This window comes from Pituophis catenifer, unplaced genomic scaffold, assembly GCF_029215685.1.
Source record: "Pituophis catenifer annectens isolate HBS135680 unplaced genomic scaffold, rPitCat1.0.hap2 SCAF_2, whole genome shotgun sequence".
In the NCBI taxonomy this organism is placed as follows: domain Eukaryota; kingdom Metazoa; phylum Chordata; class Lepidosauria; order Squamata; family Colubridae; genus Pituophis; species Pituophis catenifer.
In genome coordinates, this window is record NW_027256882.1 from 224,743,694 (window position 1) to 224,977,696 (window position 234,003).

The 234,003-nt window shown below is 38.6% G+C and overlaps 5 protein-coding genes across 10 annotated transcripts; 1 reads left to right on the top strand and 4 right to left on the bottom strand.

Moving 5' to 3' along the window:
• Window positions 1-268: 268 nt before the first annotated feature.
• Window positions 269-52,587, bottom strand: RIC1 (RIC1 homolog, RAB6A GEF complex partner 1). Its single transcript, XM_070938607.1, has 26 exons — window positions 52,223-52,587; window positions 41,453-41,560; window positions 38,598-38,674; window positions 28,788-28,895; window positions 25,489-25,631; window positions 24,701-24,834; window positions 21,237-21,328; window positions 19,606-19,694; window positions 18,258-18,402; window positions 17,474-17,522; window positions 16,716-16,862; window positions 16,226-16,429; window positions 15,717-15,755; window positions 15,421-15,531; window positions 13,322-13,411; window positions 12,005-12,165; window positions 11,339-11,477; window positions 10,595-10,711; window positions 9,217-9,945; window positions 8,621-8,779; window positions 7,295-7,431; window positions 6,791-7,077; window positions 6,060-6,257; window positions 3,328-3,505; window positions 3,003-3,191; window positions 269-2,303 (listed from the first exon to the last, which is right to left on the bottom strand). Exons 1-26 carry the CDS (start codon window positions 52,361-52,363, stop codon window positions 2,015-2,017), a joined length of 4,260 nt encoding a protein of 1,419 aa, XP_070794708.1. The 5' UTR covers window positions 52,364-52,587; the 3' UTR covers window positions 269-2,014.
• Window positions 52,588-62,542: 9,955 nt separating this feature from the next.
• CD274 (CD274 molecule) lies at window positions 62,543-70,827 on the bottom strand. The gene is made up of 5 exons (XM_070935559.1): window positions 70,762-70,827; window positions 67,495-67,851; window positions 66,146-66,427; window positions 63,812-63,947; window positions 62,543-62,944 (listed from the first exon to the last, which is right to left on the bottom strand). The coding sequence occupies exons 1-4, from the start codon at window positions 70,814-70,816 to the stop codon at window positions 63,847-63,849; spliced, it is 795 nt and encodes a 264-aa protein (XP_070791660.1). The 5' UTR covers window positions 70,817-70,827; the 3' UTR covers window positions 62,543-62,944; window positions 63,812-63,846.
• A 27,051-nt stretch (window positions 70,828-97,878) lies between these two features.
• On the top strand, window positions 97,879-105,922 carry PLGRKT (plasminogen receptor with a C-terminal lysine). Of its 2 annotated transcripts, none has more exons than XM_070935560.1 (5): window positions 97,879-98,058; window positions 98,594-98,680; window positions 103,148-103,278; window positions 105,281-105,390; window positions 105,483-105,922. In XM_070935560.1, exons 1-5 carry the CDS (start codon window positions 97,990-97,992, stop codon window positions 105,602-105,604), a joined length of 519 nt encoding a protein of 172 aa, XP_070791661.1. In that variant the 5' UTR covers window positions 97,879-97,989; the 3' UTR covers window positions 105,605-105,922. The 2 variants fall into 2 exon arrangements, with proteins under 2 accessions (XP_070791661.1, XP_070791662.1); XM_070935561.1 differs by lacking the exon at window positions 97,879-98,058 and adding an exon at window positions 98,092-98,245.
• A 5,035-nt stretch (window positions 105,923-110,957) lies between these two features.
• On the bottom strand, window positions 110,958-197,072 carry JAK2 (Janus kinase 2). 4 transcript variants are annotated; one of them, XM_070938610.1, is made up of 25 exons: window positions 196,786-197,072; window positions 167,102-167,352; window positions 158,138-158,261; window positions 149,985-150,102; window positions 149,594-149,739; window positions 148,353-148,674; window positions 147,244-147,363; window positions 142,520-142,677; window positions 140,572-140,683; window positions 138,693-138,879; window positions 137,233-137,360; window positions 136,297-136,431; window positions 134,778-134,865; window positions 130,250-130,377; window positions 128,881-129,019; window positions 127,890-128,041; window positions 126,162-126,312; window positions 125,848-125,984; window positions 124,438-124,627; window positions 122,020-122,144; window positions 119,950-120,122; window positions 119,596-119,713; window positions 118,040-118,153; window positions 114,891-115,019; window positions 110,958-113,454 (listed from the first exon to the last, which is right to left on the bottom strand). In XM_070938610.1, exons 2-24 carry the CDS (start codon window positions 167,319-167,321, stop codon window positions 114,912-114,914), a joined length of 3,393 nt encoding a protein of 1,130 aa, XP_070794711.1. In that variant the 5' UTR covers window positions 167,322-167,352; window positions 196,786-197,072; the 3' UTR covers window positions 110,958-113,454; window positions 114,891-114,911. The 4 variants fall into 4 exon arrangements, with proteins under 4 accessions (XP_070794711.1, XP_070794709.1, XP_070794710.1 ...); XM_070938608.1 differs by having other exon boundaries at window positions 110,958-115,019; XM_070938609.1 differs by lacking the exon at window positions 196,786-197,072 and adding an exon at window positions 168,585-168,640 and having other exon boundaries at window positions 110,958-115,019.
• A 10,864-nt stretch (window positions 197,073-207,936) lies between these two features.
• RCL1 (RNA terminal phosphate cyclase like 1) lies at window positions 207,937-232,186 on the bottom strand. Of its 2 annotated transcripts, XM_070935562.1 has the most exons (9): window positions 232,023-232,186; window positions 223,442-223,513; window positions 220,124-220,299; window positions 218,024-218,098; window positions 217,690-217,814; window positions 212,587-212,712; window positions 211,641-211,797; window positions 210,105-210,208; window positions 207,937-208,233 (listed from the first exon to the last, which is right to left on the bottom strand). In XM_070935562.1, the coding sequence occupies exons 1-9, from the start codon at window positions 232,156-232,158 to the stop codon at window positions 208,083-208,085; spliced, it is 1,122 nt and encodes a 373-aa protein (XP_070791663.1). In that variant the 5' UTR covers window positions 232,159-232,186; the 3' UTR covers window positions 207,937-208,082. The 2 variants fall into 2 exon arrangements, with proteins under 2 accessions (XP_070791663.1, XP_070791664.1); XM_070935563.1 differs by lacking the exons at window positions 223,442-223,513; window positions 232,023-232,186 and having other exon boundaries at window positions 220,153-220,239.
• Between the last annotated feature and the right edge of the window lie 1,817 nt (window positions 232,187-234,003).

A 234,003-nucleotide genomic window follows, 5' to 3' on the forward strand; every position in this document is an offset into this window, starting at 1 on the left:
GGACGATGCCCCCATTGTAGAGGTGTGAAAAGGGCTTATTGAGAGTAACAGAATTAAGAGCACTGGAGATAAGGCATGTGATGAATGCTATTAGGAAAAAAAAAGCTGCTTAGGCTGGAACCACAGCAGTGTAGTGCTTAATGCTGTGGTAGTAATAATATTAATATGTCCAAGACTACAGTATAGAATAGTAGTACCTCTTTTTTCTGTTGTAAGAAAAGTGACAATTTTTGCACCCGTGATGGTAGACAAAATACAATGTCAGAAATATGGAAAAATTAGGTCATTTCCACCCCTTTATATTTTATTTAAAAGTTATTGCACATGTACCACTACTTATAGTCTTACCAACGGTAAAGGTTACACAACAGCAATAAAAACTGTCTAATTACATTTATCAATAAAAAGACATGACCATGCCTTTCTAAGCAAATATATAAAGTCATAACCAATATTTTTTTGCTGACCCTCTTGACCAGGTTTCCCAACATTAGCAAATTCCAGTTATATGGACTTCAACTCTCAGAATTCCATGGCCAATATAACCATTGCTGAGAATTCTGGGAGTTGAAGACTGAGACTCACCTTCAATTTGCTAAGGATAGGAAGCAATATTTTTCACTGTTCGTAATATACTCATTCAGAATTTGCAGAGAATTTCATGAACAATGACTGTGGCTGATGCCGATTCTCATACTACCTAAAAGATAAATGATTTTGGTCCATGTATGTATTAATTACACCCATATTATAAAAATAAGTGTTAGGTTTCTGTAGAAAAAGTAGTAGTGTTGCATTTTTCCCAATTGCACAGTACAAGCCATACAATATTTAAATTTTAATACTGTTACAGGTATTTAATATTACACACCAGTATTTATAATACCAATCTGGAGTCAGCAGATTGAAAAAATAAGTACCTCAAGCAAACATGAGATTCTGCTGCAGCCAGTTTTTCATAATATTGTTGTATGAAAGTTAAAATAAACATTTTTTAGTTACAAGTATATGCATTATAAAATATTAGCAAGATGGTGGCTTAAATATATACACTGTACATTGCCATTACAAAGTCTTAATAGCAGTAATATATAAATTGGTTTTATTTACACAAAAATAATCTTGAGGAAAGCATCTTTACAATTGAAATAAATAAGGATTCAGTAATTCATTTAAAATCTTTTTGCTCAGAATGGATCTGAACAGACTAAATGACAAAACGAAGCTGCAAATAATGCCAGATGAAAGTCAGTTGCATTCTGATAGAAGTGAAATTTTACTTTTAGTTTTCCTGGAGTTAAAAGTACAAACATGCAAGATAGATAAAGCTACCCTACACTGTGGAGCGAAGACCAAAAGCATAATCAGTAAACTTGAAAATATACAAGAGTATTCACAAAAGATACAAGGTATTTTACAATTTTTAATATATAATATTTGTTGATGTCAAATTTGTGATACCTGCATAATTTATAAAACAGAATTTAGCTTAATCAGGCCATCATTTCCTTTAGGCAATTAAACTACACGGAATGCATCAAAATTTCATCCCAGCAAGCTTCATTGTCAACTCGTTCAAGTTTTGGTTCAAAAATTGGGTTGGGGATGGTGCGGATGGATAAATCTTAGAATTGTCTCCAAGATTTTTTTTTCTTTCATTTCAAAAAAAATGCAATAAAGATCATATACACTGATACAGAGTAGGTGTTCTGCATGATTAAGTAAAAATAGAGAAAACTTTACAAGAGCTTCAAATAAATCTTGGAATACAGGTGAATATTGCTGCTTTTCATACAATCAGATAAACAAAAGAACTGAGGAAATTACTGGGAAAGCATTCACAAATTCAAGGAAATTCTCTACTCATGTAAAAAAAAAAGTATTCATTAAAAACAGAAAAAAATCAAAACTAAATGTATGTTTTGAAAACAAAAATGATTACTGTACTTTCTTCCAAAAGCTTCAATGCCATCATTATGAAGCTTTACTAAAACAATTATCATATTTGATGCTGTCAGGAGACAGTACAATCATAACTGCCTTCCTGAAGGGGATGGTCTTCCTTTTCCAATCCAATCATGTCCTCATCAGGTCGAATTGAAGTATTAGGACCAGTGTCACTTTGAGGACTAACACTGTGGTTAGTTGAAATCCGGTTCTCCTCTGCCCTTGGACTGGTTTGTTCAGCCACTCTTGATAGATTTGTAGGCTGAAAGGATTCCTGTTGCACCTGTTCCTCCGATACCTCACTCAGTTTCTGCAGTTGTGGCTTGATAATGGTTAAAAATGGCTTATAGCCAGGACTAAACAATATAAGATAAGAAAATAAACAATTAGCTCAAACATTAAGACTGCAAATTCGGTAACTATCCTTCTCTGGTTATTAACTTGGTGTAGTAAGCCAACCCAACAGGTGGATGCCCTTTGCACAATGAAAATATATATGATGCTCAAATTTTCGCTAAAATTCAGCTTGGTTTCAGCTTGGTTTAGTGAATCACATGGATATACTTAAATTTTTTTATGTCGACCAGCAAGCGGTTTTTCAATGCTTTTATCTGGTGGAGATGGTTCTTGTTTTTCTTCCCATCTAATCTACAATCCTGGACTTCCTAGCTTTTTCAAATTAGGCCAAAGTTTGGTACTGCAATGTGCTGCTTTACTATGAGAAATATGCTATTTCAAGATACTGTGCATATCATTGGATACATACTTCTCTGTTCATATTACACATCTTCAAATGTTGAAGTAAGAACTCTTGTCAAGTGTATTGATAGGAACAGTCAGTCAGTTAAAAAATAATTCCACAAATTCTACCAGGTATTATATGCAATATTTCAACATATAGAATACTGTCCTCAAAAAGGTTAAGCATTAAAATTATGTTTTCCTATCTGTTAAATTTTGAATAAGTTAAACAAAATTATTTCTTTGTTTACTGCTGTTTCTTAGAAAAGCAGCTTAAATCATATGTATAGTGAAAGGAGGTTTATGCAACTCACCAGTCTGTAGAAGCCCATCTTTCTACTGCCTGCAGTCCTGTCTTAATGTTCTGCAACATTTCCCCATCAACCTCTGAAGACTGTGCCAGACTAAACACTTGATTGATGATGGAAGATTCTCGAAGGATGAGGCCTATGATCATGCACCAGTCCAGGCATCCTGCTTCCATGAAAATATGAAGCAAATACCTACAAAAAGACCCAAAGCCACTTTCTAAGGCACAGAAACATTCCCTTTTCCCCACAGGATATTATTCTTGGTCCCCATCTGCTAAGAACAACTCAAAGGAATCCCAATGACAATACAAACTCCCATCACATTTACCGCAGCTGAACTTGTGATTTGTGCGGGCCTTTGCTGGCTAGCTCCAAAGAGATATGTTCCAATTCAGATTGTGTCAGACTTAAGGTGGAATAATTTTCATCCACCATAGTCCAGTCACCATCCACAATAGAGCTTGTTTCTGTCAGATCCGTGGCAGAGCCAATGCTCCCCTCATCACCTGTCAAATACAGCAAAACAAATATAGATGTTTCAATGTCTCTGTGATTTATTTAAAATGTGCAAAAAAACCTGCATCTCATCAGTAGAGTACTTGGCTGTTTCATATTTTTTTATGGATAAATATATAAGGATGCTTGTGGAATATGAAAAGTATGAAACCTGCATGTATTTTTGTATGTAGATGATGTCATATTATCAAGCACTACATCTGCAGTGAACACTAGTCTATGTGATGCATGAAAGTGTATCTAAAAAAAATAATGTATCAAAACAAGTTAATTGTGTTTCTCTGGGAAAACTGAATGAGTAATAACAAATTATACATAAGTAGCCAAAATAGCAGCAAATAAGTGACTTTACTAAAGAAGGGGAAAGAGAGCCTTGGTAGTACAGTGGTCTAAAGCACCCTGTTATTAAGACCAGCTGCCTGCAATTACTGCAGGTTCGAATCTCGCCAGGCTCAAGGTTGACTCAGCCTTCCATCCTTTCTAAGGTAGATAAATTGAGGACCCAGTTGTGGGGGTAATAAGCTGACTTTGTATAAATATACAAAAGGATGAAGGCTATTGCTTAGCACATTGTAAGCCGCCCTGAGTCTCCGGAGAAGGGCGGCATATAAATCAAATTAAAAAAAAAAAATGGGGAAACAAAATTTAAAATTTAAAATACTAGAAGAAAGGCTGAGGATGGCATGTTTTCTGCTGCAAGGAATGGTTGTTTAATGAAAAAAAGTTAAAACAGTTGTGTACTAAAGCATGAATCTCCCCAACGGCCCACCGGCAGCCAGCAGAGCTGGCAGCAGAGTCGGACAGTGAGGAGGTTGGGGAGAAACATGGGCCAGTCCTGGAGGCTGGGGAAAGCTTGGACAAGGGCTCTGCGTTGAAGGCAGAGAGGGAGCTAGACAGCAGTGAGGCAGAGGAACAGCTGGAGTTCCCAGTGTGAGCATGCGCAGAGCTGCTAGAAGACAAGAACAACTAAGAAAGCAGGGTCAACTTGGGAGTAAAGCCACACCTTGGAGATGATTGGCCCCTCCCATAGGAAACAAGAGGAGTGAATGGGGAGGGGGCTTTTGCAGGAAACAATTTGTTTGTTCAGTTGTTTCAAGAGTGGGAAGTTCTGTTCGTGACTCTAAGAGACTCTGTGCCAAGTTTTGCCTTACACTACACTTGGAAATAAGTTACGTAGCAGCTTGCCAAGTGAGATAGTGTGATAAATATTCCTTTGAAAAACTGTTTGGACAAGACTTGCTGACTGTGAATGAAAGTAATTCACAGTCTTGCAAATAAAAGAGGTTTTGCCAGGACCAAGACTCTGCTTCCTGCTTTTTAAGGAAGCCTAGGTCAGAACAATGAGAATTACTATAGGTATGACTATATTATGGGATATTTATGAAGTGTATGCTGTACATTTGTTTTTGATTTTTTTTTGAACTATAATAAAAAAATTTAAAAAAAGAAGAAGTGTATGCTGTAAAACAAGAGGTAGGATAAGAATCTCTTGGTCAGAGGACCAAGATTCAGGCACTTGGCAATCGGCTTGCAATTACAATGGCTGTGTGTCCCTCAGTCAGATCATCACCATGTGTGACCTTCACTGCTGGCTTCCAACAAAAGTCAAGGGAGAAGCCAGCAGGTGGTCACAAATGGCAATCATATGATGTCACAATGACTACACAGGATTTGCTTAATAATTGCAACTACAACTGCCACATTAAGTCAGTACAGTCACACACATGTATTTTATGACCACTTTGTGTATATTTTGTGTTTGCTTAGTGGTGGTGTTGTCGATTCCAAGTACCTCTTTTAAGGAAGGACTATGTGCAGAGAGAATGAACGTGAATCTAATAGCAAAGCAAATATACAAAGAGTAAACTTGTTGAGAGTAAGAGGACTTTCAGGAGGTTGTGCTTAATGATATCCTTAAGAACAGCAAGTTAAGTAGTTTAGTGATAGTTTGTAAGGACAGACACTGAATGATGTTGATTTGAACAAGAGAGTTTGTTCTAGTGGTTAGGGCAACAGGCTAGTGAGTTCTAGTCCCTCTTTAGGTCTGAAAACCAGCTGGGTGACTTTGGACCAGTCACTCACTCTTAGCTCAACCAATCTCAGAGGGTTGTTGTGGGGAAAATAGGAGGAGGATTAGATATGTTCACCACCTTGAATTATTTATAAAAATAATAAAGGTGGAATATAAATAAACTTTTTTTTCCAATTTAATATTTATTATTCTTTTTCTGCACTTTGTGAACACTGCTTATTCCAGAAGAGACTGGCATGGTCACTATACATACAGGTATGCTATCTTCTGATGAAGTTCTAGATTGCTGCTGCCAACAGAATTCCTATTTTGAATTCATTCTAAATATGAATTTATACATATATTATTGGTTTGTTTTTCCTCTGCTATTTAATCCTTTACCTTCTGCATTATTCCCAAGAAAGATGAAGAAGCAAATGGCAGTTGTTATATATGAAAAGTATATTTTTATTTTCAGATAAAATACCCAGAACCACCTAAAAGAAAGCCAAATATCAGAATAAAGAACTCACCCACTTTACTTAACAAAGGTGAGAGGAATGCTTCCTGCATTTGAGGGCCATGGGAAGATGCTGTATCCATCTCTCTTTGTGAGGAGCTGATGGCACCAAACCAGCTATGATTCCTGGGTACACCTGGGATGCCAGAGTCTATTTCCATGTTTAAAAAGCTGTCAGCAGACTGTGATTTTAAGAGTTGTTCGCCTATTACTGGAAATGAGAGCATGTGAATGAGGTGTTGTTCCAGCCTTAAACATGTTATTTAAGATTTCAAGCTTAATTCATTTCAAGGACTTGTAACCAACTCCTACTGCTTCAGGATGCCTACCATTACCTTCAGTATAGATTAATAATGCCACATATAGTGGAACCTGCACACAATGAAACCAAATTGATTTATTTTCTTTCCTATGAACACTTTAACTGTAACATTCATCTGGTAGAGAGTATCAATTCCAACAATTTCTTGCTATATGTTTTTATTCTTTGTTTAAATACAGTTTAATTTCAAAGACTGAATTAAACATGTTTAATTGTAACGCGCTAAAGTGCAACATCACTTGAATTCAAAATGTCTGCTAAATTTGCCTCTATGGTAGCACCAACAATGGATTTGGTACAAATATGAAAATAATCATCTGATCTGAAAACACAAAATGAAAGGTAACAGCACTGTAAGACTCCATTTACTCTAAAGCTACATTTAAATTCTGGTAAATTAAACGAGAGGGAGGATAAGATACCTGTTCTACATTTTCCGTTCTTCAAAGGTGAATTTATAGAGCACACTGGAATAATGGGAAATGGCCAAAGAAAATCATTGTGTAATGTCTTCAAGGCAGACACAAAATCCTCCACACGGGCAGCTCTGTTGCGCTCTTTGCACAACCAGCCTATCAACTCAAAGCCCAGCTGTGCAGCAAAACAACCAAGGTCCTTAAGCCTGATTTCTTCCAGAAGACGGCGAGCATGTCTCCACAGCATCATGTCAATGTACATGTTCTCAGCACAATCACTTTCCTTATTCAATCTACAAAGGTGGGAAAATAAGAAGGTTAACACCAAAGACAAACTTCCATTTTATTTATGGATTTGGCCTAATTTTCTAGGAATCAAGTTGGAGTACTGTGAAATTTCATCATCAAACAGAATCAGTATTGTAGTAATAATCTCTGTAATTTAATATATGTAGGGTTGATGCAATGAAATATATAGCAAGAGACATATATTCTCTTCTGCTTGATTACCTTTTGCCAGATGGGCCAGATGGCATGCTCAGAGTTTTTTGCAAGTTAAATTTGCCAGCTGGCAGTGTCTCTCCAGATTGAGACAAACTAATACTGCGATGTCTGAAGAACTCAAAGCCACCACTTGAAGTAGGTTCCTACATGGAAGGAAGAAAGGGATAAGAATAGATAGGTTGGAGACTTCATTAGAGTTGGACAGTGTCTAAACTGATTAAATTAAATTTAAAGCAAAGAGCAGACTGGCTGAAAACCAGAAATGCTGAGAGTAGGTTTTATGGTGAAAGAAATATTTCTAATGAATTTCACAATAACGAGTTATTCAAGTAATCCTCCATCAAACAGATGCTCCCTGAAAAAATATCCATTTATTTATTTATTTATTTATTAATCAAATTTCTATACCGCCCTACTCCCGAAGGACTCAGGGCGGTGAACAGCCAAGATAAAATACAGACAATACAAATATTAAAATATTAAATATTTTAATATTTACTATTAAATATTAATATTTATTTTTAAACATTTACTTATAATGACTTCAAATTTTTTTAGATAATAGGTATTTTTTCTTTTGTTTTATTTTTTTGCTTTCTTGCTATATTATGACATTAAAGTGACTACTGCTTCAGACAGGCTTAATGCTACATTTGGTTATTTTTCAAAAAAGGTCTAAAACTTTTAGGATCAAAAACCCTTAGCTTAAGAGAAGAATGCCTCTGTTCAGACATCTTGCCATCTGCTACCAAAACAGCATAGGCCTGGCTTGGACATCTTGCAGATTGCAGACATCAAAGTATGACTAAAAGCAAATAGTGGTTCTGCTAAGACTGAGAATGTTATGCTATAGTTCTGAAAATATGACTCTTTTCTCCTATTCCCTTGATCAAAATATCCAACTACCCAACTTCAAGGAATTTGAAAGCAACACGTTTGAAATGGCAAAAGCAGTAGTACGATACGGACTGATGAGTCGTTTTGATTTATAATACTTTTACCATACTTCTGTTTCCAGAATAACACATAAACAAGTCTTATGACATTATACACAAGCAAAGCTAGGCAGACCCTTTGCTTAAGATGCCAAATACGGGTTGCAAGTTCTAGTTACCCTTAACCATCAGATAATCATGTTCACATACAGTCATTCATTAATAAAAAGGACTATGGTTTAGTGTATGATTAAAATCCATTTATTGAGGAAAATATCTGATATGATAACTGGACAGTTAGCAAATTCCACAAATGACTTGAACATTTCCTCCCCCAAATTACATCTGGTTTAGTGTCCAAGACATTTATGATAGAGCAATTGTGTGCCTTTCAAACCTGAGTTGTTGGTGTAGCAGGAGGGGTCTCCGATTCACCAGAGCCAATGGCTTTCAGAAATCTGATCATGTGCCGACAAAGATCCCACTTTCCTTTCTCCAAAGCTGTATTGAATAGCAGAGTTGCATGCTGCCTACTAACTGCTGGAACTTCCATATTCTGGAACCAATATAAAACACTTTTTACACAGAAGACACTGATTCTTTTTATTTAGCACATCAATAAGCAAACAGAAAAGGCTGCAGATAAAAGCGTGCATCAAACTTCACACCTTTTGATTTAATTCTCTGAGTCCAATAATCATGGCCCATGATTTTACTGTCCATGACTATGATAGGACTGCTAACTGGAAATGACCTAGAGGCATCTATTATATCAATCAGCTCCTCTATACTTACACATATGACTGTATAGTAGACAATTTCATTCCCAAAGATAATTAGCATCTCTCTCTTATTTTTTTATTTCCATCCTTATTTAATAAAGATATACTTGTAAGAGACAAAACTCTATCAAAATAAGATGCTTGTATTCTTTGGGTTGTGTGCTTAGCACACCATATCACTTTTCCGAATAAAATGAGTGAATATAATTACCTGCAGAATAATAAGGTAAGATGCGGCTGTGTCCAAATCCTGGGCCATTAAACACTCTTCAAACAAGTCTTTTGGATTTCCAACAGCAGCAAAGAGATAATTCCACAGGGCATATTCTGTTTTTCTAGCACAATGAACAACAGTCTGTAGGAAGAGGGGGAACTCTGTAATAAATTTAGCCACAGTGGGAAGGAGAGGATCGGGAATGGGATCCCGCGAGGTAGCTTCTTCTTCCAGCACTTCATGGAGCATCAGTTCTAGTACATGAGGAAAATATGGTAATGCGGCACAAGAGTGAGCCAAAAGCAAGGCTTGTTCACCTAGGTTCCTCACCAAAAGCTGGCGTAAAATGTGATGGAGGTAGATCTGAGATGTTCTCTCAACAATACAGAAGGGGAAGAGGACCTCTAAATGTTCAACAGCACTGCTGTGAGTATATAAACAGTCATAAAGCACAGTGTCATTGACAGCACCAAGAACCAAGGCATCTTCAAACAAAACAGCCAAGGGGTAGATGTTAATGTGGAAAGGCAGCATGATCCGTCTTGAAAGAAAGGAATGTGGTTTGCGATGGTCCCTGGGAAACAAAGGAAGCCAGACCTTCATACCTGATCCCCCGCAGCTGAGCCACAGAGCCTCCAATAAGTGCCGTTTCTGTCTGTTAGAACGGCACGTTGTCCAAACATTTTCTACAGACTGGGCAAGTACAACAGGAGCACAGAATGGCAGCTGAGAACATAGGAATAATACTAATTAGGCTATTTTCTTTTCTCCCTTTATACAAGTTGTTCATCAAGTTTAAATGGCAATACACCAACATTAATTCTGCTGACATCTCATTCTTCCTTAATATAAGCACGATCATGTTAGTTTACTAAATTAATGTAACTCTCCCTAATCTCTATAATTTTCTTCATATTATCCTGTTACTACAAAGTATTTTTCTCATTTTTTAAATAATCAACAATACAGCTTATCTATTTTTCTTCACTCTGTATTAACATAAATGGGTTACCGAAGTACAGAAATGAAGGAAAGGTTCCTTTAAAAATAATCTAAAGTTACAGTACTGCGTATATTTGCTACTGATATTAAATCTCTTATTTTTGCCTCCCGTCTCTGCTATGTTTATTAAGATATTGCTACAGTTCACATTGTTAGTTGTGGTTGAAAACAGCCTTCTACATTAGTCACTATCATACAGTGTTGGGTAAGCAAGTGCTATTTGAAAAGCAATGTTACAAGAATTCAGAAAAGTTACAGTCATTTATTAATAAAGAACGCTTGCTTTAATTGTAAGATCAACAAAGTATTACACATTCAGATTAATTCACAATGTGCATTCCTTTCATTGAAATTTTTCCATAAGTTAACTCACAAGTTTCCTTTGGTTGGGACTACTTTCTTTTTCTCGTATCTGAGGACCTGATCGATCTCTCTGTACCATGATTAACTGTCCTGCTAAATTTAACATAATGCTCTCTGCTTCACAGGCCTTAAAGAAAAACAAACATTTATTATTCCTTTTCAATTTTGCTGAATTTGTTTTTCTGAAAATTCAAACACATCATTATCAGCACTGTGTTTATAAAAGCATGCTATTCAATATCATTCAATCCACACTGGTCATAAACAAAAAGTTGACCCAACTGCCTTCTTCGAAAAGTAAAGCTGACTGTCATTCAGCAGAGTGATAACATTATATCCCCTATCCCTCACAGTAATTTATTTTTGATGCTGAACATCTTAGAGCCATACTGAATCCTCACAAATGTTTTTCAAGTAAACTATCATTCAAAACAACAGCAATTTCTTAGTAACATCAGCTTTAAAAAACAAAAAGCCTAAGGAAGCTGCAAAAACAGCAGCTTATCCAAATCATTCCTTCATAAAGATATTATGCACATTAGGATAATCAATGTTAGTTCAAACACATGCATTTTTCTCGTCTTTAACCTAAAACACCATGATTTATCAATTTATCAACCACGTCCTTTCATATATCTTGCCCCAACAATTGGGGAGATTTAATGAGGGACGGTGTTGTCTTATATATACTGTTTTCAAGTGGAAAATCTGCTTTCTCTAGCTTTAAAATAATTTTAAAAAACCCTGTAGATACCTGCTGTGGCATTTTCAAGCTGATACCTGTCTCTGTTCTTACTGATGTTAAAGTAACAGACACAACAAGAAACGGATGAGGAATATAACGTGACATAGAAACCTCTTGCAGAACCTGAATACTTGTAGTGGGATTAGGGCTGAAAGACAAAGAAAAGTCCAGTGGTCAGTCTCCTATTAGCCCCAAATAAACATCTGTGAGGTATTCTAACATCTTTGTCTATCAGTATGATAATAATTTTCAGATAATACAACAATCCTGACGAGACAAAGATATTGCAAATATTCCAAGTAACCAAATAAAGCAAACAGTATTGAAAAGTAAGTCAGATTACAATTGGCTATACTGTATATTGAATTATTAGCTATATATTCCTTTGGCAATTTTCTAATGCTATTGATTAAGGAAAATATTTTTCATTTTCAAGGTTAGCTTTGTCGAGTTCCCTAACACAAAGTACCTGCTGAGCTAAACATGACTTAATGCCTGTAATACTGAACTCTGTGTTAGTATTTACACACATCAGAATGAACAAGAGCAAAAAGGACACCACTCAAATCTGATTCAAGAGATTTTCACCAAAGGCTTCCTTTCTCCCTCACCCATACTTTAAAACAAAAGTAAAGTAAAATGAATTATGCAATAACATATTTGAAGTATACTCACCCATCAGATTTTCTTTTAATACTATAAAGGCAAATAGAACAGTCTGCTCTGAACAAAATTATGATGTCCCGAAAGACGCTGAGCAATAAAGTTTCTGCCTGCACTTTGGTGATATGAGCAAATGCATTGTCCAGATTGGCTGTTCGTAAATATACTCTTAGCTGAAAGAATAATGAATACTTTTGATCACAAACTTATAAGGAGAATTTAAACTAATTTTCAAGCCTCGTCCTTTCATGAGAACTGGCTGATCCACACCCTAACTACCGGTAGATGATTTTTCATGGAATGGATTTTTCATCTCTGTTGTGATACTAAATACACTTCATTCACTATCCTTTTCCTATGTATGTTTAAATAATATTGTGATTGGTATTAGAACTGTGTATTAAAACACTGAAATAAAATAATGATTGATCCTTAATACAAATAGATGCAAAGAGTGAAATATGAGAGGTAAGTTAAAAATGAGCAGGATTCAAAGCACCAAAGTGGGCGAGAGATGTTGGATAAAAAGAAAACGTCTTTTGATATGAGTGATATGATTAAAAGTTAGAATAGAGACAGAAATAAGAGAAAGGGGGAATATTAGTATACACATTTTTACATAATAAAATGAAAGCAATAACAAGAGGGAAGTTTAGAAATTGAATGGCGGTATTATGTATGTTTAAATAATATGGTAATTAGCATTAGAACAATATATTGAAACATGGAATAATTTAATAATGAAAGACTAACTTAATATGTGTACTATTATTAGAAATACATAAACTGGATGAATGTAACAACTATGATTAATATTACTAGTTTTATCTGAATTAAAATGTATAACACTCAGGTGTCACACTGTTCACGCATCGGTGTATATAAAATAAAATAAAAAACTTGAAACAAACAAGAAAACAAACAAACAAAAAATTGGTTGATTTCTCTTATTCCAAGTATATCCCAATATAGCCTGCCATAAAATGTCCTTGGAGTTTTAGAAAGAGTCTACTTTCTCCTTTTGGTTTTGTTTGAAAAATATCACTGGGCATTCCTTATCTCAATAAGGTAATATCAGCTGCAATTAAAAAACCTGATTTACATAAATCAGAATTTTGAGGAATATTAATTTTAATCCTGATACTTTCTGAGAACAGAAAGAAAAATGAAAATAACAAATGGTTATTGTTGTTATTTGTAATTGTTATTGCTATGCAGGCAATAAAGTTTCTAATGTAACTAATATAACAGGCAGATTTCTATTTAATGTTGCCATAAAAGTGCACCAACAGGAGAATTTCAGTCTTTTATATTCAAAGTCTGCCTTACCTCTTCCTGGCGGTCACTTAAGTTGTAACATGCAATGACAATGAAGTCATTCCACCATGCTAAGCCTCCAGTAACAGTCATACTTTGTTCCTAAAATTAAGTGAAAAGCTAGAATTATTCAACTTTTTAAAAATCCACTTACCCCAACAGCTTATCCATCAAGGCTAATATAATCAAGGCTAATACAATTATATAATAAAAAGATGTTAATAATTTTGGTAATAACATTTATGGATAAACATTAGAATATTAATTTTATTAACTCTTCCTTGGGCCCAAGTATTCTAGAAGTCAGTCCTAAATGTTATATTTATACAATTTATAAGAACTGTAGGTAAGAGCTTTGACATCACTATATAATCATTAGGGATTGATCTTGAGAAGATAGCAGAAAGAAACATGCTATCCCACTAGAAAAAAAATTGAGCCAGAAATGTCATTTTGAACTTGAAAGAGCTGTGTCAAGCTTGAGAGGACTGATCTGATCCTACAGGAAATGCTGTTCTGAACTTGCTGGATTTTTTTTTTTTTTGGTAAAGTCTGAATGGCACTGAAAAAGGCCCATTTGCTATTGAAAACAGCTGTTTAGAACTCAAAACAAGCTGTTTTCATATTTTAAATATTCTGCATACCTCCCTTGCTATTGAAAGCAATGCTATTGTTAAATCTCCAGAAAGAATTTCCTTGAAGTGTTTCTGGCTGAATGATGGAGTTAATTTTACCTAAGTGACACGTGCACAAATTGGATCTATCACTTCTCCCACTACTACCACCAATATTCCTTCAAGTTGAGGTTTTAAGTTTTAAAAATCTGAGCATGAAAGTAGAAGCAGAAGAAATTTTATAGAATATAGAATAACAGAGTTGGAAGCGACTTTGGAGGTCTTCTAGTCCAACCCCCTGCTTAGGCAGGAAACCTTACACCACTTCAGACAAATGGTTATCTAATCTCTTCTTAAAAACTTCCAGTGTTGGAGCATTCACAACTTCTGGAGGCAAGTTGTTCTACTGATTAATTGTTCTAATTGTCAGAAAATTTCTCCTTAGTTCTAAGTTGCTTCTCCCCTTGATTAGCTTCCATTCATTGCATTGATTCTTGTTCTACCCTCAGGTGCTTTGGAGAATAGTTTGACTCCCTCTTCTTTTGGCAACCCCTGAGATATTGGAACATTACTATCATGTCACCCCTAGTCCTTCTTTTCATAAGACTAGACATATCCAGTTCCAGCAACCGTTCTTTATATGTTTTATCCTCAAGTCCCCTAATCATCTTTGTTGCTTCTCTCTGCACTCTTTCTAGAATTTCAACATCTTTTTTACTTTGTGGTGACCAAAATTGGATGCAGTATTCGAAGTGTGGCCTTACCAAGGCATTATAAAGTGGTATTAACACTTCACGTGATCTTGATTCTATCCCTCTGTTTATGCAGTCTAGAATGGTGTTGGCTTTTTTTTTCCTTCCTGACTCCCTCAGTTTATTTTATTTATTACATTATTTAGAACCCATATTTCAAAATAACAAATCTCCCAACCAGCTAATATACAATGTAAAAAACAGAAAACTTCCAGGATCCTTCCTACAGAGTTACTTGTTGTAGCTGCCTTTGGCAGAAGAAAGAATCCAGTTAAGCTGTTTTGGGGATAAAGATATCCATGGCCTGCCTTCTCCCCCACCTTTATTATAATCCACCTCCTCCATTCACAAAATTAATAAACAACAGAAACTATATGGCTTTCCTCTTCTCCAAAATAAATTCTGCCAGAATAGCTATTAGCCAACAGTTCTATTTCTTAGCGAAGTTATAAGAAATCCTTTAATTACTGGAATAATATAATTTTATAAGATGCTTTCCTCCTTTCTCCTAAAATACAAAATGTCATATCCATCGCTGAGCACTGACACAAGAAAGTATTTCTATGAGCCTTAATGTAAATGTCTATTATTTAATACATACGTATATTACATACATTACATTACATACATTACACACAACAGATTAGCAAACAGTCTATAAATCTCAATGACATTCTATAAATTGGTAACATTTTTAGACATAATGTTTCTTTGTCCATTAATTCATTTATAATCAGCCACTCACCTGGGTAATGTTGCCAAACAGTTTCCATTTTTTGGAAAGCAGAGAGCAATGTGCAAAGCCAAATTTGCCAACTACAGCTACATTCTGCCCCATCTTATCAATGGCTGAAAACTGTTTATGAAGAAAACAAATGCAACATGTCAGATCCTTATTAACAGAAGAATTATACTATTTGCCCTATTTCATTAATAATGATTTCTAATATAAGCTGCCCCATCCAATTCATTTCTATAAAAAGAAATTTCTCTCTCAATACAATCAAAATTGTAAAGTATTCGTGTTTTAAAGCAACTTACCCTTATGGGCCAGTTGATCTCTAAATATATATTGTGAATCTTTAAAAGAAGGGAAAAAAAGCATTATGAAAATTTATTATAATTACCACATTTCATCAAAGTCAATAAATAAAATATTACATGATTACATCTGCAAATATTTATTCTCATTTTCAGTAGATCATCTCTGGGTAATATAGTAGATATTCAGCATTCTTTATTTGCATGTATATTTTATATATTTATTGACATACGTGTATTTATTGGCTTCTATGTGTAGTCTATCAGGAACATAAATAAAAAAATTCAGTTAGGAAGTTTTAACAGTAAAGATATTTTGATCCTACTAGACAATAGAGATTATAGAACTAAGAATAGGTTTCTTATATGAGAGAGTCAAAGCATTTTAAGATGTAGTCTTGGGAAGTCACTAGTTTTTAATCTGGTCTTCTTTCACAGCAGAAGCTGACAGGCATTAAAAAAATAAGTTGTGAAAAGGGAAGCAGTCAAGTGCCAAGAGAGGAAGTTACCTGTACAACATGCCAATGCCTGTGCCCTAATAAAGTGCTTAAACCCTGAGAATCTAAGCTCTCATATGAAAATTGGCCTCTTTCTCTGACAGTCTTATGTTCAGCATGTGCTGAGGAACTTCTAGGAGTCTGAGCTTGCACTACATCTCCACAGTTCAAGTATAAGCGATCTTCTCCCTGAAGGAGGACCTGCTCCTGGCTGCTCTGTGAATAAACAAAGAAACAAATACTTCAGACAGTGAACAGTAGTAACATAAATAAAGTTTCTAAGAAAATAAGAAAAAAACAAATAAAATTGGGAAAAGATTATTTAAGAATGGTGGCACGTTCAAGTTTCAAATAAAGTTTACACAACAGCATTGTTATATACTGTTTATTTACATTTTCTTTAAAAAATATTTTTTAAATATAATTCAAATTAGGCAATGCTTTAACCAAAAATATAATAGAAGTAACCTAGCACTACAAATCATCAAACTTGAATACTTACTATGCAAGGATTAACTGCGAGTGCACTTTTGATGAACTGAAATTGCAAAATACCAAAATGTTGCCCTTTGTTTTTGCTCTCAGTCACTGAATTCCCAGAGTTATTTGCATCGATTACCCATAGATGATAACCTTCAGATCCCCAACTCTAAGAAGAAAAATAAAAAATAAGAGTATATCATTTAAACCAACTAAGAGATTGGAATAGAGAAATACTGTCTAGAATTTTTCTACTCAAAGAATGCCTAATATAAAGTTGACACCAATAAGTTTGATGAAAAGCACAGTTCTCCTCCTTTAAATCCCTTTCCCACCATTTACAGATATTTTCACAATTTTATATACCTTTTACAGCCATGTGTGCTAAGAAAAACCACAGACAAAATCTCTATCCAAAGGTCAGCCTTGTTCTGTGAAATAGTAGTATTTGCTAGAACTGTTATCCAAGACATATTCCAGTTCCTAAGAACTGAATGGTCTTGTTATTCTGACAGAAGGAACATACTGCGGTTTTCTAAGATCTGTCCCTGGCAGGGAATATAATTTGCTTATGAACCTCAATATTTTTCTTTGTGTAAATTAAGTAAATTAAATCTAACCTGAAAATATCTGGATTGTAATATTAATGCAGAAAGAGGCTTAAGTAGAGTGGATAAGTCTAAGTTAATTTATTGGTAAAGTATTAGAATAAAATTTAATTGTGTGTACGTACATGAGAAAGAAAAAGAAACTAATAAAGTAATAATAAATGATGCTCACCATAGAGCTGATCTTCAGAGGGTCCTTTTTAGTACCATCAGTTCGATGACTAAAATGAATAGCATAAACAAAATATTGCATTTAAATATTGGATATTAAAGAGACTTTGTGTTTCAATTCACTACATACATACTAATGGGGGGCATTTTTAATTCCCTATTTCCAAGTCTCACCTTTTCATCCTTGATATATTAAACCTAAATAGCCAAGAAAAATAGGTATGAGATATTTGGGCAAATATTTCTATTTGCCCAACCCTATTCTAGGGATCTTTAATATCATTTGTACTTTTCTACTAATTTAAAAGTATCACATCAGATCAGTTTAATCAACTTCGTCAAGTCTAATAAACAGAGGAAAAAAGGAAGCTCTTCTGTAGCTATTAAAAATAGTTCTGAATTTAGAAGGTACAGTATACATAGCACATAAAAACATAGATCCATATTTTATACAGCAGAGACTGAAGGGAGAACTGATTTTGTAGCTGCAGATAAAAAAGCTGCAGGGAAAATAAGTAGGTGAAAAGTCAGCCGTCCCTTTCCAGATGCCTTCGCTTCTCCTTCTTATGTCAGCACTAGAGTAAATGCAGGTTGAAGTGCTGACATTGTGCATAAAAAAAATGAGCGTTTTGCTTTTCAGCATTTTCCTTTTTACTAATTCAGTTGATAATATATACAGTATGAGATATTAAATAATTAAGCAAAGAAAAATAGTTTTAAAAGCTTTGCGTAGCAAATACAAAGTTTACATATTAATTTCCTAATATGAAGCAAAAGTTACTTACATAAAGTCACCTCCTAGAGTACAAATAAGCTGGGCCCCAAATACACTCCATAAAGACAGGCCTCCACACTCCCAGGTCACCATAACAACACAATTATCTGGAGACCATCTGATAAGTTTAACAGCTCCTGTTTTGTTCCAAATATCTATTGAAATACAAAAATTGTCAGCAGATTTTAAAAACCTATTTTTAACATTTTTAACTATTTTAAAGATGGGTAGTAGTTGAATAGTGTTTAATATATTTAACTCCCACTTTTCTTCTGGAAATTCAAAATGCTACACAAGGGATTCAATTCACTTCTACAATTGCTATTCTTTAGGATGAAAAATTTAGCTGCAAGGTGAAGGTGTAGTATATTGGCTCTATGGGATAGGTAATATACTCCAAAATACTAATCCTAACAGGATGCAATTTAATTTTATTAAACAATGCAGAGTTTTATCCTCCTCATGATACACATACAAATGCACGAAAACAGAGTAAGAAGTCATCAGGATGAACAGAAAATGCATATCTACATTCTACCCTCCCTCTTTCCTCTGTATAAATTATTCTTGCTTAAGGATATGAAAAACTTTACCAGAGCTCTTAGCTCAGTTGTCATAGATCTTTGGAGCCCTGCCACAATTCTTTCCAAGCTAGTAAAAAATATTGGAATAGCGTAGTGAACCTTATAACTGTTTCCAGGCAATTTCTCTATTTCTCTAACAAGCCTGTAGTCAGAGCACAATACCCGGAAATGCAAAGCAAGATTTATAGCTTTCTAAACTATGTGTTAGATGTATAAATGTTGGTGCAAAGGGAACCTTTTTTACTGGTAACTAACCACTCGGTTTCTCTTTGTGTGACTAAGCAAACAATGCATTCATGTTGGGTAACTAGTAGAACGTCCTGGGTTGCAAAACCATTACGACCACTAGATTTTAAAAAATATATATTATGGCAAACATAGCTCTTTCCCAATCTCTAGAATTTTTTTAGATTTCTTTTCAGCTCACATCTGCTAGCTCTGTTACTGTTAACTGTTGACTCCTCCTTAAAAGAAAGAAATAACTGTCTTTACGGAGCTGGTACAGCTATGAGCACAACCTGGCCAGCCTGTACCGTATGATGGGTAATAATAATGATACTTTATAATTTTTGTCAGACATATATTCTCTGCTATAGAATTGTACGGGATATGCATAATTGAATGTGCATAGACCCAGATGATTGGATAGGTAGGTCAGCCTTTTGTATGGCCACTGTATGCTAAACTGTTTACTTGTTATAAATTAATCAGGGAGGGATATCACCCAAAAGATGGTAAACAATCCAACCTGAATGTTAATATAATTGGGCTTACCAGGATATTGCTTGGGTGTTAGTTCCAGTTTGTGAGATAGCTGCATGGCCCCTGTGGAGTGATCTATTGTATACACTTGCACAGAACCACTAGAAAAGCAAAAAAGACAAACAATTCTGTGACAAGAATTTTAAAATTAAGATGAAAATGGGAATGTAAACAATAAGTCCACTTCATATAATTAATTCAAATACAGGTAGTTCTCGATGTACGACCACAATTGAGCCCAAAATTTCTGTTGTTACATGAGACATTGGCTAAATGAATTTTGTCTCATTTTATGAACTTTCTTGCCTCACTTGTTAAGTGAATCACTGCAGTTGATAAGATAGTAACCCTGTTGTTAAGTGAATCCGGCTTCCCCATTGACTTTGCTTGTCAGAAGATTGCAAAAGGTGATCACATGACTTTGGGACACAGCAAGTCATATAGACCAGTTGCCAAGCATCTGAATTTTGATCACATGATCACGGGAATGCTGGGAAGGTCATAACTGTAAAAAAGGATCATAAGTCACTTTTTTCAGTGCCGTTGTAACTTTGAATGGTCATTAAATGAACTCTTGTAAGGTAAGGACTTCCTATACCTCATTAGTGTCAGAGGGAAGCAGATGTTACAATCATATTAGGACTGTCAAGGGACAAAAGGTGATGGGTATGAATGTAGCATCTGCAGGCCTTCTTAAACCAATTCTAGATTTAAGATGACTTTTTGAAATAACTGCTGGTGGGTGCTACATAAACATCCTGCATCCAACTGAATCTGTTGGGATCTACTAGATCAGGGGTGTCAAACTCAAGGCCTCAAGGTATTCCACCTTGAATACTCTGTCCAAGTCTTAAAGAAGAATTCAGAAAACTTGAAGAAGTTTAAGAAAGGGCAACAAGGATACTTAATGCCTTGATAGTACAAGGGTTTAGTGCACCCTGTTATTAACACAGCTGCCTGCAATTTCTGCTGGTTCGAATCTCTCCAAGGCTCAAGGTTGACTCAGCCTTCCATCCTTTCTAAGGTAGGTGAAATGAGGACCCAGTTTGTGGGGGCAATAAGCTGACTTTGTATAAAATATACAAAAGAATGAAGGCTATTGCTTAAAGCATTGTAAGCCGCCCTGAGTCTCCGGAGAAGGGCGGCATATAAATCAAATTAAAAAAGCAACAATAAGTTCACTTTAAGCCTATTTTTTTAATATAACAATAGCAAAAATACACTTACTGGTTTGAGACTTTTTTCTAAAACCATACTTATACAGTACAGGCCTTAATATCCAATATTGCTCAATGAACATAAAAGATTTGGCAACTGGTGAACATTGACCATTATAGCAACAACTATTGATGTACAAACTGTAAACACAATGATATAACCTTTCCGCCAAGAATTTAAAAACAGATTTTAAAAACATGTACTTCCACCAAATCCTATTAAATAATTACCTAAGTAATTAAATTACATAATAACTTCATTTAAAAGACATGATATGATAAACTTTGGATTTGTATTTAAAAGCTAAGATAATGTCCTAAAGAATGGTATAATTAGGAATTCAGTAACTTTAGCACAGTAACAATTTTACCCTCAGATAATTTAAAAAAAAATATTCCAGTTCTGAGTTAAGATATTCAACTTACTTTGCACAGCCAAATGCCATTAATCTGTACTTGTTGTTTACAGCCACACAAGTCCCATCGAAAACTTCCTGTGCCCAAACACCATGGAGTTGCTGCAAGAGTATTTTATCCAAATTATCTGTTTAGCTTTCAGCACATTGTGTTACATCTTAAAATGAGGCATGACCTATATGCCCTTTTTAAACTGATAACAAGTTTTAAATTGAGTACAGTATCATTTATTTTATTTATTTATTATATTTCTATACCACCTTTCTCCCGTAGGACTCAAGGCGGTGTACAGTCAAGAAAAATATAGACACACAAACATCATAAAATTGCTAATTAAAATTATTACTTAGTTTGGTCAATTAAATAAAACCCAGAATCAGATAACATTTAAAAAATCATTCACATGTTCGTATGTTTAGCCCCGCCTGTTGGAATATCAGGGTCTTGAGGGCACGGCGGAAAGCACGGAGATCAGGGATATTCCGTATCTCCGGGGGCAGTTCATTCCAAAGGGTTGGAGCCCCCACAGAGAAGGCCCTCCCCCTGGGAGTCGCCAGTCGACATAATTTGACTGACGGTACCCTGAGTAGTCCCTCCCTGTGAGAACGAACTGGTCGGTGGGAGGCTATTGGTGGCAAAAGACGGTCTCGTAGGTACCCAGGTCCTAAGCCATGGAGCGCTTTAAAGGTGATAACTAACACCTTGAATCGCACCCGGAAGACCACAAGGAGCCAGTGCAGCTCGCGTAGGAGAGGTGTTACATGGGCGTAATGAGCTGCGCCCATAATCACCCGCGCGGCTACGTTCTGGACCAGTTGGAGCCTCCGGGTGCTTTTCAAGGGGAACCCCATGTAGAGAGCATTACAGTAGTCCATATGGGAGGTAACTAGGGCATGAGTGACCGTGCGCAAGGCGTCCCGATCCAGAAAGGGACGCAACTGACGGATCAGGCGAACCTGATAAAAGGCACCCCTGGCCACGGCCGTCAAATGATCTTCTAAAGATAACCGTGAATCCAGGAGGACACTCAAGTTGCGGGCCCTCTCTGTGGGGAGCAAGATCTCATCCCCTATTGTCAGTGATGGTACTAGCTGACTATACCGGGACGCCGGAAGCCACAGCCACTCGGTCTTGGAGGGGTTGAGTCTGAGCTTGTTTCTCCCCATCCAGATACGCACGGCCTCCAGGCAACGGGACATCACAGCAAGGGCATCATTGGGGTGGTCTGGGGTGGAGATGTATAGCTGTGTGTCATCAGCATACTGATGAACACTCACCCCAAAACCACGGATGATCTCGCCTAGCGGTTTTACATAAATGTTGAACAGAAGGGGTGAGAGGACTGACCCTTGCGGCACCCCACAAATAAGGTGCCTCGAAGTCGACCTCTGCCCCCCTGCCAACACAAACTGCGAACGGTCAGAGAGGAAGGAGGAGAACCACCGAAGCACGGTGCCCCCTATTCCTAACCCCTCCAGCCGGTGCAGTAAGATACCATGGTCGATGGTATCAAAAGCCGCTGAGAGATCTAATAGGACCAGAATAGAGGAGCAACCTCTGTCCCGAGCCCTCCAGAGATCATCCACCAATGTGACCAATGCCGTTTCCGTGCTGTATTGTGACCTGAAGCCCGACTGGAATGGATCCAAATAGACAACTCCAGGTATCGGGGTAGTTGTCGTGCCACCACACTCTCAACAACCTTCGCAACAAAGCGAAGATTGGAGACTGGACGATAATTTGATAATATAGCCGGGTCCAGGGAAGGCTTCTTGAGGAGGGGCTTCACAACCACCTCTTTCAAGGCAGCGGGAAAGACACCCTCACTCAGAGAAGCATTTATAATCCCCTGGAGCCAGCCTCGTGTAACCTCCTGGGAGGCCAGTACCAACCAGGAGGGACACGGGTCCAATAAACATGTGGCAGTGTTAAGCTTGCCCAGAATCCTGTCCACGTCCTCAGGAGCCACAGAGTCAAACTCTTCCCAGATAACGCTCTCAAGACCTGCCCCCGTCTCCTCCCCTGGATCTACCCAATCGGAGTCCAGGCCTTCCCGAATCTGAGCGACTTTATCATGCAGGAATTGTACAAAATCCTCAGCTCGACCCTTTAAAGGATCTTCCCGTACCCCCACCTGAAGTAGGGAGCGGGTCACCCTAAACAGCGCAGCTGGGCGGTTCTCTGCAGATGCAATAAGAGCGGAGAAGTAGCTAGACTTCGCCGCTCTTATCGCCACTAGGTAGGTCTTAATATAAGATCTCACCTGTGTTCGGTCAGATTCAGATCGGCTTGTCCTCCAATTGCTCTCCAGGCGTCTTTTCCGACGCTTCATCTCTCTCGGAAAACCAAGGAGCTAGACGAGATCGGCATCGGGTCAGAGGCCGCAAAGGCACAACGCGGTCCAAGGCCCCAGTAGCCGCCCTGTCCCAGGCGACCACCAGGTCCTCAGTCGAGTTGTGAGCCAGAGTCTCAGGAAATGGCCCAAGCTCCATCAGGAACCTTTCGGGGTCCATCAGGCGCCTGGGACGGAACCATTTGGTTGGTTCCGTCTCCCTGCGGTGGGTGGAAGTGACTTGAAAGTCCATGTGAAGGAGAGAATGATCAGACCATGACAAGGGCTTGATGTCTATATCCCCTATTCTTAGATCATTCAGCCACTGATCAGAGACAAAAATCAAGTCCAGAGTGTGATTCCCTAAGTGGGTGGGGCCTTGAACTACCTGGGTCAGGTCCATGGCCGTCATGGAAGCCATGAACTCCCGAGCCATCTCCGACATCTCACCAGCGGATGGCAGGTTAAAATCCCCCATAACAATAAGTCTGGGGGTTTCCACCGCCACCCCAGCTATAATGTCGAGCAGCTCAGGCAGGACCGCTGTTACGTGGCAGGGAGCCAGGTACGCAATCAGTAGGCCCATCTGAATCCCCCGACCCCACTTCACAAGGAGGGACTCACATCTGGCTATCTGAGGAACAGTGGCCTCCCTCGGGCAAAGACTTTCTCTAATGATTGCTGCCACTCCCCCACCCCTTCCCTGAGTCCTTGGCTGCATTTTGAAATATTTGTTTTATATAGTGCTAAATATTAAAGAAAGAATGCATAAATGATGCACAAGGGAACAACGTATTTTAAGTAAATAAATTAACAAGAAACAAAATGGTATAGCTGAAATTTATTAGCAGAATATAATAATGCCAGTATGAGATTATGAAACAAGCTGATATTCTAGAAATATTATTTGTCTACTTCACTCTTTCTTTATAGGGGTAATCTTACATTAATATTTTACTGCAAAAAATGAATCTCATTTTATTTAGAATATTTCTGTAAATTAACCCTATTTTCTAGTAAACGAGGCTATATATATTTTCACAATTTCACAGACATAACTCAAATATTACTACATAAGACCAAATAATTTGCTATATCTTGGAAAAGCTAATCAAACTACTGAACTGCTAAGAAATCTTACCTCTGCTGTGAATCCACTTGACATTGGTGTAATAAAACCAACTCTGCCATCATTAAACACTACAGCAAATCCATCAAGAGTAGCACAGTATTCCATATTTCTTATGTGTACATTTTCAAAACCCAAAAAAGAACCTGGTAAAGAACAGAGTTATTAAAAGCTGCCATTATTAAATTGTAAGTTCTCTTCATCAGTTCTATTTCTATGTAATATAAGAAACTAGCTGAATACCCGTGCTCCACTACGAAACTATGTGATCAGGCTTGATAAATCGACCTTACAGCTTGAAAATTAATGAGTAGTTATGACTGGCCTCTCCTCTCCCCTTCTCTCCCTCAACCTTGCCCCACAGAAGCCTATCCAATCCCCCTTTTCTCCCTCAGCCTTACCCCACAGAGCCTCCCCTATCCTATTCCCTTCTCTCCCTCAGCCTTGCCCCATACAAACCTCCCCTATCCTATCCCCTGCTTGCTGCTGTGAAAGTAAAACTGAAACTGAAACTCCTGTCCTCTGCTTGTGTTTTGCATTTGGAACAGATTTCTTGTCAGGTGGAGAGGGGGAGTAGAACTTCCTAGCATCAGAGCGTGTTAAAATAATATAGGAAATACTAATGTTCTGATGGTCATTTTGAAAAATCCTTTCTTAGTGAGCACCTAGAAGCCAAGAGGAACATATGTGGCAAATTTCAAGTTTGTAGGCTTTACGGTTCTGGAGATTTTGTGATGATGCGTGAGTGGTTTTTTGTTTATATATATCTATATATCTATAGATAGATAGATAAGAAATACCTCTAGATGAATGTAGATCCACTGAAAATGGTACTGTATTGAGATTTATGGCTTTCCTTCCATTTGTCAAACCATCCCAGTGAATAAGATGTAGAAGACCATCAGCCGTAGCAATGATCAGATCTTCTAGCATGGACTGTAAACTACAAGCAAGGCACATTGTTTTATCAGACATCTGATACAAAAGAAATGTCATTCTTACCAATATATCAATTCTCTTTAAATTTTTCAACATTTTTGCAGACATAAGCCAACATTACCACCACCTCCAAGATCTGCTCTAAATAATTCTCCAACTTTTTGGAGCTGGATGTAGAGGCAGAAGGACAAGAACTTTTGAAAGTAGCCCTGCATTCTGCTAAGAGAAGCAGAATAAATCAGACACAGATCTTTGGGTGCTACTTTAGAGCTTCCCAACTATCTGAAATTAATCAAAAGGTATATACAGTTCATCTTCTATTAAGCTTTCAGAGCCAAGAGAGATGTGATGTTACATTATTTCATGCTTGCACGTATACAAGGTTTTACATGATTTCCATCCCCTTCACTTTAAGGGAAAAGGAAAATGTTCTATTTTTATACAATGTATATATTGTGTTTTCAGTTACACTGGTCACCACTAGGAGGCGTTACAAGACCAGATTTGCCCTCTTTGGGACTTGCCACACAAAGGAAGGCAGTGGGAATTCAAAGGGGTTCAAAACCTGTATTGGCAATTGAAATCATGGATATTTGTACTTTTACATAAATATAGTACAGACTATATACAAGTGGTCCGTTGACTGCTTGTTCAGAGACTGATCAAAGATATGATGCCATTGAAAAAGGAGGCTTATAACCAGTCCTCAAAGTTGCGGCCATCACAGCATCCCCAAAGTCACATGATTGCAATTTAGGCACTTGACAACCAGTGCACATTTACAATGGTTGAGGCATCCTATGGTCACGTGATCGCTATTTGCAACCTCCTCAGCCAGCTTGCAACAAGCAAAATCAACAGGGAAGTCACAAGAACTTGCAAGTTGCAGTCACATGACATTGCACTTAACAACTTGTGGTGATTCACTTAAGAACCACCGGTAGAACTAATGTAAGTCAGTGCAATCACGTAGCATTTCAATTAACAACCACTTTGCTTAGTGACAGATTTTGTGTTTCATAAGTGAGGATTAGTTGTACAGTGCAAAGACTTTAGGAGTATCCATGTCCTGACACTCAGTGTTGCTGCAGGAAAAGATATACAGAATCTGTCCAAATAGTATCACACACACACACACACACACTCATGAAATAACATTTGGAAGTTCAAAAGTCCTCTCTTGCAGGATCTATATTTCTTATAAATTCAGAATTTTCTTTAGATACTTTGAATATTGTTGGGACATTTTTCAATCCACAAAATATATTGATCTTATTTCAGGAATGCCACGCTGAAAAGATTTAGTAAAAAATTAATTCAAAATTACATATTTTCTAAACTAAAACCATGTCTTAAATGTTGAAATAGAAATTTGCTGAAGTGTTAAAATGTTTGAAATGAAATGGGGCTATGATGCTTGAAAGGTAGCAAAACTCAGTCCTGTTTTTGTTATATAATCTAAATTTCACAAAAAAAAACAGAAGGGGTGATATTTCAAACTACAGCCAGCAGTAGACTACAAAAGTATTGTTGTTGGCACCAGTGGTATCCTGACTGTTAATGATCAATTCCATGCTTATTTGTAGATAAACTAGAGCTCTTGGCAATTGATAGAGATCTGTGAACACCCTTCTTTTATTTAGCTAACAACTAGTCGATAGCATCCACGGGTTTGGGGGCAGGGGGCAGTTAGACTCATAACAACTGCCATTTTAACTATTTTAATACTCAAAATAGTTACAGTATGACTATGAACACCAGTGCTATCACCCATACAATTATTCCCCTCAATATATCAAGAATGATTAGAGATATTTGGAAGACGACCATATTTTTCAGAGTATAAGATACACTTTCCTCCCCCCCAAAAGAGGCTGAAAATTTGGCTGCGTCTTATACTCTGAATGTAGCTTTTTCGAAGCTTTTTTTCAGCCCTAATGAGACGCTAGCAAGTGAAGCGATCTCTATGCTTTGCCTGCTTTTCTCATTGCTGCTCTCTCTCAGCTGTGCTTTAGAAGCTGTTTTTGATCCCCAAGCAGGGGATCAAAACCAGCAAACTAATGTGCTGAAGCTGACCAGACTAAGGACACTAGCCAGATGAATACCTGGTAGGCAGATTTTTTCCTATTTTCCTCCCCAAAAACTAAGCTGCGTCTTACTCCAAAAAATACGGTAATTGATATATTCTGAGTTTCCAAAATAAAAAAAAAAATACTAAGGAAAAAATATTGCATTACTACATACAGAATAAACAGAAGCATTTATTCCAATTTTTATTTTATTATTTATTAAAAATGTTTCTATACTACTTCTCATTACAAATACACTGAACTGAACTACCATGTTCTACTATCAATAACACTAATGATGAACAATCATCGTTTTATCAGAATTAAAGAAATTCAAAATGTCCCAATTAAATAGAAAATTAGAAACAAGAAAAAATGGCCATTTAATTTTGCTGAAAATAATTTCATAAATTCAGAGTGCTTTGAAAAACCAAAAAGGACAAATGGTCTGAAAATAGCTATTCTGAGAATATTTGAAACATACTGCACAACATATTCATTTTCAATACGTAGTGCAGAAAATTCATATTCATAACAAAACTGGTAAAATATAACTCTATCTACTATTCAAGGAAGCTATTTTGCAATCTTGTATTGTTTGCAGAGAGTGAACTTCTGTACGTTATTTTCAATGAAAAAAAATCAACCTGTATCATTCACATTTTAAAATAAAATTTCATGTTATTCAACAGTAAATTAATTGCATTTGAATTAGGCATGTAACCACAAAAATGATTATTATAAACAATATGTCTAGAAATAAGATAGCACATGTTTTAGTATTATTTTGTATTCACTGTGAGTCACTTTCTGAATGAGACGGCAGTCAAACTGATAAATAACAATATGTAAGTTTTTTTTTCCAGAAATTGTTTGGTGGGGATAGTTGTAGCATTTCTGATTAAAAAAATTAGATAGCAGATGATGATAAGGTTTACTAAAGATTCTGAGGAACTGCCAAGAAAATTGATACTCTAAAGCTGGTATTATTCACTTCTACTCTTAATTATACTATATGCTGCATTATTAATCACCTTATTTCCTGCTGTTCTGGTAAAGAATTTAAATATATGAATTATTAGTCACTGTACCTGGTAATAGCTGCTTGTAAATCTAGCACTTGTTTCTTCTCTAGATTTAATGATGGAGCGCATTGTTCTTCCTTATAATATGGTGTTCCTTTCAGATGGGGGCTTCCTCTTTTAAAAAAAGAACCAACAGTGCTTAATTCATTTCCCTCCCAAGTTCTATATATTAACATACTAATTTAGTCTGTGGTTAAATAAATCCTTAAAATAAGTTCTTAAAATAAATCTTGATCTGAGGAGAAGATACATAGTAAAGCAAAACATTCCAAACACCCACCCACATTTATATTACAAGCTGTGGTCCTGAAAACAATTCTTATAAAAAAAAGGCCTGAGGAGACCAATACTCAGTCTAATTCACATTTTTCCTCCAGCAACCAAAGCAAGCTATAAGGAGATGCTCTTCAACCCCAAATTACTGGATGGCATTGAGATTCCTCTACTCATGGAGATATTACTTTATTTTTTTCTTTTTTCTTTGTAAAGTCTTTTATGGTTTTGATTATGAAAATTGTGATACAAATAATTGAAATAAACAAATCTGTGTTTTCTGCACAGATAAGCTTTTCTTGATGAAAATTTCTTTCAAGCTCTTTCAGATTGCAACATACAGCTGTTGTTGATTAGATAGTATCTTTCTGAGCATAAAGTAAGTCTTCAGTCTTTATGATTTTAAAACACTGATTAGATTGTGATCTAGTTACAGGAACTGTGGGAGCTATTTTGCATAAAACTCAGGCTTGCAAAGATAATCTTTCTGGAAAGCTATGAATATTTGATTGTCTTAGTATCACATATTTGATTATATCAAACGTCAAAATAATTTTTAAGTATTTTGCAGTGAAATACTGTTTTTCAAAAATTAACAAATGTTCAGGATCTGATCCACAAGGTATTGGGAGAGATCATTTCAGGGATAAGAGTTAGTCCAGCTGGAATAGGCTCTAAATTACCTTAAAGGCAATACTTTATCATACCATGCAAATTGTTCTTGTAAGTAATTTATGAAAAATACTGCTTCAATAGAAAAACCATTACCATTAACTATGAACCATAATAATTTCTCATCGTGTACTGATTATTTTCAGATAATCAAATAAGAACTGACCACTTTGAAATATAATGTATTAATGTGGGAGTCCAAGTCCTTCTAAATTCAACATATGAAACTTAAATGTATACTTCAAACAGAAAAATGCAGTCAAATCAATAAGATAATACTATCATAGAACAAATACTGAATAACAATCAGGTTTCAGTAGAATTTAAAGAGCCTTTTTAAAGTGAGAGAGAATTCCTGCAGTCAGAAAGCATCCTGTTCTCTTTCTACTCTGCTCTCCTCTAAATTTCACTCCCATGATCAAACACTTGCAGAAACATCTAGGCAGGGCCGGATTTTCCTATAGGCTAACTAGGCTTCAGCCTAGGGCCTCAAGATCAAGAGGGGCCTACACAGTGGTGGGATTCTGGGGGTTCTAGGGGGTTCGGCCGAACCCTTTGTTAAATTGCTGGCTCGCCCGCCCCTCGACTCCCACCCGCGCGGCGCCAGCCTACGGTAGCCAGGGGTAGGCAATTGTGGCTCTTTTACAACCTGTGGACAGCTTGGCTGTCTCAGGAATTCTGGGAGTTGAAGGCCACAGGTTATAAAAGAGCCACAATTGCCCACCCCTTCCCTACCCTGAGTTCCGCTGCCTGGGATCCACGTGGGCTGCCACGTGGTTCCCCACCGGCTCCGGACGCAAGAGAGCAGGATGGAGAAAGCAGCTTCCACGCCTTCACTCACCCTCACTCTCTGCTCTGTTGGATTGCCGGCCGTTCGCTTACCCCGCCCACTCCCAATCTATTGCTGCCTCCGATGGCTAGAGGAAAAAAAACCTTCAAATTCTTGCCCCGGGGATTCAAAGGGCCGCCCTAGAGCTAGTGGTGCAGCCGAACCCTTTGTTAAATTGCTGGCTTGCCCCGCCCCTCCGCACCACTATTTATTGCCAATAAATAGTGGTGGGCGAGGGGCGGGGGAGCCAGCAATTTAACAAAGGGTTCGATGTTTTTTTGTAATTTTATTGGCCCATGGAGCTTCAGCATAGGCTAATTGGCCTCCTGGCTCTCAGCTGATTTGTCTCGGCTGTTTTGCTCAAGGCTCTTCTGCTTCCTTGCAAAGAGTGCTGATTTTTTTCCCCTACCTATGCTGAGAAACGAAACTGAAACTGCTTTGCTGTTGCTGCAAGGTTGGAAAATTAGGCAGGCAGAATTCTTTTCTTTTTCCTCACCAAAAAAGGTAGGTGCAAACAATGGGAAATTTAGGGAAAAAGAGGAGAGTTCAGCATTTTAAAACACAAAAGAAAAAAAGCTCTATTTAACTAGGGAATTGTAATAATTGAGATAGTATTAATTGTATATTTCTGAAAGCAGAAATGGTTAAGTTGTGGTTTGGAGGAATATATGGGGGAAATTATTTGGTTTATTATTATTGGTAAATATAATTAATTGATTTGTAAGAAATTGGATTGCATGGAAATAATTGGAATATTCATGTTCATATTGATTAATATACAAAAAGGTAGTTATATAACTAATTGATTTATATTAAAATGTTGAATTTATATTAAACAACTAATATTACATAATTAACCAATGTGAGGATGGATATAAAAATAGATGACAATGGGAAGGGGTATAATATAGAATAGAAGGGAAAAATTGAATTTGATTAAGATTAGAGATGAGGATGAAGGGTAATATTGGTTTTTTACAAAAATAGATGAGGAATAAATATGGCAAAAAGGAAATATAGAAATTGTAAATTTAATTGAAATGACTAAACACTGTTTAAATTTGTGAACCGGCCAAATACTCTGTTCAAAGAAAATACATTGTATGTTTGTATGTGTGTTTCTAATTGTTATTTATTCATATTTGTTCTCTTTTATTCTTTAAAGTTTAACAATTCATTCTTTATCTTAATATCTTTATATTTGTTTGGGATTGGCTTTCTTCCCTTTCATCTTTTTTATTGTACAGCAATCTTTCTCCTCAAACCTACCACCTCTCTCTTTTCTTTTCTTTCCTTACTTTCTCTTCCTCCCCCTCTTCTTCTCCTCCCTACTTCCTCTTCCTTTCTCCTTCTCCTCCTCTCTTCCTCCCTTTCTCTCCTACTCTAATTTCCCTTCCCTTCCTTCATCCCTCTCTATTGCTGTATCCTTTTATGCATATGGACTACTCAGAGGGCTGAAAAAGTTATTTCTGACTGGTCCTTGCACTTTTGACCAGTCCTCGAACTTACGACTGTCCTCACATTTTACGTTTTTGCCCTATCTTGTCACCATGGTGAAGAGAAGCAGTTGTGAAATGAGTGACATGGTTGTTAAGAAAGCTGCACGGGCATAAATGTGAGGATGGTCATAAGTGTGAGGACCAGTCAAAAGTGCTAGGCCCAGTCAGAAATGACTTTTTTCAGCCCTCTGAAAAAAGTCTATGCACATAGCCACGCCCACCCACATGATGAGCTACCCACGCCTACACAGTCACGTGACCAGCTAGCCATGCCAACCCAGTCACATGATTGCCAAGCCACACACCCCCAACTAAGCCACGCCCACAGAACCTGTTGTTAAAAAAATTGAATCCCACCACTGGTGAAAGGGCCTCATAAGTGGAATAGCCTAGAGCCTCTTTTCATCTAAATCCGGCCCTGCATCTAGGCTAAGAGCAATCTGCTACTCCAGCTAACACAGAGAGATTGTAATTAACATTTCATTAATCACATTTTATAATAATGATATAATAGCAAAGACACTACACACTGTTCTTCAGAAGAAGACTGACTACATTGTTACATTAAATAGGGATGAGTACTGATTTCTGAAAGACACTCAGTCCAAAATATATAGCATCCCTTCAGTTTATTGCATTGGATTGTAAAAGTATATAACTCATTACAACAGGCTAGGAAGACACTGGACATATTACAAAGTTATTTAAGAATCTAGAAAGAAAAAAAAAGTCAACAATAAATGAAATGAATTACATTACAATACAATACATTACAATACAAAAAAGTATTTAGTCAGCCACCAATTGTGCAAGTTCTCCCACTTAAAAAGATGAGAGAGGCCTGTAATTGTCATCATAGGTAGACCTCAACTATGAGAGACAAAATGAGAAAACAAATCCAGACAATCACATTGTCTGATTTGGAAAGAATTTATTTGCAAATTATGGTGGAAAATAAGTATTTGGTCAATATCAAAAGTTCATCTCAATACTTTGTTATATATCCTTTGTTGGCAATGACAGAGGTCAAACGTTTTCTGTAAGTCTTCACAAGGTTGACACACACTGTTGCTGGTATGTTGGCCCATTCCTCCATGCAGATCTCCTCTGGAGCAGTGATGTTTTGGGGCTGTCACTGGGCAACACGGACTTTCAACTCCCTCCAAAGGTTTTCTATAGGGTTGAGATCTGGAGACTGGCTAGACCTCTCCAGGACCTTGAAATGCTTCTTACGAAGCCACTCCTTCGTTGTCCGGGCGGTGTGTTTGGGATCATTGTCATGCTGACAGACCCAGCCACGTTTCACCTTCAATGCCCTTGCTGATGGAAGGAGGTTTGCACTCACGATACATGGCCCCATTCATTCTTTCCTGTACACGGATCAGTTGTCCTGGTCCCTTTGCAAGAAACAGCCCCAAAGTATGATGTTGCCACCCCCACGCTTCACAGTAGGTATGGTGTTCTTTGGATGCAACTCAGCATTCTCTCTCCTCCAAACACGACGAGTTGTGTTTCTACCAAACAGTTCTACTTTGGTTTCATCTGACCATATGACATTCTCCCAATCCTCTTCTAGATCATCCAAATGCTCTCTAGCAAACTTCAGACGGGCCCAAACATGTACTGGCTTAAGCAGGGGAACACGTCTGGCACTGCAGGATCTGAGTCCCTGGTGGCATAGTGTGTTACTGATGGTAGCCTTTGTTACGTTGGTCCCAGCTCTCTGCAGGTCATTCACTAGGTCCCCCCGTGTGGTTCTGGGATTTTTGCTCACCGTTCTTGTGATCATTTTGACCCCATAGGGTGAGATCTTGCGTGGAGCCCCAGATCGAGGGAGATTATCAGTCTTGTCTGTCTTCCATTTTCTAATTATTGCTCCCACAGTTGATTTCTTCACACCAAGCTGCTTGCCTATTGCAGATTCAGTCTTCCCAGCCTGGTGCAGGTCTACAATTTTGTTTCTGGTGTCCTTTGACAGCTCTTTGGTCTTCACCATAGTGGAGTTTGGAGTGTGACTGTTTGAGGTTGTGGACAGGTGTCTTTTATACTGATAACAAGTTCAAACAGGTGCCATTAATACAGGTAATGAGTGGAGGACAGAGGAGCCTCTTAAAGAAGAAGTTACAAGTCTGTGAGAGCCAGAAATCTTGCTTGTTTGTAGGTGATCAAATACTTATTTTCCACCATAATTTGCAAATAAATTCTTTCCAAATCAGACAATGTGATTGTCTGGATTTGTTTTCTCATTTTGTCTCTCATAGTTGAGGTCTACCTATGATGTCAATTACAGGCCTCTCTCATCTTTTTAAGTGGAAGAACTTGCACAATTGGTGGCTGACTAAATACTTTTTTGCCCCACTGTCAGTAGCCTCAACTGAAAAGCAGTCAAAACCAATAGATAAAATAGTTAGGAATACAGCCAGCTGCTTAATTTTATGAGAGAATAATGCAATAAACACATTTTTAAAAACCCAAAAGAACAAAACTATTTGATAAATCAGAATACTAGCATCTTAAATGCATTTCAGTTTCACTCAAATACAAAGACAATGCAAAATGACAACTATGTATAAAATATAAAAAAACAATAAAACTGAAATATGTTGAAGCCCCCAATAAGAAATAATTCTTGGTAACCTCATTTTAAAACAGTCAACAAGCTTAATTAAGATGTCCTGTGTAACAGCAAAAAAAGAAAACAAAATACATGTCAGTAAGTTATGAGATGATGTACTGTGTAGATCAAGCAATCCTTGTCCATTCTAATTCTAGGTAAACAAGAGGTACCTTGTACATTTGGTATTTTCTTTCTTACTTACCTTGATTTTAGTGTGATAGTGAAAGATAGAATTTATGTGCTAAATATGTATTCTTAGACATGAAAGAAATAAGGCAATAAATATGTACTTGTAAACTATCTTGTACAGGTAGTCCTAGATTTATGACCACAGTTGAGCCCAACATTTCTGTTGTTAAGTGAGACAGTTAAGTGAGTTTTGTCTCATTTTACAACCTTTCTTGAATTCACCCACTGTTTTGATTCTTACCATATATACATCCACCAAATTGGTTGCTGAACAATTTTGGTAGATATTCATGTGTGTGTATACAAATGCACAAGTGTGGGAAAAAGCAAATCAGTTTGTGAATTCTCTTCCAGTCTTAAAATATCTTTAGCCCTGTAATCCCAAATAATTCAAAAAAGGAGTCTGGTCTCCTAGACCTCCCCTGGCTGCCTCCCCTGCTGGAAGGCACTCACAGGTCATCTGAAACATATGATCAGGAGTTATTTTGAAGGAAATCCTGTTTGTTTTATTCTTTTTTTAATGGCCTATTTTAAGGAACCTGAAGCTGCTGTTGTAATGAAGTTAGGCAAGTGGCAAGAAAGTTTGCACTCTTTTTCCCTTGGGGGGGGGGTCTTAAGTAAATAGATTCCCTTGGGTTGACCAAGTACAGTAAGGAAAAAGGCAAAATGGACTGCTAAATTGGCCACGCCCACCCAGTCACATGACCATCTAGCCATGCCCACCCAGCCGGTCTAGCTCCCCCCACAACAGTCTGAGGGACCATGAATCGGCCCCCTGTTCAAAAAGTTTGAGGACCCCTGCTTTAACAGAAATGGTTCCACTTATTCTTTTTTTCTTTGTTGATAGCCACTGAAAAAGTTGAAAGATATAAGATGATCACACCCCTTTAAAATACTCAGACACACAAAATTGCCTTGTGAACTTATTTTAGTACTTCAATAGCTTTGACCTTTAAACTCTGAATGTAAGTTGGTGACAGAAGCAGGAAAGAATGTTTCATCTATGTTGCAACATCAACAAGAGCTGTATTTCTGCAGTCTCTTATCATAGATGTCTAAAAATTAGGAGAAATGAAAAGGAAGATCTAAAGAACACATGAATGACAGAAGGCAAAAACAACAAATGATTCTATATAAAATGCTTTATATGCATTCATTGTATAGAAATTGTAATTCTATTACAAGGAGATATAATGAAGGATTTTCAGCAAAAACGTTTTATAATACTCTTAGAAATTTATTTATAAAGCCTGAGCATTTCTGAACTACATATGTATCCCTACTTCTATCATAAACATATTTCATGTATAGCCTTTCCAAACAATTAAGTTATTGTCCAAGATGATTGTCATTTTTCCATAATAGATTTACAAGTTTTTTTTTTCAATATTGACAGAGTATTAATACTAGAAGCAGCAGTGATGATAAGAGTTTCTGAAGGTGAGTATGGTATTAATCAAAAGCATAAAGTATTTAATTTTTGGCTGAAAACTAAAAAATTTTCAAAATCGCAGGACACAATTTGATATTAGGAGAAGGAATATTTGGAGTTGTTACATTCTCACATTATTTATGGTAGTTCACTTCCCTAAAAATTAGCTAATCTCTTAACATAGTGAAAGAAGGAAATTAATAGAATTCTGTTTATTAATATGAAGTAAACACAAAATGGTCAAAACACAATGGCAGATTGTTATTAAATGAAATTGATTTTTTTAATGCAGATTGATTTCTAAAACTTTATTATCCCTGTTCTTCATACCCAAATTAAGGAACCAAGTGGTAAATATTAAAATGTTCAACTAAGATTTCATTATAAGGATGCTGAAGAGCTCACTGCTTCACAAACAATTCTGGAAAACTCTTAAATCTTCCATTTCAGCCATAGACCATCCCTGGGACATCATTATCCTGGAAAAAGTATACTCTGATGTGGAAGAATTACAGAATGTTCCAAAGTTCTCCTGAAAGTACTATTCCAAACTGGGGAGTTTTATATATCCCCAAATTAATTAATTTGCCTTAGATGCAACTAATTCAAGATAGTGGCTTAATGAAATGGAAATGTCATCAAACACCAGGATCTTATTATCATATGTGGTGGACTTGTCCCGAAGCAAAAAATTTTTGGTACAAGATTAAAATCTGGCTGGAAGAAATGATACAACAACGTATTGAATTTAAACCAAAGTTGTTCCTACTGGGTATCTTTGCAGAAAATATTAGGAAGGAAAATGTATATTTGATTATACATGTAATAACAGCTGCAAGAATTGTGTATGCTCAAAATAGGAAATCAGAGAAAATACCTTTGGAAGAAGAAGTAATAAAAAAAATTTAGACTGCAGAAATGAATAGATTAACTTTGATGATTAAAGATAAGGAAGAATTAGAATATTTTAAAACATGGAATTATTTTTATAGTTGGTTGGAAAAGAGATATAAATGATTGATACTATAATTGTGTATAAATGATGACTATAATATTGATTTAGAATGAAATGTTAGAATGGTTTGGATGAATATGAAGATAGAAGAAATTTATGGAAGATGGAAAAGAAGCCTAGAAGATAACACCGAGGCATCACAGGGAAGGGAGGATTGATGTATTAAATCGTTTGTCTGTCTTAAAAAAAAAAAAATTGTTAAAAAAAATAGTGGCTTAGTATCATTCTTATGCCATCATAGCAATTCATCATAGCTATTAAAGCAATGCTTTATTACAATGTAACACTTCATATGAAGTGTTAAAATGACAATTATTGGAGTAACTAGATATTGGCTAATTTACCTAACACTTCTGAATGTACTGAACAACAAACCACTGCCAATACACTGAACCAACAAACCACTTCTAACAAACCACTGCCAACTTCTGAATATGCTTGAAACCTGTTCACCCTTTCTCTAGACAACTGATCCAGATATGTATTTTTTCTTATTTATACTTATTCAATAGAATTTTCAAGTGCCTGCTGTTAAAACATAATTTTAAAATTTCATATTATGGAGTAAAAAGAATTGGCAAATATACTGTATACATTACTAATATATCCATATTTTTATGTCATACAAAAAGCAAATTTCTGTGTCTTTCTGTATATTTTCCTGTATAAATAGTTTTCTGGATCAAAAATAATATTTTCAGCAAAATGTTAAAGTACCAAAACAAATCAGGGAGGGATGGGAAGGAAAATAAAGGAAAATTCCTATTGTGCAACTAGATATTTGTTTCTGTGGTATTGTCAGGGGTGGGCTCCTGGGGGTTTGGGCGATCCTCTAGCCAAGGATCACCAGGGTTCAGCAAAACCCCAAATGCCACCCTTGGCTGGCCACGCCCACCACGCCCCAGGAATCTCCACGCGGCCCATTCATCATTCCAGGTAAGTGCAGGGGCCGCGCAGAAAGTCTGGGAGGGCAAAACACGGGCCTACCAGGAGACTCCAGAAGTCCAAAAATGGGCCTGTTTCTGGCCTCCAGAAGGCCTTCGGATTCTGGGGGAAGTTGTTTTTGCCCTCCCGGAGGCTCAAGGAAAACCTCCGTAGCCTGGGGAGGGTGAAAAACATGACCCCCTCCCGCTGTGGTGCAGGTGGCCAACTAGGCCACGCCCACCATAGCCATGCCCACCCAGCAACAGGGAAGTGAACCTGTTGCTAAAGGATCTGAAGCCCAGCCCTGGGTATTGTACATGTAACCCTGTACAGTGGAACAAATAAAAGATTTACAGCAAAACTTACTTGGGATAGACTGGCTCATACAGGTATTTGTCTCTTGCAGAAATAAGATTGAAAAATAATATGTATCCATTTGCAGTCTGAAAGTTAAGATAGACAAAATTAAAAAATGCATAGATTTAAAAGTTTTTCAAAAAATCAGAGCTGTCAGTAATTTAAACTCCATATATTTAAAACATATGGAATGTTATACTCAGGGGGAAAAATGAAAATAGGTAGTCCTCAACTACAACCATTTTTTCTATGGCCATTTGAAATTATGACAGCACTGAATGAAGAGACGTATCATCCATGCCCAAAATTATAGCCACTGCAATGCCCCCATGTAATCCTATGGTTATGTGTTCATAATTAAGGCCCTTGGTGGTTCACCCAAACTTATAACTGCAGGGGCCCTTCATTTCCCCCACCTGCCTATCTCCTCCTTATCCCTGCAAATGTTCCCTGAGCTAATGATACTTTCCCATTGGGTGAAATTACCTCCAGACTCCCCCATTGGCTGGCATTCTTATTTGCATCTTCCTATTGGGCGAGGCTAGAGAACCATGTGTACTAAAAACATTTAGTGGAAAAGCTGAGGGACCAAGCCCAGAATGGTTTGATTGGGATGGATACTCGCTTAATGATCCACAATTCTCAGTTAATGACTATAATACGAAGCAACAGGATTGCTGTCATAAGTCTGTGATTATGTAATGTGTTGCTATATAACCATACCAACTGATGACAGTAGTTCCAGTGTCAATTGTGATCATAACTCAAGGTCTACTTGTAAGTCAAATCAAATCAAACTTTATTATGTTCATTGACCAGCATAAATCAAGCACATTTTTAATACTGTTGAACGTGTGTGTGTGTGTGTGTGTGTGTGTGTGTGTGTGTGTGTGTGTACACACATGACTAATTTAGTTTGCTGCCCATATACTTAACCCTAAACTCCTATGGACTTTATTAATTTTCCCCAATATTCAAACAATCTTAATTCTGACTTAATGGGGAATAATCATTTGTTTTCTTAATGAAAAGATTTTCACCTCTATTGTGAGAAGAAGTTTTATATTTTAGTTTTATATTTTAGCCAAATTAATGGCAAAAAAAAAGTTTAAGAAAACCTTAAGATAGAAAGAAGGGGGGGGGGACACAATATCACAGTTTGAACACCTGATTTTTGAATTTTAATTTTTTAGTTTCAGTATGTTGTTTTATTTATTTATTTAATCCCAACCTCCCCATTTGATGGGTAACTGCCCACAATACTAATAAGCATTTTCCCCAAAATTTAAACTAAAATGGACTCTAAATCAAAAATAGACATTAAAAGAATGTTTACTAGATTCCTTAAATTAAATAATTTAATATATTTCTCAAAGATAGAGGGAGAAAAAAAATATAAAGGTTTCAGGTTTCTTTCCAAGCATGGTTTCCTGTTTTTCAATTAAGAATATGATAGAGAAGGAAAGCATATTTCCACAGCTGCTCCTAGTAATACTTTCTTCAATATTTGAAGCAAAACTACTATAAATCCAAAAATAGACAGATTTATTTATATATCTAAGTATGTATTACAATTTCCAGATTATGTTCTAATTAAATTCAGTGTTTGAAAGAAACAAAAGGAACAAGATAGCACTGTCTACTTAATTTTGCATTCTTTACCATTATCTGTCTTTAAATAATTTATTCATTTGCTATGTCATGCTACAAGAAAGTGTAAGACAACACTATGTAGTAGAAGTATCAACCTGACATCAGCATAGATGCACATTCTTGAGTTCCATTTGCCATACAAGTTGATACTGTTACAAGGTTCAGTTCTGTTTATACTGACATGAAAAAGGCTGACTTTGACATATTTAACCTACATTTTTCTGTAACAATTATTATTCCAACTTGTTATTATTTTATATTCAGTTATATAATTTTAAGAAGCTACCACTAACTTTCATTGGAATTTGTATAAGTAAACAGATATAGATTTAGATATAAATTTTTCCAAAAAATAGCAATTGTCATTATGGAAAGCTACAGCAACCCAGAAGAATGATATCAGTTTTTTTAAGCAATCCAAATCTAATCTTGCCATTCTTAAAAAAAATTAAATGTTTTCACAACTTTGACACAAATATATACAAATAAAAACTGCCTTAAAATAGTGCTTTGGAATGTAATGAGTAAAAAAACAGCTAATGGCCAACTCTGATTCTGAATAAAATTAGCCAATCAAGCAAGTAAACAATGGAGGATAACTATGGCCTCACAATCTCCCTGTGCATCATTCAGAGAACCTTAAGATTGCACTGACAAATTACAGGAATATATTAAAGAATTAAAATAAAGAGTTTCAAATCTTAACAGAAAATGAAGTAAGCATGTTTCACCTCTAAGAGGCTGTCCTATTATTGCTGTATTTGTGTTTAATATATTACAAAAATTAATACAATTTAAAGATGTGAATACATGTTTGAATGAGATACTAAAAATTCAGAATGTATGTCTTTATGAAGAATGATGGTTTTATGAAGCATAATGCAACCCCAAATTCAGATGTAAATTGTTTCTGGAAGCATAGGACACTGAATTTTTTATCCAACATACTTGGAGGAAAGACAAAAAAGAGAGCCCAAAGGACTTGTGATAGCCTTGTGTAACAGCCCTAACTGATGACAGCTTAAAGAGATGGCACCTAACTTTCAGATCATGGTTGCTCTAAACAAAAAATATATATGAAAAATATAGATACCAACTCAATCTACATTTTAAATTTACTTTTTAATTTTCTATCCGTTTCAATAAAACGTTATGTGAAATGTCTCTCTATTAGAATCATCAAATCTCTCTATACAAGCTTCTTTACTTACCGAAACAGCTATTGTGGTACTGTCAGGCTTCCATTCAGCTTGGTCATAATGTCCAAATTGCGACACAGCTTTTAGTGTTTCTTTGTAGCTTACAATTAGCACACTGGGCTGGGATAGGAAGAGAGATAGTACACAGTTACATTCTTTTATATTTCAATGTTATCTTTTTAAAAAAGTTAAATCTACTAGCTATTACTTTCATAAATTGATTTAAACACTTTAAGTGATAGCATACCTACCAGTGGTGGGTTGCCCCCAGTAGGAAGAAGCGGTAGTAAAACCGGTCGGAGGCTCCGCCCACTGACCCGGACATCATAAATGATCTGCGCATGCGCAGAAGAGTACGCACACGAGCGAAGCGAACCAGTAGTAAAGGTAAGTAGAACCCACCCCTGAAACCTATCTAATTCTTTTTAAAGAAGACTCTAGTAGAACTGTAAAAATCATTTGTATTTTCTAAAATGTTGTTTTATACCTAAATTCAACGCATAATAACAAAAGCATATATTAACATGTTTAAGAAGCTCCCTCTTAGCAAACTAATTAAGAATTGTGGCTAGGAAAATCTAAGACTTCCTTATTTCAAAACCACAATATAATCTTACTTACTTGACAAGTAATAAATTAAGCACGATGCCTTAAAATGTTCTGCTTTAAAAATATGGCTCATGCACTATTACTAGTTTCAAACGTTTATTCAAGATGTAGAGCTATCATTCAAAATGGTTCAATTTAGATAGTTAATTATTCCAAAGTGAGCAATGTATTAATAAAAACTAATGTTGCATCACAATTCTCAGGCTTGGAAAGATCAGAACATTCTCTTTTGCTCAGAAATGTTTATTTTAACAAATGACTGAGCATTTGTTCAGGAATTTGTTTTATAATAGTGTTTGATTTCTATCATTTACAGTGCAAAGTTTCAGATCTATACTGGATACTAGAAACATTGGGAAGTAAGCTGATGCTTCACCAAGATGCTAATTTATAAATTCCCTATAGTATCAATAACATACTTCTAGAATCAATTTGATGGGTCCCAGGAGTATATTAAAAGATTGTAAAATAAATATAGTATGTATGCCAAAACTATGGGTTTTTTTCATTTATGAATATCTAAATAAAAATAGAGTACCATTTAAGAACTTGCTTTTATTACAAAACAATGTCTTGAATAATTTACTTTTCAAATAATTGTACTCTTTTTTGTCATCTGGATAGATTTATGGTTTTTCAATGCTATTTTTCTAAACAAGGCTAGCAGAGTATTATATGTGGCGTATTTCCATCACAGATCCACAATCAATAGATAGAAAAGCTATGATCATAAATTCTATTACTTATTAATTCTATTGTAATGCTTGGTTTCTAGTATATTCAAATGAATAATCTGATTAATATCTGCATGTTTAATCTTTTAAATGGATATCTGAAAAACTACTTTTGGCCCCACCTTCTGGAACAGCATTCCCTCAGAGATAAGGGTGACCTTATCTTTTCCTTTTCTTGTACAAGTCTGGAGAGTTTGAAAACCTGGCTTTGGTTGCAGATCTGGGGGCGATGTTTATTATTTGTTTAAGGTCCCTATTATGTAGATTTTGTTTATTACATCATTTTAGTTGGAGCCGTCCATCTGATTCAATGTTTTTAGCCATGTTTATGTTTTGTTTTATATTTTTATACAGTGTCCAGAGTCCATTGGATTTGGGACATGAATAAAATAAATAATAATAAATATACATTCTTATTGTAACCCATGAAATTTAACAGTGTGAAAAAATTTAGTCTTTAAACTCTATCAAGCCCAAAGCAGCCCCAAAGTACTATAATATACCAGCACATCATAATGCATTAATCTCCTTATCTTTATGCTTCAAATACATTTCAATAATGATAGGAATTCAGCTGAAAAGTCATATCTTAAAATGAAGTTATGGAATATTAAGATACTGGTATTCTGGCATGTGCTGTTGCAATAATATTACTTCAAACTGTTTCAATCTGGTGCCCCTCCACTTGTTTTGAATTACAATTTCCATTTCCTCTACTTCCATTGCCATTTAAGGCCTGCAGTCAAGAACAATGGTTGCTATAATCCAAAACACCTGGAAGGCACCAATTGGGAAAGGCTGATATAGAGTTTAAAGCACAACCTTGCCTATAACATTTAGCAGTAACTAATGGCAACTTGTTCCAGAAGATAAGCTGCTGAGGAAAGCAGCATAATGGGAACAGAGAGCTGCAGCACTTAAGAAGAGCAGTGTTTACTGCCTGTACTACTGTAATGACTTCCTCCTAATCAGAAATACTTGTACTTCATTTCACTATAGTAAAATTCTAACTTGAATTCTAACATTAAAATTCTCTTATCTTTCAAAACTATTTTACATATAATTTCTTTTATCTCATCCTGCATTTAGCTCAGAAATATTATAAATTATATAAAAGGAGACCTACTCCACTCTCTTTCTCAGATTATTTATCAGTATTACTATGGAAATATATTTTGCCATATGAAATTAACAAAAAGAATTACCGTAAATAATCTTATAAGGACCCTATGAAAAGAACCACTTACTAAAATACATATGGTACTTATGCTGGGGATATACCTGCTTTTATAAATAGTTTTAAACAGTTTATTCATATTTACAGAAACTTTCTATACTGAAAGTAATATTAGTACATTTAAGAGGTTCTATTTAAGGATTCTGTTAAACATTAAGTTCATATTTTTGGTTATTTGAAGGACTGCCTTTCAGGAAGAACACCCACCCATCCCACTACATTAGGTAGGGTAGACATATTCCCAGAAACCTTCCCATATGGCAGGAAACTTGGAAGTGTGCCTTTTCTATGGCTGCTCCTACCTTGTGGAACACCCTTCTTGGCAATTCAACAGGCCCCCACCATTCTAACCTTTCAGAAGGCCATTAACACCTGGCTTTTTACTGAGATGCATGGGAGGAGGGCGGCTGAGGGACAATTAAGGTACAGGTTTAATTGTTTTTATGATTGCTTTATTTATTGGTTTTATGATTGTTATAAGCTGCTCAAATTGGCTTAAGATGGATACTCATATAAATCTTTTAAATAATAAGTACTTTTAAATATCTTAGACTCAATGAAAAGAAGTCCTACTTTTTTCCCCACAAGGAAAACTGACAATTGTATGGAAGCAAGCACAGTAGCTAGTCTAGGCATATAAGCTTACTTCAAATAAATAACATGCTAAAACAATAAAATTATCTTGTTTTGTTTCAGACAGGCACTAGCAAGACCCATAATCATTCATTAATTTTAAAATGTTTCCCTTTCAGAAGATAGGATAATAATCAAGACTTAAATTTATTATAAATATGTCTTATGTTCACATACTTCTAAAGAAGATTTCACTGCATATCAAAAGAGGAAGAAAGTATTTTTATGGATGTAGTATTTATTTACATAGAAGTCTATAAATATTTACCTCATAGAAAATTCCACTGAAAATAATCTTATTTTATATACTGGTAAAATAACTTAGAATTCAAGAAAATGGAAGAGAATAGCAAGGAGAAAGCACAAAAGAAGTTGACCATGTCAAGACTAGGGCTGACAAGCTATTTCAAAAATGCTTCCACAGAAGATAGAACATTTTGGAACTATTCTTCTACAAATAATAAACAAATTCCTATCTCAAATCAACATTGCTACCTTCATCTCGTCAGAAGAATTATTTCAGTTCTTTCAGACATTCTTGGTTTATTCGTTTGCTTTACATCCTGATATCAAAGAAGACTTTTTTTCCCCAAAGTCATTTGTAGAAATTTAAGTTTTCCTTATGCATTATCATTTCAAGTGCATTTCACTTTTTCTCATTATTTTCACAAGAGCTTAAACATTTGAAATAAAATGTCACAAAGCACTGATGCATATTATTACCAATTATAAATACTAACTGGTGTTTAAAAGATGACTAAATTTTCAGTCTTCTGACCTTGCTGAAAGATATGCCAAAAGTACTTCCACACTTTAAAACAAATTCTTTAATTGACAACTCAAAATATGAAAATATTTAAGTGTATTTATGTATCAGAAAAAATGACATAAGGACTGCAATTAACAACTTGGTTTCAATGTATTTAGAAGCAATCCTATTTTACCTATTTGTAGTTCATTTACTGGATTCTAAAGGCTATCCTGCTGATTCTAAATGTTGCGTATCATCTCAACTCAGTGGGTTAAAGGACTTTCAAGCATTTGTAAAAGTAATGATGACCCAGTGCAAGCCTTGTCTCCATTTGCTACACAAAACTATCACAATTTGCTTTCAAATGAATTTTTCAGAAATATTCCTTATTTTTTGTTCCATGCATTGTATAGTACAGCTCATTAAATATGCATTGTCAATGATAGGAAATTACAGAGTGATAGCAGAGCACTGTAATAAGCATAAGAACAAACTGCCTATATAATCATATGTTATATGTCAACCAATTCTTATGCATCAATTTAAAAAATTCAAGCTCACACTGGATTTTTGAAAATCACAAAGATAAAGAGCTTATAAAGCATTTGAATATAGGAGGTATTTCCTCTGATGCTACCACCCTACCTTGTTTTTCTTGATTTATGTGTATATGTGCAACATATATTTAGCAAATGGCCTTCAGGAAAAAAAAAAGCTAGAGGTAGCAGAGAATACACAGGAATGGCTCTAACCAATACAAGAGAATATTTGGTCTTCTAAATGTTGCTGAAATATGTGTGTGTGTTTTTTTTTTTTTAATTTGATTTATATGCCGCCCTTCTCCGGAGACTCAGGGCGGCTTACAATGCTTTAAGCAATAGCCTTCATTCTTTTGTATATTTTATACAAAGTCAGCTTATTGCCCCCACAAACTGGGTCCTCATTTCACCTACCTTAGAAAGGATGGAAGGCTGAGTCAACCTTGAGCCTTGGAGAGATTCGAACCAGCAGAAATTGCAGGCAGCTGTGTTAATAACAGGGTGCACTAAACCCTTGTACTATCAAGGCTCATGCCCACTTTGTTTCTTATGGTGGGCATTTTTGCTAGACAATATGAGGCAAATTGCCTGGGTTTCTTATGTGTGTCCCAAATGTTTTTTCTTGCAATGGTTTGTTTCCTGGTTAAACTGGAAATCCTCACGGAGATGTTCAGAAGACAGCTCACAGAAAAGTACTGACATGAACAATTATCAGAAGCTAATGGGTACTATTCTAAATATTTAGGAAAAATGTAATAGAACAGTTTTGTTTAATGGAAAGTCAGCTCAGCACTACTGGGGGGCCTTAACATGTTAAGAGTTCATTATAAACCGTGGATCAATCTTGCAATACCCCCTGGATGGTATAGATTTCATGAACATTGATAGTGTATCTGAAACATTGAAAAAATGGAAAATGTGCTATAAAGGGACTTGTGAAACTACTAGACTGCACAGAAGTACAGAAAGTCCTTTTTCCACTTAGCATAATTTCAACGAAAATGGAAGAAAAGCTTAAGTTATTAATAATCCATAATTGGGAAAGAAAAATGTAGGGAATGGTTTTTGTCGGTAAGAAAATAATTATGTAAGATGAACAGGAGCTTTCAGGATCCTGTTTTAATATCTATAACTTTCAAATCCAACTGTCTTCAGTAGGATGACATACAGATTGTAAGAATTCATATTTTTTCCCTAACTCTGGCCCTGCTGAACTAGAGTTTTAAATTGTTAAAACTCTACAATGTTTAACTCTACAAAGTTAAAGGTACAATGAAAGCAGCTACAACCTGCCACCTGAAACGACCTCCCCTTAGTCTCTAAATGCGATAACAGCTGTCCTATTTAGCCACAGCTTTGGAATTAGTAGCCTTAACCACCAGCATCCCAGAAACATGGGAATGCTCTGAGGAAGAGATCTTCTCACTATAGAAATCCTGAGGGAAACAACTGTAAAACCCTTCGTAAAGTGGAGGAACTTTGAAAGTCATGCAGATAGGTTCACAAATCCCAATGTAATCCCTGTACCGACTAGCTCTAAACTGTAACTACGTAAGAATCATGAATGAAGGGACGCTTGCCTTATCCCATACATGACTTAGTGTCTTAGCAGCAGCAATTTCATAAAATATAGACAGGTGTAGGACCTACAAGCTCACTAAACTCTTTGTTCCATTATGGGAGTTACTTCTGAAATAACTTGGAATGGAGCAGGCTGAAACAGACATAAGCTTCTGAAGGAAAGATGGAATAGAGAATAAGCCTAACAAACAAACTTTTTCCTCTAACAGCTATAATTAACTGAAGATGCTACTAATTATTAACAAGCTTTTCATATCTTCTGCATATTTGTAGTTATGACTCATACAATTTAGAACCATTCTGCTAAGTTATCTTTAGCCTCAGTACCTTGACTTCAAAAAAAATGGTCACAGCAATATTTAGTGATTTGTTAATAGTTCTCTGATGCTGGCCACTTTATTTAGTACAACTATGGCCCAGTTCCAAATCCATCTATTGGCCCAAAAGGGTTGAAAACTGAAACCTGGAAGTCATATTAAGTATCTTAATTTAACTCCTGCACTGACCCTATTCCTTTCCCTCTACTGCCTTAGATTTTAATAGAGTCATAATCTTATTGTCTTTTTCCAAAAAATGCAAAGGTTACCCAATTCTTCATCCATCCAAAATTGTGTATATATTCATGATGTCAGAAAAAAGTGCTTTACATATTAGAAATGTAAAATTGGACTGCAATTTACAAGTGAAAACATGTTTGCAAATGGTTGCTACAAACTGGAATTATATTGTTGATAGTATACATTGATTCAGTAGAGAATATTGTTAGCAATAGAAATGGAAAAGATTCCTCTTTTCAATTGTTTAAATCCCACAACTCAAGGCAGTGTCCATATGTAATGGGCCCGCATCTTCTTTTCTCCACAACAGTCCTGTGAGGTGGGTTGAGCTAAAAGATAGCGACTGGATCAATGTCACCCAGTCATCTCCCATGCCTAAGGGAGGATTAAAATGCATTTTCCTGGTTTCTAGCCCAACTTCTTAGATGCTCCATTGAATTGGTTCTTTTTTTTTTTTTTACTGCAACCCTTCTACCCCACAAACTGTTCAAAAGGTCCCTCCATTACACAGAACAGAACTGGCTGTAGAGGGAATAAATCATTATTAAATATTGCTTCCATTTCTTACTTTAATGGCAGAAACCTGGATCAAACTCATTTCAGTGATATTTTATCTCATGGATATAACAAAGCATATACATAAAGTAGCTCACATTGTTAATAAAATCCCAATTGCAATTAAAAAGGTAAATGTCTAATCTGATAGCAGAGATTGAAAAAAATTAGCCTCCCAGCAATGCTTCTTATTAATATTGAAAATTATTTACAATTTTGATGCCACTTACATAACACACATTACAAATAATTACTGATACTATTGATGATTATAGACACATGTATAAAACTAGGCATTTTCTAAAAAATATTTATCTATACAAGATGGTAATCTACTCATAGAATCAGAGCTGGAAAGAGCCTTAGTTGTCATCTAATCCAACACCATCTCAAAACAGACTATTACAGCAACTCTGACAATAACCATCCAACTTCTGTTTGAAGATTCTATCAAAGGAGAATTCACAACTTCATGTGAAGTCATTAGGACAGGATGAACAGCAAAATAAAGGTCAGTAATATATTCAAAACTATTGGGATTTGGGCATATAAAATGCAGAAAACGTCTACAAAATTATGCATATGTGAAATACTAGAACAAGATTGAAGATAACAAAGGCTTTTTGTATTTGCATAAAGAACCTAATCATAAACACAGTATTAATCTGGATAGAAGAAAATAAGAACAATCTTATTACATCATCAAAGGCCCTTATATATAGTAGATAATTTTTAACATGTTTGCAAATGGATTATAAACTTGTCCTCCTCACCAGAAAAATGGAAGGATAAATGATAAATTATAAACAAAAATAAATTATATTCATCTTTTATAACTAACAGCTATCCAAAGGCTAGTATGTAATGGCATAATTCTATCCTTGTTCATTTAAAACTTGATATTCTGGTATTTAGCTCAGTGTTTATTCTCATGTAAGTATATGTAGAACTGCATTCTAAATTGTTTAACGCCATGTAGATGATTAATATGCATTGAGAAAATGAACTGTAGGTAATTATATATTTTCTTTTTCATCCTATATCCGTGATGGCGAACCTATGGCACGAGTGCCACAGATGGCACACGGAGCCATATCTGTGGGCACGTGAGCATTGCCCTAGCTCAGCTCCAGCATGCATGCGTACGCCAGCCAGCTGATTTTTGGGCCTTTTGGGCTCACCGGAAATCAGGAAACGGGCAGTTTCTGGCTTCCGGGGAAGTAGGGAAGGCTGTTTTTGCCCTTCCCAGGCTCCTAGAAAGCCTCTGGAGCCTGGGGAGGGCAAAAAAACAGGCCTACTGGGCCCACCGTGCCATAAGCGGGGGGAGCGCGCGTGCATACACGCGGGGCGGGCACATTGAATTATGGGTGTTGGCACACGTGTGCTCGACCCCCTGCACTCCCCCCCACTTTTGGCACGTGATGGCAAAAAGGTTAGCCATCACTGTCCTATATCTTCCATTGCATTTGATTCACTATTCTTCAGTTCTAGTCTTATACCTGATATTCTTTTTTCATATTCACTTTTTAAATTTCTTCTTTATTACTCCCCCTCTACTTTTTTTTGGTAAATTGAGAAATCCCAAGAGAAGGTTCTCCAATCATTTTAATTTTAATCACTGTTTTCTGAATTTCCTTCCAGTATTATGTTATTTATAGAACATCAGATCTCATATAAAAACACATTGCTTTGTCCCAGGCAGATGACACTCTAATACAATCATATGTAGTAGTATTATAAACATGTTTAATATTACTATTTTGAATGATAACTTTGCACGGAATTGTAGACTTACACTAACTTGACTGTTTTGAAACCAATGCTCACAAAGATATTACTACTGGAACAGACTGCCATTGCAATACAATGTTGCATCATAGATATCAAGTGAATTATAAACTAAGGCATATGGAACAACTAAAATTCAACTTCCTTTCTGGACTTTATAAAATCAATGTGTCGATGCTAAATTTAGACCAACAGATTGATGGGACATTACAAGATATTAAAAAGTTCAGTTACAGAAATATTTGTTAAGGAATGGGCACCATATGGTGTATATAGTAATTGAGTATACAGCACTTATACTGTGTCAGAAATATCATTACTAAGTTGTTATTGAAAGATACTTCACTCTTACACAAAGTTTAAACCCTCTGAATTAGCTTCATCATTACTGTTAGTTACTGGTTCTTTCTAAATACGCCTCTATATAATTTACATAAAAAGCACATCCTACTCCTTTTCCATGGAATTGGATATCCAACGAAATAAGAAATGTATGAAATAAACTCAAATTTATGAAAATTTCAGATGCTAACTTAAATGCCTTTCATAACTATCACATGTATACAAAATGGATATTCAAGAGGAATATGCCTAAAATGTAGATATAAATTAAGAAAATATTGAGAATGCAGTTCTATTACTCCTTTTAAAAGTGGTGAACAGCTTCTTGGAATTATATTTTTCCCCTATGCCCAAGCCACTACAACTACAGGTAGTCCTCAACTTACAACCATTCAGTTAGTGACCATTTGAAGTTACAACAGTGCTGGAAAAAATGACTTATGACCATTTTTCACACTTATGACCACTGTAGCATCCCCTTGGTCATGTGATCAAAATTTAGATGCTTGGCAACTGGCATGTATTTATGATGGTTGCAGTTTTCCAGGATCATGTTATTATCTTTTGTGATCTCTGACAAGCAAAGTCAATAGAGAAGCCAGATTCAATTAACAACCATGTTACTAACTTAACAACTGCAGTGATTCATTTACCAACTGTGACAAGAAAGGTCATAAAATGGGGCACAGCTAACTGAACAAATGTTTCCTTAGCAAATTTAAATTGAGGACTACCTGTATGTACCTGAAGGCAGGTTTGGAATTGAGATTAAGAAATGCCAGTAAAGTTCAAAAGAAATTTTTAAAAAATTCCTAGGACGATACAACAGAACTGATCTGCAAAAGAAGTCCTTTCTTTTTAAGTAAGCATCCCTTACTTAAAAGGGTTTCTGACACATCTAGAGTCCATTAAGTGACTAAAAATACATCTCAACTATGCTGTCAATCTGAAGAGTTAAGAGAAGGGGCAAAGTACCCACATTTAAAAGGATAACATTAACACACATGTTCAGCATTAGCTATACCACAAAGCAAAGCCACAAGTTTTGTTTGAGCCTTTCAAAGTATGTCCCAATTCAGCATCACATCCCAATAAAGGAGGGAGGGATGGATAGATTAGATAGACAGACAGACATAGATAGATTAGATAAAAGATAGATAAGATATACATACAGATACACATATATACGGGTACATCTAGAGACAGACAGATGTAGATATCTATATCTACACACACACGCATACATGTGTATATACACATATACCGGTATATATACCGGCACATACATGCACAACACACATATATACCCAATTCTTTCTTACCATTCAAAAACGAGAGGGGGAAGAGGCCAAAGTCAGGTATGGAGCAATCTGGCTGGGTGGGGGGAAAAAAACCAAGGGAGGAGACGGTAGCCAAAAAATAGGCAGGGCGATTATAGGGTGACAACTCTACTCACCCTGTTGTACCAGATGCTGAGCTGGGACGGTGACAACACGGCGAACAAAGTCCTTTGCGGGTCGGCCTGGATCCCGAGCGGGGGTTCCTGAGCCTCTATTGGGCAGAGCAGTCTCTTGGGCCAGCCGCTGAGGAAATACATGGCCGGAGAGCCAACCCGGCGTCCTGGCCAGGCGCCGTCCTAGCAGGCAGAAACGGCGGCCGGAGCCTGAAGGGGTTTCAGCGTCTGTCTCGGGCGGCCGGGGCTCCCGAGACGTACCAGCATAATAGCGAAGGAATGGAAGCGCCACTCGAGAGGCCGGCGTCGCCCCTGGCCAGGCTGAGAGGCGCTCGGAAGAAGGAGGGAGTCGGAGCTGCCTTTCTGGCGGGTTGAAGGAACGGGACGGGGGAGGGAGTAGGGGGGGGGGGCGTCCTAAGGGGAAAGGACGGTTACAGCTCGAGACGGCGCCCTCGCGACGTCGCCTTAACCTTGCGGGTGCCTCGCGCTCTTCCCGCCGCGGCTTCCTTTGCCGCTGCCGTCGCCGCCGCCGCCATCTCTTTTTCTTTCTGCTACGTCGGCGTCTGGCGGTGGACAGAAAGAGGGGGGCGGGGGTGAAGAAGGAGAAAGAGCGAACGAGAGACGCATACAACCCGAAGGAGGGAGCGAGCCCCGTTTGCCTCAGGACGGCAACTCAGTACTGGTTGGAGAAAAGGGGGCGGAGAATTCGGGCCAGAGGACGCCGCGATTGGCTCCAGGGCCCTTAGGAGGAAAAAAAAAAAAAAAAAAAAAAAAACCACCCAACCGGAGGTGACGTTTTGAGATCTGCGGAAGAACCACCGAGAAAGGCTAGAACGGAGGAAAATCCTTCCCCCTCCCCCTCCCATTTCCTGTGCAGTGGAGGACTTCTCCATTTTGCGGATTGGATGGCGATCCCCAGAGCGGTCGGCGAGATCGAGGCGTGCGGGGGGGGGGGGGGGGAAGAGGGGTCACGGTTTTTCATTTGGCTTTCCCGGATGCAGAGTCGGCTCTCTTCCTCCACGATGATGCCCAAGGAGTTAGGCAGACGCGCACTTTTCGTGTTCTTATCGGCAAGATATCGTTCTGAAGCCGTCAGTCCAAAATGTACATGTACAGTACAGGTACTCCTCAACTTATGGCAATTGAGCTCAAAATTTATGTTCATAAGTGAAAAATTTGTTAAGTGCGGCTTGCCCCATTGTACGACCTTAACAACCGTGTTAAGGAGCCTTGGTACTACAGTGGTTTAAAGCACCCTGTTATTAAGACCAGCTGCCTGCAATTACTGCAGGTTCGAATCTCGCCAGGCTCAAGGTTGACTCAGCCTTCCAACCTTTCTAAGGTAGGTAAATTGAGGACCCAGTTGTGGGGGCAATAAGCTGACTTTGTATAAATATACAAAAGGATGAAGGCTATTGCTTAACGCATTGTAAGCCGCCCTGAGTCTCCGGAGAAGGGCGGCATATAAATCAAATTAAAAAAAACAAAAACCTTGGTTTCCCCATTGACTTTGCGTGTCAGAGGGTTGGAGAATGTGATCCCGGGATGTGAACCAGTTGTCAAGCATCCAATTGTAAATCAGGTGACCCTGGGGTTGCTGCTAAATAAACGGTAATAAATGTGATAAATGGTCATAACTTTTTTCAGTACCGTTGTAACTTCGATCACTAAGTGAACTGTTGTAAATCGAGGACTACCTGTATTTCGTCGGGGCTTCCCTATCACATTTTATATTTCGTATGCTGTATTTTTATCTGTGTTTTTTTTACCAAAATGTGATGTGAATGGGCCATGTGATAAATACCTGTAAATAATCTCCTATCACAAAGGCAGGTGCGTCTTGTAATTTAAGTTCCCCTCCCTATCTCTCCGTGATTAACACATCTAGTGACCAGTTTAATTAGTTTAGATGTTCATTTTGAAATTGAAACATGAACCTGCACCTAAAGCAGATTTAAAAGAGACACGGTGGCTCAGTGGCTAAGACGCTGAGCTTGCAATCGAAAGGTTGGTAGTTCAGCGGTTCGAATCCCTAGTGCCATATAACGGGGTAAGCTCCGGTTACTTGTCCCAGTTTCTTCCAACCTAGCAGTTCGAAATCACGTAAAAAATGCAAGTAGAAAAATAGGGACCTTTGGTGGGAAGGTAACAGTATTCCACGGGCCTTTGGCATTTAGTCATACCGGCCACATGACCACGGAGACATCTTCAGACAGCGCTGGGTCTTCGGCTTTGAAACGGAGATGAGCACCACCCTCTAGAGTCAGGAACAACTAGCACATATTTGTGAGGGGAACCTTTACCTTTAGGGCAGATTTTCAGTTACAGAGTTTCTACTCCTTCGCTGCTTGCTGTAAAGATATTTGAGGTTTTTTTTACTAATAGAGGCATTCAAATGCAAAGGTTTCTTTCATATGACAAAGTAGACATCTTATAATTTGGGGGAGGCTTGATTCATCTATTGAACTGTATAAGAACATAGGTTTGTGTTGGTTCAAGCAGAAAAGAAAACCTTGGGTTTTTTTTTTCCTGTGAAAAAATTTCCTGTGAAAGACCTTAGAAACAACAAAACTAAATAAAATGTGTGTGAGAGCAAGAGTGATTTGGTGACTGTACTGTTAGGATATATTTACATCAGAAATGATTGAGGTGCAAATATTTACCAAAGAAAGATATATTTAATTTGTTATACATATATTTAATTTATTATAAGATAAGACCGCTAATGTAATGGCCAGCAAATATAGGATGGTAGAACTGACATATCAAAAGCAGTGATCTCCCTGTTCCTTATATAACTGTCTCTGGAAAACAAATTAAAAAGCCTCACAAAAAAGTTTGTACATACTGTAGAAGTTTAAAGAGATGAAGCTACCAATTTGCACTTACCTATTTACACTTCCATTGCAAAAGTGGAAGTGCTTAATAATGAAAACTCAGTTTACATGAATATAAAGCATAAGCGAAATATGACTATTATAGAATATTCTGGGAACCAAATTTTGAAGTTGAATTACTGGCAGCTGTTCACTATAATTGTGCTTGAAACCTGACTGTATTTAAAAGCAATACAATAAAAGTTGTAAATGTTGCATTGCAAAAAAATTTACTTATAATCATGCATTGATTTTACCAGTATAAATTGGAAATGCTGTATTTGCAAATAGTGGAGTTATATCTGTACTCAAAGACTTACTCAAATCTGAATTTACTATTCTAAATAGAATATTAGGTTTCAATCCCTTAATTATTCTGATTTCATGATTAAATATAAAATTCAAAAGATTATTATGATTGCACTTGTTGGCACAGTTAGCATTAAACTATGCTTGAAATAGCTTGAGTGAAAATACTGTCTCTGGGAAGTAACAACCATCTGGGTTTCAGGGTTTTTTTTTCCAAGCAGAAATTTCAATTCATACTTAATACTATCAAAAGCCTTTGCTTAAAAATAATAAACAGATGTTGCAGTGTTAATAAATAACTTTTAACAATTCATTTTTTTCAAGGGAGCTTTATGATTTTCTGCTCCAGCCATCATGCAGGAAGCATGAGTCTCTTATGCACATTTTATTGCTGCCCATAGAGATTTTTGAGTTTGAAACTTTCTTTAAAAGCAGCTCAAAACACAATAGATTGCATTAGTGCAGTTTTTCCTATTGAGTTGCCTTCTAGATATGCTGATCTACATTTTTCCAAACCATCTTCATTAAACAATTGAGTAGGTTTTACAAATATTTTGTTTGCTTTTTTTCCTTCCATACGTTTTGATTCTTGGTGGCTAATTGGACTAATCCATGCCACTTTCTTGTCAAAAATAATAATTGGTTTGCCTTCTTCCTAGGGAATGACTGGCCCAAAGACATCCAGTTGGCTTTCATGCTTAAGGCAAGATTAAAACTCAGTCCTAGTTGCTGGCCCAGTGCTTTAATACTAGAACAGAAGTAGAGCAGAGTGCCTCTTATCTGGGGATGCTATAGATGATGAAATAAGAGATAATTGATCATTTCTAATGAGCAGGATCCCATTTCTTTTGAGATTTTCCAGTTGTTTTTATTAATAAGATGTAGAACCTCTAGGGCAAACACAGAATATTTGCCTTCATTTGTAACACAGATTATATTCTGCAATATATAAGCACCAAATGTGATCTCAAAGAAGTTTGTAAGCACAGTATGCATATTAAACTTGCAATTAGAAATGGCAGCTCATGCCAGCTGGAGATAATTCACTGTAGTTATAGTATGCAGCCAGTTTCTTTTTGTAATGTACTCAGAGTTGGCACTTGGTTATTTTCTCCCATGGGCCTGCATTTTTACTGCAAAATCAAAGTAGCACATACTTATTTTAATAGCTGTGTTGAAAATAATTTGTTTTTTCCCCTTTACATTCTGGATATTACATTTCTGTATGGATCAGTAAAAATACTTTTAAATAATATTTTCTAGAGAGTAGCAATATTTGTAACAATAAGAACATTATATATTTTGTTGACAGCCATTTCCATTTTTCTTGTGCAAAAATAGACAATGCTTGTCTTTTTTTCCCCAAGGCTTTTAGTATCTTTAGAAATGGGAACACCTGCTACACATAAATGTAGTCAAGAAAATTACTAGAAGTAGTAGCTTTATTTATTACAGTATGTATTTGTTAATCTCAAATTAAATGTGTGACTTTCTTACTCTAGATGCCCCTTTACTCTTGCTACATGTGTACATGGCTTTACTTTCCATAACCCTCAAAACAACACAATACAGTAAAATAAATACAAACAATAAAAATTCATCATCAGCTATCAGACTTAAGATTTTATTTTTTTGATTTTACAGTAGAGAACTCAAAATTGTTATCTCCACTTCTCCAAAAATTACAAAATAGTCCCTAAAATAGTTCCTTATTTTTAAGCTTTTTTTGATCAAAGCCATCTTGAGATATTTCTGTTGAGCCTCATGCTTCAAGACATAAAATGGGAATATTCAAGATATTGTAATGATAATGCTATGTTTTAGTTAGCTTTGAACATTCTTTACTGAATGAACATCAGATATGTTAATAAAAACGGGTGGTGAGCAATAAGACAAAATTTGATTGAATAAATAATGCTCTTTATTTCCATACTAAAATTGAGTGTTCATCATTTCTAAACAAAAATGATTTGTAATCCAAATACAATAGAAAACACAAGGGGGAGCTGTACCACATCTTATACTGGAAAATAAACTTTAGTTCAAAGCAAAAACATTACAGCTGTCTCAGCTCATTACTTCCTTTCAAAGATTCTGGATCAAAGAATGGAAAAGCCAGTTATACAAATAGTATATTTTCTTTTAGTAGCATAATCCCTCTTAATCAGTAATTGCGGGCACCACGAGCTCTGTCCCTTGTGTTTGTGTAATGTCGGGCATACAAAAATCCCAGAGCAATGCTACTTTCTTTCTGACTCACTACGGGCACGTCTGTTGTTAATTATAAAACCATTGATGGAGTGATAAATCATTTAGGGACCAATTTAAATCGGTAAAGGGATCCATGGGGAATAATACCTTGAAAATAAATGCTGCTAAGATGGTCATTATATTCCTTGTGAAGGGCTTTAATTCCAGCAAGGTAACACTATCAGCCTGAGTGGGAGTACCTTTTACAGAAAGAGCAAGTGCTGAGTTTTGGGAGTGCTCTGGGATCCAAATCTCTCTTGTCTGTTAACCAGATTTAAGACAAAGCTAGGATGATCTTTTACCAGCTTTGGTTGACTTGTCCAATGTATCCACCTCTGGAAGATAATGAAAATAATGCACCTGCTGAAAACCCCTGATTCCCCTCCAGCAATGCTTGTACAGGTTGCTTTCGTTCTGTACTACAAACTTCAGCTAGTGCTGATACAGCAGAAGAGAAAAAAAAGGCTTCTCTCAGGCTGCCTGGATCTAAGGCCATTTAAGGCTTTAAATTTAGAATAAACAAAATGCGTGGGTGGCCTAAAAAGGAACAGGCAGGCAGCCTTTTCAACAAAGATGTAATGAGGCATTTTTTATTCTTCTCAAGACTAACCCAGCTGCCAAGATTTATACTAACTGAAACATGGGGTCCTAAGCTCGGTTGCTTTCTTGTAGACATTTCATTTCTAAACTAGATAACATCATCAGGGCTAGAAGGGAGTAGGGTTTGCTCTTTATTTATCTACCCCATTCCCTTCTAGCCCTGACGATGTTACCTAGTTTGGGTAATGAAACTTCTGCAGAAAACCACCAAGCTCACAGCACCAAGGACCCTTCATTTCAACAATGAGCTATGGTACAAATATTATCTGAGCTTCCATGCTGCTTGAAATCATCTGAAGAGCTTCACCTACAGTTGCCACCAGAAGTATCTGCAGGGTATGATTTTAAAAAGTCAAAAAGATTTTTAAATATACAATGCATATAAAATGCCCCTGTGGCTGCACTCTGCAGCAGGGGTGGGCAATTAATTTTTTCGAGGAGCCACATGAAAAATTGGATTTATTCATTATTAATGGTGCTTGTCTTTTAAATCAAAAGCTCAGTTAAAACAGTGTTTAATGCCTCAATCTTAAAACTGTCTTGTAAACTGCTGAGAGCAGTAGTTGGCACGTTACTAGGTTAGAAGACTAGAATACATTTGTATACCTATGAAATTCCACATGAGAGGGGAAGCATTTCGCCTACTCAAACCGACTTTGTGGATAAACTCTACAGGAATATACCTGTTCATATATTTGTCACATCTGCAGTTGCCAAGAAGGGGTTAAGTTGCAAGGTTCCAGCTACCTTGTGATTTCTTCTATAATGTGAAGAAGTTCATGGCTACCTCCCTAACAGAATTAAATTTTATGAAACAAATACAGCGGTCTGCAAACTCAACAGACTGCTCATCTGATCAGCAAACACAAGGTCCAAGTCATGCAATGGATGCGTGACATATTTAGAAAGTCCCAGGGTTTTACAGTTAGTTTTACTTTCACTGAAGCGTACAAAATACAGAGAGAAAGATTGAGGCTGAGAGACAGCAGGAAGTTTGGGTTTTTTAAATACATTTCATTGCTTTTCTTATAACACTAACTTTTTACCTTAAAAAAAAAATCCAACAAAAAAATAAAAACCAAATATTATAAAAAAACAAAATTTGAGTTATTCCAGAATGCTATAAGTATAATAATTACATCTGTATAAAAAATACTGTAACTCAAGTTTTGAACCTTTGCCCACAGAACCACAGAACCACATGATCCACTGTTTTTTTGAGATAAAAGAACCGTTTCAAAGGCTAACTTTTTTAAAAAATAATTTTTATTGAATAGTTTACATTTTTAAAACCAAAAACATTTTTTTAATCCACTTTTTTGTATCTAGTATTTAGGTGTTTTTCCATGAGCACATAATCTTTTTGGCAACTAATCACGATAGAGCCAAATCTCTTAATTAATGGATAAATTGAGGGACCGTCTCACCCCACTGGGATTGGCCTGTACCACTCGTGCTGGCAGAGGAGGCCTGCTGTGGGTCCCGAATACTCATGTGGGCCGAGTATTCCTGCTGGCAGGATCCAGGAGGAAAGCTCTGCTGTTGCTCCTGCCCTTTGGAACATTTTGCCCACCAATGTGAGGTGGGCCCCAACCCTCCTATCTTTTCATATGGGCCTAAAGATGTGGCTGTGCCAGTTGGCTTGGGGCTCCAGTGGGGGTGGTTGATTGAGTAATAACAGATCCCACCTTCCCCCCCCCACTCCACCACCCCCTCCTCCATGTGTGCTTTTGCTTTTAATATTTGTTTCTAACTTTTTATGTTTTAGATTTTATGTAACTGAAAGCCACCCAGAGTTACCCTATGGTAAAACAGGCAGCCAATAAATTTTATAAATAATAAAATAAAATTCTAGATTGTTTAAATATAAAGTAATTGCACATCAATGTCTTTAACCTCCTCCCCAAACTCTGGTTCATTGCATTAAAAACATAGAACCAATAAAATAATTCTAATGAATAGAATCAAAGCGTGTGCATTCTATCTGCAACATAAGGACAGTAACCAGATTTAAGCATTCATTAGGAAGTCCAGTAAACCTAAAAAGGGGGGGGGGGAGGGCTTTAATCATAAAACACATATTTTACATAAATTAAGACCTGAAACCACTGATTTTGTAGTAAGAAAACTTGAATTCTCTAATCTAGTTTTCTTTCATATTATCCAAATTTATTTTTGTAAACGTTTTAGACTATTGGTGGTACTGAGCTATGATTTTACTCTTGATCAAAACCTATAATATTAAAAAATCAGGGCCTTTGGAGGCTGGCAAAGCATTTGGAACAAAATGAGAATATAACAAGGACTTTAATTACAAGTAGCCCTTGATTTACAACCGTAATTAAGCCTGGAATTAGAGTCATAAATCATAGCGATTGTTAAGTAGGTTACTACATGACAGTGCCTGATTTTACAACTTTTTTTTTTTTTTGCAACAATTGCTAAGCAAACCCCATGGTCATTAAGCAAACCCATTTTCACCAATGGGCATTCTTGCCAGAAACTGGCAGAAAAGCCAGAAATTGCAATCACATGACTCTGGGTGTTTGGTAACACAACTGAATTTATAATTGTTTACAGCATCCCACTGTCAAACCTGACTCGACTCCATAGTCACCTGTACCTGCTTTCGCTTGCAGCTTTGTCAAAGTGTGGTGGTGGGTGGTGAATTCCTAAGGGTGGTGGGAAGCTATGGAATACAAATGAACCGTCTGTTGCCGGAGGGACATTATCTAAAAAGGCCAAATCATGAAGAATGTTTTGATCGAAGCAAATAGCTTTCCCCAAAGCAAAAGAACTGAACTCAGTTGGTCAATTATGAACTGTGATTTCATAATTCGGAGGGGAAAAGGGGAGTTACCCATGTGGGTTTTTGCAGGAAAATCCCAGAACTGTCTTTGCTTCTGCCATGCCTAGATGGATTTTTCAAAAAAGCTACCCTCTTAAAGAGCCAGGGATTTCTTTTGTTGAATGTGCCAAATGGCACGGTTAACACCCCCAGTCAGGTGACATTTTATGACATTTTTGCTGAAAAACTGGCACTTCTGGTTTTCAGCAAGACTGTGCCATAGGGGGAAAAATGGGTTTGCACTTATTACTTACTGTCACATTCATTTAATGACCATGAAAAAAAGTTGTAAAATCGGACCGGTCACATGACAACTTGTCAATCACAATATATAACCATAATGGGCAGGCTTCATTATATTCACATGTTGAGGACTACCTGCATAGTTGGAACCACATATATATACAGGATTTCAACAGTTCCAAAGCTTGACTTTCCAAATGGCCCATGAGCCAGATCTATTCAGTATTATTTTCATCTGAATGCATTATAGACACTGAATTATATAATTTGCAGTCAGGAAAGTTAGAGCTTCTATTTTCATATGTTTGAAACAGAAATCCTATTTACCATTCAACGGGAACTAAATCAATAATCAATTTGTCTAAACTATCCAGTGGAATCAACAAAAACCATCCTGGTTAATGTATTATCAGTCTTCAGGCAATATTAATTTTTGCTACTTTTAATCTTCCTCAGAGATTAATAGTGCTTTTCAACTACTTAATATTATCCCCGTTAATCTGAACTATGCATTATTAAATATTCTAATCTACTGAATAGGATACTTTTCCTAGAAATGATTATCTATAATAATTCTTTAATAGACTAAACAAAAAGTAAAAACAAGTGTTATTACCATTTGGCACATGAGATTATTCCAATTGATTGTATATTTGTAGCATTTATAGCATAACATCATCTCCACAATAAAGTTTTTTTATCATAATTGAAAAGATCCAGAATGTCATTAGCATACAAGAAGCTTGTCTATAGTTGCAGGAGGTTTGAAATGGCACTTATCTGATTTGTAACTCATACTTTGCATATGCTACATTACAATAGTTTATAAATATATTTAAAGTGTTAGTTACAATGTTTCATAAGAGCACCGGACAGGACAAAATGGAATCACTACTCTTCATACCCATCCAGAAGCCAACTACTGTACAATAATAGCTAAATTTTAATTTAAAATTAAAACAACATTCTCCTTAATGCTTGAGAATATCAGGTTGTCTTACAAGGGAGGAGCCCTATTCCACACAACTGTTTCCTAGGACCTCATCATCTGTTGATTGAGATGCTGCTGTGCAATAACCAATGGTGGAGCTAGCTTTCAGAAAGAACATTTCTATAGCAAAAATGTGAAGTCAGACCAAAGGCACCTGCAGCTAGCCACAAAGGTGCCAAGATAAGGAAATGTTCATTGCAATAGTAGAGGATAAGCCCTACCTTTTTATTTAAATCATGACATCACACACAAGCCCATAAGGGCTGGAGTTTGTGTTGCAACAAGAAGAATGTTTTCTTACTGTATATATCACCTGTTCTGTATGAGGCTATAACTGGAAGCTGCAGGGAGTCTTGAAAATAAGCAAATCCCGAATCTCTAACCTGCACATTTTTCACAAGTATTTGGAATGATCAATGGACATACGAAAACCAGAGAGATCAGCATTAATTACAGCGTCCAACTTCCTTAAAGAAGTTTCTAAGAGGAGGAATCGGATCAATGGAGGATCAAACAACAAAGAAGAACTGCTTCTTGTATTTGTTCAGGCTTCTCCATCTGCATCAGTCATCAAACTTTATTCTTGATTTGATGCTCCAGATCTTCTTCTAAAACCAACAGCAGGGAGACAAAGAGATTTACACCAAAAATATTGAGTTGTGGTTAGCCAACCTTTTCCTATGGATATGCCAACATTAAGACTTCTAATAAATGGGCTCAGTGGTACAAACCACAGTTCATACCTCATCGGGAAAGCCCAGCTTCTCAAATTTCTCAACTTTGGTTTCTCAAACCAAAACACTTCAGTTCATTTCCAATACAGATTTGACTGTTCAGCAACAGGAAATAGTATAAAACAAAATTCAATATAGGCTTAATGAGATAGAGAAAATATTACTTTCACTTTTTACATGCCTGATCACACATTTGCATAGACATTTTCAATCCTTAGAGTAAAGGAGCCAAACTTGCTTTTATCAGAAACAGCCATGTCAAAATTATACAGCGGAAATAATGGGGTAAATACAAATTCTGTTATGTATATATAGTACACACACACAGCGGGTGGAGGGAGGGAGAGATGTGAAAAAAAATCAAAGTATCAGGTTAGCAAATAAATGTAACCCAATCAATCAAAAATTAGTATATTAAAAATCAAGCTCATCTTTGGTGACTTTGTGGAAACCCCATTTCTTGGCAATAGTATGGAACTGGGATTGCCATGCCACCTGTCTACAGTTTCCCTGTATCTACTATACAGTCTAGCCACAATGCTCATTTCCCATCCAAATAGTAACCAGAATTTCTTGCTTAGCTGCTAAACTCACACATGATCACACAGCCATGTGCTGATAAATGTGTGTTAAAGGTTCCCCATAAATACATTAGTATTATATAACTGCCAAGCAATAAATACTTAAGATATTAAACAAAGTTAAATTTCCAATTTAATTGGAAAACAAATAGACACTTACCTTTCTAGGTGTGCAAATGTATTAATTCCTCCCCCTTAGACTTTAGTGATAGTAAATAAAATCATAGCACTATACAAAATTGTTGGGATAAACAAGATCATGGAATTTTTCCCAGTGCCTGATCCATTTCTTTGACCTGCAAAAAAGAAAATACAATGTGTTGGGATTTTGTACAAAACCCGATTCTCTATTGTTAGGTCTAAAAAAATTGGATATATGCGTCTGTTTTCATAATCCTTACCATGGCAAGATGGGGGTTTTCTTTAACTCCAAGATGCTTTATGTATCACAGAAATGTGACCCTTTACAACAGGGGTATCAAACTCGTTTTCATTGAGGGCCGCATCTGGGTTGTATTTGACCTTGGGGACGTGGGGGGCATGGCCAGGGTGGGCATGGCCAGCTTGCCATCACTCATGTCAGGGGCATCTGTGGTGGCCCAAGTGGTCTGCCAGTGAAAACCGGCTCCAGAGCTCCATTTTCAGCTGCGACGACCTCCTGCCACCCTCTGCCAGTGAAAACGGAGCATGCGGCCCTCCCGAGCTCCATTTTCACTGGCAAAGGCACCGCAGGCCAGTCCTTTACTGTTTCTAGGGTGTCATCACCGCAGATCTAAGCACCCCGTAGGCCAGATCCGGCCCCTGGGCCTTGAGTTTGATACCCCTGCTTTATAACATGATTGCTATAAGGACTTGCCTGTTCACAACATGGCTATCAAATTTGTCTATTTTTTTTTTTAATTTGGGAGGAAGTTGGTAGGCGTATTTCCCATTGCATTCTATTTCAGATGGTTTTTCTCCTGTGCCTTCAAGTTAGTGTTGACTCCTGACAACTGTTTGTGGTTTCCTTGGCAAGATTTCAGAAGTGATTTGCTATTACCTGCTTCCTAGAGCTGAGAGAAAGAGAGTACCTCAGCTTCTTTTGTGCCTCAGGGAAGACTAGAATGTTTTTAACCTGGTCCCTTATCTTATCTGGTGCCATGAAACTGGCATACTCTACCTTGCTTATAAATCTGTCCTTAACTGGAATACATCATGCCTTTCTTAGTCCTGAATAAACATTCATTTTGAAAACGACATGCAAATATGCAGAAAAAAAATCTGCAATACATTTGGATGGCAGTCCTGAATTACATACAGATTTGAGAGAAGATTTTAGTAATCATTTAGTAATGATTGTTAAGATGAAAGAAGATTTTAGTAATCATCTATGGTAGTAATGACTGTTCAGATGAAAGATAAGGAAAGGCAAGACTAAGAAGAGAAGTGGACTTGAGGCTCATAGGAAGATATGTATAACAAATACATCACAGAAACATAATTGGTGTTCTACTTGATTTAAGCAAGCTTGTGAGACATTCTAGATATCACCCCAAATACTGAAATTTTGCATATTTTTAAAAAAATTGAAGTTCTTTGGAATCTGAAATGTATCAATCCTACACTGAAGTCCTAAGGTTGCAATTATGTCTCAAATCCAATCTGTGGCTCTAAGAGAAAGTGACAAAGTAATTGGTAGACTGGATTAGAGTAATTCCTCCCTATACTTGTTTCAGAAGAAAAAAATACCACCCATCTTCTCTGCCCATGGTTTCCTTCCAGACTCGGCCACATTCAATTATTCTTCCTAGATGTTAACCCATTGCATCTTAGACTGTTTCTTTCAGCTGCCTTACATTTAGGTTCCTTAGCGATCATCTACATGTTTCTAGGGCAGGGGGTCCCCAAGTCCTGCGCCACACCAACTACCACACCATGGCCTATTTGGAATTGGGCCCCATGAGTGGCTGCTTAGAGCACATGCACACTAATGGTGGGTTGCCCCCAGTTCGGACCGGTTCTATAGAACCAGTAGTAAAACTGGCAGGAAGCTCCGCCCACTGACCCTGACGTCATCAGAAGTAATCTGCGCGATTCTGTTGCGAACTGGTAGTAAAGGTAAGTAGAACCCATCCCTGATGCACATGTGAGTGCAGCTCAACTTGCATGCCCACAAGCGGTGGGCTGGTGGGCATTCGCGCACATGTGCGCCAACCTACCGCTGATGTAAGTTGAGCTGCATGCTGGCCCACCATTTGTATAAGGGCTGCATGTGCACACAGAAGCATATGCTGGCCCACCATGCAACCAGTTTTCTCCTCCACCCACCAGCCAGGCCACCAAGCCACAAAGATTGGGGACCTCTGTTTTAGGGCATCTTCAATATTGCAGGCCGGTTTTCCCTATCTATTCACACAACACTTTTTATCCTTTCCCATTTTTATGGTTGGAATCCTAGCTTTTCCATTTCTGCCAGGATTAAACTCCCACATAATCAATGCATTTTTCTTTTTACCTATTAGAAATACTGTCCTGTGAGCTGAGGTTTGCCTCAATTCCTTATTTTGGAATATGCAGCTGTAATTTCCAGGAGCATTTGGTTTGATTCTCAAGACACTGGTTATGTTGAAAAGTCCTGTGTCTGTCAGCTTATGTGTAGTGTTTGCATATATCGTGTCATTGATTCTGTTTTCATAAAGCCAAAGAACATCAGCCAGGGGGTATCCTTCTGCCTGGCAAGTTAAGATGTGGTCGTCTTCTTCTTTTCTTTCTTGGATGTTTATCCTCTTGTAAGGCGCTACATAAAAAGAAATAAAGAAGTGTTTATTTTCCTTAGAGGCGATTGACAAAAACATTATACAAGGAAATATATCTTGTGTTGATTTTGTTAAATGCGCTTTTTCATTCACTGTGCAAGTCTTTAAAAAATGTTTGGGGAGAAAACTACAATGGTATTATTAGCAGTTTTCCTTCCAATAACAAAGGCTTAGAAGGAACCATTTTTATCATGGCCACAGAAGAGAAGAAAGGTTTTAAATCTCTCTTGCTGCCTGTTACATTTTGATAGTTATGAATTCACACACAAGCTCCCAGCTGCATTTTTTTAAAATCTGCATGTTAAAGGTAAACATTAATGTTTCAGCCTTCTGATATAAAGGAAAAAATGCAAAGTGCTACAGTATAAAATATAAGTCTTTTTCAAGATTGGGGGTGGGGAGAGCTAACTTCAGAACTTCCCTTCCAGGGAAATTTCTGCGAAGCCATAAAAATAGGAGGCAGGAAGTAGAATCTCACTTCTTCTATGGATATTCATAGGGATAATTGAGAAGATATGAAGAAAGTCGATCTGTTTATTTGTTATGAAACAAATGATGACAATAATGAGACTTATCACCCTCCGTGATTGCAAGAGTGTGAGGAAGACTGGAGATGACCCTGATTCCACCACTGCCATCTGGATCACTTTGTTGGAACATAACCAGATTGCCTTCCTTGGGTAGGTTTCTTCCAAGGCTGGTTGTGTAGGCGCTCTACCTGATCTTCTAAAATAAATGAGCCCCTCCCTTGAGATCTTGCCTCTGTATGAAGTCAGCAGAGAAAGAGCAAAGAGGGCCCATAATATACTTTTATACAATTCTATCTGCATAATGGATTAATATACCAAGTCTTTAAAAATCAGAAAGAGTCAGGATAGCAATTTCCAGGCTAACAATTCTTATCAAGGCATATTTTTGGCCATCATAGACTAATACATCTTTTCTCCTACAGGTAGTCTGAATATATAAAAGGATATTCTGAAATTCTCACTGATAAATAATGACACATCATTCAGATTTTTGCCCGTGACATTCTATGGCTACTAACCTTCAATTTTCAAGTCAATGTACTTGTGATCAGCTTCACGATAGTTGACAACGCAAAGGTAATATCCAGCATCTGTGATCCTTAGATGGGTGATATGTAGCATAGAATAGCCCCTTTTCAATTCTTCATATAATAATGTAGCTCTTCCTTGAAAATGTTGGTGTTGCCCTGACAGGTCTTCGCGCCCATTTTGGAGCTTGTAAACTTCCTTGGCTTCGTCTGACAGTTTTTGCTGCCAGAAGATATTCAGTTGTGTCAGATTCAAGGAATTATCAGTTGGAAAGCGACATCCCATAGTCACGTTGCTTCCATATTCTGCAGAATAATGAGGCTGAATAACACTCACCCTGAATAAAGCTGGAAAAAATATAAAAGAAGCAAACATACTTGAGTATCCACCGGGCAATTAACATTTTTATGCAGGAATATGTGTGCTGTAACTCAATTAACTAAGAACCTGAAGACTAATCATGTGGGGTCCTTGGTCCTCTCTGAACTTGGTAGTTTTCTTGTAGATATTTCATTATCAAACTAGGTAACATCATCAAGGACCCCACAGTTCAACCCCGAGCTACAAATATTCTCTTCTATCGGTATTTTGCAAGTACCAAGAGATGCTGAATATCGAAATATGTGCATTTCCAGAGTATAAATGAAACACAACCACTAAGGTTTATACTAACTGAAGTGTGAGGTCTTTAGTGCTCATTGAGCTTGGTTGTTTTCATGTAGATGTTTCATTATCAAATTAGGTAACAATAATCAGTGCTAGAAGGGAATTGGTTTGCTCTCTTTTTACATACTTTATAATATAATCAAAACATATACTTTATATAATTGATCTCTAATCAATTAAATGCCTTTGGTTTATACAGGTAGTCCAATGGAGTCTAAAATTTCTGTTGTTAAGTGAGACATTTGTTAACAGAGTTTTGCCCCATTTTACAATCTTTCTTGCCACAATTGTTAAGTGAATCACTGAAGTTGATAAGTTGGTTGTTAAGTGAATCTGGCTTCTCCATTGATTTTGCTTGTCAGGAGGTCGCAAAAGGGGATCATATGACCTCGGGACACAGCAACGGTCATAAATATGAACCAGTTGCCAAAGCGATCTGAATTTGGATCACATGATTATGGGGCTGCTGCAAAGGTTTGTGAAAAAATGGTCATGAGCCATTTTTTACAAAGTGCTGTTGTAACTTTGAATGGTCACTAAATGAACTATTGTTAAGTTGAGGACTACCTGTACTAAGGTGACATGTTTTTTTTCTAAGAGATTGCACATTCATGTGCTCAGAATCCTTGCTGCTCCCATAATGCAGAAGTTGGTCAACTGAAAGGGATTGATGGGGTCGTCTTAATCATTACAGGCAGTCCAGATGAGTAACTATGATCTCAGAAGTAGTCATTTCCTTTGGTCCTCATTTTAATGTAGACTTATTCAGTAATATCATTTGCATTTCTGGTATGCAAACCAGGTTGTTTTTCCTGCTAGCTGTACTTTCACTGATAGTGTGAAAAAGAATCATAACTCAATGAAAGGTGCCCATAGATAATGTTAGGAAAAACATCTACTAAACATAGAACTACTAGGAGAAAAAGATATGAAAATGGGAAAATATTTCTAATCAGATCCTTTTTTTCTCTTTTTGACTTGAACTGATGCAAAATGGGAAACAATCTGTTTGAATTTGAAAATAAGAAAAAAGTGAAGGAGAAGCTAAGCAGCGCCGAGCATGGTGATTGCTTCTAAATGGAGAAGCAGCCAAAGACAGTGCAGAAAGCTACCCAAGATGAGCTCTTCGAAACAATTTCATGGTGAAGAGTCCCTGATTTCTAGCCGGTGTTTTATTTTTATGACACATTTCATAAACTGGGAAATTACTGTGAGATATTCCAGGCATATTTTTTTTTTAAAAAGATACTTTGCAAATATTAAGGGAAATTGATAGTGCAGTTAGTAACATTTTTCTTCTTCTAGTTATGATTACTAAAATACATGTTATGTTAATTTTAAGGGTCTGCGAATATCAAGATAATTTTTTAAAAACCCTGTAATTCTAGAAATGGAAATCTTCAATAGCATAAATTGGGATGTGGGGCAGCATTTTTGCTGGTACTTGGCATTTAGTCTGTATAGTGAAGGTCTCAGGAATGCCACAAGGATGGTCTTCCCAGCTCATAAACCTGTTATCATGGCTGCATGTTGAATTAAAAAATGAAAAGTCCAGGTGAGGCACAGGAAGGGTTGTTGAAGGAGATGCCTTCAGGCACACTGCTGGCCAAAGCATCAGGTTGGTGGTTCCAGCTGATTCCCCCAAGCCTGCTTAGATGTGGCTTCTTCCCTAGAATGTCTCTGGTTCCTGACTGCTTATCCTGAGTTTGAATCCATAACCAGAACCAATCCTTTGGCGATTACTCCAGATATGTAGGGTCCTTGATCTTCTTTGAGCTTTTCTTGCATATGTTTCATTACCTAACTAGGTAAACAATACCTCAATCAAGGAACTACCAACTCAGACAAACAATCAAACAAACAGTAAACAACAGCAATAATCAAGGGATTACCAAGACTGCTCCCACCAATACTGAAGGGACAAGCCACTTGTATACAAACAGACAGAAAATCCCATTCCCTTCCAGCACTGATGATTTTACCTAGTTCAGGGGTTCCCAACCCCTGGTCCATGAACCGTTACCGGGCTGCCGCATGCCAGAAACTGGGCCGCAGAAAGAAGCGAAGCCCCATCTGCAGGATGCAGGCAGCATACGAAACCATGCCCCCTCTGGTCCGTGGAAAAATATCTCCTTACGGAACTGGTCCCTGGTGCCCAAAAGGTTGGAGGCTGCTGATCTAGTTGGATGAATGAAACCTCTGCAAGAAAACAACCAAGCCCAGAGAGCTTCAAGGATGCCACAGTTCAAACCTGAGCTACAAATATTCCGTTCTACTGGTACTCCAGATGTTTGGAAGACCTTTTATGCTGGAATGAATGGAAAAGAGGGAGACACAAGCAACAACACTTGTCCTTTTGAATATCTCCCAGTAAACTACAACAGTGCTTGTACCCAAAGGATCACGGCCACACCCAAAGCACTGCAAGCACTGATTCATTTGAGCTTAAAGCCCATTACTGCAACAGTTCTCCTGACCTGAACTTTTAGGGAGTAGTGAACAGTTTAAAGTTCTGGCATAAATCTGAAGTTCTTAATTTGGTGGACAATTCTGGGAATATTATTGGAAAATATCCAATAGAAAACTCTCACCTGCTGTCAAGGAAAGCTGGGTTGCAAACAGCAGAACTGGTAGGAACTTGGCCATTTTTTCCAGAAATATCTTTAAAAAAGAGTTTCATCATTAATATCATAATACTTCAGCAGGTTGACTCAAGCTAAGGTGCTTTGCAATGTTTTTGTCAATAAAAGCCAATTCACAGAGGACTTAAAAAAAACCAGTTGATATGCAAGTAGGAAGATAGATATATTTTTCCTTTGCCACAGAGAAATGGCTCTTTAGCCTACTGTCTTTTAAAAAAAACATCCCTGTCAATTGAGACCATACTCAAGTTCATTCGCCATGTGTCCCCTGACCTTGAAAGGTACTGGGTAGACAGACAGACCCCAAGACATTTGGCTGCCTCCGACTCCAGTTTCACCAGAAGAAATGAGCTAGCATTTGTATCTTCCTGCCTAAAGTCAGTAATGACACGTCTGTCCCATGGCTAGGTGTGCAGGCAATGTTGCGAATTGAGAGCCTAATTTTATAATTCAGCAGAAACTTTGCTGACCTGGTATTCAAGTTTAAAGTTCTTCCACAGAACTTCGCATTTCCTGCTCAGATGGATTAATAGTTGCATTTAACCTGTTAACTTACCTCTTGCATGCTATTTTCGTGCATTATTTTAGTACTAGATGGCACTTTGTAGTTTTACTTCATGTTTTTATTTAACGGTATGCTTCTATATACCGGTATGCTTTTGGAACCTGCCTTGAAGATGCATGGATAAAGATTTCAATAAATCTAATTTAAAAAACAAGTACTCTCTAGTGCAGAGAGGGTGCCTGACATTAGTTTGGACATCCAACCTACTTTGGATAGTCCTCAACTTACAACCACAATTGAGACTGGAACTTCTGCCATTAAGCAACATGGGTAAGTCAGTTGTGCCCAATTTTATGACCAGTTTTGCCGTGGTTGTTAAGCAAATCACAACATTGTTAAGTAAATCCAAGCTTCCCGATTGATTTTTGTCAGAAAATTGTCAGAATTCCCCTGAGAAGGTTGCAGATGTTGATCACATGACCCTAGGACACCACAGCCATTGTACATACATGCCAGTTGCCAAGCCCCCAAATTGCAATCATGTTATTGATGTAAGGACCTGTCACAAGTCACTTTTTCCAGCATCATCATAATTTTGAATTGCTGTTATATGAATGGTCATAAACTGAGGCTACCTGTATGGCCAAAACAGAAAGAGGCAGGCTGGATCAGATCAAGGACCTATCCAAATGCAATACTTCTATTCATGCATGGTTCTTGGAAAGAGGCATCAGTAAGTATATACATATCCAACTGGTAAGGTAAGAAGGAAAATTAATAAGGACAAAAGGTCTTTTCCCCCCCAAGAATAGAAGGGCATTTTTAAATTAAATCCCATGTCCTATGCAAAGGCACCCCAAAGGTCACAGGACAGATCTCATCCTCAAAGAATTGTGGAATCCAATTCTACAAGAGAAATCCCAATCTCTTCTCTGGGTCTGAATCTAATCTCAGGCACAGAGAAATAAAAAACATGGGCTTTGCTGAGCTCTCTCTCTCTCTTTTTTCTCTGTCTGTCTGTCTCTCATCTATCTACCATCTCTATCTATTATCTCTATCATCTATCAGCCCTATCATCTATCGTCTCTATCTATCATCTCTATCATCTCTATTGATCTATCATCTATCTATCATCTATATCTATCATCTCTCTATCATCTATCATATCTATCATCTCTCTCTCTCTTTCATCATTTATTTGTTTGTTTATATGATTTTTATCCTGTGTTTATTATAAGTAACTCAAGGCAGCAAGTATGTCTAATTTTCCTTCCTCCTCCTTGTTTTCCACACAACAACCCTATGAGGTGGGCTGGGTTGAGAGACAGGGGGCTGATCCAAAGTCACCCAGCCTCTTTCTGGGCCGATGTCTTAATCACTAAACCAAATTACCGCTGGTGTTGTGCTGGAAAATCTGTGGATGTACAAAATCTACTTTTTAATTATTTTTTTTACCTCGCCCAACCATGCTGCTCATCGTCGCCAGCCTGTAGGTCATTCCAATCAAATCCCTTCCAGTAGCTTCAAGGGGAGAGGATTTGCAAAATAAACACATTTTTAAAACCGGGGAGGGGGGGCAGAAATTGGCATGGCCTGCCTCCCTCCTTCCCTCCCTTTTGTGTATCCTGCAGGCTCATAGCTTCTTCTGCTTCTGACCCCCTCTCTCCCAGTGAAAGAGAATTGCTCTATAAATTGGCAGTGTGAGGCAGAATCATAGCATTAATGAGCTAGTTATCAAGTTACTGAACCTAACCCCCTGCTCCAAATTAAACTATTGTAGGTAGGTAGTGTCTGCTCCTGCACAATTGCACGAATGCAGCCAGTGAAGGAAAGTCTTTGGATTGGTTCCACCATCTTATGATGATTTTTTCCACCCTCACTTCCTACCAGAGCTTGCCTGCCTGTACTTTAAATCCCTTGTCCTATATCCTGCCCTCTGGGATGACAGAAAGCAGAACTGGGAACACCCGTCGTTTGCTGATGATTCGGACCACATGATATTCAGACTACATGGTCAAGCTAGCCTTGCATTAAAAATCATGCCTTTGTGCTTTAAGCCAGCATATATTTTTTTCTAATGACTCAAGGACCTGGTCATGCTTAGAAGAAAGAGCATGATGGAACAGGATTGAGACATAAATGGAAGTTCCACTTTACCTTTTCCTTTATCATGAGAACAAAAGAACACACAAAGCCAACAGAGGTGAAATGCAGAATGAAAACAGTGGCAGGAACCTAACAATCACATCTACACAGAGCTTCCCAGAAGAGGCTTGGAAAGTGACAAGGGACGCCGAGGGAGGGGAGAAGGCAGCTGGCCAGCATCCTTTGGCTGTAATTGAGATGCTTGCATCTTTTTTAACACCCGCTTTCCTCGGTTTAGATGTCATTAGGGAACTGGGTCTGACACGATAGCCACTGTACTTAATCTTGTCCTGTGCACAGAATTCCTAAAGCAAAATCAGATGTTTTCCAGTGAATGTCTTCCTTTTCCAGAGAATCCCTGCATTCTGGTTTTGATCAATGTTAGGGCTGTCTGGAGGCCCAAATCTGCAATAGTTTTTGAAGCATCCAGAGATAAAGTCATGTGTTTATCAGTTGCCCTTTCAACTTCCAGCAACTTGTTGGCACCTGGGTTGGTGCATGAGTTCCAGTGGTGACTATAGCAAACTGCTGTTATATCCTTCCCCTGCCCACTCCTGTAAACCCCCATGACTGTTTTACCTACCCCCAAACCAGGGGTGAAATGCTCCTGGTTTGGACCGGATCACCCAATCCAGTAGCGATGGCAGTGGGTGGTTTGGAGAACCGGTGGTGGTAGTCCCCCCCCCACCATGCCCAGCTGAGCCGCACGATCATCAGAGGCTTTTTTTTTTCTTTTAAAAGCATTTTTTCTACAACCTCTTCCAAAGAAAAAATGCTTTTAAAAGTAAAAAAAAAAAAGCCTCTGATGATCGCGCGGCTCAGCTGGGATCATCAGAGGCTTTTCAAAGCATTTTTTTCTGCAACCTCTTGGCCGAAGAGATGGTAAAAAAAATGCTTTGAAAAGTCTCTGGCAACTCCCAGCTGAGATGCCTGATTGGCAGAGTCTTTGCAAAGCATTAGAAAAAATGCTCTGAAAAGTTAAAAAAAAAAAAGTTGGCCACACCCACCCAGTCACATTAACCCCCACCACCAAGCCACGCCCACAGAACCGGTAGTAACAAATTTTACATTTCATCCCTGCCCCAAACCCCTGTAGACACCAAGCACTATTTTTTTTTTTTAATTTGATTTATATGCCGCCCTTCTCCGGAGACTCAGGGCAGCTTACAATGTGTTAAGCAATAGCCTTCATCCTTTTGTATATTTTATACGAAGTCAGCTTATTGCCCCCACAAACTGGGTCCTCATTTCACCTACCTTAGAAAGGATGGAAGGCTGAGTCAACCTTGAGCCTTGGAGAGATTCGAACCAGCAGAAATTGCAGGCAGCTGTGTTAATGACAGGGTGCACTAAACCCCTGTACTATCAAGGCTCTTTGCACCATCTTTTATATCTGGACTAGAAACTTGCTTTTGAAGATGGCCCTAACCAGTTACCTGAAATATGACCCTCCTTTGCAAATGCACAGAGATTTAAATACAGTTTTTTCTTTAAATTATGCCAAACAGCAAAGCCAAAGGGAAATGAAATGCCATCCCCTAGATTATTTCAGAATCTCTGCTCTTTTGCTGTTATTTGTCATATTCTTCTGAGGATGTTTTTAAAACATTAACTAAAATTTAGCAGCTGGGAATTCTGTCAAATTCAACCTCCAACACACATGGGGAGTTTCAGGCTTGGGAAGGCTTTCCTGGTTCTAATACAGGAAGGCTCCTATTCCCATTCCAGCAATATTTTTATCTACCTGTTACTTTTTACAATCCATCCAATACCTGGAATTCTCTGGGTGTACCATGGGTGATTGAAAATAATTACATAAAATAAAAATTATGGAAGCAGCAATATACATAAACTCTATTTATTGTATTATCTGTGTGTCTTCCCCTCTCTCATCCATTTCTCTGTCTCAATGTAATAGCAAACCCTTAAAATAAAATAAAATAAATAATTAAAACATGCCTGAAAGAAGACAAGTCTTAGCCTGGTCCAAAAGAAACATGGGATAAATAGTAGGCATGCTTCCCTTTCTCCTTGGGGCCCCTGAACAAAGGTTTTCCCTAAACAGGATGGATTAAACCCCATAGAAAACCTGGATTTTTACACAGAAAGATTTTACTGAGAGAGCTGCCTGCAAACACAACAGGAGTTGGATGGGCAAGGGAGAGGGCTTTGGCTGGGAGCAACATGAAGTTGAGCCCATGGCTAGAAATGCCTCCTGGTGGTTGGAAGCCACAAAGACATTGCACACAGATGCCACTATACAAATTGATGCCATCAGGTATGCAGTAAGAGTTCTTTCCATCACGCACTCGACCTCTTCTGAATTCTCTTCATTTTGAGTGCAAAGGACTTAACACATTAGAGAAACTTGTTCTAGTGCTCTTCAGAGATACCACTGTCGTTTATCAGGATTCTACTCACCTCCGGAGCCGTCAGACGATTTCCCTTGATTTCTCTCAAGCAGACTTCCCTCTGCGCTGGTTTGAGCTAAATGACTAATTGCCACCAGAAAGCAATGATTCTGCTTCCTTTGCAGTCGGCTGGCTGTTAAAAAAAAAAAAAAAAGCAGCAGTGTTGTTTTTTTTTTTTTGTTTCTAGGAAGCAGAATTTGTTTCATTTTCAGCTATAAACACTGTCCATCACTTGTTTGCCCATCAGTGGGAGTTTCCTGACTTGCATCTCATCATAATAGTAATGCTGATGGTATTGGGAGTTTTTTTTTTCCCCCTGCAGTGTGCTTTCATCTCATTTCCCATCTATGAGTAAGACAGTCTTAGGTCATCCAGAGGTGAATCAGGTGATTTTCCTTTTTTCACAGCAACAGCCTTCTGTGATGTTTTGGGGGAGGGGGTGACAGAAGCCCAGTCAAGTGCACCCATGAGCCACCTGGTGCCTGTTGGCCACTTTAAGATGTCCAATCAAATGTTTACCCCCACCCACACAAACAATCACTGGACAAGACCTGTAAGAAATGTGCCAGATCCTAAAATTGAGAAATGGGGTTATAGTAGAATAGATGGAAGGACAAATCCCTTCTATTGCCTCACATACAAAAAACACAGAGGAATCTAGAAACTGGCATTTGTTGCCTCTATTTAAAAAAATGGAAAAATACAGGAGTATAAGAGGCACCTACCTTGGTGAGGAAAAGAAGAAAAAGAACTCTGCCTCTGAGCAATTTTGTCTCATTACAGCAAACAGCCTGCTTTACTTTCATTTTCGTTTTCAGCATAGCTTGATTAGCACAAGGGGAAAAAAATCTGCTCCAGCAATTTACCTCTTTGCAGCAAATAGAGGAGCTCTGTGCTTTGGCTGAGAGCAAATCAGCTTAGAGTCTGGAGGCAGATCCAATCAACTTGTGCTGAAGCTGAAAGGAGCTGTTTTTTCTTGCTGTTTGCAAGGAGGTAACTGCTGCGAGAAAGAGGCCAAAGGGTGGGGGCCAGTGGGTGGGCGAGGCTACATTCGGTGTATAAGACACAGCTAAATTTTCACCCCCTTTTAGGGAGAAAAAAGATGTGTCTTATACTCCGAGCAATACGAATTCCAAAGTAATAGTGTGTTTGTTTCCAACTGTTTTTTTCTTTTTAACTTTCTTTGAATTAGAATGGGATGTTACTGGAGAAGGACATAGAAGGAATCTAAAGATGATGAACCTATCCTGCTGTAGTGGCCTTGATTGGCATGTGTCTTTCTCACTGGCTGGTAGCCTGCAAAGAGGATGGGCAGCATAGCTTGAAGAATTAACCAATCACTTTGCTCACCCTGCTCTATTCACACAAAATCAGGGCAGATGTGGCAAGGAATCAAAACAGAGATATAATGAAAACCATGGGAGAAAGAGATGCTGTTAGGGAATGATGAGATAAAAGGGGAAGGAGGCAGCAAGTGAATAACAGGCAGAGAAAGAAGCTTAGAAAGGATCTGCTCTAAATAATCTGTTTGATGTACTTGAGAGCCTGGCAAGAGGTACAGAATAGAAGGTGGCAATGGGGTAGCCAACTTCAAAATGGTACAGGTGGTCCTCATTTAGTGACTGCCTCATTTTCCAACTGTTCACAATTATGACAATGATGAAGAAGTAATTTTGTGGCCAGTCCTTTCATTTACAACTTTGCAGGTCTGTAAAAGCAAAGGAAAGCTGAAGTAAAACTGTAAATCCAATCACAATTACTTAGCAACTGTTTTGTTTAGTGACTGAATTGCCAGTCCCAATTGTAGCTGATAAACCAGGACTACTTGTATAATTTTCTGCCCGCCCAAGATTGGGTAAAGGGTTGAATAGCACATTAACTCTGCAAAATGGAAAGGCCCACATTCATAGCATTTTGTCCAGATTTCTCCAGAACAAAAATATTTTGTTTGTATATAGGAGCCAAACAAATACTTCTCAGCACACTAATGGAATTTAAGACCTAGATATGCTGGGATTTTTTTTCCAAGCAGGCAGATCAGGTTGGTTGGTGATGAGGGAACATGGCTGAACACAGGCTGAGAGTTCGGCTACAATTTCCCTCAGCAAAACTGAGACAAAGAAGATTTGTCCAGGCTGCCTTACTCTTTAAAGATACTTTAAAGATACTGACTGAGCCAGGATGAAGGGGCAAGAAAAGACATGTATTTTAGGTTCTGCTCTGGAAGAGAGCAACCAAGGAAACCCAAAGGCAGCTCAGAAAAATTCCATGTAGGAGGACTACCATCCTTAGATAGCAAAAATTCACCAGCCCTTTCCTTAACAGTCTGTTAAAGTCAGTCAGTCAGTCAGTCAGTCCCCTCTCTTTCACATTGCGTGAGCAACAGTGGTGGGATTCAAATTTTTTTATTACCGGTTCTGGGTGTGGCTTGGTGGGCATGGCATAGCATAGCATGGCTTGGTGGGCGTGGCAGGGGAAGGTTACTGCAAAATCCTCATTTCTTCCCAATCAGCTGGGACTTTAGGAGGCAGAGAATAGATGGGGGCAGGGCCAGTCAGAGGTGGTATTTACCGGTTCTCCGAACTACTCAAAATTTCCGCTACCAGTTCTCCAGAACTGATCAGAACCTGCTGAATGCCACCTCTGGTGAGCAAGCACAGAAGTACAACCTATCCTGCAGCACTCTTACCGTACCATAACCCTCTGGGAAGTGGCAAGAAGAATTAGCCCTAAATAGTCACAGCAAGTGGAGAGAGGAGGTTACTCAGCTATTCATGTTCCCTTCCTAAGAAAACACAATTGGAAAAAAAGCCAGAAATGTATGGGAAGCAGGGATGCAAAAGAGAGAAGGAAAGCCCTTGAGAGAATTGGGGGGGAGAAGGGAAATACCATAGTAAGTACTTGCAAAATCTGGATGGAAGAAAAAGAATTCCCAGCTTTCTAAAGGATTGTGAGTAATTGCTTCTCAGGAAGGAAGAAGCATGTTCACATTAACTTTATTAATATTTATTAACCCATCCTTCAACCAACTCTGGGTGGGTCCCAAACATGCTTTCATCTGAAGATACAGAACCAGGAGTGAAATCTAAATTTTTTTGCTACTGGTTCTGTGGGCGTGGCTTAATTAATGGGCATGGCTTGGTGGTAAGGTGACTGGGTGGGCGTGGCCAAGTCAATGTCACTTCTTTGCCCTTTTTTAACCTATAAAACACAACACAACACAACTGGCTCACCCACAATGTAAAAGCACCTGTGCTAGATCCAAAATGGCCCCGCAACAAGCAGGAACCACACACAGCCACAAAAAGCCCAAAAAACCAACTTTCACACTTTACACACACAAAATTCCACATACAGCTTTGTGAGATTTTGTGTTTGTGTAGTTAGAGTGAAACACTACAGAAACACACTAAATCTCATTTCCCTTCTCCTCTCCCTCCCCCATGTAACCCAGGTGTATCAGCTGGACATGTTTGGAAACATGGAAACATTTATAGTATCTGACTGATAAAATTCCCACTTCTACTCACTCCACCAAGCCGCTGGAGTTTTAGCAAAAGGGAGGCGGGAAATGGATTTAAGAACGAAGCAAAATTCAATTCAATTCAGCAGAAGGTCCAGACAGAACTGAATTCTTCACCCATCTTTTAGTCATCAGGAAACTATCCTAGCCTGAAACTTGCTGTCTTCATTGCCAGTCCTCATCCCGTTTCTATTCTCTCCCCAGTGATTGCCAGGCATCTGAATTCTTCTCTGGGTAATGGGTGACAAACCTAACAAACACTCTGTGTTGTCAAATTAAGAGAGAAAACATGAATTTAATGATTTAGTACCATAGAGTTCATGATGACCTAACCCTGCCTTATTCAAAGACTCAAACTCAAGGCCCGCGGGCCGGATCTGGCCTGTGGGGTGCTTAGATCTGGCCCATGGGGTTGCTCTGGAAAAAATGAAGGACCAGCCCGCGGTGCCTCTGCCAGCAAAAACGGAGTTCGGGAGCGAAAACGGAGTTCGGGAGGGCCGCGGGCATGCATATAGGGCATGCAAATGGATTGGGCCCTCAATGATATTGTGAAGTGCTTACTCCAACTCCTCAGCAGGGTTTTATAGAAAGTTGCTTCCAGTACCTTCTAAACAGAGCTGCTAACGGAATTGTCACAGGCTAATGTCACACCAGGCTACTCCCTGGCTAAGGGTGGGGTTGAATCTTGCTCTTCCCAGTCTTAATCTAAATCTTATGCACTGTAGCACATTAATTTGAATGTCCCTGGGAGGGCCATGCGTGGGCTGCAGAACTTTGAGCTGGCCATGCCCCCCCAGCCACGATTCCCCCCCGAGGTCAAACAACTCTGATGTGGCCCTCAATGAAATCGAGTTTGACACCCACCCCTGCACTATAGGGAGTAAACTAGAAATATGCATTAGCTTTTAGAGTGTTAATTTAATTCACTTTATTTGAGTGTTGGTTTTCAGCAAAAATGTAAAATCTGATATGGACAGCATTTCTCTCACAAAGTCAGTGATCTGTTGCTTTGGATGTTACAGAGAAAAATTGTCACAGCTTCCTCTAAACAATTCTAAGAACTGTACTTTGTTCCCATTGTAGAGGACTTTTAAAAATTCCCTTAATTTCCTCATGTCACTAGATATTCCAGGTGTTTTTGAGGAAATAAAAGGCCATTAAGGAAAACATATGAGAAGGACTTTCCAATACTTTAGGATTAAGGGCCTTGGTAGTACAGTGGTCTAAGGCACCCTGTTATTAAGCTGGTTATTAAGACCAGCTGCCTGCAATTACTGCAGGTTCGAATCTCGCCAAGGCTCAAGGTTGACTCAGCCTTCCATCCTTTCTAAGGTAGGTAAATTGAGGACCCAGTTGTGGGGGCAATAAGCTGACTTTGTATAAATATACAAAAGGATGAAGGCTATTGCTGAGCACATTGTAAGCCGCCCTGAGTCTCCGGAGAAGGGCGGCATATAAATCAAATTTAAAAAAAAAAAGGGCAAGAGACAGTCCCTGCCTTCTTCAATTGAGAATGCCTCTAGCAGTTGTGCTGTAAAGCTAGAAAATACAACCAAGCACTGTTAAGAGGTCATTATTGGGCCTACACAGTGGCAATAGACATTGTGGCAAAGCATCCATTCTTCTCTTTACCAGCCGCATCTGTGGATCACTACCTGGTGACCCTGTTCAAAGACAAAGTCAACTACTAGGATTTTGGAAGCCAACGCTATAAAACAGCCTCTGTATGGAGATGCAGATGATCCCAACCCTGCTGGTTTTCAAGAAACTGGTAAAAATCTGGCTTTTCCCCCAGGCTCTGGGGCCAGGATGTTGATGGAGCTGGAATGGAGCGGCTGGTGAATGAATGAATGTTTGATTGGGGTCTCAACATATTTAGAACCTGGCTGTCACAAAATCCACTTGGCTTCCTCTGTAACTGGAAATGGATAACAATCTAGCAACTGAATTATACATTATAACTTAGGGAGTTACAAGTTATACACCAGTAATACTAACTGGTATAAAATATGAACGGATATAGTGAAGCACAAGTCCCAATGTGGCTTCCATGAACGTGAATACATCCAGCAATCCCTCCCTTGATGTTGTCCAGGGGTGAAATCCAACAGGTTCTGATAGGTTCTGGAGAACCGGTAGCGGAAATTTTGAGCAGTTTGGAGAACCAGTAGCGGAAATTTTGAGTAGTTCAGAGAACTGTCAAACACCACCTCTGTCTGGCCCCAGAGTGGGGTGGGAATGGAGATTTTGCAAAATCCTTCCCCCAAGAGTGGGAAGGGAATGGAAATTTTGCAGTATCCTTCCCCTGCCACGCACACCAAGCCACACCACGCCCACCAAGTCACGCCCACATAACTGATAGTAAAAAAAATTGGATTTCACCACTGTTCCAATGGTTCCTTATTTTATTTTGGTAAAGATATATTTAAATAAAAAGGAATTATAACTATGGGAAGATGGTGTGCTGTAAAGTGTGTTATTAAGAATAAGCACATTTCCCACGATCCCTTTGTGCAAGAACATCTGTAGCAAAACAAGGTTCCGTCAAAATGTGTTGCAATGTCACAAAGGCAAACTGCAAGCTTTAGAGACTTGGATATAAATGCCAGGAGGCTACAGAGATGCCAGAGCAATTGCCACAGTTTGTGTTCTCCTAAATTGGTCTCTTGAGGTTCCACATTCCCACTATGCCAACTATTTTGTGCAAGTATCCAAAAGAGCTGCTCAACATTCCAAATCTGGATCCAGAGATTACGGTTTCTTGCATTAAAGGCTAATCCTCAGTGTGTTTACTTGGCATTAAGTATTCCAAATAAGGGAAATGGAGATTTCTTCCAAATAGGTCCAAATTGTCCCATTTCTCAGAAGGCAAAGTTATGAGAGAGTGCATATTCAAAGGTCTCAGTGAAGCAAAGGGGGGGGGGAAACACCTGTTATTAACATCTGATTTTGAACGATCGAATATTTTTAATTTTTAACTTTAACATTTTAATTTTATGTACTGTTTTATATTCTGATGTTTCATTGTATACCACCCAAAGTTTCTCTTTAAGGGAGAAGGGTGGTTCAAAAATGTGAAAAATAAACAAAGAAATAAAATGTATGAGTTCATTTTTTCCACACATACATATCCATTTGCTTGCTTGAGGTACAATGCAGCTAGATGAGAGATAGAGATGAGAGAAAGATTGTGTGTGCGTATGTCTGTGTTGTGTGTATGAACTCCATTCTATTCAATACAATTCAGGTAACTGTACAAAGGATCATCCCCCTTATCTTCATGAAAGACATAACTGTTACACCATAGGAATTTTACGTGTTTGATGTTTCTCTTCTACAGGAGAGATATTGGCCTATGAAGCTTTATCCATCTTATCTTCATCCACCATAGGTTCCACACTACTATAGCACAAATCAATAGTAAATCAGGTCTCTAGAAGGAATTCCCCTAGTTTTCTTCATTTGAGGCCTTTGACTGTAGAGGACAAATGCTTCCCACAGTTCATATTCAGTCATTTCCGGGGCAGATCACCAACATTTTGGTTTATCTCAACAGGAAAAGGTTTATCAACAGCTTTATCTCAACAGGAAATCAAAAGATTGGCAGTTCCTGCCTGATACAGTAACAATTCACAAACTATGATTAAAAAAAAAAAACACATTGATTTCCTAACATACCAATATCTGAATTATTAGAAACGAAGTAAACCCAGCCACATTCCAGATTCCTGCAGCAAGAAATGCTGCTTATCACTTGCAGGAAATTACTGGCTGAATCAGAAATTGTTAACCACATTCAAATCACATGGTTGTCAGTACTCAATTCTGTAAGAATGACATGCCTAGCAGTTTGGCGTGAGACACTGGGGGAAAAACCTTTGGTCATGTGAAAAAACATTTTAAAGCTCCTCTGTTGTCTGTCACCCAATATTCCAATTAGACAGCAGATGAGCCCTAGATCTTTAACCCAGATGCTGTATCATAGGCCTATGGTCAGCAATAGAAGCTGGGCTAAAGGTATCCAAGATAGCATCCATTATTCTCAGTTTATACTACATGGCCAATCAGAAATTTTGGGTCAAATTGACAGAAGTTAAAAGGCCTCTGATCTCACCCCTCCCCCTTTTAACAGCTCTCTCAACTGCCAATCAGTGGTGGGTTGCCCCTGGTTCGCACCGGTTCTGTAGAACTGGTAGTAAAACCGGCGGGACGCTCCGCCCGACCCCGACATCATCAAAACGCTTCTGCGCTTGCGCAGAAGAGCGCGTGCGCGCACGAGTGAAGCACGCGCACACACATGGCCCCGCTGCGAACTGGTAGTAAAGGTAAGTAGAATCCATCCCTGCTGCCGACCAGCCTCAGAATAAACATACAATCCTAACGCTTAGATCAGTATCTCATTGACTCAAAGAATGGAATCCCCCCAGAATACAGGGACACACCAGAGTTGGAATCTGCATATCTGAGGGTGATCTTCCTTTCTCAATTTCACATGCAGCTCAGGATCAAAGCTCAAATCAAAAGCATCGTGAACTGCACATCTCCACAGGAAGGACCCACGTTAAAACCAGCATGCACACAAACCACAACCCTGAGCTCCCACCAAGGACCAGTCCCACCCTGTAAAACCAAGTTTCTGAACCCAAGGTTGACTCAGCCTTCCATCCTTTCTAAGGTAGGTAAATTGAGGACCCAGTTGTGGGGGCAATAAGCTGACTTTGTATAAATATACAAAAGGATGAAGGCTATTGCTTAGCGCATTGTAAGCCGCCCTGAGTCTCCGGAGAAGGGCGGCATATAAATCAATTTTTTTTTTTAAAAAAAGTTCCTCTGTAATCTCTTTGTTCTTGGGATTAAAATGAATCTCCTTTTTCACAGTGTGTCTGGATTTCATTTTTGATTTGTTCTTGCATCAACCCAATTCTTGGAAACCCCAAATTATTCTTCTAACAAAATGAAAAAGACAGTTCAGAACAGAAAGCTCTGGACTTCTGAAGAGTGACCCTGGTAGAAGTGTCATGCTTGACCGATGTCCTAGTGCCAGTTCTGAAGAATTTCTGGATGAATCCTCACGATGTTTTTGAGCATTTTGAGATCAGAAACATGTGACATTTATATGTAAAAAGCACATGTAAAAATTGGCAACACAAACCTGCACAGTAATCAGGTTACCATGCCTCATATTGTGAATCAAGTTAAAAAAAAAAAAACTTGCCTGGGCGTAAGTACTTTAATTGAAAGACATTTTACAAATGGATGTATAGAATGGAAGCTTTAAAAGTGCCTCGTTTTCAACTGATCTTATGATTTTCATTTATTTCTAAGAAATTACAATTCTTAGTAAGAAATTGTGTTCTTTAAATTATTTCTCAAGAAGTCAAAGTCCCATTTTTGAAAAAAATTGTCCCTTCCACTATAAATAACTTCCTTGCAATGCTAACCCCAAAAGAAGAAAGCAAGATCATGACAGTGCATTATTACACTTCTCCTAAAATAACTACGAATTAATACTTAACTCAGAACTCAAAACATTACTTCATGTATCACATTACAAAATGAAGTTCAGTCCATCTGACCTATGTTCAATTTATTAATTTCCCTCTTTTACTATAAAGCATAATCTATTCAAGGCAATTTAGAAAAAGTAAAGTAAGACAACAACACTGAATAAAAGCACCACTGAAGATAGAACATGCAACAATAAAAAAAGAAACACACCAAGGCATTTTCAGAAGCTTATCAAAACAATGCTATAGTTATCCTGATCGAATAGGGATCTCTCTTTGAGGACTTTGTTCCATAGTCTTATGCAGTCACAATGTAATTTGCTCTGATGGAGAAAGGAGAAAGGAAGTTTCATACACAAGAATAAAAATTAAAGGTGTTAAAATGAGAAGCCGGAGCTTTTTTGATAGCCTGAATGTTTAGAGCAGAATTTGTCAACCTTGGCAACTTTAAGATGTGTGGATTTCAACTCCCAGAATTCTGCAGCCAATTGCTGTGTGTCAAGTCTGCACATCTTAAAATTGCCAAGGATGAGAAACACTGGTTTAGGGTCAAAGTTAGTACCTTGAAACTGAATCAGAAAGCAAATTGATAGTCAGCACAGATTGGCAAACAAAAATTCTGAATCTGAATTATCTGCACTTCAGAACCACCTTAAAAGTAGCCCCACCTATAACAGTAATCCATCTTGGAAACATTTAGCACATGGAAGGCTCAGTCAAAGTTTGCCTTCTTCTAGAACGGGACTATGATTGTGTGAGAGGATGGCCAAAGTCCACCTGTGACCATTCCAAACTGAATGGTCTGCATGCCGTTGTTGAGCCCCATTATCTTCCAGAGACCAAATCAGCTGTCTTGATGGAAGGGCAGCTATCAACTCAGTGTTCAGTTCCATGGAATTGGCTGGTGCTGGACCAATGGTGATGGTACTGCCATCTATGCCTCCTGTATTTCCATCAGTACTGCTGGTGTCTTAGTTCCGGAGGGATCAAGATATTTCTTCTTGAGTTGTAAGCAGCAGAAGACTTTCTGAGAGGTTATTGGCCTGACAGGAGTGTGGCCTGGATCATAACTCAGATCCAAGGGGACTTGAGCCCCACCTTGGGCCCTATCCAGCACAAGGAGGCACCAGGTCATGTAACTTGACCCTTACAAAGTCATAGTTACCTCCCCAAAAGTGGAAGTAAACATAACTGTGTGTGTACCTTTCTGTGCGGTAAGAGTTGAAACTGATATGTATTACATAAGGACACAGTGGAGGCAATTTGTTTGTCAGAGAATAAAGAAGTGGTAAGAATGGCTGGGGTTGTGTATGAGACTGCTGAGGAAGAGAAGGAACAAAATGTGGAAGTAAAAAGGGATGAGGAGAGAAGAGTGTGTTTGCAAGCATGTACACATGATGTGAGACAGAGGCCACCAGGATGTCCATAGGGTGTGGTCAGAGAAGTAAAAATGCATCTGGGGTGTGTGTGTGTGTGTATGTGTGTGAGTGAGTGAGAGAGAGAGAGAGAGAGAGAGAGAGAACACATAAAAAAGGCAGCACCTCTATGATCTGCATTTTGACTTTTCTTTAGGCATGTGCTCCAAACATCCCTGGAGGTCACCAATGCCATGAAGCTAGAGGAAGAGAGGCAAACTTGGAGGGAACTTCAGTAGGGAGGGCTCCAGCAGCAACAGAAGTGCCCGGCTCTTCTTCCCCTGAATGAAGGATACCAGCTGGGAGGGACTCAGAACTCAAAAGAGTTACCTCACGTGAAAGGAAGGAAGGGAGTGTGCACAGACGGGTCAGATGAGCTGTGCAAATTCCAAAGAAAACCAAATGAAGGGCAAGGGAGCCGCTGAAGAGAGGCCCTAGAGGGTGCAAGGGGCTCTGGGGAAATTGAGGCAGAGGAAGATAATAAAACACTAAAGTTTAACAGTGGTATAAAGCAGGAAAGAAAAAGGGAGCAGGAAACAGAAAAGGTGAAGCGGAATTGGATGGAGACAGACATTCTTAAGGATAATGAAGTGTGTGATTTTACAGTTAAAAAAACTAGAAGCCTAACTACAAGAATGAAGCTATAAACAGTTTGAAGTCAGTTGGAAATAGAGTAAAAAACTGAACTTTAGAAACTGTTGCCAGTATAATTGTAATATAAACCAAAGGACAGATGAATAGAAAATGAAAACTTCAAAAACACAGAGGAGAATAAATTTATGCAAATATACAGGCAAGGTAAAACTAACAAATCAAAATGCACATTCCGAGTTGTGTTTCTTTCATACACGTTTTTGTAATGAAACATTATTTTTTAGTAGAAGCGAAATGTGTCCTGTCAGATCTGTAACATGCCTAAAATGATCCTGTGACAGATGGACAAGTTGTAGACAACTCTCCTGCTCCTCACTTTTTCCTTTGTTTCTCACTCATATCAGCTATCAAGGAGATCTTAAGAAGCTTAATTTTACTATTTACTTTTATTAATACTATCCAGTATTAATTCTACAAACCCTAAATCTTTTTTGTTCCAACTCCTTCTTTCCAACCAATAATACATTTTATTTCAGATTTTATAGTATTCTGTCTCATTCTTGTTTTTGAGTTCTAGTGTCAGCCTGTCCATTTCTGCACATATCAAAATCTTCCTTATTATTTTTTCTTCCCGGGGAGATTTCTTCCTTTTTCTAGTATTGTGCATAAACCAACCTGGCTCCTGTTATCACATGAAGCATTAAGTATATTGATTCTTTGCTATGATTCCCTTTTATGATTCCTAGTAGGAATAATTCTGGTTTTAGGTCTATGTTTTGTTCTAATATCTCCTCTAGCCATGCCTGAATTTGGTGCCAGAACTCCCTAGTAAAAATATAGTAAGTGAAAACAAGGGATATGTATATAAGAACAAAGTAACAATGTACGTTAAATAGTAATTATATTTGTCGTTATGGAAAGAATATGTATGGATATGTTAAGACCAGGAGGGTCACACTGTGTCCAATGTTTATTTAATGCTATTAAATAAAAAACTATATATATATATATATATATATATATATATATATATATATATATATATATATATATATATATATAAAAGAAGCTTAATTTTATCAGTTCAGACAAGATTATGCTTTCCATAATCAGCCATGCATTCCAGTGCCTCTCTCTTCTCATCTGGTCTTGATTATTTGAATTAAATTGGCTAATGATTCAAACCTGGCTCCCTGATATGGATTTTTCCCTAACACTGGCCAACGGTCCTTTCTCCAAGCTGTCAACCAGTTGTAGCTCCAAAACAGATGATATTCTTCCATAAACTTAAAAACTTCAGCAAACTATATTTTCTGGACTGTTGGCACTTTTGCTTTCATTCAGTTCCAAATAGGAGCTATAGATTTCTACTGCCTTCACAGGACTGCATATTGAGGACATCTTGGTCCAATCTCCAAATAAGCATCTCCAGGTTGATACACAGATATCTAAATAGGATAAACCACTAATCTCTCTCAAATCTCTAAGGTTAGCATAATCAGGCTGCAAAAAACAAACAAACAAACAAACAAACAAAAACCGACCACAAGTTGGCAAGAAAGAAATACACTGTGGAGTCCTTGCTGTTCTCTGATCCTGTTTTCTTGATACACTAAACCAGGGGTGTCAAACTCAATTTCATTGAGGGCCACGTCAGGGTTGTGGTTGACCTCGGAGGGGGAACTGGGATGGGGGGAGTGGTCTGGAGGGGGCATAGCCAGGGTGATGTCGCTCATGTCAGGGAGGTGCCTGTGGTGGCCCAGGGTGGGGTGAAGACTGGGAGGATCCATTGTCTCCAGCGAAGGAAGGAGAGAACAGGGCAAGCGCCAAACTCTTGTCACCAGAGGAGTTTTGCCATCCCTCTCAGGCCATATGGAGGACCCCTGGAAGATATTGCAGGCTGCCTGGAGCCCTGGGCAGTGGAGGTCAAGTACCCAGTCAGCCCTCAAGCCAGCGGTGAATTGCTCCCGGTTCTCACCGGTTCGCAAGAATCAGTAGTAAATCAGTAGTAAAAATTTGTAGTAGTTCGGAGAACCGGTAATACCATGGTTGGCCATCCCCTACTGAACCGGTCCTCAGCCTGGTCGCCACTCGTTTACCCTGCCCATCTCATCAGAGGCTTTTTTTTTTTACTTTTAAAAGCATTTTTTCTTCAACCACTTCAGTTGAAAAAATGCTTTTAGAAGTTAAAAAAAAAAGCCTCTGATGATCACATGGCTCAGCTGGGATCGTCAGAGGCTTTTAAAAGCATTTTTTTCTGCAACCTCTTAAGGTTGTAGAAAAAATGCTTTTAAAAGTAAAAAAAAAAGTTGGCCACGCCCACCCAGTCACATTACCCCCCACCGAGCCACATCCACAAAATAAGCCACACCCACAGAAGTGGTATTAAAAAATTTTAGAACCCACCCCTGATGGGGACCCCACAGCCCAGCCCAGCCCTGCTTCCTCAAGGGAGCTCCCGGTTGCACTTACCTTCTCGAGGCTGCTCGCTCTCCTTGGCCAGGTTGCTCATGGTGCGTGCAGGAAGGCAGTGTGTGGGTCAGAGGGAGGCCCACTCCCTCTCCTTGTAAGGAGACAAAGTAACCAAAGCATCCTCAGCAATAGGATGGGAGACCACGAGGAGGGGTCAGGAAGAGGGGGCAAGGGGATGGCGAAAAGGCAGTAGGGCTGCTAAGGCAGGACTTCCCTCAGACCCTCCTCCTTCCTTCTCATTATAATCTCCCTCTCTTCCTTTTTTTCCCCTTTTCTTCTTTTTTCTTCCCTCTTCATTCTTCTTTCTTTCTTCTTCCTTCCCCTCTTTCCTTTTTTTTCCTTCCTTGCTCTCTTCCCCTCTTTCCTTCTTTTTCTTTGTCTTTCCTCTTTCCCTTTCTCCTTTCCTGTCCCTTCTTGGATGCTCAAATGCAAAAGGGGAAACATTTCTCGATGCCTCCTTGTCTTGTGATCAAATGCCACATTTACTAGTACTTTGTGGCCTCTTAAAAGACTGAGAACAAAGCTGGCTTAGTTTATGCCATGTTTGCATTTAATCGGAGCACAGACAACAGTACAGCAAAACTGTTAAAATGGTGGCTGTGAGTGTTGATAGAGCTCCTGTTTTTTATGTGCAACACCTTTAGCATTTAGGAAGTGAGCTAAGTTAGTTGCTATTCTCTTAATACATAATCCTTAAAAGGGCTCTTCTGTAGGGATCCTGCATGGTCTAATTCAGAGGTCCCCAACCTTTTTGGCACCAGGGATCGGTTTCATGGAAGACAATTTCTCCATGGACAGGGGTGTATGTGTGTGTGTGTGTGTGTGTGTCAGAGGTGTGTTTCAGCAGGTTCGGTCCAGTTCTGGAGAACCGGTATCGGAAATTCTGAGTAGTTCGGAGAACCAGTAGTAAAAATTCTGACTGGCACCACCCCCATCTATTCTCTGCCTCCCAGGTCCCAGCTGATCGGGAGGAAATGGAAATTTTGCAGTAACCTTCTCCTGGATTGGGGAGGGAATGGAGATTTTACAGTATCCTTCCCCTGCCCCACCCACCAAGCCACGCCCACCAAGCCACGCCCACAGAACTGGTAGAAAAAAGAATTGAAACTCATCACTGGTGTGTGTGTGTGTTTGTGTGTGACTGAGACTGAGACAAGTGTACAGTTTAGGAAAGAGGCACAAGCGGAAGTGGTAAATTAAATAGTGGATGGGCCACCCACAGACTACAATAAGTGTGGGATTCTGACTTAAGGACTGCCATCAGATGATTTTGCTCCGGAAGAAAATCAGACTAAACAAACAGGGAAGACTTCACTAGAAAGGGCTTTCTTTTGCTCCAGGAGAAAATCAGAATAAAGACATGGAAAAGTCTTCACCGGAAGAGGGTTTTTTCCTTCTGCTCTGGAAGAAAATTAGAAGACACAGAGAAATCTTCACTGGAAGAGGCTCTCTGCTTCTGCTCCAGAAGAAAACCCCAAACAAAGACCCAGAGAAGCAGAAAGACGGTGAAGAGACCACCACCTGCACTTTTCAATGGTTCAGCACAGTGTTTCCCTTCCAGATTAGACCTGTGACTTTCTACTTCTAAGGAAGTGGGAAGGAAGGTGGGGGAGAAGAGACAATTCTAACTCAGCCTTCCAGCAAAACAAACTGAAGACCCAGCACGAAGTGCTGAGAAAACCATTGAAAAAGAAAGGGTTGAAAAGTGTTGAGAAAACCACTGAAAAAGAAAGGGTTGAAAAGGGCTGAGAAAACCATTGAAAAAGAAAAGATACCCTTGGAGACACAGCACTTAAGAGGGGAGAGGTAGCTTCTCCCCTCCCCCATTCCAAGCCAGGTTAGCACACACTTGGATTGCAAACTTGGAAAGCTGCAAGGAAGAAAGGAGCATGAACCTTGTTGGGGTGCCAGGACGGGGAGAGGAGGAAAGTGAGGAAAAAGAGGAGAAGAGATAGCAGGAGGAAGTGCTGAAAAAACCATTTAAAAAACCAAACCAACTCGGCATAGCACAATGCCTCTTTGCAAAGTAACCCAAAGCATGCAGTCGCCTCAGTTTGCAAAGGCTTGGACCAAGCAGTGAAAGTCCTTTAAATAAATACACACACAAACACACACCCTAAACCAAACTATGAAAAGCAGGCAGGATGTTGCCAAACCACATGAGGCATCCTCAAGCATCAAAACAAAAGCAAAAAACTCCAGCTGAAGTGCAACGGATCCCAGCCGTCTTTAAGCGGTGCAAACGAGAGACAGATTCCCTTGGAGACGCAGCAATTAAGGCGAAAGGTAACTTCTCCCTGCCCCTATTTGCGCTCTGAGAAAAAGACATCCACACACACACATACCTTGGTGGGGTCCCCCTCCAATGAGGCTTTGGGGGAGCCCCCAGTTACAAGTTGGGCTGCTGCGTGCTTGTCTTGCAAACTTGGAGAGGTGCATGAAGGGAGCATGAGCCCAGTTGGGAGCGTGAGTGCCAGGAGAGGGAGAGGGAAAAAGTGAGGAAGAAGAGGAGGAGGAAGAAGAAGACGTAGCTGGAGGAAGAGGAAGCAGGACCAGGAAAAGGAGGAGGAGGAGGCAAAAGCAGACATAGCAGAAGGAGCAACACTGCCCCTGGCCCTGGAGCACTTGTGGGCACCGGCCTCACTGTCTTGAGGGCAGGAACGAAGCCTTCAACTGAATGAAGCCCTCGCACCCACGTTCAGCTCGCCGTGCTGGGGGAGGAATGAGACGCCATTGTCCTGCGGGGTGTGTGCAAATGGAGCGCTTGAAAATGGAGCTATCTTTGAGGGCAATCCCACTGCTGCACTTCAGATTTCTTCAGCTCGCATGGAGCTGGGGCACCCAAGCTGCTGGTGGCGACAGGAGCCATCTGAGCAGCCATGATCCCCCCTCCCCAGCCAGCCAGCCCAACTTACTCCCTGGCTGGTTGGCCAGCCGGCACAAATCCTCACCACTTTCCTCCTTCCTGCTCAAACAGTGGCGGGCTCCACGGGACAACGGGTCTCATTTCTCTCCCGGCACGGCAAGCTCTGGCACGCTGGATGCAGGTGTGAGGGCTTTGCTCAATTGAAGGCTTTGTTCCTGCCCTCAAACAGTAAGGCCGGCGCACATGAGCAAGCAGCCCACCTGGGCCACGGACAGCATTGGTTTCTGCACCTGGGTCTTAGATACGACCCACCCTGGAGCTAGTGAGAGACACCGCCCTGCTGCCTTGGCCCTGCCCTGTGTGTGCACACAGGAGGCAGCGGGCATGCGAGCACTGGTATCCTGGGTGAAAGAGAAGCACTCAGAATGCCATCAGCCTGTGGGGCAAGATGGTTTCTGGGGCCTTGAGGCCCTGCACACACTCGCTGCCTCCTACGCGTGCGCCCAGGGGGCGGGGCAGGGGCGGGCCCCTGCCAGCTCCAGAGCGGCCCTGTGGATCTAAGGGTGGCTGTGTTCCAGCCCGGATTGAGATTGTAGATTGGCACCTAGTCAGCCTCAGCCAGGCTGAGGCGCCATGGGCCACTCCTTCACTGTTTCCAGGGCAGCCCTACGGGCCAGATATAACCATATTGTGGGCCGGATCTGGCCCGCGGGCCTTGAGTTTGACACCACTACACTAAACAGTGTTTATTGAACAGCAACTTAATGTTGTATAGACACAACTGGCTGGTGAATTTTGGGAGCTGATGACCAAACATCTTAAAGTTGCCAAATTTGAAAAAAACAGTTATTAAATATATCTTTTTCTTACAAACTAGCAGCTATCTAGGTTTTCCAATCCAGTTACAATAGTTTTGTTCTAGTTTATACAGGTATATAGCAGCGGTGAAATCCACTTACCTTTTGCTACCGGTTTGGGAACGGGAGTGCGCAGGAGCGTGCACGCTATGCCTGCGCATGCCTCTTCTCCGCAAAGAGTTTAAAATGGGACTTAATGACATACTGGCAGGTCGGCAGAGCTTCCTGCCACTGGTGCTACCAGTTCGCGTGAGCCAGATAGATCTGTCCGGATTTCACCACTGGTATATAGCAATAGCAATAGTACTATTGCTATTGCCCCATGGTGCTTTACAGCTCTCTCTGGGCAGTTAACAATGTCAACATATTGCCCCCATCAATCTGGGTTATTATTTTACTGACCTTGGAAGCAGGGGTGGGTTCTAAATTTTTTTACTACCGGTTCTGTGGGCGTGGCTTATTTTGTGGGTGTGGCTTGGAGGTAACGTGACTAGGTGGGCGTGGCTAGCTGGTCAGAGTCATTTCTGGAAGGTCCTCGCACTTACGACCAGTCCTCGCACTTACGACCCGACTCATTTGTTTGCTTTTAACACTGATCAGCTGTAGGACGGCCCTTTGAAGCCCCGCGGCAAGAGTTTAAACAGTTTTTTTCCCTCTAGTCATCAGCTGGGACTCAGGAGGCAGCAATAGATTGGGGGTGGGACCAAATAAAAGGTAAGAATAACGTGGGGGTGGGTGGGGGGGAGGGCAGGGGAGGGAGAACCGGTTCGGTGACGTCATATCGTCACCGCTACCGGCTCGGCCGAACCGGACCGAACCGGGAGGAACCCACCACTGCTTGGAAGGATGGACAGCTGAGTCAACCATGAGCCTGTCAGGATCAAACTCCAGATTGTGGGCAGAGTAAACCTGCAATACCGCACTCTAACCACTTTGCCACCATTAATCTTAATTCTTTTTAAACAGGAAGCAGTCATACTTTATTTTGCATTAAACAAGTTTTGAATCAAATTAGGCTGTTTGCTGGTTACCTAAGTTACTGGTTCACAAAAGTTGGTCAAAGATGGATAATTTTCACAATGCACAGATCCATTTGAGAGTTTCACACAATGTTGGTGGTGCTACCCTGTGCTTTAGTGTTATGACTAAGAGAGGAAATATGAATATAGGAGCAAAGGCAGGATATTTAGCTGAGGCATGCCAGTAATTGCTGGATTAACAAACAGTTCAGGTATATCTAATCACAATTATATGCAAACTTCAGCTGCCCTAATAGGTGCAGGGTGCTCGACTCTAGAAAAGCAATAGCACCGCCTGGTGTGCAATAGATATAAAGCATCTTACAAAGGCCAATCAAAGTTGTCTTGCACAGATCATATTTACATAAATCATAGGATTAAAAATATGCTTGGAGGTCTTCTTGTCCTACCTTCAAATAATAATCTGCAAGGGACTGCTAATCAATAGAGACAGGGCAAAGAGTGGGTGGAGCTGCTTTTTTTTCTCCCTGTTTTCTTCCTTATCAAATATAGTTTATTTGGGCTTTCTGCTTTGACATAATGTCACAACTTATGTCATAATTTGTACAGGGAAACGTTGCAGTGTGTGTACACCTTTGAACTCATTCTTATACCCTCAGGCCCAAACTTAAATGAAATTAGATATATTAATACATTTTGAATGGGGGCCAAATTAAATGCAATCAATGAGATTTTTACTTGGATGTCAATAGTGCCTGGATTATCCAAAATTGTGAGAATCAGATCTGAATTTTTATATGTATTAATTGAGACAATATGGGTCTTTCTTGAATCGTCTGCTCTTTCAGTCAGAAAACTGTTGTCCTACAATCTGGGGGACAAGGCTCTTTTTTGGGCCTGCTATTTGAATTGGCAAAAATAGAGCCAGCCAATTCTAAAACATTTCATTCTTTGGTAAAGTGACTAAATTAGTGGACCAGCAAAATGCAGCAGTCATAGTATACTTGGATTTCAGCAAGGCATTTGACGAAGTAGACAACAACCTATTTCTTGGTTAGCTAAAAAAATATATGCAATAGACAGTATTACCACCAGATGGATTTATAATTGGCTGACAAACTGCACTCAATGTGTAGTCCTTAATAGAACCACATCTACATGGAGGGAAGTATGATGTGGGGTACCCCCGCAGTTCCGTTTTAGGCCACATACTCTTCAACATCTTAATAAATGATTTAGAATGAAGGAATAGGAGAGAAACTCATCAAATTTGTAGATGACACTAAACTGACAGGAATAGCAACACCCCAGAAGCAACACCCTATTCAAGATCCAGATGGATCTCTACAGACTTGAACACTTGATTCTATCTAAGAATATGAAGTGCAATGCAGAAAAAAGTAAGGTTTTACACATAGACAAGAAAAAAAAAACAAATGTACAGGTGCAGATTAGGTAAAAACTTGGCTCAATAGCAGTATCTCTGAGAGGGATCGTAGAGTCCTAGTGGACAGTCATTTAAATTTGAGCCAGCAGTATGTGGCAGCAGACAAAAAAGCCAATCTAATCCTAGATTACTTTAACAGAGGGATAAAATCAAGATCATGTGAAGTATTAATTCCACTGTATAAAGCTTTAGTAAGACCACACTTAGAATACTGCATCCAGTTTTGGTCACCATATTATAAAAAAGATGTTGAGACTCTGGAAAAAGTGCAGAAATGATGTTTAGGTGGTTGGAGGCTAAAACATATGAAGAAGGTTGCAGGAATTGGGTATGTCTAGTCTAGTGAAAAGAAGAACTGGGGTAACATAACAGCAGTGTTCCAATATTTGAGGGGCTGCCACAAAGAGGAGATCAACCTATTATCCAAAGCGCCAGAAGACAAGATAAGAAACAATAGATAGAAACTAATCAAGGAGAGAAGCAACCTAGAACTAAGGAAAAATTTCATAACAGTGAGAACAATTAACCAGTGGAACAGCTTGCCTTTAGAAGTTGTAGGTGCTCCATCACTGAAGACTTCCAAGAAGACACTGGACAGCCACTTGTCTGGAATGATACAGGGTCTCCTGCTTGAGCCGGGGCTGGACTAGAAGACCTCCAAGACCCTTTCCAACTCTGTTATTATGTTAGACTTTGGTCACCCCTTACCATATCAGGTTTTTTTTAAAAAAAAATCTGGGGCCAAGTGAGGAGACAGAAAAGTCTTTCACATATATATTTGTTTTTCTGGGGAGTTACTTCCATCTCTTGCTACAAGCCTGGCCGTGGCCGGAGATGCCCTCGACACTTGTCGACACCACAATGGTCGGCTTTGGCCATTGACGCGGGTTTCTCTTCCAGCCCGTTAAGAGAGGGCGAGGCTTCGACCGCAAGGGCGTCGCCGCCTCGTCTTAATTTTGTTTTTAACCCCGCTCTGTGAGGCTCTGTGAAGGGAAGATTCTCTCCCTGACCATTTTAAACGTTTAAAACTTCATTTATTTACGTCCCGCCTTTATTATTTTTTTTATAAACAACCGAAGGCAACGAACATACGCCTTCCTCCTCCGGTTTCCCCCTCAACAAAAACAACCCCGTGAGGTCAACCCTGAGCGCAGTGTTCGCGCCTTGTCTTAAACTCGCAACTTTTCCTTAATTTGGCATTTCTGAGCTACGAAGCCCCAATCGGCGTTTGGCCTATTTAGCTGCATAGCAGCGTCAGATGTAGGGTCTCCATCTTAGGCAGGGGGTTGGACTCGATGACCTGCAAGGTCCCTTCCAACTCTGTTAATCTGCTTTTCCAGTGTGTGCGTGTGTGTTGTTGTTGTCGCCGTTGTTTGTTGGTGCCCGATCGTGGCTACACTCAAGAGCACCCCACCACCAAAGGCGTCCCAAAAGGCGTTGCAAAGAGTTGGGTATAACCACCGAGCTTTGCCTTTTTTTAAAAAAGAAGAAAAGATGTGTTTTATAAAAGATGTGTTATAAAAATGCAATTTTATCATCCAGCCGGTTATGGAGCAAACGGATGTTGGCTGGCATGAATGATACATAAACCATAGTCCAATTGTCCTGGCCCAAGACCAAACGAGGAGGTCTCTTACGGTAGCATGAGATTCTTTACCCCAATTGACTCTTCCCTCAGGATTGCGTAGTATGGTCGCTAATCAACCCGACACGGGTGATTCCCCCGCACCCCCCCCCCGGGTGGTTGTTACTTGCAACTCGTTAGTTGTTATTGCAAAGTGCATACCGTAGCAGGAGATCCTTCTCTGAGCTGGATCCCCCCCATCCCCCCACGCCCCCCCCTTCCTGCCTCGCTGGCCATTTCCACAACTGTTTCTAATTGTCTTTGCTCTTTTTGAACGCCCATTACGAACTCCACGCAATCTGTTCGTCGGCCGCGCTGAGCGAATTGTGCCCGGAAGTGTTTTTGCAACCTAGGCTAACTAGATTCTGAGCGAGCGAAGATCACCTGAAAAAAAGGTAAAATATGGGAGAGTTTAGACCACAGGTCTTCAAACTTGGCCGCTTTAAGACTTGTGGACTTCAACCCCCAGAATTTTCCAGCCAGCTGAATTCTGGGAGTTGAAGTCCACAAGTCTTAAAGCGGCCAAGTTTGAGGACCCCTGGTTTAGACTAAGGCAAGGTGTCCAACCATGGCAACTTTTAAGACCTGTGGACTTCAACTCCCAAAATTCAGTTGGCTGGAGAATTCTGGGAATTGAAATCCACAAGTCTTAAAGCTGCCAACACACACACACACACACACAGAGTCCATGGAAAAATTGTGTTTCATGAAACTGATCCCTGGTGCCAAAAAGTCCACAGGTCTTAAAAGTTGCCATGGTTGGACACCCCCGGGCTAAGGAAAGGCCAAGAAGGGAGAGGAATTGGGAAGCATGGTCTCTCTTCGTTGCTTATGCACGATCGGGGCTTGGGCAGAGCAGCGACGTCAGGCACCGCGGTGGTTGGCACGGACTGGGCATCGGTAAGACTCTGGGACTACAACTCCCATCATTCTCCCGCTTGGATACTCGACACCGCGTGGGCGGGCACGTGCATCGCCCGCGTGAGTTTGTGGTGTCTTGACTTTTGCGGACAGCAGCGGCCAGGCTGAGCCTCTCGACGAAGGAAGGATATCCCACCCCTCCTATTCGCCCGTCTCGGCAATTGTGGTTTGTAAACGACGATTTGTCATTTTAGTTATGTAGTAAGGAAGTGGGAGTACCGTAGCTGGGCTGCAGGTGCCTCCACCGCCACTAAGATAGCAAGAACCGAGTTTCTATAATTTTCGGTTAGGTTTTATGATTCCTTTGTATCCTTTGACCTGGGATTTTTGCAGCCCGGATCTGATAGCCCTCATCACAAATTCAGCCTAGTGTTGGCAACTATAGTTAAAGGCACAGCAAAACTATCCACCCCCACACTCTGGTTTCTTCAAGATATATAGGATAGCATTATTAGGTGTAAAATGTTTGGGAGATTGTTAACTGCGGTTGCAATGCCTTCTTCTCTCCTTTTAGATCAAAATGGGATTCATCTTTTCAAAGTCTGTCAATGAAAGCCTGCAGAATCAGAAGGAATTCATGCTTATGAATTCTCGACTTCAGGTGGGTTTTTTTTTTTTTTTTGCATTATAGAACTTGGTAACAATGTGAAGATTTTAGAAATGCTGTGTGATCCTGTTCTCTCTTCCATTTAAAAAAAAATATCTTTTTAGAGTTAGGGCCAAGTCTTATATAGTACAAAATATAGTAATAGAAAAATAAAAGATAAAATAAGGTGCCCATGTCAGTTCATGTTGTCCAAGTCTAAGGGGGAGATAGTTGATATATTTCATTTGGTAATAAGACTATATCCAATTGACAGCTACTGTAACATATTTTTATTTTATCCTATTTAAGAACTACCCAATTCCCTCACAGAGGGAGGCCTTTAATAGCTGAATCCTATATCTGTCTATTCATAAGTACGTCTCATTGAGTTCCAGTTATTATTTTATGCAATGTAGAGTTATACTATATATTGCTCTATTTAGAAATCAGTCATTGATTTCAATGTAACTATGCCCAGGTAAGTAGATACTATATTCTAACATTTGTTTCCTACGTGTAACAATTTTACAGGAGGACATGATTTTGTGCAGTTTAGCACCCACAATATAAATCATACATTTCTCTGTCAACGAACAGATCCTAAACCTCAGTTGTCTGCTTCCTAAGTACAAGGGTGTGAGTGAGGTGTAGGCTTAATTGGTCATCAGTAATCATGGTTTAAGAGTTGTGGTTGCCTCCTCTTCTGACACCAACCTCAGTCTTGTTTCTTCAAGTGTGCAAAATCTCCTATGCTTCCCTACTTGCTACCAAAAAGGTAGGCTCACGTGACCAATATTGAGCGTGATCAGAGGTGTACAGGTAGTCCTCAACTTATGACCACAATTGACCCTAACATTTTTGTTGCTAAGTGAGACAGTTGTTAAGTGAGTTTCGCCCCATTTTACAACCTCTCGTGCCACAGTTGTTAAGTGAACCACGGCAGTTGTCAAATTAGTAACATGGTTGTTAAATGAATCTGGCCTTGACTTTGCTTGTCAGAAAGTCACAAAAGGTGATCACATGACCCCGGGACACTGCAGCCGTCACAAATATGGGTCAGTTGCCAAGCATTTGAATTTAGATCATGTGACCAAGGGGATGCTACAGTGGTCAAGTGTGAAAAACTTGCCTGGTGGCTCAGCAGACTAAAAGCATTGTGATTAACACCAGCTGTCTGCAATGACTGCAAGTTCAAATCTTACCAGGCTCAAGGTTGACTCAGCCTTCCATCCTTTCTAAGGTAGGTAAAATGAGGACCCAGTTTGTGGGGGCAATAAGCTGACTTTGTATAAATATACAAAAGTATGAAGGCTATTGCTTAACGCATTGTAAGCCGCCCTGAGTCTCTGGAGAAGGGCGGCATATAAATCAAATTAAAAAAAAACAAAACAGTCATAAGTCACTTTTCTCTGTGCCGTTGCAACTTTGAGCAGTCACTAAATGAACTGTTGTAAGTCAAGGACTACTTGTGATCAGAAGGATTGGTAAGCATGGATGTGCCCCTTTTCTCTGGCCATTAGCCATCTTTGCTGAGCCCATTTTTCTGACATTTCCATTTTTCCACTTGCATTTTGTTTCTTGCATTCCTTTCACACACTTTACCTAGCTCCTCATTGTTTTCAGTACCAAACTCTATTCAAGCTTCCCAAAAAGCAGAGCAAAATTGCATGTATTTATTGGCAGAAGAGAAAGTGTGTGTGTGTGTGTGTGTGTGTGTGTGTGGAGGGGGAGAATTTCTTATTCATTTTTATGGACTTCTCCACTTATATCTTTACATAAAGCCACAGCTTTCCCTCATTGTGGTGTCCTGAAAAATAATGAGGGGTATTGAACTGGGCTTTGTGGCTTGGTTGCCAATTTCTCTCTTTTTGCCACTTTCAATCACTCCCATCCCCAGGAAAGAGAGACGTGGTTCTTCAGCAGCTCTTCCTTGATTGGCTTTGGAGGAGTTAAATGGTTGTGCAGCATGGCAACATTTGTCTATGTCTTCACTAGATCTATTACTGTCCTGGTGCCTTCAGGTGTCTAATAATAGGCTGTCCTGGTACCTATTATTATTGTTACATCTCATTGTTTTACACAGTGGGGAGGCTGTGGGGAGGAAGGACAGACAAGTGAGTTCTGAAGTCAGACCCTCCATATCTGCTTAGTGACTTGATTTTTTTCTGTGCTGGCTGATGATATGATAAAAAGGAACTTTAAAAAGCCAGAGAAGCAGTGGTGGGATTCAATTTCTTTTTACTACCAGTTCTGTGGGCGTGGCATGGCTTGGTGGGCGTGGCTTGGTGGGCATGGCAGGGGAAGGATACTGTAAAATCTCCATTCCCACCCCACTCCAGGGGAAGGTTACTGCAAAATCCCCATTTTCTTCTGATCAGCTGGACTCAGGAGGCAGAGAATAGATGGGGGTGGGGCCAATCAGAGGTGGCATTTACTGGTTCTCCAAACTACTCAAAATTTCGGCTACCTGTTCTCCAGAACTGGTTAGAACCTGCTGAATACCACCTCTGCAGAGAAGCCAGTCACTTTGCTCATATTACTTATCAGAACATTACCATTTGGCAATAAGACAGACCCAGCAGAGGCAGGATGGGCACTGACAACAGGATCAACAAATTTATTCCAGTTTTGTTTTTCTGCCAGGTTTCATTCATAAGTACATAGCTCTTTAACTCCATAGTGGGGTGAGAAAGAAAGAAAAAAGACAGATAGATAGGGACTGAAACTTTTCAGGGCCATGAAGCACTTTATCATGTATCTAGAATTTGTTGCTTTAGAGGTCTGTAGTAGGAGAGTTCTAGAGCATTGATATATACAGGTAGTCCTTGATTTATGACCACAATGGAGCCCAGGACAACAAAAACAAAAATTCTCTTGTTAAGTGGGACATTTGTTAAGTGAGCTTTCCCCCATTTTACAACCTTTCCTGCCACAGTTGTTAAGTGAATCACTGCAGTTGATAAGTTAGTAACCTGGTTGTTAAGTGAATCTGGTTTCCCCATTGACTTTGCTTGTTAGAAGGTCACAAAAGGGGGATCACATGACTCCAGGACACAGCAACAGTCATAAATATAAACCAGTTGCCAAGCAGCTTAATTTTTGATCACATGACCATCGGGATGCTGCAACAGTTGTAAGTGTGGAAAATGGTCATAAGTCCCTTTTTTCACTGCCATTGTATCTTTGAACGGTCACTAAGTGAACTGTTGTAAGCCGAGGACGACCTGTATCTAATAAACTGATTTGGAACAGCATAATATATCATTGTAACTATCATTGCATGCTAAAGCACTGATTTGAAACTATTTTGAGATCCAAATGGTGATATATTAAAGTCTCATTTGGACTCTGATGCAGGAAATAAAACATGTTGATAATATAATAGAGATACAGATAGTCCTTGACTTAGCAGCCATAATTGAATGTATGCATAATTATGACTGTAAATCATGAGGGTTATTAAGCAGGTCATCACATGACCACACCTAGTTTTGTGACTTTCTTTGCAGGGGTTGTTAAACAATTACTGTGGTCATTAAAAGAAGCCATTGTTTACTGTGGGCGTTTTTTGCTGGAAACCAGGAATAAATGCAGTTTTCTAGCAAAAGGATTGCAACTTTGATCATGTGACCATGGGATGAGAGTGCCCAAAATGGAGTCACATGACCATGGGGATGGGGCAGCCATCAGAACTTTGAATCTGGATTGCAAGTTACTTTTTCAAGATCTATTGTAACTTTAAACAGTTGCTAAGGGATTGGTTGTAAGTCAAAGAGTATCTGTACTTAATAGTCTCCTGTTTTGGAGTATTCGAACCTTGTAGCAGTAATTACATTGACTTGACACCTAGCTATTAATGTTATTTGACATCAGATGGTGACACTGGTAATTTTGAATGATTGAGAATTATGATGTGACACTTAAATGTTTTCTGAGGAAATAACAATATTAGGTTTTCTGTTCATAAAATCTTGGAGCTGACTAGCTGTTAAAAAATTAACAACGTTGGAAGAAATTTGATTGCACTATCACTTTTTACTTTACTGATTCATAAATTAAGAGATAACCAATTACACATGGTGAATCCATGACAATATAATGAATTGAGTCTGGTTTCAAGGGTTACACTAAACATACCTTTCACTAGACCAAGTGTCATCAAATTTGCAGATAGTTCTGTAAATACTTTTAAATAAAAATGTTGCATTCTGACAAATATAAGTTGTCATAATATTGAGACCTTGTACAATTTTGCTGTCTCTTTTGTCAGAAGCTGATTAAGTCATCCAAAATGAAAGACGGATATTTATGCAGTAATTTGGACAAGTGTATGATATTTTGTAATCCAACAAGTAGTTTAAGATAATAATTCTTTATCCTGAAATTATGAAAAGAGGTACCAAATATATAAAGGCTGAAAACATTGTTATTCTGTGTTACTGAAATGTATAAGTAAAATCTTTTTTTCTTTTTTACATTCAGCTAGAAAGGCAACTTCTGATGCAAAATCAAATGCGTGAGAGACAGATGGCCATGCAGATTGCGGGCACAAGGGAGCTTCTCAAGTATTTTGGATCATTTTATGGCCTTACAACTGTGGGTCTAACAATTGGGTATGCAGTTATTCTCCCCCCCCCCTTAAATAGCAAATGAGAGACAGATTTTATTATTTTTACTCTCGTTCTTTCAGTTTTTAAAGGATACATTTAAAATAAAACATTAACTAATAAATAAATATAACTGATTGTATATTCCAGTCTAGAGGTGTACATGAAATGAAAAAGGTGCTTTGGTCCAGGCACAGACCAGCTATGCATGCTGTATTAGGGATTATAATCACATTAGTGATTATCTCCCTTTTCTGTTCCTTTCAAATAAGAAATGCTACATTACATAAGGAAGCATCCTTCACAATACTGGTTTATAGTGTATTATGGCAGAATATGCATGCAGTCTGTCACTCCAGCTTGGTTTCTCCTGATAGCAAAAGAAACTAAGCAAAAAAAAAAAAAAAGAGCCTTGGTGGCGCAGCAGACTAAAGCACTGTTAAGTAACACCAGCTGCCTGCAATTACTGCAAGTTCAAATCTCACCAGGCTCAAGGTTGACTCAGCCTTCCATCCTTTCGAGGTAGGTAAAATGAGGACCTGGTTTGTGGGGGCAATAAGCTGACTTTGTATAAAAAAGAACACTGCTGGAGGGGGGGGGGAGCCCTACTAAGCAGGTATATACAAAAGTATGAAGGCTATTGCTTAGTGCATTGTAAACCGCCCTGAGTCTCCGGAAAAGGGCAGCATATAAATCGAACCAATAAATAAATAAATAAATAAATAATAAATAAATAAATAAATAAATAAATAAATAAATAAATAAATAAATAAATAAATAAATAAATAAATAAATAAATAAATAAATAAATAAATAAATAAATAAATAAATAAATAAATAAATAAATAAATAAACAACCTGAGTTGGCTTAATATTAGACCTGAATTGACATTTCTGATTTATATCTCCAGCTGTGATTTCCATTAGAGCCAGCCTAGTTCTATTCTTAGTTTAGCAATATTGGTCTATGAAAAGAGGGATAAACAAAGGCTCCTGATTTGCATTTTTTTGGTTGGCTTCTGACAAATAGCCCCTGCAGGATTTTGGACATGGTTTGCTATTGCCTTCATCCTAGGACTGAGAGAAAGCAACTGTCTAAAATCACTGAGCTAGCTCTGTGCCTAAGGCAGAACTAGAATTCAGTGTCTCTCAGCTTTTAGCTGCTGCTTACCACTACATCATACTTGCTCTATGAAACAACATCAAAACAACACTTCCTAATTGGTTTAACCATTTTCATTTGCTTTTTATTTGCATTTGTTAGGTTTATATCCCACCTTTCCTTCAGGAGTTGAAAGCAGTGTACATAGCACTCCAGCCTCCATTTTTGCCCTTTGAAATAGTTTGGTCTGAGTGATTGGTCCAAATTCACCGAGTGAGCTGCTATAACTAAGGATGGACTTGAAGTTGACTATCTGCATTCTTAGGCTAACATCTTAACCTCTATATCACTCTGGTATATCAAGCAATATGGGCTAGTTAAGCTTGCTTGCTTAGAGTAAACCACTGGAATGGGAGGAGAGAATTTTCTTATCAAGAAGTGCCTTGCATTTTGGTGTGTTGAAAACATATTAGAACAAATATTTATCATAATTATCTTCAGTTAATATGGCCAGAAACACATTTACATTAAAGGAGTAAAACAGTGGGAGTTTGTTCTGCTATAATCTGGTGAACTGAAAAAACCCTTACAATAATCAATTAAGCAAATGTGGGATTTACAGTTAGCACAACAAAATATAACTGTTAGCATAATTGTTAGCAATACTACATTAGTAGCATATTAAAAGAACTGAGTATGTGTGAGATTTGGTTATCCATATTATTTGCATAATTATACCAAATGAAAATATAAACTAAAAGCTACAGAGCTTTATTACCACAAAACATGTTTAATTTCAGCATTAAGTAATCTTAATATTTTGCATTTAAAGCATATTTTCTGGATATTGATTATATTACTTTTTATTGCCTATTTATCTAGTATATAATTTTTTTTCCAATACAGAGCAATAAAAAATAAGAAACCTCAACTCTTTATTCCAGTTATACCTCTGAGCTTTATACTTGCCTATCAGTACGATAAGGGATATGGAACTTTACTACAAAGAATGAAATGTAAGTACTATAAACTCCTTAACAGAAAGTTAGTATCAGTGATTATCTCTGGTCTTACAAAACTGATGCAATATATACATCTTTTTCTTTAGGTGAAGCCGAGAACATAATTGACACAGACTATGCTGTGTTAGAAATGCCAAAAGGACCTATCACTTTTGATGATCTTGAAAAAGCCAGAAGAGCACAAAGCAAACTTTTTATTGAGAAATAAAATAGGTATGTTCATAATCACATTGCTGACTTAAACTCTGACACAAGCATTGTATGTGGGGCCTTTTCTGAAACTTGAAAAGTTCATCATCTGGTCCATCAGAAAAGGAATATAAGGGTGCTAAAACTAGATCTTCGTTCTCTGTCCCAAACAAAGAGAGACATATTTTTAACTATTTTAATTAGGAGCAGGAACAGACAGTTTCTATTGATGATCACTGACTCAAATTGTATAAGTTGACCAAATAAAGTGAAACTTTTTTAAAAGAAGTATTGCCTGTATATCATCTGCTTTATTAAATAAAACCATGTAATTCAATATGAATTCTATTATTTTTTAAATTATTTTTAAACTACTTTTATTTTTTATTTATTTTATTATCTCATCCTTTAGTGTAGGCTGAACTCAATACCCTTTGTGGGTATCCATCATAATAGACCATGAAATACATAGTAATGGCAGAGAATTGAACAGAATAAAGATACTGTTACTAGGAAGAAATCCTACCAACAACCTGTATAAACCTTGTGCACACTGTCAAATCACCTTGCAGCAGGGGTGAAATCCAGCAGGTTCTGACAGGTTCTGGAGAACCGATAGCAGAAATTTTGAGCAGTTCGGAGAACTGGCAAATACCACCTCTGGCTGGCCCCAGAGTAGGGTGGGAATGGAGATTTTGCAATATCCTTCCCCCAGGAGTGGGGAGGGAATGGGGATTTTGCAGTATCCTTTCCCTGGAGTGGGGTGGGAATGGAGATTTTGCAGTATCCTTCCTCTGCCACACCCACCAAGCCATGCCCACAGAACTGGTAGTAAAAAAATTTGGATTATACCACTGCCTTGCAGTATTCTCTCTCTCTCTCTCTTTTAATTTATAATTTTATTAAAACATATATTTGACATTTACACAACATACAACATATAAATATCTTATCATTTTTAAGCATTGTTTCATAGTGATCTTCCATTTGTTACTTTGTTCTTCTTCCCCTATAATTTAGTGTAATACTCCTTCTTCTTCCCCTCATTTTCCTTTTTTTTTCCCTTCGCTTCCCCCATGGAGATCTATACATTTTAATTATATCTTTAATACTATGCATTTCTACATTCCTGTTATATTTTTATTCCACTACATACATTTGTTATATATATATTTTGTACTTCTAATCTTCTCTCCTTATCACTATTGTTCTTTATTTCTAATCTCAAGCCATTTATACCATTTATTCCATATTCTGTAATAATCTGTCTTGCAGTATTCTCATACAAGGGTGCAGCTGCTTTCTAAACTGATGTTTAAGTTTTCCTTATACTTTTCTAGGACACAGGACAAACAGTAATTCAGAAAAAGAACAGAGTGCTTTGAGAGCTGTTCCGTTGACCTTATGAGTTGATTTAGATATTTGGACATAGATATTTTCATCTGGGGAAAAAAACACCTTTTCAATCTGAAGGTTCTTTTTCATCAGCACATTGTTCTCTTTAAAAAAAGAACTTCCAAGAGCAATTAATTGAACTGTTAGGTATTTTGGTTCATGAGCATGCAGTCTCGACCACAGTGTGTGCGTGTGTGTGAAACACTTGTAACTTTGAGCATGGGTTGTAAATAGACTTTAAAAGTCCATTGTAACTTAAAATGGTTGTTCAGCAAGCGGTCACACATCAGGGACTGCTTGTACTTGCAGTAATGGACTGGGAGATTATCTGGGATGTCTTTGCTTCCACAGGTAACAACTAGTTTTCCAGTTTTATTTGTGGTAGGCCATCAGGAGTCACTGGTAGATGTGGCTGCTAGGAACACAGGTGTGCCATTTGCACAGTCAGCAGCAGCAGGCCTGATTATTAGGGGACAGATTATCATTTTTCACCATTTTTCTCAAAGTGTGTTGTGCCTTATTTGATCCTGAGGACATAATATGTACCTATCTGAAGCTTTAGGGGTCAACAGTAATTTTTTATAGCGGTGCAATGGTTTTCATTTATATCTACATAATATTTGGGCAGGACCTGAATTATTAAATTTCTCATGGTTAGTGATAATTTATTCATTTTCTTTCTAGGTACAATATTCAAATAGAAATGTCCTCATATATTGAATTTCTTATAAGCCGTACAATTATTTGGATTATTTATTTTCCATTACCGATCCATCATGCAGCATTCGTGGAGTTGTGGTAAACCATTAATACATATTAGCTATCCAGATGAAATAAATCACTCAAAGTTCATGAATTCTGAGTGCATACAGTACAGGTAGTTCTCAATTTATGACCACAATGGAGCCCCAAATTTCTCTAAGTGAGACATTATTAAGTGAGTTTCGCCCCATTTTATCATCTTTCTTGCCATAGTTGTTAAGTGAATCACTGCAGTTAGTAGCAGAGTTGTTAAGTGAGTCTGGCTTCCCCATTGACTTTGCTTGTCAGAAGGTAGCAAAAGGTGATCATCTGATCTTGGGACACTGAAACTGTCATAAATAGGAGTTGCCAAACATCTTGAATTTTGATTATGTGACCATGGAAATGCTGCAATGATCCTAAGTGTAAAAAATGCTCATAAATTACTGTTTTCAGTAAACCAAGCTCAGAGACTGCCAAGGACTCCACAGAAGTTGCGAAGTGTATATGTTTAGCAGGTGTTCCAAAAACATAGGGAAAGTTTAACAATGGCCATTCAAGAATGACTCCTTAAAATAGATTTCAGCACACAGACAGCAACCGCCCCCCACATAATCTGGTTCCGAAGAAATATGAGCTGTAAAGTGTAAGAATGACATTTGAATTGTTTTTGGAAACACTGATAAACGATGAGGGGAAAAACATCTGAGCGCCTGCGTTCAGATATTGTGACTCTACAAGCATCTAGAAAAGGAACATCAAGCACTCAGTGCACTGTTCGGATCATCTTCAGAGGTAATCACATCTCAAGCACAGTAATCCAATTTAGTGGTGATCAAAGACGTAGGCAAAGTGAGCAGATGACAACACTGCTGATAAGGTTACAGCTAGAGTAACATTAAGGGAGGAATAGAACATTATGATAGCTTGTAAATTAAAGCTCCTTGGATTGAATAAAAGTATTATTATTTGAAGTTTACCATTTGGAATCACTGCAGGATTGTAGTGTTCTTGGTCTGAACCAGGCAACTGGAACAAGAGGTCAGTGATGGGATCTGTCAACCCCAACATAGCTGGTGAGATCAAGGAAGCAAGCATAAAGTTCAGGAAGATATTTTTACTGTTACTATGGAATCAAGATAGAATCTTGGAAACTGCAGTAAGAATTTTGAAGTCTAATTTATACTGAATTATTAAGCCAGTCTCTTTGAATGACCTGGGATATTCATCCCAGATTTTTCTTCAGCTAGGCCCAACTTCCAGTTATGAGATAAGCTGTCAACTGACTCACCTGCTTCCTCTGAATTGCTTTCCTTTTCTTTTCCTGCCTCTTTGCAACCACCTACGGTGGTGGTTCTCAATCTTGACAAATTGAGAGGTACTTCTTAAAACTGCCAAGTTTGAGAAACACTATAGCACCTGCACAGCATGTTTGCTTCAATGTGTCAGAAAGGCTTAAGCACCTGTGAACAGGCATCAATCAACTCAACAGATTTAGCAGAATGTTTGACCAAACTTTTGATGGATGGCCTGTGTGCTTTGCTTGGGCTTTGGGTTCTTTAGTTCCCTGGCTCAGGCACTGGAATTAGAAAAGTTCTATTTATTTGCTAAATCTGGTATCGTTAGTATTCTAGCCACTTGTGCCAGTTAGTAACACAAACTGTTTTCCAAATGCAGACATGCAGTGTTCGACCTTCCTTTAATAAATCCTTGACCCATGAATCCTGCACTTACGTAAATTTTACATTAAATAGGATAGGGATTAATTGATAATATGGGCGCTTAAAGTTCTGCAAATCATAAGCTTACCGGTAGTTCTTAACGACCACAGTTGAGACTGGAATCTGTCATTGAGCCAAATGATTGTTAAGGGACTTATTCACTAAACAAATACTGTAGAATCCTTGCATCCCCAGTTGTAGTTATTAAGTAATCTCCAGGGACGCTAACAGGAGTTCCAGGTAGGGAATGCATTGTGCATCGGGAAATCCTGGGAAGTATCCACAAGGGGAGTGGGGAATACATAATTGGGCTGCAGAAATGGAGCTAAGATCTTCAGGATTCTAGCTCTGTTCCTGCAGCCCACCAATCCATCCACTGGTAGGAAATCCTTTGTCGGATTGCAAGAATGGATTTTAATGCTCCTAATACCCAATGAAGGATTTGAACCCCATCCTCCATCCCAAAGGATGCAGGGGAAACCCTTCCTGGGGCTGGAAATGTCAGAAACCACACAGAGCTGGTAGGAAACCCTTTCACTCAAAAGAACTGTCCTGCTGGCTGGAGATCCCAATTCCACATGGTTAGCAATTTTTTGAGACAGTTCTCAGAGATGAGACGGAATATTCTTAGGTGGCAGCAGCTTGTAACCTTTTGTGCTGGCTTTCCCATTGACTTTCTGGGGAAGCAGGCAGATTGTACATGATGATCACATGATCATGTGGTTTGGTGGCAACCAGCCATTAAATGTGAACAGGTTGCCGATGACCCAGTTCGCAATCATGTGACTTGGAGGGTGGGGAAATGCTTTACAAGAGCCGGTAGTGCCTTATGGACCATAAAGTATCTTTTCTGAGGACATAGTAATTTCAAATGGTGGTTAAATGACTAGTAGTTAAGTCTAAGAGCTCTGGTGGCTCAGCAGACTAAAGCACTGTTGTTAACATCCACTTACATCTGCTGCCTGCAATTACTGCAAGTTCAAATCTCACCAGGCTCAAGGTTGACTCAGCCTTCCATCCTTTCTAAGGTAGGTAAAATGAGGACCCAGATTATGGGGGCAATAAACTGACTTTGTATAAATATACAAAAGTATGAAGGCTATTGCTTAACGCATTGTAAGCCACCCTGAGTCTCCGGAGAAGAGCGGCATATAAATCAAATTTAAAAAATAAAAATAAATAAAAAATAGGATTAGTCTAGGATTTTGACCCTTGAAATCATGCTCAAAGAACAGGTCAAAATCTTCAGCCCAATAAACTGTTGGGAGGCTAAATTCTGCAAATGGGAAGCAGGATATACATTGTTGAAATCTGCCATTTCTTCATGTCTTTCTTTTTTTCTTGCCCTTCAAAGAATGTCCATTTTTAGATACTTTTCTGATTGGTTGATTCTTCTATAAAATGCCTGGATAGTCTACACTCTTTCATAGCAAAGATCTGGATCAAGTGAAATAGCTTTAGTTTTGCAACTGAAGGAAAGGAGTCAAAAAGTATGTGGAAAAATAAGAAGAAATGTACAGTTTTAAAAAATATTTAATACTCTGTTATCTTAGTATACATTTAAAGCAAATTATTCTGAATTCTATCATACTGGACCACAGACCAATTAGCAAATAAAAATACAGAAATGTTTTACAAAATACAATCTATTTATATAAAATGGTATAGATTAAAAAAAGTTCTAAAAAGCAGTAGTTGTATTATCACTTTACTCAATGGAGCAGTCTTATTTATGCAGCATTTTTTTTTTTGCTAAAGCAAGTCACAGCAATTATTGGTATCATGGTAAACCATTATGATAAAGTGAATAGCGCTCTGGGAAAGGGGAAAAAACAGATGATTTGTGGTATCTTTTCATATTAACACATTTTATTAAAATACATCTGCTTTTGTAGGCTACAGCTCACTTCATCAGAAGCATGGAGTGAGTTTAGCTCAAAGAAGCTAAACGTTTTAATAAAATCTGGTAATCTGAAAGGTGCTACAAGATTCCTCCTGATTTTTGGCTTTCATAGACAAACACAGCTTTCTTTCTACAGTGGAATAGGAAAATTACTGAGAACACTATTGATACACAAATGGTATAATAATGTAATGTTTAAATGATATGTACAAAACTGCTATCACAGAATTACGATTTTCATTTGATTGACTGGTTATTATGGTTTTTGAATTGTGTGCATGACCAATATTATTCTGAAAGCACAAATGAAATCAAGACTTCATGCATAAGGACAGGAGCCAGACAAATGCAAGAGCTCAGTAAACATAATTTTTTGAGAACCCTCCTCTCTTGAAAGTCTCTTGTGTCTTTTAAAATCTTGAACCGGAACATTTTTAAAGTAGTCTCCAATCCAGCCTGAAAGACTGTATCCAGAAACTCCTTGAATATGTGGAAATATTTGTGCCAAAAAACAGAATCTGCTTGAATTTCCATTTAAACAGAGCCAAAGTGAATGGAATAAAATGAAAAAGAAATCTGGACAATGTTTTATTTGTGATTTACAACACAATGCTATCATGTTCACTTAGAAATAAATCCAAGCTCAAAATTTTTTACTTTGTGCAAGCACTTCTATGGCTGCAACAATGGACATTCAAAATTGAGTAGGTTTCGAACTCTTAAAGCACTTCAATATTTTTGTTAAATGTTTGAAATTCCTTATATCAGGAAAGTAGAATATTCCACTTCTATTAGATCAAACAAAAAAAAAAAAATCACTTGAAAAAAATAATTATGGAAGAACTTTTATTTGCATTACACAAAATTCCCTGAGTTTTTCTTCCTTTATATGGAATATGAAATCCTTGATCAGATGCAGTTCAAAAACAGACTGATGTTGAACCTGATGCTTCGTGTTGCTTTCAACTTGATGCTACGATAATTTTGGTTAACCGGGAAATCCCACCACCAAGCATTTACCACAATATTCTACAAAACCAAAATGAAGTTTCTGTACAATAAATTTTATATCAATGTACAAATGTGCAATGTATCATCCAAAGCCATTAAAAATATACAGTCAAACTGTCTCTTAAAATACTATTGGAAAAAAATTCAGCCATCAATAACAGGATAACAGACATTTTACAAAACGTTAACTATTTACAATTTCAACCTCCCTGCCCCTTTGTTGCTTAACATAATTTCCTACTCTTTAAAATAAAATTAAGGCTTTACCTGAGCAAATTATGGTAGATAGTGGGATGGCTCCTCTCCTCTAATAAAGGGACTTCCTATCACCTGCCACCCAATAGAACTATGGTTTGTGCATGGATTCTCCAAAATAGACTGGTCTTGTTCCCTTATCAGCGAGCCAGACTGAGGAAGTTGGCATGTTTGGAAGGGGAGCTTTGCATATATGCCAGGCCTAGTCAGTCCACTTTGATATATATGTTAGTGCTCATAGTGGCACAAACAATTTTAAACTGGCACTCACAGGCTGGACATCTGCATTTTGAGGTACTTGTTCAATCCCATACAAGATTCACATTGCTGTACCTTCTTCTATGCTTGAGGTAGGTAGGTAAGTAAACTGACTATAAAGGCTTATAGAATATGGCCACCTACCCTAAATTTTGCTATAAATGCATTTCAAGTTTTAATTTGGCTTCTGTAGCAAAGAGCCACTGCTTCTTTGACCAAACTTACTCATCCGATATTGGGAATTTGAGTTCAAATTTGCTTAAAAGAAACTTTACATTTCAAAAGCAAGACTTGGCAGTCAAACTATGGAAAGAGGAATTCAATTCACTTGCTTTCCTCTGAATTTTTATGGCCAATCCTTAACATAGAGTTTGAAAGCACAAGAGTGCCAGAAACAGCATACTATTTTGCAAACATGAAGTTGTGCCACTGATACTGACAAGCATAAATCTGCACAGACTAACCCTTATTTCACACGGCTGAAGTCACATACAGCCAAATGATCCAATAACCCAAGAAAAGATGGACCATGATTATCCTGGTAACATCACAGGCATACTTCTCTTTTCAGGTGAATGAATCATCCTGTAAAAGTTAAAGAAATAACAAGACTAACAAGGATTAAGCTGCTACAATATGGTTTCAATCTTTGCACCTTTAGGCGACATAGTTAAGCTTTACAAGTCCACAAACACAAAGGTAGGAAAATAGACAACTATTTGCTTATTTAAAAAGGCAATTTTAACACATTTTCTTTTAAAAAATACTTATCTGTTCCCCTTCCCTTCCCCCCCAAATATATACAGTGCATTATACTGCCTCAACAGGCATATCTGCTTCTTTTGCCGACCCGCCATTGGCTCAGATAGGCATACAGTTGCTCAATCGTACTAAACCTATGATTTGTTCTCTTCACTGGAGCCATAACGCCTCGACATGGTAAAAACTAGCTAAACTAGCATTTTAAAAAAATGCAAGCCCTTGTGTAAGCCATGAAAAAGCATGCGAAACCATTTTGTTTCCTAAAGAAAAGGCAAACAGGAATTCCTGGGGGGCTTTTTGGAATGTAATCCACAGGCACTCAGAATTGCTTTACGAATTCTGGCAGGATAGAGATGTCTTCCTCATTCTGCAAAAGTTTCCTTTTTTGCATGCCACACTGAAAGTCTGGGGATCTTCCACGATATAAAGGCAACACCAAGAACCAGTTGTGCTATTTTCTCCTCTCACCTTGAGAGCTCTTTGCTTCTCTACCATGTCTTTTTATGTTGAATGCATATACTCAAAAGAACTGCATAATCATATACAAGAAATACGCAATGGGCAAATGAACAAATGAATCTCATCTGCTTATAGGAAACACAATGGACAAATGGAGACTTTAAAAAAAAGTGTAGAAATCATTTTTTTTCTAATCAGTACAAGTGATCGAGACCACCATGTGAATCTGATGTCTTAGGCATTGCTAAGCTTCAATTCAAGCATTTGTTCCTCTTCAAAGTGATGCCTTTAGGAATGTGCTTTTCTTTAACAGTTGTGCTGAAGCCGAATAGTATACATTCTGCAGGTAATCTACTGTTTAAGAGCACAATTCTATCTGTTTTCTTAGAATAAGTCTCAAGAAATTAATAGGGTATATCCCATGGAATAGATGATATAGGATTGCAGCCTAAATTTTCTTCAGCTGAGAAAAGAAAAATTCTGTAGACCAACTCTCCACCTTTCCATGACTTTTCTTCTTGACATTTTGATCTGTAAATCCGTTTACAGGCGATACTATCCACTGTTTTACTCTTTTAAAAAAGGAATTCCTTTTTCTATCAAAGTGCTTTTCATTGGTGCATTGTGGTAGTGTTCCTGATGAAAAAGCTAAAGCAGAGATCTTCACCGTTTGTACGTTCTGAGGGGGTGATTTCCTCAAAGTCTCCAACTTCAAAGATGGGAAGAAGATGTATGGGAAGGCTGATAGTCTGCAACTGCTTAAGGAGCAAAGTACATTTGCTCTGCATGTTTTCATGTACCTTGGATCAAGTTCAGGATTTTCATCCACCCAGGCCTTCCCTTATGACATCCACTCTCAAAGCAAGATCCCTAAAAGATGGCCGCTGACTTGCATTATTATTCCAGCACTCTGACATGATGGCATAAACCTTGATAAGATAAAAACATCAGTATGAGATAACAATAACAATAGCAAAGACATCAATAATAACAATCCAGTGGTGGTATTCAGCCGGTTCCGGTTCGGGCGAACCAGTAGCGGCAGCTGCAGGTGGCTCCGCCCAGATGTCATCACGTCCTGTTTTTGATGCTCTGCGCGTGCGCAGAAGGCCCTGCACATGCACTGAGGTGGCATGTGCGAGAGTAGCAAGCGTGCGTGTGCGCACATTTACGAACCGGTAGCAAAGGTAGAGGGACATGATGGCTCAGTGGCTAAGACGCTGAGCTTGTCAATCAAAAGGTTGGCAGTTCAGCAATTCAAATCCCTAGTGCTACGTAACAGGGTGAGCTCCCGTTACTTCTCCCAGCTTCTGCCAACCTAGCAGTTCGAAAGCACGTAAAAAATGCAAGTAGAAAAATAGGGACCACCTTTGGTGGGAAGGTAACAGCGTTCCTTGCACCTTTGGTGTTTAGTCATGCCAGCCATGTGACCACGGAGACATCTTTGGACAGCACTGCCTCTTTGGCTTTGAAATGAAGATGAGCACCGCCCCCTAGAGTCGGGAACTACTAGCACATATGTTCAAGGGGGGAACCTTTATCTTTACCTAGCAAAGGTAGGTGAATACCATCCCTGTAACAATCCATTCAGAATCATAAGGGGCTACTAATTTTATCTCAGTTTATTAATAAACTTGGATTATTAATAACCTTGGAGCCAAAGACACTGAACATTTTGGTATACAATACATTAGCTCATATAAATATCTTCCTCTCTTAGTATCATATATTAAATGCATCTAATTTGTAGGCATACAATTCCTTGATTAGGCAAGAACAAGACTGAGGAACTGATATAGTCTACATCAGGAGTGTCAAACTCAAGGCTTGCAGGCTGGATCCTGCCTGTGGGGTGCTTAGATCTGGCCCATGGGGTCACCATGGAAACAGGGGAGGTGCCTCTCACGGTGCCTCTACCAGCAAAAACTGAGCTCGGGAGGGCTGCATGCGGCTCTCCCAGACTCTGTTTTTGGCCACAACGTCTTACTGCAGCCCTCTGCCAGTGAAAACGGATCTTGGGGGGCTGCAGGAGGCTGTTGCAGCTGAAAACGGAGCTTGGGAGTCCATTTTCACTGGCAGAGTGCTCGGGCCACCAAAGGCACCCCCAACACGAGTGATGCCAAGCTGGGCACGCCCACCCTAGCCAATCTCCACCCCAGCCCTCCAAGGTCAAACACAACCCTGAGACAGTCCATAATCAAATTGAGTTTGACAGCTCTGGCCTACATGATATATAATTTTAGAGAAAGAGTATAAAATTTAAACGGTTCTGTAGGGAAAGCAGAAATCTATTACTTTCCCCAATTTCAATTTCCCCCTCTATTTTCATCTCCATCTTACCTATTAAATATCTTCTATTGCCAATGAGGCTGGTAATCATAATTCTAAAGTACTGAGAAAAAATTCTCATTCCATTGAGCCATGAGGTTGTATCCCTCAAGTAAATTTGGGGATGCTGTGTTATACACTTAAGATCATTTCCTACTTGCAAAAGGAACTTATATATTCTCATTTGAGAATACTTTTATGATATTTTACATTGTGAAGTGAAAACAATCTTATTAAAGTCAATTAGAAAAAAACATTATTTGCCTGCTTTGTTATTATGGTACAATAAGAAAACATTTATGACCATAATAAATGTCCATTGATGTCAAAATCCACTGAATTCATTTTCAGGATGACTCTTGTTCAATGCAGTTGGTGGTAGTAGATTTTAAACAAAATACAGGAGAACCTCTAACAGTCAGGAAACTGAAAACAGCCTCAATTCTAAAGGGGATCATTGATTTCACCAACAATTATTACATTTTTAAGGAGCCTGGATAGCTCTGCAGACTAAGCACTGTAATTTAACACCAGCTGTCTGCAATTAAAGTAAGTTCGAATCTTACCAGGCTCAAGGTTGACTCAGCCTTCCATCCTTTCTAAGGTAGGTAAATTGAGGACCCAGTTTGTGGGGGCAATAAGCTGACTTTGTATAAAATATACAAAAGTATGAAGGCTATTGCTTAATGCACTGTAAGCTGCCCTGAGTCTTCGGAGAAGGGCAGCATATAAATCAAATTTTTAAAAAAAAACATTTTTAGGCTGCTGCTTTGTTTCTAATTGAAACGGCTAATTAGAAATTAAAATACTTTTGATTTTGTAACACGTCTACTGAGAGGTAGATGCTGATCACAAAATATCAGGTAATCTTTGCTTAGCAACCACTCATTCAGTGGCTGTTTGAAGTTACAACAGCACTGAAAAAGGAGGACCTTTGACTATTCCTTGAAGCTGTTGTTGCAGCATCCCTATCGTCATGTGATTGCGATTCAGGTTGCTTGGCAACTGGCTCACAATTATAATTGTTGCAGCTTCCCGCAATCACACGATCATCATTTGCAACCCTCCCCAGTTGGCTTCTCATAAGTAAAGTCAATGGGGAGACTGGCAGGAGTTTGCAAGCTGGCTCCCACTGCTTTTCCTCCGAGAGAGACTCTGGGTGGCAGGAGGATCTTAGACTCTGTAGTGCCCACCCACACCACTGCCCACTGGTCTGCTTTGCTGGGATGTGGTTTCAGTGGTGTTAGAAAATGTTTCTGGATTCCTACCTCTTGCCATGTTGCAGTCATGTGAGGTCCCTTACCTAATGACCTATGCAGTTCTAGCTTAACAAATAACAAGATCGCCTGGATTTTCCCTACCAATTCTGTGGGCGTGCTTGGTGGTCATGGCTTGGTGGTCATGTGACTGGGTCGGCGTGGCTTGGTAGTCATGTGACAATGCGCTTCATGACTGTATCATTTAATAATGGAAAGCCCAGTCACAATTGCTGTTGTAACCTGAGGACTACCTGTAGTCTTATGACAAGTAAATACAAGCCATTTTTCTCTGATGACACCATCTCTACTAACTGCAGAAATGATTCAGACATTCTCATTACATGCAAGTTATAACCCAATACCTCATCAGGGCATCCATCGGGTCTTGGCAGCCTCCCGTTATTCTTCAAAAGCTCTATCAAATGGAACACAATCATCTGGTTTTGCTTATCGTTTCCAATCATGCGCATGAACTCCTGAAATAAAAATCCAAAAATGAATTGGATTGAACTGAACAATAATGATAAGGATTATTTTTCTTTTCTTTTTTTAAAAAACAATCAAATTTGGATTATCAGGGCAAATAATAAACACAGACGAAGCAACAATAAACTTTGGGATGGTGAAAGTTGCAATCACATCACCCAAGGATGCTGTAACCGTCATAAATACATACTGGTTGCCAAATGCCCAAATTTTGATCACATCAGTGGTGAAATTCAAAAATTTCCCCTACCGGTTCTTTGAGTGTGGCTTGGTGGGCGTGGCTTGGTGGTCATGTGACTGGGTCGGTGTGGCTTGGTGGTCATGTGATTGGGAAGACCAACTATCACACTTTACACAAAAATAACACAAAAGCTACACAACTGACACACACACAATGCAAAAGCAGCTAGACTTCACACAAAATGGCCCTGCAATAAGCAGGAATCTCACAGTCACAGAGAGCTCAAAAACAAACGATCACACTTTACACAAAAATACCGGTTTGGGCAATAGATAGTAAAAAAATGCTTTAAAATGTAAAAAAAAAAAAAGTTCTGACCATCATACAGCACAGCTAATTGTCAACTTTTTTTTTTTAGCATTTTTTTACTACCTATTTGCCCAAACCGGTAGTTAAAAAATGCTTTTAAAAAGTTTTTTAAAAGTTCAGATGATCAGCTTTGCTGCGTGATTGTTGGATTTTTTTTTTTTAACTTTTTAAAGCATTTTTTTACTACCAGTTCGGGCGAACCTGTAGCATTTTCATTACTGGTTCGGGCGAACAACCCCAAACCGGTAGCATTTCATCCCTGTCTGGATCACATGACTATGGAGATGCTGCAACAGTTTTAAGTGTGAGGACTGGCCACGTCACTTTTTTCAGTGACATTGTAACTTTGAACGGTTGCCAAACAAATGGTTGTAAGTTGAGGACTCCCTATAATGGCATCTAGCAGTCGCTAGAAGCAGGATCATTGCACTGGTTACACTGAGACCAAACTCCATTTGGTTCTTCCCACACTTTGAATTTTTTCCATTCAATCTGGTAATTTTATACATGTAGTAATTTTAAGAGTTTGTGTTTTACAATCCTTGCCTTTTTTTTCTCTCTCATATATTCTTTTTTTTTCTTGCATTTGTCTTTGGAACACAAGCTGAAACATATTTCCGGCAAGCTGTTTTAGAGATTTTTTTCAACCGAAAAAGTGTGTCAAACAAATAAATAATATTTTTGCATTATATGCTTCAGGTATGATCCTTCAGTGAGTCTCCTGTTATTACTATATTTGATTCAAGCTACTTTTGGTGGTGTGGCAGAAACATATAAGGCAATAGAGCATGCTGCCAAGAAACTAATCTTTTAAGCCAAGAAGATAACCACAACATTATACTTCCACATATAAAAATGTAGGCATATATACACATTACTTACCGCTGGAGGGCTTTTATTCTTGTCTATATAAGTGAAGAGTTCATACAAAACCACACCAAAGCTCCACATATCTGAGGCCACAGAAAACCTGTTGTCTGTCAAGGATTCCAGAGCATACCTGGCATATAAATTAAATAATTAGTTAATTAATTAATTAATTAAACAAACAAACAAACAAACCTGCAGGATAAAATGAAAGGACCCAGAAATTTGCAAATGCAAATATTACTTTGAGCCTAACCAGGTTAAGTGACTTTTTAATTGAGAAATTCATGGTAGTTAAAAGCCAGAAGTCTTATGAAATAATCTATTGTATCCTTCTAGTTTAGACTCTATCACCAATCGGAAACATACCAAAATATAGGACTCTCTCCTGGTTCCTTTACTTTGTAATATTCCTTATCCTGTGGCAAAACTTTTGTCAAGCCAAAGTCTCCAATTTTCACTCTGTTTTCATTCTCCACCAAGATATTTCGTGTTGCCAGATCTCTATGTACATATCTTTTTGAACCCAGATACTCCATGCCCTATATATAGATGAAATCAAAATTAATTGGTTTAGTGAGTACCAAAGTCTTGGTGGAAGACTTTAATGAGTCATATAACTTTTTCTGAACATTGCATATTTTTTTTGCAATAACATCCCATGTTAAGCTGACCAAGAACAAGGCATTATAAAGCATCAAAAATCATCTTGCATTCTCAGGAGGGAAAAAAAATTTTTTTTACAAGACATGTTGAACAGGAAGTTTCCTGAAACCGATTATAACTCATCATTTTCTGTTAATTACCACTAGATGTCTAGTTACCACTAGATGTCACCGTTAATTACCACTAGATGTCACCGATTATAACTCATCATTTCCTGTTAATTACCACTAGATGTTCATCTTCTTAGGCCAGATGAATGAAATGATAAACTGTTTATTCTTAAAACGGTTTCATCATGCCTTGACATACATACATTACAACTGACTTTTACTATTCTTCACCTTCCATGGCAGAATGAGACTTAGGGGATCTCTAACCCAAACTTGTCTTTCTTTCTTTTAGTTTGTATGACTGTATTTAGCCAATTAGGAAGCTGATATTAAATATTGGTATGCATTATTTATGTGATTCAGATAAGAACAGAAAGAATTATTTCTGTTCCAGGATATCTTTCAGTGGAAACAATCCAAGTAAAAGTTTGGATCCTGTATGTAATTGTGACTGCAACACTGCTAAAATTAAATGAGTATGGGCTTTATGGTTTCTGGAAAAAATACCTCTGTGTTTGTGTGTATTTGTGTAAGATATAGCTGCCCATCTTTCAACCAACTGTTGGCTCCCAATCAAAGTAAATGACTTACAACCATTCTGTTAGTGACTGTTAGTGATTTATGACTATTTTTCTGCACTTCTAACCATTAGAAGGCATCCTTATGGTCCTATGAGCCAAATTAGGGCACTTGGCAACTGGCATATACTAAAAGTTGCACTGTCTTGGGGTCATGTGATCACAATTTGTGTCTTTCCCAGCTGGCTTCTGAAAAGCAAAGTCAAGGAAGCAAGCTAGATTTGCTTAATGATTGCATGATTGACTTAACAACTGCAGTGATTCACTAAATAACTGTGGCAAAGTCATAAGATGGGGCTAGCTCACTTAACAACTTGCTTAACAATGGAAATTATATGGGCACAATTGTGGTCATAAGTCAAGGACCACCTGCATTAAAAAGCTACTTCAGGAACTAATGAAGTAAAAGTATCACTATCAAGGGCAGAAAAAAATCGGTTGATGCCTAGGACAATCCCACTCTATACCTATAATCAGATTACAAACAGCTTTCACTATTATTATTCACTATTATTACATTATAGAACATTCTCTGGCAGCTACAGAAATGCCTTCCCTCCCCCCCACGATCAGTCAAATGAAGAGGAAACTAGTGCATTCAATTGCTTTTCACTATTAGAAACTAGTGTGTGTCAAGAAACAAGATGTAAAGAAAATTTAAAAAAATAAGCAAGCAAGAGGAGTCACGACTGTGTTATGAAAAAAAGATTGATTATAGAAAGGGAATGGATTGATTTTGTGTCACTGATGAGGAAAAAAAACATTTCCCACAAGAATATTTCATGACTAGAATTTATGGAAAACAATGAAGACTGTATATGGAGATTCTCAATCATCCAGATCATGGTTGTCCCAAAAGTGCTTTTTTCAAGAGGCAACTGGACTTTCTGGTTTTTCTTTAAAGACGTTTTGCTTCTCATCTAAGAAGCTTCCTTCAGCTCTGAAGAAGCTTCTTGGATAAGAAGCAAAACGTCTTCGAAGAAAAAGCGAAAAGTCCAGTTGCCTCTTGAAAAAAGCAGCTCTGGAACAATGAAGACTGTAATTCAGTTTAATCCCATAGTAGGTTTAGTAGGATTAATTATTACCTTACATATCTGAGAAGCATACTGTAGGAGTTTCTTATGATCCAACCTGTCCTTGTGTTTCTGGAGATAATCCCGTAAACTGCCATAGGGTAAATATTCCATTATCAACTTCAGATTTCTCCGACCTTTTCAAACAAACATAAATATTTAGAACTATAGTTTAAAGTGATTTCTTCGTATATAGTACTGAAATTCTCCTGCATAAAGCTACTTCTGACATTATGGCTAGCAAATACCTTTCTAAAAAGAGAAGGGAAGAATCGCAATAATTTTCTCCCTTCAGATAGACGCTTGTTGTAATCCAAAACACCAATGCTGAATGATCCTTAATATATATTAAAGCTTCAGAACATTGCGTTTAAAACTCTAACTCTATACAACTACTCTATGCCAATAAAACAGAAAACAGTAATTAATTGAACCCTGGTTTCCATAACTAAAGGCATTATATTATCTGTGTGCTTATCATTCCAAATACATCTTTCAACTCTGAGCCAGACAAGAGAATCTGTCTAGATTGCTATTGATAACAATAACAAGATGCTATTAAGACCAAGTGGCAGGGGGTGTTTGGGTCATCCAGATCTCATGATATTCTATATTTGATCTTGCACTTGTATGTTCAAGAGTGTTAGGTAACTTGAAGAGTCTTTCTGGACTCACAGCTCTTGCTTGTTGTGTACATAGCAACTGTGGCAGGGGGGAAATCCAGCAGGCTCTGGCAGATTCTGGAGAACCGGTAGCGGAAATTTTGAGTAGTTCGGAGAACCGGCAAATACCACCTCTGGCTGGCCCCAGAGTGGGGTGGGAATGGAGATTTTGCAATATCCTTCCCCCAGGAGTGGGGAGGGAATGGGGATTCTGCAGTATCCTTCCCCTGCCACACCCACCAAGCAACAACCACAGAACTGGTAGTAAAAAAATTTGATTTCACCACTAAACTGTGGCCAGGAAGGCGTTTGGAATTTTATCTGCTGGGCCAGTTGTGTCCTTTCTTGGATCAGACACTCATGCCCTGATCACTTCACTGCTGGTCTACTGCAATGTATCCTATGTGAGGCATCCTTGAAGACCACCTACAAGTTTCAACTAGTGCAAAATGCAGCAGCATGGGCAGTGATGGGCATGCCTCAGTATGCCCATTTAACACATCTGCTTTGTGACCTGCACAGGTTGCCAGTTTGATTCCAGATTCAATTCAAGGTGCTGATTGTTACCTATATAGTTCTACAAGACATGGGCCTGGGTTCTTGAGGGACTACCTGTCTTCCAGAGTATTTGCCCTGACAATGCAATCCAGCAGAGTTGGTGTGCTCCAGTTTCTTCAATTAAATAATGTAATCAATAGGGACTCAGGAAGTGTTCCTTCTCTGTAGCTGTGGCTACCCTCTAGAATGAGGTTCCCCCAAGCGTCAAATGACCCCCATCGGGCTGGTGTTTTAAAGGCTCTAAGTGAATTCCCTCTGCATTCTTTTTTTCAATCCAGTCAGTTCCTATCATCTTGCTATCTTTTATTCCTTATTTCTATTACCAATTGTATCTTTTAAAAAATGTTTTTACTTGTGAGCTGCCCAAAATCATTGGGAGTTGGATGGACACAAGAGGGAGGGAGGGAGGAAGGAAGGAAGGAATAGAGGGAAGGAATATAACTTTTTATCCTGAACTGACAACAGGACACAAATCTGAGAAAATAAAAGCTAGAACTTCTGCTGTTCCCTGGCCAATGAACAAGAAAACGATTGCATTGTGAGCATCACACATGCCCTCAATGAAACAAGTATCTGAAATGAAATTACACCTTTCTCAGACAGTGAATATAAACACCTACACACTGCTGAACTATAACTCCTAATAGCCTCAGACAGCCTGACTAATACCAACAATAGGGTTTCCAGTAACATGTGGATGGGCTCAAGCTCACCAGTTTGATACGTAGTAGCTTTTGCGACTATTAGATAGATTTGTGATTAAGACATGAAAGAGAGGCCAGTATTATCTAGCTTGGTTTTGAAATACCATTACTTTGCTTCTAGCATCAATCAGCAGATTTAAAAGTAAAGCAAAACAGGTTTTAGGTCTGATTGTAAGCTCTTCCAAGCAAATATGAATATGTACAAGAGATAATCTTTAGAAGTTACAAAGAAATAATTTTGCAATCATTTAAAAGCCACCGCTAAACATAAGTCTATTTCATGCAACAGCAACAACAAAAATAAAAACTAACAAAAGCTCCTCATCATGGAAAAAACAAGCTTTCAAATTTTATGTGCAGCAGAAACTAACCAGAAATATTAAAACACAACAAAGAAAGTAGTAGTTCATTAAAATGCTTCTATACATTAACGGCAAATATTATTCCAGGTCACCAGCATTTTCCTTAAGTATGTAATGAATAATGTGATTAAACGTGCAGGGTACCTGCACTATAGCACACTCCTTTGTACTTGACAATGTTGTCATGTTGCAGAGATTTGAGAATTTCGATTTCTCTTTCGAAATCTCGCAGGTATTCTTCTGTGCTGTGCTGCAGTTTCTTCACAGCTACTACCTCCCCTGTATTATCCTGCTGTGGATCGTATCGACACATTTCCACACTTCCAAAATTACCCTGCAAAATAAAGAAATCGAAGCGTTTTGAAAAATGGAGAGAACAGCCAGAAAAGTAGGTAGTCCTCACTTAGTGACTATTACAACAGACCTAAGGCTACTTATGACCTAGTTCACGAATGCCAACAGATGCACACTCTCCCATGTTCATGTGGTTGCATTTTGGACACTTGGCAACCGGCTCTCATTCATGGCCATTTGCGGTGTCTCACAGAGCAACGGATTCACTTAACGACTGTGATGTTTGCATAACAACCATTGCAAAAAAGGTCATAAAATCAGGAATGCTCACATGGTGCCCGACAACCATCACAACTTACAGCCATAATTCTGGGCTCAATTATGGTCAAAGGTTGAGTAATACCTGTACTACAAATTGTTCTTTCAGCCTAATGCAAGGATTGAGGCCGATATATGATGTGCTGTGCAATATTCTGGCCAATAACTGGATCTACCAGCAATTCAATACAAATAGCTGTCCCAGTTTGCATTAATTCACAGGGTATTCAAATGAAGGAAAACCAAATTATATAAACCAAAGAAGAAAATAATAGGTTATGGCCAAGATAACTACACTCCCAGGGATGGGCAATTATTTTCTCAAGGGAAAAACTGAGACTCTTGTGGAGGGCTGAACCAATAGGGCTGTGGTGTGGAGATGCGTACGCAGGCATGCATGCATGCATGCATGCACATACGTAAATTGGAAAAAAAAATAGCAGCTACCTTCAAAATAAAAGCAATCCATGGACAAGGACAGCCAAAGGACTGAATGTGGCCTGGAGACCATAAAATACCAGTGGCATAGAAATCTATTCATTAAAAAAATTCTATTCATGAAAGGCAAAAGTTTCTGCTGTCCAGGTGTCTCCGACTCTAGCTAGGGGCAGTGCTCATCTCTATTTCGTAGTGGAGGGAAGCCGCCTTGTCTGAAGACATTTCTGTGTTCATGTGGTAGCATGACTATAGGCTGAAGTGCATGAAACATTGTTACCTTCCCAACGAAGTCTCGACAACCTGAGTCTTGAACACGGGCTGTCAGTTTTCCAGCTCTGTGTCTTTAACTGCTGAGCCATTGCGCCCCCAAATTCATGAAAATACATATGCAATATGAATTATACTGATTTATGGACCCCTAACATGTTCTAATTCATATACAGTAGTGCATAAGTCTGAAAAAAAAAGGGCATATCATTGCAATAAGCTATCCCAGCTTCTTACCTTGCCAAGTTGCTGCAAGAATTTGAGGTGTCTCTCTTCAAAGTAAGTTGGGTCCCGTCCTTCAAAAGCTTCAGAAAATCCAAGAGCGCCAATTCTCATATTTGGTAACATATCATTTTCTGTCAATAATTCATAATCTTGAAAAAGGAAAAAAAATCCTCAATTATTTAAATAGGTAATACAGATTTTACAGATATTACCTTGCTATAATACAACAAACACTAAATCCAGTTACAATATTCAGGTTCCAGAGACTGGATGAAATTCCAAGGGAATCCAAGAAAACGGAGAATTCTTTCCTCCATTTTACCTACCTGGCGTAAATAAGCTGTTCAGATCTCGTATAACTGCTCTGAAAGAGGGGCGGAAATCTGCTTCATATTCCATACAATTGTTTATCAGATTTGCCAGTTCTGTCCAATTGGGAGCAGGAAGCTGATGCCTGTCTTCATAAAATTGTAGCTTCTAGACATTGAGACATTATATATGGATTATTAATATGATTTTAGATTAATTTTAAAATGCTTTCTATAGCAAGAGAGACAATTGTTTACGTTTCTTAGCATGCAATAAGCACAACACAAAAGTTGTATCCTGGATCTTACACTCAAAGCTCAATTGAAAACGAGTGTAGGATTTTGTTGTTGCTAATTTCATACTAATTATGCTTATTTAAACTTCTTTCAACAAGATTGTAAAATAGAAGCATTTTCTCCCAATGTTCTGTTACACATTTCCCCCAAATCCTTTTTTTCCCCAAAAAGCCAATCATTTCAAATAAATCAATAAAACCAAATCTGAATAATGGTGAATCATAAATTAACCAATTAAAAGATGCTTCATAGAGCATTTATTGGCAGAGTTGGGATGTTTTCCCTGAATCAGTGATATCATAAATGAACTGCTTAAGCCTTTTAAAATTCTAGACAAGATCTAGGAGCACCCCTTTTTCTTCTTCGAACAGAAAATCACCTTAAAATTATTTAATAAGTCACACTGAATTTTCTTAATAATATTATTTTAAAACTTAAGTGATAGCAAAAAACTAAGACAAGTTCAACTTAATTAGTACTTGAATGGAAAATGAAAATGAAAGCCTGAGTAGGTGGCTCAGTGGCTAAAACACTGAGCTCATTGATCAGAAAGGTCGGCAGTTCAAATCCTAGCACAGGACTCCTGCGTGAGCAGGGGGTTGGACTAGATGACCTCCAAGGTCCCTTTTGACTCTGTTACTGTTACAAATGGAGAGCCACAGGAAATCCATGGACTGAAGGTTGGACTGAAATTTAAGAAAAGGTCAGATGGAAAGCAAACCGCTTCCATACTGTTACTAAGAAAACACTAAAGGTGCAAGTAACAGAGTTTAACCCAAGGAGGCTTACTTAACACAAAGCATGACGAAGTCCTTAGTACTTCTCTTACTTAATGAAATCCAATCAGGGGTGGGTTCTACTTATCTTTCCTAGCGGTTCACAACGGACTTGCGCACATGCACAGAAGCTTTTGCGCATGCACAGATCACCAATGACGACATCCAGGGCAGTGGACGGGGCTTCCCACCGGTTTTAATATCGGTCCGAACTGGGGGCAACACACCACTGAATCAAACCCTCCTCTATAAAATGGGGAAGTATTTGTAAGTTCAACAAAAAAAAGTTACAAAGAGGAACCTGAGGGCACCAGCCTTTTCAGCAAAATCCTATGGGACTATAGGTTCTGTCTGATAGACCAGAAAGGCAGGCATGGAAATCATTTCTGCCAGTATGTCAAAAACTATTTTCTAGATCAGGAGTCTCCAACCTTGGCAACTTTAAGACTTGCGGACTTCAACCTCCAGAGTTCCTCAGCTTTGCTGGCTGAGGAACTCTGGGAGTTGAAGTCTGCAAGTCTTAAAGTTGCCAAGGTTGGAGACCCCTGGTCTAGACATTAATGTAAGAGGGAGCCGCAGGAAGAAACTGCACTCAAATGTGAGAGCAACTGGTGTGCATTAGCATCTAGCAAGTTTCAGTGTAGAGGGACGGAAATTGCTCAATGAGTCTTACCCTTTGAGAATCCAGTGCATTGAGAGGTTTGTCTCCTCCACTGCAGATTTCCCACAGAGTTGTCCCAAAACTCCACTTGTCTGCCGCCTGGCTCAACTGCTTGGGACTTTCAATGCATTCTGGGGCCACCCATGGAATTCTCTCCAGAAGAACTAACCATGGGGAAAAAAAAAGAGTGAATTTTTACTGGGAAGGAATTATTTTAGACTAAAGATTCCTGGAATGTTTTAATTGCTTTCCAGTTTTATAAGCTCTTGAAGGGAAGTTAATAAAAGTTAGTAGTGAGTTCTAGTCCCGCCTTGGACATGAACTGTCTGGGTGAGTTTGAGCCAGTCACTTTCTCTCAGCCCTAGCAAGGAGACAATGGCAAACCACTTCTGAAAAGCTTTGCCAATAAAACTGCAAGGACTTGTCCAGGTGATCTATGAGAATTAGACAGGACTGAAAGGAAGAAAAAAAAAATAACAAAGCAAAATAAAATAGATAATTAACTTTGTTAAGAAAGCCAATGCCTTTGGGTAAGAATGACATGATTATTGTATATATGTTAAGTTTATGCACCAAATTCTTTGCTATAAAATATACTTGCTTCTATATATTAGGCACTATTAGTTACAAAGCAAGAACAGCTGTGTAATTCTGCCGGATTTGTACCAACAGATTATGAGAATTCTGACCCTGCAGAAAGTAATTACAATATACTGCAAATAAATATTTTGAGCTTACAATCTATGATATTTTTATACTTTTTTCAGCATCGTATTGCGGTATGCAATATCATCTCATAAGAAAGACATATTTATAAATGCAAGCAATTTTAAACAGCATAATTTGTTAGCAGTATGAGGATTAAAATATGTCCCACAATTGTAGAAAGTTCATCCTGAAAATACAAAGGAAAACAGGAATTCCCTGGAATAAAATAGTTAGTGAAATTGGAGGAAGAAAGACATTTTCATAGTATGTTCAAATTGGTGAGTCAGAGACTTACTGTCTTTTGGCAAAACTGTAATGCTGATACCAGGATCACTAAGTTTGATAAAAGGAAGGTTCCCAGACTTCCTATCTTCCTCTCTGATAAGCAAGATATTTTTTGCACATACATTCCCATGTATGAGGTTTTTATCCTCCTGAAAAAGATAAAGGTGAAGATTTGATTATTCATATTTATTTGATTATAAATATGATGTAGTGGTCCGTATTTCACTAACTTTTCAAAGTCAAGCTGTGTTTACTTCAAAACACTATTTAAAAATATTAATCATAAAGAGATTTAAAAACGGTAATATGGTGTACAGATCTTCTCTAATTCTAATTCAGAGATATGCCACTGTGTTAGGCTTGCTTGTCACATACAGCACTACACAGTATTCAGGATCTTGAGATAGGCGGCATAAAAAGGGAAGGGAGGTTAAAACTCTTTCTAACTTCTTCAATTTATCTATCCTCTTTTAATATATTAATGCCCTAGCAACTGTAAGCTCCTATTCTGAGAGTGTCAAACCTCTGGATTCAAGCCAGACAGCTACCAACCACTATAGCAGGGATCTCCAAACCTGGGAACTTCAACACTTGTACACTTCAATTCCCAGAATTCCTCAGCTGGACATATTTGGAGAGCTCTGCACTATAGGAACACGATGATTTTAGAACAGCCTTTCTCCAAAGATTATAATATCAAGACAGAAACCAGAGAACAAGACGTTTTGTAAGTGGTTCCTAAATCTTGCCAAAATGGGAATTGCACCATCTAATTTAGCAGGGAGGATGGAAGGTATTTTGGAGACAACTGGTTGCACTTTATGTTGCACTGCCTGATTAATATGCACTACATCTAAAAAAGCTGTGATTTATTTCCAAAGCTCAGTTAACCTTTCTTGCTATAGGCTAAAGGAAAGATTTCAATTCAAGCTTTATATAGTGCATTTATGTAGTGCACTGACATGAAAATCCTTCACCTGGACATGGTAGAAACATTCAGTGGTGTATAAAGGTTAGAAAAGAGGGGGACAGAAAACATGACCCTAAAAGTTATAGCTTGGTGAAGTTGGTCCAATACACAATTTGCCCTAAAACAAACTAATGCATAGTTTCCAAAAGAGAAATTAACACCATTATCCAATAGCTGGTAGACCTGCATAACACCAATTTCTCATCCTAGAAAAAGCAGTTTCCTGTATTTGTTTATCAGCAATATCCAAGTTATGAAAAAAAATACAAACTCAAATTCCAAATAACTAAATAATATTCCAACAATGCAAAGTTTATGAAAATGGATAATTATAACCAAAAACCTGAAATATTCTGAATAAACTTAAAAGAATTTTTACCAATATCAATAAAAATGAAAAAGAACTTACCAAAAAATGCATTGCCATTGCCAGCTGTTTTGCAACTTCTAATTTCCACAAAATATTTATAGAAGTTTTATTTTTCTTCAAGTAAGTATCCAATGATCCAAATTTTACATACTCCTGAACCAGAATATCTGATAAGAAATATATAACAACACAGTGGAATTCAAATAGTAACTTTTAATTACCAGACTAGTTAATCTTATGTACTGCAGTATACACTGTAAATTACTTAAACTGAAGCTCTCACTCCTAGAATAATTAATGCTAAATAATTCTCGGAAAAGGAACAGATTATAAAGCTGCTTTCATATTCTTTCCATAAAAATGCTAAAATATGGAACACAACGTCTTCTAGTAGCCAGACAAAACAACTGCACTCAGGAGCATTATCAAGTACAAGTACAGGTAATCCTCAACTTGAAACCACAATTGGGGTCAAAATTTCCATTGCTAAGTAAGGCGGTTCTTAAGTGAATCATGCCCAATTTTACAACCTTTATGCACCATTGTTAAGCGAATCACTGCAGTTGTTAAATAAACCAGGCAGTTGTTAAGTGAACAGGCTTACCTGTTTACTTTGCTTGTAGGAAGCTGGCTGGGAAGTCACAAATGGCGATCACATGACCCCAGGATGCTGCACCCATCATTTAATTAATTATTAAATGATTAACACAGAGATATAAAATTTAAAAAACAATTTAAGAAATATTAAATAGTTTTTTAAATGCTTGTTGGTTGCCAAGCACCCAAATTGTGATCACGTAAATGTGGGGTTGCTGCAATGGTCGTAAATGTGAGGACCAGCCATAAGCCACTTTTTTCAATGCCGTTGTAACTTTGAACGGTTGCTAAATGAATGGTTGTAAGTTGAGAACTACCTGTACTTAATATCACTGTATGTTATGGAATACATAAAGCACAGCCTTTTATTAATTTCTCAAACTCCATCCTGTCTCTGAAAAGTTGGGGACAGTATTAATAACAATACAAGCTGATGCCAAATATGTGCAAGATTAAATTCAGGTAAGCACCAATTACTTTTTCATTGGTTTAGGATGGTAATCAAATATTTTCTAGTATTTTGCCAGCTAAGCCACCTGAATTACAGCAAAACGACCTCATTGCCCTCCATTTATTACACATTACTGGAAGATGTGAATTTCCTTTTGCTGACTCACAAGCTAAGCAGAAAATTTTTCCCACAATACCAAATACAAAGCAGCAGATCCAAAAAGTGTTTGATCAAGCATCCTAGATAAGCAAAGGTGAATTACAACTTCAGACCAATTTAGCCACAAGTTTCTACTTGCTTATCACATCTTGACATGATAAACAAATATGTTAACTGAAAAGATCCAACCAGATTTCCCCAGATCTTGACTTGGCACGGTTTCACTAAGCTGGTATTAGCTCAAGGATCTCCAACATACAGGCTACACAAGACTCCTTATTCCATACTCAGCAGAAACAACCACAACAGGTGTATGAGTTCTGCCATCGTGAATTTCCAATTTCCACTTAATGTTCACTTTTTGGTGCTTCTTTCTACCCTTCCTACGATTTAATGAACTTTTTATCCAATACCCTCTTGCCTTGAAGGCAGGTGGTTCTTCATATAACTGACATTCTGCCCTTAAAAAATCTGGTTGGTGGGACACACAGTTTTATTATCATCTGGTAAGTCTCAGGAGCAGTCCATTTCAAGATTTCAGTGTAAAGAACAAAATAATCAGAATATCCAGGTTTGCTGTGATTTTAATACAAGCCATAAAATCTTACTTTTCAAAGTTGTTTTGATGGATAAGAAGATGATTAAGAGATTTTAATAATGGGCTATCGTGTGGATATGATGCATAGTTATTATCTTAGACTGTTCAATTTTTTAATGAAGCAAAAATGTACGCCAACATGAAGCAAAAAGGCATTAAGAAAGCACTTAATCAAAAATAACTTTCACACACATATACAGTTGCAAGAAAAAGTATGTGAACCCCTTGGGATTACGTGGAGTTTTGCATGAATTGGTCATAAAATGTGCTCTGAACTTCATCTAAGTCACAACAATAGAAAAACACAGTCTGCTTAAAATAATACTACACAAACATTAGATGTTGCCATGGTTTAATTGAACATAACATGTAAACATTCACAGTGCAGGGAGGAAAAAGTATGTGAACCTTTGGACTTAATAACTGGTTGACCCTCCTTTGGCAGCAATAACCTCAACCAAACATTTCCTGTAGTTGCAGATCAGACCTGCACAATGATCTGGAGTAATTTTGGACCACTCCTCTTTACAAAACTATTTCAGTGTAGCAATATTCTTGGGATGTCTGGTGTGAATCGCTCTCTTAAGGTCATGCCACAGCATTTCAACCGCGTTGAGGTCAGGATTCTGACTGGGCCACTCCAGAAGGCGTATTCTGTGCTGTTGAAGCCATTTTTTTGTTGAATTACTTGTATGCTTTGGGTCATTGTCCTGTTGCATCACCCATCTTCTGCGGAGCTTCTGTTGACGGACAGATGGTCGTACGTTTTCCTGCAAAATGTCTTGATAAACTCTGGAATTCATTTTCCCATCAATGACAACAATCCGTCCAGGCCCTGAGGCAGCAAAGCAGCCCCAAACCATGATGCTCCCTCCGCCATGTTTTACAGTGGGGATGAGATTTTGATGTTGGTGTGCTGTGCCTTTTTTTCTCCACACATAGTGTTGTGTGTTCTTCCCAAACAACTCAATTTTGGTTTCATCTGTCCACAGTATATTTTGCCATTAGTGCTGTGGAACATCCAGGTGCTCTTTTGCAAACTTCAAACGTGCTGCAATATTTTTTTTGGACAGCAATGTGCTGTGCTCTTGCAGTCATTTTTACAGAACGACCACGCCTAGGGAGTGTAGAAACCGTGCTAAATTTTCTCCATTTGTAGACAGTCTGTCTTACCGTGGACACATGAACATCCAGGCTTTTGGAGATACTTTTGTAGCCCTTTCCAGCTTCAGGCAAGTCAACAATTCTTGATCGTAGGTCTTCTGAGAGCTCTTTTCTGCGAGGCATGGTTCACATCAGACAGTGCTTCTTGAAACCAGTAAACCCAAAACAGGTGTGTGTTTTTAAAGGGCAGGACAGCTGTCAGCAACACATCCAATATCATCACACTGATTGGAGTCAAGGTTGGCTCACTCCTGGCGCCAATTAGTTCTTGGAGAAGTCATTAGGCTAGGGGTTCACATACTTTTTCCTCCCTGCACTGTGAATGTTTACATGTTATGTTCAATTAAACCATGGCAACATCTAATGTTTGTGTAGTATTATTTTAAGCAGACTGTGGTTTTCTATTGTTGTGACTTAGATGAAGTTCAGAGCACATTTTATGACCAATTCATGCAAAACTCCACATAATCCCAAGGGGTTCACATACTTTTTCTTGCAACTGTATACACTTTCAAAACACACAATAGTCATTATATTAGAATTCATTGTTATTTGGTATAATGAGGACCGCTAATTTAAAAATTCTTAAAAGGAGATTCGGCAACTAAAGGGAGAAGCTAAATGACTACCGATCACAGGTTGTATTCTTTGTATCCAATGATCCAAATTTTACATACTCCTGAACCAGAATATCTGATAAGAAATATATAACAACACAGTGGAATTCAAACAGTAACTTTTAATTACCACACTAGTTAATCTTATGTACTGCAGTATACACTGTAAATTACTTAAACTGAAGCTCTCACTCCTAGAATAATTAATGCTAAATAATTCTCGGAAAAGGAACAGATTATAAAGCTGCTTTCATATTCTTTCCATAAAAATGCTAAAATATGGAACACAATGTCTTCTAGATAGCCAGCTGCTATAGAGAAGGCCTGTTACCAACTTACACTTGTGATTGTCTTGAAAGAATAGAATAGAATAGAATAGAATAGAATAGAATAGAATAGAATAGAATAGAATAGAATTCTTTATTGGCCAAGTGTGATTGGACACACAAATAATTTGTCTTGGTGCGTATGCTCTCAGTATGCATAAAAGAAAAGATACATTCATCAATAATCATAAGGTACAACACTTAATGATAGTCATAGGGAACAAATAAGCAATAAAATCATATTAGGAAACATGAAATAGAAAGATTCTATTACTAAAGTAAACGAATGGTTGGTCTGATCCAGCAGGATTCGTATCAATAGAACATTTGCAGCTCAGCCTGGCTATTTTCTTGCAGATGTTTCATTACTAAATTAGATAACATAATCAGTGCTAGCACTGAGATGTTGCCTACTTTGGTATTGGAACATCTGCAAGAAAGCAATCAAGCTCAGAGAGCACTAAGGATTTAACAGCATTTTTCTGTTTTCAAGAAAACACATAATGGTTTTACACAAATGTGGTTAGTGTAAAACCTTCACTATTTCATGTTTTTGCCCTTATTCGTTATTCAAATACTGTATCTCTACTATAGAAAGAACTTTGGGGGGGGAAAAACTCTAATCAGAGTACAAACCATTAACTGGATTACTCACTTTCTTCTCCACAGACACAAACTCCATAATTTAATACTAAATGTTTGTAAGAAAGCTGACTCATCATGCTTGCTGCTTCAAAGAAAGACTACAAGAAAAAGATAACAATAAGAAAGTGAGTCAAAGTAAGAACTGGTTGGAATTAATTCAGTTATATTGTCACACCTTCATTCCCCGTCTTCTGCTACTTCTACTTGTTGCACAATTAATTCTGCAGGACTGGTCTCAGAATTTTTGCTTCGGAATTCATTTGCCATCATGAACAAGTACTTTAATAATAAATGTTGTGGAATGTGTCAATGGGCTTGGGAAACAAAAGGATGAGGTGCTACCCAGGAAACTACCAGATAAGAGAGGTAGAAACCTCCAGGGGCTTAATAGTCAGAGAAAGAAAGGATCCACCGTAATGGATCAAATGGCAGTGGGAACTTTATACTTGCAAACTTGCAAATTTCTGTTAATTAAAATAGAATCAGTTCATCTTGTTGTATTTCCTGTCTGGTTTTATCAGGGAGGGCTGACAACAGTGTCATTCACTGGCGAGAGGTAAATTTGTGATGAGCATCTGAATGCTCTTCATATTGGGTCATAATACTATAGATGGCATACTGATATACAGAAATAAGATTCAACAAAACAAAGATGGGAACAATTAACAAATCAGTCGTTAGGAAATTGCTTTTGAATTCTAAGGTACACAATTTTTTTTATAGTCAGAGACAAAATTTCATAGAGAACTTTTATCAGCTGTATCATATTAGCAAATTCAACACATTTGCTTTCAGAAGGCATGGAAAAAGCTGACACAGTTTATCTCCTAACTGTTGATGGTGCAGAATCATCTTAATTTCTATTTGATATAGACATTTAATCAGTATCTCTTAAAAATTTTCATGGGATAATCAACTTCATAACATCAGAAATTATCAGAACTCCTAGCCAGCAATAAACAACAAATCAGTCTGCACTACCATGAGAAAGACTGGAAGAAGAAGTCTACATTTTTATTTTTCTGAAATCATGAGATCAATTTATTAAAATACTTAGATTAAAGTATATTTATTTAGAGTAGGTGTAATATTTTAGTACAATCTCTAAGCCAACCCCAATTCAGTACTGAAAAGCTGAAATTCTGCAACTTCAGCAACTTAAGGAAATGGAAGTGTATATTTTGTATAAATTATTTCGCTTAAACCATTCATGGGAGAATAAGAAAGAAGAAAAGCTGCCACTCAGATCTATTTTTGTCTCCTGGATATTCAAAATCCTACTGTATATCTAAAATATGAGTAACTTTGCATACTTTTCAACAAAGGAAAATTCATCAGGTTTATTCAACTAAGCAATGGCTATCAACAAATAAATTTGACCTGCATCTTGGGTGTTCCTTTCAGTTGTGATGCTTTTTAATGCTTTGTTTCACTGTATATCATTTCAAACTATTATCATAGCCAGTACTTAAAAAGTAGTGTTTTTTAATTAATATTAACAATAGGACTTTTTAAATTAATATACAAACCTCAGAGTAATGTCTGTGTGTTTTATCCAGAACTTTCAGTAAGACTTCAGTTTGATGCAATTTACCATAGTCTCCTACTTCTTTCCTTACTCCTTTGAAAATTTTAGTAAAGGTGCCCTGTCCAAGGCTTTCATTCTACCCAAAAAACAGAAACAAAAAAGCCAAAATTTGAGATTAAAGGAAAAGATTAGTCAAGCATTTCAGCCCACGTGAAAAACAATCAAACATGTAATTTAAAAAAAAAAAACACTAATACAAGAAGATTGCTTTGGAGCAAGGCACTACTGGGCCTTGAGCTGTTTGGAACCAGGCCACGGAAGTGGGTGAGCGCGTGTGCAATCTATTTGCATGAGTGGTGGGCGCATGTGCCTGCTACTCATGCAAGTGGAGTTGCATGCAGGTGGTCTGCCACCGCTCACATAAGTTGGGGTGCATTCATGGGTGCACTCACCCGCCACTTCTGGAACCATCCCCTCTCCCCTGCCCCCACTAGTCCGCAAAGTCAGAAAGGTTAGGGAACTCTGCTTTGGAGCACAGAGATATTTTTAGACAACAAATTAAATAGCCTCATTTTTTAACACTACAGAAGTATAAACTGAGGGTGGGAAGGGCTGTAACAAGATCAGCTCAAGAACTCACCTTTATCTTAATAAAAGCACAAATCTATCTTAAAAAGGAAATGATAACACATCCTATCTTAACGAAAGTACTTGCATAGTAAATGAAATTCAATTTTCAATGAATAATGAGGGGGAACCTTACATCTTATATTTATATGCTTTTATCACAATAAACATCCAGCTTTCGGTAAATGCAACAGTGTACAAATTATTTCCAGTAGCACATACCACTGAGAAAAAGCCCAAGGATATTTAAATTAATTGAACTTAATTCTAAGATGCTGATAAAACAAGAATACTAATGTATTAATCTTACAAAGATAAGATCTTCATTCCGAATTTTGTGAAAAACCATCTGATTGACATTATTATGTCTCTGCAAAGTAGGTGATGTTGGCATATCAGAATCTCCATTGCTCCTGAAGACAAGAAGGTTGGACTTATCTGGAAGAAGAAGTCAATGGAGCGTTAAGTTGACACAACCATATTTTACTCGCTTGTCTTCTAGCCCAATATATAAATGATTTCCACCAGATAATTATTATATATGCTGATAGAGAATATTAAGAAGGTTCTATGGGAGATGGCTCATTTACAAATAAAAAATGAAAAACAAGCGAATACAAACCCTTGCATATGTAACTAAAAATGTTAAGACAATATATTACTTTGTTTCACTTTTAACCAAAGGAAACGCTGATAATGACTACATACAATATTCTGCACTCAGCCTGTGTAAATTTCTATGTAAATTTACATAGCTTCCTATGTAAATTTTGATTAATAAAACTGGGTAATTGTGGGGTCCTCATTGCAACTCTCGACCTAACTTCCCCTCTGACCTAACAAAACTTCCGACCTAACAAAAATGGGGAAAGCAGCAGCCATGGAATAAAAATACAATTAAGTATCTCCCAAAGGTGCTTTTTTCCAAAGGCAACTGGCCTTTCTTTGAAGATATTTCACTTCTCATCCAAGAAGCATTTTCAAACTTTCCAGAGCACAGCAGCTCCAAAGCTAAGCTTGTATAACAGTGCACAGAATCCAAACAGATTTTAGAATCCTCTAGTTGAGGATGGAAGACTTAAACACTTCCTATGTTTTAGGGTTAGCAACTTACATTCTTTTTTTACTACTTCCCTCCTTATCCTAATCTCAATGTATCACAAATATACAAATATGTATAAATACAAATATCATTTGTGCCATGCATTCTGGACATTCAGTGGAGCATATATCTTTTATTGCAGGAATGTGGAACTTAATCTTGACTGAGAATGAAATCGTTCCCAAACTCCAAAAGATCCAATTATATCGGTCAGTGGGGTAGGGGGGTTGCAAAATGGAGCTTCAGTATTTTGAACAGCATCCTTCTACATGGCAAAATGTTCTCTGCAGCGAAGGAGGAAGACAACAATTGTTCCTCATCCCTCTTTCCTCCTTATCTATCCTTATTTTATCTTATCTTATCTCATCTCATCTCATTTATCTAATCTTGCCTATTAATCCTAGTGTGTGTGTGTGTGTGTGTGTGTGTGTCTGTCTGTCTGTCTGTCTGTCTGTCTGTCTTGTCTATCTGTATTGCTCTATCTAATTTGGAGAGCGTGCCTATGAATATGTATATATGTGCCTATATGAGAACCATGTTGTTAAAACTTCTGCTCTTTTATTGTTTAACGTAGGTCTTTGTATTTTTCTCAAACGACAGCTATTTCTCTACTTCAGTTAGCCACACAATTATTATCATCCTCAACAAATAAAATTCAAATTGCTTACCTTTTGGCTTTGGAGGGCAGCATCTGGTAAACTGGAAAATTATACTATCTGATCGGACAGTTTCTGTACGGTAACAATTCAACAGATCCACAAGGTTGGTAAAACTTTTTCTAGTTCCACTGAGATTATATTCGCCATTTTCATTTTTTGTTATCAAGCAATGTTTATAATCAATTATGCTGTCTTGCTGCAAATTTAAGGAAAGTTTTAAAATGATACTTCAGTTCAATGCTTTTATTTGTAACTTTATAAATTTAATCAAATGTCATGCATAATTCTAATTTGGCAATCAGGACTAGGAATATATCTTGTAGCCATATTGGATGGGCAAGTGAAGTTAAAAAATTGAGAGAATAGAAAATAACAGTTTTTATGGCAAAGGAATGGCCATACCAATCTATTAACTTAATTCATTACTGGTCCCTTTGTCACTCATCGCACAAACTCTATTACAAACAATGGAATATATTGGTGGAGGGAACAAAATTATGTTTTAATTTTACTCTGAATATCCAGCTATCATGACATTAATATTTACAGATGTTAAGTGTAAAATCTGGTCGATTTTATCTGCTCTATAAATGCCATCTAATGCAAGCCTAATTTTGTTTTAATCTACAACAAAGCTTGCTGGAACAAAGGATTGCCATAGCTCAACACTTCAGCTTTGTTTAATACCAAGAAACTGTACTGCTAGGAGTTCCTTTAGTATATAAAAATAAAGTTCTATAGCAAATATTTTGATTTTTTTATAAAGCTCTGAACCTGAATCATTTTAATTGTTTTGCACTCTGCTTAGAAATATCACAATAGCAATAGACACAAAAATTGGCAACTTAAGAAGCTAAATATATGTGAATACCAGCAGTATGTTCTTCAAAATTTATAACTTTTAAAATAAATTGCAGATACTTATGAACAATATTTTTTTTAACAAATGAAGAAACCTTCATTTGTTGATAAATTACTTCTTGATAAGTTATTCTTTAATAATAAATATTGTGCTGTGTCTTTTGAAGGAAGAACTGAGGCTAATAATCTTTATAAACCATTTCAGAAGTTCCTCTAAGAAGTTCCTGAGACTTCCGGTATCTCTTTCTAAGATACTGTTCTATTGGCAAATTCACACAAATGGATATAAACCATAACCAAACTCTGAAAATTTAAATATTATTTGGCACTTTTCATTTTCATTTTTCATTTTATTTAATTTGTATACCGCCCTACTCCCGAAGGACTCAGGGCGGTGAACAGGCACAGGATAAAACACATAGAATACAAAAATTTAAGAGCAGAAGTAAAATCGAATTAAATCAATTTAGCCCAAGACAAATTTAAAACCCCAGGTTAAGAACAAATTAAAATTTACATTAAAAAGAGAATGGGAGAGGTTAGGCCAGACCAGCCTGGTGAAATAAAAAGGTCTTGAGAGCGCGGCGGAAGGTGCGTAGATCCGGGATCCTCCGTATCTCCGGTGGGAGCTCGTTCCAGATAGTACATGCCCCCACAGAGAAGGCTCTCCCCCTGGGGGCCGCCAGCCGACATTGTTTGGCCGATGGCACCCGGAGGAGTCCCTTTCTGTGAGAGCGTACCGGCCGGTGGGAGGCAGCAGGCGATCCCGCACTTGAATGAACAGTGAGAGCGAATGGGAAAAAAATAATTAAATATTGGTCCAATTTGTTGCCAATTTTCATAACTACATATGCTATTCTCAAAACATAGGTACTGATGTTATTCTGAAAACAAAGGATGATTTTTTGCCCCCAAGAGTCAAGAAAAGCAATAGATAAAATATAAATATATCTCCAAAATAAAAGGAACTGAAATCTTGTCTTAAGTTTAAGCAAAGCAGTTAGAAATCTGGTTCCTTAATACTAACCTGGACGGCAAAGGTAAGAAAGTATTTATTAAACTCTTTTGGACTGCAACGAAGAACATAAAAGCCAGTCTGATTGCCAGCTTTTTTCAATTTACTGATTGCAAAGTCCATGCTGTTTAAAAAAAAAGAGGAGGAGGAAAAACAAAATATTAAAAAGAGCCAACACTTCTGAATTACAGAATATATTGGGATATAGCAGATTTTTCACAAAAAGAATCTGTCAGCGAAATGGCAATTCTTCTTCTCTCTTGATTGATCTAAGACTGCTCTTTCCACATTTCTTTTAGTAAATAAAAAATTGTTAAAATCATTTCCCATTTCCTTGACCTGTTCTTTCACCAGCAGAATGCCACCAATTAAAATTTACAACTTGTTATAATGGCAATTGGGACCTGAATATCCAACACTAAGCAATGTGGTTGTAGTGTAATGTCACATTAACTCATTAACAACAGCAATCCAGATGTGTTCCCCTGGCCCTGCTGGACCCATGTGAAGCTCCAAAACATCTCAAGAAGTTTACAAATGATTTGGACAAAGGGCAGGTACAGCCTTAGGAACATGGTTTAGCATAGCCATCAGCTGGCTCACAAATGGCCAGACCAAGCATGTCTCAGAAGCAGTTGCAGGAAGGAGGAGGTAGTGAAGGTCAGCTGTAGGCTGCACAGTCGGCAGGGCCAGTGAATGCAGCATGACAACAATGGCAAGCATAGTACAGTAAAGGTGACAGGGCCAGCAAGTACAGGGTGGCAAAACCAATGGGCTGCCCAAAATGGCAGGGATGGGAGGTAGAGTAGTTGGAGGGAATTAAACATCCCTAAGGTTTTAAGTACGGGCAGGTTGCCAAGTGCCCAAATTCTGATCACATTATTGTGGGGGTGTTACTGTTGCAATTGTTTTGGGGACCATGACATAACCTTGAACCATTGCTGAACGAATGGTTGTCCTTTGAGGGCTATCTTTAATTGAATAGGACAAAATGGGATGGATGCAACAGATAGTAAAATAACTAAACATATTTTAATATAAAATGGAACTTCAGAAGAGGTTTGAAGAAATTTGGCAGGCTATAAAGGACACAATTCAGAGAATTATTCGTCCTCCAGTTAGACAAAAAAGAAATTCTGTCTTCCATCATGATAATGTGATTTCCTAAAGACGGAGACTAATATCTGACTTTCTCTGAGTGACATTGTTATGGTGAACTTTTTCCTATGCAATACGCACTTGATTTTATAATTCATCATTACCTTAACTGGAACATGCTAATATATTAAATTGCGCAGAACTGGGACATATTATACATATCTACTCTGATATATTCTTTTCCTCGTCTTTATGAAAGGAACAGTAAGATGTAGACTGTACCAAGAGTAATTTCTTTTGTTAGCAATTTTCCATATTCCACAACAATCATTGAAATAACTAGTGTGTGTGTGCATAGATAAAACTTATAAAATCTGAGAGTCTGGATGGAGATATGTATCAATTCAAACAAGTTAAAATGGATCCAAATAACTGTTACTAATGCTTTGTTCATAGGTGCAAACAAGGGTTGGTTGATACAAATGAACATCCATTTCCCTTCCTCCTTATCTGCAGCACTCAGGACCCCTGGCATTCCAACTCCCATCTGCATGACTCCCTGCTAACTACACTAGTCCCATACATTTGCTGATTGGCTTTTGCTTTTGAACTTTCTCTATTGCTAGCAGTAACAATAAGAGCAAGAACAAAGCTATTTTAATCTGCTTCCTCGGGTAGAAAGAAGTTTCTTCCTCAATATGGTCCACGTTGAATCTATAACCATGGAGGCAAGTTGTGTGTACAAGTGAGCAGGGCTAATGTACACAATGATTACTGTGTTCCCAAATGCCTAACCTGATGCGCCTCTAGTTCAAAAGGTTATCCATTCCCAAGATAAATGTTAGAACAAAGTATTGCTTACGAAATTGGCCCATGGCAATTGCTCTGGATATTTTCAAGAACTGAAGGAGGTGCCACCTCTTTACAAAGGTAATGATGAGCATCCGCTGTTAATCTATAATATCCATCGATTAATGATACAAAAGAAAGAGCTTCTTTTAATGAATGAAATTCAACTTCCTGTAAAAGACAAGGAGAAAAAATATGGTAGAGAATGTGAAGCAATAAAATGCAAATTACAAAAAAAAAGCATACAGTCAATGGTATGCACTGAGATGAATAAGCATGAGTTTTCTATCTTAACATATGTTTTTGAATAATGCTATTTAATTTATTTATTCACTTTATTTGACCTCTGCTCATTCCTGAATACTGTGGGCAGCAATGCAGACACCATAGATGTAATGTAGATTTAAAAGAGTACCAATTAAGAGTAATATTTGTAGCTCACTGCAGTATCCTTGAATAACAGAAAAAAGAAAACAGCATCTATATAACATATTAGCATACATATAACATATTCCAACAAAATGGATATCTACACAACTTTATCAAAAAGTGCTTGTCCACTCAACCCAATACAGCACAACAACCATCACAAGCCCTAAAAAGCATAACACTGCCATACATCAAGAACACCTCAGAAAACAACAACAGACTATTACAACTACCTGGAATTAGCGTAACATAAAAGCCAACTAAAGCCCTTCAAAACATCCTAAGTAAACCAAAAGACCCAGCAGCCCCAGAAAAAAAACCCAGAAATCATCTGCAACATACAGTGTAATGACTGCAACAGCCACTAGGTAAGACAAACAGGCAGAAGACTGGCAGAATGTATCAATGAACAGCAACTAGAAGTCAGAAGACAGGATGAAAACTCTAATTTCACAACGTATGAATAGTTTCAATTGGGAAACTGACCATTTCCCAAGCCAAGTCCAAAAATGCTATGAAATTTCTAGAAGACTGCCACTCTGACAAATTAGTCATCAATAGACACAGAGACAGGGGAAAGAAAAAGAGATACCGGCTAGTGCCCAAATTATAAATAAAGTATTAGAGTGCGCTGAGGCGGACAGAATGACGTATATGTTGAAAGAAAAAGAGGATTCTGAATTTTTTCAAAGTTGGGACAGTTGGTATCGGTGGTTGAATAAAAGGATTGAGATAAAGTGAGGGTCTAAGTCAATATGAGGAGAGATATACCTATCTAGATTGAAAGATAATTGTATGGAAACCATATTTGGGGATTATTTACTTTATTCTGTGTCGTGGGCATAATTATTTATTAATGAGGGCAGGAATATTATCTGCCGGGATAGACGTGTTTGTATGTTTAGTGTTATGAATGGGGGAGGGAGGGAGGGGAATGTATGGTTTTTGTTTTTATGTATAATCAATGTTTTTGTCTCATGTTGATTTTAACCTGGAAAACTTAATAAAATTTATTTAAAAAAAAAAAAAGAAGACACATAGACATAAACAACATCTACATACTATGCAAAGAGGCAATTAACAAACCCAAAAAGGAACAAAAAGACCAAAACACCTCCCCACCAGCAATCAGCACCCAGATGAACACAGATTAACTCCAAGATTAACATCAGACCAACTATCAAGTAAACAATACCCAAGTAAACAGAACTGCCAAACAAATCAGCAACAAATAGCCTAACCAAAGAACCCTTAAGACTACACCCACCAATACTAATAGGCAAGCCATTAGAATATAAATTGAGAGCAAACCCCACTCCTTACTAGCACTTATAATATTATCTAGTTTGGGTATTGAAATGTCTGCAAAAAAACAATCAAGCTTAGAGAGCACCAGGCGCCTCTAACTTAAAAGAGTGAACTAAGCCCTTCTTCAGATGATTAACTAAGAACTCCTTCAATGTAGCTAACTTGCCTCTTAGCTGGGATTTGAATTTCTGGCTTACTCAGGTGCAAACAATCAAAGTGGCTCCAGGATTTGGGTCAAGAGGTTCCTTTATCGTTGACTCCACTCTACACAAGAATCTTGCCAAACTCTGTTTTTCCGTGAGAAAGCCAGATAGAAACCTGGCTGGTGTTTGCCTTCATATGCTTCCTCCCATCTACAAAGTTCAGACTGTCCTTTCAGCCACTGATTCCACCAAAGGTTTCAAGTTACAGACAAGGAGGAAGCAATGAAGTTGTTTCGTCCTCCCTGAAAACCTTAGCAAACTCTGTATGCCTTTTTTTATTTTTGCAAGGAACAGGATTCAAGAAGGAGAGGAAGAAGCATTAAAGTGGAAAGCTTACAAATGGTGCTTCTAGACATTTCTGAGATGGAAAAAAAAGTTAGTTGCAGTGAGCATTTGGATCATGTGTTTGCAGCCAATCAATGCCCATCACAATGGGAATATCTAAGGAAGCTGTAAAACAGAGTTGCAAGAATTCTTTGAAATCAGCCAAGTCTCATCTATTGTGACCTAATTATATTGTACTGTAATGTATTTCAGAACCTGAGGTTCAATGAAGAGTAACAGGGATAGTAAGATACACTTGCCAGTTGCCAGTTGCTTGAGCCTCTCTTGAGGCTCTCTGATCTTTTTGGAGTATTGCCTTTCTTAAGAGGTAGAGATTTTAAGTGGGCCACATAGCTCAACCTGATGATCACTACCAAGAATAAACAAACTGAATATATCTTGAGTCAGATCTAAAAGCACTGAACGTGGCCTTTGAGCTGCTATAAAATTAGTTAAAATTTTAACTTTTTAATGTAAATAAGTATTGTTGGTATCTATCACAGTCCAGCCAGTCAAGGAGAAAATAGAGATTATGTTTTTCAAAAGCAAACTGAAAGGTAAACCTTTCAAAGAGCCACAAAGTAATAATGATGGGGAAATTCAATTATCCTGACATCTGTTGGGATACAAACATGGGTTGTTGTTTTTTTCTTTTCTTTGAATGACTTTAAATCACCAGGTCACAGGAACTGCATGCTTCTTTCACCATGCAAGAGGTTGAATTAGATGTCCCTTCCAAGTTTATGATTCTAATAAGACATTATTCAATAGCAAGGAACTATTCAAATTAACCATACTTGGTTTATATATGCTTGAATCAAGTTTTATTTTGATTTAGCGCCTTTCTCTTTTTTTGAAATACAGTGCTTGATCTATCGCTAAAAGGACACAGGCTATATAATAGGTGTGGAAACAGTGGGGAAATGCAGCCAGTTCTATCTGGCTGGGGTGAACAGGTAGCACACCCACCCGGACGTCATCACGTCCTGTTTTTGACACTCTGCACATGTGAAGAAGGTCCTGTGCATGTGCAGAGGTGTCATGTGCGAGCGAAGCGAGCGCGTGCATACTCCCATTTGCGAAACAGTAGCGAAGGTAAGTGGATTTCACCCCTGTGTGGAAAATAGTTATGGGCCCTGATTTAGGCCCAGTCAGTTCAGGATTTTAAAAGGACCACATCAGTGTGTATTAGATCTCATACATATATAAGAAGCCTTAATACATGAGTCATTCCCCATAGTTATCTCTAGACAAAAATATGTGTTCTGTACATGTTCTGTACAAGGCAAACAATTTTACACAGGCTTAGAAAACATGTCATTTATCAAAAGAGTTATCCAACTGAGGTGGAACGAAAATTTGCACACTATCATTTAAAAAAATCGTGTAAGGATGCTCTTATGTGAGGAAAAGGAATAAACATGGATACTTGACATGTCAATCTTATTTAGGCCTGTTTAGATACAAATACCAATAGGTAAATCCCTCCAATATTTCCACACTGAAATGAGACGTGGATTTCGGGATATGTACTTCCCTGTTTTCTACCCTCAAGAATAGAAATCTCTAGAAAATTTGGGAATGTGCTGAAATGAGCAAATTGACATTTGAAATTAGAGAACAGGAAGACAAACAATATTACTTGATATGGGATTTATTTTATCAATGGTTAGATAATAAAGCATGGAAAAGAAATATGAAATGGATGTAATGATAAAATATATAAAGCGGGATTTTTTATGGGAGATAAGCCACTGTTAAACAATTGGTAAATGAGAATAATAATACAAAGGAATATAATAAATTGTCAAATAAGAGAATTTTGGATATGGGATTAAGCACAAAAGATTTGTAACCGATTGATACAGTTTCTGTAATTGTAATGGATGATGGTTGTTTTAAGTTTTGTTTAAAAATAAAAAAAAATAGAAGTCTCTAATATTATAGAGATATTATATAAATCTCTGATATCATAGTAGATAATATATTACTTCAAATTCATTTCCAAAAACAAGATTCAGAGTATCTAGGATTATAACTGTGGTATCTCCCTGCAACTCTTTAAAATAGCTGTATCTTTACACACAACTGTATATCGGAATAGGAAAGCAATGTAGTTGATTTAAAGAATAGCAAACAGGTGGGTGACTGTTATATTTGAGCCTCCCATCCACATATTCTAAATGTTTCTCAGATTGGAAACTGAAACACTGTATAATGCTGACTGTAATATTTAGCAAATAGAACAATCACCCACATTAATCTTGTAAGAGAATAAGTAAGGGTTTTGATGTCACCCTTAAAAGCTTTTCTAATTGGATAATTTTATTGCACATTGTAGAAATAACTGTTTCTATGATTGCCTTCTATGGCTGTATTAGATACCAAAGATACCAAAATGCAAAGCATATTATCCAATCTATTTGACCAATTAATACTCATAGCACAAAGTCACCAAAGTTAGCTACAGTACCAGATTCTTGCTGTGCTGTTTGTGAATGGTTACAATTCTACTTTCTCCAGAACTTTCTTGATTTGCTTGCTTAATACTGACATCTATAATATCAGGAAAATCACAGTAGGTTTGTATGTCCTGCAAAAACAAGATAAAAAAAACAATGTTGCTTTGGAAGATAATCATTTTAAATATTTAGATTGAGATTTGATGCAATTCCAATTTAATGATTATAGATCTGACCTGCCAAACACTTTAGGGGGCCCATTGCTAATAAATATATGTGATGATAGTTTATGTGGCATTAACTGAGATCTTTAGGACAGGAGAACATCCCTCCTCCACTTGCTCCCTTACAACATCTGCAGCCCAGCAGAAATAGGGATTGGAACATAGCCATATGATTAAAAAAATTAATAAAGATTTGGAAAGATTTCCAAAGGTCAACAAGTAGAAGGAATCCATCTGAATAACTGTTGAAAGATTACTCCATCCTCAAGCAGCAACTGCAAATTGTGGTGAAACAATTTCCAAACATTTCTCTTCTGTAGTTATATAAGGAAAACCTCATGAAATACAAAGTTGTAGTATTGCTGTTAAGAGACTGAACATTAAAGGAAAATTTATATTCCAATACCACAGTGAAAAATTGAAAATGCCGTTTTACAATAATTTCTATTGCTAAACCAGTTTTCTCTGCAGTAACAATACTGGTAATCTTAAGTAGTCCAAGTTTGCAATTCTGCTGGTTTTCAGCACAAATTAAGAAGAACTACATGTGCATTACTGTGCGTAGGCCTATAGTGAGTGTAGGCCTATATAAAGATTAAGAAGCAACATATAGCTGGAACTCCACAAGATTAACCAAGCTCCTGCATAATTGAGATTGTGCCAACTAAGATTTATGCCAACTAAGATTTATAAAGCTTTCAATCTTCCATTCTGCCCATTAATTATCTTCTGGGAAATTATCTACTTAGCTACTGTATAATTTTTAATCACTGTACAGTGTTGTTTCTAATTAGTTACTATGCATTCTCACGACAAAGCAAAGTCATTCTGTCATCCAGGTACATCGTAATAGGTTTCTCCTGAATTAAGCATGAAATAACATAATCAAATATTACCTCATCTGCAAGCATCTCACTGGCATTTTGTTTTCCTCTGGGACACTGTATTCCGCCATTTCCACTTATAATAATGGTTGCAAAAGATTCTGCATTTGAAGGTTCTCTTCCAGGATCCTTCACTTTAAACACTTCTGAGTAAAAGGCAGACTGGAGGTTTTCCAAATTAATGAGATACTTCAGTTTCAGATTTCTGGCAGTTGCTTTGCACTGGCTGAATTGCTGAATAAATTTCCGGAACCTGTACCTTATTCTTTTTCTTGTTAAAATATGATAATCTTGGATTTTTTCTCTGATGCATTTTGGCAAAAACATTTTGTAGCTGTGAATACAAGAACTACCAAATGAGTAATCAAACATCACTAAGAGCAATTCAAAAACAGTTATTTTTCTACAGAAAAAAATCAAGGAGCATTTGTTTCACCAAATATTCTATCTACAGCCAACAAAACTAAGAACTTAAGCAGAAGGGGAAAATATACTGTATTGTATTGAAATATAGATTTAAAAAACAATTCAAGACGCTTGCATTTGGATATTGCTTTCCAATAAAATGAAGCACACTACTAGCTCCTTCAAATCTGTCAATATCTCATTTCTGCAATCCAATGTAGTATAATGGACAATATGTACATTTTAGAACTGTGGAGATGAAACTGCTGACATACTGTAGGTCAGTCATATCTTTCAGAGTTGTACATACTGTACTGAAAGCTTTGGGGAAAAGTACAGCAGTGTGCGTTGATTTTAATTTTCAACGGGTGAACAAAATAGAGCTCCCACCCATCCTTCCTTCTGCATAAAACAGATGACTATGCAATGCTGGGATGGATGGTGTGTGTGTGTGAGTGTGTGCAAAAGGAAGAAAGGATTGGCATTTCTGCTTGCACAATTACAGTTTGGGGCTTCTGCCAACAGATCTGAAAACCTCAACTACCGGTTGTGAAAAACAGTTAATAGGTTCAGCAGCAGTTATTGTTCTAAACCTAATGGATATGCATGTTTTTGTTAAAGAAAGTAGAAGATTATGACAGAAAGAAGAAATTCCCCTTGATACAACTCTTTGTCATCACTCCTTTAACTTTACTCTCATCTATAGCAGGGGCATTAACCTTTGCCACCTAATACCAATACTTACATATGAATTGCAGTGATCTATCTAGATAGCATATATGAGAGTGAGAATGTACTTTTACACATGATGTATAGGCGATTCATCTGCCTTTTCAAAAAAGAATTACCTTACAGAATTGTAAATGGATAATAGAGTTTGGTCCTTTTCTTTGGCCATTCTCATCATATCAAGGACGGCCATTCCAAGACATTCTTCCTGTGTTTCATGAGTCACAGCCATTTTTACCCACTCGTGGACAAAATCTTCTCGCCACTGAATCAAAAACAAGAGTGAGAACTCAGGATTAGTGTTTCACTGTGGGTTATTTTTACTTTAACTTGAAAAACCTTCCATAAGAATCAGTCCAAATCACACTGTTCAGCAGTATTTTGATGCTACTCCCAATCTTGCTATACTGAAGGGTATAACCTTTCAAGTGTTTTTAGATAAGCAATATAAGCATAATCAATCTAGGAGTAAATAGCTATAGACCTATCTAATAAATTAACAATTTTTACCTGAGCAAATAGGTAAGACATGACAATATCATCAAGGATGGGACTCTCTGCACTTCGAGAAACGCCATACCGATATGCTCGTATATTGTTTCTAGAATACCAGTGTGGGAAATAAAATCTGTATGGAAACAGTTTGTCACATATTAAAGTTTTTACTTTTTTACAGAATTATTATTATTATTATTATTATTTATTAAATTTATATACCGCCCTACTCCCGAAGGACTCAGGGCGGTGAACAGCCATAAAAATAAAACATGGAAATACAAAATTTAAAATAGAGATAAAACAAATTAAATAAATTTGGCTGAACCATATTTAAAACCCCAATAATTTAAAACCAAATTTAAAATTCCCATTTAAAAGCGGAGAAGTTTAGGTCAGGCCGGCTTGCTGGAATAGAAACGTCTTAAGCGTGCGACGGAAGGTACGCAGATCCGGAATCCTCCGTATCTCGGGGGGGAGCTCGTTCCAGATAGTAGGTGCCCCCACAGAGAAGGCTCTCCCCCTGGGGGCCGCCAGTCGACATTGTTTGGCCGACGGCACCCGGAGGAGCCCCTCTCTATGGGAGCGTACTGGTCGGTGGGAGGCTATTGGTGGTAGCAGGCGGTCCCGTAGATAACCAGGTCCTAAGCCATGGAGCGCTCTAAAGGTGATAACCAAAACCTTGAAGCGCACTCGGAAGACCACCGGGAGCCAGTGCAGCTCGCGCAGGAGGGGCGTTACATGGGAGCGCCACGTCGCTCCCATCACCACCCGCGCAGCTGCACTCTGCGCCAGTTGGAGCCTCCGAGTGCTCCTCAAGGGGAGCCCCATGTAGAGAGCGTTACAGTAGTCCAGACGGGAGGTGACGAGGGCATGAGTGACCGTGCGTAACTAGTCCCGATCCAGAAAGGGATGCAACTGGCGGATCAGGCGAACCTGATGAAAAATCCTCCCGGTCACGGCCGTCAAGTGCTCTTCTAAAGACAGCCGTGAATCCAGGAGGACACCCAAGTTGCAAGCCCTCTCCGTGGGGGCCAATGCTTCGCCCCCAATAGTCAGCGATGGCACCAGCTGACTATATCGGGACGTCGGAAACCACAGCCACTCGGTCTTGGATGGGTTGAGTCTGAGCCTGTTTCTCCCCATCCAGATCCGTACGGCCTCCAGGCACCGGGACATTACTTCAAGGGCATCGTTGGGGTGGTCTGGGGTGGAGATGTACAGCTGGGTGTCGTCAGCGTACTGATGGTACTCCACCCCGAAACCACGGATGATCTCGCCCAGCGGCTTCACATAAATGTTGAACAAAAGGGGCGAGAGGACCGATCCTTGTGGCACCCCACATATAAGGGGCCTCGGGGTCGACCTCTGCCCCCCTGTCAACACAGACTGCGACCGGCCAGAGAGAAAGGAGGAGAACCACCGTAGTACGGTGCCTCCCACCCCCAACCCTAATAAAGTTACTAAAATCTAAATGAGAGAAAATTAAGGTTTTGAATATGTATGTTATTCTGTCGGTCAATCAAAATGGTTTTATTTTTTTTAAGTTGTTACCTCTAAATTTTTGAAAGTAAACTTCATAAATGTGGGTGCTACGCAAAACTCATGAGAACAATATTCACACCACAATTTTAGCATTTTGTTTTTTATTAAACCAAGCAGTAATTTAATACCGGTATCGAATGTCCTAGATAGCAGGTGCTCGGGAGGTATGAAATCCACCCACTGTTCATATGATGGTCGATCTACGGAATCGTTGGCTCACATTGTATTTACATGCCCCCATTATCGGGAGGTAAAGTCAGAACTTTTCTCTCCCATTTGCCAAAGATTTCCTGGATTATCTGAAAATCTTAGTCTTCACTTCTTACTCCAGGATACTGATTCTAAGATTACATTAAAGGTAGCAAAAATTTTTTGCTGCAGTCTTGGGATGTAAGAGCCGGGGGAAGGGATGGGCTGGACCCATTGACTGAGGTTAGCCTTATTGATCGCTAGCGGTTGAGTCAGCTGATGGTTGTATAAAGTGCCGATGTGTGGATTTTATGCAAATTGCAATATAGTATTTTCTACCTATGTACAATTTTAATCGACTATAGTCCATATAGATTGGAGCTAAAAATTTAAAATACATGAACTGTGAGTTTGATGGAGTGGTTTCCACCACTGATCTTGTTGCCGTACTGCACTTCAGTCTGGTCGTGTGCCAGCTATGTGCCTTGGATGTTTTGGTTCTTTGGTCTATGACCGCAATAAAGTATACTTACCTACCTACCGGTATATGTCAAAGTAGTTTTCAATTTGAAATAAGATAACTATGTGACTGGGCTTGATAAATCGACACAATTTGAAAATTAATAAGTAGTTACGATCAGCCTCTCCTCTCCCCTTCTCTTCCTTAGCCTTGCCCCACAGAAGCCTATCCTATCCCCCTTCTCTCCCTCAGACTTGCCCCACCGAAGCCTCCCCTATCTTATTCCCTTTTCTCCCTCAGCCTTGCCCCACAGAGGTCTCTCCTATCCTATCCCCTTCTCTCCCTCAGCCTTGCCCCACAGAAGCCTATCCTATCCTAGCCTCCTTCTCTCCCACAGGCTTGCCCCACAGAAGCCTCCCCTACCTTATCCTGTTTGCTGCTGTGAAAGTAAAACTGAAACTGAAACTCCTCTCCTCTGCTTGTATTTTGCATTTGGAACAGATTTCTTTTCAAATGGGGAAGGGGAGTAGAACTCCTTAGCATTAGAGGGCTGTTTGGAAAGTGAAACAGTATTTGCTGTGTGAGCAAGGAAACAGGAAGAAGCCTGGCCGTGGCTTAGCTCAACTGTTCTGTAGTAAAGCTGCTTGCTGCTGTGAGAGTAAAACTGAAACTCCTCTCCTATGCTTGTGTTTTGCATTTGGAACAGATTTCTTTTCAGGTTGGGAGGGGGAGTAGAACTCCTTAGCATCAGTGTGTGTTAATAATAATATAGGAAATACTAATGCTCTGATGGTCATTTCAAAAAATCCTTTCTTTTTGAGCACCTAGAAGCCAAGAGGAACATACGTGACAAATTTCAAGTTTGTAGGCTTTACAATTCTGGAGATTTTGTGATGATGCGTGAGTCGTATTTCGCTCTGTGTGTGTGTGTGTATATACATACACAATGAGTATGCAACCAACTATAATATAAATTATTATGCTAAATGTAGTCAAGTTTGAAAATCAGACTTTTGAAACAGCCCTATGATCGGTGCAGTTGTTATTTTCTCAATGTTTTCCTAAGCCCATTTTAAGAAAAAGCTTTGTATTCCTGATTAAAAAACTTCTGGTATAGAAGAAAGTAAGAACATCTAAGAATATGGCTTGTGAGAAGAGAAGGCAGATATACCAGTAGTTCTCTAGAGAAAACTATTAATCATGGTACAACTGCTGATGTATATCAATGTAATTCTAGATTCTGTAGGATTGGAGAAAAAAATTTTCTCACAACTGCTATCGGATTACATTATGAAGCTGTGAAGAAAAGGTAGATTGTTTTCCGTATCGGCTATCTGATAAGGAACGGAATAATTTCACTTATGCATGAGACCAAAGACCAATCATCATGTGGGCACTATGATGTGGGAATGTCCAATAACTACTCTTCCAGTTTGAGGCAAATACTTACATTACCTCAAAATTATTTTTCAGATCTGAATAATAATAAAGGCAGGGTATAAATAAATAAATATATCTGCAGAGTGACTCTTCAATCTGCACTTTGTTTGCTCAGAAGCTACAGTGTAATGATGTAAATCCTAACATACTAAAAGAACTGCCATTTTTGACAATGCACAAGTGTCTCTTCACATTCTGTATGTCATACTTCTTCTATCACAGCCTGAATTACATTGTGGCATGATTCAATGTTCTAGGCTAAGTTTCTTAAAATGTGGTTGTAGGACTCCTGGAGATCCTCCAGGATCCTCTCAGGGGTACTCAAAATCAGAATTATTTGGCAGTCTATGTTGAAAAATAATACAATATGAAAATCCCATTAAATAATCATAAAAAGCGGTACAGCAAATTTACAGTAAATATAATTTTAAAAAACTAAAAGCGATGCTGAGGGAAATTTTTTTATGAAACACTGTTATTGACATAGCACATTATTTTTTTCCTTTTTCCTTTATTATCCCTTTGAAATGTTTTTGTTTCACTCAATGACATACATCACGGGTTTCAAACTTGATTTCATTGAGGGCCACATCAGGGTTGTTTGACTTGGGGAGGTAAGGCGTGTGTGGCCAGCTTGACGTTACTCGTGTCAGGGGCGCCTGAGCTGCATTTTTGGTAGCAACGGCCTACTGCAACTTCCCGAGCTCCATTTTCACTGGCAGAAGCACCGTGGGCCTGTCCTTCGCTATTTCCAGGTTGGCTCCGCGGGCCAGATATAAGAACCGCGCAGGCCAGATGTGGGCCGCGGGCCTTGAGTTTGACACCCCTGACATACTAAGCCCCACTGCTGCCTAATGTCCAATCTTAATAGGCAGTACCAAATATCCCAGACTTAATTTTGACACATATAATTTCAAGTTTTGATTTGATGAGGTGTTTTGGTCTCAGCTGGGGTGACAATTCACCCTCCCCAACTGCAGACCTAATCAGGATACAAGAAACTGCAAAAGCCAAATGGAAGTGACAGCTCAGTTGTTAAGATTGCCTATAGCCACAGGTAGTCCTCTTATCAGTGATAATTATGACCAGCAACTCCATCGCCATGGGGGCACAACTTTAAGTACAATGTCATGTGACTATGCCAACTTATGATGACATTTTCAGCTGTCTCAGTTGCTGTCATTTTAGTCAAATTCCACATGATTGCAGCATCCTGTGATCATGTGATTGCCAATTGTGGGCTTCTGCCCACTTCCCCATTGACTTCGCTTGTCAAAAGTTGACAGTGAAGGTCACAAATCGCAATCACATAGCTACAAGATGGTTCGACATAATTGCAAGATGGTCACTAAGTGCATGAATCACGATCAAATGACCAAAGGCTGCATCTATGACGATCCATCTTACATACCCCTTGTCCAGCGCTATAGCAACTTGAAACGGTTGCTGAATGAGTGAAGGTTAAACGAGGACTACTGAATACTATTGCCCAGGTGGGTTAGAGCCATATAAAGCACCAGAAATTATTATTAGCCCGTAAGTCATTTATGCTGCAGGGTACATAAAGACGGAATTTTACCTCTGAGTAAAAAGAATGATAAGGATCATAAAAGGCAACAAATAGCAATAGTAATTAGTCTTATGTACCACTTCACAGTACTTTACAACTCTCTCTAAGCGATTTATAGAGTCAGCATATTGCCCCCCAATAATCTGGGTCTCATTTTACTGACCTCGGAAGTCCAGGAAGGAACTGAGTTCAGTTGCACTCACTTCCAATATGATGAAGTGTTTTGAGAGGTTGGTAAAAGACTATATGTTGTCATGCCTTCCTCCTACATTTGACTCATTACAGTTTGCCTATTGGAAGAACCGCTTTATAGATGATGCACTTTCCTATGTGCTTCATCTTAGCTTGGCACACCTGGAGGAGAAGAATACTCATGTACAAATGCTGTTTATTGATTTCAGTTTGGCGTTCAACACAATTATTCCTCAGCATTTGGTGAACAAACTGGGCCTATTAGGTTTTAATACTCCTTTATGTAATTGGATACTGGATTTCCTTATTGATAGGCCCCCGTTTGTGTGACTTGGAAGAAAAGTCTCCAACTGCATCTTCTTGAGTACAGCTTCCCCATAGGGCTGTGTCTTGAGTCTGCACTGCACACCAGAACAACTAGACACAAGAACAGTTTTTTCCCGAATGTCATCACTCTGCTAAACAAATAATTCCCTCAACACTGTCAAACTAGTTATTAAGTCTGCATTACTATTAATCTTCTCATCGTTCCTATCACCCATCTCCTCCCACTTATGACTGTATGACTGTAACCTTGTTGCTGGTATCCTTACGACTTATATTGACTGTTTCCTAATATGATTTGATTACTTATTTGTACCCTATGACTATCATTAAATGTTGTACCTTATGATTCTTGACGAATGTATCCTTCTTTTATGTACACTGAGAGTGTATGCACCAAGATAAATTCCTTGTGTGTCCAATCACACTTGGCCAATAAAGAATTCTATTCTATTCTATTCTATTCTATTCTATTCTATTCTATTCTATTCTATTCTATTCTATTCTATTCTATTCTATTCTATTCTATTCTTCATCTTGATATCCATGACTGCTGTGCCAAATCTGCTACAAATTATATTGTGAAGTATGCAGATGACACGGCAGTGGTGGGTCTTATTCAGGACGACAATGAGGATGCATAGGGAAAAGGTGAAGGTTCTAGTGGATTGGTGCAATAAAAGTAGCCTGGTTCTAAATGTTAATAAAACGAAGGAGATCATCATAGATTTTAGAAAGAGCTGGCGTGGTCATACTCCACTCAGTATCAAGGATGCAGCTGTAGTCAACAGTATTAAGTATTAAGTATCTGGGGGTGCAGATAACTAACAATCTAAACTGGTCTCTCCACACGTCATCCTTGATGAAGCATGCAAACCAGTGTCTGCATTTCCTGCATCGGATGAAGAGACCACATCTTTCTCCTTCTATCCTAGCCCCTTTTCAGAGGCACAATTGAGAGTGTTTTAACAAACTGCATCACTGTTTGGTTTGGTGGCAGCAGTGCCTCAAAGTCCATTCAATGAGTGGTAAGGACAACTGAGAAGATTATAGGAAGCTTGCTTCCTGTCATTCAGGATATTGCTTATAAGCGCTATGTGCTTAGAGCTCAAAGCATTGTTTGAGACCCCACACAACCATTTTACAATCTGCTTCTGCCATCTGGGAGGAGGTTTCGAAGTATTTCTAGCAGGACTTCCAGATTCTGTAACAGCTTTGTTCCCTATGGCATCCATCTGGTAAATTCACAAGATTTGTTTCTATCGCCATGTACATGTATACATTCGAACTAGACTGTGTGGTTTCTCCGTGTCATATAATATATGTGGTACATGCATGATTTTGTATTTATTTATATACTTATTTATTTATCTTATCATGTTTATGTAGTGTATATTAGAGGTGGAGACCCTTTGAGAGCTGTATGCAATGAAATTTCATTTAATGTATGCCGATTAGTGTACATTCAAAGTGACAATAAAGTTATTCTAAGATAGATGGCTGAGTCAGTCTTGAGCCACTCAGAATTGAACTTCTGGAGTGAGCAGAGAGTTAGCCTGCAATACTGCATTCTAACCACTGAGCCACCATGGCAAATCCTCTATATCAGGGGTGTCAAACTGGCGGCCTGTGGGCCAGATGCGTCATGTGCAGGCCACGCCCACCCCAGCTCCCCGAAGGGAAAAAACTGACAGCAATGTGATGCAGCAAGTTTGACACCCATGCTCTATATCCTTCAACTAAGGCTTGCATTGGGCACTGATCCTGACACTCTTAAACTATTTCAAGGTGGATGAAATTAAATTCCCAGAGTTTTACAGAATCTTTATCAGCCATGCTACCCTAAAATCTCTGAATGACTCTGTTCAAAATTGTCAGTAAAGGGCTAAAAAAATATACTGCTCTTTGTATGAAACACTCTTATTTATGAGGTCGAATTTGGGACCAGAGATTTGTAAACCACCGGGACCAGAGATTTACTCTTCTGAGTTTTCGGACTTGTGCTGGAGCCTATCTTCAGGAAATTTCTCTCTACTGAAATACATGTTTTGGGTTGTTCTATGAGTCGTGTTTACATGGTGCCTTCCTATTGGCTGATTGGTGTGTTGATGGCTGGTGATTGGCTGTTGTTTCCTTGTACAGCTAAGCCCTCAGCTCCTAAGTATTTGATAAGCTGGTGGTAATTCAGCATTCCTGTTAATTCTTATTTATATCCACATATTAGAAACTCAGATTAAAGAAACCATTAACTGATATCTGTGGTTCTCTGATTAAAGTTCCTTCTTTATATATGACTGAAAAAAGTCCTTTAAGATGATACATTAGTAAAATCAAATTCTGACACAAACCTTCTCCAGAAATATTAGCTTAGTTTTCAGGAACAAAACACTGCAAACTCACTCCAAACAGAGTCCCATTTACTTCCAATTAAACCACAATTAGCATTACCTTATTCGGTAGAGTACAGTGACAGTAGCTGATTCATCTATTTGGAAGGTGTAATTTGGAGGATACCAACATCGGTCAACCTCATTCATTAGTGCAAACATGTTGTGGTACACAGGCAAGATCCCTATAAGGCAAAAGAGATAGACAGACCTCACTTAAGAATGGTAATTGGGATTGGAATTTCCATAACTAAGCAATGTGGTCATATGACTGTTCTACTTAGCGACAGAGTTCTACTTTGGCACTTCCAGTTTTCATCATTCAGCAAATCACTGTGCGTTAAGTGAGGATGCCACATGTTCACCATTTGTAACCTACCACTTGTTTCCTCATTGATTTGGTAACAGGAAGCCATCAAATGATGATCACATAACTGTGGCGATGCTGTGATCAATGTAAGTAGGAGGACCAGTCATAAGTTTGAACAATTGCTGAATGAATGGCAGTTGAATGAGCACAATTTGTAAAGTCTTTATCACATAGAACTTGGTATTAAAGGGTGGCAGCACCCACAAGGTTTCACTCTTTCTTTGGATTTTAAATCTCAAAAGATTATCAATAAAAAATTTTTAAAAGCAAATATCTAGACAGACAGCATTATATCTCAGTAATTCTTTTCAGCAATTTTTAAATAATGTTATACCAATACAAGAGGTATAAACGAACATTATACAGAAAGGAATAGGACTGGATGTCCCTTTAACAGCAGTCACTATATAACCTCCCTTAACTACTGGCTTTGATTTCACAAGTTGGATATATATTCACATGCTAAAAATAGAGAAGATAAACTAAATGGAAACTGTTAATGGTGTGTCTCTGCAAAGAAAAGGCTCTTTGGCCCAGTAGATGCTCATCTGATCAGAATGAGAGTTGATTTCCAGGAATTTTATAGTTAAGACATGCACATGCATGCACACAGACACCACGCTACATCAATCTGTCCCAGAAAGCAGGAGAATCCTTGTAACACTATGGGACAGTTCAATGTGAACAAGAAAATGACAAAAATCAGCTTCTTCCTTGAATTAGGAAATTTTAATATATGTAATTGGATAGCAAAATCCCCCCTGCCCAAATTCTTCTCAAATCCTTGTCAACATTTTTCCTTATATAGAGAGTACATTGTTTGAATGGCTTTATTCCTTTAAACCCAATTGCTCAAATTATTATCAATGTCCTATAAATACATTGGGAATTAAAAATCTGTTTTAGAAAGAATGTATGTATTTATAGTCATATTTGAATTTTTTTCTACTTGGTTTTTTGCACCTGCAGAATTTTCCCCTCAAAAGCCTATTATTGTGAAAAAATACAAAACAATGAACTAGACTGATCTTGTCTTTATGAATTGAGAAACAGAGGGTTGAAATATCAATCCTGTAGACAGATCAACATATGTCAATCTGCCACCTCAAATTTGAAAATTCAGATAGCTATATTTTATTCTACTTCCAGCTACAAAGCTAGGTTGTAATGCTAACATAATAACTATGAATAATAAAATTATCTGAGGAGGCCCTTGAATTTATCTGCAGATCTTTCTATTTGTTCTATGCGAAGCCCCTTGAATCAAGATGAAGTCAGCAACTCCTAGGATTAAAAAACTGTTCCAAACATAACTATACTTTATGATGGAGATAAGTATCTGTTTGGATATTTTAATTGCAAGCTGCTTTGGAAACCAGTTCTAACTGGTTTAATAAATTATGGATATAATTAATTCATGACAAGTAAACCTTATTTATTAATGTACTTTCTCATTCCTTACAAAGGAGTCTAAGTAGCAATAAATTATGCCAAGAAGTATGGAACCAGGTAATATGATCCTAATTACGTATTTTTTCACTGTTCTGCTCTTTCAGTGTTTCATTATTCCTCCAGGGTAATTCACCATCTTGTCTTACAAGATGATGTCTTAAAATGAATAATGGAGAGGATTTAGTCCTCACATTTTATTGTGGAGCTGGTAAAAGTATGCTAAATGTTCTCCCAAATGTGCTTTTTCAGGAGGCAATTGGACTTCGTTTTTTTCTTTTGAAAACATTTAGCTTCTCATTCAAGAAGCTTCTTCAGCTCTGACAGGATAGTGGGAAATGGAAGGTTTTATATTCTTTGCAGACAGCTGGTCATTTGCATCCTTTTAGAGGGTCATTGAAGCACTTGGAGGTTTATCTGTGTCTTCAGGGTCATTTGAGTAGTGCTCCTGGTTCCTGTAGTCTGCAATTTTTCCTCTAGAAATCCATTCCTACTCCCACACCATTCAAAGAGTGTTCATCCCAAATTGTATAGCAAACGTCTTCAAAAGAAAAAACAAGAAAATCCAGTTGCCACCTTTGGGACAACCTTGACCTGGATGACTGAGAATCTCTACAGACTTTGTGCTAAATGTTCTGAGCTTGAAATATGCTGACTTCAAAGCAGCTATTTCCTTAGTGTTTTGAGCAAAAGTCAAAATATGTGTGTTCTGAAAATTTTGTACACCCACAATACAGCTGCATGTACCTTGTTTTGTTTGAGAATAAGTGCTTTGCTGCTTGTGGGAAACACAGACTACATATTGCTGCCAGCAGTTTTCAGAACAGTTTTGTGATGCTAAGCAAGTGCTTTAGTATCCCTGCTTTAGTATCCCTATGTAAAATATATATTCAATATTCCTTTTTCTACTGATGTAGGCATGAATCTTCAAGCGTAAGGGTATGCAAGACACTTGATTTGGATGTGTTGGGTTGACTTTTGGTTTTCTAGGTTGTCACCCTCACAGCTGTGAACCCCTATTCAAGATAGTCAGCCTCTGGATTTCTAACGAAAGAACAAGTTAACTAGGGGAGCAATAAGTGCAGCTTCCTTCTTCACCTGTGCTGAAAGAAGAGCCCCCCCCTTCCCCCAAAAAATAATTAATGCCGCTGCAAGAACACTTACCTTGAAAACTGTCTGCCCATGTGTCACCACTGCTACATGGCTGTATTGTCAGTTGGTTTCCAACGCCAATTCAAGATTCCCTTTGTTAAGCACTGACAAGTTGTGGGACTGAGGAATTACTGATATAAAGAGGTAGTCCTCGGACTACTGTGTACACTACACCCAAACATAGGCATGCAGTACATTATAGATATTAGGTCCAAAACAAAAAGCAGCATAAATATCTTACCTCTCTCACACAACTAATGATAAGGTTCAGTCATGAGATCTGTCCTGTGCATATTTATGTAGTTTAGTCAGGTGTGCATATCGCATTTTGATCTCTACAATTATTTCAAAACTAAAACAGAAAACACCTCTCTACTTCTTCCTCTCAGTGCTTTTAAAGTGCCTTTATTTTTCTCTCCTAGCTGCTTTCTCCACTTTGAGCTAAATTTCTGCTGTTCTAGAAGCAAACTTTTACTCAGTTATGAGTCAGCAGAGACCATGTTCATATTTATAATTTTGAATTTATATTTTATAATAATTAAAACAATGCAATAGTTTATCATCTTTAATGATGATTCAAACATCCAGGTACTGAATTCAAGAGATTGAACGATTTGGTTACATATGTTGGGCTTTTGACTTGAACAGGAATTATGCATTCTAATTGTTTTTCTAGACATAGGTTGTTAGAGTGTTGTTGTTCACCAAATATTTTTTTTAATCGTTATACATCAGCCCCTTAGTGTTACAATTTTAACATAAATGTAATTATTGCTCCCTATCTATTAAGAAGATAATGCTAGTAGATCTTCAAGTAGAAATGTAGGAATTACCATGTTGGGTAAGGAGTGTTTGGCAATACAGAGGATTTTTAAAAATCATATAATAGATATTAAAAGAAAGGCATGAAATTAAATACTATTTCCTGGACAAATAATGCCAAAAACTAGTCAGCACCATATCTGGAAAAGCACATGAGCTAAGGCAATAAATGTGAGATGTGAAAAGCTGCAGGACTGTGCTATTTGAACTTTAAAGAATAGTATTTTCAAACCAATTAGTGCATTTTCACATCAAGTGGCACGCTTATATACAAAGCAGGATATTTTGAGTTTCCTTGGAATATATATACTTAAGCCTTTTCAGGGTATGTTTAAACAACTGAACTTTTATTGGCAATGTTAATGGAATCAAATATGGGGGTTAGCAGATATTACCAAGAAGATAACATTTAAAAATACTATTAATATAATCCAATTACGGATAGTTTCTTCTGAGAGGTATACAAAGGCTTTGAGTTTTGGATTATTTTGGAAGCATTTCAAGCTCAAAATACTTCCACATGTCAGCTTTGGAAGCCATATTAGGTCGGAAGCTTCGATGCTGCCACCTTCTCATGTGTGGGAAAGTAGGAGGGGGGATTAAGGAGAGAGGTTGTTAGTAGACATAATAGCATTCTTCCTGTCTGTCAAGGTCAGGGCGATCCAGCATCTGGAGAAGGAGTGGTCAGGGGGCTGGGTCAAGATGGAACGGATGTTGATTGTAGCATGTGATCGACTGGGGAGAAAGGAGATGGTTTTGGGAGCTTTGACTTACTGAAGGAAAACCCGGGCTTTTCAGATTCGGGTTTCCCAGATGTGCCAGTTTACCTATTCTAGTAAAGAAAACTTTGGAAAAATGCTTGCTTCCGTGTCTTTACTTGGAGTTGGGGTTTTTCTGGAACGCTGACACCACAATGGTTTAAACAATCGATTTTCAACTCAGACTAATGGCTTCAAATTTGAAATGGAATTACTTTAAAATAAAATATGTTTTACTTTACATACTTTATATATTTTGGGTATATCTCATCAGGTCACTGTAATAGCTTCGCTCCATGAGCTGCAATGGTTACCAGTCAAGGGAAGGATATAATTCAAGTACTAATTATGACCAATAAGCCCTTTGTGGCTTAGGGCCTGGTTAGCTAAAGGACCAGCTGTTCTCCATGGTTTTTGCATGGGCTATTCTATTGACTAGAGGTGGCATGCTCCAGGTCCCATCCATCTGATGGGACCTAGGAAACATGCTTTCTCTGCCAAAGCTTCTGTCTTCTGATATATCATCCTCTCCTTGAGCTACACTGCCCCTCTCCCTTAGACCATCCATGGTCAAAACAGCTCTGAAACCTGACTGTATCTCCAATGTCCCACATGGCTTATTGTTTTTTAATGGTTGTTTCCTTTCAGACTTTTTTTGATGGGGGGGGGCATTTGTATTATATTATACTACTGTTTTTAATGTATGTTGCCTAGAGCTGGGTGGCCTTATAAATTATTTAATATATTATATTAATGAATACTAATAAATGAATGCATGAATATTAAATAATTCTCAGCATGTCATTGTTTGGATTTTTATGGTTCATTCAATTCTTTTTAAATAAAATCCATCATAACCCTGTGAAAGCTGATCTATAACTGATCTATAAGATATGAAGAACAATTCTGTTATAGGGATGGATCTGACCCAATAACTCACAATACAAGCATATGTATTTCTTAAATTCTTTTATTACAGGTCTGAATCAATCCTAGGCCTATTCCATTAAATCTAACTGACCTTTGTTCTTTCCCTTGCAGATATACATCTGGAACTGCTGGACGACCTCATGGTGGAAGGTTTTATACCCAGAGGGAGGAGTCAGGAGGTAAGGTGTGGTTATGGGGATGATGGGATATGTGACTTGTTAACTCTTGCTGGGCTGTGGGGTTGTTGTGTGAGATAGCTAGACATTTAACCTGACAAATTCTAATGTGACTAGATAGCAAAATTTTAAAAAACCACCTTGTTCTTATGTGGTTATTTGGTAATTATTTCATATTGAGAAAATTTACCCTATTTGAGTGAAAAAGAACAGAATGCTTACTATTACTAATAAAAAGAAAACTACAAATATTGAATTTTACTCATCCTAGAATATTTTTTAATGTTGCTCACTGGATATATTCTGTAGCTATGCAACCTGCCCCCATCAGGAGCAAAAGAATAGATCCATACATGAAGGTTCAATTAAACTGATTTATTGCTAAAAGCCTACACACAGGAATCTTCTTAACTAATGGTTGGCACCTGTATAGACTTAGATAAGGATCAATGGCACTCAAGGAAGGTTGGAGTCAGTTCTCTTATGGCTACATAGGGATTCTGGGCTGATCCCTCTTTTCACTCTGTCCTCAGGTTCTGCCATCCCTTCTCCTCCATGACTCTGCAGAAATTTTAATATGGAAACTAAGTATCAATTCAGACACAAAAAAGCATTCTGGCACTATGATTATGTATCTGGGATTAAAACCAAGTCAGACAGAGGATTAAGATACGTCTGTGACCTTTAGCATTCTTGCCATCACACTGATCATAGCCAAATACTTTCACTTACTGCTTTCTGTAGCAACTGCCAAAGTTAGCAAATCTTGTTTTTACAATGCAAACAATGCTATCTTGTTAAGTTTTTTTTTTTAGTTTAGTCAGTTACCTGCTGCCAAAATGTTTAAATCAGGGCCCCTCCTTTAAAACAAACAAGTAAAATTTGCAAATACAACTTGACTTGAAAAGTTAGTTTTATGCAAGCATTTATAGGCATCTCCCTGCATATTTTACAATTTAAAATGTGGAATGTGTGTATATAAATACGAATTCTGTCCTCTAGCTCTCCACTTAATCATCAGGAAGGTGGTCACAAAAAGTTATCTACAATGAGAAACCTGGATAAGTTGGGAATGTAAATGTATGAAGTTAAACATACTTAGAAACCACTTGTAGAACTTCTCAGAAAATATGCAAAATACACTGTTCAGGAATATTGGGGACTGGGCTTGCCTGCACCCCCTATCTTTTCAATACTTTAGCTCTTGTACATAGAAATCAGGCCTACTGTCATACCCCTATTGCTCTTCTTATGCAAGGAAAACACACACCGCAAGACAAAAACAAGGATTTTCTTCCAGTGTGAAGTCAATTTTTCCTGAGAGAAATTGATATTACATGCCAGTAGGAGGCAGGGTCAAAGCAAAAAAAAAAAAAACCAACAACTTCATATTCAATCACACGTTCAGCCATATGCTTGAAAATAGCCTCCATAATAGTAAGGGTCACCATTTATATCAAACCAATATTAAACTAATATATACCACTGTATTATATAGTATATAATATAACCATGCTATAAACCAATATCCATCAAATCACATTATGGCTTATTGTAATGTATGCAAACAGTCAATGAGATATGAGACAGGAAGAGATTAATTCAGGTGCCATGCCATACCATGTCTTGCAAAAAACATACTTTACAGACCCAAATTGCTTTGAAAATCCGTATAGGCAAAATATTATTTTTGGTCTATACAAATTCATTCCTGTCACTAGGGAAAGCGGCCAAAGTATTAGTTTCAGACAATTTGAGGCATGATCCAAATTGAACTGCAAGAGCTGTGGTGGCCCAGTGGTTAGAATGCAGTACTGAAGGATACTTCTGCTGACTGCTGGCTGCCTGCAGTTTGGCAGTTCCAAGTCTCATCAGCTCAAGGTTGACTCAGCCTTGCATCCTTCCAAGGTCGATAAAATGAGACCCAGATTGTTGAGGGCAATAGGCTGACTCTGTAAATTGCTTAGAGAGGGCTGTAAGGCACTGTGAAGCAGTATAAATGCTATTACTAATTTCAGAGTTACAGTGGTAAATAAATGATGCAGTAATAAGACTTCCAAGTAAGTCAGCCGTGAAGTTATTTCTTGTATATATCGGGATGGGCATTTTAACTGTCAAATCTTTGCCAAATTAAAGTAATCAATGCCTCATATTAATTCTGCAAGAGGTGCTTCCAAAGACAGAAGTGTGAACATAGCATCTGTCTGCCACTCCAATAGTCTTTATCTGTTTCCAGGATGACAAACTACAATGGAAAACTCCATACAACAGTTGCATAATCTTAGCAGCACACACACACCCCTCTCCAAACGTTGCTTTAACAAATTGCAGACAAGCACTGCGTTCATGATCTCATGTGTTCCAAAAACTGCTATCAAATTACTCACTGGATAACAAAGATGCCTGGCACTGTTCTCAAAAATGATTTTGGAAGTAACTGTTCAGATCATGTATCACAGCATGAGTTAAATTACTTTTTAATCTATTTTACATATGATACCATAAACTAAAGGTAAGGATTTAATCAATAAAAAGATACGTAATATGTATCTCTAAATTAGAGTTCAGAGATACATAAATGAGTTCCCATTTCCTCCTTTGGCATGATCAATATAACTTGCTATTTTATTTTAGCACTGTACATAAACTTTGATTAGTCTTATTTTTTATGTATTTTGTTTATTTATTATGAAATTTATTTGCCTCCCATCTTGTATTTAATGACTGGGTATCTTACAACATAAAAACATTAAAAAACTTTAAAATCATCTATTATAAAATAGCACAGCAGACAACATCATTAACACAACATGGCAAAGGAGGGAGCGGGACACACTGGGTGGCTGGGGTGGGATTAGGTTTTAATTAGTCTACCATCTCCAGTGTGAAACTCCCCCATTGGGTCCTAAAATCATCTGGCAGTTCTTATCCAAGGTTTACTGAAAGCACAATTTCTGTAGCTGTACTATAAAGACACTATGTTTTACATTTGAATGTGATTTTGCGACTGAACTATGGATAAATTAGAAACTGAATTTTTCTGCTGACTATGCCAGAGAAAGGGAGTGGGAAGTAATGGGAGTCTTTGGAGGTGTTAGGTGGCGTACAAACTGAAGAGAAAGAAGAAGAGAGAGAAAGAAAGAAAACAAATACAAAATTTGTCTGAACAAGACTAATACGATGAGCTACCATTGCATACTGAAAGGGGGAGGGGTCCATTTCAGGAGTTGAACAGACCCATTCATTTGATTCCAAAAAAATCACAAAACAAACCCCAAAGTACAAGGTTGTTTCTTACTAAATCCTAACAAAGGAAGACAATATATTATTTGTACAATTATTTTTTTTAAAAAAAGTTATGTTCTTACCACAAGCCTTACAGCAGGCCACGCAAATTTCTTCTGCAACATACTCTCCAGCTGGAAACAGTAGATAGTCACCTTCTGCCTTTCCTGGGGAATTATAAAGGTAAATTCGAAACAGCTGCTCTGAAGGTCGAGAAATAGTAGAATTTCCAACAATGCCACCATTTTGATGAATAGTAGAAGATACTGTTCCTTCCATATCTGTCACTGTAAGTAAGGCCATGATATCTTTACATTCTGTTCAGCATATCTTCCTGCAAGATATTAAAATTAAAATCTGTAAACACTTTTATATTCTAACACATATATATTCTATATATCTAGAATATTTTGCATTAATTTAGATTTAGTTTATACATTTGGTTTATTCAGGGCAGTCCAGCATTCCAAAAATGAATGCATTCTCTCTTTCTCTCTCTCTCCGAAACTCTTAAGAATTTAACATAAGCTGATGATATAGTTTTATAGGATCACTGACTCTCAATTGACCTTCTAAGTAATCTGAAGCAAATAATGTTTCTTATAGTACAGAACCAACTTCTCAAAAAGACTAAATCCAGCAAAATGTAAATATGTATGCTCTGCTACTACATGGTAACTGAGAAAAGAGATCACTGAAAATTTCAAAAATCCAACCATATTTAACATTTCTTCAACACCAAAAATCATTTGCAGCCCCAAAATCAAATCAAATCAAATCAAGGCCAGACAGGACTTTGAGGACAGAAGTCTAGTAGTTATGCTTGAAGGGAAGGGCGTTGGACTTTGCTGTCCCAGGACCTTGTAAATGACTGTCCTTATTGCTTCATCTCTTGCACGAATATTAAGCAACTTTCCCAAAGGCATAAACCGAAGACAAAAATCTGGCACCCCATACAAGTGGTGATGCACTCAACTGACACCTGATGTTGCCTTATATGAACACGTATGCAGGGTTCTGTTTTTTAACGTTTCCCAGAACTAACACATTTTATTCCATTCGGTTTTAATTCTGGTTAATTTGCTTTGAGAGGCAGAAGGCTCATTTTTCAGAACTTAAACAAGTCACAATACCTTCTTCACATGTACTTGATGACATAATCCAAAGTTCATACAATAATAATGTGACTGCTTTTAAAGTGCCACAAGATATTTGCTACAAGAGATCCCTTCAATACAGTATTGTAAAATGCAGCTCTATTGTAGCCGCTGCAAAATACAGGCTTACAAAATGGGTATCAGGGAGTTTTTATATGACAGATAAGGAGCTGAAAGGCAGTGAGTCCACCCACACTGAACTGTTACATGAAAAACTTTTCTATCTGACACTCTTATTAGCTTTAGTAATGTATACTGAATTATCTAATGTGTAATGGTTCAGAAAAGAATAGGTAGGCTCCTGCAAAATATATGCATTTCTTAAAGATAAATGCTTCGTCACAGTCAAGTTAATGAGTTTACAGTATGTTGGATACATTTGATATTAAGGAGAACTTTTGGATCTCACCTCCAACATGCAAAACATAGCAGTCCTGACTGAGATAGGATTTTGTATTATATTTTTAGCTTCAGGATGCCTTAGCCAAATAAGCAAGGCTCTTTAATCTTGCACAAGTGTAGATTGATACTGATTTCTGTGACAGATGAAATTCTAGAGGAAAAAATGATATGTCAGACTGTCCAATTTTTCACCATAGACAGACCAGGTTTATGTTAATATAGTTTCTAATTTTATTCTTATGGAAGGTATTTAATAATACTTCGTAAATGCCAAGTGGCCACAATGATGGAAGCCAGCATTTGAGGTGCTATGTCTGGACACAATGGTGAAATATGTCAGGAAGACAATCCAGGAAAAAAATAAAGCTGACAGACTATGAATAAAATTTAGAAATAGCGTCCTGTAGATCAGTGCTTTGAGAGTTTTAGACATTTGCATCTCTTTATATAACTCGACTCTGAAATGATCAAATGACGCTTGAGATAAAGATAGTAGCAGAGTTATTAAATATAGTTGCAGGTTGAGAATATAAAAAAAGTTAAATTGCTGCCCAACTATCATTAATTTGCCCTTTCATTTTAAACTAATAAAGGTATTATTTTATTTACCCCTAAATGTACTTTAAGTGAGATAAACTTTTAATGACCTAATTTTACTTGTGGACATCAAAAACACAATTGGATGTTTTTCAAGAATCCACAACAGAAAATCCATCTTGAATAAGAATAAGGGGTGAGAAAGTTTCTAAGATTTAGGGACACAACTCTAACCCTCTGAAAAGCCACAAGAGGCCATCTCGTTTGGACTACTGCAATGCCCTCTACATGGGGCTGCCCTTGGGATGTACCCGGAGGCTCCAGCTGGTCCAGAATGCGGCCGCCCAGGTTGTTACGGGAGCTTCCCGTTAATCCCGTGTTACACCTCTCCTGCGCAAGTTGCACTGGTCCTTCGGATCCGCTTCAAGGTGCTGGTACTTACCTATAAAGCCCTACATGGCATGGGCCCGGGGTACCTGCAGGACCACCTTCTGCCTGCCTCCCACCACCCTGTGCGCTCACATAGGACTGCCCTCCTCCAGGTGCCATCGGCCAGACAATGTCAGCTGGTGGTGCCCAGAATGAGGGCATTCTCTGTGGGCGCACCGACCCTCTGGAATGGGTTACCCACGGGGCTTTGGACCGCCCCCGATCTCCACTCTTTCCGCCATGACCTGAAGACATGGCTTTTCCAACAAATTTGCTGATCTGATGGGTGATTTTTAATTGGGAGATTTTAATTGATTATTTTAGTAATTATTTTTATTGTTTTCATTGTTTTAATTTCTGTGAGCCGCCCCGAGTCTTTTGGGAGAAGGGCGGCATGTAAGTATAAGAAAAATAAATAAAATAAATAAATCTGATGATTTGAGGTTATTCTTGGAATGAAAATGTTTAATGGGCTTTAATGGTGAGTAGTGTGTATGAGCCAAGCTGTTTTCTGTCTCAACCTAATTTTGAAAAATAGATTGAAATGACTACAGTGAAATTTGGCAGCAATAGAAAGAAAAGTTGGAAATTGAGAAAAGTGTGGGAATATTTTGACCCCTTGAGGCCTTCTATTCTTATTCCTATAGGAGTATAGCATTTCATTTTTGAAAGGGAAAAAAAATGAAATGCTAAAATTCAGCAGCATGGTTTTAGAAGGCCAGTTTGATGTAGTGGTCAAAGCCCCATGCTAGGAACAGGGAGATCCTAAATTCTGCCTTAGACATGAAAGCAGCTGAGTGATCTCAAGCTAGATATTGTCTCTTAGTTTTAGGAAGAAGGCAATGGCACACCTATAAAAAACAACACACATTTTTTAGAAATCTGTGATTCCAAAAAATTCTATTCACAACTCAAAAAGGGGTATTTCAGCATCAAGATATGTTGTGAATTATGAACTATTCAACTATTCAATAAATGCTTTAGCAGATGGTAACTATCCTGAAAACAAGTGCTGCAAGATGTTGGTTATGTAGCCATAAACTAAACAATGTTGAGAGTTGTTGAGAGTGTGGTCGCGCGACAGTTCCCACAATTCCTGGAGGAAACATCTTATCTAGATCCGTTCCAGTCGGGTTTCAGGTCTGGGCACAGCACGGAAAAGGCATTGGTCGCGTTGGTGGATGATCTCTGGAGGGCTCGGGACAGGGGTTGCTCCTCTGTTCTGGTCCTGTTAGATCTCTCAGCGGCTTTTGATACCATCGACCATGGTATCATGCTGCACCGGCTGGAAGAGTTGGGGGTGGGAGGCACCGTGTTGCAGTGGTTCTCCTCCTTTCTCTCCGACCGGTCGCAGTTTGTGTTGGCAGGGGGGCAGAGGTCGACCTCGAGGCCTCTTATCTGTGGAGTGCCGCAGGGATCGGTCCTCTCGCCCCTTCTGTTCAACATTTATGTAAAGCCGCTGGGCGAGATCATCCGTGGCTTTGGGGTGAGATACCACCAGTACGCTGATGACACCCAGCTGTACATCTCCACCCCAGGCCACCCCAATGATGCCCTTGAAGTGATGTCCCAGTGCCTGGAGGCTGTGCGGATCTGGATGGGGAGGAACAGGCTCAGGCTCAACCCTTCCAAGACTGAGTGGCTGTGGCTCCCGGCATCCCGATATAGTCAGTTGACTCCATCACTGACTATTGGGGGAGTGTCTTTGGCCCCCACAGAAGGGGCTCGCAATCTGGGAGTCCTCCTGGATAGGCAGCTGTCCTTGGAGGAACATCTGACAGCTGTAACCAGGGGGACCTTTTGTCAGGTTCGCCTGATTCGTCAGTTGCGGCCCTTTCTTGATCAGGATTCCCTGTGCACAGTCACTCATGCCCTTGTCACCTCTCGCCTTGACTACTGCAACGCTCTCTACATGGGTCTCCCCTTGAAGAGCACCCGGAGCTTGTGTCATTTGCTTCAACTTCTGCCCACCTAGCAGTTTGAAACTGTGAGAGGATAAATAGGAACTACTTCAGTGGGCAATTAATAGGGAAATGAAAGGAGCCCCCAACCGGGCGTCCTCTGGGCAATGGTGATGTCATTGTGTAATCTTTTCAACCACAAAGTGCCTCAGCGCTTCTTACACGAAAGCAGCAACCTACTAGATTTCATACGGTCGGCCTCTCTCTTAAATGTTCTCTCCTCAGAGGTGCTCCGAGCCTTTTGGAATGATCTTCCACCTGACATACAACAAATTTCTACTCTTTTAGTTTTCCAGAAGGAAGACTCAGCTCTTCCGCCAAACATTGGGATAAGATATGAACTGATCTGGGAGGATCTGAGAGGAATCTGTTTCTAGCCTTGTTTATTCCTGGTTGTGAACCACCTAGAATGCATTATATGAGATGAGTGCCAATATATCCATAAAAGAAAAAAAAATCAGGTAATATATTCTCCAAGCAAATTCTGCTTTCTCCTGAAAGGTAGCGGAAGGTAGCTTCACACTAAGAACGAACTATTCTGTGCTTACTAAAATTATTCATGTAAAATAGCAATACATATGCATAATTTTATATTTATTGTCTTAGTTACTTTACTGTTTCAAAGAACTCTACAACAATAACAATTATCAATATGTGGATGCTGAGTTAAATTATGTGGATTTTTCTTTTTTTTTTTATATGAAAATAATTTTGGGATGTATAGTGATATTTTGAAGAGAGGAGGGAGCACAAAAGGATGCAAACCGATCGATACACTGACTGTAACTGTTTGGAATGATGATGTTTTTATGTTTTATTTTTGTTTTAAAATAAAAAAATGATTGAATACAAAAAAAAAAAAGAAAAGAAAAGAAAACAATAACAATTATCAAAAGCAACTGGACGTATGACCGGTTTTCACACTTACACATGATCAAAATTTGAGCACTTGGCAACTGGCCTGTATTTATGACAGTTGCACTGTCCCAGACTCAGCTGATCACCATTTATAATTTTCCCAGCCAGCTTCGAACAAGCAAAGTATGAGGGAAACCAGATTCACTTAATGTCTGCATGAGTCACTTAACAATTGCAGTGATTTGCTCAGCAGTGCCAAAAAAGCCAGTAAAATGGATCAAAAGTCACTTAACAACTGCCTTGCCTTTAGCAACAGAAATTTTGGGCTTAATTGTAACTTGAGGACTACCTGTGCTTTGTTCTATTCTCATGGAAAGTACAGATATTAAAACGGGTCTGGTAGCTCAGCAGACTAAAAGCATTGTGATTAACACCAGCTGTCTGCAATTACTGTAAGTTCTGTCACGAGTGTTTCCAGGATTGCTGTAGCTATCTGCCTACTCACAAACAGTATGGTTTTAATCAAGCCATCTGCTGTTGGCAATTACCTGCAAGCCTTCCCGCCCTAGTTAATTGCAGGTTAACTCCCTATATAAGCAAGGACCTTTTGCTTGCTACTCGGGCCTAGTCTTCTAGGCCTAAATGCACAGCTCCTGCAGGAAGCTTGGTGCAACGCCGCAGATGGGAGAAGAATGCAGATAAGGACTCCAGACGTCGTTACAGAGAGACTCCCATGGATGCTTGCCTTTTGCTGTTTTGTAGCACGCAAGCTATCATCGGGATTGCTGTTGCTGGACCTTCTTCCTCCCATAAGCTTCAAGCAATGTTTGCTGTTTGAACTGATTTCATTTCAGGTGACTTTCAGCTGTGAAGCTCGTGCTGCTCCCACCATGATGGCCTTGATGATGTATCGACGCCGAAGCTGCTTACCTTCATGCTAGCTTTATTCTTTTGTGAACTGTTTCGGTATTGTGGAGAGGGATCTAGGGAGATAGCCTTGCTTCACATACCCAGATAAGACTTTGTTTTTAATGTGTTTTCTTAAAGACCTAGTGCTTTTTAAATGTTTTAAAGTAAATTATATTTTTACACAAGACGCCTCTGTCAGAATCATTTCAGTCTCAGACTGTTTACTCATGAGCTGGTTCACGGTCCGGGGTACCCCTCAACCCCATTTCGTCACAAGTTCGAATCTCACCAGGCTCAAGGTTGACTCAGCCTTCCATTCTTTCTAAGGTAGGTTAAATGAGGACCCAGTTTGTGGGGGCAATAAACTGACTTTGTATAAATATACAAAAGTATATTGTAAGTAAGCTATTGCTTACCGCATTGTAAGCCGCCCTGAGTCTCTGGAGAAGGACGGCATATAAATCAAATTAAATAAATTAAAAAAAAAAGTTTAATTCCATTTTCCACTATTACACAGGTAGTCCTCAACTTACAATCACAAATGAGCCCAAAATTCACATTGTTAAATGAGAAATTTGTTAAGTGAGTTTTGCCCCACTTTACAACTTTTCTCACCATATTTTTTTATGTGAATCACTGCAGTTCTTAAATTAGTAACATGGTTGTTAAGTGAATCTGGTTTCCCCATTGACTTTGCTTGTCAGAAGGTCACAAAAGGGGATTACATGACTCCAGGAGATTGCAACCGTCATAAATGTGAGTCAGTTGTCAAGCATCCGAATGTAAATCACACGACCATCAGGATGCTGCAACAGTCATAAGTGTGAAAAATGGTCATAATTATTTTTTTCAATGCTGTTGTACCTTTGAATGGACACTAAATGAACTGTTGTACCCTGTTTCCCCCAAAATAAGCCATCCCCTGATAATAAGCCCAATCGGGCTTTTGAGTACATGGCAATAAGGCCAAGCGCTTATTTCAGGGCTCAAAACAATATAAAACAGGGTTTTATTTTCGGGGAAACATGGTAAGTCAAGGAGTACCTGTGTATATTGAGAGGGACTCATACACGTTTGTCTCCTGTATAATCTGGAAGGCCCCATTACCCAATCTCTGTTATAGAACCCAATTATTTGATTATTTGATTGCCCAATATTCAAGTGAATGCCCAACTATTGCCCAATCCTAATGTAATATTCATAAAAGAGGAGATGTACTTTCAACCGATGGTAGTTCCTCTAGGGCCGTGATTGCGAACTTATGGCACGCGTGCCACAGGTGGCACACGGAGCCATATCTGTGGGCATGCGAGAGTTGCCCTAGCTCAGCTCCAGCACGCATATGTGTGCTGGCCAGCTGATTTTAGGGCCTTCCGGGCCCACCGGAAGTCAGGAAACGGGCTGGTTCCGGCCTCTGGAGGGCCTCCGGGGGGGGAGGCCGTTTTCGCCCTCCCCAGGCTCCTAGAAAGCCTCTGGAGCCTGGGGAGGGTGAACAATAGGTCTTTCACTGGACGTCGAGAAACAGGCCATTTCTAGCCTCTGGAGGGCCTCCGTGGGGGGTGGGGAAGGCCGTTTTTGCCCTCTACAGGCTCCAAGAAAGCCTCTGGAGCCTGGGGAGGGTGAAAAAAATGGGCCTATTGGGCCTACCGTGCCAAAAGTGGGAGGAGGTCACGCACGCATGTGCGGGGGGTTGGGACATATTGAATTATGGGTGTAGGAACGCACACATGTGATCCCTCCGAGCTCCCCCCACTTTTGGCATGCAATGGCAAAAAGGTTAGCTATCACTGCTCTAAGAAGTGCATGATGAGCCAAACTTCACATTCACTCACCTTTGAATATAATTAAAAAAAACTAATGTTCATGGACTCCCAGGAGGCAACCATGACTCTAACCTCTAGACAAAAGCTCTGTTGCTAATGAATGTTCATCTATTTAACCTTCTGTGATGTTCCTGAAAGCCGTATGAATGTTGTGGAAACACAGAGCAGAGTATTCATTTGTCTATAAGGTACATTTTGGTAGAAATAGAAGCAAAGAGACTGGCTAATATAAAGCAGTTGCTGAAAAAAAAAATAGCTTCATAACTGCTTACTGAAGTCATAAGTAGGTAGATAAATAAGAGGATAAGGCTCATTAGTTGGGCAAAAAGTAACTAAAATTTGTGGTGGGATAAACTAACTGAAGAATCATGTCAAATTCCTTTTTACATAGATTGTAGTTATTCAATTTTTAGTAATGGATAACCAAATTGTTCTGGTAAACTTTCGCAAAGATTATGAAGAAACAACACTACAGTCTGTGGCCAACCTCTGGTATTCAGTTACTCTGGCTCTGAATATGGATGTTCTCCTTAATTAAGAAAATTCACTGCAGAGGTTTCCTAAAGATAGAGCTAGAACTGAACTTTGGAGATAAAGCCTGAGAGTTCTGAATGCTCCTTCGAAAATTGCTGGTAAAATATTTTTAACTGACAAAAAAGAAAATGTTTTTATGCCAGACGCACCTTCACATAAGTTTAAATTTAATATAGTTCTCCTTCATTAAATTGAATCCACTTTAAATAAAATTACATTTCTGGAAACATTGAAATATTAATTTCATTTTCTTGTGCCCCCAGTTAATAATAAGTTATATAAAATATATCATATATAGCATACACCATATATTCTCTTGAGACTTCTTTCAAGCCTTATGTGAAATGAAACACATCAAGTGTTAAGTAACAAATTAATAAACAGATAGAACATAGTGTTTTAACAACTGTTTATTTAATATAGTATTTGTCCACCAATGACTATATATTTGCCACATATCTGAAAAGACAGCTAGCCTGTAATCTAGATATAAGTCAACATGCATAATGAAGATCACACTTATCTCTGCCAACACAGCTTGACAGAAAGCAGAAAACCACAAAAACAGACCATGGCTTTGCAAGTAAACATCACTTGTAAAATGGAAAAAAAAAAAAAAAAAGCACACACAGAAAAAAAACTGCTGGCGGTAAAAACACTTGTGTTATACTATAAGAAGTTTAAGATCTACAAAACCTTTATAGGTTTTCCTCACCACCTCATAGCATAGCAACATTTCTTGTTCCAGTTGTTTTGGAAATAGAGATTAATTTGGATTGAAAAGGTTTACATAATTCTTGACCAATTTGAGAATTTAGAAAAAGAACAATCATCCAGTTTTGAGTTCACACATTCTATAATGGGTTATCATTTGCTTAATCACTTACAATTGATTGTATTTAATCTATAAATCATGATTTATTCTGCCTTAGCATGAGTTAATCCTTCCACTAAAGAGTTTTGGTCTGTTAGTATTGTTGTTTTAAAAAATCATCTTACTGTAGCAAACAAACCCCAGAAACTATCTGCTGTAAAAGGCTTTTATAAGAAAATATGAAAGTCTAGGTAAGTCTAGGTAATCCTAGACTTTCAACTACACTTAAGTAAGGTGGTTAAGTAAGAGCCTTGGTGGCGCAGCAGACTAAAGCACTGTTAAGTAACACCAGCTGCCTGCAATTACTGCAAGTTCAAATCTCACCAGGCTCAAGGTTGACTCAGCCTTCCATCCTTTCGAAGTAGGTAAAATGAGGACCCGGTTTGTGGGGGCAATAAGATGACTTTGTATAAAAAAGAACACCGCTTTGGGGGGTGGGGCGAAAGCCCTACTAAGCAGGTATATACAAAAGTATGAAGGCTATCGCTTAACGCATTGTAAGCCGCCCTGAGTCTCCGGAAAAGGGCGGCATATAAATCGAACCAATAAATAATAAACAATAAAATAAAGTTGCACCTGATATTATGACCTTTTTTTAGCATGTTTAAGTGAATAGAGCAGTCATTAAGGGAATCTGGCTTCTTCCATTGACTTTGCTTGTCAGAAGCCAGCTGGGAAATTGGCAAATGGCAACCACATTGTTCCTGGAATGCTGCAGTTTTTGTAAATACAACAACTGTTTGAGAAGCCCATGAATTTTGAGCAGTGACTGTAGAATGCTGCAACGGTTGTTAAGTGCGAAGACTGGTTGTAACTTACTTCTCTCAATGTCATTGTAAGTTCAAACAGTTATGATGTTGTAACAAATGGTTGTAAGTAGAGGACTACCTGTACTATCTCACAAAGACTTTGGCCAGTGATGCAAAATAGTCTAGCCTTGTTTATATCCAAAACAAACATTCATATATTTACTCCTTTTATCGTCAGGTTATAATTTTGCAGGAGTTTATTTTGCAAAAGCAAACAATGTCAGAACACCGTTAATGTTTGGTCTTGATGCTTCTGGCCAACAAACAGAACAGTTAGGAAGTTAATGATTTGGGGTCTTTTTCTAGAAGGTTGAAGTACATTTATAAGCATTTATACAAGTAAAATACTTCATTTAATCATACATATAATGCCCAAAATATTGTAACTAATATTTTGAAAGGGACAATGAAAAATTACAATTGATTCTGCTCATTGGATTAGTTCTTTGGTTACTATTCAGGTCCACATTTTATGATGATATGACATGAATTTTGGTTTTGTGTTTTTCATAGATATTGATATAATCAAAAGTTTTTTTGTTTTTTTTTTAATTTGATTTATATGCCACCCTTCTCCGGAGACTCAGGGCGGCTTACAATGCGTTAAGCAATAGCCTTCATTCTTTTGTATATTTTATACGAAGTCAGCTTATTGCCCCCACAAACTGGGTCCTCATTTCACCTTCCTTAGAAAGGATGGAAGGCTGAGTCAACCTTGAGCCTTGGAGAGATTCGAACCAGCAGAAATTGCAGGCAGCTGTGTTAATAACAGGGTGCACTAAACCACTGTACTATCAAGGCTCTTTTTAGTTTTGTAGACCATGTTTCTGCAATGTCATCAGCACACCCATAAAGTCCTCCTCACTCACCTCAGCTTTTAGAAGTAATTAAGAACTAGGTACTATTCCTCATTTCAACCTTTAAAAGAAGATTCTTAAGTTGTATGGGAGAACAGACTTACAGAGCTTTATGCAGATAGTGGCTGGTTAACAACTACCCTGTATAGTGACCATTTGAAGTTACAATGGCACTGAAAAAGTAGCTTTATGATTGGTCCTCAATCTTACAATGGTCATATGATTGCTGTTTGGGTGCTTCACAACCGACACACATTTAATACATTCACAGGATAGCTTAAGTCACTTGATCACCATTTGTGAGCTTCAAAACTGGCTCCAAGAAGCAAAATCAATAGAGAAACTAGTAAGTTGCAAGTTGTGGTCATGTGATATCACACTGAAAAATCACCAATGATTTGCTTAATGACAGAACTGGACATTAAGCAAATGTCTGACACACTTATGTGTTGCTTAACTAATGTGTTGCTTAGCAATGGAGTTTCAGGGCCCAAAGGTGGTAGTTAAGTGAAGACCACCTGTATTTATGTTACCTAACACAAATAATCACACACAACAAATACAAGGGTGACACACTTTTTAATTATTTATAAAATGTAATCAGATTCCATGCTAAGTGAAATGATAACTCAAGTGTTACTGATGGATATTTTGAACTACCCCAAGTGCCGGAGAGAAAATATCTCCAATAACAAAAAGCCCTAAGATTTTTCTGTTGCCACAAATGTCTTAAAGCCAGCTGTCTAATTTATTAATCTGTTATGCATGCATTATAATGAAGCAAAATAAGAAAAAGACACATTATGTTACAATGTTCCATTGTACCTCTTTATCTGATCCAGTTCTGAAAAATATACAATTAATGCTTAACAGTGATTACATTTTTAAAAAAATCAGATTGTATAAATTGCCAAAGTCTGATCATTTTCAAACTCTATTTTGGCCGCAGAAAATGGATTTTATCTGAATACATTTCAAAGAAGGCTTTGATCAGTGACTTGTAAGACTACTTCAGTTGCTTTAATATATAAGCTACTTTAGAAACTAGAAGAGGAAATACAAAAGCTGTGATACTTCTGAACCACTTGGCAGCTTTGGATGGTATTTGTTATAGCATCATTCCCTGCTGCCCTTGTGTAGTGATTGTGATCTTTCCTGTTGGCACATGTTCAGAAAATGGTGCTGGGAGTTACCTTCGAACAATATTTACAGACAGGGCTAATGCCTTTGACAGTAAATATAACTTAACTCCTCCCTCAGGATCAGGTAAATGTAATAAGTGTTTTAGAACGACAACATGAAACTGGTTTAACAATTATTCTGCCAGAAGTATGAGGCTTAAATATGATTTTAAAAATTAATCATCTAAAAGATTATTTTCTTCAGGTAGCTAAAGAAACATATTTGTTCTGAATACAGAGCTTAGTATTTTTCTTCTGAGCTGCTAATTTTTCATTTTCTTGGAAAAAATATTTTAGAGAAAGATATTTACCAAAGCAAGACTTAAAAAATCATCAATATCTGTCAATCCCAGGTCCTTGGAAAGGACTTCATAAATTGATAAAAATGCCAAATCCAGTTTAAATATCTGACTGATTGTGTGATGAAAAAATGTGAATCCAATCCTTCCTGAGATTGTAAACATTTTTTAAACCTTGCATAAACTATTTTTTAACTATGGAAACTGCTTTGCGTATTTCTAAAAAATATAAATACTGTCAGTAACATTAAAAATTTAAACACACAAGTCAAAATAATGCAATTAAAAGACTGAAGATTGAGAAAATGCTAATCCAATTTGCAGGAACAAAAACTGGGTGGAATAAAAACCTAGCAACAAAATTCAGAATAATTTGGTAGGTTAAAGAACTGAAAGGGAAATAATAGTTACATTTATCACAGATAAACGCAAAATTCTTTAATTAGGAAACAAAAATGAAACTCACAGATACAGAATGGAAGATGCCTGGTTAGGCAGTAATATTTGTTAAAAAAAAAAGCCTTAGAACACGAAAAACAATGTAATCCTCAACAGAAGACTATGTTCTGGTCATGGTATTTTAGAGAGACAAATTGTAACACTTTATGTGTTGCAAGCAGAAACTAAGCAGGGGAAAGGTGGGTTTAGATTCTTGGGGGATATAATTATGATTCTGCTATATACATACAAAATTATCCTCTGTCCAGGTAAATTAATGCTTTAGATCTCTCTTTTGTGTACAAGCCAACTTAATTGTAAAGTGAGTGTAGGTATGTTTGCAGTAGGTGATTTATAGCAAACAGTGATTTTAATGCTTTTGGCTTTGTTCTTTTATTATACAACTATACATTTTATATTCTTTTCCTCCCTGTGTAAGAAAGTTACCTTGAAGATATGGATGAAAGTCAGTTTTAATACTAGCATTGAATTCTGTTGCTTAAGCAACACATACAGTATCCAGAGGCCTATGTATACAAAGAGACTTACGCTATTCATAACTTGTGGGCTAACAAATATTTCTATCATTTTCCATCTCCTCTAAAATCTCACAGAACTTTCAAAGCTTAGGTGAACTTAAAATCTATATATAAATGCGAAAACCACTAATGCTGTAATCGCGAAAACTCTAGAACCGTAAAGCCTACAAACTTGAAATTTGCTATGTACTGGTATGTTCCTCTTGGCTTCTAGGTGCTCACTAAGAAAGGATTTTTCGAAATGACCATCAGAGCATTAGTATTTCCGATATTATATACTAATAAAAGAAGGAAGTAAAGAAGATAACAAGAAGAATAAATATTACTATAGCCACACTATATACATAGACATTAGACAGAACTGTGAGAATTAGGTTTTCAGCAGAGATGGCACAAATCTAGTAACATAATGAAAGTCCATGAATAAAATCACATGCACAGTGGGATAGAATAATTTTAAAAGCTTCTGGAAAGAAGAATTTCAGCTTACATAAACATGTGAAACTTCATATGAGCCTCCTCTTGATAGGAACAAGTCCAAATCAAGAGTACAACTACCAAATCACCACCATGAACCAGGATGGGTCTCTGAAGATGATCTGAATATAGAGTATCAATATGCAAGCAGGGGGCCTTTTAGATACTGTACACGACTCCAAATTGGAAACAGACCAGGAATTAGTGGAACTGTTTACATAAGTGGAATTTGTGGAATTGTTTCACAAGTGACAAGAAACATTTCTGAGACTGGGTCCTAATAAGTAACCGGGCTGCAATATTCTTGATTTCACTTGCTGTCCGAGCCCTCTTGTACTTTTTATACAAGCTATGCAAGTTGCTGCAGCAATATAATTTGCTTCACACTTTTGTGAAGGAACCAAATCCTTTAACAAGCTAAATAAAATCCATCTGTTAGTGGTTGGTGTACTTTACATTACAGACTCAAGGCAACAGCCATTTATGTGTGAAGTAATTGTATTAACAACTTCAGTGAACTAACTTTAAAGACAGAAGGCAAAAAAAATTGATCTAATGTTTAAGGCACTATGTTAGAAAGTAGGAGGCCATGAGTTCAAGTCTCACCTTAGTCAGGAAAGCCAGCTGGATGACCTTGGGCCTTCTCTCAGCCTACCTACCCTCACAGGTTGTTGTGGGGAAAATAGGAAGGATATGTTTGCGGGATACAACTAAATTAAATAAATTAAACCAATCCAATGCTGTGGCAGCTACTTAATTAGCCATAGAAAGAAGGCAGGGAGGAGCAGCAAACATTTTAAATGTTTAATAACTGATGTCACAGAAGATTTCTAAAGCTTAGAAATCAGACAAAGGTAAATACAGGCATAGATAACACAGGCCTGCAGACTATTGCTCTAGCTTAAAATGAAAGAGCACTGAACTTATTTTTAAGAGATATTCCTTCTCTACATTACGAAAGATACAGCATATAAAACTGCAACTGGGTATGTAATTATCAGCTAAATACTTCACAGAGTTGTCATTGTATATAAAATAGAAGGCAAGACTATTATGTATGTTTGACACTTTAATAAAAAAAAATACTTTGAATAAAAACCTAATAATAAATAGCACACTCCATGTCTAATTTATAAATGTTACATTAAAAAAAACATTCTGCAGCACTTTACATAATTCAAAATATCACGAGGGAAGGATCATTGGGATGAGATGCATATATTTTAAAACACAGCTGAATTTCAAGTGTTTTTGCACATGCTGCCTGTATGTTTTATTAATTTTAAATTGAATCTGATAATCAAATTTATGAATCTTCTCTTCTTCGGTGCAATCTGTACTTGTCTGAAATGAAATTACTACAAATTAATATCTTAGGCATCAGCAAGTTTCACTATGTTGATAACGTTCCATGTTCCTACTGCAATTCTGTCTTTGCAATGTCAGCTTTTCTTTTCCTGTATGGCAACAGCGACAACTAGACATCCCAAAAGCGTTAATCATAAACCCCATTAGTGCTCCAAAAGATCCCCCATTTCTCTTCATTGGCATGTTGAGTGTCGTATTACCTGACGGCCTTATCACCAGGCAATATATCATCAATGATTTCATGTTTTATCTGTTAGATTTTCTTGGTAAAAAATATACGTATGGTTTACACCAGGGGTGTCAAACTTGCATCATCACGGGACGTATCAGGACTTTTTCACCCTTCCCTAAACTGGGAAGGGGCGGGGCAGCACGTGACGCATCTGGCCCACAGGCTGAGAGTTTGACACCCCTGGTTTACACCATTGCCTTCTCCTGAACAGAATAAATGCATGCCTTGCCATTGTCACTAAGGTGATCATCTGCCTCCTGCATTTTCTTATATTGCTGCTGCTTTATATAGGTGCCTGCCTGTTTGCTTGGATGACCTTCATTCCTTAGGTGACCTAGATGGGAATATATATTCTTGACATACATTCTTTGCTGATCCTTCCAGGAACATCCCCTTGCCACAACAGAATATTACCTATAACATTGAAAAAATGCTAAGAACAAGAATCATGAAACCAATCAAACACTTTCCAGCCATAAAGGTAAATATGAAGACACTTAATGGAATATGAAGGTTACTATACAAGGTGGTGTTATGAAGTCAGATATTACCTCATGGCAACAACTAAACAGTTAATGCTGAATTTTAGTCTTGCAGTCAAATATTATATAAGCTTTAAAGCAGCAAAGCATTCAACACAGTTCTGGCATGAAATGTCATTAGTTTTCAGATTCATAAAAGTTATCCTGCTTACCCAGATTGTTTTGCAGACACTCAGCTTACTTTTAAAAAATAGTCAATATTAAACACAGAATTTCTTAGTTTGTTCAGATTTTACACAGAAGGGACACACTACAACCTATTATTCAAAATAATATGTTGCAGTCTCCCATCAAATACTAACATAGCACCTCAAAATTTAAGCCACAAAGTTACATATTAAAGACAAATTCCAAAAGCAAACTATGTGTCTTACTTTTAAAGGAAATTCTGTAGATGACAGTAATTTCTGATTTGGTCATCTATTAGATTACACTGAAAATATCAAGACAGCACAATAAATTCTCCCCAACTGTACAGCTTTCTACAAAAGCATCACTGCATATCGGATATAAGTGTGTGGAGGGGCGGGGGACTTTCATTGTATACATCTGATTCAGGATCACCCTATTTTTTCTTGGACTAGAGGTTAAAGATATTATACAGTGTAATTTTTGGAACTGCTTAGAAGTTAAGTAGTCAAAATTATATAGAGAGACTGTTCTATTTGTAAGGAATATTTTTAGTGTGCATTGTTACATGGAAAAATCTTCAATAAATCTGAAAATAATTAGGTCAAAACAAGTAATATCACAACTCAATTTTTTTCTAAATAGTCCAATTCAACTCTGAACTGAATAGTCTACAGATACAGATTAATTTTTTGCTTAAGGGAAAAATTATCTGGTCATTAGCAAGCACATATATTATTATGAAAAACACTATGTCATAATAAACATTAGCCTTTAACTGCAGCAAAGTTCAGATTTTTTTAAAAAAATGTGCTTGCTGACATAATGTTCATCTTACAAAAAAAATTTTTTTACTTACAAATCTTTCATAAATACACCATGTTCTGCCACCTATTTAATAATGAAGGTATTCAGTTTTTTTTATTGTGAGTTAATATAAAGGAAACTGAAAAAGAATCATTATGGATTAAGAGTTCCCATTCCTACCATAAACTTCTCAAATTTTAAAAATCTGTTGATAAGCAAAAAAATCTGAGAAATATAGCAGCCAATTAAACCAACTAAATGAGTAAAAAATATTAAAATTGTTCATTGATTTATTAAGGAAAATGATCCAAAGCTACGTATTTGTGTGTGGCAAAAGCATATGAACCTCTAGGATTATCAGTTCATTTGAAGAAGAGTCAGGTACTCCAATCAATGGGATAGTGATCAGATGTGAGGTCCTGCCTTATTTAAACAACAACATACTGGGTATGTAATTTCTAAGTTTGAACTTCACAACATAGGAATGGAGAAATCTGTTAAAATCAACACCACTACCCAACCGACCACTGCACTGTCTTTGCTGCCATGTCAACACACTGCTTCATTCACTACCTTTTAGTGTTAAACCCTGCATATTTGTCTTTTGAGAAGCTCAATTCCATCAATAACTTTCTTAATTTTTCTCTTCACCATTAATTTTCTCTTCATATAGTTCTTTTGAATTCAAACTTCACTTTCTTTTGAGAGTCATCTCTCACAATAGGCCAGGAACTAATACGATTGTATTATCTTCAAATGTTTTAAATTTATTTTATAAACAATCAAATTGGTCATGCTTAGATCTATATTCATTTGTTATTTGTATGCATAAACAGAAAAAAGTTTAAATCACATATTTGAGATGAAGAAAAAGTTTCTCAAAGTGATATTCATCAGTTGCCATTATTATTATCAGCCCTCAGCCTGCTGAGCAAAATTAAAGGAGCAAAACCTACCGTATTTTCCGGCGTATAAGATGACTTTTTAACACATGAAAATCTTCTCAAAAGTCGGGGGGTCGTCTTATACACCGGGTGTCGTTCTCCTGTAACCAGGCTCTGACGAGCCTTAAATGGCTCTGGCGATCTAAGCTCTGACGATCTGCTAATCAGGCAACTCAGCTGGGATCGCCAGAGCCATGGAGAAGGAAAAAACTTTTCTCCTTTCACATGGCTCTGGCGATCCAAGCTCTGACGATCTGCTCATCAGGCAACTCAGCTGGGATCGCCAGAGCCATGGAGAAGGGAAAAAGTTTTCCCCCTCCAGCTTGCTTACCTTAGCTGCTAGTCACAACGCTTGCCTTGCTTCGCTTGCCTGAATCCATTCCATCAGCAAGCAACTCCCTGCCTGCAATCAAGCAGGCAGGGAGTTGTGGACTTCAACTCCCAGAATTCCTCAGCCAGCAAAACAAAGCTGGCTGAGGAATTCTGGGAGTTGAAGTCTACAAGTCTTAAAGTTGCCAAGGTTGAAGAGCCCTGTTCTATTGGGTAAGTTTTTTTCCCCTTTGGGATCTTTAAAAAAAATAGTTAATTGGGGTTTTTTTTAATTGTTTTAGACCTAGCCATTTAAAGTTTAGGAAGTTTTAAATTTAGCTTTCATATAAAAATAAAAATAAAATAAAATAATATTTGTGCAGCTTTCTGAGATTTAGTGTGTTTTTGTAGTGTTTCACTCTAACTACACAAACACACAAGATCTCACAAAGCTGTATGTGGAATTTTGTGTGTGTAAAGTGTGAAAGTTGTTTTTTTGGGCTTTTTGTGGCTGTGTGAGGTTCCTGCTTGTTGCAGGGGCCATTTTGGGTCTAGCACAGCTGCTTTTACATTGTGGGTGAGCCAGTTGTGTTGTGTTGTGTTGTGTTGTGTTGTGTGTGTGTAAAGTGTGAAAGTTGTTTTTTTGGGCTTTTTGTGGCTGTGTGAGGTTCCTGCTTGTTTCAGGGGCCATTTTGGGTCTAGCACAGCTGCTTTTACATTGTGGGTGAGCCAGTTGTGTTGTGTTGTGTTGTGTGTGTGTAAAGTGTGAAAGTTGTTTTTTTTTTGGGCTTTTTGTGGCTGTGTGAGGTTCCTGCTTGTTGCAGGGGCCATTTTGGGTCTAGCACAGCTGCTTTTACATTGTGAGTGAGCCAGTTGATGTTTTTTAATTTTTATTTGGTGTGTGTTGGAAGAGGGGTAGTCTTATATGGCGAGTATAGCCCAAACCCTATATTTTAACAGGAAAAGTCGGGGGTCGTCTTATACGCCCAGTCATCTTATACGCTGGAAAATACGGTATACAAATGTCAGTGTAGTCACTTTAATACCAGTCTGGGGTAACACAGAATCTTGGAATCTATAAGAGGAGTTTCACAGCCTCATTTAAAGTAAGTTATTTAAAACTGAATCTCTCTGACTGATTTGAATTTTTTTACGAATGTACATTGAAGTATGATTATTGAACAATGACCATAATAAACTGTATAAATATCAAAATCCATTAAATAACTCAGTGCCTTTAAATTTCTGTAACAGTCATGCTTCAAACACATAGTTCACTTTTCTAAAATAAAACCAATTATCTTCTTCGGTACTCTTGTCCCTCAGCAATTCTAAGAAAAAATATAGGTATTCAGAAATGAAAACTTATGAGTCAGAGATCTCCATTAATTTTACCGTAACTCTGTTAAACACATGTATTTCTGGAACCAAAGCTTATATGTCCAGGTCACATGGACCTGCCTATTTGTAGTCATTACAACCACACCACTTATTAGAATATGGCAAGCTATTTAGAGAGGTCCATAAGGTTTACAATTGTTCAGAGATCCGGTCTAAAGTTTGTCCACCACCCAATTTATGACAAAATGTTTATAATATATTAACTGCTAGCACCAGCTCAGAAAACTGCATAATGGATATCACCATAAAAAATGGCAGATTACACAGTCTGAGAATTTAAGGCCAATGAGGTCACAAGACAACTGATGCATTTACAATGCTAAGGCATAATTCTGCAGAATTCTTGCTTATAATTCATAGCTAAAACTGTTCCTAGTACTAACCTCTTTCATTCAGAATCAAGGGGAAGCAATTAGATATAAAAATATTATTGGACCAATAAAAATTGTATGTTTAGAATTTTTAGAGTTGTCTTTGATCTGAAATCAAAGCTTGTGAGAAAAATGACATTCTGGCTTCTTAGAAGAAAGAGAAGTTAAGATTCTATTCAAACATAATTCCTCTTTTAATTTGTTAGCCAAATCCAATTTCAATAGAAAAAACAAGATACATCTGTGAATAATAACCCAGAATTTTAGCTTAAAACGGAGAAGCTAGAATTGAATAGATCCAGGACAATGATTCTGACTAAGCGACATGCACTATTAAGAAAATAGCTCACTTGAAACTCAATGACTGAACTATGACATTAATTAATTCTTTAGGCTATCTAAAAGCACACTTTTTTTTTTGCTGTAATCTATTACTAAATAGCTCTTCTTTATTTTCTTGTTTATTATAGAAAATAAAATGTAGGTTGCATTCTGTTTCAAGTTTCTATAAATTTATAGGTTCAACATAGACCAGGGGTGTCAAACTCAAGGCCCGGGGGCCAGATCCGCCCCGGGGATGCTTAGATCTGGCCCATAGGGCTGCCCTAGAAACAGCAAAGGACCGGCACGCAGTTCCTCTGACAGTGAAAGTGGAGCTCGGGAGGGCCACATGCAGCCCTCCCTGGCTCTGTTTTTGGCTGTGACAGACTCCTGCCGCCCTCTGCCAGTGGAAACCAAGCTTGGGGGGGCTGTATGCAGCCCTCCCTGGCTGTTTTTGGCTGTGATGGCCTCCTGCCAGTGAAAACAGAGCTCAGAGGAGCTGCCTGCGCCCCCTGAGCTCTGTTTTCACTGGCAGAGAGCAGCAGGAGGCTGTCGTGGCTGAAGTGAAAACAGAGCTTGTGAGCCCATTTTCGCTGGCAGAGCAGTCAGGCCACCACAGACACCCTTGACACAAGTGACATTGAGCTGGCCACGCCCACCTTGGCCACACACACCCTGGCCCCTGAGGTCAAACACAATCCTGATGCGGCCCTCAATGAAATTGCGTTTGACACCCCTGGTATAGATGCAATAATCCAAAATTAAAGTTTAAATATCTTCCTCACCCAAATCTAAGGGAAATCTAATAAAAGCAAAAGGAAAATCTCAAATGTTATCTTAAAAGATAAATTCTGTTCAGCTACTGAGTTCATAAGAAAATTGTACTTTACTGAGAGCATAAGATAAATTAATTGGACTCAATTACACATGGGATACTGGAGAGAAAAAATGGATTCTTATCACAGTAAAATCTCTAAAAGCAGCTTAGAAATATGCCTGCATGTGGCAAGTCCAAATTACGTAACAAAATTATCTGAAAAACAACTCAATAATCAGCTTTAAATATGTATTGAGTCTATTAACAATTGAAAAAATATTTTAACTTACTTTGTGGGCATATTTATGCCACAAGAATAAAATAATCTTTTTCCATAGCAGAATTACTTTTCATTTCACCCCTCCCAAGAGCTAATGTTTTAAAATATTTTGTCAATCATAAAATACCCCTCAACTACAGAACCTTATAAAGTAACATTTGCAATTAACTGGTACTGAAATGTAAACGTTGCACAGAAGAGATTTCAGCAACCTTAGCCATTTTAATAGCTTTGCACAGTGCCAAACACTTAGAAAGAATTCCACTCAAGATCCGACTTTAACACTTGTGTCACTGATATTAGCAACTCTAGAGAGCAAATATATTTCAGTTTTTCAATTGATCAAAACTATTTCTAGTTCGTAAGCCTGGATAGTGAGATGGGCAGCATACATATTTAATAAATAAATAAATTTAGTAAATAAATAAACTCTTTTGAAGTTTTCTTTACCATCTCAGTAAAACCAATATCAGTCCTTCCTCTTTGGAAGGCTGCATATTTAATTCCAAAAACTACATAACCTGCATCACAGGGACTACAAGGGCCCACAGGGGTTAGGTAAATATCTTTACAATGGTCAGGTCCTCTTATCCCCCCTACCCAATTTCTACATAGATATTCTCTCTGAATCATCCTGCTGCTTTCTTTATAGACATTGTCTTCAGGTTATGACCACTCATTCAGTGACAATTCAAAATGCAATGGTGCTGAACGAGAGGGGAATAGGACAGTCCTCAGAATTTTGGTCATCATAGCACGCCCATAGTCATTGTGATCACAATTTGCAATTTTCCTTGCCAGTTTCCCACAAGCAAAGTCAATGGTAAAGCTAGCAGGAAGTTGGAAGTTGTGTTCACGTGAGGTCCTCATTTACTGATAGCAAGCAGGACTGCCCGAATTTATTTATTTATTTATTAAACCATTTTTATGGCCACCAAACTGACACACTGTAACTCTGGATAAAATTTTAAAAATATCAAACATTAAAAAAATTAAACATTAAAAAACAAAATAAAAAACCCATACACCCCATCTCCCAGGCACACACACACACACACACACACACACACACACACACACACACACACACACACGTGGTGGCAACAATACAATCATATCAAGCACTTGATTGGCTCCATATCTGCTTGAAATCACCAGGCCTGCAAATAGAACCACATCTTCCTAAAAAGTAGAGGCCAATCTTATCTTTGGGGGTATTTTCCATAGGGAGGAAGCTACTACCGAGAAGGCCCTTTTTCTTGGTCCCACCAGGTGTATTTCCTGAATAGATGGGACCTGCAACATGCCCTGCCTTCCTGGTAGGTTGGGTAGATATAAGAGAAAGGCAGTCCTTACCATTACCATTCCAGTCCCAATTACCACTGTAATCCACAGATTACCTGTAGATGGGATGAAAGTAAGGGAAGGCATATGTCGCAGTGCCTGGAGGCCGTACGGATCTGGATGGGGAGAAACAGGCTCAGACTCAACCCATCCAAGACCGAGTGGCTGTGGTTTCCGACGTCCCGATATAGTCAGCTGGTGCCATCGCTGACTATTGGGGGAGAATCATTGGCCCCCATGGAAAGGGTTCGCAACTTGGGTGTCCTCCTGGATTCACGGCTATCTTTAGAAGAGCACTTGACGGCCGTGACTGGGAGGATTTTTCATCAGGTTCGCCTGATCTGCCAGTTGCGTCCCTTTCTAGATCAGGACTCCCTACGCACGGTCACTCATGCCCTCGTCACCTCCCGTCTGGACTATTGTAACGCTCTCTACATGGGGCTCCCCTTGAGCACTTGGAGTCTCCAACTGGCGCAGAGTGTGGCCGCGCGGGTGGTAATGGGAGCGATGTGGCGCTCCCATGTAATACCTCTCCTGCGCGAGCTGCACTGGCTCCTGGTGGTCTTCCGAGTGCGCTTCAAGGTCTTGGTTATCACCTTTAGAGCGCTTCATGGCTTAGGACCTGGTTATTTGTGGGACTGCCTGTTACCACCAATAGCCTCCCACCAACCAGTACGCTCCCATAGAGAGGGGCTCCTCCGGGTGCCGTCGGCCAAACAATGTCGACTGGTGGCCCCCAGGGGGAGAGCCTTCTCTGTGGGGGCACCTACTGTCTGGAACGAGCTCCCCCGGAAATACGGAGGATCCCGGATCTGCGTACCTTCCATTGCGCGCTCAAGATGTTCTTATTTCATCAAGCTGGCCTAACCTAAGTTTTTCCCCTTTTTAAATGGAAATTTTAAATTTGGTTTTAAATTATTGGGGTTTTAATTTTTCAGCCAAATTATTTAATTCGTTTTACTTTATTTTAAATTTTGTATTCATATGTTTTATTCTATGGCTGTTCACCGCCCTGAGTCCTTCGGGAATAGGGCGGTATACAAATTGAAATAATAAATAAATAAATGATTTTTTTTTCTCCTTTATTATCATTTAAAACAATTAAGATGGAAGAAAATAAAAGATAATTTAATTATTATGATCCACTCTCTTGCACTTGACCTGCATTTTTAATTAGCACCTGAAAGAGTAATTCAAAGAAAATAGCTCTTTCTATTCATTCTTTGCAAAGAATCACTCCAAAACTTCCAGCTTTAACCCCAATCAGATAATTATATCTCTTTTTTTGTCATAGCTGGTTCTCAGCACTCGCAAGACACTTAATCCTCATTAATATCTGACCTTCCTTTACTGATGCTGAAGCAGCTCTGGGGGTGGTAGAGGAAAGAAAAGGTTGTAGGGCTGTAAAACTTGCCCAACAAAAGCAAAGACCATACAGTCCTCACCGCTGTGACAGGCGGAGAGGGGAATAATTAAAGAGTAATTAATAGAAACAATTTAAATAAACACAATGCTGTTTATTATAGTCCTGGTATTTCTTTTCATGCCCTCCTGCTTCAGTATCCATCCTGCAAATTTTAAATTAACCAGCATTACAAGAATTTCCTGCAATGCAAGTGTTTCTTGCACATATCCTTTCTTACAGCTGCTACTGTTGGAAAAAGGTGATTTCTCCTCTTAAGGAGACCTAGCTAGTCTCAGAAATCATTTGGAGAAAAAGGGAAGACACAGCTTTGTTTTCCTAATTCTACTCTGCCTTGCCCTAGATTTATGCTGGACCTTGGAGATATCTGTTGGGGTTTATCTTTGCCCCTCAGCATGGCTTCTATTGAATAAAAAAGACAGTACCTAGGACAGCATTTGTCAGTGCCTCCATGGACAGGTATGACCTATTTAAAATCAAAAGAAAAGTCTTTTTAACAGTTGTCTCTGGAAGCAATCCAGGCACTGAATGTCCTGTGTCAATGTATACATTTTTCTTTTCCCAGCTTTGGAAGTTCTCATTTTGGGAAATTATTAGGAACTAAATGGAACTAAATTATTAGGAACTAAACAAAATCCTTTGCAGTTGAAGTGTATAGTATTTTTATCTAATCAGGAATACAATGAACAGCCCAGGTTTTACCTCAGGCCTACTTTTATCTCCCAGAGCATGCAACAAAATGGGAGCAGAACGGTTTAGGCCATATTGAAAGTCTAGGTAAGGGGAAGAGCTAGACAAATGAAAGCTTTAGAAATATTAGATCATACTGAGTGGAACACTTCACATGTCTTAGTAAAGAGAGTGTTTCCTGTAGTTGTGGCTAATGATTGTCTCCATTAGGCACAAGGCCTTCATGCTGGCACAAATGAAAATGTACATGCTTCCTATCAGTTATGCTAAGCTGTGATGATATGGTAGTTCACTGAACTTTGGCATCTGAAAGAGCCAATCAAAAAGTTTACCATGACTACATATATGACCTCATCACTTGATGATTATTTTGCTACGTGCAACAGTATATATGGACAATGCCTATGAACGGCACAACATCACATTATAATGCCTTGCAAGGAGAACAGAACTACCTGTTTAAGGCAATATGCTGAAAAGTTTTTAGTTGCTCCTCAAAAGGAAGGTGGGATGTGTTTCCTATGTGTCCTGCATTCACATCCTTTTACATCCTGACCAAAATTGCCTTATTAAAAAGGTGTCTTTATGTATAAAGCAGACATATGTTGCTTAGACACTTAATCCTCATTTATATCTAACCTTCCTTTGCTGATGCCTAAACTAAACACCTATGGGGGTGGACAGAAAAAAAAGAGGTTGCAGAGCTATAAAACTGCCCAATGAAGCAACCTCTTCATTACTGGAAGTCATCCTGGCAGATGGAAGAGCCCCTAATGCTATAATTAATGGGGACAGCTCTTTTTTAGCTCTTTTTAGGTGTAAATTGGGTTTTAATTGGATTGTTTTAAATTGTGGGCCAAAGCTGTATAATTCTTTTAATTGATTTTAAATTTTGTATTGGTATGTTTTTTATCCTTGGCTGTGCACCGCCCTGAGTCCGATAGGAGAAGGGCGGTATATAAATTGAATAAATAAATAAATAAATAAATAAATAAATAATATGCTGTTTTATTTCAGTTCTGGCACCTTTTTTAATATTATCCTGCTTTGGTATGCATCCTACAATTTTTAAAATAGCCAGCAACAGAAAAAAACCATTCTCTTTTAAAATCATTTTATGTAGACTCACCTCCTTTTGCTCTGCCTCTTCTGTCATGCCAAAGGGTAGTACCATTTATGTCCAACAAAGAATATAAAACAGTTCTACACTAATTATGCCTTCTATGAGTTTACTATCTATCTATCTCTGTCCATCACTGGGTGCCCTTTAACTGTGTTGGACACATTCATTTTCTTTACTCCCAGCTCATTACAAACATGCCCAGGTTCGGCTTATGGTCACTCATACACTCACAGCCTGTTGTGACAAATGGCTCTTGTAAACCCACCCCTTTCCTTTCTAGCTGGGGTTTCCAGATAGGTGCAGCTACAGCAGAAAAGACATATAATTCTGATCAACAGACAGGAAACAATTAGCAACACATATAAATCATTTTCAACCAAATACTAAGGCACATAAGGAAAACACAGAGACACAATGAACTTTAAAGTAGCAGCAAACCTTTACTGGTTACAATGTACGTTTCCTCCCAAACATTCATCTCCACTTATTTGATTGTATCTTTAACCTGGTATTGGGAACTGTAACTACATAACTACATAAGCAGCTTACTTTCTTGAAATCCTTTCTTCCAAAACTTTTCCACTATGCAGAGGGAGGGGGGTAAAGTGCTTTTTGCAAGCAATCTCTCCTTTGCCTGATTCTTTCCTGCAGGTGGTGCAACTGCATTGTTTTCAATGTGTAGAAGAGCAAACAATTTACTGTCTTCTAATCCTTTTCTCTCCAATCTCTCTGCTTTATGGGGAGGAGGAAGAGTCAGGCAAAGGAGAAATTGCCTACAGAAATAGATTGTTGTCCCCTTAAGAATGGAGAGATTGGAGAGAAAGGAATTTCATAAGTACTGGAAGCTATTCACATAATGCATCTGCAGCTCCCAGGCCAGGCATGAATACATTGCTTTTGATGTGTAGAAGAGGAGTTTACTCTCTTGCAATCTCTTCCTCTCCAATCTCTATACCCTGCAACAGAGGGGAAAATATATACTGACTGATCATATGACTGAGGAATGCTATGGTCATAAATGTTCTTAAATTACCTGTAAAGTTGAAGGTCACAAATAAGGACTACCTGTAATTATATATAGGATTGAGTGTTTCAGTCAAGTTGGCTCTCTGTCTTCTTCAGATGACCTTTCTTCTTTGATCCTTAGAGATTGCCTCATGTTTCTTTCCAAGGGAACTTTTTGAGAAGATTGACTTAGTCCTCTCTGCTTAAGTGCTTCATCTTTAGGTTATGGCTGCTTCATCTAGTCCTGTGATGGCAAACCTATGGCACGGGTGCCAGAGGTGTCACGCAGCACCCTCTCTGTAGGCACGTGAGTTGTCACCCCAGTTCAGCTCCACCGCGCATGCACGTGCACCTCCCACCAGGCCTGCTGGTCTTTGGGTCTCTGCTGCGGATACATATGCACGTGGGGCAGGGCATGTGCAGGGGGCAGGACGCATGCATGGGGGCTGAGCACAGATTGCATTTTGGGGGTTTGGGCATATGTGCACACTTTGGTCACTTGGTCCAGAAAAGGTTAGCCGTCACTGACCTAGTCTCACACTCCAATGATCTTTGGCAGGTATTTGTATGTATAAATATGTAAATTTGTATGTACATATTTACATGGTCAAAGTCCTGAACTGTGTGCTTGATATAGATATGAAAAAAATATGTTCATCTGAATATTTTACATTGTTTCCTATAGACAAAGCAACACCACTTAATATTACAATGCCATCTCTAGGGGGAAAAAACCTCATTTAGTTGTAGTCTGGAGTCAATTCTTTTCCCCAGGTGAACTTTAAATGTCCAGGATATAATATAATTATTTATTTAAATCCCAGATCATTCCATAATCATGTTAAAGTCAAGAAGATATAAAACGTGGTTTTCTTAGTTTCCTTATTTTTCAAGAGCAATGTCATTCTGATTTTATTGTCTAATACATACCATATATATGTTATACAGATAAGGATAGCAACTTATGGAGAATAGCAACTTACAACATAGTGGACAACCAATCTGATAACAATGAATCTGGATAATCTGCTAAGTAAGACAGCTACTTCTGTGTCCTTCCCAATTTAAAATCATACATGCAAACCTGTGGAAAGAAGGTATTTTCTCTCTCCACAGCTATAAACAGTTCCCTTATCAGAGACCCCTCTATCTTGCTTTTGATTTTTTTAAAATATGGAGTTACACCAAAGCATTCATTACACCCATTCACACTTCATTTTGCTGTTTGTGAACCAGCAGTTCCTCTGTAGATTTATAATCCTTTAAAAAAAAAACTGTACTACTAAATCCCCAACATTATAATTTGTGATCATTCCCCACAAACTACTAATACCTTCCTAGAGTTGCAATTCAACTTTTGAAAAGGAGAAGGATAGACGAAGAAGTCTATCAGATCAAGCAAAAAGAAAGAGTGATAAAATAACATCAGTTCCCTAAAGTTAGCGCTACCAAAAATGTCAATTCTGGCTAGATTCTCATACGCCAAATCGTGGATTCATCACTTGTGCCAAGAGCACGTCGTGGTGGTGGTGATGCGAGAGCAAGCCAGATTGGCGAGAGCAAACCACAACTTCTATCATTCTGAGTAAAGACGTTCGCCACCCCCATTTTTCTTCCTGCACTGAGAAGCTACAGGACCTTTGTCTCCTTTTGAGGACTCATTTCTAAAATGTCAGCTTTATAAGCAGAAAAGAAAAGAAAAAAAAAAAGAAGGCCAAAATCAAATCACACAGGTTATCTTTGAAAAAAGAATCTGCCTAAAGTCTGGGACAGGTCACCCCAAAGTTTTTAAACGTTTAAAAATGCATGCCTATATCTTTAGGAGGGTGTTATTTTAAAAAACAACAACATCCTTGGGATTAAAAAAAAGAAAAAGAAAAATATGAAAGAGAGGAGTAAGAGGCCTCTTCTAACCACGGCCGAGTTCATCTCGCCTAAGGCTTTGACAGCCTCAAGTAAGAAAATGGTCGGCTTAAAAAAAAAAAAAAAAAAGGCGGAAGAAAAGGACACCCCCGGAGCTTCTATCAAATTTATCTCCCGGCTTATTCTGACACATTAGAGACCATCTTTCGGTTTCGCTTCGACCAGAGGCGAGGGGGATTTTTGAGGGGTAGGCGGTTCGATGAATTTAAAAAAAAAACAAAAAACCCAACCTGATCTCTCTCCCCTTAGAATAAATGCCAACGACAACCACGAACGACCGGCAACCTCCCCGCCCTTTTCCTTTAAAAAAAAAAATAATAAATTAAAAAAAAAATTAAAAAACCACCACACACACTCACATGCAACCTAATTATTACCCGGTTAGTTAATAAAAAAAACCTCTGAGAGCACCAAAACCTCCCAACACCTCAACACCCTGGAGAGTTTTTCCAATTGAGGGGGGGGGTGCGGGGTGGGAGGTGGGGAAAAAAAAACACCCTAAAACCCCCCCAAACTTTTTTGCCTTTTGCAAAACTGGCATCTTACACCGGCCGTCCCGCACCCGCTGCCCCTGCAATTAACTGTGGGCGAGTCCCCCACACAGATACTCGGAGAAAACCGGACCAAAACGGGCGCCCGGAGAAGTTAACTCACCCGGGTTTCCTCCCAGGAACGGCTCTAAGTTTCCCTCGGCTCTGTTCCGCCGGGAGGAGGAAGAGGAGCTGTTGCTGCTCCTGCTGCTTCTCGCCCGCCCGCCCGCCAGCCACTGCCGAGCTCGGCCTTCGGCGGCGGTTGCAGCAGGCTCCGTTTTTTTTCGCTCGCTCGACAGGTCCGCCTTTCCTGCTGGCTGTTCTTCCGGAGGGAGGGGAGAAAGAAAGAACAGCAGCCGCCACTGCTTCCGCACCACCGCGAAGCAGGCGCCACCGCGCGCGCGCGCCCTCGTCGGGCCTGCATTCGAATGCACGAGCTGTGTAGCCAAAGAGAGTGGAGAGACTCTGGCTGGCAGGCAGGCAGGCTCCTCCTCCCCCCCACCTCCCCGGGAGAGGCCCGCTTTCTGAAGTGGCTTCTTTCCAACGTCGGAAAGAAGGCTGGGTGCTTAAATCTTTTAAGAAGCTGGGCCGTCTCGAGACGCCAAAGATCGCCTACAATGGACAGAAGCAGCAAGGCTTCCTCAGCCATTTGGGCTCCTCCTCACCCCCCCCCCCTCCCTAAGCTTTGCCAAACACGGAACCGGTACAAGAACTAATCAGCCTTGTGATCCCGGGGGGGGGGGGGGGTTGCAAGATGCCTTTGATTAGGTGTGTAAGGATAGAACTCTCTTTTAAGAGAATTAGATTTGGGCCTTTGAGGAATCGCTATACTGAAGGTATATCATCATTGCAAATGAATCTGTCAATAAATTTGCTGAATTTATATCCTGTCCGATTCCGAACGTGTGGCAAGTGATAAATGCATGACTGATTGGTTGTCGAGTCAAATTAATGGTTCAATGGGTAACGTGGAAAAATAGGGGGATTTTGGAATCAAACTGAATATCCATGCTTTTTTTTTTAAAAAAAATTTTTTTTAAAGCCATTGCTTTCTCAAGCTTGAGTGGACTCTGTAATGACTAGAAATCTTTTATATAAAAAATGGATAAGTATCAGGAAGAGCTCAGTGTGAAAGAAAGTTCCGAGAAGCACAATTGCAAACAATTGTAATGATGAAGACAAAAAGGACCTATCCTGGAGTAAGAAATGGACCAAGTCCCCATGAAGTATCCTGCAAATGTAGAGATGGAAAGTTGAAACTCAGAATGAGCTCAGGTTGGTCAAGGATAGCTGGGATACTTCCCAGACTGGGAACGCTGGATGGGGAGGATATGACTAATAACAATAACAAACAATGAGTATAATTGATCAATGGAACAGGTTGCCTCCCACAGTTGTGGGTGCTCCATCACTGGAGGTTTTTTTTTTTTAAAAAAAGGCTGGACAGAAAAGAACGACACTGCAATTTTCTCAAGTTCAGGTAGGTCTAGAGAAAAGAAGCTTAAGGACTTCACTTTAGGATTCCAATTAACTTTAAGAAAAAGTAAATGTTTTAGGCAGAAGCTGTATTAATTTTATTTAGTCTGGAGGTGCTTTAAGTCCAATCTTTTGTATCTCTATGTAAGGTCAGTGATTGAGACCACCAGCTTATGAGCTCTCGGCCCTGCTTACCAGAAGGATACTAAGAACAATAAAGAGGACTTCTTTACATATGTTCAGTATGAATGGAAAATTATCAATGTGGTTAATGCTTGATGAAAAAAGCTAGAGTTGCTTAATTCTTAATTTTCTCCCCCAAAAAAGAGAACCTTGAGATTCATAGAAACATGATAAGGAAACCCCTATTTACTTTGTGTTTAAATGTCAGATGAATTGCATACCAAGAATATTGTCAGCCCGCCTAGGTAAACCAGACAGGAATCAGGGCTAATTCTACTTTTTTTAGGCTACATTGCAAGTCTGGAAGGACAAATTTCCCCGCCACCACTTTTAACTGCTTTAGCCATTAGGCGGGTCCTTTCCTAAATTTTTATGGGAGCTCCTGCCTCTCTTCTCTTGATTGTCTCCTAGGCAGCATCTCTTCCTTTCTTCCCCCCCCCCCCCAAGATCATCCACCCATTCCATTACAGATATGAAAGCTGTATCCAATCCTTTGTATGTTTTCTTTGATACTGGAGGCAGAGAACTGTGTTAGTCAATGGTCCCCAAAATCAGACGGGGCTTGGTAGCAACTTTTGTGGAAAAAAAATACGGAAAGGCATAAGCTTTCATTAGTAAGAAAAAAACAACTAAGTAAAATGGCAAATATATTGATCATATCACAGAAAAAAACCCTTGCTTTATTCTGTGATGATTAGACTTCTACTTCAAGTATGGCATGCAATCATGCCAAATTTTAGTATTTGGAGAAAGTGGAACAGAAAAGGCAATAAGGATGATCAAGTAGGGTAGAAACTGAATCCCATGAAGAAAGATAGGAGCTGGTCATGTTTAGCCTTAAGAAGACTAGAGAGGTTTGAGTGATACTGTTCAAATAGCACAAAAGATGTCACATAAAACTTCCTATTATTGAAACAGCAGGACATGAAGTAATGGATTTAAGTTATAGAAAAATACATACATTCTAATTAAATTTTATAAAAATGTCCCTGTTACATGAGCAGCTTGTCAGTGGAACCAGTTGCCAAGAGAACTGGTGGGGATTGCTTCAGCCGATGACTTAAAGTGAGAAATAGACAATCATCTGCTGAGGTGCTTTAATAAATTGGATTTCTGCACTGAGCACTGGATATGACTTGTAGCTTAAATAGACTTGTATGATTCCATGCAACAACAAAAATAATGTTGGGATTGGATTAAATTTTTTTCAGAAACAAATCTGCAAATTCTTTGAAAATGAGTTTTTCTGATTAAAAAATAATGAGCAATCATTCTTAAATTTATTGGGGAACATGGAGGAGAAAACAGTTCTTTCCTGGCCTGAAATGAGAAAAGTTTACACAATATTCCCCTAAATGTAATGTGCAAAATGTTCTAGTACATATCCTACTTTGTCACAAGTTTTGAAAGTCACAATGCTTCAACATCTTTGAAACATCTGAATCAGCCTGAGATTTCATGCATCAGGGTCATGTCTCTTAAAGCTGTACCTTTTCTAGCCCTTGTTTATTAACAGATGTTTTCCTTTACTTGGAACAGAATGGAAAGGTACAGTACTTCAGTGTCTTCTGTTTGAATTCAGTGTAGTACAAAATCCAGCGTAAGCTTCAAGAGAGGGAAAATAAGACGTTCTGAGCAGATGGATATTGTTGGCAAGGGAATGAGAAGTTGTGTTTTCCGTGCAGGTTAAATCAAATGTGTTCAGAAGGAAATCACTCTGTGTACCTTTAGTGCCAGGGAAATTGTACCAACTCTACTAAGAAGTACAGCTAAAATACATTTTCTCTGTACACTTAAAAAAACCCTAGCTTAAATATCAGCATAAGATAGATACATATTAAATGTGCTGGTAGGACAGAAATGAACATGGGGGGAGGGGGCTAACTATATTATGGCATGAGCCATGTTTTCTTTATAATAAAGACATGGCCTTTTTCTGCCCCCCTCCCCCATTCTTTCTGTTTTACTATACATTCTCTGCAATATGTTGCAACATGGCATTTCTAAAAGAAAGTTCAATACAATGTTGAGAGCTAGAGATGAAATATTGTGCTTTAGCCTAAAATGTATGAGGTCTTGCACAGGAACAGAAGAGGCTCCAGGATGAATGGGAAGAAGAAGTAAACAAAAACCAACAAATCCAAGATTTACAAGGTTTGAAGTTTTCTCATCCTGTCTGAGGAATTTATCCTCAGAGTCAGCTCAGCATTGGAATGGAAGGAGTTGTTTACCTTGCAACATATATTTATTATTTTTATTTATTTATTAAATTTATATGCTAAATTTATTTATTAAATTTATATGCTGCCCATCTCACTCTGGGCAGCTTTATCAACCAAGATACTCCTTGGATTGGCCCATCCCTTAGTACACAGCGGGGCTAGGCAACTACAGATAGTCCTTGACTTACAACCGTAATTGAGCTCAAAATTTCCACTGCTAAGCAGGACAGATAAGTGAGTTGTGCCTCATTCTATCACTCAGAAGGTTGCAAAGGGTGATCACATAAGCCCTGGGCACAGCAACCATCATAAATACATGCCAGCTGCCAAGCATCCACATTTTGATCATGTGACCATGGGGATGCTGCAAGGGATCATGTAAAAAAATGATCATTGCTCACTTTTTTTTTTTGTGCCGTTGTAACTTTGAACGGTCACTAGACAAATGGTTGTACGGCAACTTTATAGCCTGTTGGACTTCAACTCCAAAAATTCCTGAGCCAGCCATGCTGGAGGTCATTCAAAGATATGACACTGAAAAACCTGACTTACAACAAGTCCTCACACTTACAACTGTTTCAGCATCCCCGGGTCACAAAATCATCATTTGTAACCTTCCCAGCTAATATTTGATAAGCAAAGTTAATGGGGGGAGCTGGATTCATTTAATGACTGCATGATGCATTTAACATTTAAGTGCAAAAAGGTAAAAAAATCAGGCGTGACTCACGTAACAACCACCTTGCTTAGCAATGGAAATTTTGATCCCAATTATGGTTGTAAAATCAAGGACTACCTGTACCAATTTAATTAAATTAGAATGTTGTGTGTTCTCTCTCTCTCTCTTTTATAGGGCACAAGATATGGTTAATCTTTTTTCTCCTCATAATCACAATCATAGGATTCATGTGATCCTAAATTGTAACATGATTTATTTCACTTTGGTTTACCTGTTGTAGGATCTTAAATATTGTAGCTTATTCAATTAACTGTGGGTTAGAGCAATGTATAAATGATATACTTTTGTCAAATTATTACTTGTTCTTGTACAAACTATGTATATGTATTTTGTCTGTATTTAAGGAAAGAGAATAAATTGCAGCTGGGGCAGTTAATCAGCAAATGATACTGGGGAAAAAAGTGTCCTCATTCATGTCATTGACCCAATTGGAATTAGTTTCTTATGGCTGGAAGAATTAACTAAATCAAATTTAGCTGAGTTTGCACAACACATAAATGTAGCCATAAATTAGAGAAGGCAATTGTTGGGCGCATGTGACTTTGCATCTTCCAAAACATGCTCCCCAAATTGGAAGCAAAACACTGTTTTAGGAAAATTTGGTATTTTTTTTCCACTTTTGGGGCAAATATAATGTTGGATTCAAAAATCTAAAGTTAAACAACTTATTTTAAAATTAAACACACTGAGAGATGGGGCATTGTTTATTCAGATGCCTTTCTTTGGTCATTAAAGCAGTTGCTCCATATTTAACAAAGGGAACAGTGACCAGGAGAAAAAGTCAAGTATCAGAACTTGAGACAAGAAAGATTAGATCCCTGTTGCTTTTGTCTCAGCTGAGACAGAAAAGTTGTGGCTGTCTACCATACTGAAGTCAGCCAACCACACATTTTAGTTTAGCATATTGTACAAACCCAGCCCTTGGCTATTTTAGGGTTCAGTAGCCATGCAAACCAAGAAAACTGGGTTGAGTAAATAAAATTAAGTTGACCATGAGGACATCATGTGAATCCAGTCAGATATTTAAAAAGTGCCTCATTCTTGGTTTGAATCTCAGGCAACCAATAACTTTGTTCCAAATAGTTATCCAAAATAACTATTGTAACTGAAGTGTTAAATTAGTTCTGTGGAGAGCCAGGTGCAGGTTTTTTTTCAGTTGTAGAAATGCACCACAAACCTTTGAACCAAACAAGCACTCTCACCTAGGTTTACTCACATGATAAAATTAAGAGATCTTCATGTGAGGCACCTTGAGCTTTGGGAGAAAGAATAGGAGATAAATCTAATAATATCAGCATCCACAGGGGAAGTAAAAAAAGACAAGGGGGCAAAGATGATAATGCAGCCAAAACTCTGCCACTTTGTATATACATAATGCCATTGTCAAATAAATAAATTGGGAACAAACTGATAAATTGGGAGGAACAAACAGAATTACAAGATATAGCTTGACCATGAAGCAATTATTAGATTTTTATTCTGCTTTTATTATTTTATAAGTAAGTCAAGGCAGCAAGCATACCTACTCCTTCCCCCTCCTATGTTCCTCACAGCAACAACCCTGCGTGCTACTTGGGCTGAAATTGATTGGCCCTAGGTCACCCAGCTGGCTTTCAGGGACTAGAACTCACAACTCATTGGTTTCTAGGCCAGAAACTTAACCATTGCACCAAGTATCATGCTAGGGTGTGGGAACATGTGCATTCCATGTTTACCCTAACCTCACAAGAGATAGTAATACTTAGCCACACTTGAGTAATCTGAAAGAAAAAAAAAAGGTCACACTTGATGAATATTTGGGTAGAAGATGACTGGAAAATCTGAAACCTGTTGGCTAGACTGGCAAGTTGAAGGAAACACCAAAGATAGCAGTAGTGAACCATTTCTGTATGGTTGGCAGGAAAAAAAATCATTAAAACGCCATGTAGTCCCAGAAATCAAACTTAATCCAACGAAGATTTACCTTTTCAGATCTGTTACCAGTGTCCACTTTGATAGAGGTCAATAAAGAGCATTAACCTTTACGCTCAAGATCTATCTCTTTTGGCTTAAATGATAAGGCAATTCAAGTGCTTTAGTATTGTTAATGGCACCACTATCCTTCTGGATTAATTCCCATTATTCTATTTCATTTAGAGCAGTGGTTCTCAACCTTCCTAATGCCGCGACCCTTTAATACAGTTCCTCATGTTGTGGTGACCCCCAACCAGGGGTGGGTTCTAATTTTTTTTACTACCGGTTCTGTGGGTGTGGCTTATTTTGTGGGCGTGGCTTGGAGGTCATGTGACCGGGTGGCCATGACTATGTGTACAGGGACTACTCAGAGGGCTAAAAAAAGTCATTTCTGACAGGTCCTCACACTTTTGACTGGTCCTCACACTTATGACCATCCTCACATTTATGCCTGTGCAGCATTCTTAACAACCATGTCACTCATTTCACAACTGCTTCTCTTCAACATGGATAGGATAAGATAGGGCAAAAAATGTAAAATGTGAGGACAGTCGTAAGTTTGAGGACTGGTCAAAAGTGCGAGGACCAGTCAAAAATAACTTTTTCAGCCCTCTGAGTAGTCCCTGTGCACAAAAGGACTACCCAGAGGGCTGAAAAATGTGATTTCTGACAGGTCCTCGCACTTTTGACCGGTCTTCGCAGTTATGACTGGTCATCATTTATGCCCATTGTACAATTCTTAACAACCGTGTCACTCATTTCACAACTGCTTCTCTTCACCATGGTGACAAGATAGGGCAAAACGTAAATTGTGAAGACAGTCGTAAGTTCGAGGACTGGTCAAAAGTGCGAGGACCAGTCAAAAATAACTTTTTCAGCCCTCTGAGTAGTCCATATGCATAAAAGGATACAGCAATAGAGAGGGATGAAGGAAGGGAAGGGAAATTAGAGTAGGAGTGAAGGTAAGAGAGGGAGGAAGAGAGGAGGAGAAGGAGAAAGAAAGAGGAAGTAGGGAGAAGAAGAAGAGGGGGAAGAGAAAGTAAGAAAGAAAGGACAGGTGGTAGGTTTGAGGAGAAAGATTGCTGTACAATAAAAAAGATGAAAGGGAAGAAAGCCAACCCCAAACAAATATAAAGATATTAAGATAAAGAATGAATTGTTAAACTTTAAAGAATAAAAGAGAACAAATATGAATAAATAGCAATAATTAGAAACACACATACAAACATACAACGTATTTTCTTTGAACAGAGTATTTGGCCGGTTCACAAATTTAAACAGTTGTAGGAGGTTAGCACCTACCCCTTTCCTAGAAGAATGAAATATTTTGGGAAATATTAAAAAGGCAGAATATTATATTTCCCTGGATGAGAAATGGCAAAGCATATTTTACAGACAAATCAGCTCCCACCTTCATGCCCCCCAGCCTTTGTTAATGGGCCAGAGGCAGAAAGTCAATCCTTTGTCAAAGGACATTTGCAACACAATAGCAACAGAAACTAACACAATGGGCCCCATCAAGCCATGTGATCCTGTCCACCATTAAACATCTTTCCAAGCAGTCTCCATGTTTCCAGTGTCTTTTTCCCCACTTGGAGCAGAACCCAGAAGGATATTTCTTCCAACACAGTATTTAGTCATTTCAATTAAATTTACAATTTCTATATTTCCTTTTTACCATATTTATTCCTCATCTATTTTTTTAAAAAAAACTATATTACCCTTCATCCTCATCTCTAATCTTAATCAAATTCAATTTTTCCCTTCTATTCTATACTATACACCTTCGCATTGTCATCTATTTTTATATCCATCCTCACATTGGTTAATTATGTAATACAGTTGTTTAATACAAATTCAACATTTTAATATAAATCAATTAGTTATATAACTATCTTTTTTGTATATTAATCAATATGAACATGAATATTCCAATTATTTCCATGCAATCCAATTTCTTACACATCAATTAATTATATTTACCAATAATAATAAACCAAATAATTTCCCCCATATATTCCTCCAAACCACAACTTAACCAATTAATAGTATCTCAATTATTACAATTCCCTAGTTAAATAGAGCTTTTTTTCTTTTGTGTTTTAAAATCTTGAACCTCCTCTTTTGCCCTAAATTTCCCATTGTTTGCAGTTTTGCACTTACCTTTTTTGGTGAGGAAAAAGAAAAAGAAATCTCTCTGCCTCATTTTGTCACGTTGCAGCCTGCTTACTTTCAATTTCGCTTTTTCAGCATAGGTAGAGGGGAAAAAATCTGCTCCAGGAATTTACCTCTTTGCAGCTAGCTCTTTGAAGCCCCGTGGCAAGAAGTTAAACAGTTTTTTTCCCTCTAGCCATCAGCTGGGACTCCGGAGGCAGCAATAGATTGGGAGTGGGCGGGGTAAGCGAACGGCGACCGGGCGATCCAGCAGAGGCAGAGGGTGAGTGAAGGCGTGGGGGGGGGGCCAGAGAGGGCTTTGGCGACCCCTGGAAAAGGGTTCGCGACCCCCAGGTTGAGAACCGCTGATTTAGAGGGCTGCAGGAACTCTTCCAACTTGGTAGCTATTCTAAACGGCTACCATTATTGCTTTGGGTTGTACTGTTTTCACTCATGAAATTATTTTTTAATTGAAAAAAGAAACACGTTCATGGTATTAATGGTGTATGCCTCTACTTGCGCTCAATTAGTTTACTGTATATATGTAAATGAATGTTAAAAATGCATGTCCCTCTCCATTCCAAAGCAATCAAGGTGTAATACCTGTACATCTGAACTATTGTGATGTTGAGCCTGAGGATGGTTTAATAAAGTTAAAATTAGCCTGATGAAAGTATTGTTCTTCACCACATATGTGCCAATTTATCTTGTCCCGGTTATTTCTGGTTAAACTTGATTATAAATTAGTAAACCTGTACATTTTTGCAGAATCAGCAGATACAATATGTTAATTTTGTATTGCATTGAATTGCTTTGCTAAAATTATCTACCTTGTGTCACCAGCAGACACCATAAAGTGGATTAAAACATACTCAGGAACTGAGTCTGCTGAGAAGACAGTAAGAAAGATTTGTTCAGTCTCTCTAAAGCAGGGGTCTCCAACCTTGGCAACTTTAAGACTTGTGAACTTCAATTCCCAGAATTCCTCAGGTAGCTTTGCTTTGCTGGCTGAGGAATTCTGGGAGTTGAAGTCCACAGGTCTTAAAGTTGCCAAGGTTGGAGACCCCTGCTCTAAAGGGTGCATTCGAGAGCCCATTATGTACAGGTAGTTCTCAAATTCAACCATTCGTTTAGAGACCATCTGAACTTACAACAGCACTGAAAAAGGTGACATGATTGTTTTCTCCACTTTTGACAGTTGAACCGTCCTCATGGACTCAGACACTTGGCAACTATCAGTTGCTGTATCCTGGGGTCATGTGATCACCTTTTGCGATCTTCTGATGAGCAAAGTCAATGAGGAAGTGGGATTCCCTTAACAATTGCAGTGATAAGAAAAGTTATAAAATGGACAAACTCACTTAATAGCTGCCTTGGTTAGCAATGGAAATTTTGGACTATCTAGCCACACCCAAACCTGCTGACTGAAAAGTTTTATTTTTTTTAAAAAAGGGGATAGAATCAGAAGTTCAAGAAATAAGATTTGCTGCGAGTAGAAGTTTTCCATTTCCCTGAATTTTCCTCAAGCTGGAAAAGTAAGTCATTCACAGAACAACATTTAATTTAGGAAACTTTTATTCCTGTAGAAATAGTAAAAAAATATAGCAAGGGATGTGTGTTACATTTTTTATTCCCATTTTTTATTTTGTGTTATTCCCAAGTTCTTTATTTTTGTGCACAAGTGAGGTAACTGGATATAATTTCAGCTTTTATTCATACTTCAGGATATGTAGAGTATAAGACAATGGCTTTTCTTTAGAACCTGCTTGTGGTTTGTAATGATAATCCCCAGTGTGAGAGATTGTAGTAGGAGGATGGAAAGGAATAAAAGAGAGCAGATATAAACAATTAAAAAGAATGCATGAATCAGTTGATAGGTTATCTTCCAGGTAGAAAACAGGTTTCAAATCATTCAGAGATACAGAAGAATTTTGCTTGATTGGCAGAAAAACAGCCATCCGTTGTGTAAGATTTCCATGAACCAATTGCTGATTCAGAATTACTTCCAGATACAGAAAATTGAAGTTGCTACACCATGGAATCAATAAACTTCTGTATCAACTGTTACTACATCTGACTAAGAAAAAACATGTGACAAGTACTTTTAGCATCCATTTACTCAGAATAAAAGGCTAAATCTCTGTTCATACTTCTTTACCCTAAGGTCAAGAAAGAAGATCTTATAGAAAAGAGCTCTTCTTTCTCCATGGAGAGCTGCTTTGCAGTCGACCATCTTTAAACTTTTCCTTTTTGAAAAAAAGCCTGATAACAAAAATCCACCTTAATTTGACACATACTGAAGAGCTTCCTTGGAAAAATTCAATTACAGTTTTAAGACTGTATGGCACAAATTTATTTATCATTGCATCTGATTTTGAACAAGATTTTAGCACATGCTCTTTCTACAATAAAAGGAAAAAATAGATATGTAGATTGCATTTCCAGCTCCAAAACCAACTGTAAATGTCTAGAAGTATCTTCAATAAATGTAACCTTCAATATATACACTTAAAGTTCATAATGGAGTCTCAAACATCTTTCAAAGGGATTAAAATGGCAACTACTGCTTTAATAAGTGAAAGTCAGTCACACATACAAAATCCACATACTCTTTCTGAGTAAAACATGCGCATGAAAGTATATCAATAGAAAATTAATTTTTGTATTTTTTAATTGAAATCCATGAGCAAAGTATCATCTTACTGTTTTGCTAAGATTAGAAAACCCAATGCCAACACAGGTCATTAAGACTTTTTCACCTCCCTTTCGTTCATCTTCAAACGGTTTGGTTTCAATTTTAAACATAACCTGGAAATAACTTCTCAAATGTCGTAGGAATTCAATTCTAAAAGAAAAGGAAAAAACAACTATAAGTATACATCTCTTTTTCTAAACTGTAGTCAACACAAACAACCTCTGCATTTCAAAAGAAGGTGTACCTATTCATGAAAAATGTCTACCTGATTATTTATAAAATACATTACTTTTCCATTGTCAAATGTTATAAAAAGTAAAAATAAATAAATATGTAGGTGAGCGAAACTGCTTATCTCCAAAGTAAAGTTTCCTATTAATTAAAACAAAAGACAGTTGAAGTTAAAAAGCATTTATGAATAATATTTGGAGAATTCTTTAAAAAGTCTGCATGGAATTTTAACAACATTTCCAAAATATTACTCGGAGAAGTTGGCTTCATAAGCTTATTACCAGTTTAAAAAAGATTTTTTTAATGACTAAGCCATGCAGAATGTTTGCACTTTCCTATATTACTAATGGACTATTATCCATCAATGAGGCATACAAATTTTTCCTCTCCTCCTTCTATCTCAAAAACTCCTACTTGATTCTCAAAAGTATATAACAATGCCCGGCAATAATTTCATAGTACAACCCATCTCATTGTGATGGCACGATCATTCTTCAGTTATCACAGTACTGTACCTTTCATACATACAGCACCGGTACCATGATAACCGAAAAAGGACAGTTCACAGTCTAGTACATCGAAACACGATAGTCACACTGCAGTAAGAAGAAAAGCTTGATCCATATGAAGGCTAACACCAGCTAAAGAACTGGCAGCCGTAATTTCACATCGTTGTGCTTATAATAACTACCGTGCCTTTATTTTATACAATTCAAGGCAACATATCTAATTTTTATCCTGCCTTTATTATTTATTTTACAAAGAAAGTCAGCTTATACATATACATACTACTCCTACCTGCTTATTTTCCCTTCAACTAAATTCCTGTGAGGCGAGCTGAGCTGTGAGGGAATGATTGGCTCAAAGTCACCCAGCTGGTTTCCATGCCTAAGGAAGGACTAGAACTTTCAGACTCCCTGGTTCTATCTAGTCCAGTATCCTTACCACTACACCAAACTGGCTCTCGGATCCAACAGAATGGATCTCTGTTTCTCTTGAATATAGTAGTCCTCAAATTATGACCACAACTGAGCCCAAAATTTCTATTGTTAAGTGAGACATTTGTCTTCCTTGCTGCAGTTGTTTCAAGTGAATCACTGCAGTTGATAAGTTAGTAACCTGGTTGTTAAATGAACCTGGCTTCTCCATTGACTTTGCTTGTGAGAAGGTTGCAAAGGGTGATCGCATGGCCCTAAGACATTGCAATTGTTATACATATGAACCAACTGCCAAGCATCTGAATTTTGATCACATGATCATGGGCATACTGCAAAGATAGTAACTGTGAAAAATGGTCATAAGTCACATTTTTCAGTGCCATTGTAACTTTGAATGGTCACTAAATGAACTGCTGTAAGTTGAGGACTACCTGTACTGACTAGAACATGCTGAAACTTGTGACATGAACATCTGCTATTTCAAAATACTTTCTACTCAATGTCATTGCTATCAAAATTGCAAGCCAGGGAGTTACTCCTGACAACAGACACTTTACAAAGGAACATGTTACCATACGTTTATAATTCATGTTTGGCCTGTGTCTATATGAGCAAATGCAATCTGTTCCAGCAAACTTCATTAGCTTGATTCAGTGAACTGATAAGAAACTTTCTGATGGCATTATATAAACAATAATAACATACTGCAGGGCGTGTTCTAAACATTAGCATAAGTGGTTCTTTTGGCAGCCATTAACTGTTCCAAGTAGCAGCCACTAAATGGCTTCCTGTCACTTCAGTTAACAAACTGAGCAAGAATAATCAGTCGTGGGTGTGGTTGAGAAAACTTACGTGTAAGGTGATAATGGTCCTAGAAGAACTTTGGAGACATCTTGCTGCCCAAGAGTCATAAGAAGTAGAATGAGGCTTTGGTTTATAGAGTCCACGCAGCCTCCCTGCAAAGGAAATGCTTTAATCATTAAGCTTTGTGGTAGGCACAAACTATAGATAAAAGGGGAAAAGGAAATTGGGAGACAGCAGAGGGGGCCTCTGCTCTTACATTTCAAAAGTCAAAACATAAATTATTTTCACAAATCCAATTGCACAGCAGTATATTCAAAATTATATCAGAGATATCTGTATATCTTTAAATAATCCTACAACTGCTTCCCAAAATTGAAATTGTGACACACTGTTATCTCACAGTGCTGTGCAATGGTGTAACAGGAGGCACATGCCAATTTGTTTCACAAGGACAGCTTGTTCCATGGAGCCCAACTCAGCCTGGGTGCATGTGAAATACAAAACAAACAAAATCAGAAACTGAAGTGCCCTCAGTCACATAATCAAAACTCTGGTGTTTGGCAGTCGGCCCACACTTAACAACTGCAGGGGCACTTTGATTATCTCTCCCCCAACTTCCATCTCTACCCATTTGGCCTTCTTGGATCGTGTACTCCCTCAGCGGCAGTGGCAGCATCAGAAGCATTAGGCCTGAAGTAGAGGACTGGGGTCTTCAGTAGTCTCATTTGTCTGCTGCCCCACCTATCTGGGCCCCTACCCCAGTCCCAGTGCCATCACCTTAAGCCCCACACTGTGGCTAGACTTCTTAGCTGCTGCCACCACCACCTGCTGCCGAGGAGTGCCACTGTGCTGGGTAGCCAAAGGAGCAGATTTTGAGAGAAGGAGTGGAATAGGCCAATTGGAGGAATTCAAGAGGAGCAGTTCCTTATCTTACCAGGGCTCAGAATTGGGAGAGGCCAAGCTAGGAATGACTTTGATGGAGTGGATCCTTGCCCAATGACTGGTGGAACTTGGTTAATGGGGACTCCAGGGACTTCCTTCACTAAGTGATGAATTCATGTGACATCACTTTTTTACAATTGCCTCGCTTAGCAATGGAAATTCCTCTCCCAATTACCATTGTAACCTGAGGACCATCTTTATAGACTTCTTCCAATTGCTAACCAAAAGAAAGGTGCATTTTATTTGTTGTATTTGGGGAAAAAAGCCTTTATATACAACTCTGCTACTGCCACCTTTTAGAGAATATAAAGCTTATATTGTAATAAAATATGGACAGAATTAACTAAAATTACATAAACGTAAATATGCACAGGACTAAAATGCATAGGATGATGAGGGAGGCATTAGCACAGGCTTCCTCAGCTTGGTGCCAGATTTTCCAAACAGCATGGAAGAACTCATGAACGAATGCAAGCTTCTAAAAGAGTCTTCCCATCTCTGGTGGCTTCCTGATATTTGGGGATCACCACGTCCGGATGGCCAGAATTCTGGAAGCTCAGATTTCAACATATATGGAGGGCACCAGATGTGAGGATGGACTAGCAATTATTCTTCAGAAGAGCCCTAGAATCAGCCACTTACTCGGTGGATCTCTTCAAGGAGTAACTTTGCACAGTTCACACCAAGGTCTTCTGGAAGTACAGCAGCACCCTGGCCCTGGGGATTAGAGGCCAGTTCAGCACTAAGGAAAGTCCCATTTGTAGTCTCAGCCACGAGAGACAGACCAAAGCCAGGAGACCTGAAAGAAAGATGGGTGCAGAGAAGAAACTGAAGAGAACATTTTTTTAATGTATTTACTTTTAAGTCTTTGACATAAGTGTCCAAACCTTGACAGCCAATCACACACAAGTATTTAAAAATACATGGTAGCCAATCCAAACACCGACCACAAATTTGATGCCATTCATTTTTCTTATTATCTAGGAACATAACAAGCAGCCTACCACTGGGTCAAGCAATTGGCTCACTATGCCAGCAATTTCTACTCTGGCCAGCAACAGCTTTCCAAGAAGTCTAACAAGGGTATCTATTAGTCCCTGGTGCTAACCCTAACCCTTTTAAATCAGGATCAAATCAAAGACTTCTGTGGGCAATGCACCTGCTCAACTACCCAATGGTTGACATACAAATGATGACGGAGTGAAAGGAAATCCTTTCCTAGAAGTTTTGAAAACAGGTGGGTGCCAGCAGCTCTAATCAGAAGATCTCTAAGATGTCAGAAGGATGGGAGATAGCTTGCTAACAGGTTCAAGAAAGAGAGGGCAAGCTCTTTCTCCAAAGAGGTTATCCCTAGGTAGTTATTCCAAAATGAGGTTATATAACCTAATGGCTAAGTAATTAAAAGTTGAATAGACTAAAATAGGCATAAGCCACCCGTGGCCTACATTAAGTTCCCCTTTGGCATCCACAAAGAATTCCTAGATTCTACCGCTGATAACCCTTGATAGCAATAAATACTATTAGATAGTATTGTGATCACATGAAAATCTCTGAAGCCATAATTCAAAAGAATTATCTGAAAACTTACTTTCCAGAGCTGGTCCCTTTCATATGATCTGTATGAATGTAGATATCTGGTAGGAATTTATTCAAGATGCTCCTCGCAGAATCCACCATTCGGTTTGCTATCTGGGGGGATACCCTGACTGAATAGCTGGTTTAGGAAGCTAAGGAAATATTTTTGAATACATTTGAAAACAAAGAAAGGGTCAAGTACCTGAAGAGGGCTTATGGTGCATTTCTTTCATGAATACATGCACATTTATGCACAATACACATTTGAATATTTTGCAACCACAAAAAGCAAATTGTAAACCAAACTATGCATGTACTATTTATACCAATGCTTTTTCTGGTTCAAAAGTTCATACCAAATCCAATTACTCTGATATTAACCCTGTAGAAAGCCACTGTAGAGTGATGTAATACTGAACTCCAGACAAATTACCAACTTCAAAGCAGCCAACTCAACATGGAAAAAGTGGTGGCAATTCCTCACCTGGATTTGATGTAGAGGAGATGGCTCATGTGGCCTAATGTTAACCAATAATTTAATGTTAACCACCACCACAGAAATAATAATAATAATAATAATAATAATAATAATAATAATAATAATAATAATAATAATAATAATAATTTTATTTCTATACCGCCCTTCTCCCGAAGGACTCAGGGCGGTGTACAGCCTATTTAAAAACACAGACAAAACAACAATATAAAATTTAAAATAATTAAATAAAGTGGCTCAAATTTAAAACCCCAATAAATTTAAATACCCCAATTTAAAACTATTGTGTTGATAGTCCGGCCTGGCGGAACAACAGGGTTTTCAATGCGCAGCGAAACACCCGGAGGTCGGAGATCTTACGAATTTCCGGGGGCAGTTCGTTCCACAGGGCTGGGGCTCCCACAGAGAAGGCCCTCCCCCTGGGCGTCGCCAGCCAACATAACTTGGCTGATGGCACCCTGAGGAGACCCTCTCTGTGGGAACGGACTGGTCGGTGGGAGGCTATTGGTGGCAGAAGACGGTCTCGAAGGTACCCGGGTCCTATGCCATGGAGCGCTTTAAAGGTGGTAACCAACACCTTGAATCGCACCCGGAAGACCACTGGGAGCCAGTGCAGCTCGCGCAGGAGGGGTGTCACATGGGCACAACGGGTTGCGCCCATAACCACCCGCGCGGCCGCATTCTGGACCAGTTGGAGCCTCCGAGTGCTCTTCAAGGAGAGCCCCATGTAGAGAGCATTACAATAGTCCAACCGGGAGGTGACAAGGGCATGAGAAAGGGCTGCAACTGGCGAATCAGGCGAACCTGATAAAAGGCCCCCCTGGCCACGGCCGTCATGTGCTCTTCTAAAGACAGCCGTGCGTCCAGGAGGACACCCAGATTGCGAGCCCTCTCCGTGGGGGGCAAAGATTCACCCCCAATAGTCAGCGATGGCACCTGCTGACTATATCGGGGCGCCGGAAGCAACAGCCACTCGGTCTTGGAGGGGTTGAGTCTGAGCCTGTTCCTCCCCATCCAGACCCGCACGGCCTCCAGGCAGCGAGACATCACATCAAGGGCATCGTTGGGGTGGTCTGGGGTGGAGATGTACAGCTGAGTATCATCAGCGTACAGATGGCACTTCACCCCAAAACCACGGATGATCTCACCCAGCGGCTTCACATAAATGTTGAACAGGAGGGGCGAGAGGACTGACCCTTGCGGCACTCCCCATACGAGACGCCTCGAGGTCGACCTCTGTCCCCCTGCCAACACGAACTGCAAGCGGTCGGAGAGGAAGGAGGAGAACCACCGCAAAACGGTGCCCCCTATTCCTAACCCCCTCAACCGCTGCAGCATGATACCATGGTCGATGGTATCAAAAGCCGCTGAGAGATCTAATAGGACTAGGACAGAGGAGCAACCCCTGTCCCGAGCCCTCCAGAGATCATCCACCAACGCGACCAATGCCGTTTCTGTGCTGTACCCCTGCCTGAAGCCCGACTGGTACGGGTCTAGATAGATAGCTTTATCCAGGTGCCGGGGAAGTTGTCGTGCCACCGCGCTCTCAACAACCTTCGCAACAAAACGAAGGTTGGAGACTGGACGATAGTTGGCTAATTCAGCCGGGTCCAGGGAAGGCTTCTTGAGGAGGGGCCTCACTACCGCCTCTTTCAAGGCGGCAGGAAAGGCACCCTCACTCAGAGAAGCACCTATAATCCCCTGGAGCCAGTCTCGTGTAACCTCCCGGGAGGCCAGTACCAACCAGGAGGGACACGGGTCCAATAAACACGTGGCGGCACTAATCTTACCCAGAACCCTGTCCACATCCTCGGGAGTCACAGGATCAAACTCCTCCCAGATAACATTCTCAAGACCTGCCCCGGTCTCCTCCCGTGGACTCATCCAATCGGAGTCCAAGCCATCCCGAATCCGAGCGACTTTATCGTGCAGGAATTGCACAAAATCCTCAGCACGACCCTGCAAGGGGTCTTCCCGCACTCCCCCCCGAAGAAGGGAGTGGGTCACCCTAAACAGGGCGGCTGGGCGGTTCTCTGCAGATGCGATAAGAGCGGAAAAATGGCTAGATTTTGCCGCTTTTATCGCCACTAGGTAGGTCTTGATATAAGACCTCACCTGTGTCCGGTCGGAATCGGATTGACTAGTCCTCCAAATGCTCTCTAGGCATCTTTTCCGACGCTTCATCTCTCTCAGCTCCTCAGAGAACCAAGGAGCTAATTGAGATCGGCATCGGGTCAGAGGCCGCAAAGGCACGACGCGGTCCAAAGCTCCAGTGGCCGCCCTTTCCCAGGCGGCTACCAGCTCTTCAGTCAAGTTGTGTGTTAGAGTCTCAGGAAACGGCCCAAGCTCCGTCAGGAACCTTTCGGGATCCATCAGGCGCCTGGGACGGAACCATTTGGTCGGTTCTGTCTCCCTGCGGTGGGGGCAGGCGGTAGGAAAGTCTAGTTGAAGGAGTGAATGATCTGTCCATGACAAGGGTTTAATATCTAGGTCCCCTCTACCAAGATCATTCAACCACTGACCAGAGATAAAAATCAGGTCCAGAGTGTGTCCCCCTATGTGAGTGGGGCCTTGAACTAACTGGGTCAGGTCCAAGGCCGTCATGGAAGCCATGAACTCCCGAGCCACCTCTGACGCCTCACCTGCGGATGGGAGGTTGAAATCCCCCATGACAATAAGTCTGGGGGTATCGACCGCCACCCCGGCAATAACGTCGAGTAGCTCGGGCAGGGTCGCTGCCACGTGGCAGGGAGCCAGGTATGTAGTCAGCAAACCCATCTGCACCTCACGGCCCCACTTCACACAAAGGGACTCACATCCGGCTATCTGAGGAACAGTGGTCTCCCTCGGACAAAGACTCTCCCTAATGATCACCGCCACTCCCCCACCCCTCCCCTGGGCCCTTGGCTGATGAAATGCACGGAAACCTGGCGGGCACATCTCAACGAGGGGGACCCCCCCCCCTTGGCCCAACCAGGTCTCCGTAATACCTGCCAGGTCTGCACCCCCCTCCAATATAAGATCACAGATGAGGGGGGCCTTATTAACCACCGACCTGGCATTACATAACATCAGCCGCGGACCCTGGGCCTGAGGCTCTACACCTCCCAGGACATGAGTCACGCATTGGGGGCCGGAGTGCGCAATCGCTCGGAGACAGCGTGTGCGCACCCCCGACACTTGATATGACCCCCTGCGCCCGTCATACCTGCCCCTCCCACTCATGATTTTAATTACACAGCCCTTTCTATCGTCCCCCTGCCCCCCGGTTAAATTTCCTTTCACGACCCCTCTGCTGCAGCTAATCAACCCATCATCCCGCGCAGTCGCTATCTGGACCCCCCCAGGTCCACTTTTACAACCCCCACCCGTCCTCCCGGGTCCCCTTAAAATTTTCCTTAAAAATTTAGCTAAAAAACCCCTCAGCCCCCTCTTTGCTGCATGCCATCTCTTGGGGTCCCAAATCAGATGGTAGTTACCCCCATCCTCTGCAAATAATACCTGAACTTAGCTCCTGTATAGTCATTATTTGTGAGAGATAAAAGTTGGACAGATGAAGATCACACAGGAATCTATTGTATATAACTAATAAAGTACTTTAGTTATCTTCATGCATTCTTCTCTTGTGAGTTCACAAATGGATTATCTCTTTATTATTTTGTCGTGCTATCTCATTGTGTTTTATTAGTAACGGATACCAGTAAAAAAGGTCAGCCATAGTTAATTTACTGATATTAATCAAATTAAACAAGGAATTTAGATATGAATGGACTCATGAGGAATTAAATGCTTGCATGATGTAGCATTGTTTTAGGACTTTGTTCCACAGCTAAGGAAAAATATTGTAATTGACCCATCTGAATTTCACCTGCTCACCGTATGTTGTGAAAGTGAATATTTTGCTAGAAAGTTCAGGCTATTTATTCACAGCTCAGTTATTGATGTTCTTGGACTTCACATCCATCATGCGCAGAATCATATCTAATACTGCAAAGCATCCTGTTCTAATTTATCATTTGCTTAATTGTATAAACTACAATTTGTTGAACCTGCATAATATGCTAAGCCATAAATCATGGCTCTTAGAAAGCATAGGTTGGGCTCATATAACATAATAAACTAAAACAGAGCAAATCACATTTTATAAATTGTGTTTTTATTCCATCTTTTCTGGGAAGCTTAATTCCTTCCTTAAGTCTATCCCCCCATATCAGCAACCCAAAGAGAAGATTGATCCAAAGTCAGTCAGTGAGTTCCAGGGTAACTGATCACACAATATTGACCCAGTGTGACATGTGAATTCAGTAATTGATCTCAAGAGGGATTACTTATACATTAAGTCAGGCATTCCAACTTTTGGGCTGCTTGGGTCACACTGAGTGAATAGGAATAGTCTTGGACCACATATAAAATATATAATATAATTAATGTATATAAATAACAAACTTCTTTTATTTTATTTTTATTACAAACTTCTGGGGTTGCATTCCAGCTATCCATGGCCACATGCAGCCCATGGGCCGCAGGTTAGACATGTCTGCATTAAGCGGATATAGAACTAAAAACTCAATCTTTGAATGAAAAGAGCGTCTAGAATTCTCTACATTCAAAGAAGGATACGCCATACCTCTGATACGCTTAATTTTACCAGGGTCAATATATTGAATAGGTTTTAATACTTTCTTCACAGGACAAGCAAAGATCACTTCCCCTCCTCCTTTGGGGGGCATACCCCGCCTTATTATCTGAAAACAATAAAAAAGAGCCTTGATTGTCTGTCAAAAATCCAGAGAATTAATAAGATTCTAATAAATTAATGCAGCTGTCAAAATGAAGAGGCTGAAGATGGGGCTACCAATACTATGGTGAGTTCACAAATATGAACTCATAGAAATTTATTTTATAAAGACATTTCTTAAATGCAGCGATGTTCCGACCAATAGCAAATTCTTACCTTCAACTCTAATTCTTCACCATCAATTCCAAATCTTTTCAACAAAGGTAGAGCAGTTGCCTTCAGAACATCCACCTGAAAGATTCATTACAAAACCTTTTTTTATTAAATGAGAACACTTTCAATATTGAGGAAACAAGAAATTGAAAGTACATGATGAAAAAAAGTTAAGTTTGTATATTAACTGACAAGTTAAAAAAGACAAGATCACAAATTAGCAACCAATAAATTATATGAAGAATATCTTTCAATCCTGAGGCACAAATTAGCTACTAATCCATTCTTGTTTCACAGGCACTGAATGCCACCCATAGTCCACTGTTTCTAGGAAAAAATTTCTATGAAAGAAAGTGAAGTTATTCTTGCAGCACATTCACATAATGTCCTTGCTGCTCTCTGAGCTTAGTGGTTTTCTTGCAGGCATTTCATTACCCAACTAGGTAACATCATCAGTACTAAGGAGTGGGCTTTGCTATCCGTTTATATAGTAGTGGCTTGCCCTGTCATGTTGGTGAGATTGTTGTTTTGTTCTGAGTAGTTCCTCGGACAATTCTTCCCACCAATGCTGACAGTGCAAGTCAGTGGGGATAATATTTTGGCATTCAGTTACAGCCATTTTATCCAACAACACTGAACACTCCACTCTGTACAATCAGCTAACCAAGCCGATATTGGAAAAGGGAGTCAACTGGCCAAAAAGAAAAATGTACGGTAATTGGTCCTCATCCATTTTTATAAAGTGTTTAAAAGGAGAAGGATATAGTTCGCACCACTTCTCTCCTCATCTGTTTTATCCAAAATGTAGGAAAAGGTAAAAGTGCAGATGATCCAACTGGTGGAGTGTCTCAGAACCTGTACATGTCTTTCTCTGGCTTGCATTTGTAGACTTGTAGAGTCATTAAGCTATTGGTGAATAGTTATCCAAATACATACATGGAATCCTGAAAATGGATTGCCTTTTCAGTTATGTTTATGTTGGTCAAGATCAACTTATAAGGACCAATGCAGAGGATATATGAGCTGACTGGGGCAAGCAAAGTACTCAGGGATTCTCCCTAAAGCTGTTTTTCCTCAAGACTTACTGACATCGACCTTTAAAAAGGAGAGCCACATAATATTGCATCCTGACCCCAAGGCCACCACTTTACAGACTTTTTCTATATAAGTTACATTAAGACAGAAGACAGAAAAAGAATCTGCAATAATGAAAACACACATAGGTCTGAGCATGTGAAGAAATCTCACATTGTTCTTGGGAGCCATCACATAAAAAAACCCCGCATGGCTCCTTATCAATGGCTTATCTATCTTTCTTCTACGGGCTTCTCTATGCACTGGATGGGGCGCTGCAGCATTTGATAGTATGCTTCCTCTCTCTCTCTTTTTAATGCCCAAATCCTCATTTGCAGGTGGGGTTTCGTAAGGGAATTCCACAGGGGAACTACATATTCAAGAAGACTGTGCCTGTGGAATCAATGAATCCTTTTTCTGTATGGGTCTCATTGCATGTAAAAATGAGGTGGGACTTCAGTGCAAGTAGTCCTTGACTTATGACTACAATTGGGACCATCATTTCCACCGCTAAGCAAAGTAGTTGTTTAGTGATTCATGCCTGAGTTATGACTTTTTTTTGGTCATGATTGTGAAGCAAATCACCGCAGTTATTAAGTGAATCATGCAGTCGTTAAGCAAATCCAGCTTCCCCCATTGACTTTGTTTGTCTTCAGAAGCCGGCTGAGAAGATAGCAAATTGTGATCACTAGATCCCAGGATGCTGCAATCATTATAAATTCAAGCTGGCTGCCAAGCGTCTGAATTTTGATCATGTGAGAGTAGGGATGCTATGCCGGTCGTAAATGTGAGGACCAATTATAAGTCACTTTTTTCAGGTCCAGTGTAACTCTGAATGGTTGCTAAACAAATGGTTGTAAGTCGAGAACTACCTGTAGTGTGGATGCATGCTATTTTGACACACACACACACTCCCATTCCTATAGGATGCCCCTGACTCTATCCCATCCCTTTCACAATTCTGTGAAAGCACTGTATGAACAATGCACTAGGAATAGGAAAAGATGAATTGGTAGACCTTCGACTTACTGATGGATCTATCTGATCATTGGTTATACCTCTGAGGACAATTCTTAGTGCATGTTTCATGAATGGGGCTAAGCAGAGAAGACTCTCTAGATAATATCCAATACTACGATTTTCACTACAATCATGTTCCAGTGAACCTCCGTGAAGCAGACCAGGCTGGTAGTACAAAGTTGTACCTGTTAAAAAAACAACAACAGGAATGTTATTGTAAAAGCTGTGCTATAGAGACAAAAAGCAATACATATGCCTTGCCTGTCAATCAATCTCTATCATATGCACAAATGACTCTACGAACCTACAGAAGAGCTTTGTGGTAGTTAATTCTTACTGTGCAACCAGGACATTATAGCAATGGGTGGGAAAGAAAATAAAGGTCAGGAATGGGAAAAAGCACAGAAAAGAAGTGTTAACGTTCTCTCTCTCTCTCTCTCTCTCTCTCTCTCTCTCTCTCTCTCTCTCTCTCTCTCTCTCTCTCACACACACACACACACACACACACACACACACACACACACACGACTTGCATTGTCCTGTAAGCAGATCTACCCATAATTACAAATAAAAGAAAGCCTTAGAAAACAAGAAAATACATACTTCCTTAGTAGATATAATTTACAGAAATGGCAAAATTGATTTGCTTCATTAGAAAAAAGATAACTATTATATTTGTTAGCACCTGGAAACCTTTTATGAACCTTTTGCTAACAATACAAAAAAATAAACTTGTGATTTATGGGCTTGATTATTAGAAAGAGTAGAACATGGAAAGAAGGGACTCACAGTGTAACCCGAGAGAGAGAGGATAAAAGTACAAATGCATTTCTAACTGCTGCAAAGAAGATTGGAAGTCACTTCTTTACATTTTTCTTTGTCTCCCCTTTCTCTTTTATTTCTTTTCTATTTACTTTTCATTGCTTAACTTTACTTTTGTTTTTCTTTAATTTTGTATTGTTTTTACTTTGCAAATGTTTCTATAATAAAAATGAATAATAATAAAAAAAGAAAATACCCATTCCCTTTCCCAGATCTCTAAATCCACAAGCTTAAGCACTTGCAACCACTGTATCAATTTATATTTCCTTCCATATCTACTTTCCTATTGAAAGGTGTAACTCTTCAATGGAAGCCCCCTTGTGCTCTGCAAAGTTAGGTTCCCAATGTGGTACATGATGACACAAATATGACTACGGGCACCTCCCTTAGAAGCCATTAAATTCCATGAGCCATCTCTCTTTATCTTGCTTTAATTTTAAAAATTGGAAGCTAGCCTAAGTGGACCCTTTTAACTTTTTTTAAAGAAAAAAATGATGGGCAGTTGCAATATAATGCTTAGTCTGGCCACAGATTCAATTGCCTAGAAAAAGGACATACTTGACAAGAAGTAGAAGGAAGGAAGATGTCCATCAAAACAATGATAGGATAAAAGGAAGGACAGATAACATATTAGTAAAATAGTGCTTTTAAACGACTATCTTCTCCGAAGTTCCAAATATGCCACTAGCTCCAAAAGACTGGAGCTCCATTTATGCCGATAGCACTACATATAAAATAATTACCTGTTTTAGGTATTGCGAAGATTTCTCTATTTTTGGATCTATTGTTCCTAATAGGAAGAGTTCCGGTTTGTATTCTATCTTTTGTAATGTGATTTCCTCCAACCAGCTCTTAATCTTATACCAACATTTTTTTATTTTAGGGCACATCCACCACATGTGGTAGTATGTTCCTAATTTATGGCCACATCTCCAACATTTGGGTGATAGATTTGAAAACATTTTTGCCAATCTTGCTGGTGCCAAATGCCATCTATAGAACACTTTGTACAAATTTTCTATATTAAGGTACCGCGATTGTAAATTTATAATTTCTTTCCCATAATTTGTCCCACTTTTCTAATTCTATATTATGTCCGAGATTTTTTGCCCTACTAATCATAGTTTCTTTTACCGTTTCTTCTTCCATTCTATATCTTAATAAAAGATTGTAAATTTTTGTAATCATTTTTTTTCAGGTCCTAATAATATTTTGTCTATGTCCAATTGTTCCTTATATATGCCATATTGTTCCTAATCTTTTTTAAATCTGACTTCCTATGGCGCCGTGAACGCCGATGGCAGCTCATTTTGGAGCTCCAGCACCGATATTTCGTTAGCCGCTAGAACAGCGAAAAACAGCTGTCTAACGGCTCAAAACTTTCCCCCGGGGGAAAAGGGGGAGAGAAGAGCAGAGGGGTTTGGGTAGAGCTACCCTAGATCCCCAGGCTTTCTTTTTTTTTAAGCCTGGGGGTTGCAGGGTGAGAGCTCCCTGGAAGCCCTTTGGTGCTCTGGATCCGGAACGTATCTGCCTCAGGCAGAATGGGGCGTCGCGACCACACCATCTTTTTGAATTTTTTGTAAGAGTGTATCATATTTGTCTTTTTTAATCATGGTACACTTTACCAATAGCCAGATTCCTATATATTTAATTTTTTTTAACTCTCAAGATCCCCAGTTTCTCCTCTAGTTCTTCATTCTGTCTATTCGTTAAATTTTTGGTCAACATTTTAGTTTTATCTTTGTTTATTTTGAGCCCCACCACTTTACCAAATTGGGTTATATCTTGAAATAATAGTTGTCCAGTTTCTAAAGGTTCCTCAATAATTAATACCAAATCATCAGCAAATGCCTGTACTTTATATTCCTGTGATTTAATTTTTAATCCCTTTATTTCTGAATTATCTCTAATTTGTGACATTAATATTTCTGTTGAGAGAATGAATAATAGAGGAGGTAGTGGGCATCCCTGTCATACTCCTTTCTCTATATTGAAACTTTCTGTTTGTTCCCCATACTAACGGCAGCAAGGATTACCATTGCACAAGGGTGGAAACAAAATAATATACCACCAGAAGAAATAGTGATTAGGAAAATTTTACAATGTGCAGAAATGGATAAAATGACAATGGACATTAAGGAAAGAGAAGATTCGGACTATTATAGAGTGTGGAACAAATTCTACAAATGGATAGAAAAAAAATCTAAATAAAAATTGGGAAATTTAAGTTAATATCGCTGAAATAAAGAACTATATGTTACTAATTATTGTTAACCTTGTAGTATTAATTGTGTAAATAAATATAATGTAAATGTATATATTCAATAGCAGAACTGAACAAAAATAGACAATATGCATGTCGATACAGAAGGCTGTAAAAATAGCATATAATATATTGTTATGTTTGTCATGTTTTTTACTCCATGTTTGTCCTTATTCTTTTTTTCTTCTTCTGTTTTTAAAAGTAAAAAGCTTAATAAAAACTATTTTTTAAAAAATAATTACCTGTTTGGTTTATTTCAATCCTAGAACCATTGGTTATCTTGTCAATCAGCCTGAGAAAGTTTGCCTCAAAATCTGTCAGAGAAACACACATCAGATTAGATTGCTAGTATTAATCAACAATTCCAAGAATCTTTAGGGCCATCTTCACAAATCAAACAGCATGTAATTGTGGTCATATTACAGTTAAAATAGTTTGTTAATCATGTGATTAAAATAGACAAAATGAGTAAAATCTACTCCGATTTTGCGATAGAAAAAATCAGTAACAGTAAGATTATTTTCCCTCCAAAAATCTCCTATTTGCCATTCTATACATACAGTCACAACCTCTCCTCCAAGAAAGTATTCAAAGGTTTCAGTTGGACTGCACTTCCCAATGTTGCAAAATAAAATATCCACTATTGTTCTAACCCAGTTCTATTTTTCTATTTAGACAGTTTCTGGCTTTTTTTAAAAAAAGAAGAAGATGATGAAAATAAAGAATGAAATAGAGGTAATTTATCTACCAGACACCTCTAACTCTTGTTCCTTATTTTCAGAAAAAGGGGGAAAAATATTGCCAGTGAAATCTATCACTTTTGTAATGAAACGTCAGAAGCATCTGGAAGGAAGGGGGGGTACTATCAGGTGTCAGTGCAGTGATGGACAATCATCATGCTTTTGTGTTTGGGTTTACTTAGAAAGATAATGTAGAAAGACCCATGAAACCTAATCTGAAAATATTGCAACACCATAAGACCACCAAATAAGTAAAAGTCATTAATTACTTATATTCTAGTTCCAAACCTTTTCGCTTTCATTCCTTATTTTTTCTCACCTGTTATATTTGGATTTATACCTTACTGTAGTGAAAAAGCAAATTCACCATCCTCCTTTAAGAAATAAATTTGAGAAGCAGGTCAATGATATCAATGCCTGTTCTAATAGCCCTAAACTGGATATATAATATCCAATGCAATTCGGTACTCTTCTCATTCCATTGTCTATTTCGCGACTTATTCAATTATAAATTAATTGAACTCAGTGTGATCAGGGATACTGACTTTCAAATGGACTCAGGACTTTGGTGTTAACCTCTTAAGGCAGAAGAGTGAAACTAGTGATTGAAGCACTACAGTCTTCACAGGGCATGTCAAGTCAAGGGCCTTTTTAAAGACAGGGTTTCAAGAAAGCTTTGCTCGTTAAAATCCCCTTATAACATTGAGACTCACACTTTGTAGTCCACCCATTCCAAGAAAGGCACTGGGTCCTAGAACAGGTACTGCCATGCCTCATTTTCTACAATCCTACAATCCTGTTTTTGCAACAAGAGAAAACACTAGAGAACAAGTACCCAGAATGCAGTCTCGTCTTACATTTGATTGTTTGCAATCATAAAATTGTAGAATGGCAATACTTCATTTAAAACATCCTTTAACATCCTGTAGTGGACAAAAAAACTCTACAGAGAATCATTAAAACTGCCCAGAATATCATTGGGCTCCAGCTACCAGCCCTGGACGACATCTTTGAATCTCACTGTTTGAGGAAGTTGCATAACATTCTCAGAGACTCTTCCCATCCTGCTTACAATCTTTTTGGACTATTGTCTTCTGGCAGAAGATACAGAACAATTAAAACTCAGACCACATGTTTTCTGAATAGTTTTTAATCCAGAGCTATAATTGCACTCAACAATGAACTAAAGGGCCACCATCAGTGAGCTGTTGGACAGCATTACTTGGTCTGTTATGTGGATATTTGGGTCGTTTAGGGGTGGGAAATTGTGGTGGGTGGGAGTGTGTTTGGGGATTGTTATGTGTGTTGGACCTGGTCTTTGGGTGTTAAGTGAATTTTGTTGTATGGGTATACTGTGTATACATGTAAAATGACAATCAAGTTATTATTATTATTAATTACTCTACCGTGTTTCCCCGAAAATAAGACTCTGTCTTATATGTTTTTGAACTCTGAAATCAGCGCTTGGCCTTATTTTCGGGGAGGTCTTATTATTTTGGGGTGCATGGAGCAAGATGGGGCTCCTCTTGCCGTCTTACCTGATTTCCAGCTCTATGTTTAAATATTTTTGAGGAGGGCTTATTTTAGGGGGGAGGCTTATTTTAGCACATGCGCTCAAAAGCCCGACTGAGCTTATTATCAGGGAATGTCTCATTTTCGAGAAAACAGGGGTATATCTGCACATACGACAATAAAAAGAAATAGGTTCTGCAGGTTTTGGACACTAACGTTTCTTTAGAGAACAATAGAGTGAGTTTAGTTAGTTATTGATATTGCAATGCTCAAAATGCAACATCACTTCCTATGATGTGGGTCATGCACTGTACAGGTTTTGGGGAAGGAAGGAAGGAAGGAGGATACAGGTTATTATATATAAATTATTTTAGGAGATTCATTGCTGTTGTAAATGCTTATGTTCCTTTGATTTATTTTCTGAGAGTTTAGAAATTGTACCAGTAGATAATAGGAGAGATATGGCAGGCTTTTATTGTTGCAAATAATCAATGCAAGGTTGGAATCACACTCATTCTCCATCAGTTATAAATAGTCTGAAAACCCCATCTGTCTCTCTACACTAAAATGGGCTTTCTATTACTGAGAGTCTTATATTGAAGACTATTCATAAATTTGGGGTTTGCATATATTGATACCCTCAATTTTCTTTCTTTCTGGTAAGTCACCTGGCTTAAAAGTAATTAAAATTTCTGCTAATAAAGAAGTCATATGGAAGACAAAAAAAAGAAATAACACATTTACAAAGCAGTGTTATCATTATACAATTATTTGGTGATAACAGTTGTTACACAATTGATTTCCATAATTAGCTGCTCTGGAATGGCTGATGATTAATTTGCATCAGACTCTAGGGTAATTATAATTTGTAGTTGGTATTGCCGCAGTTATGCCCTGTTTTGTTATCTGGAGTATGGTAGGAGATAAAATGTTCTCTCTTATTCCACAATTAGGAATATGGAGAAAAAAACCAACAACTTTGAATTTCAGGTTTGTTCCTCAACTGGCAAAGAAGCAAGTCTGAGTCATCTTCCATCTAGCCTGAGGAAGACTCATTAAGTGTTAAGTGATTTCCTTTCCACAGCTTGAGGGAAATAGGTTTCCCCAGTTATAAGAGGGATGTCTGCATGTCCAAATATCTATGGCTTACAGCTCTTTCACCCCTCTGTTTGGCTTTAGAAAAGCCATCAAAGAGCCCATCCAAAATATCCTTACTGCTCTTCCACTGACTTGAAGGTACCTGGTGGCGTTGTCACCAGTTTTCAGACACTGCTGTCAGCTTCAGTGCCGTCCCACGTGCTCCCAGGATAGGAGCTGCCGGGAAAATGAAAGTACCATGATTGGAGTACAGCCACCCCCAAAAATGGGGAGGGCAAGCAGGATTTCTGAGTGTATTGAGAGAATCATGAATTTAAGGAAGAAAAAAAATAACAGGGGAAATCTAAGAAAAATAAAGTGCAATGAGACCATCAGAGCGGATAAGAGGAAAAAAGGGGGGAACAAAGAAAATGCTAATAAAGTCATTATGGGACGGAAAATAATACAGGTAGTCCTTGACTTACAATCATTTGTTTAGTGACCATTCAAAGTTACGATAGCACTGAAAAAAGTGACCTAAGACTGTTTTTCAATCAGCTTACAATCGCTGCAGCGGTCACGTGATCAAAATTTGGACGGCTGGCAATCGGCTCATATTTATGATGGTTAACAGTGTTCTGGGCTCAGGTGATCATCTTTTGCGACCTTCTGACAAGCAAAGTCAACGGGAGAAGCTGGATTCACTTTACAACCATATTATTAACTTAACATCCGCAGCAATTCACTTAACAACTGTGGCAAGAAAGTTGTAAAATGGGGCAAAATACACTTCACAACTGTATTCTTCACTTCAGAATAGCAACTGAAATTTTGGGTTCAATATTTGTCATAAATCAAGGACTATCTGTATTATCTCCTCTACAATATAAAGGAAAAAATGGCAGCAGCATAATAGAATAAGGGGAGCTATGGTTGCAAAAACAGGGAATGTAAAAGAAAGACATTTGGGCCAGAAAGAAGGCTGAATTAACAGAAAGCAATACAGGTATACAATTGAGACCAAAATTTCTGTTGTCAAGCGAGATATTTGTTAAGTGAATTTTGCCCCATTTTACAACCTTTCTTGCCATAGTTGTTAAGTGAATCACTGCAGTTGATAAGTTAATCACCCGGTTGTTAAGTGAATCTGGCTTCCCCATTGAATTCACTTGTCAGAAGGTCGCAAAAAGTGATCACATGATTCTTGGACAAAGCAATGGTCATAAATATCAACCATTTGCCAAGAATCTGGATTTTGATCATGTGACCATGGGGATTCTGCAAAGGTCATAACTGTGAAAAATGGTCATCAGTCACATTTTTCAGTGCCACGGAAACTTTGAACGGCCACTAAACAAACTGTTGTAAATCAAGCACTACACGTATTCAGAGAAACTTTCACTGGAACAGAGACTGAAGAGAAAGCATGCTGTATCAGAAAAGAAAGAAGCAGAGAATTGTCAATAAAGGATTAATAAGGAAATGCAGTTATAATGTTTTCCCAGTTTCATTTGGGATGGAAAAACTAAGCCAGACACACGGGGGACAGAGGTACCACACAGCAAGCAAAAGTCAGGCACAGTAGGAACTTCTATATTTGCTTCTATCAATTTTCTTCCAAACATCACAGGATTACAGGAGGCTATATATTTTCAAACCATCAGTGTTTATTAAATTGGCTCCCACAAACACTTCATGTGGCTTGTGAATAGATTTTGAGTGCCGACGTCTTCGCTCACACTTTGTGCTAGTTGCTTTGGGGTCCCTGGCAATTTATTCCACAGGCATGGAAGCAGAAAAATGTTTTACAGAAATGGTGAATGGCAACTACTAACATAAGGCCAGTAAAAAAAGAAAAATAGGATGCTAATTGAGAAAGGGTTAGGGAGAAAAAGGTGTGGAACTTGGGAGTCCCAGGCCAACAAGGCTCATCAAAGCAGCTTTGGGTGCAGCACTATAGCCGCTGCCAATTGCTGTCAAATTGCAATGGAAATGTGATAGAAGGGGCACAATGGTTAAATAATTGAGTATAATATTAGTTGCACTTAATACCCTGGTTTCTCTTCAAATGACACAAATCTTATCATTTATATCTTCTGCTGAATGCTGACTGCCTGCAATCTGACAGTTTAAATCTCACCAGGCTCAAGGTTGATTTAGCCTTTCATCCTTCCGAGGTGAGTAAAATGAGGACCCAAATTGTTGGGGGCAATATGCTGACTCTGTAAATGGCTTAGAGAGGACTGTGAAGCGGTATATAAGTCTAAGTGCTATTGCTATTGCATATAAATGAGATCCAAATCCTCTTCCCTGGTCTTTTCCATCTTTTCCCCTGAACCCACTTAATTCCAGGATTGTGACTCAGGTACAAAAAAGATGAAATGCAACCCTCAGACAGAAAAAGCTTGTGTATTTTTCTATTAAAATGTGTTTATGTTTATATTCCTACTTTCCACTAGGAAATTCTTCCTGAATGGATTCATTTCATTCTCAAGCTTATTTATTTATTATTTATTAGTTCAATTTCTATGCCGCCTTTCTCCAAAGACTGAAGTCCAGTCTGTAGGTTAGATTTAAGACGTATCAACTGGCCAAAGTGTCACTTCTTATAAATTTGAACTCAGGCATTCCTCATCCATCACACCAAGCACTGAGTAGCCCCAGGTGGTCTCCATCACTTGACAGCTCCTCCTGGCAGCTTGACAATCAATCATTAGTCTACTCTAGTTGTAAACCTCAATTGGGTTAGAAAAGCTACCATTGCCAATGTTGGAGATTCTCCAGCCAAATAAAACCTCTTACTTTCTTAATAAACAATAGTAACAGGAAGAATACAATCTAGAGAAAGATCAGCGGAAGAAAAGATGAATCATCCTCTTTTTTCCAGTAAAGGCAGTTATGTTTGTATGGGCACCAACTCCTGATCCAGCAGCAGATGTGGGCTTTTAGGCTGAAAAAGTTGCCTATCAGTGTTACAAAGTAGTGATGTAAAAAGAGAAATAACTACAATTCTGTCTAAAGAGCAAGGAAATACATTCAGAACTGCTATGTATTCAGAACATAGTACTGAAGTGTTTGGACCTTCATCAATTAACCAAGTCACTGAGAACTATATTCTTCAGATCATGACAAAGCAATTAACCAACAAAGTGATTGTAGAAGCAACTGATGAAGTAAAATACCAGCCTATCTAATAGGTGCAAAATTTAGAAGGACACTCTAGAAAATTATGCAACAAAAGCTTTTAAAAATATAAAATCAGGAATTGATTCCTACCAAAACATTTTAAAATTGATTTACCTCTAACCTTAGGAGTTAATTGGTTTACAATTTAATAAGAAACATTTGTAAGTGGAACAAATTTTGGCTTCAACACCACACACAATAACAAAGGAATAATTCCCAATAGAGTGGAACTAATGTCCAAGAAAGCAAGTATAATTGCACTGAATATCTTATGTAAAAAATCTATATGCCATATTTTTCATCACATGAGGCAATGTAGAGAATGATTAATTAATGGATTAATTAATGATTCATTTATGGAATAATTCTTTTTGAATTCTGAATATCTCAGCTGCATGCCCTAATGTGTTCTTAACCCAAACACCACACTGTGCCGAACAGATTCAGTCACACCATCACGCTAAGTTATGGTTTGGTAATATGTGTGAATTTAACATTACAGCTTAGTTAACAAACCATAGTTTGAAAATCTTTGGTTTAGCATGATATATGACAGTAAAAAGCAGCATTCTGAGTCCAAGTAATACTACCTTTTATTCTTAGGAAGGAATATTCTACCGCATAGCTCCCAGCGACTGGTAAGATCCCACAGTTGGTCTCCTCCGGGTCCCGTCAGCTAAACAATGCCGGCTGGTGGGCCCGCGGGAGAGGGCCTTCTCTGTGGCTGCCCCAGTTCTCTGGAATCAGTTACCTCCTGAGGTCCATACCATCCCCACCCTATTGGCCTTCTGAAAAGCGGTGAAGACCTGACTTTTCTGGCAGGCCTGGGGCCATTGATCTCGCTTTGCGATCTGACGAGATCCGGCCATGAATGGTGTGAATGGGTTTTAATGTCTTTAATGTTTTTAATTTTTAAGTGTTTTTATAGTGATTTTTTGAGTGTATTGTGAGCCGCCCTGGGTCTTCGGAAAGGGGCGGCATATAAAATGAATGAATGAATAAATAAATAAATAAATATATGGGGCAGTGGAAAGTTACAGCTCCTTTAAGGTGATTGTGATTAAATTTATAACCAAAGGATTTCCTTAATTACCTTGTTTGGTTCAGTGTATTAATTTTGGGCAGGCTGTTGTCTTAGGAACATCTCACCCAGATATGGCCTGCTGCTGCACAGATGGTTCAGGGAAGGGAAGCCATTGCCATATTCTACAGGTAGTCCTCAACATACAACCATAATTTCTGTTGCTAAGTGAGACATTTGTTAAGTGAGTTTTGCCCCATTTTAGGACCTTTCTTGACGCAGTTAAGTGAATCACTGCAACTGTTAAGTTAGTAACACAGTTAAGTGAATCTGGTTTCCCGTTTGATTTTTGCTTGTCTAAAGATCGCAAAAAGTGATCACGTGACCCAGGGGTGGGTTCTACTTACCTTTACTACCGGTTCACAACAGTGCCGCACATGTGCGCTTCGCTTGCACGCTGTTCTGCACATGTGCGGAAGTTTCTGCGCATGTGCGGAAGCTTCTGCACATGCGCAGAAGCATTCTGATGACATCAGGGTGGGTGGGTGGAGCCTCCCACCGGTTTTACTATCGGTTCTATAGAACAGGTCTGAACTGGAGGCAACCCACCACTGACGTGACCCCAGGATTTGACAACTGTCATAAATATGAGTCCATTTCCAAGCTTCCAAATGTTGATCACGTGACCATGGGATATTGTGACAGGCATAAGTATAAAAAATGGTCACCAGTTCCTTTCTTTCAGTACCGTTGTTACTTTGAACTGTCACTAAAGGAACTGTTGTAAATCGAGGACTACCTGCAATCTGAAGGGGTGGGGGGAATCATTTGACATTCTCTAAAGCCTGATGTATTTACAGGGACATGGTGCCTAAGCATTGGTAGGGTGGGACCGGCATATCGCCCCATGGTCCTTTAAGCAGATCGCTAACCCAGCGGATCCAACCGAGCTCTTTTTTTTTTTTCACAGCAGCACACAACCTTGCGGATTCCACAGGCTCTTTTTTTTTTTGTTATCAACAGCCTGATAACTCGGGCTCCTCTCCCAGGCTACGGCGGGCAAAATCAAAGAGTCGCCTCTGCGACTCTTTTGCGTACCGATGTGAGGTGCGCACCTAGCCGCCTTTGCCTCCACGGGAATTCAATCCACCCGCCAGTCTCCTTTCAGCGGGCGAGCCTCCAACAGGCACTCGCAGCAACCGCCCGCCCTCAACCCCCCTCCGGCCCCCCCCCCCGCCTCCCAAAACGTCCCCAGGGATTCGCCTCGCAGCTCCCGCACTAACCAACCTCTGAGGCCGGGGTTGTCATCCTTGGCTCTGATCTTGCGGATTTTCACCGGCCGCCCGCTCAGCGTGGACAGCACCAGCCTCTGCCGCAAAAAGTTGCTCCCGACGTAGCTAAGGGAAGGAGCCTGGCTCGCCATTGTTAACTGCCCGGGCGCCGCTTGGACACCGGCCGAACCTCTTCCCACCCCCCCCACCGCCCCCCTCCTCAACCGCCAACCGTTCTGGATGCCGGCCGAGCCAACAGACGCCGAAGCTCGCGCCGCTCTTAGGATTCCCCCAACGCCGCCACGGTTTTGCCCCGCAGTGCCCAGCGCGCGTCCACGTGGTTTGGAACAGGAAGATGGAACGCAGAGACAGCGGCGGGGTCAAAGGAGAAGGGGCGGGACCTGCGGAAGCGCCGCCAGCGAGCGAGCTCAGGCGATTGGCCCCGGCGGGAGGAGTAGGAGGAGCTAACGGGAGAATGAGAAGGCGGCTTGCTTGGCCAGGGCATTGACGGCGGGAGGGTTTGGAGCGCTTTCTACCCGAGGACGGCACGGCCGCCAGTAGCATCTTTTCCCGGGCGAGTGGGAGTAGGCTGTGCGCACAGGAGACGGCCAAGTACAACCAGCCAGCTGATATGACTGGTTCTATGGCCGGTCTTTTCTTTAAAAAAAATCTCCAGCGATGAAGCACCCACCACTTCTTGAAGGCAAAGCTGCTCCACTGGTTAATTGTCCTCAACTGTTAGAAAATTTCTCCTTAGAATAGGAATGGGAATGGGAATGGGAATGGGAATAGGAATAGGAATAGGAATAGGAATAGACTAGACTAGACTAAAATAGAATAGAATAGAATAGAATAGAATAGAATAGAATAGAATAGAATAGAATAGAATAGAATAGAATAGAATAGAATAGAATAGAATAGAATAACAGAGTTGGATAATAGAATAGAACAGAATAGAATAACAGGCGGCGCCCGGGCAGTTAACAATGGCGAGCCAGGCTCCTTCCCTCAGCTACATTGGGAGCAACTTTTTGCAGCAGAGGCTGGTGCTCTCCACGCTGAGTGGGCGGCTGGTGAAAATCTTCTAGTAGTCCAACCCCCTGCCCAGGCTGGAAACCCTACACCACTTCAGACAAATAGTTATCCAACATCTTCTTAAAAATTTCCAGTGTTGGAGCATTCACAACTTCTGCAGGCAAGTTGTTCCACTTATTAATTGTTCTAACTGTCAGGAAATTTCTCCTTAGTTCTAAGTTAGTCCTTGATTAGCTTCCATCCCTTGCATTGCTCTTTGTTCTACCCTCAGGTGCTTTGGAGAATAGTTTGACTCCCTCTTCTTTTGTGGCAACCCCTGAGATATTGGAACACTGCTATCATGTCTCCCCTAGTCCTTCTCTTCATAAAACTAGACATACCCAGTTCCTGCAACCGTTCTTCATATGTTTTAGCCTCCAGTTCCCTAATCATCTTTGTTGCTCTTCTCTGCACTCTTTCTAGAGTCTCAACATCTTTTTTACATCGTGGCAATCAAAACTGAATGCAATATTCCAAGTGTGGCCTTACCAAGACATTATAAAGTGGTATTAACACTTCACGTGATCTTGATTCTATTCCTTAGTTCTAGGTTGCTTCTCTCCTTGATTAGTTTCCATCCATTGTTTCTTGCCTTGCCTTCAGGTGCTTTGGTAAATAGTTTGTCTCCCTCATCTTTGTGGCAGCACCTCAAATACTGGAACACTGCTATCATGTCTCCCCTAGTCCTTTTTTTTACTAGACTAGATATGCCTAATTCCTGCAATCATTCTTCATATGTTTTAGTCTTCAACCGCCTAATCATCTTCACTGTTAGGAAGTTTCTCCTTAATTCCAGGTTGCTTCTCTCCTTGATTCGTTTCCCTCCATTGTTTTGCTTTCTGGTGCTTTGGAAAATAGGTTGTCGCCCCCCCCCCTTTGTGGCAGCCCCTCAAATACTGGAATACCGCTATCATGTCACTCCT

Excerpts from the sequence above, each read along its gene's own strand:
- PLGRKT (XM_070935560.1), top strand. The coding sequence starts at position 97,990 with ATGCACGATCGGGGCTTGGGCAGAGCAGCGACGTCAGGCACCGCGGTG. Across the intron at positions 98,681-103,147 it reads TTATGAATTCTCGACTTCAG|CTAGAAAGGCAACTTCTGAT; the intron begins GTGGGTTTTTTT and ends TTTTACATTCAG. Across the intron at positions 103,279-105,280 it reads ACTGTGGGTCTAACAATTGG|AGCAATAAAAAATAAGAAAC; the intron begins GTATGCAGTTAT and ends TTTCCAATACAG.
- RCL1 (XM_070935562.1), bottom strand. The coding sequence starts at position 232,158 with ATGGCGAGCCAGGCTCCTTCCCTTAGCTACGTCGGGAGCAACTTTTTG. Across the intron at positions 217,815-218,023 it reads GTGAAGAATTAGAGTTGAAG|ATAATAAGGCGGGGTATGCC; the intron begins GTAAGAATTTGC and ends TATTGTTTTCAG. Across the intron at positions 211,798-212,586 it reads AAAGGGACCAGCTCTGGAAA|GTCTCCTGGCTTTGGTCTGT; the intron begins GTAAGTTTTCAG and ends TCTTTCTTTCAG.
- CD274 (XM_070935559.1), bottom strand. The coding sequence starts at position 70,816 with ATGGCCAAGTTCCTACCAGTTCTGCTGTTTGCAACCCAGCTTTCCTTG. Across the intron at positions 67,852-70,761 it reads CCAGCTTTCCTTGACAGCAG|CTTTATTCAGGGTGAGTGTT; the intron begins GTGAGAGTTTTC and ends TATTTTTTCCAG. Across the intron at positions 63,948-66,145 it reads CAGGACAGTATTTCTAATAG|GTCAAAGAAATGGATCAGGC; the intron begins GTAAAAAGAAAA and ends TCTTTTTTGCAG.
- RIC1 (XM_070938607.1), bottom strand. The coding sequence starts at position 52,363 with ATGTATTTCCTCAGCGGCTGGCCCAAGAGACTGCTCTGCCCAATAGAG. Across the intron at positions 28,896-38,597 it reads TATGAGCCAGTCTATCCCAA|AGGAAGCCCCCATCTGAAAG; the intron begins GTAAGTTTTGCT and ends TTTTTTTAAAAG. Across the intron at positions 16,430-16,715 it reads TCGCAGTTAATCCTTGCATA|AGCAGCCAGGAGCAGGTCCT; the intron begins GTAAGTATTCAA and ends GTTTATTCACAG.
- JAK2 (XM_070938610.1), bottom strand. The coding sequence starts at position 167,321 with ATGGCCTTACTTACAGTGACAGATATGGAAGGAACAGTATCTTCTACT. Across the intron at positions 150,103-158,137 it reads ACTGTACTCTACCGAATAAG|ATTTTATTTCCCACACTGGT; the intron begins GTAATGCTAATT and ends GTTTCCATACAG. Across the intron at positions 129,020-130,249 it reads CAATGGCAATGCATTTTTTG|GAGGATAAAAACCTCATACA; the intron begins GTAAGTTCTTTT and ends TATCTTTTTCAG.